This window comes from Doryrhamphus excisus, chromosome 5, assembly GCF_030265055.1.
Source record: "Doryrhamphus excisus isolate RoL2022-K1 chromosome 5, RoL_Dexc_1.0, whole genome shotgun sequence".
Taxonomy (NCBI): Eukaryota; Metazoa; Chordata; class Actinopteri; order Syngnathiformes; family Syngnathidae; genus Doryrhamphus; species Doryrhamphus excisus.
Genome location: NC_080470.1, coordinates 24504487 through 24730679, shown reverse-complemented (window position 1 = coordinate 24730679; position 226193 = coordinate 24504487). Strand labels below are relative to the sequence as shown.

General features: G+C 44.6%; 35 protein-coding genes across 63 annotated transcripts; 14 read left to right on the top strand and 21 right to left on the bottom strand.

The window, feature by feature from the left end:
* Window positions 1–3033: 3033 nt before the first annotated feature.
* LOC131129058 (glutamine synthetase-like) lies at window positions 3034–4890 on the bottom strand. Its single transcript, XM_058072173.1, has 6 exons — window positions 4597–4890; window positions 4196–4357; window positions 3984–4130; window positions 3785–3912; window positions 3523–3722; window positions 3034–3454 (listed from the first exon to the last, which is right to left on the bottom strand). The coding sequence occupies exons 1-6, from the start codon at window positions 4760–4762 to the stop codon at window positions 3136–3138; spliced, it is 1122 nt and encodes a 373-aa protein (XP_057928156.1). The 5' UTR covers window positions 4763–4890; the 3' UTR covers window positions 3034–3135.
* Window positions 4891–17932: 13042 nt separating this feature from the next.
* Window positions 17933–30274, top strand: LOC131129684 (pre-B-cell leukemia transcription factor 1-like). 2 transcript variants are annotated; one of them, XM_058073454.1, is made up of 9 exons: window positions 17933–18239; window positions 18675–18748; window positions 25295–25542; window positions 25789–25979; window positions 26583–26718; window positions 27019–27067; window positions 27880–27992; window positions 28114–28203; window positions 29663–30274. In XM_058073454.1, exons 1-9 carry the CDS (start codon window positions 18097–18099, stop codon window positions 29753–29755), a joined length of 1137 nt encoding a protein of 378 aa, XP_057929437.1. In that variant the 5' UTR covers window positions 17933–18096; the 3' UTR covers window positions 29756–30274. The 2 variants fall into 2 exon arrangements, with proteins under 2 accessions (XP_057929437.1, XP_057929436.1); XM_058073453.1 differs by having other exon boundaries at window positions 17934–18239; window positions 27019–27181.
* Window positions 29235–34090, bottom strand: med8 (mediator complex subunit 8). Of its 2 annotated transcripts, none has more exons than XM_058073457.1 (7): window positions 33843–34090; window positions 32636–32751; window positions 32404–32548; window positions 32185–32325; window positions 32028–32115; window positions 31700–31933; window positions 29235–31609 (listed from the first exon to the last, which is right to left on the bottom strand). In XM_058073457.1, the coding sequence occupies exons 1-7, from the start codon at window positions 33846–33848 to the stop codon at window positions 31539–31541; spliced, it is 801 nt and encodes a 266-aa protein (XP_057929440.1). In that variant the 5' UTR covers window positions 33849–34090; the 3' UTR covers window positions 29235–31538. The 2 variants fall into 2 exon arrangements, with proteins under 2 accessions (XP_057929440.1, XP_057929438.1); XM_058073455.1 differs by having other exon boundaries at window positions 29242–31609; window positions 31691–31933; window positions 33843–34089.
* A 934-nt stretch (window positions 34091–35024) lies between these two features.
* Window positions 35025–39406, bottom strand: aldh9a1a.1 (aldehyde dehydrogenase 9 family, member A1a, tandem duplicate 1). The gene is made up of 11 exons (XM_058073452.1): window positions 39096–39406; window positions 38737–38882; window positions 37330–37459; window positions 36865–36999; window positions 36594–36790; window positions 36339–36479; window positions 36085–36273; window positions 35933–36020; window positions 35586–35727; window positions 35397–35509; window positions 35025–35260 (listed from the first exon to the last, which is right to left on the bottom strand). Exons 2-11 carry the CDS (start codon window positions 38863–38865, stop codon window positions 35166–35168), a joined length of 1359 nt encoding a protein of 452 aa, XP_057929435.1. The 5' UTR covers window positions 38866–38882; window positions 39096–39406; the 3' UTR covers window positions 35025–35165.
* A 472-nt stretch (window positions 39407–39878) lies between these two features.
* On the bottom strand, window positions 39879–41503 carry tmco1 (transmembrane and coiled-coil domains 1). Its single transcript, XM_058073458.1, has 7 exons — window positions 41293–41503; window positions 40847–40924; window positions 40712–40771; window positions 40589–40635; window positions 40441–40508; window positions 40208–40352; window positions 39879–40138 (listed from the first exon to the last, which is right to left on the bottom strand). Exons 1-7 carry the CDS (start codon window positions 41360–41362, stop codon window positions 40040–40042), a joined length of 567 nt encoding a protein of 188 aa, XP_057929441.1. The 5' UTR covers window positions 41363–41503; the 3' UTR covers window positions 39879–40039.
* Window positions 41504–41769: 266 nt separating this feature from the next.
* Window positions 41770–48302, bottom strand: LOC131129541 (protein SSUH2 homolog). 4 transcript variants are annotated; one of them, XM_058073211.1, is made up of 13 exons: window positions 48145–48302; window positions 48024–48053; window positions 47849–47913; window positions 47248–47351; window positions 46115–46194; window positions 45887–46013; window positions 45756–45816; window positions 44372–44493; window positions 44211–44290; window positions 44025–44117; window positions 43837–43942; window positions 43223–43330; window positions 41770–43096 (listed from the first exon to the last, which is right to left on the bottom strand). In XM_058073211.1, the coding sequence occupies exons 1-13, from the start codon at window positions 48159–48161 to the stop codon at window positions 42956–42958; spliced, it is 1134 nt and encodes a 377-aa protein (XP_057929194.1). In that variant the 5' UTR covers window positions 48162–48302; the 3' UTR covers window positions 41770–42955. The 4 variants fall into 4 exon arrangements, with proteins under 4 accessions (XP_057929194.1, XP_057929195.1, XP_057929192.1 ...); XM_058073212.1 differs by having other exon boundaries at window positions 41771–43096; window positions 46115–46187; window positions 47247–47351; XM_058073209.1 differs by having other exon boundaries at window positions 41772–43096; window positions 45887–46022.
* A 640-nt stretch (window positions 48303–48942) lies between these two features.
* aatf (apoptosis antagonizing transcription factor) lies at window positions 48943–51358 on the bottom strand. Its single transcript, XM_058073208.1, has one exon. The coding sequence runs from the start codon at window positions 51294–51296 to the stop codon at window positions 49734–49736; it is 1563 nt and encodes a 520-aa protein (XP_057929191.1). The 5' UTR covers window positions 51297–51358; the 3' UTR covers window positions 48943–49733.
* A 147-nt stretch (window positions 51359–51505) lies between these two features.
* On the top strand, window positions 51506–52968 carry magoh (mago homolog, exon junction complex subunit). Its single transcript, XM_058073213.1, has 5 exons — window positions 51506–51756; window positions 52096–52154; window positions 52348–52458; window positions 52607–52689; window positions 52767–52968. The coding sequence occupies exons 1-5, from the start codon at window positions 51666–51668 to the stop codon at window positions 52864–52866; spliced, it is 444 nt and encodes a 147-aa protein (XP_057929196.1). The 5' UTR covers window positions 51506–51665; the 3' UTR covers window positions 52867–52968.
* Window positions 52969–53056: 88 nt separating this feature from the next.
* cpt2 (carnitine palmitoyltransferase 2) lies at window positions 53057–56232 on the bottom strand. The gene is made up of 5 exons (XM_058073207.1): window positions 55702–56232; window positions 55463–55543; window positions 55279–55385; window positions 53818–55119; window positions 53057–53689 (listed from the first exon to the last, which is right to left on the bottom strand). The coding sequence occupies exons 1-5, from the start codon at window positions 55884–55886 to the stop codon at window positions 53361–53363; spliced, it is 2004 nt and encodes a 667-aa protein (XP_057929190.1). The 5' UTR covers window positions 55887–56232; the 3' UTR covers window positions 53057–53360.
* Window positions 56233–56855: 623 nt separating this feature from the next.
* scp2b (sterol carrier protein 2b) lies at window positions 56856–60969 on the top strand. 2 transcript variants are annotated; one of them, XM_058073216.1, is made up of 5 exons: window positions 56856–57019; window positions 57585–57675; window positions 57745–57874; window positions 57958–58037; window positions 60100–60969. In XM_058073216.1, the coding sequence occupies exons 1-5, from the start codon at window positions 56997–56999 to the stop codon at window positions 60193–60195; spliced, it is 420 nt and encodes a 139-aa protein (XP_057929199.1). In that variant the 5' UTR covers window positions 56856–56996; the 3' UTR covers window positions 60196–60969. The 2 variants fall into 2 exon arrangements, with proteins under 2 accessions (XP_057929199.1, XP_057929198.1); XM_058073215.1 differs by lacking the exon at window positions 56856–57019 and adding an exon at window positions 57124–57290.
* A 2559-nt stretch (window positions 60970–63528) lies between these two features.
* On the top strand, window positions 63529–68569 carry podn (podocan). The gene is made up of 11 exons (XM_058072945.1): window positions 63529–64558; window positions 65600–65875; window positions 65953–66046; window positions 66113–66177; window positions 66260–66369; window positions 66427–66583; window positions 66664–66779; window positions 66853–67066; window positions 67134–67577; window positions 67742–67890; window positions 67981–68569. Exons 1-11 carry the CDS (start codon window positions 64550–64552, stop codon window positions 68138–68140), a joined length of 1794 nt encoding a protein of 597 aa, XP_057928928.1. The 5' UTR covers window positions 63529–64549; the 3' UTR covers window positions 68141–68569.
* Window positions 64439–80644, bottom strand: slc1a7b (solute carrier family 1 member 7b). Of its 2 annotated transcripts, none has more exons than XM_058072948.1 (11): window positions 80333–80644; window positions 73497–73576; window positions 73171–73386; window positions 73046–73090; window positions 72634–72950; window positions 72337–72436; window positions 71983–72216; window positions 71725–71919; window positions 70057–70191; window positions 69888–69987; window positions 64439–69638 (listed from the first exon to the last, which is right to left on the bottom strand). In XM_058072948.1, exons 1-11 carry the CDS (start codon window positions 80471–80473, stop codon window positions 69378–69380), a joined length of 1824 nt encoding a protein of 607 aa, XP_057928931.1. In that variant the 5' UTR covers window positions 80474–80644; the 3' UTR covers window positions 64439–69377. The 2 variants fall into 2 exon arrangements, with proteins under 2 accessions (XP_057928931.1, XP_057928930.1); XM_058072947.1 differs by having other exon boundaries at window positions 72634–72865; window positions 73048–73090.
* A 2031-nt stretch (window positions 80645–82675) lies between these two features.
* Window positions 82676–86414, top strand: c5h19orf44 (chromosome 5 C19orf44 homolog). The gene is made up of 10 exons (XM_058072946.1): window positions 82676–83194; window positions 83273–83401; window positions 83467–83573; window positions 83636–84029; window positions 84123–84372; window positions 84443–84525; window positions 84605–85001; window positions 85084–85152; window positions 85214–85380; window positions 85474–86414. The coding sequence occupies exons 1-10, from the start codon at window positions 83069–83071 to the stop codon at window positions 85501–85503; spliced, it is 1752 nt and encodes a 583-aa protein (XP_057928929.1). The 5' UTR covers window positions 82676–83068; the 3' UTR covers window positions 85504–86414.
* akr1a1b (aldo-keto reductase family 1, member A1b (aldehyde reductase)) lies at window positions 85471–91636 on the bottom strand. Of its 2 annotated transcripts, none has more exons than XM_058072949.1 (9): window positions 91596–91636; window positions 90371–90466; window positions 88747–88866; window positions 88508–88659; window positions 88159–88354; window positions 87339–87538; window positions 86853–86925; window positions 86691–86777; window positions 85471–85986 (listed from the first exon to the last, which is right to left on the bottom strand). In XM_058072949.1, exons 2-9 carry the CDS (start codon window positions 90449–90451, stop codon window positions 85921–85923), a joined length of 975 nt encoding a protein of 324 aa, XP_057928932.1. In that variant the 5' UTR covers window positions 90452–90466; window positions 91596–91636; the 3' UTR covers window positions 85471–85920. The 2 variants fall into 2 exon arrangements, with proteins under 2 accessions (XP_057928932.1, XP_057928933.1); XM_058072950.1 differs by having other exon boundaries at window positions 85474–85986; window positions 91549–91603.
* A 1464-nt stretch (window positions 91637–93100) lies between these two features.
* slc5a9 (solute carrier family 5 member 9) lies at window positions 93101–99441 on the bottom strand. Of its 2 annotated transcripts, none has more exons than XM_058073754.1 (14): window positions 99246–99441; window positions 97898–98010; window positions 97751–97822; window positions 97532–97636; window positions 97306–97470; window positions 97109–97214; window positions 95870–95950; window positions 95589–95794; window positions 95381–95516; window positions 94736–94843; window positions 94508–94658; window positions 94206–94374; window positions 93848–94063; window positions 93101–93759 (listed from the first exon to the last, which is right to left on the bottom strand). In XM_058073754.1, the coding sequence occupies exons 1-14, from the start codon at window positions 99346–99348 to the stop codon at window positions 93475–93477; spliced, it is 2016 nt and encodes a 671-aa protein (XP_057929737.1). In that variant the 5' UTR covers window positions 99349–99441; the 3' UTR covers window positions 93101–93474. The 2 variants fall into 2 exon arrangements, with proteins under 2 accessions (XP_057929737.1, XP_057929738.1); XM_058073755.1 differs by having other exon boundaries at window positions 93536–93751.
* Window positions 99442–99475: 34 nt separating this feature from the next.
* ndufa11 (NADH:ubiquinone oxidoreductase subunit A11) lies at window positions 99476–102910 on the bottom strand. The gene is made up of 4 exons (XM_058073756.1): window positions 102748–102910; window positions 102195–102287; window positions 99788–99910; window positions 99476–99656 (listed from the first exon to the last, which is right to left on the bottom strand). The coding sequence occupies exons 1-4, from the start codon at window positions 102824–102826 to the stop codon at window positions 99544–99546; spliced, it is 408 nt and encodes a 135-aa protein (XP_057929739.1). The 5' UTR covers window positions 102827–102910; the 3' UTR covers window positions 99476–99543.
* A 158-nt stretch (window positions 102911–103068) lies between these two features.
* mrpl55 (mitochondrial ribosomal protein L55) lies at window positions 103069–104468 on the bottom strand. Its single transcript, XM_058073693.1, has 3 exons — window positions 104344–104468; window positions 103994–104171; window positions 103069–103452 (listed from the first exon to the last, which is right to left on the bottom strand). The coding sequence occupies exons 1-3, from the start codon at window positions 104376–104378 to the stop codon at window positions 103303–103305; spliced, it is 363 nt and encodes a 120-aa protein (XP_057929676.1). The 5' UTR covers window positions 104379–104468; the 3' UTR covers window positions 103069–103302.
* Window positions 104469–104665: 197 nt separating this feature from the next.
* On the top strand, window positions 104666–107234 carry ctns (cystinosin, lysosomal cystine transporter). Of its 2 annotated transcripts, none has more exons than XM_058073690.1 (11): window positions 104666–104741; window positions 104984–105063; window positions 105158–105236; window positions 105444–105534; window positions 105614–105717; window positions 105788–105925; window positions 105992–106091; window positions 106160–106279; window positions 106540–106710; window positions 106782–106899; window positions 106969–107234. In XM_058073690.1, exons 2-11 carry the CDS (start codon window positions 104997–104999, stop codon window positions 106986–106988), a joined length of 1008 nt encoding a protein of 335 aa, XP_057929673.1. In that variant the 5' UTR covers window positions 104666–104741; window positions 104984–104996; the 3' UTR covers window positions 106989–107234. The 2 variants fall into 2 exon arrangements, with proteins under 2 accessions (XP_057929673.1, XP_057929672.1); XM_058073689.1 differs by having other exon boundaries at window positions 106964–107234.
* A 113-nt stretch (window positions 107235–107347) lies between these two features.
* Window positions 107348–119381, bottom strand: trappc8 (trafficking protein particle complex subunit 8). 2 transcript variants are annotated; one of them, XM_058073687.1, is made up of 30 exons: window positions 119059–119381; window positions 117932–118141; window positions 117505–117588; window positions 116635–116724; window positions 116305–116479; window positions 115413–115566; window positions 115242–115332; window positions 114905–115158; window positions 114619–114734; window positions 114380–114530; window positions 114120–114220; window positions 113850–113955; window positions 113649–113780; window positions 113355–113579; window positions 113036–113141; window positions 112755–112949; window positions 112517–112674; window positions 112365–112439; window positions 112182–112281; window positions 111952–112109; window positions 111439–111878; window positions 111212–111362; window positions 111044–111140; window positions 109587–109655; window positions 109415–109473; window positions 109124–109330; window positions 108944–109045; window positions 108700–108839; window positions 108529–108618; window positions 107348–108195 (listed from the first exon to the last, which is right to left on the bottom strand). In XM_058073687.1, the coding sequence occupies exons 1-30, from the start codon at window positions 119213–119215 to the stop codon at window positions 107952–107954; spliced, it is 4437 nt and encodes a 1478-aa protein (XP_057929670.1). In that variant the 5' UTR covers window positions 119216–119381; the 3' UTR covers window positions 107348–107951. The 2 variants fall into 2 exon arrangements, with proteins under 2 accessions (XP_057929670.1, XP_057929671.1); XM_058073688.1 differs by lacking the exon at window positions 117505–117588.
* A 230-nt stretch (window positions 119382–119611) lies between these two features.
* On the bottom strand, window positions 119612–121239 carry commd2 (COMM domain containing 2). Its single transcript, XM_058073692.1, has 6 exons — window positions 121071–121239; window positions 120811–120888; window positions 120563–120645; window positions 120399–120473; window positions 120212–120310; window positions 119612–120145 (listed from the first exon to the last, which is right to left on the bottom strand). The coding sequence occupies exons 1-6, from the start codon at window positions 121135–121137 to the stop codon at window positions 119936–119938; spliced, it is 612 nt and encodes a 203-aa protein (XP_057929675.1). The 5' UTR covers window positions 121138–121239; the 3' UTR covers window positions 119612–119935.
* Window positions 121240–121904: 665 nt separating this feature from the next.
* Window positions 121905–133768, bottom strand: lmnb2 (lamin B2). Of its 2 annotated transcripts, XM_058073371.1 has the most exons (14): window positions 133620–133768; window positions 129870–129998; window positions 126713–126849; window positions 126473–126629; window positions 126014–126139; window positions 125766–125864; window positions 125520–125591; window positions 125333–125458; window positions 125024–125244; window positions 123975–124212; window positions 123791–123898; window positions 123507–123626; window positions 123356–123433; window positions 121905–123199 (listed from the first exon to the last, which is right to left on the bottom strand). In XM_058073371.1, exons 1-14 carry the CDS (start codon window positions 133656–133658, stop codon window positions 123164–123166), a joined length of 1686 nt encoding a protein of 561 aa, XP_057929354.1. In that variant the 5' UTR covers window positions 133659–133768; the 3' UTR covers window positions 121905–123163. The 2 variants fall into 2 exon arrangements, with proteins under 2 accessions (XP_057929354.1, XP_057929353.1); XM_058073370.1 differs by lacking the exon at window positions 133620–133768 and having other exon boundaries at window positions 129870–130296.
* On the top strand, window positions 130710–132748 carry rpl36 (ribosomal protein L36). Its single transcript, XM_058073374.1, has 4 exons — window positions 130710–130783; window positions 131245–131339; window positions 132148–132282; window positions 132628–132748. Exons 2-4 carry the CDS (start codon window positions 131247–131249, stop codon window positions 132715–132717), a joined length of 318 nt encoding a protein of 105 aa, XP_057929357.1. The 5' UTR covers window positions 130710–130783; window positions 131245–131246; the 3' UTR covers window positions 132718–132748.
* Window positions 133187–141806, top strand: pde6d (phosphodiesterase 6D, cGMP-specific, rod, delta). Of its 2 annotated transcripts, none has more exons than XM_058073373.1 (5): window positions 133187–133492; window positions 138361–138449; window positions 138545–138670; window positions 139975–140080; window positions 140542–140929. In XM_058073373.1, the coding sequence occupies exons 1-5, from the start codon at window positions 133443–133445 to the stop codon at window positions 140618–140620; spliced, it is 450 nt and encodes a 149-aa protein (XP_057929356.1). In that variant the 5' UTR covers window positions 133187–133442; the 3' UTR covers window positions 140621–140929. The 2 variants fall into 2 exon arrangements, with proteins under 2 accessions (XP_057929356.1, XP_057929355.1); XM_058073372.1 differs by lacking the exon at window positions 140542–140929 and adding an exon at window positions 140936–141806 and having other exon boundaries at window positions 133196–133492.
* Window positions 141807–143046: 1240 nt separating this feature from the next.
* Window positions 143047–146556, top strand: LOC131129188 (prohibitin-2-like). Its single transcript, XM_058072431.1, has 10 exons — window positions 143047–143135; window positions 143809–143941; window positions 144014–144098; window positions 144174–144253; window positions 144337–144521; window positions 144586–144715; window positions 145134–145237; window positions 145317–145394; window positions 145473–145552; window positions 146262–146556. Exons 1-10 carry the CDS (start codon window positions 143115–143117, stop codon window positions 146284–146286), a joined length of 921 nt encoding a protein of 306 aa, XP_057928414.1. The 5' UTR covers window positions 143047–143114; the 3' UTR covers window positions 146287–146556.
* Window positions 146557–149301: 2745 nt separating this feature from the next.
* Window positions 149302–153585, top strand: LOC131129191 (prothymosin alpha-A-like). 2 transcript variants are annotated; one of them, XM_058072438.1, is made up of 5 exons: window positions 149302–149471; window positions 151414–151479; window positions 151561–151633; window positions 152553–152641; window positions 153075–153585. In XM_058072438.1, the coding sequence occupies exons 1-5, from the start codon at window positions 149427–149429 to the stop codon at window positions 153111–153113; spliced, it is 312 nt and encodes a 103-aa protein (XP_057928421.1). In that variant the 5' UTR covers window positions 149302–149426; the 3' UTR covers window positions 153114–153585. The 2 variants fall into 2 exon arrangements, with proteins under 2 accessions (XP_057928421.1, XP_057928422.1); XM_058072439.1 differs by having other exon boundaries at window positions 149337–149471; window positions 151417–151479.
* A 370-nt stretch (window positions 153586–153955) lies between these two features.
* Window positions 153956–164963, bottom strand: lrrc40 (leucine rich repeat containing 40). Of its 3 annotated transcripts, none has more exons than XM_058072425.1 (16): window positions 162081–164963; window positions 161459–161655; window positions 159813–159994; window positions 159672–159745; window positions 159468–159597; window positions 159248–159371; window positions 159028–159167; window positions 158668–158840; window positions 158473–158563; window positions 156857–156902; window positions 156539–156641; window positions 156363–156470; window positions 156178–156282; window positions 156011–156088; window positions 155759–155944; window positions 153956–154143 (listed from the first exon to the last, which is right to left on the bottom strand). In XM_058072425.1, exons 2-16 carry the CDS (start codon window positions 161601–161603, stop codon window positions 154038–154040), a joined length of 1791 nt encoding a protein of 596 aa, XP_057928408.1. In that variant the 5' UTR covers window positions 161604–161655; window positions 162081–164963; the 3' UTR covers window positions 153956–154037. The 3 variants fall into 3 exon arrangements, with proteins under 3 accessions (XP_057928408.1, XP_057928407.1, XP_057928406.1); XM_058072424.1 differs by lacking the exon at window positions 162081–164963 and adding an exon at window positions 161784–161946; XM_058072423.1 differs by lacking the exon at window positions 162081–164963 and having other exon boundaries at window positions 161459–161728.
* smim24 (small integral membrane protein 24) lies at window positions 161755–163904 on the top strand. Of its 5 annotated transcripts, none has more exons than XM_058072432.1 (4): window positions 161755–161896; window positions 162881–163008; window positions 163153–163282; window positions 163392–163901. In XM_058072432.1, the coding sequence occupies exons 1-4, from the start codon at window positions 161889–161891 to the stop codon at window positions 163480–163482; spliced, it is 357 nt and encodes a 118-aa protein (XP_057928415.1). In that variant the 5' UTR covers window positions 161755–161888; the 3' UTR covers window positions 163483–163901. The 5 variants fall into 5 exon arrangements, with proteins under 5 accessions (XP_057928415.1, XP_057928417.1, XP_057928416.1 ...); XM_058072434.1 differs by having other exon boundaries at window positions 161755–161900; window positions 163392–163900; XM_058072433.1 differs by having other exon boundaries at window positions 161769–161896; window positions 162884–163008; window positions 163392–163903.
* A 3631-nt stretch (window positions 164964–168594) lies between the features above and the next one.
* On the top strand, window positions 168595–183037 carry nfic (nuclear factor I/C). 3 transcript variants are annotated; one of them, XM_058072428.1, is made up of 14 exons: window positions 168661–168793; window positions 170925–171034; window positions 171859–172029; window positions 175352–175528; window positions 175599–175782; window positions 175891–175965; window positions 176035–176109; window positions 176265–176397; window positions 176519–176640; window positions 176727–176840; window positions 176920–177074; window positions 177167–177332; window positions 177977–178065; window positions 179172–183037. In XM_058072428.1, the coding sequence occupies exons 2-14, from the start codon at window positions 171005–171007 to the stop codon at window positions 179190–179192; spliced, it is 1512 nt and encodes a 503-aa protein (XP_057928411.1). In that variant the 5' UTR covers window positions 168661–168793; window positions 170925–171004; the 3' UTR covers window positions 179193–183037. The 3 variants fall into 3 exon arrangements, with proteins under 3 accessions (XP_057928412.1, XP_057928409.1, XP_057928411.1); XM_058072426.1 differs by lacking the exon at window positions 170925–171034 and having other exon boundaries at window positions 168596–168793; XM_058072429.1 differs by lacking the exons at window positions 170925–171034; window positions 175352–175528 and having other exon boundaries at window positions 168595–168793.
* A 1559-nt stretch (window positions 183038–184596) lies between these two features.
* On the bottom strand, window positions 184597–187389 carry LOC131129187 (alpha-2-HS-glycoprotein-like). The gene is made up of 7 exons (XM_058072430.1): window positions 187140–187389; window positions 186681–186791; window positions 185684–185768; window positions 185296–185465; window positions 185093–185209; window positions 184945–185022; window positions 184597–184864 (listed from the first exon to the last, which is right to left on the bottom strand). Exons 1-7 carry the CDS (start codon window positions 187335–187337, stop codon window positions 184688–184690), a joined length of 936 nt encoding a protein of 311 aa, XP_057928413.1. The 5' UTR covers window positions 187338–187389; the 3' UTR covers window positions 184597–184687.
* A 546-nt stretch (window positions 187390–187935) lies between these two features.
* Window positions 187936–195623, top strand: LOC131129622 (spindle assembly abnormal protein 6 homolog). 3 transcript variants are annotated; one of them, XM_058073354.1, is made up of 17 exons: window positions 187990–188074; window positions 189269–189329; window positions 189840–189941; window positions 190522–190601; window positions 190688–190792; window positions 190908–191076; window positions 191180–191257; window positions 191410–191529; window positions 191609–191734; window positions 192069–192263; window positions 192329–192418; window positions 194458–194637; window positions 194710–194791; window positions 195014–195114; window positions 195186–195265; window positions 195347–195438; window positions 195519–195623. In XM_058073354.1, the coding sequence occupies exons 3-17, from the start codon at window positions 189903–189905 to the stop codon at window positions 195572–195574; spliced, it is 1593 nt and encodes a 530-aa protein (XP_057929337.1). In that variant the 5' UTR covers window positions 187990–188074; window positions 189269–189329; window positions 189840–189902; the 3' UTR covers window positions 195575–195623. The 3 variants fall into 3 exon arrangements, with proteins under 3 accessions (XP_057929336.1, XP_057929335.1, XP_057929337.1); XM_058073353.1 differs by lacking the exon at window positions 189840–189941 and having other exon boundaries at window positions 187936–188074; window positions 195350–195438; XM_058073352.1 differs by lacking the exon at window positions 189840–189941 and having other exon boundaries at window positions 187936–188074.
* Window positions 195624–196871: 1248 nt separating this feature from the next.
* On the bottom strand, window positions 196872–203160 carry LOC131130078 (leucine-rich repeat-containing protein 24-like). Its single transcript, XM_058074202.1, has 8 exons — window positions 202765–203160; window positions 199802–199980; window positions 199558–199644; window positions 199295–199486; window positions 199052–199220; window positions 198682–198944; window positions 198011–198571; window positions 196872–197911 (listed from the first exon to the last, which is right to left on the bottom strand). The coding sequence occupies exons 1-8, from the start codon at window positions 202847–202849 to the stop codon at window positions 197513–197515; spliced, it is 1935 nt and encodes a 644-aa protein (XP_057930185.1). The 5' UTR covers window positions 202850–203160; the 3' UTR covers window positions 196872–197512.
* Window positions 203161–203535: 375 nt separating this feature from the next.
* lonp1 (lon peptidase 1, mitochondrial) lies at window positions 203536–209689 on the bottom strand. Its single transcript, XM_058073887.1, has 21 exons — window positions 209120–209689; window positions 208744–208832; window positions 208546–208665; window positions 208309–208474; window positions 208133–208246; window positions 208009–208070; window positions 207788–207917; window positions 207471–207554; window positions 207326–207394; window positions 207090–207241; window positions 206832–206970; window positions 206577–206755; window positions 206422–206509; window positions 206174–206296; window positions 205983–206099; window positions 205743–205883; window positions 205168–205333; window positions 205009–205095; window positions 204668–204795; window positions 204408–204572; window positions 203536–204326 (listed from the first exon to the last, which is right to left on the bottom strand). Exons 1-21 carry the CDS (start codon window positions 209630–209632, stop codon window positions 204171–204173), a joined length of 2988 nt encoding a protein of 995 aa, XP_057929870.1. The 5' UTR covers window positions 209633–209689; the 3' UTR covers window positions 203536–204170.
* Window positions 209690–209951: 262 nt separating this feature from the next.
* rsph4a (radial spoke head component 4A) lies at window positions 209952–213300 on the bottom strand. Its single transcript, XM_058073888.1, has 7 exons — window positions 213069–213300; window positions 211723–211945; window positions 211356–211637; window positions 210775–211224; window positions 210567–210705; window positions 210368–210485; window positions 209952–210298 (listed from the first exon to the last, which is right to left on the bottom strand). The coding sequence occupies exons 1-7, from the start codon at window positions 213155–213157 to the stop codon at window positions 210064–210066; spliced, it is 1536 nt and encodes a 511-aa protein (XP_057929871.1). The 5' UTR covers window positions 213158–213300; the 3' UTR covers window positions 209952–210063.
* A 272-nt stretch (window positions 213301–213572) lies between these two features.
* On the bottom strand, window positions 213573–216477 carry dohh (deoxyhypusine hydroxylase/monooxygenase). 2 transcript variants are annotated; one of them, XM_058074036.1, is made up of 6 exons: window positions 216356–216462; window positions 215960–216066; window positions 215591–215758; window positions 215358–215434; window positions 214997–215252; window positions 213573–214443 (listed from the first exon to the last, which is right to left on the bottom strand). In XM_058074036.1, the coding sequence occupies exons 2-6, from the start codon at window positions 216063–216065 to the stop codon at window positions 214133–214135; spliced, it is 918 nt and encodes a 305-aa protein (XP_057930019.1). In that variant the 5' UTR covers window position 216066; window positions 216356–216462; the 3' UTR covers window positions 213573–214132. The 2 variants fall into 2 exon arrangements, with proteins under 2 accessions (XP_057930019.1, XP_057930018.1); XM_058074035.1 differs by having other exon boundaries at window positions 213576–214443; window positions 215960–216069; window positions 216356–216477.
* Window positions 216478–216617: 140 nt separating this feature from the next.
* Window positions 216618–224215, top strand: cherp (calcium homeostasis endoplasmic reticulum protein). 4 transcript variants are annotated; one of them, XM_058074031.1, is made up of 20 exons: window positions 216618–216863; window positions 217998–218171; window positions 218748–218786; window positions 219747–219922; window positions 220032–220169; window positions 220244–220395; window positions 220496–220607; window positions 220804–220893; window positions 220968–221148; window positions 221354–221514; window positions 221643–221897; window positions 221981–222176; window positions 222247–222488; window positions 222599–222732; window positions 222811–222897; window positions 222969–223121; window positions 223203–223310; window positions 223383–223477; window positions 223551–223736; window positions 223830–224215. In XM_058074031.1, exons 1-20 carry the CDS (start codon window positions 216839–216841, stop codon window positions 223865–223867), a joined length of 2742 nt encoding a protein of 913 aa, XP_057930014.1. In that variant the 5' UTR covers window positions 216618–216838; the 3' UTR covers window positions 223868–224215. The 4 variants fall into 4 exon arrangements, with proteins under 4 accessions (XP_057930014.1, XP_057930015.1, XP_057930016.1 ...); XM_058074032.1 differs by having other exon boundaries at window positions 221357–221514; window positions 223830–224214; XM_058074033.1 differs by lacking the exon at window positions 218748–218786 and having other exon boundaries at window positions 216620–216863; window positions 223830–224214.
* Window positions 224216–226193: the final 1978 nt, after the last annotated feature.

The following is a 226193-nucleotide window of genomic DNA, read 5'->3' as shown; positions in this document are numbered from 1 at the left end:
TGTGATTCTGCTACTATAAGACCAATTTGAGGCCTTTGGACATTTTACCAATCTTTTTCAACAGAGGTGAATGCAAAAGCCATTAATAAGGTATTCAATAAATGTTAATTATGGCCACAGGAAAAAAACAATTCTCCAGTCTCGATAGAGCCTGGAGAAAGTTTGAGATTCTAATGAGTGCTGATGTACGTGTTTGTGCCACAAAGTCGCCAGAGCATGATGTTAGTGTAAGTGGTACGCTTTGGTACGGCTGGTGTGGGTGTGCTTGTGACTGTGCAGGTTGTACATCATCTTGAAGGACCAGTGACATACTGAGGACACTTGAAGGGATCCTCTGCCCCTTCTACTGCTCCTCTTTCATGGCCACCAAAAGTAGAGGGATCATGTGGATGTGGTTGCCGCACTTTGGCTACGGTCAGCAATTTTTATTTATTTATTTATGGCTAAAACAAGCTGACATTAATTATGCAAATATTGTGTCGTGGTCTGTGTGTTATGGGTTAGGGCTCGTTAAAGAAAATAGAACAGCACTGACATTCTGTGTTCTGGCTGCAGCACAGCAGGGAATCAAACTTTAAAAGACTTAATAACTTTAACGTGACACACACATGGATAAGTGGATTTAACCTGTGTGTGTGTGTGTGTGTGTGTGTGGAGACTCATAAGGACTTTGTGTGCTGTGCTTTTCATTGAAGATGAATGACTGAGTTGCATGCTTTTACCTTTTATGTCTCACAATATGTTCCACTATCTGTCCACCTTAGTGGTGGAACCAGACATTTTTCAATTGGGTAGCCAAGGTGAGACAATTACTCACATAGGGGTGGCAATAAGTTGAGAACTGAAATGTCTAGATGGCCTTTGTAGCTGCGACGCTGATCCCACTGTACAATATGTACGTCTCCGTATATGTTCCAGGGTATCAGCTGGGGCTTAATAAAAACTTTAAACAAATCTTAGATAAGGTCGTTCAAATCGAATTATTTGAATGTAAGACCTTAAAATGTCTAAAAAAAGATTTTAGAATCTCATAAGGTGTTTTAATTAAAATTTCAAAACAAATATATAAACTTCAGTCTTGCTTTTAAGTGTTTGAGGACTACACAACAGAACTCCTTTCATGGAGCACAACCACAAATGACACATTAACCCAGTTTTTTTCCTCATACAGTGGTAAGGGTTGATGTGTGTGTTTTGTTCTTGGATGTTCTCTCACACTAAATGTTCCCAGTTGAGAACAACAAATGGAATGTGGCAGAGTTCTCTTCCACAACTGGAATTTTTTCACTGTTTATCGTTTACTCGTGTGTGTGTGTGTGTGTGTGTGTGTGTGTGTGTTGTGTCTGTTGTGAAGGACACAATGGAATTTCTTATGAAAAGGGGAATCCGTCTATGTTTACGTTCATTCATCATACACTCTCTCACACACACACACACACACACACACACAAAGGCACCATGGAAAAATGTGAAGTAATGTTACAAGCCTTCAAAGCAATATTCTGTTAATAGATAATAATAATAATAATAATGAAACAAGTGTTGGCATGTTTGTGCCAGCAGGACCCAAGAGGGTATGAGGGTGTACGTCCCCGCTCACATGACCTCTGATGTCCACTCCATTGTGTGTGTGATGAGGTCAAAGTGGACAAGCTCACTGTTGATTTGAATCGCTTCCTGATTGGATCAAGGCGTCATATCATCTAACACAATCATCGACGATGTGTGCTCATGTGACGTCACTCAATAATCACCACAACCATGCTGGTCAATATTTATCTAAATTGACTTGTCACCATTTCACACTGAAAACATGTCAGCATGTTTCCGTGTAATCAGCGCAGACACTGCTAGTGTCCTCTGGTTCTTGGAGACTCGGTACAAATCTCTTCTTAGACAAGGAGTATAGGACGTCAACAGGTGCCTGTTTCGGACTCGTCACGTGTGACGGCATGTAGGTCGTCTTACTGTACAGGCCACTCAGGAATGTGGTATACATGCTGTATGATGACACTGATAGAGCATGCAGCAATCAAGTAGCATGATGCTACCATGCTGACCCAGTGACCCCCCCCCCTTTTTTTTTTTTAAATATTTGCCCCGCCCTCTACACATGTTATACTGATACAGCTGATACACTGATACTGCTGATACATCATACAACTCTAAGCTAACTATAAAATAGACTAATGAGACGCAGAAGCTGGTCATGTTGTATAGTAATTAAGCGCTAAAAGTGTTAAGTTCAAGTAGTCAACTTGACCGAGTACGTGTGGTCATGGTAACGTTAATCTGCGGCTGTGCCAACATACTGCCGTTCACATAAAAAGGCATACATGGTCATGGTCAGGTCATCTGAGCTGCGTCACACTCCTAATCAGTCACTCAGCCACGTGCGCGCACAGACCATCCTTGTTCTTGCGTTGCGACTAAAATATCATGCAACGCACTCCAACACGGCGCTTGTTAGAGGAACATTTGACTCTCCCCAAGTGGACTCATAGTGGGCTAGCAGAACCAGGACCTCATCCAAGTGTTTGATCTACGGGTGGGGGGTACATACGCATCAAGTCAACAAACATTTGTGCATTGTGCTCTACAGTGTTTTAGCTTTTAGCCATGTTTTAGTATTGGTTCATATCCGTGCAGGGTAAGCCACATTAACATGATGGTACCTTAGACATGTTTGAAGTCGTTTTTGTTTATGCTAGTCAAACTGTATGATGATTAATTGACTGTTGATTAACGGTTCCTCGGCTTTGTCCTCTCTATTGTTTATCCTTGAAATGATTGAACTATTAGCAACTAAATGGTTTTCACCCACAGAGAATGTGTCCCCATTGGGGTCGAAGGTCAGCGGGATGCTGCAGGATGTGGTCGTGTGACCAGGGTCTGTGTGCTTTCACGGCTGCTCGTTTAGAACGTAAACTACAGCACAGAAAAACATTCCACCGTGTCTCATAGTTCACACCATCAAGTGCATCACTTTTTACTTTTATATTCGGTTATGTGACATAAATGCAGTAGACGTCCTATAAATTCAACTTTAATAAAGAACAGACAACTACAAATGAAAAAAGGACAGGAAGTGAGAAGGTAGAAAAGTGTCAAAAGGACATGTGATCACATGGCACATCATTGGCTGTAGTCAACAGGCTCCTCCCCCTCCTCCTTTAGCAAACACGTGCGCACCAGTGCCTCTGTCACAATGTAAGGGTCACAGTTGGCGGAAGGGCGGCGGTCCTCAAAGTAGCCCTTCTTCTCTTGGCCAACAGTGCGTGGGATGCGGATGCTAGCGCCCCGGTTCGCTACTCCCGCCGAGAATTCTCCAATGTTAGAGGTCTCGTGATGGCCTGTAAGGCGTCGGGCGTTGTCCAGCCCGCCTTTGGGGTCATACGCACGGATGTGATAGTGATGTCGCTTGGCTAGCCGCTCAATGGCCTCCTCGATGACTCTGCATAAACACAAAAATGATGTCACTCTCAACACGCTAAGCCATGGCAGCCATCAGTGCTCTCTCACTTGAGCCCGCCATCGTGGCGCATTTCCTTGGTGCTGAAGTTGGTGTGGCAGCCAGCACCGTTCCAGTTGCCTGAGATGGGTTTGGGGTCGAAGGACACAACCACGCCGAAGTCCTCGCAGACTCTGTGCAGGATGAAGCGAGCCACCCAAAGATGGTCACCCATGTGGATGCCCTGGCACGGCCCCACCTGGAACTCCCACTGAAGCACAACACAAGAGTCAGCAGCCTTGTCGAACACTCTGACCCATTGTTGCTTGTTACCTGGGCGGGCATGACTTCTGCATTAGTGCCGCATATCTGGACCCCCGCGTAGAGACATGCTCGATAGTGAGCCTCCACGATGTCTCGTCCGTACGCCTTGTCAGCACCCACGCCGCAGTAGTACGGACCTGAGGGGGCGAAGTCACTTCACATCAGGTCCTAATGATGTTGAGCAGCACTGTGGGTGGAGCCAACTCACCTTGTGGGCCTGGAAAGCCGTTACAGGGCCATCCAAACGGGTGTCCGTCTGTGCCCAGCAGTGTATACTCCTGCTCCATTCCGAACCACGGCTGTTCGTTCTCCACTTTGCTCATGATGTGCTTGCAGCTCTTCCGCAGGTTTGTCTCTGAAGTGCACATAGAAGCTCAGTGGCAGCCCCATTACCAAACACGGCCAGTGGGAGGAACATACCTGCTGGCTGGCGGTTGTACTTGAGCACCTCACAGAGGACCAGCTTGTTGGGGTCCTTTCTGAAGGGGTCTCTGAACATGGCGGCCGGGACTAGAAACATGTCACTGTTGGAGCCCTCAGACTGGTACGTGCTGGATCCGTCAAAGTTCCACTCAGGAAGATCTGGCACACAAACATCACCTCAGCTGTCTTGCACCCTAATTAACTTTATTTTTAAACATGAGACATATTTAATAACTATTTACAAACTTTCAGACATTTCCTATGCCCGTAACACTGCTTGCACTAGACAAGGCAGGCAACCGCTGGCAACCAGGGGGCCAGCAATTGCCCCACGTGAAATTTTGCCTAAGCCCCCAAGACTAGAATCGCTTCTGCTTTTTTTTCCCCCCAGGTCTTACCTTGGATGGTCTTGGGTTCAGAGTCCAGAGTTCTGGTCTTGCAGCGGAGACCCTCTCCGGAGCCATCAATCCAGATGTACATGGCCTGTACCTTGTCTCCTTGAGGGAGGTCCAGATACTGCCGTTTGACGACCTTGTTCAACTTGGAACTGGCTGAGGTGGACATAGTCACAACTTACAATCTGGAAGACAAGAAAGGCAGGCACACGCGCAGGTGAGTCGTGCACGAGCGTGATACAAGCACGTAGTGACGTCAGGTATAGAAGTAAAGCGCTTTAGCGGCCCTATACTGTCAATAATTCCTGCCTCTACCGCGCGTCTTTTATAAGTCCGAAGCGCGTGCTCGCCGCGTCTGATTGGCCACTCGTGACCGCGCTCCTCGTGACGTAGGGATGGGTTAACGAACACATGAATGAAATTAACTTTACTGTTGTGGTCACGTGAGAAAGGGAATGAGAAACTGATGTTAAAACTTACGTTTGATTACTGGGTAAACAAACACTGTGCCACCTAGCGACACAGACTCTCAGGACACTTTGTTCCCAAAACAGTACCCAACTTCCTTGAACAACAAAAAGAAAATCATAAATAACAAGTGATATCATTACAACAGTTTCACTCTGGTGTTGCTTTATTCTGTGTCAAATAATCTGTTTGTTAACAAACTAGTTGACAAGTCAAGGTGGTCAGTCCAGTGCTTATTCGATATGTTAATAGATAATAATATTATTCTGTGGAAATCTTGGCACTATTGATTGTAGCCTGTCTTGTTTTTTTTAATGTTTATACGTGTTCAAGTCAAGGTTCACACACATACACAAAATTTGTACAGATTACAAGAGGTAATAATTCAAAATACTGACGTCGCTGTCAAAACAAAGTGATATGGCGCCACCTTGTGGAATTTCCACAATATATATCCACATCAGACACATGTCAAATAAGGTTATCATCAATATTTCAGAATAATTCAAAGTCATATTTGTGGGACATCTAAATTCATTACACCCAGTGGTTATTTCCAAGTTCAAATTATTTATTGGTACTTCTGGCTTCTTAAAACGTAATAAATATAAAAATGAGCCAGTTATTTCAACATCTCTTTGAAAGGAACAGCTCACCAAGATCCGGCTCTCCTCATAGACCCATAAATCCCATCTCTATGCCAGATGTATGTAACATAACATAAACATGTAACATTAATATAGACGGGACACATTATAAACATGTCAATAATAATAAATCAAAATATACTTTTCGATATATAAAAATCTAAAATATAACCTGTACATACATAAAAATGGAAATTAGGGTTATGCTGGAGCCTATCCCAGCTGAGATTGGGGGAGGGGCGGGGTACACCCTGGACTGGTCACCAACCAATCACAGGGCACATATAGACAAACAACCATTCACACTCACATTCATACCTATGGACAATTTGGAGTCGCTAATGGCTCGTCCAATAAAGGCTCGTTCAAATAACATAACATGCATGTTTTTGTTATGTGGGAGAAAACCGGACTACCAGGAGAAAAATGTTGCTTCAAAGTCATGATATATGAATATTGTGTCTAATGGGTGCATATTTGCAACAACCGCCTAATGATGATCGTGATCATTCATTTGTCGTCTCACCCATTAAGCTGCCAGAATGTTCCACAGCACGAGCTGCTAATGCTACTAATTTGCCAGCGTCATTATGGTAATCATTGATTAATGATTGATTGACTTGAATAGCTAAGGTGCAGCGTCGAGACAACGTGCGACACGCGGTGACGTCACACACACGCCTGACTATGGACCAATGAGTGTTAGAAGGCACGAGGTCTGTGTCGTATGCTGACGTCACATCGTACTTTAGTGCAAACATTTAAAGCGGAACCAAAACCCCAAGATTAGACTTTTGTAACAGCTTGGAACGTCATTTGAGTAACTTTAAACTGTGAACGTTCTGATGAGGAGAGCCTTTCGTAAAAATAAAATGACAAAATTATTTTTACACTGCAAATTAAACGTCACTGCATCCTGTGCCCACAAGATGGCGCCATCACTCTAGTCATGTAACTGTTTATAGCAGACGTTCATTCATTGGTTTTCTACCGCTTATCCTCACGAGGGTCACGGAGGTGCTGGAGCCTATCCCTTCAAGAGGCGGGGTACACCCTGGACTGGTCGCCAGCCAATCACAGGGCACATATAGACAAACAACCATTCACACTCACATTCATACCTATGGACAATTTGGAGTCTCCAATTAACCTAGCATGTTTTTGGAATGTGGGAGGAAACTGGAGTACCCGGAGAAAACCCACGCATGCACGGGGAGAACATACAGAGATGGCCAAGGGTGGAATTGAACTCTGGTCTCCTAGCTGTGAGGCCGCCGTGCAGCCTTTGTAACAGACGTAATGTTTAAAAATACATAAACATATTTACAGTATAATTTATGAAATATACATAAAAATGATCTTCTTAAATATAAACGCTGTTTATTTACTTTAATATAATTAACTTAAATGTGGTGCGGTCTCAATGTTTCCACTTCAGTACTAATTTGTGCCCGTAAGATTCAATGAAGCAAATGCCTCAGCAGTCGACATCGTGGCTTAATTGTTTGTCCGTACAGTATGTGTCCTGCGATTGACTGGCAACCGGTCCAGGGTGTACCCCGCCTCTTTCCCGAAGTCAGCTGGGATAGGCTCCAGCATACCTCCGCGACCGTTGTGAGAAGATGGATGAACGGATGTTGTTTCATGATTGTAAAGCTATTGCTGACAACATAGTGATGCAAGTGCTGGCAAACATGCTCCTTTGGGGTGTTGCAATTCAAATGAGAGCAGAATAAACAGGTAAATCGTGCCATCTTCATGGTAAGTGCGCACAGAGAGTACTGTCATGGATTTGGGACATTGTTACATTGCCTGAATTTGCTGAACTAAATCAACAGTGGTGTACTAACTGAAGTATTCCATTTGAGACACAGTAGCAATGGGCCTCTTGGGGACAAAAATGTCATCGTTGTCCTTTAACCCTCAGCGCTAAGGAACGCCTCTCCTTGAAAACAATTAACTTTTTGCACTAATTGGACTTTGAGCACATTTAATTGAACAGCAAAACATTTTCAGTTCATTTGCGTCGACCTCGTTAGCAGAGCGCCTAGCTAGCTTGTCAATTAGCAGATTAATGGAAGAACTTTTGAAAAGTGGAACAGGCCAGCTGAGAGCGCCTATAGACGCTTATCGTCAAAGCCCGCTTGCATGTGCGGCGCACGATTTGACTTCACGTGGGAGATGAGCTGGCACAGGTCAGCCGTCAGGAGAAGAATGTTGTTCATGGAGCTACTTCCTCTCAGCCCTATTTCACTCCATTGTATTCCTTTGACTAAAAAGTGGACGTGGACATACAGCCAAAGTAGTAATTATCTATGGGTCAGTTTATGTCTAAGTCTTGCGTTGTTGTTAACTTCATCATTATGTTACACACCATCAAAACATCCACAGAGACTTCTGTTTCAGTGCAAAAACACAACCTGGATTCTCCTGGATTTACTGTTATTTTTTTACATCGTTAGCCACAGGAAGAAAAAATTTCACATGTAAAAGCGTCAATCAAAAGTTTCACGCGAGCACTGATAAATACTGTAAATAACCATCCTACATATGTTTTATTCCAATCTTATATTGGAATGCTTCCATTTTAATGGCTTGAGTTTTTGTCCACTCACGATGGTTTAAGGATAACTTTTAATGCACAAAATAATAACCAAACGTAGATATTTGTCTATATGATTTGTCTATATTGTCTATATGATGCACACAACTTCATGCCCTGTCTCCTTTCTGCTCTGTTCTTGCGCCATGAGGTGTTCAGGTACACTTTTAATTCTGAGTGTTCAGCCCTGATTGTTTTTCATCAAAACTCATGTACCCTGGCATACCCCTGGGGGGTACGCATACCCCACTTTGGGAACCTAGGCCCTACAGCAAGACACACTCAGCCACTCTTCACCACTGCCCCCTGTAGCCCAATCCCTGAATCACAGCTCAGCCACGGGCCAATAAAAAAACAAACTGTGGGCCACAAATGGCCCACCGATGACACTTTGGACACCCTGCTGTAGGGGAACATGGGAGCTAACGTTAACTGGTGCAGGCTGCTATCACTGCAGTGTGTAAATATGTAGTTGTACAATCTACAGTCTACCTAACTGTGTGTGTGTGTGTGTGTGTGTGTGTGTGTGACCCAGATGTGTGTTAGCATGCTAGATGATGCAGTAATTAGTCCTCCCTCTTGGTTGGGTGAACACAAAGAAAAGGCTGATTAGACCCTATATGCGATTATGTTGAGGTAATTGAATTTATAATAGAACATTTACAATCATCTTTTTCAATTAAAGCTCTTTAATTGAAACTAGATCTTCCTTCACTGGATGTCGGTTAATTAACACACATATGTAGGACAGACAGTTCATTGTCATTCAGTAATATTCGTATATTTCCATCCAGTTTCCGCTTGTCCTCAGTAGGGTAGCGGGGGTATGCTGGAGTCTAATCCCAGCTGACTTTGGGCGAGAGGCAGGGCACACCCTATAGTGGTATATTTGTATATTTCTTTGACAAAGTCAAATATTGATGGAAATAATCAGACTGATGCTTCAAAATAATTAACACTATAGCAATGAAAACAACTTTGGCTGCTTCTTCCACTGGCTGAAACTCTTGGAACCTCACCACACTGGTCTGTGTGGTCCAGTCTGGTGGACTCCATGGGTCTGACCCCACGTGTGATAAACTGATAAACTATAGCCTCTCCATTTTTTGTTCACATGCACGGTGCCCTTGTGTTGTCTTTACGAATAACTACGGTTAAACACTACACACACCCACACAAAGATAACTTTGGAAATGCAATGGAAGTGACTGCCCTTGTGTAGTCCCGTCCGCCATCTGTCACACTGCTGTCCCGCTGATCACACACACACACACACACACACACACACATATATAGTGAATACTCGAAGGTCACAGGCTTGTGACACCTACTTGTGTCACCTTTGCAAGGAGGCATATAGAGGCTTTTGCGTCCTTGGCTGTTGCCATGGCGTTGGATGCTGTGCACATTGTTGGCATAGTATGTAGCTGTTCATGTCCACACAGACCAGCTCGAAGAGAGCTTATGTGCTAATGTAAGGTTCAGCCGGCTCGAACCCGGGTCTGCATGATGACAGTCCAGAGCACTACCCGTCAAGGCACTTGACCAGTGCGACTCTTAAGGTGCCAGGGAGTGAAATTTACCAATGTACAGTTTGTACTGATTTTTTGTGTGTCCTTCTTAGGGTGGAGTCATCAACACTGACCTTAACTGAGTCAAGTCAGGCCTGCAGTTCTTTGGATGTTGTCGTGGGGTCTTTTGTGACCCCTTTTGGGTGAGGGTAATTTTGGTTGGCCGGCCACTCCTCAGAAGTTTCACCACTGTTCCATGTTGTCCACGGTGGTTGGATGGAGCCCCAAATGTTTAGAAATGGCTTTATAACCTTCCCAACACTGATAGATCTAAATGAATCTGTTATGTTAAATCACTTTTTCACACCACTGTACATCTAGTATATAGGCGCACCACCTGGCATCTCTTACAGCAGTGATTGCGTTCAGGGGGGCCAGGCGACTGAGGGCATCATCTGCCTCCCTTAAGTAAAAAGCCCTTGATGTAAGAGTATGAGCATGGCTGATGTTATGTTGCTAAGCTAACATTGCAGTAGTCACACTGGAAGGTTTCTCACGTGGTCAAAGTCAGGTGATGTTAGTATTAAGCTAATGTTTGCTGACTGATGAGCAGGTCGAATGACTCAGAACCCGGGCCAAACCGGGCCATGTCGCCACGTTCGCCACTATTGGTGCGACTGTGTCACAAGGGATCCTGGGAATGATGACTTGAGGTCCCGCCATCACTTTGCGCTCATCTTCTGTAATTGCTCCTCTCGTTGTTTCCCTCTTTTTCTTGTCCGTCTTGACGCCTCCTAATGGGCCTCCTCCTGGCATCCTTGCCTGCGCCATTACTGGTGCCCACTTTCATCTCATCTGCTGAGATCACTGTTGTGACCTCGTCCCCTAAATCATACTCCTGTGTAATTGTCCTTACTTAGCCAAATGACTCTGGACACCCATCAACCTCACACACCGGTTGTCACATGACTAAACACTCTTTCTGTGTGTGTGTGTGTGTGTGTGTGTGTGTGCGTGTGTGTTCCAAAAGCCATTCAGGTCCAATTTGCTGATGTCATCAATGGTGGTCCTCCAGTCTCAGTGTTTTCCTTGACAAATAGATTTCATCATAAACACATTATAATGGTACTATCTTGTGTTTACACACCTCATGCACACGAGAGAATAAGAAGATGTAGTCAAATGAAACAACTGTATTACTCCTCTCTTAATACATACAATTATTACATACACAAGTGTATACAACTGAGACAATGACATTATTATGCCACCATTCGCCAACCCATCACCGCCACAAATAGAGTCTGTGGGGAACACTGAATTCTTGGTCGCCGTAGCAACAAACAACACGCAGCTCGGTTTGTAGTTACATTTGTCAAGAAGAAGAAAAAGAAAAGTTTTTTTTTTTTTCATGCCTCATATCATCATTTCATCATTTCTTCTCATGTCCACACTCGGTACGTCTCGTCTCTAATTGGACTGTCAGCACTTCTTCTGATGCAATGAAAGCTGTCATATTTCGCCAACACGTTGTTTCCTGGTTGTTATTGTTAGCACTTTTTTAAAACTCAGTAGCACTCCTTGTTAACACTGTTATGTTTTGTTGTTTTGTTTTGTTTCCAGGCTGAAAGCAAGTGGTCTGTGATGTAATGAACAACATGGCGTCAAGTTGCGGCACAGTGACATCGCAGGAGGTCACTTGAGGTCAGAGATTTGTTTGGTTTCTGTTGCATGATGACTGTATGGTTGGGTTGCTGTCAATATGGTGGTAGATTTTTATTTGAAGCCTAATGAGACAAAACGTCAACATGAAGCATCTTCAGCTTCCTGTTGTTGTTTTTGAGGAACTTGCCTGCGGGTGTATTGGAGCGCGTTCACGTCGCCTCCTCAAAGGACGTCTTAGTCTTTGCATGTTAATCTTTACTTTCTCAGCGATTGACTGGAAAGTTCCCAGTTCCTCTGTGTCGCCCCCGAGGCCCCATGTTACAGCACTGTACCATCCACCCCCTCCTTTTCTCTTTCAGCCCATCAGCTGTCAATTAACAACAATGACAACACTCCATGCCAGCAAGTCTGGTGCTGTGTGTCAAATAGAATACATCTGTCAGGATACTTCAATGAGTTTACATGTAGTACATGGCTGTTCGAACATCGCTTTTCATCAATTATTAATTCATTCATTAACAAATGCTGGCTGTTTCATGGTTGACTATGGCTTATTAGTCATTGAAAGACAAGTTATATGTTGAGTTCTGGCCACTGGGCGTCAGTAATCTTACTTTATTGAGACATGACATGGCACATCTGACCTGATATACTGATATACTGTAGTAAAAAGAATTTTTTGAAGTTTTTGACTTCATACTTTGTCTCTTCCGCACTTTGAAACCCGTTCTTAAGTTTTGAATAAATAAATTGGAGGCTAACGAGTTGGCTTGCTAGCATGTTATGATTAAAACTGTGTTCCTGCAGTGATCCAGTAGGCTGTGCATTACAGTTGAGTAGTGCTTTGTAAACAAAGAATAAAGGTCACTGTAGGGGTGTTATTTTATGTTGACAGGGCTCTAACAATGGTAAAAATTAGAGATGCTCCGATCAGGGTTTTTTGCTGCTGATTCCGATTGATCTGATTCCATTAATGAGAAGTGCCATTTGCTAGGGTTGCCTTTAAGCAATTTAAGAACCCTGGACAATGGGCAATGTTCATTACACAAAAACACAAAAATAGTGTTTGGAGGACAAGATGTACAGTATAAGGATACCAAGAGGCACATAGTTAGTGCATACTCCTTCCCCGTGGGAGATCTGCTTTGAAAGACATTTATCAGCATATGCCGATCATGTGTTTTTTACGGAAATCATCCGATACCAAACAGTGGCTGATCTATCGGAGCATCTCTAGTAAAAAACTTTATTTCACAAGTCATAAATATGATTTAACTACAAAAATGTTAAATCTTTTAATATTGAAACCTACTCCGAGGAAATTTGTCAATGTCGAGTCTGGAACCAATTAACCCTGATAAACAACAAACTTACTGGAAAGGACGATTGCAATATTTACCTGCTTGTTCTTCTCTGGTTTTTAATGGTGAATTCAAATGGTGAATGGAGGTACATTATTGCTAACCTTTGTATCGCCCCATAAATATATACATTTATATATACATTTTATAAATGAACACAACAAATACTAGCAAAAAGATGTCAACTATTGAGGGCGGCAACACGCACTCACCACTTTGATGGTTCCGAGTGCAACACGCAGGTATTGACAGTGTGCTACATTCAAGCCGGAAGTTGCACTTGAGTGTGCAGCGATGAACCCCATCTTGGTTAGGCTGTGGAAGGGGGGGGACTATTGAGTGTGTACAGAGTGTACTTATTGAAGTGTACTGACAGTACACTTTTATTATTAGTATTCCAGTTAAGACACAGTCTGAAATTTTTCTTGCTTGTTATCCTAAACGGACCAACCAGGTGTTCATGCAAACCAGTTTTTATGTTTCATCTCTGCTACATGTCAGGAGTGACACGGGGGGTGCAGGAAAAGGTGGGGCGACGGGCGTTGTAGTAGCATACTTTCATTTGCATTGAAGAGAAACACACACACGTACAAACAATGCGCAGTAATCCAGGTGGATTTGGGACAAGCTGTTAGCACTTGGCAGCCCACCCCCACCCACCCCTCAGCTGAGCAGTGCTGTCACAATGAAGGATGAAGTATTTGATTCCCAAGTATTAATTGGAAAAGGAAGCCTGCCGCTCGCTGTCAGTCTGTCAGCACTCGGACGTGTTGCTGACAGCGCTGAGAGACGAGGGATGGCCCGGGAATTCTGTCAGCGGCATGAAACGCTACACGACAAGGAACATCCTCTTTAGTCATGCAAATTGCAACAGAACATTCAAGCAACTTGGCTCCAGAGTCCTGAGTGGTTCTCTCTTTATTCTTATTCTTCTTGGGGGGACTTAAAAGGGTGTGTATTGGTGATAAGAACTTGACACATCCTGCAATCTATCCTACATGTTACTCTGGAGGGGGGGACAAAGAAAAAATGAGATTATCCAACATCAATAATTGTTCTTTCCTCATTTGAGAAATATGCCCTGTCTGTAAAGGTGAGCCTGGACTCCCCTGTGTCCTCCATCTTGCCATCACCACACAAAACCACTAATCATTAATTGACCAGTTTTCTGATCAGTTTTACAATCAATTCATGCACTTCCATACTCATACTTTGTGTGCTTTCACGTTGGAAGATGTGAGGTCAGAGGTGTGGTTGCAATTCACCATGAAAACAGAGAGACGGAGAAGTAGTAGAAGTAGTAGCGGGTAAATATTGTGATCGTGTTTTGATCGATGTTTCTGGTACAGCACTACACTGTCAAAATTCACATGCTCGGGAACAAAGTACACCGTGTACTTTTTGAAGTGCAGTCCTCCCTCGTTTTAACTGGGTCCAGACCCGACTGCGTTAAATGAAGTTCTGTGATCAAAGATTCAATGTTAATAATGGAATATTTTTGTAGTTAGAGCATAGAAAACATGTGTATTGCTTTCTGTGAGCTCTGTAGGCACGGAGTAACACTTTTACACTCCTATTATTCATTGTTTACAAGACTCGAGACGGCTGCCTAAAAGGCGGCTAACCAGTTAGCCTCATATTTATTTCCTCTAAACTTAAGAAGCCAAAAGCTTACCACTTCCACACGGAAATTGAGAACTTTTTTCATGTCAGACATTACATGGTTGATTTCATGACTTTGTGCATTGTTAAGGTGATATAATGTGATATAAGGTAATGTCTCACGGTGTCATTACTGCTGTCTAGTGACCAGAATACTACATATCACTTGTATTTCAATACATTTTGACTAATAATAGACCATAGTCTACCACAAAACAACAATCATTTATTAATTTCAGTATACATTGTGTTCTTGTTGAAGTATACTGAGAGAAGAATTACATTTGAGACAGCACGAATGCTCTTGTTTGGTCCACCTGGACCCAACAACAATGCTGCTTGTCAGTGACCAAGCAGAGGGCGCCACCTGCTGGTGTGGAGGGTCATGACCCGCTAAATGTCAACCTTCTATTTGGTGTAGAGTGCATGTTCCCTAGCGCCCTCTGCAGGCTGCCAGGTTGCATGCCAGTCTCAGAAGTGATGGCTGCTTCCCTCGTGGTCGCCATGGTGACAGCGCCGTTTGTAAAAGAAGCTGTCAGCTTTCTTTTTCCCCCCCTACAGTACACTCGCCCCCCCTGACTCTCCATCAAACACCTTCATAATTTTAAAAGGCTTTTTTATGTTGTTGTTTTTGCTTTCATATACTAGATGGAGCCATGATTTAATATTTTAATGCATGTTAATGCGTCCTTTAACCTCCTGCCACCAATCAGCCGTGTGTAAGAGGTTAACCTTGAAGCAGTGCCAGCAGCACAACAACAACAACATCTCCATCTAATGGATTGGTGCCTCCCGTCCCATTTATTGGAGAGCCATTAAAACAAACCTTTCTACATTTTACCGCTCAGGGTCAGCGCCACAAAGCGTTGAGTCAGCATGGTTCACATTCAGCATTACTCGTTTATCTTCAACCTCGATTACGGCTGCTGCTGCTCCTTCTTCTGATTGTTTAGCACATGCTAACCGACAAGAAAACACTAACAGACAAGACGCTAACATATGCCAACAGGGACAAGGAGATACTAACAGGCGCTAATCGAGACAAGAATACACTAAGAGAGGCAAGAAGACACTTAACAAATGCAACAGACACTAACAGAGACAAGAAGACGTACAGACGCAAACAAAAGAAGACACATCTATACAAGACATATGCTAACGAAGACAAGAAGATACTAACAGAGACAGTAAGATGCTAACAGATGCAACAGAGACATAACCCGAGGTAGGTAACAGACAAGAAGACGCTAATAGAGACAAGATGACACTACCAGATGAACAAAGAAGAAGATGCTAACATGCGCTAACAGGTGGAGAAAAAGATACAGGCACTTATACAGAAACAAGCACATGCTAACAGACAGGAAGGCCATTATAAAGGTAGCGTCAGAATGACCTTCTTTGACATGACCTCTCATGTGGAAGAACTTCCATCAAGCAAGACTCAGCAATGAAACTTAATGAAAAAGTAAACGTGTTAGATTGTTTCATCTTTAACTCATTTGCTAAAAAAAAGCATGCCAAAGATTTATTTATACGCCTTGTACGTTTTTTTTTTTTGCAAGAGAAGCACAATACACAATACAAGAGAACACGTTTGATGCAGTTTTAAGACGAAAAAAACAACCACAAGGTGGCTTATAACAACTCGGCATGCATCGCTCCTATTGAAGTACAGGCTGCTCAGCAAGCAGGAAGTAAAAAGACATCTGGTGGTGTTGCACGAAGGAGGTTACGCATTGAAGGGAAGTTTAATGCATGCGGACACGTGCACACAAACGTATGCACACACACACAATTTTGTTCATTTTCTTCTGCTTATCCTCACGAGGGTCGCGGGGGTGCTGGAGCCTATCCCAGCTGTCTTTAGGCGGGGTACACCCTGGACTGGTGGCCAGCCAATCACAGGGCACATATAGACAAACAACCATTCACACTCACATTCATACCTATGGACAATTTGGAGTCGCCAATTAACCTAGCATGTTTTTGGAATGTGGGAGGAAACCGGAGTACCCGGAGAAAACCCACGCATGCACGGGGAGAACATGCAAACTCCACACAGAGATGGGGGAGGGTGGGATTGAACTCTGGTCTCCTAGCTGTGAGGTCTGCGCGCTAACCACTCGACTGCCGTGCAGCCCCCCTTTTTTTTGTCGAGAACTGATATTTTGCTGAAACTTACCTATGTTCTACTGCATTATTTTCTGATTAAAGATGAGAGTCTAATCTTTCTTTTGTTATATACAATGCCTATATAGCCCAAGAAGACAATATTCTGTCAAAATAATCATAATCAAAATCAAAATCAAAATCATAATCAAAATCAAAATGAGGCTTCGAAAGGGCCGACTTTTGAAAAATGGCTGGGATTCATTCATTCATTCATTTTCTACCGCTTTTCCTCACGAGGGTCGCGGGGGGTGCTGGAGCCTATCCCAGCTGTCTTCGGGCGTAAGGCGGGGTACACCCTAGACTGGTCGCCAGCCAATCACAGAGCACATATAGACAAACAACCATTCACACTCACATTCATACCTATGGACAATTTGGAGTCGCCAATTAACCTAGCATGTTTTTGGAATGTGGGAGGAAACCGGAGTACCCGGAGAAAACCCACGCATGCACGGGGAGAACATGCAAACTCCACGCAGAGATGCCCGAGGGTGGGATTGAACCCTGGTCTCCTAGCTGTGAGGTCTGCGCGCTAACCCCTAGACCACCGTGCCGCCCACCCTGAATGAGTTAAACATGAAAATTTGGACCACTGCCAAGGACAAATGATCCACAAGATAACCATGGCATGTTCCACTCCAGTCCTATAGTTGGCAGCAATGCACATTATAAATAGCAATCGCCACAGTGGGTCACTGCCCCACTTGGATTAACCTTTTGACCCCTTCATGAGGCAGCACCATGATCTCACGGAGTACAAACATCGCATGTTACTGAGGCAACGAGTAGCATCTGATGTCACATGGGACTGGTCCATGTATAAGCTTTATCAGCATGTTTTTATAGATGTCAGTCAATAAGGTACAAATATTCTCCAATTTAGGAGCTGCCGCCTGGGGAGACAACTCTACCTCAGCAACTCAGTTGTCCCAATTGATATATGCTAATAATCCTTCATGTGGACAATATTGTTTAAAAAACAAATGAAGTCAACTTTTTTAAAGCACTGTAGAAGCCACTAGCAACATGGATGCCATGGCACAGTGACTATTATGGGGTATTTTCTCCATCATTAATGACGTGTTATGGTTGGGTTTTTTGTGCATCCACAGTGGTTGTTGGTTGGGGGGGCTGACGTGTGACGTCACCCCTCCTCCGGCCTCCAGGTGGGGCCACACGCGCTCACATTCCAGCTCGTGTGGGGTGGGCGGAGCCTGGCTGTGCTCGTGACAAAAAGCCCCAGAATGGAGCGCGGGAAATAAAGGGTCTTTTTTTTCTCCACGCGCACTAATTAGTGAAGTGGCGGGAGAAGCTCACCCTCACAGGAAGCACCTCCCGACGACGCGTGCGCCATCATTCACGCACCACAGGGGATCTTGCCCTGCCTGGGTGTGCGTGCGTGTGTGTTTGTGATGGACGAGCAGCAGCGGCTCATGCACGCTCACGCGCGGGTCGGCATGGACGGAAGCGAGCGAAGAGACACTGGAGACATTGGAGACATTTTACAACAAATTATGACCATCACTGACCAAAGTCTGGACGAAGCTCAGGCTAGGTGACTGCTTTCATTTTATTGTAATTGTATAATCATAATAACAATAATTATGTGCATGATATATAATTTAATCAGTGCGTTGTTAAAGTTGATTGTCAAAAAGTGGAGAAAACACAAATAATAGTTACTGTATTTTTTGAGTACTTCTGGCACTGCTTACTAAAAATTAATTGTAATTAGAATTCACTTTATCATTTCTATTTTACAGTCAATAATGCTGCTCAATTGTAAAAATAATATTTATGTTGCTCTAATAAATTAAATCATGTTTAATCTTAATATGATCACAAAGAGGTGTACTTCTTCACACACACACTTTAATTTTGTGCCTTGAAAATGAAACCAATGTTAAGATGATTTTTGGAACATTTTTTTTCTTTCAACTTGGTTACGATGATGTTACATATGGAATCTGTTTGCTTGTGTGTGTTGCAGGAAACACGCTCTGAGCTGTGACCGCATGAAGCCAGCGCTCTTCAGTGTTCTGTGTGAGATCAAAGAGAAAACAGGTACCCCCCCAAAACCCACCTATCTGCACAAACACACCCTTATGTCCTGGTGGAGTATGAGAAGTGTCAGCCATGGTTTTATGATGATGATGATGATGATGTTGAGTTTTTGAGAAGTTACCAGCTCTGCACACTCACACTACACTTGACTTGATGGTGAGCACAGGCATTGTTTATGTTGTGGTGTGACCTGCTGCTCTCATGCTTTCTTTTGGGGGGTGTGGGGTGTGGAAGGCCCTCTTGTTTATGTGTGTGTTGGAGTTCGTCCAAAGTTCAAGTAACTCGCTAACTTGATGTCTGCCCGCTAATGTGATCACAGTGTCTTTGTTTGTTTGTGTTTTGTGTGATTTCGTCTCAAGCGGGCATCACACACGCTTCCTGTCATGTGACCTGCTGGCATGTATATTTATACATATTCATCCGAGTTTGACATCTTGTCGTCTCAGCAGCTGTGTTCACTCACATGCAGACGCACACACTCGTGTGAACTTTTAACCTACCATGGTCGGCAGTGAATGACAAAAGTGCAGGAAGGAACGTTCCGACGTGTTCTTTCAAAGCAGGAAGTTGTTTGTAGTCAGCAACAATGTCCTTGGTAGTTTGTGACGTGACCTTTGGTAGCACACAAAAAAACATGAATAGTTGTTAACGTTAGTTATTATTATTAATGTGTTTTCATTTAGAGTGTGTCCCTCAACCTTGACTTTCAGGGGTTTCCTTGGAGTGGCTCAAAAAACCCAGAAATGTCCCTAAAGTAGAAATAAAATATTCCAAAAAGGGTATCCACTGTCTGGAACCGATGTCCATTTTTGTAAACTTCCCTTGCCATCCTACCCAAAATGTTCTCAGCTGGACTTAGATCAGGGGAACACGCAGGATCGTCCAAAAGAGCAAGGTTATTCCTTCAGAAGAAGTCTTTTTACCAGGCGGGGGTTATGAAGTGCAGTGTTGTCCTGTTGAAAAAGCCGGTCAATACCACACAGATCAGTCATGAGGGATTATCCCTGCAACGTCTCTAGATAGCCACCTGCCGTTTGACGCTCCTGGACAAGCTGAAGCTCCACCGACTCAGGCGCCGTGCCAATTTTGGGTCTACCACTTGACTTTTTTGTTCCATATAACCCTTAGGATCTTTGAGGAAATCAAAAATCTTTGATTTTTTTGTTGTGGTAATGGTTTCATTTTATTTGAACACAGCATCATTCAATTCATGGAATCACGCGACCCTTGTGAGGATAAGCGGTAGAAAATGAATGAATGAATGTTGTCCAAAAGGAGTAGGAAGAAGCAAAGCTTACTATTGCAATACATTTATTACATTTACTCACTTCCTGTATTCCAGATGTGATTTTTTGAACACATGAAGAAGTGTAAGGCACTTTAAGGTTTTGGATTTTTAAGTGCTCAGGTGTAGGGGTAAATGGCTTCAGGTCAAGTGTCTGAAAGGCTTTGGTTACAAAAGATCTACGTGACGGTTCTGGAAGTAGTCTCGGGTCAGCGTTGCGTTGCCGTCCTTTAGGCCGATTGCATAAGTAAACTATCTACATTGTAAATCTCTGTATGTCAAACAAAAGCGCTGCTCACTTCATGTTTATTTTTATTGCCTCTCCACCTTCTGGCAGCCATGTTTGTGTAGTGTAATGTTTCACGTGGAGGGGTTTGCCATGTTGTTTTTAGGGGGTTGCAAATGTAGCCAAGCACCCCCTTCATGCCGACCCTTGACCTCGCCAACACGTGTGATGTATATACCAGAGGGGTCGGAGGTCAACGGGATCAAGTAGGTGACCTTGGTGACAGCCCATAATATACAGTCTGCTTGCTGAAACGCTAACGATCAAGAGATTTGTCAGGAGCTTTGGTTGCTATGACAACATGACACACACACACACACACAGTTAAAGCAAAACAAGACAAATTCAACATTTAGTCCACTTTGACCCCCCCAGGCACTCAGGAATCCCCCGGCACACCAAGCGGGGAGTCGCCGTCACAGAGCCACCCCACCCGTCGTACAACCCCCACTCCTCACTTACATTTTGCTACGCTTTCACCTCTCATTCACCCCCCCCCCCCCCCCCCCCCGCACACACACACATCAGAGCACATTAAAGTCATAAAAGATTTTCTCCTCTCATTTGCATCTGATATTTAACACCACTACACTGCTACAGCGCGCATCATGTCTGCTTCGTGGCTAATGGAAAACTGTATGTAACGTTAGCTTAGCAGCTAGTGACATATAGTGTATATAAGAGAAACATAGCTACACTTCCAAGACCCCCCTTAAAACAATGAACCTACCCATAAAAAGCCCAAAACATGCCCATTGTTGACACTTTAAACCAGCCATCACCAAATGGCGGCCCTTGGTAGGGATACAGATCCAGTAATGGGCCTTTACAGACCTGTGACCAATTCAAGTGAATAATATTATAATAATTACATATAACCATGCTCACAGACCGATTTTAGCGGCAGGTTGCAGGGATAGTTAAACAGTATTGTTAGAAAACATCATATAGGTGGCATTATAGCACAGACTGTAAACAGACGTGCTGGAATGAACAGGAATATTACTCACTATGCTGAATTTGGATTACTTTAGGGAATGTTGGGTGTTTGTGTGTCATGGCCAAGATGGCTGACATTAAAGCAGTCGGGAGGCGGGGCTTGACAGCGGCATTTTAATTGCACTTGTGTGATGTTGTTCTCGGGTCTACGAGTGTCCGCTGGGCCGTTCCAGAAGGTTCCAGAGGGCGTCAGAGCTGACAGCGTTCATGTTTTTTTCATCTCGTGTCCCATCCCAATCCTCACATGTCGTTAGCAGCGCCCGGCAGGATCCTTCAGCAGCGGCCTAATGAACTCCTCCGTGGCGCGGCGCTCTCACCTCATTATCCGCCTCAAGGTGTCACATTAAAACACCCCCTCAACCCCTCCCCCTTCTGACTTCCTGCTTGTTAATGAGCAGCTGACCGTGCTATTTTAACCTCTGCCTGCTCGATGGCGTCCATGTTTCATTTTAAACACACCGTGACGCTAATGGAGCTTATTTACTTTTCATTTAGTTGTCATGGCAACATAGCATGACATCACTTCCCAGTAGGCCGACGCATGTAGATGTTATGTAGATGATAGCGAGACGCTTTGATTTTATAGTGACATGGGAACATCATGGTTGCGTCATGATGATGTTTGGGAACTATGAGCTATGATGGTGTGATGGCGGCATGGTGATGTCGCAATGGTGAAATGATGGTGGTGCAGTACAAAGATGTCGGGTTGGCGGCAGGAGGATGTCATGACGCTATCAAGATGATGTTGAGACGGCGGCCTGATGTTAGGAAGATGTCATGATGGTGGCATGATAATAAGTGATAAGAGGTCATGACAATGTTGTGATGGCGGCATTATGATGTCAGGAAGATGTGATAGTGGCGTCATGATGATGTCATGGTACCACATAATGATGTCAAGAAGATGCGATAGTGGCACAATGATGTCATGTTGGCGTCATGATGTCAGGAAGCTGTCGTGATGGGCAAATCTGATGGCAGCATGATGTCATGACGGAGTCGTGATGGCGCCATGATGACGTCATACCACCTCAAATCGTCATTCATCAGATGAATGATTCTAAATAATTATAAATAATAGTTAAACGAGGTGCCACCCGCCCACGGGGGGGTGGCCTCCATCCACATGGTATGGTATAGCATACTAGCGACAGTGTGACAAGTGTGACTGCAGCATGCATTTCCTGTTTCTTCACACGGTGACTTTCATTGTGAAATACACTTTTATGTTTCCACTATTCGTCAGGAAGGGCATCCGGAAGTTAAAGGGCTCAAGCCAAAAATCAGTATGCAGATCAAAAAGATCCGCTGTGGCGACTCTGGAATCAGGAAAAAGACGAACGAAACAAACCAACTTCCTGTTTATATTCCCTTTATTAGCCTGCCGCCAGCACGGCGGTCTAGTGGTTAGCGGGACACCAGGGTTCAATTCCACCCTCGGCCATCTCTGTGTGGAGTTTGCATGTTCTCCCCGTGCATGTGTGGGTTTTCTCCGGGTACTCCGGTTTCCTCCCACATTCCAAAAACATGCTAGGTTAATTGGCCACTCCAAATTGTCCATAGGTATGAATGTGAGTGTGAATGGTTGTTTGTCTATATGTGCCCTGTGATTGGCGGGCGACCAGTCCAGGGTGTACCCCGCCTTACGCCCGAAGACAGCTGGGATAGGCTCCAGCACCCCCGCGACCCTCGTGAGGAAAAGCTGTAGAAAATGAATGAATGAATGAATGAGCCTGCCGCCATACTTGCCTTTTCATTTCATGTACTTCAAAGCCTTTTGATGCTGTTTAATGTGTTGATGACCACTCTTCCTGCGGCTCTCTCCTGTCACACGAGCCACAGGAAGTTGCCGTCACCGGGTATCGGTATTGTAAAAATAAAGGTAAAAGTTCTTTATAAGCTTTGCCTGGTCTGAGGTTCTACTCTCACTGGACAGTCTGCTCGTCTGAGGACACTTTGTCATCTATACAAGCATGGTATCTACGCTTGGTGGCCAATGTCTGATCGTGGAACAGACGATGAACTTATTTGTTGTTGTCTTGAATATGTCTTCCTTTGAGAGGCGGGGGCGTCTTTGTGACCCACATTTACATCTACTCTCTGACCTCAATAGGTCCACCTAATGATGGGGACGGTTATTATTGTCCCGGGGGTGTTTTTGTCTGCCCCAGTGCCATGCCCCATCCTTTGGACCCCCACTGGGCCACTAGGTCATGTGTTGGCCATCCGCTACGGAGTGCATACTTTAAAGTGCAAGAGTGTGTATATGTGTGTTACAAACAGTATGATGCAGTAGAGTTATTACATTAATATTAATTGGTATTGATCTTGTTAGATGCTGTATGTGTGTGACGTTTAATAGTCAGTGTCGGTCGTTAAAGTAGGTAATTAACATTACTATTAATTAATGTGGAGTGTGGAACAAGGGAGGGGGCTCTAACTACACAATTGTTACGAGTGTGCTGCTTCAGACTTCATTAATTATGCTAATGAACAATTAATTACTGCCATTAATGACTCAATCACCGTGACTTGAAGTGTGTCACATGCTAAAGCTAACGGCTAACACGTTTGCGAGCACCTACTTGGCATCTAATGTGACTGCTGCAATGTCATCATTGCTTTGCCGTGATAGGCTGTGATATATGTAGTCTGTCTTTCATGACATTGTAGCTAGCTAGCGACTTAGCTTAGCACACTGTGTCTGCTTGGAGGTGGTTTCATGGACGCTCACTGACAAGACAAGCACATCCTGTGGACATCAAGATGGGACCCACTGTGGGGGTGGGGCTCAAGTGAGGGTGTGGGCGTGGCCCCATGCTTGGCCTGCTTTGAAAGACGTCTTCAATCAGCTCGGCCCATCAAGGACAATTCTAATGACAAGGCCCTACCGCTCGCGCTCTCCCCCAGGCCCGGGGCCACACGCTGGTCCACCAGGGGGCCGCTTGTGTGTGTGTGTGTGTGTGTGTGTGGGTCGAGTCGGGGGAACTAGCTGTCTTCCACCAGGAAATGGTCCAGACACACGAAGTGCACAGAATTTTGTAACTGTGGACTTGTCAAAGTGACACCAGCACCAACTTTGGATCTACATATAGAGACGGGAACACATAACCCCAGTCCTGGTCTCATTACGCCGGCTGTCTGTTACTTACAGGATCCAGTTCAATCCAGTTCTTGTTTTCATTTTTAAATCACTGAATGGTCTGGCTCACAGTTGCTCTTAACCGCTCCAAGATCTAATCTTAAATGTCAGTACTTTAGGGCCTTTTGTGTCGCTGGTCTGAGACTTTGGAATAGCCCCTGAACATTAGATCTGCACCAACGTCGGAGCTTTTTCAATCTTTATTGACATCTTATGTTTATGGACTGGCCTTTGTTAACCAGGTTAACCTGGCCATTGTTTTCACTCTTATATTAGTGTCATTATTTGTGTATTGTTTTTAATGGTACTTTTTATTATCAAGTAGGTTTTGCGTTGTATTGGCTGCTGTAAAGCCAATCACAGGGCACATATAGACAAACAACCATTCACACTCACATTCATACCTATGGACAATTTGGAGTGGCTAATTAACCTAGCATGTTTTTGGAATGTGGGAGGAAACCGGAGTACCCGGAGAAAACCCACGCATGCACGGGAGAACATGCAAACGCCACACAGAGATGGCGAAGCGAAGAGTCGAACCCAGGTCTTGATAAACTGATAATATATATATTAATTTATCTGTACTGCACAGACTAAAGTCAAAACTGAAAGCAGCGTATAAGTGTACGTATATTTAGGTTTGCATTGAAAGTGACTATTTGCCCCACCATTAGCAAGATTGTCCGTTAGCTCTCCATTAGCCGCTACTGACGTGAACATAGCTTGTTTCATCATCTTCCATCTGCGAGTCGGTGAGGGGGCGGGACTCTAGGTACAGCAGGACTCATTGTCATCCCACTGACCTTTGACCTCTTCCGACGCCGGCAGTGCTGAGTATCCGTGGTGCTCAAGAGGAAGACCCCCCCGACGCTCAGATCATGAGGCTGGACAACATGCTGCTGGCGGAGGGCGTGTCCGGGCCAGAAAAGGGCGGGGCCTCGGTGGCGGCGGCAGCTGCGGCGGTGGCAGCGGGGGGTGGAGTCGGTGCGGACAACTCTGCGGAACACTCAGACTACCGAGCCAAGCTGACTCAGATTCGACAGATCTACCACACAGAACTGGAAAAGTACGAACAGGTCAGCTGACGACTAACTGTATGTTTTTTTTTTTAAGGTCAAAGTTGAATGATGTTGATGCTGTCAATGTGACGGCGGCGACCTTCCCGGACCGCTTGTGCATGTCGAATTTTCTAATATGTTTATCCTTTTGGCAATGCAACATTACACTCTATGCAGGATTATTATGCAACTTCTTACCTCCAAGTTGACTACTAGACGGTTCTGTGATCATGCCCCATCATGTCCATGTGTGTTTGTGTCCAGGCGTGCAGCGAGTTCACGACACACGTGATGAACCTCCTAAGGGAGCAGTCGCGCACGAGGCCCATCTCAGCCAAGGAAATCGAGCGCATGGTGACCATCATCCATCGCAAGTTCAGTTCCATCCAGATGCAGCTCAAGCAGAGCACGTGCGAGGCTGTCATGATCCTGCGCTCGCGCTTCCTGGACGCCAGGTGTGTGTGTGTGTGTGTGTGTGTGTGTGTGATGCTGCACTCCACCAATCACTATTGTACTATTGCACTATTGTACATATATTATCTGTTGATTCATTGATCATACTGTTTATAATTTATATAATCTGCAATAACCATATTCTACTCTAGTCACTTCACTGCAATACTGTACATATTACTGCTATTATATATTGTCATATCCATACTGTTTATAATCTGTATAATCTACAATAGCCATATTATAGTCATTTCCATACCCTAGTCACTCCATTGCAATACTGTATATATTACTGTTATTATATATTGTCATACCCACACTGTTTATAATCTGTATAATCTACAATAGCCATATTATAGTCATTTATATCCCTGTACATATCCTCACTGTATTATAGTCATAGCCTGTATAGTTTTATTTACATAGATCTGTCCATACTAATGTACTTATAAAAATTGCACTTCTGGTTGGATGCTAACTGCATTTTGTTGCCCTGTACAAGTGACATGAGCAATAACAATAAAGTTGAATCTAATCTAATGTAGCTTCTTTACTCAAAGGTAAAGCACTTTGTGCTGGAGTTAGACCTTTTTCTTGTTTTTCAGACGTAAACGACGAAACTTCAACAAGCAGGCCACGGAGATCCTCAATGAGTACTTCTACTCGCACCTCAGTAATCCTTATCCCAGCGAGGAGGCCAAAGAGGAGCTGGCCAAAAAGTGCGCCATCACCATTGCACAGGTACGCTCTTTTGTGGGACTGCTGGGGAATCACAAGACATAATTGTTTGCTCCATTGTTAAAGAAATGCAGTAACCACAAGAGGGAGCACTCCACTTTGCCTCCTAAACGGGCTGCAGTTGGCATCGAAACAGGAAGTCAAAGTCATCATTGACACAAGTGTTTCCCGCTAAATTGTCATTTAATGTTTAGCATGAGCTCTAATAGGTACTAGCTTGCATTATCACCATGGTGATGATCACCCAGGAATATCCTGACCAATAAGATGTGTGATTATGTTTTTTATGGTTTGTCTGCTCAGGTTTCCAACTGGTTTGGCAACAAAAGAATCCGATACAAGAAGAACATTGGTAAGTTCCAGGAAGAAGCCAACATGTACGCTGCCAGAACCGCCGTCAATGCGGCTAACGCGTCGTCGTCGTCACACGGAAGCCGAGCAAATTCCCCCGCCACTCCAAACTCAGGTGAGACAGGAAGTCTCTGGTCCTGGTTCTGGTCCACTTTGATAATCGAAGTTTGGCTTTGATCCACTTGTGACTCCAAGCGGAACCAAAGCTTCTGGTCGCGGTACGACACCAACAACATAGCGACGCCGCGGCCTCAGCCCCTCCCTCTGCATTAATATTCATGACCGCTCCTGCGCTGAGAAGGCAATAAGGGGCTGTGACGTAAAAACTCATAAATGTTGCGTTTCATTGCCATTTCACTGAGTTACAGATGTCGCTGAAAAATAAACTGTAGTCTTTTATCTTTTACAGCAATATTATTATCGTGATTTCATAGCTGTAAAATTCAGAAAAAGACTTTCACTTCTCAAAGCTCATTGTTCCACTCTGAAGAGGATTTATTTGAGCTTTCTTCTAGAAGACATCGATTACATCATAGTAAAATAATACTTTTCTCTTGCCCTCACTTCTAAACAAACACCAACAACCCGCTGCTGCAGTTGTTCACCGGCGATAACATTTGCTAACAGCAAAATCTTTGCTTTGATCTAACCTCCTTCCTTCACGGCATTAATAACGTTTTAAAGATGCCAGTTAACATAACATAAGCCCGTAATTGCGAACGCGGCGCTCCTTGCTAGCGTGTGCATGTCGCTTGCTCAGGCTGCTGCTACGCTAACCCACCTGGTGATTGGACCGCTGGTGTCTCCTCGCAGGTTCCGCCGCATCTTTTAACATGTCCAATTCGGCCGACCTGTTCATGGGCATCCAGTCTCTCAATGGTGACTCATACCAGGGGGCTCAGCTGGGCGCCAACGTGCAGTCGCAGGTACAACAAATGCTAACCTCTCATTTAACATAGAAAAAACTTTTTTTTTAATAAAAAAATGTTTTCAAGGGTATGTGAATGATGAGGTCATTGTAGTTGTTGACCGGTGTGTCGCCCCCAGGTGGACGGTCTGCGACATGTCATCAACCAGACGGGCGTCTACAGTGAAGGCCTGTCAGCCAATCACATGTACAGTCCTCAAGGCCTCAATGTAAGCAGTCTTCTTTGCTCTCATGTAGGAGGAAGAAAAGGGTCACGTTAGCCTTCAAAGGTTGTTGTGTTGTTTTGGGGGGGGGTGCTTGTGGCAGCCAGGGTCACCGTGAGTGACGAGCAGGTGATGACTTCCTGTGATCTCGCCCATGTTGGCGTTTCCCGCCAGCACATAGAGAGGAAAATGGAGGCCATAAGGGGGGGGGGGGGGGTTGTTAGTGGGGATGGGGGCGTCTGCTGGCTGGCGGCGGGTAGCGGGAGGAAATCCACAGCGACAAGGCGTGTCGGGGAAAGGAAAATCGATACGACAGACACAAGGAGAGCTCCGTGGCGACTGGGACAGCATTCCAAGTGCATCGCTCACGTCACCTTCCAGCCTGCTAATGGTGCTGACAGCCAGCGTGCATGCACGTGCACCACATCCTCTGCTGTCTGAGCCTAGAGTGTAGACAGTGAAACCTGGTTCAACTGCATCACTTCCAAAAAGCAATGAGAAGTAAATAGAAATGACTAATGAAATGCATAAATGAACATTTAACATCATTTTTACCTTTATTGAAGACTCTTGTCGCCGCATGCAAGAGGAATCCCACTCCATAACGGTTCTTCCATTGTTTATGATCTATGTATTTGCATATTTACCACTTTGCAGCTTTCTTGAGTTGCTCTCTTTTTGTTGATGCTGACTTATTCCTGCATGTCATGGTGGGCTCGGCCATGCGTATACCATTTATGTATTTTACGAGTTATATCTCTTAATTCAATAGTGTTTCTCACCTTTTTTTAATCATAGTGCTGGCTTTTCCTCCATGGCGGGTCATTTGGTAGTCATACTCTGTGATAAAAAAGCACAGAGTCGCCAACGAGTGGGATGCTTTATTTGGGCGCCACAAGATGATATGTGGGCAAACAGGCTAGTTTGTTACGTGCAATGTTCTTAAACCAAGACAGTGTATGAAAACTGGGAATTTTGTTTAAAATTGTCGTGTGTGTATGAAAAGTACAAAACGGTTTCACTGTAAAATAATTCATATTTAATGAGGACATATCTCTTATGATAGCAGCTTGCAACTAATTACATTTAAAGCAAGTTTGAGTACATCAGTTTGGACTGTTTTGAGTGCTGAGTACTGACAGTGCACTGCATTTTGTGGTACTTGTCAGTGTGAACACACTTACTGTATCCACTCAATAGACTTCAGAAATATGGAAGTGTATGATTTGAAAAACAGCACCAAAGAAGCTGCCTAATAATTAGTAATAATTAGTGCACACCTTGTTATATGGTGTTGAATGCCTTGAATGCCACACCCTCATGACACAAATCAGCACACATGCTTTTCATCCAATAAGCATGCAATTCATACATCTTAAAAGCCATCATATGAAGTACCTATGCAGTTGGCTCATGATGATGGACACGGTTCAAACTTTTATCCAATCATGTTTTCTTCTTTTAGACCAATGGCGGCTGGCAGGACGCGGCCACACCATCCTCAGTGACCTCGCCGACAGAAGGACCGGGAAGTGTCCACTCAGACACGTCCAACTGATATCTGATGGGACTATTTTGGTATTTTGTACTCTTTCTCTTCTGGCGTGAGGACGTTTCCATAGCAACTCTGCTCCAAAAGAACATTATTTGATTGGCTTAAATGATTGACACATTTTATTTTCCACTTTCTGTCCTGTCCTTGGAACTTCCTGTCATAGCTCACTGTTGACATTACATGTCGGGAATGTTGGTCACATGCATGTAAACAAGCTATTTTGGATTACATTACGACATCTCTGAGATGTAGCTTTTTTCATCACAATGTGACAAGTCTTGCCATTGCCAGGAGATCTTTACGTGGGCGGGGTCCCTATGACCATCATCTTCTGCCTCAAGAGGAGCTCAAAAAGACAACAATCCCAATAAAGACTTTTTTACTCATGTAAACACGTGTGGAATTATGAACACTGAATTGGTGAATGTTTGTCCAAGATGGAATGTTGGATTTGTTACTTGTTGCATGTATTTTCATTGCTGCACTTTTTGGCAGCATATAGAAAACGTGTTTTTTTTTCATATCATGACTAGAGAAAAAAATATTGCATTTGTGTGCACTTTGTTAAACTGGCATTAAGATTTTTTAAAGCAGGAAATGGCTTTACGGCCTGACGTGATGACGTTTTTTTCTCGTCTGCAACATTCTCACAGTTAATTTAGTAGTTTATTGTTAAAGTGTACCATCGAAGTAAACACGACATTTACGTTGGCCCGCTACTTCTTATGATGTTAGCTTAGCTCTTAGCACGGCTGCCTTGCTGCCCTCTCACTGCCTCAGTGTGCAGTTGTTAGCCGTCCAGCTTCTTCAATCGATGGTAATGGTACTTGTAAAAATGTACTTTGCCGCAATGGATGTGGTTTCGAGGAGTGGATCCGAAACTGATGATGTAAAACACTAAAGCGAAGGCTGTGCGGAGCAGCCTGGTAATGCTAAAAGGGAACACAGACTGACGTAGAAGTCTAGCATTTGGTCATTCATTCATTTTATTATGTGAATGGTTTATAGTATGTTATGTTATATTTGAAGATGCTACTAATAGTGTAGGATCACTGACGTCGGTCAATTGTCAATTAGTAAATTATGACGCAAACGTATATGTTTAAAGGGGGCGTGGTCATCCACTGTATTTTTTTCTGCTGGCAGTTTGTTGACAAGTGTCAAGTTTGACAAGATGTCCTCCGCCCACGATAAGTGAATCATTCCAAAGTTTGCCATGCTGGTTTGTGTAAGATATATTTTCGTGTAGGAGTGTTTTTTGTCGCCTGAAGCGACTTCAAGGTTGTTAGCACTTTGGAATAGAGGAACACTTATCTCTGCGGAACATGAGACTTTTTGACGTGATGGTGATGCTGATGTCACTCTGCATCAACTTTTCCTGCCTACTCAAAGACACGCACACACACACGCTGTCGTTTATAGCGCACATTCAGCCAAAATATTCTAAACACCTACGGCCAAATTAGCTATGACCAAATGAGGCACATCCTTAATATTAGGTACAGGCCCAAAACATTAGGTATGTGTGGCCAAATTATTAGCTTTAGGTAAATCTGCAGACAAATGATCAGGCACACCTAAAATATTAAGTACACGTTATAGTTGTAATGCTCCCGAAGTTAAAATGTATACAATAGATGCTAAATGTTAGCGTTGATTAAAAAAAAAATGCTTTAATGGGAAGTCATGTTGACATGCTGCCATCTAGTGGATCACATGTGCAAGTGACAAGTGGCTGTTGGTGGTTGCCCAGGGAGACGATGTGAATTGACATGTGGGCAGAGACTCATCTGCTGTAGGGGTGCATGGAGGCTGAGGCCGACTTGATGTTGGTCTTGATGCTGCCTGGCATCTTTCCTGACATCCGCAATGACACAAACACCATCAGCAAAATAGGGAGTGAGAGCAGACAGGAAGTGAGAGCAGCACGGTCACTACCTGGCTGACCTTGCTGCTGCGGGGGCACAGGTCCCCCCAGTCCACCCTGCTGGCCCGCCCCACCACCACCGATTGTGACCTGCTGTAAGGTGGGCCCCCCACTCATCATGGGACCTTGACCTGGATGTCCCGGCGCCACGGGCCCGGGTGGCCGACATCTGGAGAGGCCCTTTCCAAAGGCGACAGCTCCGACCAGCTCATTAGTGTCAGCTGGGCTGAAGGAGGCTTTGTTTTGTCTCATGGCTGAAAATGATGAATAAATGTGGTTATGTCATGAACATCTTTCCATGAAACGGTCATTGCACGATTCATGAAGTATCCCATTCAAGTCACCTACCTGTGCTTTCTGCATCTCTGTCGTCACGAGGGTTGCTCAGTTTCTCCAGCAAATTGGAACACAACTTATTCAGAGCCTGGATTTGTTTCTGAAAGGACAAAATTCCACTTTAGTCCGTCTGTCTCCAAGCAATGAGCCAACCGGAACTCCGGATCACCTGCGCTGCTTCTGGGCCAATGCGAGCCGCCTCCACACTCAGCTGCTTCTCTTGCTCCTCCACCTCGGGGTCGGGTTTGGTGCGAAGGTAGTCTGGAACAATCTCGTGGCTAAAGACGGGGACGCGCTGCTCAGTTAATTTCTGAAGGACCACAAACAACAAAAAATGATGGTGGGAAACAGGCAGAACCCGTGGCACCATCCCGCCAAAGATGCTCACTGCTAAATCGTCATCACGGTCCTGAGACAGCAGCAGTGGGATGATGACTTGGTTGCGAAACGACGGCGTCTTCTCGCTCTTGAGAAGTTTATTGATGGTGTTCAGCTGCCCTGAGAGGAGAGCAAAGTTGTCCAGAACTGACGGCCTGACAGACAAAAACAACCCAAAGTGAGGAATTGGATGACAAAAGAGCTCAACATGTTGAAGCTTCCTGACGTCAAGGTGTCCTTACCATGTCAGTCGCTCGTACTCCAGCTTGAGGATGAACGAGTGAAGCGCATTTTTCACATGTGCCACTTGCGTGATGAGTGACTCCAACGAAGCTTCCAGTTGTTTCTCTTCCCGCTGCTGCAGGACGATAATTCAAGACATGACAAAGACTGTCTCAGTTGGAACTCTGACACACATAATTAGCATTTTCAGGGTGTTCAAACTGAGTAGAGTACAGCAAATTATATGCAAGTAATTGGATGTTGCTTTGTGTGCACCAACGAACCCTATCGCCATCTTGTCTGTGTAGCGGAAAGGGAGGGAGTAACTTGAGTGATTTCAATTCACAAGTAAAAAGGACAGAAGAAGAGGAAGCACGTAAATATTGCCATCGTAATTTTTTGTAAGTCTGCGATGACAGTAATCAATTTGGGACAGCTCTACATTGGCAGAATGCACACCCTCAGGAAGTCAGTACGCAGTGTACATAGTGTACACACTGAAGTGTACATAGTGTACACACTGAAGTGTACATAGTGTACACACTGAAGTGTACATAGTGTACACACTGAAGTGTACATAGTGTACACACTGAAGTGTACATAGTGTACACACTGAAGTGTACAGACGCAAATATTTCATTTGAGACACAGCCTCGCTGTCACCGAGGAAGAAATAAATGGAGGACTACTTGCATAATAGTGGCTGCACACCAGAAGATGCAATATGCCCCCCAGTGGCCGTTAAAAGTATAGTAATAATACATGATAATGATCATCTATCTATCTATCGCTCAATCAATCAACCAATCACAATTTAGCTCGTGTCATGACATCTTTGCTGCTTTACTACTTTCAATCCATTCGATCATCTTGGGGAAAAGCTTTAGTATTTGGGAACATTTGGACTGATTATGATAAAATGAAATGATCTCGCCCCGCGTCATACACTGACTGAAGCTAAATTCTTCCGAGACAAGCAGATATTATACCGCGTTTAACCCTCCTCCATTTGACAATCACAATGTAAACAAACACACATTTTCTTGATGCAGTAGCACAGAAGCTAATGCTAACGTCTGCAAATAGTTTTAACTGCCGTTTACTGCTAAGCACAAAGTAAATAAAGTAAGCACAATAAACACAATAAAGTCTAACTAAAATCTCCTGAAACGCTAAGGTCTGTCGCTTAAAAGTCAACACTGTTGGTTTATTTCAGCACGAACTTACCTGCATGTTGAAACAACAAGCTAACGTGACAAACAAAAGCAATGGTTGATGGAAACACTTCCGGTTCACTTCCTGTTTCAAAACAAGACACTTCAGGGGTCTACGGCGAAAGTGGCTCCACAAAAGCCGAGCTTTGTGCTCAAGATGCAACTCGACAAAGCAGTCGACCCCTGCAAAACATCTGCAGTCAGACCCGCGACTAACTTTGTCAAGTCCGGTTCTCGGCTTTGTGGTGAGTGAGCGTTCGGATAGAGGGGACGTTTGACGTCATATTATTCTACTTCCGCTGAAATGTGTAGCATCCCGGTCGGTATATTTTACCAAAAATATTATGGAGCGTTATAAAGGAAGTCCAAAAAGATTATTACTGCTAAAAGCAACACAGTCGCCCGCTGGCATGCCAGCATGCAGCGTGTAAATGCGCAAGATAACAATACTGATTATTATAAGAAATATACCATATTATTCTTTCTATCAACGCTCATCTTTGACATATTAACACAGTTTAAAAATAAATCCGCTGGAGCAACAACTTTCGGTTTATGGTGTTATCATAGCTTCATGACATAGCTCGTTGTTACCACTAGATGGCAATGTTTTGCATGTGACGTAGTTTCGTGAGTTTTTTCCCTTTTTAGAATAAAACAAGTGTTTCAATGCGGTTGAGTCTTTATTTGTCCAGCAAATATTGTAATAAGGCTGAGTATTTATAAATGGATAATATCATCAGGGTCTTTTTAGTATTAATTTTTTCTCCACGTCTCGTTGGGAATGTCGTAGGTTCTAAATAAATGGTGACACCATCTCAGAATGAGGTACATAGTGGGGTAGTGCATTTCAAGCTAAAGGCCTGGTCCCGACCAGGCTATGAGCTTAGCCCAGTGCTTCTCAAACAGGGTGGGAGGCAGGTAACTGTCAGGGGGACGCGAGAGGCTTTCATGTCAATGCAGACCTACCAACGTGTACAAATTTAGAGTACTCAACATGGACTTTGACTCTTGAATACACTTGTATGCAGGTCATTTTGTTGTATTTTCCTGGTTTTGGTTTCAAGTTCAGTCTGTACAGTAAAGAAAATGAAGAAATATCTATTTCACTAGTATTTCAAATCAGGGGATCAGATCAGCAGATCAACACCTTAATGATGTTGTCAGTGTACAAAAAGCACTCTACAGTCAGAAAAAAAGACAAGAAAGGTTGTTTATTCCATTTTCTCTGAGCCAGATAGTTCTTGTTTTTCATCGTAAAAGAGGATGACACAAAATCATTTTTTCTGAAAAAGGCGTGTATGGCGCTGATGTTTGTTCAAATAACAAAAGCCCCTCAGAAAAGGCTCTCAACGTCGCCCATTTCCACCACTACCGTCTTCAACTGAGAGTAGTACTCAATGGTCACCTGGCCATTCTCTCGGCCAAAACCTGGAAGAGCACAGAGAGGTCATCAGGATGGAGTTGGTGGAAATAAATAATAATACTCCGATGGGTTAAATTGCAAAGTTCGCTGCCACTGCTTTCGCAATCATATTGAGATCTTATTTTGAAAGGTTTTGCACACCTGACATCTTGTACCCTCCAAAGGGCACCTCCACCGGGCTGATGTTGTAGTTGTTGATGTAGCACGTTCCTGCCTCCAGCTTCTCGGCCACTCTGTGAGCTCGTGAGATGTCTCTGAAGGATAAACGACAGAAGTGAACTGCTGCCACCTTTTGGATGTCAGTCAACTTGTCTTTATTGTTGTGCTCACCTCGTGAAGACGCCAGAGGCCAGTCCAAAGGTGGTGTTGTTGGCTCGCTCCAGAACTTCGTCCTCAGTGTCGAAAGGCAGGACAGACATGACAGGTCCAAAGATCTCCTCCTTCACGCAGGTCATTTCGTCCCTGCAGTCATCTGAGGTAGCATGAAGACCAAACAAGAAAGAAGTGAAGACGAGCCATTAAAGAAGGCGACACGTGATTTGGCTCAGAAGCTTACTGGGCTGATCATTAATGATGCAAGTAAAAAAGACAATAAGCTCTTAGGAGGAGTCGTTTGTTCAGAGGGTGGCTGAACCTGACTTGAAAGTCCAAAAAAAATGTGTCCAATGTGTACTCACCGAGTACACAGGGCGACATGAAATAGCCTCCCTTTAGTTTGGGGTCACTGGGAACAAACATCTCTCCACCACAAAGCACTTTTGCGCCCTGAAAAGACAATAATTCTATCTTAGCATTAACATTAGCATAGCCACCACAACTAACAACTCACCTCCTTCTTTGCCTGACTGACAAAACCCAGAACCTTCTCTAGGTGGGGCTTGCTGATCAGCGCTCCCATGCGTGTTCCATCCAGCAGAGGGTCACCGACCGCGATGGCCTTGGTCCTCTTGACCACCTTCTCCAGGAACTGGGGCATGATGTCTCTCTGAACAAACACTCTGGTCCCGTTGCAGCAGACCTGTGTGAGGAGACAAGCTTGGCGAGGAACTCAGGGGCACAGCTGGGAATAAGAGAGACGTTCACCTCTCCCTGTGTGAGGAAGTTGGCCATGAGTGCTCCCTTCACAGCATTCTCCAGCTCGCAGTCTTTGAAGATGATGAGCGGGGACTTCCCGCCCAGCTCCAGCGTCACCTGCTTCACGCTCTTCGCTGACATTTCCATCACCTGCAAACGCACATCTCCACCATCAGCGCTGTGGTTCTGCTTGTTAGTGATCTCATGGAGGACAGCTTTTTCAGCAAAATGTGCTTTTGATGACCCCTCCCAGGAAGTGCTTACCTTCTTTCCGGTGGGCACGCTGCCTGTAAAGGAGACCTTGGCGACCGTCGGGTGGTGGCACAGCAAGGTGCCGGTCTCGGCGCCACCTTGTACTACACAGAAGAGTCCGTCAGGAACGCCGGCCTCCTTGTAGATCTCGGCTAGTACGACGGCAGTGATGGGGGTCATGGGCGAGGGTTTGAACACCATGGCGTTGCCTGATAGCACCAAGGTCACGGGGCACTGAGAAGGTTGTCGCCGCAGTGGGAAAATGTGTTGTTAACAAACTCACCGCATGCCAGTGCAGGAGCCGACTTCCAGACTGCAATCTGAAAGGGATAGTTCCAGGCACCGATGCCCACGCACACACCCAGAGGTTCCCTTCTGGTGTATGCAAACGCTCCGCCGGGAAGCTGGATGTGCTGGCCTGCTGGGACACACCACTTATTTATGCTGTCAGGGAGCTGATGGTGGTGCTGATTAGCATTTAGAGAAGGGGTGCGTGTCCAAATGTTTTCTACCCAGCAGTTATCTTCCCTTACTGTTCCCCAAAATGAACCAAACTGTGCCTACAACTATGGCATGCCCCCCCCCCCCACACCTAAAACCAATCCAATAAGAAGTTATCTTTCAAGAAATAAAAACAGCCTGCCCCCTTATATCATCTATGATCTATTTAACAACCATGAGTAATGTTGATGACGTGTTCTATGTGTCATAAGCTGTAAGGTTGCCTTCAAATAAGTGCGACAGCGACCTGCCAACGTTCCCGCCAAGCCTGCAAAATACTCGATGCACTGCCAGGAGACGTCGATGTCCACCAGAGCTTCAGTGATTGACTTCCCATTGTTGATCACCTCCAACTTTGCGATCTTTTCCCGACGCTCCTGAACAGAACATTGACAAAGATGTCTTACACAGCAGGTGACCTCTCACCTGTGGTCAAAGTGTATCACTAGACTCTTTTACTACAGGTGGTGTAGCCTAATCTAGTTTTTAAATACTTGTCTTTGAAGTAGGGTAGATGAGTATCAGGTCAAGCTGTGACCTGTGCCAGTTAAAAGATGGTCAGGGCACAGTATTCGGTGTTGTGTTTCTTCTTCCTATCTTTGAGGTCATTGGGGGAGAACCAAAAGGCCAGGAAGGTCTTAGGTATTTACGGTTATTTACCCAGGAGGCAATGAGGATATTGGGGTGAAGGAGGAAGCATCTGGTCCGGGAACGGGATCCTGGTCCATCCCCCACACATACCCCAACTCCACCCCATCTAAGGAGATCTACAAAAAGCCCTGGGATGCAAGAATCGGGGCTGACTTTCCTTCTTATCGTCGGGAGGCTGCAGGCGGACATTGGAAGAGAAACTCAGCCCAGGATCCTGTGTTTTTGTGATTTTACAATACATGATGTTAACTTTTACTAGTGTGTGAGTTTTATTCCTTCTCATAAGTGGAGATTAACAAATACACTTGGGGAGATGAAATTTACTTAAACAAGTGGTCTTGAAGGCCTCAATTAGGTTGCGGAGAATTTCTTCTCCAACAGTGGACATATGAATCCATCCATTTTCTATGCCGTCTATCCTCACGGGGTATGCTGGAGGCTATACCAGCTAACTTCGGGCAAGAGGCGGGGTACACCCTGGACTGGTCGTCAGCCAATCACAGGGAAGATCTAGACAAACATTCATACATATCATGGCCAATTTAGAGTCACCAATTAACCTAACATGCATGTTTTTGGAATGTGGGAAAAAACGGAGTTCCCAGAGAATACCCAGACACGCACGGGGAGAACATGCAAACTCCACAGAAAGATGCCGGGTGGAGATTTGAACCCAGGTCTTCCCGATCTCTCATCTTACATCAGTTCACTGTTTCTATTTACTTTATGGAATTCTTGGCTAGCCTGAAGGGTACGTTCATTGGACAATGGGGAGATGAACATAGAGGCCACTGGCCAATCAGAAGGCTCTAATCATCTGGACTAAGCATGGACAGTGTTGCAATGGGCTATGAGCTACAGCTACACCACCATTTTTCTCACGAACTATACGTACTTCTAAATGTGCTATTGACATGAAAATGGGACGGAGTGTGTGAAAAGGAGTTCATGATGTGGTTGTTAATAAATAACATGTTTTACTGCTCGCTAGCCTACGTCTCACTCTGATAATGCGAGCAGCTTCCAGCATGATGCGCATTCTCTCCATGCCGGCCAGCTTGCTCCACTGCAGGTAGGCAGCCTGGGCGCTTCTCATGGCCTCATCAACTTCCTCCTTGCCACATTGGGTCATGTGACACAGCACGCGGCCTGCGCACACAGAATGTAATCAAAGCGTTCGTTTGTTGTTTCAACGGAGAGGAGTAGGACGAGTTACGCAACATGTCCACATGATCCTCCCTGCCCCGGTTGAGTATGACCACCGATACGCAAATACCCCCGTTGAGTATGACCACGACATGCAGACATTTGACGCCATGCCACCACTGTTATGACGTCACAACAGGTCACAGATTAACCTACCAGTGGCGGAAAGTGTCGGAAAGTGCTCCTTGCTTGGCTGCCACACGTTTTCCACCCCAGAAATTGAGTGGGTCGTTGAGGACCACGGTGCCTGTGGAAGCGGCGGGCATAGAATCGAGTACGGACTGGGCCATGTTCTGGGCTAGAAGTCAGTGACGATACAAGAGAAAAGTATCCGCTAGCTGGCCGAGGGAGGGGTTAGCGTAGTCTTTATACAGTAAAAGCTTAGCTGACACGCCCCTTTTACCAAACAAAGCCACGCCCCTGCTGCAATCCAGTAGTCTTTGCTGGGAACGCAACACAATGATGTACCTTGTATTTTAGAAAAGCGCCTCATTCCAGTTTATACTGCAGTGTACTTTCACAACGTAATATGACGTAATTATTATTATAGTCCATCCATCCATCCATCTTCCTCCGCTCATCCGGGTCGCGGGGGCAGCAGTTTTAGAAGGGAAGCCCAGACTTCCCGGTCCCCGGCCACCTCCTCCAGCTCCACCGGGAGGACACCAAGGCGTTCCCAGGCCAGCTGTGAGACATAGTCCCTCCAGCGTGTCCTAGGTCTGCCCCGGGGCCTTTTCCCGGCTGGGCATGCCCGGAACACCTCCCCAGGGAGGCGTCCGGGAGGCATCCGGACTAGATGCCCGAGCCACCTCAACTGACTCCTCTCGATGTGAAGGAGAAGCGGCTCTACTCTGAGCCCCTCCCGGATGGCTGAGCTCCTCACCCTATCTCTTATTATTATAGTCTATTATGATAAACTGATAAAAATGATAAAACTAATTAAAATGCCTCAATAAAACTTTATTTCTATGTAAGAAATGACACAGTGTCATTCACATTAATACTGGATAATGGATCAGATGGTTTGTGTGTCAATTAATGGTTAAAATAGGAAAAAAAATCCAATTGTTGTAGTGCAATGAAGTCACTCCTGAAGATGATTAGGAAAACTTGGCTGCCTGGGGAGGAGGTCCCAAGAAGCCGCCCGCCTGTTTGGTCGCAGCTCTGGAGGGGGCAAGGCCCAACATCTTCTGGATGTTCTGCACAGCAGATTCACTCAGTCATTCAACGCAGTAAGAAACAAAGTTACTGTACATATGATCAGATACCTGTCTGATGGACATTGTGCAGAGGATGTAAAGAAAGATAAAAGAGCAGTCAGTGTAATCCTCTCCCAACAGGTTGCGATGCGAGAGTCCCTGAATGTAAGACAGCGGAACAAAAGGCAACTTGGCCACCACTCTGCCATCAAAACTGTAAAACAAAAAGTGGTGAGGTCGACAACATAAATAAAATGTCATATGGCACATTCAATACACAGTCTAAGCTGCTGTGTGCTTACATGGAGTTGAACATGCCCATCAAAGCTGTGAAGCAGAAGCCGATGGCAAACATGGACTTCATTCGCACCTGGAAATAAACAATGTGTTTATTTTTCCTACGACATTCAATCAATGACCTGATCAACTACTCAATCAATAGTTTCCCACCATGGACAAATCTCTGTTGTTGTTCTTCAGCTTCTCTTCTTGTCTCTCTGAAAAACATCAACATGTAATCATTTTATTTTGGCTGCATGTGATAATCATTGATGTGTTTGAAAACAATCTTACCTATCTTCTTTTTTTGTTGGCGTCCTGCAGATTCTGTAATGGTTTCCTTTTTCTTCTCCACTACAGTAAAGATACATTACTAATAGAGGTGAACCAACACCATAAATATTAATACGTGCATCTTATGAATCGTACACTTCTTGCTTTGTTTTTCCACTTCAGCCTTTAGTCTCTTGTACTTCTCAGTGCGGTACACCAGCACCCAGGTGATTCCTGGACCATAGGAGAAAACGGCTTACACAAAATACCGAGCTACGTTTTTGACTGAATAATTCATCCCTGAAACTACTATTGTGTCTTTAGGAGAAGATGCCCAAGACCTGTATGTCTTTGGACATTTATTACACAGGAAATACTCTTTTCCACAGCGTCAGCCAAAAAGGGATTAGCTGATATTTTAGCAGGCTCGCCCGCTTGGTACTGACACAAATAAAATTATTTCACGTCCAACGATGATTACCTACACATACAAACGTCAGTGAATGTTTTACAGCATTCCACGAAATCCTTAAATCGTTAAAGTGCCGTATTTTGGCAGAGTTTGAGTACAACTAGCGTCCGGTTAGCAGGACAAACCATACCTTCGGCTAGCAGGGCGGTACAAACGGAGATGAAAACGATTAGGATTGTGTCTGCAAACATGGTACTCATCTTTCTTACTCCTCCCTTGGCTATAGTTATTAATACAAAGTGTTGTTTTTATAAGCTCAGAAGCTATCTAATGGCGTCACATTGAGGGGAAAGGCAGCGATGAAGGGGTCAGTGAAGTACTTCCGGTGTTATGTCGTTTAACGGCGGATGTAAAACTTGCACTACTAGTGCAATACTGCCCCCCGCCGGATGTGAATGAAATAGCTTACGGGCTATGTCATCAATAAGAGAGATAAATAATACTATACTTCTAGGTTCAGTGGCATTTAAAACTAATACTTTCTCATGTTTTAATTATTTACTTGATGTATTTTATGATGAGTGCCTCTCATGTCTGCAATTTTCCTTTGCATTATAGCATTTATTTCTTGATCATACCCATAGTGCAGTTTGTAAGAACAAAAACATTACATCTGTCACATTTCCAGTCTCATATTTACCTATTAAAACACCCAGGCGTACTGAACCAACGTGATGGTTGTTAAGTAACAGTTCCCCTTAGGTTTTATTTCTTTTACTTCTCTTGCCAATTGAAGCCAGGCATTGCCATTTTCACATTTCTGTAACACTCAAAAAGTTCAAACTTTCACTTGAATTTTAACTTATGTCGGTGAAAAACTGCTTTAATGATTTATTGAGTACTAGATTTTAGAGCAACTGTTCTTACTGATTCAAGTGCCTTAGCAGAAGTACAATATATAAATGCCTTCATACCTTCTTGTAACTGGCGATTAACAAACATGTATGGGGAGGTGAAATTGTCAGAATTTACTTAAGTGGCCCTTTTGGACTTATTATGGTGAGAAATTTCATCATGGACACAAGAAATGATTAAGTGACTTGTGTATTTCACTCCTCTGATCAAGCCTCTCTGCCGTCCTGGCGCAGTGTCACTGTTCTGTAGTGTTTTTGTATCATTGTTAACCCATATTGCTCCTGTTGCTGTTGTATTTTCCCATATATGTCTATGTATTTTCCACCTCCTTCCTCCTTCCATAATGGCGCTCTACAGCTGCAACCTTTGTCCTGCATTTGACAGTGTATAACATTTAGATGACATTGTGGGTGCTGTCGGGGATAAAACTTGCAAACATACAGCACTTCAGTGTCACACAACTAGCAATCAAACACTGATGTAAATTTGGCAAGCCAAACATATTCTGTACTGCACAGGAAGGCACTTTGTGTCCAATCATGACACAAAACACAACACTTGGGTTCTCCTTTAGCCAATCAGGATGTGTAACACGATACAAGTGGCTGTAAAACAAAAGGCATTACAAAAATGGTGACACATGAGGTAGCGAGGGAACACTAAATAATAAACATTTGATATGACATGTTTACCATACAAATTAATTTTAGCCGTAATTTGGCAATACATTGAAGCAACAAAAATCCAGTGGAGTCCCGAAAGCACCATCTCTTTATTGAGCTGAGCCAAAAGATCTGTCTCCCTTAAAATAGCTGAAATTCACATCGATCATGGCTTTCCACAAGACTCATAAACTGACATATATTATTAACTACATAAAAAAACAAATGAAATGATTTCACAGCTGTAACACTCAGACAGGATGATGGCTTCTGCAGTTACATCAGGGTACAGCAGCTACCAGGGGGGTGGTTGTCTGCACAGACCTCCAGTTCAGTTCCAGAAACAAAGAGAATGTTTTTTTTCTCTTCCCATGAGTAGGTAACCTTGGTGACAGGGATCAGCTCAATAACTTGACGCTGGAGACAGAGAAGCAGCATAGGTGTGTTACCAAAAATACCATCAGACATTTCTTCCATTACCAACGATAAAAAGATGGTTTACCACATTAACTAAAGCTATAAATGCAGAGGGTGCACAATTACCTGTTGCAGAATGCGAGTCATCAGGGAGAAGTTGTACTGATGTTCACTGACTAAACGCTGAGAAGCATTTACCACGGCAGGGACTGGGAACCCCAATACTGGGTACACCTGGACAAAGCCATACAATATATTGGGGTTTGGGCTTTTTAACACAACCTTTAAATATTGGATTGGAATTACCATAGTTAACAGAAAAACACACTTGAAATCTACATACATTTTTCAAGTTTCTCCTAATGTAGCATGTGAAAGAAAAATAAGCACTGTAGAATGCAATATTGAACAGAATATTTTTAATTGGCTGGCGACTTGTTGAGACAGCTGGGATAGGCTCCAGCATACCCGCGACCCTAGAGGATAAGCGGTATAAAATGTAAATGAATGAATGAACGTTTCTCCTATTATTAGAGCTCTGTCGACATGAAGTAACACCCCTATAGTCAACTTTACACTCCTATTGTTCTTTGTTTAAACCATATTGCTAATGTGCAGGCTACAGGATCACTGCAGGGACAGAGAAGAGAGCCGCAAAGTTTCTCTTCCAAGTTTGGCCATTTTGTGCACAATGTGTAAATGAAATCATGCACCCATTGTGATAAAAAAAAACATCTTACCAAGCACCGAGAGTCTCTAAAAAGCTCCATACCAGACACTTGGTGGAGGTTATGCACCTTAAGGCCACCGGGCTGTTCCACCACACAGTCATCACGGTTGTTTGTCCTGAAATAATATAGCTTGTTTCAATAATTGTTAAAATTTTAGTCAAGAGATCATGTTCTCGTGACAATAAATCAAATAGCACCATTTTACAGTCAGGTTGATGTAGACCAAAAGCTGCTGTCTTCCTTTGCATGTGGGACATTCCATGAATCCTTGCCCCTGACAATGGCGGCAGCTGTGAAAATCACATAGCAAAGTGACTTACTCGGCCGGGAGTAGCATATGTTTAAACATTATTGCGAAATCTCAAAAATTAAATAAATCTTACTTTTTCATCCTCATGCAATCTCGAGTCCTGTCACAGTCGTTGCAAGGTTTTTGCCCCATTCCTTCACAAACATGGCAGCTCTGTTCATTAAAAGCTCTCCATTAGGAGAAGACACATTCTTGTCTCAACGTGTTTGGAATTGACAAGCGATCATTATAAACCTTCAAAAATGAAGTGTAGGGAAGTCTGATGATCTGCTGGCCATCCACAAAATAAACGGGGGGTTCTGCAGCAATATCCCAGGGCCCCGGAGGTGGTTGAGCATATGCATCCACTGGTTGGCCTGTTGAAAACAACATAACATGCCTGCTAACTTATTTTGTGACAAGAAGTTGGATGACGGCTGCATGGTGGGCGAGTGGTTAGCGCACAGGCCACACAAATTGATACGATGGCAGAGAAAACGCAGAGTGATTTTTGAGATCTGATTTTTTCTTGTAGTTTTTCTCATTTTGTTTTGAGAAGCCAAACTCTTTACTTAACTACCCTCAGCAACAAGCTGGAACTACTTTCCTCAGCACCGAAACTGCAGCAACGCCTCCGTCCCTCCCAAAGGTTCAAGTGGCAAAGATGGAGGAAAGAAGGCATGATAAGAGGTTAACACAGCCGCGTGTAATCTTAATCAATAAACACCTCTCATTGCCTTTAAATACGCAGGGCCCACTGGACTGCACATCAGAGGCCACGATGCGCGTCACCATGTCAGTCACTCTTTCAGGAACACTATGTACTGCTAACTGACATTTAACACAATTCTTATATTGTAGCTAGCACGCCTGTTTTATGATGACTTCATGGAATAAGACAAAAACACATTTCAAGGGAACAAAGCGGTCATGCTAATTTGAGTTGTTGAGTGTCTGCACAGCGTTGTGCATCGTGCATGTTACGGAACGAGTTTACCAAGTAACAAATCAAAAGAATGGCGAGCTGAAGAAAATCAAACCCCCCCCCCCAGCCTGAGTGCACCCACCTAGTGCCCAGCACCCCAACAGTCCCTGCAGACCCCGCTGCCCTCCAATATGGCCGGACCCACGTGTATGTGTGATCCTTGGGCGGGGCTACAGATGTGATGGGACAATTCATACAATAATGTACATGCTGTGTCAGACGGTTACATGAAATAGTGGTTGCTGTGATTGCTTATTGTATTGAAATGTGCCTGACTCTGAAAAACCTGCCTATGAGGTTTTGGTGATGTGCCTGCACTTCACCACTGCGCAAGGTGCACTTCACCTGCACCGCTAACAGACCAGGTCAGAGCTGGCCATCATTCAGCGCACCTTTGGTGTGCTTGTTTTGTCACAAAATGTTCACCGCGCCAAGCTAAAGATGTGGACACTTTCCCCAGGTCCTCAACTAAGCCCATCTTGGCGTATCCCTGTCTACCAAATTGTCTGCGCACAGTGGTGCGCAGGATGTAATTAACACAGTGTGGGGTGCGCTCTGCAAGCCTGTGCCAACTTGCGCTGCGCAACAAAATTAGAGCCCAAAGTGAGTAACACAATCTGACAGTGGCAAGGTAACACACTAACAGTGACATACCGTTGTATGGCTCGTGACTCCATTCCGTAGATCGCGACTCAGTGAAGGTTTCCAGGCGGTACTGGAAAAAAAAAGCATCAACTGCATTCTTAATTTTTGTTTGTCTTGTACTGTCACATACATGCACATACCCTATAGGTATTAAAAGCCTCCATGCTGACGATCACACCATCCTTTGGTACAAAATCGTAAGAACAGTTGCTAGAGGCCCACAGAGCAATGGCTTCCCGTGCCGTAGTCTCATTTATGAATGGAATCCTGCAAAAGCTGCAAATGAATGAGATCTGATGTGTGCATTGTCGCAGCTGCAAGAGCACTGGGTTTACAATCATAGAGTATAGAAATGGTTTGAGCCTTACTTCCACTGCTGTTGGTAAGCTTCAGACTGGGGCTGAGGGGTGGGGTGCATGGGCAGCGAATTAGGCACAAATCCTCCAACAGCAGAAGTAAAAAGTTAAATGTAATTATTTCAAATTTCATGCATGGCTGTATGGTACAACAAGTACTGTAATTATAAATAACAGAAGTTGATGATCCATTTAATGAGATCCTATGGTCTTGAAACGATGGTTAAGATCTTTGGTTAAGAGTAACAATGACACGCACTTATGCAGCCACAGACCATGACACTACCACCACCATTCTTGACTGTAGGACACTATTATCTGGATACGCACAGCTATTTAGACAATAATGAGAGTTTTATCGTGGGGAATACATTTCAAAACAGCCCTTCTGTTTAGCATACATTAGCATACATGTTTTAAGGCTGTAAATCTCTTCACAATACACTTTTCTCAGACAGGTATAACATGTTCTCACATTTTAAACTCTCAACTTTCACATTTTGTTTGAATTTTAATGATCAATCTACTAGATTGGACACAATAAGATATTGGTAATAAGCTAGATTGGACACAATAAGTGACTCATATTCATCGCTCTGACCGTGCTTCTTCCTGGCACTGTTCGGCGCTAGCGTTTTTGTATCCTTGTTGAAGAATGCCCTTTGGCGGGGCATGAGAGAAAATAATTGACAACACTGCTCAATAAAAATATATGTAATGTTACACATATCGGTCTCCGTTGGTATCGGAATCGGAAATTGAGTTTGACAATATCATCGGCATAAAAGCTAATATGGAACATCCGTAATCATGATGTTGGCTAAATACCCATTCTGAACTAACCGGATTATGTTGTCAAGGTCAGAGTTGTTTAGATGTGATGCATTCCAAGATAACAGGTTAACTAGGTTTCTTCCTTCAGAAATGAGGGTGTTCACCCTCAATTATGTAATATTACACATTGTGATATTGTGTTTTTGTATATTATTGATGGTTTGTATAATCACATGATAGTGGTGGCATTAAGAGGTGGATTAAGTCGCTTAGATAGACTTAGATAGACTAAGTATGACATACACTTGCCAAAACCTCAAAGGCTGTGCTGATGCTTTCATTTACGGGCAGTTAAATCTCCATATTGTACCTCCTCCCCCAACCACGGTGTTTCCAAAGATGGGCATGTTGTCGAACATGTCGACTGGCGGAGCACTGGGGCCAGAAAACTCAGGCACGGGTGGAGGCATCGGTGCTGAAACAAACCAGATGAACCCCTTCAGTAAAATGAAATCTATATTCCAGTGTAAACATGTACAAAGTCTTCGGCACACAAAGGAGCAGCATGCAAAACGTTTAAATCTTGTTTGTATCCCTGACACTGCATTGGCCACCACCAGGGAGCTCTTCAAAGTGGTTAACCAATCCAAAAATAGATTAAAGGTTTGAGAAAGGTTAATCAGTGGTTCACCACAGCATAGGCCACCATCAGAGGCGTTTGGGACAATATGGACAATATCTGAGTAGCTCTGTAATGACCTTTTTGCGGTTGTGGTTGCCTTTGTGGTAAACCAATAGAAAAGTGGTCAAACATTTAGCCATGACAAGATGCCCTGAAGGTGGCCTATGTGTTGGAAAACCAGCCTATCCACTTTTGAAAATGCTTAACCGGTGGTAAACCAAAATTTGGTTGGGAAAGATGCAAGAGATTAGTTTATTTTCAAAAGAGTCCGCAAAAACTTTCACACATACCAGGAGAGCCCTCAGCTTCTGTTAGATACCCAGGATTGGTCACTCTGTATCTTGCTTTCTCCCGACTGGATGTAAAGGGAAACAAAGGTTAACACGAACATGAATAGACGACAATGCAGACAATACGCCATACGTCACAGTATTAAGTTCACTAACAAGTTTTTTAACGACTCACTTAATAAAAGTCCAATAGTCTTCCATCTTGCTGAGAAACCACACAACAAACACAAACTTGAGTGCACTTGCGCTTTATACTTCATGACACTTCATGATGTAAGTGAAAACAAAGCCATTACCCATTCGAGAACTCCATTATCAAACCTTACAGCAGCATGGGTGGAGGGGCCCAGCGCAATTTCTCTTCAATGTCAGATTTTCTCAAAGTGCAAAACATCAGCTTTTTGATGCGCAGGCTCTTTCATGTGCACATTTTTTCTCTTAAAGTTGCACATGATTGGTCAAAATGTGTGTTGCTGTGTATGTCAACACTGTGGACCAAACCATTTCATGTTGTGGGCGGGTGGTCAGCCAATGTGGTTATTTGACTGTTGACTAGCAAATACAGGGGATTGGTTCGATTGTGATCTGGCTGTATGTATGTACTATAGTACATGTTTAATCAGATAGCAAAACTATTACATTAAAGGTGCATTCATGTCAGACATGCTGGGCATCCACGCGGCGCCTTCATGTTCAGCTTCTGAGCTCTATAGCACCAGTGGTGCATCTGACAAAGCGTGTGCGACAATGAGTGCTCCTCCTCGGGCAGGTGAGGTTGCAGGAGCCTACTCTTTTGAGTTCATACATGGTAAGTCGGGGGTCGCTCATGACCTGCCCGTATCTCCTAAACACTTTTCAGTTATCCCTACAAAGACTTGATTCATTTATTATCAACTCCTATACCTACTATTTTAGAAAGTGGGAGGGAGAGAAGGAGACCAGATGAGGAGAGAGAGAGAGAGGTGATGGTGGAGGTGCAGCAATTGAAGGATTAATGTAAAGTTCTCGATTTTTTCTCAAAAATAGTTGACACAAACACAAAATCAGTCGAGTGGAAGCTTAGTTGTGCTCAAACAATAGGAATGAACTACTATGTCATTGTGGTATAAATAGTTAAGAAAACAGCTGCAACAATGGCAAGTATATCACAGTAAAAGTATCAGTGTAATTCTAATAAAATCACACCAATACACTGACTCCTTAAAAAAAAAGTAAACAATTAAATAAACACGCTCACAAAGGTGACACTATGTTTCTTATAGGAACAATGTATCCAGTTAAAGTTCGTCTGGGTCAAAGTCAGACATTCTATAACAAAATGACACTAACCAAGCTACTGCTGTATTTACGTACTTTTCCAAGTTTCTTCTTCTATTACCGACAGCATGTTTGTATTACTCCAATTACTGTCATAGGCATCTCCACTGATTGAGGCTGAGCCAGTGAGGTCGTACCACGTGTGTGTGCATGCGCAGTATGACGATGTCATGTTATGTTACAGGATTTTGCTGTGACAACAGTGACAATTCAGGAAGTACACAATCCCCACACGTATGTGTAATCAAAACATGTGTATTAAAATGTCTTATTTTTTTCAAGCAGTATACGTAGTGACACAGAAGCACCTGAGAGGAAACACAAAGTCAAACTGTCTTTGTTGATTGTTTTACATTGTTTGTGTCTCAATTAGTTTCCTGCTCAAAACAACAACTCGCACAGTACTGTAGTTTTCAATAATAACATTTATCCTCCAAAATACAACTTGATTCCTCATTGTGTACAACATGTCCAACAAGCATGTTTGTGATTGTGTGTTAAAGTTCACACACATGACAGGAGCAGACGTGTCCCGTGTACTCTGAAAGAGAGGGTGACCCCGTCTCCTTCACTGTCGGGCCAAGGCGTTGCCACCAAAGAGACCTCTGTAGAGTTCGCTGCGGGCCTCGTCGTTCATGGAGCTGTGGTCCATGGGTGCCATGAAGTTGAGCAGCTTGGCATGCACGTGGAAGCGCACCTTGCGACCTTTGCTGGCCTTGGTGTCCACCTTCTTCTTCATCTTACTGCGCAGCTTCTGGATCTGCAGCCACTGGCGGCCTGCTGCCACCTGGTTGTTGGGGTCAACGGTGCTGGTCTTGCGCTCGATGAGCTCTCGGAGCAGCTGATGGTAGAAGTCATCGTCATCAAAGATGTCCTCGTTCACATCCTTGAGATGAGGGTTCGCTTTCAGTGATGCTGCCTCCGCTCCCTGTGGAGTGACAGTGGCCGAGGAGTCTCTCTTGCCAAGAACATGGTACTCGGAGCGTCGTGTCTGAGTGCGCCGCACCAGTCGCTCGTTGTCCATAAGAACATGCTCCACTTGCGTGACAATGTTCCGCTCAAACGCCGCAAAGCTGCCGCTCTTGCCCGTGCTCAGTCTGGTTTTGTCGTGCCACTTCTGCAACGTGGCGTTGCGATACGGCTGGAAGGCGGCAAAACGTTTGGCTGCCAACTGTGGGTAATCAGCCATGTCCAGTTTGCGTTTGGCGGGTCTGCCTTTTTCATCACCAATATCATCATCATCATCATCACAGTCGTCCCCCAGCAGGCCAGTCCTGGTGTCAGAGTTCTGCTCGAGCAGCTTATCGTGAAGCTCTAGCAGAGACCTCTGAAGAGCCTTCAGGGCCTTGTGTGTGTTCTTCACTGCCCCCGCCAGCTCTGTCCCACCCCTTCTTTTGAATTCAGGGAACGTTTCAGGCTGCGGAAGCTGGTTAGCACTCACCAAAACCTTCTGGATCTTGATGCGGCCCTCCAGCAGCTGGTCCCAGAGAGCCAGCTGGTTCCTCACTGCCTTCCCTTTCTCCACCTCCTCGGACACCTTCTCTTTGGAGAAAGTGGCGATGGCCACCTCGTCTTCATTGTCAGCTTCCTCCTCCTCCTCATCATCATCATCATCTTCATCCTCATCCAACTCCTCCTCACTGTCATCCTCTTCGCTCACTCCCAGGTCTTCCATGCCCCCCGTCAGTTTGTGGAAGTCAACTTCTTGAGGAAATGTGACATCAGGACCATCACTTCGTTCCTCATTTTCTTTCTCCTCTTCATCATCTTCCTGCTCCTCCTCTTCGTCGTCTTCCTCCTCTAACTCTTCAATACTACTCTTATCATCTTCGTCAAAATCCTCCTCCTCCTCCTCTTCATTATCATCGTCGTCCTCTTCCTCCATGTCCATAAGCAGCTGTTTGCGGGAGACGGCCTTCCCCGAGTACCTGCCGTCAGTCTCGGCAAGCGTGATCGTGTTCCGTCTCCGCAAAGCGCTGAGGCCGACCGCCGCCTCGTCGAGGAGCTCGTCCTCGATGAAAGTGTCACTGACTTTGGCTTTAGTAGCCTCATCGCCATCGTCCTCTGGATCGGCGAACTTCGGAAGCGGGTTAAGGAGATGCTGGAGCTCCTCGGAGAAGTAATTCGCCATTGGGAAACAGTCAACGCGTGCGGCTTCTTGCGGCGCTCTGGTGATGACGTCCTTAGGATGCGACCCATAAAGTGTTAGGGAAAACAGATTTTGTATTTTTGTCTTAAGGAAAAGCTTTGTCTTTTAAGATGTATAGTTTTTATTGTATCTATAATGTATTATGCTGGTTTAAAATGTATCTATTTAATCAAGCGATATCTAGTTAAACGAGTTGAATGCTAAGTCACGTCTCAGAAGTACCTACCAGGCAAACATCAGGGCAACACAATTCCGGTCTTAGTGACTCGCAGACTCCGCCTCGTAGCAGTCGTTAGCTTGGTTGTGTCGGCGGGCTTTAGCGGAAAAGGGAACATTTTAAGAACTGAAAAGATGTCGAGTAGTGACTTCTATTTAAGATATTATGTTGGACACAAAGGAAAATTTGGACACGAGTTCCTGGAGTTTGAATTTAGACCTGATGGTAAGCCTCATGTTTGTTTTTGCGCCGTGAATGGAAGCTACTATCGCTAGCTGGCTTAGGCTATGTCTAGCCTAGGCTAGCTTAGGCCTCAGCCATTCGAACCATACTGCTAACTTTCAATTGTCTTTATTTTTATTGTTCGCATCTATTGAGGTTGTTTTTTAGTTAAAATGAACACAAATCTGAACTCTAACTAATGACAATGTGATATCGCTTAAGTTTCCAATGCAATATCAGTAGAGGCGCCATGTGGCTTACAGCGTCCGTAAGAGGGCGTTCTGCCATTCATTTATTCATTCATTCATTCCTCATAGTTGATACAGTGATTGCTTCTTACAGGTAAACTCAGGTATGCAAACAACAGCAACTACAAGAATGACGTCATGATCAGAAAGGAGGTAACTATGCATTATGATAACTAACACAGGTAGTCAACTAGTTCATTGTTTCAACTCGAGGTGGTTAAAGTTGAAAGTCCTAACACAATGTGAGTTCTTTGAGATTCTTATTAACCAGTGATTTCTGATGTATGATGTGAAAGCTGAGCCTGTGTTAAATGCAAGTTCATTGTTTTCCTGTTGACCATGGCAGGCATATGTGCACAAGAGTGTGATGGAGGAGCTGAAGAGAATCATCGACGACAGCGAGATCACAAAAGAAGACGACGCACTATGGCCGCCTCCAGACCGAGTGGGAAGACAGGTTTGTTTTTATTTCACCTTTGGCTTGATTGTGATGAACCAGTGACTGCTGCTTCCTTAGATAACATTATTAGTGTGCTCCTGCATGTCTACGCTGTGATGCCAACGTATAAAGCTTTTGTGTCTGAAAATTATGTTTGGCTTCTAAGGAATTGGAGATTGTCATCGGCGATGAGCACATCTCCTTCACAACTTCCAAAATTGGTTCTTTGATTGATGTCAACCAGTCCAAGTGAGTAGTTCGTCTTAAGCAGAACATGTAGAAATGTAGAAACTTGCCTTGAAACTACATGTACTCATTTTTTCCAGGGATCCTGAGGGGCTGCGTGTGTTTTATTACCTTGTGCAGGACCTCAAATGTCTCGTCTTCAGTCTCATCGGCCTACACTTCAAGATCAAGCCAATCTAATTTTTTTTAAGTGCTTTAACTGATCTTTTTGTTGTACCACCGCATTTGTACATTTGCTCTCTTTATTTTTTTTGCTTCCCTTTTAAATAAAGTTTGAGAATACAGCGTGTGTTATTGAAAAGGAAACCAAGTAATGCTTTTATACACTGGATATCTTTTGAAATCATTATCGCACATCCCACTCACATACTTAAGTCTATTGCGTTTAATCATTTATACAAACAGATGATATGTCCTATTGACACATTTAATGACATGATTCTGGAGAAGAAAAATGTTTCTGATAAGGCATTACATGCTATCAATCTCAGCCATGTGACCAAGATCTCATGCATGTAACATGGACCAGTGTGACTTTTGCATTTTTCACTCGCGCACACATGGTGAAACTCTTGGAGTTGATGTTCAGTTGTTGGCCTGACATATTTTAAGCTCAGAATTTGACTGCATTGTGACTGAATGTATCAGAAAAGGTTCTTCACGACAAGCAAACCTCAGCTGAGCGACTTTCCCTCCACAACGGAGAAAATGTCCTCCAGAGATTTGAGCACACACTCAAGAAAGTGGTGCACATCCCGAGCTGGGTAGCTGCTAACGTTGCAGCCTATCCAGTCGTCATGAACGCCGTAGCCCACACCAAACCCATCTGGTACCACTGGGGCAAAGCCTCCAATGCTGACGGCGGGACTGGTGAGGGTGCTGGTGGATAGGATGTTGTGGTTGATGGCAGCGTAGGCCGGGTCAGTGTACAGGCTATGCAGAGGCTGACCTTTGGACATAGCCAGGTAACGCAGGGCAAACAGATGGCGGTCAAAACCCTGACCTGGACACAGAAACAGGAAAGTTAGGATTCAGACCCTTGTTGTGACCTAAACATTGACCTGTGAGAGCTGATGCTTTCAAAGGTCAGTCAAAAGTACAGTCAAAATGGAGGAGGAAGGTAGCACACACCCATAGCGGCCTCCTTGGTGAGCTGCCCGTGATATTTTGAGCACTGGTCGAGCATGGCTTGCAGCTCCGCCACGCTGTGCTTCCCTGCCTCACGAACAAAGGCATGTGAACATCGTTTGGTAAAGGCAGTGGCAGGACGGATGGTCTCCGTGCGTCCGTGTTTGAAGGCGGCTGTGCTGCAGGACTCGTAGGTGGCGACCGTCTGGCCGTACTGCCTCAGGAAGCCCATTTGAAAGGCCAGCTGGGCGATGGCATCCGGACTCAGCTTGCTCTTCTTCAGCTGCTCCTTGCCGCCACTTTTGAACTGCATGGCGTCGATGGTGAGCTTGGACACGGCTGAGTCAAAGTTAGCTTTGGCCTTCTGGATGCCATCTTTCAGCTCGCTGTCCAGCTTGAAGTTCAGACGGCGCACAGCAGATGCAGAATCGGCGGCAGGGGCAGAGCCCGGGTGCACCAGTGGCTTCTTTGTGGTGTCTTTGAAGATTTCGTTCAGGAAGCGGAGCACTGCCACGCCATCCCCCCATGAGTGCTCAAAGTTGATGGCAGTTTGTCCGTCCTGAGCTATGATGATGCTGAAGGACTTGTCGTACCAGCGGTTGCAGCCGTCTCCATGCAGCATGTTATGTGACACATGCACAGGATCGCTGAGGCTTACGTCATCCAGGCACAGGCAGAAAATGGCGCTGTCGACAGTCCGCAAATCTTCTGCGTTCCCGGCAGCTATCAGCTTGTCTCGAAGGTGCGCCCACACATTCCTGTTCTCACTGGTCAGCACTCCGAGAGGGAAGGCCGGCGCTGGCGTCGTGTCAGACAAAATGTACTTCAAGTGGGATTGTATCTCAGTGGGTGCCACCAAATTGCCGTTGTGGTCCACAATGTCAAACACGTACATGTTGCCTTTCCTCATCACAAGCAGGTGTCGCCCTTTATTGTCGGTGAAAAGCTCGTCACGTCCTTGCTTGGGAATGCGGCTGGAGTTGAAGAGGCGGAAGTACTGAGACATGTCCAGTGGGTAGGCGTTGACCATGAAGGCGCCGTACCAGGACAGGGAGGAGGGCACCCAGCGAATTAGCTTTTTGAAGGCATCTGTGTCACTCTTTGCCGGGTTGAGGTGGAAAACTTCCGGCTCCAGCAGTCCAGCTCGGAGCGTTTTCATGAAACGCACAGCCGAGCACACAATGTTGCTTGCTCGCACTAGCTGGTTGTTGTACTCGCTTTTGGGGTCGGGATTGAATGACATGAAGGGATTAAAGTTTAGCACCACTGACTCACGTGCAGACAGGTACATGTCGAACCACGGACCTGCAGGAAGACACGACAATAAGCTTTGACTGGAAATCACATATGGAAATCACAAATGTAGCTTGGAAATACTTTAACTATACATTCACATAGGTTGAATAATAATATTAACTGCCATTAAAGCAGCAAATGTCATAATTTAGAAAATGATCAATTCACCGGAAATGTAGCTGGTATGATTATTGCTTTTGTCCTGAGCCACCAGATCCTCTTGCAAGCTTTTACCCTCTCCAGTCAAAAAGTCTTGAGCCAGTTTTTCTGTGGTTCTGGGGGACAAAAACATGTAAGAGATTTAAAAAAACACAAACAAAGTTATGGAAAGAGAGTTTTTTTAATTACTTACTGAAAGTGATCGTCGTCTAAAAGAGGCTTTTGAGCGGCTAAATACCTCCTGATGGTGTCCTCTAGCTTTGGGATACGCAACCTGGACAAATGAATATTAATAGTCTAATAGATTAGGTCGTATTGATGTAGTATAAAACAAATACCGCCCCTAGCGGTCATTTGGGTGGACATCACCTGCGCACTTTGACCTGCATTCATCTGAGATTGTATAGGTCACCTTGTTTAAACTTTTCTTACCTGGGTAAACTCTTCTGATAGTGCATGCTTGGCACAATGCTTTTTTGCAAGTATTCTGACGATGAAGACTCATTTTTGCTGCTGTAGTTTCGTTTCGTAAATCCCAATGAAGTCACTCTGGAATGAACAAACCCAGCAGGTTTCCTCAAAGACGCCAAACTTTGCATCGACAGTAGCTTAGCCATGACTGGTGAACAAAGTGAAGCTTTGATGAACAACCTCGCAGGACAAACAACGAGTTGGAAAAACAGCTGTCAGCTGCAGCTAACAAGCAGCTAGCTGACGTTAGGAACCGGTTGCTGCTTCCGTAGCCTACTTGCTAACAAACGGCTTGCTTTGTTCTCTTTTTATATTTTAACGAAAAGTCGACCCGCACAGAAAACCTTACCAGCGTTTAGCATTTAAAGTCATATAATTTTAAAAACATTCGAATAAAAATGAATTAAAGTCAGGAAGTAAAACGATCGGGTGTGTCATGTGACCTTTGTACACATACGTCATTTGTGGAAGACCGAGTCCAGTACGGTGAACCCCAATATGGGCGGGGTCAAAGTGTCCGCAAGACAACCTCAAAAGACATTATCATTATTCTCACTGTTACTTTTAACTGTTAACTTTTTATGGGATTGATATTCGCCAAAGAAAAATATCTATGATCGGTTACATGAAAAAAACGTGTCTGTTGTTTTTTTCAGTCATTATTTTATTTAATTTGCAATATACACGCCAATACAAGCCAAGTGATTAGCGCGCAGGCCACACAACTAGGAGACCCTTGTTCGATTCCACCCTCGGCCATCTCTGTGTTGAGTTTGCATGGTCTCCCCGTGCATTGGTGGGTTTTCTCCGGGGACAACGGCTTCCTCCCACAAAAAAATTAATAACGACTGACATTTTTTGAAGGACCCATAAAAACGTAACATTTTATCAGTATGACTTAAAATGCATATAATAAAGAAGTATTATGAGGCTACTGCAGTTTTGCCTTTCGGCAAGCAGAGTGTGATTGAGGTCCAATCATTCCAATATGGAGTAAATATAAAGCCTTTACTCCACCATAGGGCACATCATTTTATTATACTTTGGACAGCGTGGGTGTAGTGCAACAATGTACGAGTAGAACCTGACGTTTGAAGTTTGCGAGTTTTATGCGAAGAGATCACTCTGGCATCGATACATCGAGTCTGAAGTTCAGAAGGTCTTGTAGGGAGAAACCAATAGCAAAGTTCAGCGACACCTTGCAAGTCTTTAGAACCTTCACGAGCAATTTTCTGTGCCTTTAGCACGGCTATAACATGCCCGAAATATCCACACCAAGGTACGGACACGAATGTTCCTGAAAGTGGCGATAAACGGCTTTCATTAGGTAACGAGGTAAAGTTAACATTAGCTAATGTTAACAGTTGTCGCAGAGAGCACTCTGATGTTGACACATCGAGTCTGAAGTTCAGGAGGGGAGAACCGGAAGTGCGCTTAGCAAAAAAAAAAAAACAGCAAAGTTCAGCGACACCTTGCAGCTCTTTACAACCTACAGGAGCTTTTTTTGTTCCTTTAGCGCGCCATAAAATGCCTGAAATAAACCCACCAAGGTACGATCACGAATCTTGCTGGACGCGTCGATAAACGACACATATTAGTGAGGTCTCATTAAGATAGCATTAGCTAATGTTATCAGTTGTCACGGTCGTGCTGTTCAAATTGTGTTACATGCTTCCTCATCGCTTGTACGTTCAGTGATGGCATGTGAACATTTGTAAGAGTGTAAGCCTTCCACCATGTTGGCGATTAGTGACGATGAAAAATTCCCTTATTTCCACATGCTAATGTGATCAGGTATGGATGACAACTTGTCTCATTGATGCTACGCTTATTGTACTATGAAGGATTCAGGCCGTGTGGAGCAGCGCCAGTGATGGACTGGAAGGGTTCAAGGCTCACGCTGTGTTCCAGGAGATCAACAAGATGCTCCAGGAGGTGATGACATGACTTCTTGCTAATGCTAATGTTCTCATGTGTCTCTCAGTACCTGTGCTCTTTTATCAGGAAGGAGAAAAGTTTGTCAAGAAGATCGGGGGCGTGTTTGCCTTCAAAGTGAAGGACGGTCCAAATGGACAGGAGGCTACTTGGTTTGTGGACGTGAAGAACGGCAGCGGTTGTGTGCACAATGACACAGGTTAGGGCATTCGCTCCTTGGGTCAATCACAACCTTTTGACTTCATCAATCATTAACCCATCATCATGTTGTGTGCCTGTCAGCTAAGAAAGCCGATTGCACCATCTCCATGTCTGACTCTGACTTATTGGCCTTGTTGACGGGAAAGATGAACCCTCAGACGGTGAGCATTCATAGAGTCAACTTTCACAAACAGTGTAAGAAAGAAAACCAACACACATGCTAACTTCAGCAGCCTGTGGATCCAAACTCTATTCACTTGACACAGTTGCTGTACTTAAAACCTTTTTTTTTTTCTAAAACAACCACCCTCAATCATCAATGTTGCCCCTCATTTTTCAAGTATACAGAAAAACATAATTTGGACATCTGTGAGAGGCGTCAGACTTGCACACTGCAGCACCCGTCCGAAACCTTTAAACTTCTATTCATTTTGTATATATTATATTACCTAAGTTGACTATTTGTTTTAAAGCAACCTGTTGTGGCGCTAATTCATCCTGGAAATGTACTCTTTTTGTTGTATATGTTTAGTTTTGTCTATATAAAAATTCAAATTAGCTCAGAACTGACTTTTCGGCCCCTTCAACAACACAAACTCTGTAACACTCCCCATATCCGGTACATCCGGCCAGCACAAGTGTCACAATCTGCGCCCCTAGGAAGTAAGTTCATAGTGTACATAGTATACATACTGTATTTAAGCGAGAGTACAGAAGTGTGCAAATTGAAATGCACCCCCCTCAGGCTGGAATTACTGCGCCCTCTGCTGGTGGCTAAGAAGTGTGGAAAGCTCATTGCTTGAACTCATCGTGACTTAACATTGTTCATAGGAACGCTAGATGAATCAAATTCCACATGATTGACAGGATACTCAATTAAACATCACTCCATCCCAGTGTTTCACATACATTTGCTTATTTGTGGTGGACCACCACAAATATATTTGGTGTTACCTGGTCACCCTCGTTTATAAACACATAACTCATCTGGTCTGGTAGAGCAGCAGGGATCAGGGTTGACAACTGAGTAATCAGATCCCAGACCCCTAGTAATGAACTTTTGGCGACCGACATGAAAGCACATATTGCTCTAATAGCGCTCACAGGCGGTTCGACTTGTTTGAGACATTAAATAAAAATGACAAAGAAGCTACAGAAGAAAGTTTGTTGGTAAATGTAAACATTGGTTTTGCGTTTCTTGTTTTTGTACTCACTTTTTCCTAATCCCCTATGGGCTTTCCACAAGGTGGACTGAGTATTGAAAAACTGTCAAAGTAGCACTTAAAGGGATAGTTTGGATATTTTGCCATGAATTTGTATGACATCTCCATCAGAAGCGGTGACTTTCTCTCACTTTGTCCTGTGAACCAAGATTCTAGAAAGCGTTTCGCATCTCAAAACAATATGCGTTCAAAAGTGTAAAACATTTGCGTCACAAAACCACTGTCCACGAAAAAGCCAGACCTCACAATTAATCTGCATCTGTAAACACTTCGGCGAGGCCGATTTTGTTCTTATACACCCAAGACAGAGGAATAAACAGGTTTTGAAGAGTTCTGCTACCAGGTATGAACTAGCTCTGCTAGCTAATTAGATGCTACCTATATATTGCACTCGGAACAAGCTATCAAAAATCAGTTACTGTGCAGCAAATCATCAAATGTCATATTACTAGTAAAGCCACCACATAACGGAACATTATATTACATGACTGTTGTTATTGTCATCACTTGTTTCATAGTCAGACATGTTTACTTTCACTATCCCAGCAGTAAACACTGTCAAACACTGTCACTGTTGGTGTACTACACTGCTGATGAGGATGTCATACAACTTCATGTCCAAAAATCCTAACTATCCCTTTAAGGACAAGTTGCTTTATCTATTTAGGTCAGAAAATAGTCTGTGTCAAGATGAATATGCCCCCTGAAAAAACTCTGTAATCACTTAGTCATGCCTGCCCCTATTTTTTGACAAGTTATTTTTAGTACGAGCAGAACAAGTCGATGGTGACGCAGAGGAAGGAGAAATAAAAGTCTTAGTGTAAAATGTCGAAATGGTTTGATTGACAGGCGTCCAGCTCCAACACACTTCCCATAAGCTGTTGTCCCACTTTCCGACCCGAGTTAATCTCTCACGGTAACTCCGGGAGCCAGCCAGCAGCGTGTGCACGGCGGCCCGGTCCGGCCCAAACTGACATCTTCTCTCTCTCCTGACGGGCAGGCCTTCTTCCAGGGCAAGCTGAAGATCACAGGCAACATGGGCCTGGCCATGAAGCTCCAGAATCTTCAGCTGCAGCCCGCCAAGGCCAAGCTGTAAAGCAAAGCTGACCCTGGAAGGACTCAAAGGTGAACTCTGTGGAGAAGTAGAAACACATGTTTTCTATTAGCCTCTTATACTAAGTTCAGTCTAATTTCGACATTTCATTGACATGCCTTGTAAGAGGACACGTCAGCTGTTCATTAAACTTTAGTGACTTTTAACAATCACTGATGATGATAACAATAATGATGTAAAGGTTGTGCTCGTAGTGTGTTGGCCGTGTTAGCGCTCCGACGGAAGCTTTCAGACTGCCACGCTGTACTTGTGCTTGTGGCGTCCAGCAGCAAATGTGTTTACTGGCGCTGACCCACTTTCTACTGCAGCTTTCAGTCAGCTCCACCTTTTCTGTGCTCACTCTGGGATTACTGTTATTGTAGCCTGCAGGGATACTTTGGATTTATGTCATCTCCCACACAGATCTGTGTGTGTTGAACACAGGCCACAGTTGAATTTGGAGCATGTTGACATTTGCTGTGTTTATAACACCACTGGGACCACAATGCTATCACTTTCTTCAATGTATGACTTTGAAAGTGTCATTTCCAGGTTCTCCACTAGGCAGCGCCACCACATTCTACTGTAGCCACAGTGATGCCACACTGATGCCTCTGGTACACTGTGGTGGTCTCTAATGTGGTTTTGATTATTGTAGGAAGATATCCTAACGACTAATTTACCAGCTGATCATCCCTCTCATCATTATCTGTTGATATGTGCCTCTAGTTACCGTGACGACCAGCTGCAGATTTCAATAAATGTTTTTAAGATTGACTTTGGACTTTTTTTTTTAAGATAAATGGAAATTTCAACAGCAAAATAACACATTTCCACAAACATCACAACATGAGTGTGTAAATTTCACTACAAAATGTAAGAAGGTTTAAGAGTCACTGTGGACCAAAAAGGTGACTATCACAGATGGACCACTACCTTTTTATGCATGAAAAATGCAACCAATCCAATGTAGGTCCATGTAAATTGTGTGCCAAGAGCCAATTAAAAATGAGTGATGGGCTGAAAACATGCTAACCACGTAGCCACAGTATGGCCCAGGTTCATTTGCAGCTCTAAATTGTTCATAGGTATGAATGTGAGTGTGACTGATTTTTTGTTTATATGTCTCCTGTGATTGGCTGGCGACAAGTCCATGGTGCACTCCCGCTCACCCAAAGTCAGGTGGGATAGGCTCCAGCATACCCCGACAACCCTTGTCAGGACAAGCAGCATAGAAAATGGATGGATATTGCAATCTATTAATAATTGCTACTACGTTACGCCCTTCTGTACTATGCGGGTATGTGACCGGTCCTGTCTCCACCCACTGATACAAGTCGACCGTATGACTGACAAAAGGCCTCACTCTGTTCATGCCATTGTTCTATGACCTAAAGTGCAAAGGTGCTAAAACCAATGCACAGTGAAGTCTCTTCCTACATGCCCAGACGGCAGGAGCCAAGGAAAACATACCTGATTTGAAATGCTAGAAAAATTGCTAATATCTATTAATTTACCCGTACTGTAGAGACTGAACTTGAAGCTGAAACCAAGCTTCTCCCGCCCTCCTGACAGTTCCCTACGTCCCCCCCATGGGGGCCCGCCCCACTATTTAAAAGGCACTGGTGTAGGCTAACAATCAGTATATGTTATTGCGCTTGAATAACACAGAACAATGTTTATAATAAGAGCAAAACTAAATGGTTGCTGGCAAGCAAAGATGATAAATGGTCATGCCTTTGCAAGCCTCAAGTGCAGACAATGTTGTGTAACTTCCTGTGTTATGTAACGTACAAGTGATTGTTTGGAGGTCAGCATAGGAACAATAACAACAAGGAGCAGTTTCAATCAACCTGTCACAGTGATTACAAACAAGTTGGTAACGTTTACGTCACACATCATTTAACGTGTGCTCTGTGCATGGAACCCCCAAACAGAGAGCAGGCCCTCCAGCACCAAGTCGTGAGAAGCAACACTTGGTGCATTTGTGTCACGTTTAGAGTTAGACACCACAATTGCACGTGGCAAGTGTGACAGCCGCTAGCTTGCGCTTAGCTTAGCATTGCAACAAGATACTGTAAAAAGAAAGCAGATGTCCGTTATAGCAAGAACCGCGCAACAGCTGCTGTCCACATGTCCACTTATGACAAAAGTCAGGGAACAAGTGCTGACATGAAGGCAGACCTCCTCAAGGCCAAACCATCCTAATGTTTGTCTCGGCGAAAAAAAATGAAATATATTGCACTCCTGTCCTGTAGATGGCAGTAATCAATTTGGAGTCGCCAATTAACATAACATGCATATTTTTGGAATTCATTCATCCATTCATTTTCTACCGCTTATCCTCACGAGGGTCGCGGGGGTGCTGGAGCCTATCCCAGCTGTCTTCGGGCGAGAGGCGGGGTACACCCTGGACTGGTCGCCAGCCAATCACAGGGCACATATAGACAAGCAACCATTCACACTCACATTCATACCTATGGACAATTTGGAGTTGCCAATTAACCTAGCATGTTTTTGGAATGTGGGAGGAAACCGGAGTACCCGGAGAAAACCCACGCATGCACGGGGAGAACATACAAACTCCACACAGAGATGCCCAAACCGAGATTTGAAACCAGGTCTTCCCGATCTCCTGACTATGAGGCCAACATGCTAATAACTATTGTACCACCATTGAAGAAAAACAAACTAAAAAAAAAAGAAACTGCAGAAGTAGAGAAAAAATATAACAGAAAAACAAGACTATTAAAAAAATACTAGGAGAATAAAGTTATAATAGCCAGGAAAAAAGTGGTAATCTTCAAGAAAGAAAGTCAAATCTTTGCTTGGGCATCTCTGTGTTGAGTTTGCATGTTCTCCCCGTGCATGCGTGGGTTTTCTCCGGGTACTCCGGTTTCCTCCCACATTCCAAAAACATGCTAGGTTAATTGGCCACTCCAAATTGTCCATAGGTATGAATGTGAGTGTGAATGGTTGTTTGTCTATATGTGCCCTGTGATTGGCTGGCCACCAGTCCAGGGTGTACCCTGTCTCTCGCCCCGAAGACAGCTGGGATAGGCTCCAGCACCCCCGCAACCCTCGTGAGGATAAGCGGTAGAAAATGAATGAATGAATATAAAGAAGCATAAAATTGAAATATTAAAGCCAAAAGGATGAAGGGATAACAAAAAAGAAAACACTAAATAAAATCTAACTTTGGGAAAATTAGGTTGGAAAAAATGGTACTACATTTATATAGTACATTTAAAATAATATCCAGAAAACGCGGTAATCGTTCAAGAAAAATTATAATATTATGATGGTATTATATAATAATATTGTTGGAATTTTCCAACAATAATATTGTAATATCGAGGAGTTTAGAAGCATAAGGATGAAAGAAAAAATGTTTTTTGTAAAGTGAAAATAAAAAATGAACAAAAAGAATGAAGATGTATCTAGGAAAATTAGGTTGGAAAAATTACAAGAATTAAATCAAAATACATTAGGATAAAGTCATAATGTTATGACAACATAGATTCACATGAACATAAAACATTAAAAATAATTATCCATCAATATGTGGCCCGCACTGGAAAATGTTTAGGCACCCCTGAACTAACCCGCTAACCAAGTGACTCACTTACTAACTAACCAACAGAGTGACTAATGAACCAAATGACTGATTGGCCAAGCAACTAACTAACTAACCAACTGACTGACAGGCCAACCACATAATGAGCTAACAAACCTCTTACTAATCAACTGGCAAAATAAGTGATCAAGCGACCAACTGGGTAACTAACCGACTAACTAACCAACCCACTGCAACTAAGAACAAGCATCAACCATAAGGTAGACATTAAGGTTGGAAAGCGGTGCCGTTTGTAATGAAACAGATAAAGCTGACATTGAAAAGGAGAGACAAAAGGTCAAAGGCCAGGATGTCCTATACATGAAAATATGTCGACATTGATTTCCTCCAACTTTGATTTTCTACATTTCTACAGTCTGTTTCATGTATCACTGTTGTGCGCTAATACTTATGTGTGCTGTGTAATCCAATTCATCCCGTACTAGTCATAAAACAATATCTACCCCGTCCAACTCTATGATCGTGATGAGAGCTGGACCCTTGCTCACTCTTGATTGGGTCCAGAAGGAAAAGAGCTTTGAACAGCACCACCATGGCGGCAACACCAGAGAAAAGTTCTCTTTGGATTCCTGACAGCTTGTCTCCCCCCCCCTCTTCCTCCCTCCTCTTCATCCCTCCCTGTTGTCGCACATCTGGAGCGCGTCGAGCACACTTCTCGCCTGCTATGGACGGCGTGCATGTGGACTGAAGCTGAAGGCTGAAGTAGAAGAAGACTGCTGCATGCTTGTTGTGAGTCCTCTTGTTTTTTGTTGCATGTTGCTATGACAACACATGTCGTACAATTACATCTTAGTGGGTGTGATGGTGCATGTTGTATGTCAAGGAACTGATTGATGCCTTGTCTATAGAGGAAAAATGTTGTTTGTATTTGCGGTAGGAAGTCACAGCACCTCCTAAAGTCAAAGGTCAGATCATGTCACGGCATCACAAGAAGATCATAGCGCGTACTAGCTGCTATTTGCTATAATTCTATAACATGCTGTGCTTCCATTCCTGCCCTCCCGGAGTTGTCATTTTGAGTGCATAAGTGTGTTCACATTCATATGTATACTATGAAGACTGAGCATTTCTGTCTGACAGTGTAGTGCAGTCCCAAATCCAATACTCACCTTCACGCACACTTACCAGAAATGACAATAGCAATATTTATCCGTTACCTCTTCTTCTCTCCTTTTTAATTGTGAACTCCTCGATGTAGCAAGGACTGGCAATGACTGAGGATGGTTAGGAGCTGCACACTCACCACTTTTGAGTGCACACGTGGGTACCGACAGTGCACTGCATTTTACTGGAATGCAGTTATGCACTGACAATGATAAGTCTAAATGTGGAAATGAAGAAAAACAGTAAAGTCCAGTACATCGTAAATATTTTGGCTACGTAGCGGAACGGGGTTGGAGTAACTTAATGGTTGCAATTCACCATTAAATAAATATTGTGATTGTCATTCCAAGTAAGTGCACAACGATAGTAGTCATTTTGGGACCGCACTACACTGTCAAAATCCACACCCTCAGGTACTAAGTACACAGTCTACATAGTATGCATATTTAAGTGTACTGACAGAAGTGCGTGAATTGAAACACAGTCCTAGTGAAAGATCAGTTTGTTTGTCTGGGTGCATGCTGGGAATCCCCCAACAGTCTTGTCTGCGCAGCATAGCCAGGAGATGATTCACATCAGAACTTTATGGTTAAAAGTGTCTCGGACAAGGTTCTGTTTCCAGGAACGTTTGTTTTGATCCAAAGCATACATGTTGTTTTGCAACAGGAGCTCTCAGCATCGAGCATGGCCTTTCCCAAGCATTCCATCCCGCAGGCTCTCAGTGTACTGGTCCTGGCCGGGCTGTTGGTTCTGGGCCAGGTCCCAGTGGAACAAGAGGCAGAGGAGCCAGTGACGCAGCCTGATATCGCTGTGGCGAAATCGGATCCCAAATGCCCGGCGGATTGCAGCTGCACGGCCGAGGGGGCGGTGGACTGCGCCGGAGTGGACCTCACCGAGTTCCCTGGCGAGCTGCCGGACACGACCCACCAACTGGCACTACAGGTTTGACGCGTGAGAACACGTGGACATGTGGGCGGAGCCACTCGTCATAGCCTGTGGTCTGTGTTTTGTGTCCCCAGAACAACAAAATCGAGGAGATAAGAGTGGAGCACCTTTCCCACCTCCACCAGCTTGAGACGCTCAACCTGCAGAACAACTGGCTCACCACTGATGGTATTATGTTGTGTCATATTATGGGATGGCTGCAGTAGGAAGTACTTTGTCTGCTGGGATTTGCAGGCCTGGAAGATGAAGGCTTTGAGATGTTGGAAGAACTGGCTTACTTGTACCTGGCCAACAACAAGGTGGTCCCCAGTGATCCCTGTCTGATTTCTGACTTGATGCTAGATGTTTCCATTCATGTAAGACGTCTCCTTGCTCTTTCAGCTAACCTCAGCGCCAAAAGTCTTACCGCCTTCTTTGGTCAGCGCCGACTTCGCTGCCAATCAACTGACCAAGATCTTCCCATACACGTTTGGCTACAAACCAAAGCTGAGGTATGATGACAAATATTCCACAATGTCTTCTCCTGGAACATTAATGCATTTTTCCAGGTCTGTGTATCTCCACAACAACAAGCTAGCGGATGCCGGGCTTCCTGATCACATGTTCAATGGTTCTGACAATCTGGAAATCCTCACCATGTCCAGCAATTTCCTGCGGACCGTCCCCAAGAACCTGCCCCCCACCCTGTACCGTCTTCATTTGAAGGTGCTTCCTTCACAAGCAAGTTTGTGTGTTCACTGGAGGAGGAGACAGTGTGGCTTTCACATCTGTCCATGTTTTAACAGAGCAACAAGCTGGAGAAGATCCCCGCTGGAGCCTTCGACAGCATGCCGAACCTCCGCGAGCTATATCTTCAGAACAACCTCCTCAGCAACGACGGCATGGACAACGAGACCTTCAGGTGGAGAAACAAGGCAAGAACCTGCCGTGAAAGAAGAGCAGCAAGAAGTGGTCTAAGGATTTGTGTCTTTCAGCCTCTTGAACAGCCTGGAGTGTTTGGACTTGTCCAACAACAACCTAAGCGTGGTGCCCAAAGGTCTGCCTCGCAACCTGGTGCTGCTGCACCTGGAGAAGAACTCCATCCGCAGCATCCCTGCGGATGCTCTCATTTCTGTTCGGAATCTGGAGTATCTTCTTCTGCACAATAACAAACTGCGTTCACGTTTCATCCACCCGGCTGCCTTCCAGGTACCTTTCACCTCCTTTGTCCACCTGAGATGCTTGTCAATGACTGTTTCATTTGCATGCTACCAAGGGCCTAAAGAAGCTTCACACTCTTCACATGTACAACAACCTGCTGGAGCGGGTCCCCAGGGGCTTGCCCCGGCGGGCGAAGACCCTCATGCTGCTCCACAACTCCATAGCGGAAATCGGCCGCAACGACCTGGCGCTGCTTTACACGCTGACAGAACTCAACCTCAGCTACAACCAGCTGAGTAACAGCAAGCTCCACCGAGATGCCTTCAGGAAGCTGCGTCTGCTGGAGACCCTCGACCTGTCAGGGAACGCGCTCCACTCACTGCCGGCGGGCCTTCCTCGCAGCCTGAAGGTGCTGGAGGTCAAAAACAACCGTCTGAGCTCCATAGAGGACGGTGCTCTGACGGGAATGGACAAGCTGCAGAAGCTCATCCTAAGTGAGAACGAGCTGAGACTCAACTCCATCTACCAGGGGGCTTGGATGGAGCTGAGTGCGCTCACTGTGAGTGGCTGGGGGTTGGCATGATGGTCCAAGTCATTGTTAAGTGCATGAACTCGGTTTAGTTTACAACATCTCAACAGCAAGAACATGTCTTGTGAATGTTCCTTGGTTTGGTGTTGGACTTGACAGTTCCATGACTGAATAATGTTATATTATGATTGTAGACATTGGACCTGTCTGCTAACCAGCTATCACACATTCCCTCTGACTTGCCTGAGTCTCTGGAGTACCTCTACCTGCAGAAGAACCGTATCTCCAGCATCCCCGCCTCTGCCTTTGAAGGAACACCCAATATCAAAGGCATATTCCTGCGGTGAGACAACAATGTTTTGAGTTCTTCCACAGCAAACGCCTTAAAAGCAGGTCTCTGGGACTATCACCTGACCTTGTGGTTGTGTCCAAGGTTCAACCGGCTGTCGGTGGACGCCGTGGACGAGAGCTCCTTCGCTCATCTGTCCAACCTGCAGGTGCTCGACATCGGCGGGGGGACTGCCGACGTCCCATTCAGGAGAATGGATATGGACGGAGAGGAGGAGACAGAGGAAGAGGAGGAGACATCATAAAGGGAGGGACTTTGAGTTTGTGTTTAGAGTGGCAGCATACCTGAGGATGGTCCAGGACAGTTTTCTGGTGCAGGATACCAGATGAAGTTTGTGTCCTCGTCTGGGCTTTTGGGACTAGCTTGTCCTTCTAGCTGAGCTTCATGAGAATCAAACATGTGAGCAAAAGTTTGCTTTGCGTCCGTCTAACAGCATATAAATACATGACAACAACACAACAACTGTCACTTCTTTTGTCTGTCAGAGGCACAACAACACGTAGTGACACAACATTAACGTCTATAAAATATACAATAACATTTTTCATTGTAGTGCATCCACACTCATTCATTCATTTACAATGGTTATTACCTGACCTTAATTTCAATTCTATTTGAATAAACATCATGCATGACACATCATATGTTGTCATGACGTGCACTTTAATTGGTTATTGATTTTTAATGCAATAATAATGAACGCTAACATCAAACGTAGTTGAACTCTTTTACTTGAACAACCTCAGTGCAAAACTAAATTGTATGATGTCACAATCTATCATACCAAATATACAGTTAGTATGTATTCATATTAATTATATATAAAATTCCCTTACAAACTGGACGCTGAGCAATGATGTCATAAGACGGAAATGACGATGGATTTGATTACAGCATATCATATCATCAATTGTGAAATATACCCTCTAGTGGCCGCAAGCGGTATAGTCATGGCACCACGCAGCCAGCTGATGGAGGTGCCATGATCAATTGGTGGTGCCATGACACCATCGCTTTAATGGTCATGATCTGACCTGTGATCTTCTTTTTTAAAAATCCAACATATTTCAAATGATAATAATAATTATAATGTCTCAGAAGCCCTCTAATTCCCCTGGGGGGACACTGAGGTATTCCCAGGCCATGGATGTATAGATGGATTGATGAATGAAGAGATGAATGGATGGACTTTGTGCTGTCAGCGTCTCGCACCCCCCACTGTCTTAAGGCAGAATCCAACAAGTTACATTGGATCCACAAGCTGCATGCTAGCACCACCAGTCTGTTGCAGGTCCACCTGGAGAACATCAAATGTTCTTAAGGATCAGTCTCACTGTGATGCCTTCACAGCTCAGACAAAAGACAACAATGGAGGACGAGCTGGTGCGTGACGTCACTCATCCTGTGCACATTCGAGCGGCGTGGGCCCGAGCAGTGCTGTGAGCCCGTGGATAGACATAAAGTTCAAGTCCCGGTGGAGACTACACATTGGTCTCCAGGCCATTCATGTCAACAGAACAGTGGTCTTTGTTCTTCTTGAGGTGCCTCGGGGGCACACGGGGCTTCTTCCTGTCCGGCGGCGGCCGCACGCCCTCTTCTAGCTGCATGAGACGAGCCACCTCGGGGGGCACCAGGGCATGCTTGGCTCCCGAGGAAGGAAGCCGGTAGTTGCCATTGTTGTTGTGACAGTTCATGAGCAGAGCCGTGTTGGCGGCTGGCTTACTCTCACAGATGAGCGGCACCTGAATGCCACGCAAAAGGTGAGGATAGTGAACAAGGTGGTCGTGGAGGACAGATTCGTCAACACAGATTACAACATAGTAGCTATGCCATGCAACAACGACACAAAGTTACAATATTGTTAAATTACAATCTTTTTAACACATCCACAATATTAGTCAATGAATCATTTTGAAGTCAGGTGTGCCTAATCTAAGACTACCCATACATGTAGTGTATGTTGTTGCTAGGCAACGGTAGTTTCTACTCACTCCGTCTCCCTCCTTCATGAAGTCTTTCCTACATATGTGGGCCATGATTCCTGTGGCCAGAGCGTCACCCATGACGTTCACCATGGTGCGGAATCTGTCTCTGTAGAGCGGAAGGGAAAGGTGACACACTCTAAAAAAAGTTCCGGAAGATGGCCGTGAACAAACTTACAGCGCCCAGTCCACGGCAATGATCAGAGAGATGTCATCGGTTGGCAGGCCGACGGAGGTGAGCACAATCACCATGGTGACCAGTCCAGCTTGGGGGATTCCTGCAGCACCGATGCTGGCAGCTGTGGCTGTGATGCTGTGAAGGAGAGGGGTTGAACCTGTTCATTATTTACACTTATTAAGAGCACATACACGATTACATTAGCCAGTAAGCTACATGTTGTTGTATTCATTTCTAAATTCCTCTTTTAAGCCATTAGTGTGTTTTTGTATCGTTATATCACATGCTGCTGTCTGGCCCAGGATTTCCTGGGAACAAAGGGGGCCTTGAGGGTAAATAAAGACGGCATGAGTGGAAGTGGGGTCAGAGGTGACACGGTGGCATGATGGGAATATGGTCCTGTATGGAGGTCATGTGGGTGCTTTTCCGGGAGATAAGCGGATCATTTGCATTATGAAGACACACGTGTTGAAGCTTGATGAACAACATAAACAGGTCAAATGTGACGTGAGCGCATACACGCACACAATGAATGATAAGTCAAGGATGAATATTATGATGGAACCACTACAGTACTCTGTAAGTCCATTCAAAATGTTAATTAAGCTCCGGCTGAATATTTAAGAGAGCTTTTGTCTTTATGTCTTAATATGTGTGCTATATTATTAGACAAGTGTGCGCAATTATTATGTAACTACATAAAAAAACATAATTTTCCCATTTCACTTGTTTACCGGACCACCAAATTTAGGCAATTCGCTCCCTGTATGACTGGTGTCAGAGCTTGGTCTGCATTGCTTCCATTGCTTCCATTGAGGGTTGGACTATGCCAGGTCTGACCTTTTTCACCAAATGTGTTCATTACTTTCATGGACAGAATCTCTGGCTGCAGCCTGAACGTTGACTGGATCCTGTTTGGTGGCTGCAGGATCGGGTCTCTGCAGGATCGGGTCTCTGCTTTTTGCAGATGATGTGGTCCTGCTGGCATCATCAGGCCGTGATCTTCAACTCTCACTGGATCACTCACTGGATTTGCAGCCGAGTGTGAAGCGGCAGGAATGAGAATCATCATCGGCCTTGTTCACGAGTGAGGGAAGGATGGATCGAGAGATCGAGAGATCAACAGATCAACGGATTGTTGCGGCGTCTGCACTCTGCATCGGTCCCTTGTGGTGAAGACGAGCTGAGCTGAACGGTAAAGCTTACCGGTCAATCTACATTCCTACACTCCTTACATTCCTTACAAGACAAGATTGTGGGTACAAGTAGCTGATATTAGTTTTCTCCGTAAGGTGGCCGGGCTCTCCCTTAGAGATAAGGTGAGAAGCACTGTCATCCGGAAAAAACTGCTGCTTCTCCGCATTGAGAGGAGCCAGATTAAGTGGCTCTGACATCTGGTCAGGACGCGTGTTCAGGGCATGTCTAATTAGTAAGGGGCCTCAGGGAAGACCCAGGACATGCTGGAGAGACCATGTCTCTCAACTGGCCTGGGAACGCCTCGAGATCCGCTGGGAGGAGCTAGACAAAGTAACAGTCTATCAGGGCTTCCCTGCATAGGCTGCTGCCCCTTGTGACCAACCTCAGATAAGTGGAAGAAGATGTATTGATTGATGGATGATGAGAATGAATTGTCAGTAATGACTAAAATGTGGCAGCCACTCCACTGACCTGATGGTGATAATCTGGCCAAAGTCCAGTTCATAGTTGTTGACTTGAGCAATAAAGATGGCTGCAACGGCCTCGTAGAGTGCCGTCCCGTCCATGTTAATGGTGGCGCCCACTGGCAGCACAAAGCGGATGATGCGGCGGTCAATGTGGTTGTTCTCCAGGAGGCACTTGAAGGTGATAGGCAACGTGGCAGAGCTGCCGACACAAGAACCAAGCTGGTGATCACATCGCTAAGTCCTCCTTGCTGAGGTTTGTTACCTGGAGGAGGTTGCCAGGGCGATGAGCAGTGCCTGCAGGATGCCACGGATGTAAACGATGGGGCTCTTCTTGGTAATGAAGAAGTACATGGCAGGTAGGATGAACAGGCCATGGAGCACCAGGCCAAAGACCACCGTGACCGCATAGAAGCCCAACTTCTTCCCCATGGCTGACGGGTCACTCATTTCTAGGATCTTACCGGCCACCAGGAACACAATCCCGAACGGGAAGTACCTTGTGGGGCGGAAGGAAGTGGCAAATATGCACAGAAACACAAACATCATCAATATCACCGTTCCCTTGAGGAGAGCCAGTGGTGTAGTTTTCTCGTGTCCACTGAAGCGTTGGACTTACCAAATAACAATGGCAACTATTCGAAGCACCGCCTCGTTTAGGCTCTGACAGAAGTTGACCAAGGCACTCCCATTTGGACCCATTCTCCCCAACATGATACCTGCAAGAACATCCACATTACATTGATGAATACATCACAGCATATCACAGCAACCCTCAGATAGCATGTGCATAAGTGCACCCCTAGTGGCTGTGTGCAGTACAGTCTCACCTTTCATTTTCTTGAGGAAAAGTAAGAAATAATTCAGTGTGTAGTGCTGCTAAGTATGTTGAAAATACTAAGAATGCCAACAATACCCATGGTGGCAGAGAAGATGACGATTCCGAGGACATTCATCCCGTCGCTGGTTCCTTCCTTGGTGCTAATGAGCACATCAGGGGGAGGAGTCAGGTCAAGGGAGAAGTTCTGGATGTCGCTTCCATTGTCATCCTGGATGCCGTAGATGAGCGCTCGCCGTGTGGTGGATTCTGACTGTGCCTGACCCAACGTGGGCTTGGCCTGCACGGTGTACTGACTGCTGGTTCGATACTGACGCAAACAGAGTACGACAAACTTGCGTCGGCGTTCTGAATGTGGTGGCGGGCAAGGTGGCAAACACGATGGAGAGCGAGATGGAAAACATCACAATGGGTGAACATGATGGCAACCAAGATGGCCTACAAGGCGGATGATACGATTGCGGACAAGATGATCTTGTGTCAAAGTGTCACCTGTTGGAAGGTGGCCTGGACCAGATTGGCCGGGAACATGTTTCTGCAGGGATACAGTGTGATTAGGAGAAAAAAAAACCTTCATGACCAGAAACAAGCAGGACTTTAGTGGGACATCCTCACCGGATCAGGTCCAGCAGAGCATCAGCAGAACTCATGATGGGCTTCCCGCTGTCCTCAGAGTCCTCCTTCTGGGCGGCACCACCCGGGTGGATGATGGACACCATGATGATGCCCACAATGACGGCCACAAAGGTGGTCCACAGGTAATACGACACCGTGATGAGGCCCAGCCGACTGGAGCACTTGGCGTCCAGCGCCGCAAGGCCTGACATCAAACTGGAAGTGGAACATGACAGAACTCGAAAAGGTTCTGCCAAGCCATTGCAACCAAACATAAAACCAAACATCATGTTGGAATGCAGTCAAGTCTAGGTCAAGGTCAATACCTGGACACAACCAGAGGCAGAATCAACATCTTCAGCATCCTCATCAGCAGCTCACCAGGAAACTGAAAATATTTCACTTCCTGTTGGGAGAGCACACCGACCCTCCTGGTGACTTCAGAGTCAACATGTTACACGTGTGATCTTTACAACATTAGCTGTTAGCTTCAAAGAACATGAGCATCTACCTGCGTACGAATACCGTAGCGTTAGGCGTCAAACATCAATAGGAACTGGGACTAACAATCTGATTCTGTCGGAATTAAAAATTTCGATTGCTACTTTCGGTAATCGACCAGCGTGCCGACAGGAAAAAATGATCACATAACACCAATGAAAAAGAAGCAGCAGCAAGTGTTTGTGTTCATCCGTTTCAACCATGGACAGTGTGTGACTGCGCTCGAAACTTTGGCTGAAATTCTGCAAACAAATTAACAGTCGGCGCAGTGCATTTGCAACAATATCATATCATGCAGAGTAGGGTGCCCCACTAACATGATTAAAGACTTCAGATTGACAGTGTAGAGCAGGGGTGGGCAAACTACGGCCCGGGGGCCACATCCGGCCCGTCAAGTGTTTGAATACGGCCCGCCCAATCTTTCAAAAGTATTTAATTTAAACTCAATATACAACCTAGCATCATGGCCTGAGCCAACCTTTTGATGGTTGTATCAATTTCGTTGTTTGACATGGTCTGTTGTTTACAAAGTGCTCCTGAAAAAAGAGACACAAGCTCATAATAATAATAAAAATTAAAATAATTATTATATTATTATTATAACTATTATGATTATTATATTTATTATATTAATGCTAATTATTATATTAATTATATATAATATTGTTATATTTGCATATTTTACATAATAATATAATAATTATGATTTTAATTTTATTTTAATTATTATAATATTTTATTATTTTTAAAATATTTAAATATAAATATAAAATAATAAATAATAATAGCAGATTGCATGACAATTTTACAGATACAATAATACCAGGTGGACTGTTACGTGTAAAATATATAGTCTGCCCCCCCCCCCCGGAAATTTTGTTATATCAATGCGGCCCGCGAGTCAAAAAGTTTGCCCACCCCTGGTGTAGAGAATACATACACCATTTTCGATGCGCTATGCTGGACTTCTTCCAACCAGTTAGGTAAGTAAAACAACAAATACATTTCATCTGAGGCAACCACTGAAAAAGCAAACAAAAAAAGCAACAAATTCACATTATTGTTAAAGCAAACATAACCGGGGCAGGAAAGTCAGCCTCAAAGGCCCTTATCAATATACCACATATAAAAGATTTGCACTAAATTAATACAAGGTGAACAAAATGAGAGAATAGAGTGACCAATATAAAACGAGTGTATATGAAAATGACAGATATTTATTTTTGAACAAATTAACCTTCAAAATAATCATCACAACAGATGTGTTTCAGAGAGAAAGAGACTGTGTGTATGTACTATTTTGGGGGGAAGATGGACAAAAGCAATTAATAAACAATACACGCCAATAATCATAACAATACACAGTGTCAGGAGAAGCGCATGGGAATGGGGAGAAGTAAATAGTTTGCAAAGATGACTTGTGTGAAACAAAGAAAGAAACCAGATATTTTGTATTCAAAGAGCCGGCTGGAACTTGGCTCACAGTCTGCGGTAGTTAGTTGGCTCGTTTTACACATTTTTTTTTACCGTAAATAATCTTGAGACAATCGAGTAATGAGGCAATATATTTTGGGGGATTTAATGTTCTCTAACCCGCTCTAGTAAGTTTGCTTCATTTGAATTAGTTTCACACTAAGGTTTTTACAAACTCACAACTTCTTTGTCTTTGATGCTTAATGGCAGTTATATGTTCTCCCTGTGCATGCGTGGGGTTTCTTCCTCTCACATGCTAGGTTCATTGGCGACTCCAAATTGTTCATAGGTATGTTTGTGAGTGTGAATGGTTGTTTGTCTGTATGTGCCCTGTGATTGGCTGGCGACCAGTCCAGGACCCAAAGTCAGCTGGGATAAGCTTTAGCATACCCCCGCGACCCTAATGAAGATAAGCAGCATAGAAAATGTATGAATAGTTGGAGGTGCTGCTGGCTGCATTGGCCCTAGTCCGCGCTGGGTGGGGTGAGGGAAGCTGGTTGGGGGGCCTACCATTGCCTTAATGGTCAGTTCGCTCATTGATATTCTGCATGCTGGTTAATCGGAACTCAGTAACATGGTTAAGTTAGACTTTGTCCATTCTGCATCATAAGACACTCTCCAACACATAAACAACAGGATATGTAATTGTTTGTTAAAGAGGTTTTCAAAAATAAAAATCCTATGTAAAGAGTCTTTAAAACATTTATGTTCAAGTTGAGTGCAATAATATTTCTATACTGTTTGGGAAAAACCCTGTTTGAAATTCAAAGTAAAGTAATTGATAATAAGTTTATATACCTAATAAAAAAATTATCAGACATTTCATCGACAATTCTCAAATTCAAACGCTGCCCAACCCTAAAGTATCGTGCACGTGTAAGCTTAAGTGTGGCTCAAAAGTACCTTAAAAGTGGATGAACTTTAGTGACATCAAGTCAACACTGTGGTATCAAGTCAATACTTGACTAGCTTGACATCATCAAGCTAATGTGACTTCAACGATGTGACAATAAGTAAGCAGTGCCGGCGTTCCAATAACAAGAAGATTGGGACCAGCCAAACAGCATTCGAGCTGAGAGTAAAATTCCTGTGTGACGTCTGGTTGCACGAGAACAGATGCAACATGTTTCCGGGTTGGAGGGGTCTGGTGACAGTTTGGGCGGCAGTTTGCCGATCTGACGGGATTTTGCTGTGTTGTAGTGTGACACAGCAGCTGTTCCCCATCAGCTGTCATGTTCTGCAGCCAGAAGTGGCGGCGCCACTTGGTCCTAATCAATCTGGCACCGGGTCAAGAGTGGGGGGAAAAGCTGCTTTGCTTCCAGGTCCTAGCTGCGTGCTTGAACGAAGGAATATTCCTTTGCTAGGAACACTGAATGAAGATTGCGGATGACCTTCATCGTCCTTCAGATGCCCTTGTATGAACATTTGCTCTAACTTCCATTAAGATGGGGGAATAATAATAAATATTTTACATGTAATGACAGACGACATAAATGAACATATGACATTAATAATGACGTAAGCTATGAAGAGCTGCCCTGTGTGGCCAACAACAGGAAGCGGAGGTTGCATGAGTGGCGTTTGAAGAGGAACAGAGGACATCAGGTGACAAGCTGTGATGGAGGACAGTGGGAGATGGATGGGCCGCGTGGTGAGGGGGCGGGGCCTAATGGTGACTAAAGAGCTTTTCTGGCAGGCATTAAGCAGCCACAGCTTAGTTTGCTGTGTGAGAGCAGGATCAGTGTTCACAAACATTTGTCGGGTGCAGCTCACACTTTTAGCGCCACACGCGCTCTTTGTGGACAGATGCATGTCCGCTAACTACTTTTAATTCATTAGCAAGACCGCCTCTTCCTTGGCCATTGCAGCTAATCAGCAGACCGACACAACTATCACGTTGACAAAAAGGTCATCAGCTCACAAGAAGCCAACATTGTCCACGAAGCAGGAAGTAAAAAAAAAAAAGTAATAACGCGGTACTAAAGTGACTTTTAATTTACACTTTTGAGACATTTCACACACTACCAACAATGTTGTCAAAATGATCCTGTTCGCACCAACATGCAAAAAGAAGTGAAAATACTGTAATAGGCATGCCAGGCCACAAGTTTGCGATGTGTTGTTTGTGTTAGAAACAATACAGTATGGCGGAATGAAGCAGTCACACTCGAACTGCTATCTGTGAATACTGAACTTTTCTCAAATAATTTACAGAAACAAATGTGTATTACTATTACTATTACTAATGTATTACTTTCCAGATTTCAAGGCAATTGACACTTGCTTAGGGTTTACATATCACCTTCTACAATGTTTCCCTATACATATATTTCTTGTGACGGCCCGCCACTGATAAATTTGAGTCATCACAAATGGTTTTGGCTCTACCTGTCAGGTGCTTCACAAGTGTGCTATGAATTTCCACGCAGTGCGTGTTAAAAGTAAAAGACAGGAAATGTTTCTTGTGACATGTGTGTGGACTATCCGCACAAGCGATACAGGGCATCTACTCAAGCGTGTGCATTACCTCCACTGTGAAAGGCAAGGTGAGGAAGCACGGAGAACACCTCCACAAGCGTGACTAGCAATAGTTTCAAGAACACAGAGACTAGAGACATTCTTCCATTGTTAGTAGTCACATTTCTCCTGTCCAAAGTGTGGCCCAATTTTCCCAGTGCGTGCGTGAGTTTTCCAAAAATAGGTGGGAGGAAACCAGAGTACCCAGTTAGGTTAATAGGTGACTCCAAATTGTCCACAGGTATGAATGTGAGTGTGAATGGTTGTTTGTCTATATGTGTGATTGGCTGGCCACCAGTCCAGGGTGTACCCTGCCTCTGGCTTGAAGACAGCTGAATGAATGGTAGTTGTAACTTGTTGTAACTTTATTATTAGGATTTTCATCTTATTAAACCACAAATCCACAAACTCAGAAAATTAGAATACAGATCCAAAAAGTCAAATTGGAATCTGGCAAAAGGGTCCTCAGCCTTTCTAAAGTCGGTTTAAGGTTGATTGACATGGGGAAGACTGATCAGCAGAAAATGCTCATTGAGTCCCTCCACAAGGTGGGAAAAACACAGAAAGAGATAGCAAAAGAATCTGACAGCCCTTCAGTCCTTCTTCTCGGAAGGAAGAAGTGTGGAAGAAAACGGTGTACAAGCTGAAGAGATGACCGCAGACTGGAGAGGGTGGTCAGGAAAGGGCCATTCAAAAGTGTGGGGGAACTTCATAAGGAGTGGACTGATGGACATGGGCTTCAAATGTGCGGAATTCCTGTTGTCAAACCTCGCCTAAATAGTAAGCAGCGCCAGAGGCGTCTTTCCTGGGCAAGAGAAAAGGACTGGTCTGTTGCCCAGTGGTCAAAAGTTCTTTTTTCTGTTTTGAATCTGATTTGGCAACAAAGGTCCCAGAGTCTGGAGGAAGACTGGAGAAGAGCACTACTGAAGATGCATGAAGTCCAGTGTTAAATTTGCCCAATCTGGGATGACTTAGGGGATCCATGTTAGCTGTTGGTGTTGGTCCTCTGTGTTTCATTAACTCAAACATAACCGCAGCCGTATACAGGACGTTTTAGAGCACTTGCTTGCTTCAACGTCTTCACATCTTAATGGAGATGCAGACATCATCTTCCAGCAGGACTTTGCACCTTCTCACGCTGCTAAAAGAACAAAGTCCTGGTTCAATGACCATGGGATTACCATGCTTGATTGGCCTTCAAACTCACCTGACCCGAACCTCATAGAAAATCTGTGGAGCGTTGTCAAGAGAAAACTGCACATGAAGAGACCAAACAATAAAGAAGAGCTAAAGGTCGCAATTGAAGCATGCTGGTCTTCCATAACCCGAGATATGCCACAAACTGGTAGCATCCATGACACGCCGGAAAAAGGCAGTGGCAAATCGGCAAAAGGGGTCCGAAACAAGTACTTCCCCATGTCAACCAACCTTCAGTTGCGTTGTCATTGACTAATAATTAAACTGTTTGATGATCTGAAGTATTTAAATGTGACATACAAAATGGAACTCAGGAGGGGGGCAAACACTTTTTTACACCACTGTTTAATGATTTTTTCTATCCTTTTTTAAAAATTACATGCACTTGTATCACCGCCAATTATGCAAATTAGACCTCATTAGATCCCATATAAGAAGACGACATAGAAGTAGAAGTCTTGGACTGGAACATGGATGTAGATGTTCTTGCCATCCTTGAATGTACACTGATGTCATCTGTTTGACATTTTCATGTAAGTCTCCATCAAAGTCCTTTTCTTTTCAATTGTTAATCCACATACACACACACACACACACACACACACACTATTGGATGTACATTTGTGGAAAGCAATTATTAGAATGGACGATAATCCTCCATTGTGAAAGGTTATTTTTGGGACAGTGTAATGCGTGTGTTTTGTTTACGGATCCTCCATAAAGCTGCTTTTTCTTGACTTCTTTATCGTTAATTCAATGTGAGCTTGTGCCATACGTCTGTGCCGGGCTTCGTGCGCGTGGATTTGTGCGTAGCGTTTTCCAACCCGTCGATCAAAGTACAAAACAAGCCGGACAGCCATTTTTACTTGTTAGAGTTGGAAAAAATCATTGCTTTACAGCGAAAGCTAGCAACATTTTGACACCACATACATGCTACTTACTGTAAAACCAAGACACTTTAAAACATCCTTTTGGTTGGACTGAAATATTTCAATCACGTAAATGTATTACAATAAAATGTGCAGGACCACTAAATCTATCAACAATAGTTCACTGAATAAAATGTGGTCTTACATAGCAGCTTTAAAATACATGTAATAGTGGTATTATTATGTGTTGTCACTAATGAGTCTTCAAGATTTGCTTTTTCTACAACTTTTATCATCTCCTCGAAAAGCGCTAGCAAGATGGCCGCCGTGTGGATGACAACAAAATGTCCAAACATGGCCGTGGAGAACAGTGTCCCCATGAAGAAGATAGTTGTTGTCCACCAGTAAGTTAAAAGTCCAAATGGACCTGGATCGCGGTCAAGGTGCAAAGTGGGTGGAGCTTCCCGTTTAGCGTGAGCTAGCCAAATGTGTCAAAAAGCTGCTGGGATGAAGTTGTGTCAGGAAATACTTCTGCTGATTGTGACGTCACATTTAGCGGGGAGGGGGGTGTGAGGTGTGTGGGAGGATGTTGCTGTGGGACTGACCTGCTCCGTGAGGCGCCGCGTCCTCAGGAAGAACCCCAAGAGGCATCCGATGACCACTGCCAGCACCGACATGATGAGGAGGCCATTTTGTTTGCAAACGTTCTTCACCCTCAGCCACACAGCTTCCAACGCCACCGCCATGGTCACTCACCTGCCTGGCCTGCCCCCTCTCAGCAGGCCATAAAGCTCAGGTTGCGCTGCGAGGCCCCAAAAGAAGACAACAATCACAAAGAGGAACCGAAGAAGAAGAAGCAACTTCCCGACCAGATCTAGATTCTAGAGCGCTTCCCGCCTCAGCATCCCGCTTGTCCTCCTGGCTGCGCCACTCTGTACTAAGCTCCACACAGCCTCTCACTTTCCAGGCTTCACCCCCCTCCACCCACCGCCATCATCGGCCCCTCCCTCCCTGCTCCACCCATCAACAGCTGGTGGCCATGTCTGTGCGGGTTAACATGTCCAATCCTGTTACACGGCCGCTGTATTAAAGTGGTCTGAGGCTGGATTAACATCTCATGGACAACTTGACAAACGCTACCGGACCACCCTCTCGCCCCCCACCTCATGACGCTGCTCAGGTAGTAGCACACAGAACCACCCCCCGTCCCCGAACAGTCCTCCAACGCTGCATCCTCAAATATCACACATACAACAATATACATACCAATTGATTGGGAGGTTAGCCTTAAAGGACTTGTGGACCCGAGGACCACAGGTTGGAGACCTGGTTGGTCGCAATGGGCCAACCACTTGTTCAGGTGGTCTCCTTGCAATGGGGGTCTAAGGTTGTTGGTCCATTTGAAGTCATCTGTTACTCTGACATAGAAAGCAATGCGTAGCTCTAAGTATTTACTGTAGTACCTATTGTATTTACAGTAGTATTTACTGAGGGGTGGCGCTGGTGTGCGTGGCAGTGAGGTGGTGTGCATGAGGGCTTAGAGTTCACATGGATTTCATTCAGTAATGTATGGATAAATGCCTCATGAGAATAGCAGCGGATTAGCAGAAATCCATTTGAGCAGACTTGTGCTCATAGCAAGTCTGCAAATAGATGCACTTCACGGCAGTCATGTGACTTCTGTTGTTGTGTGTCTCAGACGTACCAGCATGCCTGAGACTTGTCGTTTTCTGTGTGTGTGTGTGTGAGACATCTGGTTGTTGTCATGCATGTAAAAAGCCACAATCATCCTTCATTCCCATTCCACATTTCTGCAGTGTGTTTGTACTATGCTGGGGCAACACGTCTGTGCCCCCTATCGGTGTACTACAACATGACAGGAAACACTTGACAGCGAGGAGCTAGTAGCTAACAGAGATAACAAATCGATAACAAATGCATTAATACGTAACTAGTAAATGCATGATATGATATACCAACTCTACAGTATTGTGCATTCAGAAGATGCATGAGGAAGTCAATGTTGGGCTTTCTTCAATGCAACACTCGCATGCGGACATCATTCATTCAGAGCCCTGATGGCAGACGTGCAGGCTCTTAAAGCATGAATGAGCATGTGGATTTGTTGCATATGTGTGACTAACGTGTGTGCTCGTGCAAGGATCACATGTTTAGTTACTAATCCCACCCCTTTTGCCAATATTTCCCCTGGCTGTGGTTTCATCAGGCCGGGATTACACTGGATTAGACGAGCTCCCAGAAGATGACATGCGTTCATTCATTAAAAGTCCAAATGTCGCTCTCACGCCTGATTGAGACCAAATGTACAAATTAGGCCCAAAAGGATGTACGTAATGGGATGTTTTTACGGCTTTGTTTAAATGCTTTTTGAAAAGGCTACTGTTGTTGCCATGAGCATTGTTATGTAACACACTGGAAATAATTCCAGCAGCAGTGTGTGCAAGTTGGACTTCAAGAGGAGGTAAACAAGAGGTAAACAATAAACTAGTATGTAAGAGTGAAATTAGGAATGAGAAGAACACAACGTTTTTGTGACGTGGCCGTGTAGAACGTGTGACCTGGTGGCCATCTATTAGCCACATTTCATTTTGGGGCCCTCAGCATATTGTAAAAATAAAATTCATTCAATGATGGTCTACGAATCATTAGATATTACTCTAATTCACTGTGTCAGCCATAATACAAAGCTAAGATGTTGTTTTGTTCAGATATCTTAGCATGGATTGGCCTCACTGGTTTGGTTTTAGCATCTTTAATGTATGAAAGCGCTGCCTAAAAGTTTTATGTATGCTGCCTTGCAGAAAAAGTCTGGACATCCCTTTTCCAAGTGATCAAAGGCACACAAAATAAAGTGATGGTGGATTTAGTTTTTGGAATTCCGTCAAATCAGCCTCAGTGTACATTATTTATTTTCAGATTACTGCAGCGTTATTTTAAGACAGATAATGTAGTGCCCCTCCTAAGCAAAAGATGGCGGTAAAGTGCCAATGGAAAAGACACTAAATTGTCTCACAACGAGAAAGAAAACTTCCTTGGAGACGAAGGACGCTTGAGTAGGACTCAAAGTGGTAACATTTGTACTTATTTGCCGTTTTAGCCTCACTAATTGAATACCAACGACTGAAAATTTTATGAGGGCCATCGAGAGAGTGAATGGCACGTGTAAGTGCTTGTTAGCTTGTTAGCTAGCGCCCATGCTAACCTGAGCAGGAAGATAATTTAAATTAAATGAATTTAAAAAAAAAACCGTCAAGTACAGTGTTGTGATGGCGTTACTAGTCCACTTTGTGTGAGGCTGAGGGGCAACCTGTGCCGTAAACATGTGGAGAAGAGGCGGCCGAAGCGACGCCCTGGACCGGGCTCAGGCGCTGTTGTCCTCCAAGAGAAGCAGCCGAGCAGCCGCCGAGTCCACACAAACATCCGCCACTAAAACCTCCACACATGCGGTCAGTCAGCACATAACATCTATAAACTAAGCTAAAGACTCACCTGTCCTTCCTCCTTCCCTCCTTCCTTTCTCACAGGACGTCAAAAGCCGCCATGCTCCAACAAATACAAATCTGGTGATGTCAGACACGAGTGACGTGTCCCAGGTGAGTTCCGAACCAGACGTCTGTGGAGCCACTCGGCCTGCAAAAAAACAGGAAGAAGAGGTAAACATCTAAAGATAATGTTTACAATGTGACATGACTGTCTGACCTTTTTTTACCACTTGCAGGCTCAACCCCAGAGCCCCTTTGGAGGAGGCAGCAGGTTCCTGAAGAAACCACCACCGCCTCCTCCCAGCAGCCAATCACCTGTGAGGCAGCAGTCACATGTTGACAGGTGAGTGTATGTGGGAGGAGTCTAATAAGATGTCAGTTAATCTGATCTTCTTCACGCTGTAGACTGCTGTCCTCCAACTCACAAACGGCCGCTCTGAAGAGGCTCGCTCAGATCGAGAGTCGAGTCCACATTCGTCAGCGAGCTCTGGAACCTCTGAACCAGATCCAAAGTCCACGCTCTGATGTGGATCTCTCCTCGCTCTCCCATGCCCCAGAGGGAGCTCCTGTGGCCCCCTCGTCACAGCCCAGCAGTCAGGGTGGGTCGCGGTTCCTCAAGAAAAACACAACTGGATCTCCAGAGGACCTGCATGAAGCTGTCGAGTCCATCCCTGCTGAAGCCTTGCTGCAGAAGGATGTGGAAAGTGGTGAAGAGGATGTGAGGAAGCTTGTGGAAGACGCTTTGGACCCACCAGACGAGAACTTGACTAGCACTTCATCCAGGAGCAGAGCGGGGACGGTACCATTTCCTTCTTCTTCTGTGTTTGCCATCAATGTGACCTCTATCCTTCACACGGTGACCAGCACAATTTCTTTCTTTATTTTTTTACAGAAGTTCAGCAGAAAAGTTCTGAGTTCTGCATCCCCTCCTCCTCTACCCTCTGGAGGTGGTCTCTCATCATCCTGCTCTCCTCCTCAGAGAAGAGCTTTGTCTGAGGCCCGCCTCCTCCTCTCCCCAAGTCTACAGCATTCTGACTCCTCCAGGTCGGCCCCGGAGGAGGTCCTCTCTCTGGAAGAACTCTTTCCTGTTGGATGCAATGCAGATGGCTCCGCCAGTGAGGCCAGCTCAGTCTCGTTCCAATGTGAGAGACACCCACGAGTGCACACACCCACACACACAAAGATGCTGATGTTGCGTTGTTGTTCTTACAGCTGACTTTGAGATAAATGTGATGACATTAGATGACCTTAATCCCGCCCCCTTGGCAGCCACTGAGGGGACAGCCGGGACACAGGTGATACTATAGAGAACACAACCACACCCTTTTGTTGTGAAACTTTATCATGTTGGTTCCGTTGCTGTGTGTCCTTCAGTCTCACCAGGCAGATGGTGAGCATGTGGTCTCACTTCCGGTTTTGCCAAGCGACCAGTGGGTGGAGCAGGTGGCAGACTATGAAAGTGACTTTGAGAGTGCCAGCAGAAGAGAGGTGGACAATGACATTATCAGCAGCCAGGTGTCAGAACACCTGGCGGGAGGTGAGGAGGACGATGATGTAGGGTCAGAGGTCAAGGACCATATAGACACGTCCTGGGTGAGGACAGAAGGAGACTACTCGAGCACTTATTCAGACTCGAAAAAATCCTGCACTCTGCGGACCTCAGGTCATAGTCAAAGATGTTCCAGCAGTGAGTCCAGGTCACCAGCGCCACCTAGTAACCATTTAAAAGATGTGGCGGCACAGACGGATGCAAATGCGCTCTGGTTCACAGGTTAGTCCTTTGAACAGGAAGTAGACCACTGTAGTGAACCGGAGTTTTCTTATATCTGACTCGGCCTCACAATCTCCTTCAGGTTCTGCAGTGGGCATGGATTACCCCACCTACTCCTTGGCTCCCCCCGCTAGAACGTCTGAATTGGAAGGTGAGAAGCAAAAGCACACAGCTCCTGCCAGGCGACCTCATGTTTCACAACCTTTCTATAGGCATTGCCACTTTCCAGCCAGACATGTTGACACTCAACGACATGTTGAGACAGCAGCTCGCCATGACACGACGCTTCATCGAAAGCAGCCGGCATCAGCATGCCAGCCTTCTGCAGAGCCTTGGGCCGCCCAGATACAGATACGCCACTTTGGAGGACACCATGCAGGTAACAGACACAGCCTGGAGGGAATTTAGTGTATTTTTCATTTATGGACCAAAATATGCTCACAAGGAATAACATTTCTTTTTTTTCTTCCAGTACATCCGTAAACACACACACACAAAGTGACAGTGGAAGTTCCTCAAGAGAAATTTGACTCGTTGTCTTGAATGTAAAATCATGTTAAGGAAAGACTCTGAACAGAAGGTAACATCCGACAGAGAGAACACGGCAAAGAGATGCTCCACCAAAATGGATTCATTGTCCCTCAAGAGGACCTCCAAGTGGGACATTGTGTGTGTTGCAGTCTGACATTGCATTCATTTTATACAGAACTTGTGAACGATTTGGTATTTAGTTTTTATATGTTCTTTATTACAAATTGTGATCTGCAGGAGAGTATTAAATCATTTATTTTTCACTGCCCGTTTAAAAAATAACATTCCTTACAACCAACCATGAGAGTATTGTTGGGCTGTGAATTGGGATTCTCTCACGAGCCATACAGATGTTTGAAGGCACAAATCCTGGTCCGGACATTAGTCCTCAGTAGGGGTCGTTAAAAGGATAGTGAGGATGCCCCGCATCCCGAGGAACTCTCTTCCCATCCACCTGCAATACATAGAGCTCATTTAAACCTCCATTCAATCGTTTGCCACACGGGGGCGTCCTCATTGCGTTATTTAATGTGCGTTTACTTCCTGGGTCACAGGGACAAACACAAAGACCAGGGATGCATGGATCCATATATTTCACTTCCTGATACGTGATTTTGGATAACTGAAGATACTGATACAATTCTGATACCAGCGCTTTGTTTGCTTAAATGTGGAACCAAACAAAGAATATCAGCTAAGACGCAGCTAGATAAATACCAGCAAATGTCGCGGTCTCCTAACATGCATACACACACACACACAGCCTGACGTGTTGATGACTTCACAGAATGTGAAAACGTCACACATACGGTACCGTCTAAATATCTCCATGATAATTGTTGCCAATTTTACATGAGGCTGTAATAAACTCCTACGATGTTGTAGCGGCCCATAAGTTTTAGTGTTGTGTGAGATGGCCATGAATGTGTGCGGCTTGAGTGAGGGGGGGGGGGGGGGCGGCTCCAGTAAATGTGTGGTGACAGCTGTGCCTGCTGACACTCTGGCCACTTTAGCTGACAACATTAAAGCACACAGGTGTATCATGACTCTGCAATCTCCACAGGTGGTATTTGCAAATTCCCAATACACAAATTATACTCATATTGGAACCTCATAGCAATACTGTATCGGATCATCCCAATGAAGCAGTCCACTTACCTGGATCATAGGAACGATGTAGCGCCAGTTTTTATTCAGAGCTGTGACACGACTCATCTCCTCTTCCTCCAGCGTGAAGTCAAACACCTGACAAGCCATCACCATGACATCATCAGCACCGCTTTTGCTACAGTGACATTAGCATTTCAGATTCATGCACACCTGAATATTCTCTCGGATTCGGGCCGCCGTCACACTCTTGGGGATGGTCACCACGCCGCGCTGTGTCTGCCACCTCACCACACAAAAATCACAATTAGTGGGTGGGCACTGTGAATTGACCACTGAAAACAACACTAATGATGTTACTCAAACTTTTTCACTAATGAAATGAAAATACATGAAAATGAACTTGTGTGAATGCAGAGAGTTCACTGATCAATACATCACAGCATATTATAGCACCCCCAGTTACTGTAGATATATGCCCCTTAGTGGCTGTGAGCATTATAGCAATGACATCTGTTGGTACATAGAATATAATAGGACTATAATCTTCCGCTGACATTGTTTCTGACTTTTGATTGTCAACCAAAATTATTGTATTCATTTCATTTTTTATGAATAAATAAAAAAAAATAGCATTCAGCATGCTCTGTCTGCATTAACACAGACTTCTAGATGGTTCTGTACCAGGCTGGTTGTCACCTGAGGATGATCTGAGCGGGTGACCTATTGTATTTTTTGGCCAGCGTGGCAATGACAGGCTCATCCAGCAGGATGGGTTCCTCCGGGTGTTTCCAGGCGCGGTCCGGGGAGCCGAGGGGGCTGTACGCTGTCATCACCAGGCCCCGGGCCCTGCAGTGGGCCTGCAGTTCTACCTGGGCCAGGTAGGGGTGGCTCTCGACCTGCTCAACCCAAACAAAAGGTCACAAGTTGAAGGTGACATGAGTAGGGATGCTCCGATTGATCGGCCACTGATTAATATTGGCCAATTTTTGTTTAAAAAATGTCTTTCAATGCCAATCATCTCTTGCTCATATTGCAGCCTGTAGCAAAAGTCTTCCGCCCACCTTCCTTCATACTGCGCAAGCATGCAAAACCCAAAACAATCATGCCACCAGTGAAGTGGCAGCCAATGTAGCCAACACTTGACGACACTCACCTGTATGTGCGTGACAGTCAGAAGTCTAAAGCAAATTACCCTGAAAAATTATTGAATTCTTCAGACGAGATGACCAGCCTTTGACCGGGTTTGCAGCCCCTCTGCATGATACCTGGAAGTCCTGCTAGAACGGCATTAACCTATGTACTCATCCAAACTTCCATCTTAAGGAAGGTGTCTCATCCTCTGAGACAAACTTCCTCTGATTTCAGCATCAGATGATTTCACTCATGGATGTTCGGTATTGGAATCAGCAGCATAAAAGCCTGATAGGAGCATCCCTACTCATAAGCGTATGACAGGGATGTGTCATCCCTGAGGGTGCTGCTAATGCTGCCTCAGCAAAGAAAAAATTTGGCATACCTGCAGGACAGCGGGCTTGATGCTGGCCACAGATATGATGTCATCCACCTGCCGGCTGTTAAAGTTGGAGAGGCCGATGGCTCGGACCAGACCTTTCCCCACCAGCTTCTCCATGGCGGCCCACGTCAGCTTATAGTCCACGTGGTCGTACAGCATCGAGCCGTCCTCCTTTTTAGGGAAATGTGTGTCTCCGCGTCTGGTGACGTGGCGGAAGTCATGTTGAAAAGAAGAGAACAAAGGCTAAAATAAGAACTCAAACAATTGGTTTTATGTGCTGACAGGACTGGCCTGCATTCCTCAGCAAAGCGATTATGTGGGACGATTGAGGCTACAGTCGAGTGGCGCTCACTGGAAAGCATTGGGCCAGTGGATCAGGTAGAGGTCCAAATATTCCAGTCGGAGGTCTTTGAGGGTTTGTAAAAGTGCCGGCTCCACATCCTCAGGGTGATGTTGTGTGTTCCACAGCTTGGATGTGACAAACACATCCTCTCGCCTCAGTGCCTGCATGTGACATCAGCATTTTAGCGCAACCTCCCCTAAATAAAGAGACCACATCTTTGGTCGGTTTAAACATTTCACGTCATTTACATTGTTGTGGTCCAGCGACTCCTGAAGGGCTTCTCCAATCTCCGCCTCGTTGCCGTAGACGGCAGCACAGTCAATGTGGCGATACCCGGCCTGCAGGGCCCACATGACGGCTTGTTTGACCTGCGACACAAAAAGATTACATTAAACACATCTGTACATCTTGACCTGTGACCTTTTTAATCACAGCAGGGAATGTAAAAACTTGAATGTGCAGAACATCAACAACAATGCAGTAGATCTCTTGTCAAAACATCTGCTAAAACAAGTTGAGTGAACTGACTTGTGTGACAATGCCCTCCGCTCAACTTTTTTAACCAGTAGATAACTTACTGTAAATAGAAAGTGGCTAACATGGGAAAAAAGCTATTATTTAAGTCAGAGAAAAAACATTTCAAAATAAATCTCCTGTACATCCCAAGGTGTTGATCCACCTCCAGCGTAACAGTACATGGACCAACACAGAACCGTTCAGTCCGCCTGCACGGAACAATACACTTTTGTGGGTGGCAGTTTTTTTAGTTTTGCAATTCATTTTTCACTATTTGTGTCAAGGCTGGCAAAAAGAGCTCCCGGTGACATAATGTCTCATTTCCCACAAAGTACATTATCACGTGACAGTCTGCCCAAAAGCAGATGAAAAGCAGGGGTCCAGATTGCGACTAAATGGTCCCATTTTGTGACTAAAATGAGACATTGTGAATGAATCTACACAGGCATGTGCGACCAGATAGAAGTACATATCCTTTATTTAGTTGGCGGGGGACATACCTTACTGCCATGAGAATGAAAAAAAGTTTGACTATTCTACCATCTTTGTTTACACAATTTGCCTGGCTCTACTCTCGCTCGCTCTCTCATCTCGACGATGACACATGGACTGACTTTTTTTAACCACAGTATCTTTAAAACAAACAAGCAATGTGGTTCGTTCAGAGGTTGTTTTTGTCCCACAGGGAAACTACGTTGGCTGTCGCGTTCAGAGGGCACATGCTAACTTACTTAGCATCACTTAATAATAATAATAATACATTTTATTTGTACAGTGCTTTTCAGGATACCCAAAGATGCTTAACAGTGGAAAAATAAAGTTGAATAAAAAAACTGAGTAGAAGACACATTCAAATACAACATTCATTCATTCAGAGCTAAAAACAAGGCTAAAAGCGGGGCATAGCAGTCAGGTATAAAAAGTTAGACATTAAAAAAAGGATTTAAACAGATTGGTTTTGAGTTACTTTTTGAAGGTGGGAAAGTCGGGGCAAGCACAGAGTGAATGGGGCAAAGAATTCCAGAGGGTGGGGGCAGCAATGGCTCTGTCTCCCCAGGTTCGGAGCTTAGTACTACAGGGAAATGTCAGGAGGTTGGAGTCTGGGGAGCGAAGGGGACGTGAGGAATTGTGTGGATGGAGCAGGTCTGTGAGGTATGGAGGGGAGCTTTGAAGGTAATACGTTGAAATGAATACGTTGGGGGACGGAAGCCAGTTTCCACAACCTCAGGTGCGTTACACATACGTACATCCTATAATATAGGATGGGTATAATACAGAATAACATGCTGTTATTCTAAATACCACTTTGGGAATACATAAAAAAAAGATATATCTTTTTATGTTTGTCTACTGTACCTTTCCAGGTTCACTCTTCCATGTCCCCAGGCCAATGAGGGGCATCTTGCGGCCCGTGTAGAGAACAGCAAAGTCGTTCATGTTTCTCTGAAGAACCTTGAACGAGAACACAAGTTATTATACATCTTATTTATGACTACCGGTAACCCTTGCTTATCCATCTATTTTCTATGCCGCTTATCCTCACTAGGGTCCCGGCTGACTTCAAGCGGCTGACTTAACCAGCCAATCACAGGGCACAATCTCACATTCATACCAATGGACAATTTAGAGTCGCCAACTAACCTAATATGCATGTTTTTGGAGAAAACACACGCAAGGGAAGAACATGCAAACTCCATACACAGACTGTGTGGCCTCCATGCCACCATGCAGCAACTCTTGCTTATCCATACATATATTAGAGAGCATCAATAATGAGACATTGAGTAAAGTGCTGACACTAAAACTAACCAACAAACAGTTTAGTCCACAACTACATTCCATCTGTAAGCAACAGGAAAAGGAAGTGATGCTGACTTGCATTTTCCTTGAAAAAAAAAAAAGTCAGCAGACTTGTATGTTTAAAGGTACGATTGATATGTCTTTCTTAAACACTAGCCATTCTAATGCTAACATTCCCTACGTAAGTATAATTTTGTTAAATCGTACGACAAAGACATGCAGAGAAATGTACTTTTTCCAATTCTGTGTCTTTAAAAACGTGCAGCCATCAGGTTTGGCTTGCAAACTAGGCATAAATTGACAGTATCAAACCGCCATAATTCACCTGTGAACATTCATTCATTCATTCATTCATTTTCTACCGCTTTTCCTCACGAGGGTCGCCAACAATAACATTTTCATATTTTGTGTTTACTTAAAACTGCCCATCCTATTTATAACCATATTAACATAATTCAGTCTGTCCAATCTCTGAATTTATAAAAGCTGTTAACGATACAGTATATATTAGAGTGGCCGTGCAACAAGGAGCAAAAACGACGCTGCGAACTCGCTAACGTTAGCTTAAAGTTTGTGGTCACGTCAGCAATTTAAAAGTTACAAGGAACTTTTGGTTCTGCCGTTATGCTATTTCTCTTGTTCATCTTCTCGCGAAACCGTTATGAAACACAATAAGTGCACACTTAATTAAGAGAAGACATTTGACGTTTTCCTCCCGTGGGACACCAACTTACTGTTTGGTTTGTTCTTTTCTGGTGTTTGTTGGAAAGCGCAGACCTACCACTCCTCTTGTTATTGCCAGGAGCGTCTACAAAGTGTCTGGAGCCTCAGGAGCCAAACAGCCGCAGACTAGCTTCTCTTGCAGATGTTCAAAATCATCTTCCGGATAAAGATACATCTACTTCCGCCTACGGCCGCCAAAATAAGAGTCTGGTATCTGCATATGGGCGATAGCTTCAAATGTACTATATTTGACTTTTCTTGCATCTTTGTTTACACGATTTGCATATAGCTGTCAGTCGCCTCAGTGCAAGTTTACGAGCTGGAGTTATCCGCTGAGCTTCTTGTCTTTGGACTCCAACCAATTACCAGACTTAGGAGACCAAGTTGGCTTCTGAAAAGCCGTCTTCTATCGGCATTACTATATGTTAGCATTAAGGGACATCTGTCCTTTTTATTTGCATGCTCCCGGATATGCTGATATACGGTTAAATGACATAATTGACATTGTGGTGAAATATTTTCACACTGCAAGTAGAAATATTATGCTGCTAAGGAATCAAATTTGTGCACTTAATTACCATATAAACTGTTATCAACCAGACTGGCGGCACTTCAGTGGTTGACAAACTTCTTGGTTGGCGGTTGGTCACCAGCTCCTACAACACTGGCGGCCATCTAGCCCCTCCCAAAACCAGTAAAAACATGTAAATGTGATTTGTCCCTGCTCATAGAGTCATTAGTACAGCAAATACTTGTTATGACTAGTTTCCAATTCATATTTTATTTTTATTTGGTCCAGACTTTTGGAAAATAATGAAAAGATTAGTAATGATAGCGTGAGTGATTATTCATTAATTAATTCATTTTCTACCACTTGTCCTCACGAGCCTATCCCAGCTGTCTTCCTTGGGGCGAAAGGCGGGGTACATCCTGGACTGGTCGCCAGCCAATCATACCACACCACACTCACATTGGACAATTTGGAGTTGTCAATTAACTTAGCATGCATGTTTTTGGAATGTGGCAGGAAACCGGAGTACCACGCACAGGGAGAGCATGCAAACTCCACAGAGAGATGCCCGAGGGTAGAATCGAACTTGGGTTAACCTGCGCGCTAACCACCCGTCCAATGTCCATGCAGTGAGTGACTACGTGAAGGAAAATGTGTGTTTACAGTGCATTGGCAGCAAGTACAGTCAAAACAAGACAGGACCTAAAATAGAACCTTGGGGCACCCCAAAACCCATAACCATACTTACCATCATGGCGGACTCTCTGTCAAGACGCACATATACTCAATGACTCTCTGTAAAGTCGTCAATAAAGTCTGAGTCAATGCCAGAGTCAGTAACATCTAAGTCCAATTCAAGTTGCAAGTCTTTGATGACATACAAGTTGAGTCTGAAGTCATCACAAATGTAACTCGGTCTGAGTCACATGACTCAAGTACACACCTCTGGTCTGGTAGAAACCAATGAAGTTCGATCTGATCAGTCATTTAGATGAGATTACGAACTTTATTCAATATAATTTAATCAGAATATCCAAAAGCCAATTCCGTTTTTTAATGTTTCAAATTAGCATGTTATTGAATAAAGACTACTTTGAACCACACCTTATGAAACTGTAGATAAATAACTTGAAATATACAGGTGCATGTCAGTCATTTAGAATGTATTTGAAAAGTTAATTTCTGTAGTAGTTTCAAGTATTTCAACGTGAGTCATGAAATGCACGCTAGCATGGTGTTCTAGAAAAAAAAAGGTAATAAATAGTCCAACTGAGCCCTGCTTCTACTTTGTCATTTGAAAACTTCAAATGTAGATTTCAAGCAATAGTAACATGGAAATATGAAGTCTTAAAACCCTGTTTTTGGCCAGTAGGTGGCCCTGTGATAAACTGACTTTTTAAAACACACCCAAGCCATCCGAGCCCATTTAGGCAAAGTATCCCCACAGGAAGACATTGACGGCAAGCAGCAACAAAGCATTCACGTTGCAGATGTTTCTCCACAGCGGCGCCTCCTTCAGGGAGTTCAGCTTGGGGCTCTCGGCAGCAGGAGAAACGGACCCGGCACCAGTCAGCCCGCAGAGCTGCATAACCGCCCTTCGCCAACAGGAGGTTGACGCAGATGGACGTGCATAGTCAGAGGTTATCAAGGTATCGGTCAGATCGATGCGAGCCTCCTTGCTGTGTCTGGACCACCAGGTCAACCTGTGCAGCTGGACCCCACCCCCAGCAGACACAAACCAAGGATGCAGTTTAAGAACAGCCAAATAAACCCGAGAAAGAACAAGAGGTACTGCTCACGTGCTGTGCAGGTATCGGGGGCGTGGCCAAGCTTACGGCAGCCACAATCAGGCAGGTGAGCACCATGAGGAGGATTGCAAAGTACAGGTAGTGGACCTCGGTCAGGATGGCGGGACGTTGGTCCGGTTCACCACAGGGTGGCACCTCATAGGAGAACTCCAGGATCATTCGAATCAGTCCCACCACCAGCCCCACCATAAGGCCCCAGAATGCGCCCTGACCCAGAATATGTTATGTTATATATATATATATATATAAATAATATAATTCTACCGACTGGCTGGCTACTTCATTAGGAACACAACACATTTTGCCTATGGCCATAAATAAACCAGAACGATTGACATATCAGACCTACTTGCTCGTTGGCACGTGACCAGAAGATGGCCAACAGGAATACACCAGTAATAGGCGGAGCCAAAAAGCTGACCACTGATTGGGCGTATTCAAACAGCTGCCCGCTGTTGGCCGATTGAATGACAGGAATCCACAAGATGCTAACACAAATGAGTACCAGGATGAACACTCTGCAAGTACACACAAAGACAAACACAACTAACATATGCATCCTGCATATTTACACTCTTTTCATCTTACTTTGATCGTCTACTCTGCACACACACACTGTCTATGTCTCCCTGTGGCAAGCCACACCCTCACCTGCCAACAATCATGAGCTCCATCTCGGAGGCCGTGGGCCGGGCTCGGTGGTACAGATCCAAGGTGAAGATGGTGGAGCTACTGTTGAATATTGACGTCAGGGAAGACAACAGACTAGCGAAAATCACGGCCAGCATCAGTCCACGGAGACCTGCAAGCACACACATACACAACTGTGTGTGTGTGTGCGTGTGCGTGTGCGTGCATGTGTGAGTGAGAACTACTCACCAACAGGCATGACCTCCACCACCAGTTTAGGGTAGGCGATGTTGGAGCAGCCAACTGAAGTGTCACAAACTCTCTGACACACTTGTGGATCCACACAGGCCACCTCGTCTACACACACACGCTATTAACTTATCTCAGAATATGCATATGTACATACTAATAAAACATCTAGAACAGGGGTGTCCATACCATATACTGAAAAAATAGAAGGGGAACACTTTCTTTAAACCAACCCATGTATACATATGTATATATATTTAGAGAACTATTTTTATATTTAGAGAAATATTTCATACATTTTTCACAAATATTTCTACTTTCTTATCATACTATTACGACTGTATTGTCATAATAGTTTGACTTTGTAATAGTAAACCTTTTCCTAGCCTAATTTTTCCAAGAATTGCAAATTTATTATTTTTTCCTAAATTTCAACTCTGACATTCTTCTTACTATTTTTTTTTTACAATCCTTACTTCTTTTTTTTTCTTTACTATTTTTATTAGATCGTTATTCTTGTAAAGTTACTGCAATTTTTTCCCACATTTTTTTTCTTGCTTGAATATGTATTTAGAATGTGCCATAAATTGCACTTTGGTCACCCCTTATCTAGAAGGTAGAACACACACACACACACACGCTGACCTGGGAACAGTGCTCGGCTGATCATGCCTGGCATGACGATGAAGAACATTGGTAGAAGTTTGAGGTAACCTCCTAAGACGCTACCTCCTTTGGCGTGAGACAATGACTTTGCTGACAGCGATCTTTGAACTATAACCTGAACACACACACACACACATTACCAATACAGAATACCCAAAGATTCTGGCCTAGAACAGAGCAGAGTTACCTGGTCAGTGCACCACACCCAGGTGGCGATCACAGTGAGACCAAAGATGAGGCCGGGCCACGGCAGGTCACCAGACAGCGGGTCTCGGAACAAGTGGAAGGCGTCGCCGCGAGGGAGGTGACAGGTGGTGTTGGCAACTGTCGCCATGGGAACGGCAGCCATGTAGCGCTCCACCAGACCCTCATACCAACCTACTTTGGAGAAGGCTGGAGGTATGACAACAATGCATGAACATACATATTTTGACTTCCTGTGTGGGCATGTGTGTGTGTTTGTCCTACCAATGAACATTAGTGTTAAGGCTCCTGCCACCATGATCACTGTCTGGATTGCATCAGTGTAGATGACTGCTGACAAACCTCCTACACAAAGTCAGCATTATAGAATACATGGAAGTAAAAATCAACTGAAAACATGACTAACTGAGTAAGTGGACTTTTACTGTGAAAGGTAAGCGCTGGGGTTGTGAGGTGGAAAAGTGTAAATACAATAAATGTGGTATTTAATGTGTGTATTTCAGTTTGAATGTACAGGCTGTCGGCTTGGCATTTCTGCCCGACACACCTATGACACCAATGGGCTAAATGGGTCATCAGCTGTGGACCCTCTAGTACAGGGGTGCTCATTAAGTCGATCGCGAGCTACCGGTCGATCGCGGAGGTGGTACTGGTCGATCGCTGGTTGTTCGCGGCGTGACATTAAAAAAATATCATCCCAGCATCAATGCCGTCACTTGATTGATATACAGGGCAGCCATTCAGATGACAACTGAATGTTGCCCTTCGGGCGACCAATCAAATCAAACAACGTCTCTAAGTGCAGCAGAACTTACGATGTCAGCCTATCATCCATCCCCGTTACTTGATTGACATACAGGACAACCAATCATATGACAACTGAATTTTGACCTTTAGGTCACCGCTCATGCGTAAACAACGATGCAAAGTGCTAAGCTAGCCGGCGAATTGCGAGATTTTAAGCCCTCGCTAAAGTTTATGGTCACTAAAACGAGTGAAGGAGCTGGACCAAGTAAAAAGGCAAAAACTGGACCAAGTAAAAAGGCAAAAAACATATCACTTCCATACGGATATGGAATATTATACGGATATTATGATACGGATATTATCCATGACTGATAAACATTTGGAAGTGTGCTTGAGGCTGGCTATCAGCAGCTACTGTCCGGACTATGCATCCCTGGCTGGTTCAATTCAGTGCAAGTCATCAAAGTAAACTCAGGTAATTACAAAAAATGTTAATAGTTAATTATGTGTGTTTTGCAATATTGGCTCATTTGGTTATGTAAGGTACATCAACATACATTGTACGTACAAATAATCCTCAATACATTTGAAAATAAATAGATGTTTTGCATTTTTGTAGTGGGTAGATCATTTTGACTCGGTCATTTTAAAAGTAGCTCGCATGCTGAAAAAGTGTGAGCACCCCTGCTCTAGTATGTAAAGCCTCTGGATTAGTAACATTGTCATTCTTATTCCGTCCACCATGTGTGCGTATACCTGCCACAGTGTACACTGCTGTGATCAACAACAGAACTCCTGTGGACCAGTAGAGATTCCAGCCTAAAGAAACTTTGATGAACAACACTCCTGAGAAGAGATCTGTCTGGGAGATGCACACATATGTACATACAATGACATACAATGTGTTCACATGTTGTAATGAATGTATGTATTTACGTATGTGTGATTCTTACAGATAGTTTAGTGAAGATGTAAAGCACCAGGGACAAGACAGACATGTATACCCGGATCCGGCGTCCTCCAAAGCGCTTGGCCAGATATTCCGGCATGGTCACCACCCCACTCGCAATATAGACTGGGATGAAGATCCATCCCAGAGCCACCAGAACCCAAGCTGCCTACACACATGCACACAGTTCAGATGGGTTGGAGAATAAGGAGGTCATCCTACTGTCTTACATTCAATTCAAAGCCAGCCACAGCAATGCCTCCTGCCGCTCCTGTTCCCGCCAGCCCGATAAATGCTCCGCTTCCAATGTTACTGGACATCAGAGAGGCTCCGATCTGATGAGTGTTGAACACTAATGTGTGATTGACGAAGTCCACTGGTCTCCTATGTGTGCTTTGGAATTATCGTGGACGTGATCCCAGTGCCAAGAGCATTGAACACATACTTACGGGCCACCAAGTCATGGAGCGCCCTGCCAGGAAGTAACCTCCCACCGTGCTGCCATTGGCCCTCGCTGACGCCTGAGGACAAGATGTAGGTTACCATCAGTTAGTGCCCTAAATGTTGAAAACATAACAGTGCGGGTGTGCGCTCACCCATATTGCGACCGCCATGACCACCAGCAGGTAGACCACCACCACAGCAATGTCAGCAGCCTCCAAGCCGATTGGACTCAGAGGTGATGCCGTGGAGGCTGCAGAGCTGCTGGCTGGAAGTAAACATGTCATTTGTGTGCATGTTCAAAGATATGTCTGTGTTGTGCTTTAGGACACACAGCTTGAGGAAATCTTCTCCAACCATGGCTTCCTGGCCCTTGTTAAGGACTAGCACCAATTGGAAAACCACCAGTAGCATAATTCTATTGAGTGGGCAGGAGATCCAAAAGAGGAGCCATTGGTGCATCAGACTACATTATGCTGCCAGTTGATTGGATCCTTTTTTGTAACAACGTAGAACTCAACTGGTTCTCAATTATGTTCTGGCATGCACTTTTTAGGGGACAGAAATGTTTTCACCTACTCTAACTTGAAATTGATAGTACTGCTAATATTTTTTATTCATCTGTACAAACCACTACACACAAACCAGCATTATCCAAGCCTGAATGCACTAACAGACCTGCCAACATTGAAGAAAATGTTCTGAGTACTTACACACAACAAAACATACACAAGAACAAAAGGCTGAAAGAAAGCATGAAAAATATTAGAGAAAAGAAGAACATACATTAATCTTGAACTTGTGGACGGTGGTTATCATCAAGGATACGTTATAAACATTTATCACAATGGAATTTGATCTGAAGATTGTTCAAAAGTTGCAAGTTTCTCAATCATGAGCGACCATTGTCTGAAAGTCATAAGTCATTAACTGCGCTTTTACGATTGCCTGCCAGACTATGAACACATAATGCTGGCAATCACAGAGACGCCAATGTTCGCAAAGAGGGACAATCAAACATCTAGATTTCTATCTTTACATTTCAAATGAAACCAATTCAATTTGAACAATAATGTTGCCCGGGGACTAAAGTTTTACGAAGGAAAACATTGCCACCTGAACTCAGGCCAACGCAACAAATGGCTGCCTGAGGACACATCCACCAGCAGATTGCCCCCCTGCAAAAGACATAAAGCATGCCTTAAAGATATCTAGGTGAAAACCCATTTTCCTCACCTGAGGACCACAGTATGGCAACTTTAAAGCCCAGTGAACTATTGAATTCTGCACGCATGAGTTGGCGTGTCTCAACTCAAAGACCGATGATCACCTTGTAGACTCATTTGACATGAGATGGCTTGACAATCATCGCCACTTAAGCCAAGAATGAGGCTTTTCCCTGCCGAGAACGCAACACAGTCCAGACCCAGGTAAAAGAGACATTCCTTCTTCATGGTCCTCAGCAGAACCCCCTCTCCCCCACCAAAGACAACTTCCACAAACCTTGGGACAGAGTAGTAGACATGTTGCTCCAATCAACCAGTTCATCCAGTCTGGGTGTAGGTGCTTTCAGCTGATACTGACTGCAGAATAAGAGATTAATCATTAATAATCACTTGCTGCTTCTTCCGGCGTATGATTGCAGCCGGCACCAATACCAGGATCTTCATACAGAGGTAGCAGATAGACAAGCATGTCAGGGTGTCTCAAATTTCACAACACGTCACAACATGTCAGAAGATGAAGAAGTTTATTAAACAGACTCTTTATTCACAACATCAAGTTATCCATGCACACATATTTATAGTTTGGGAGAAGTAAGTATTGTCCATCCTTCCTTTTTGGCCACTTTGGAAAAGTAGGCCAGCGCTCCAAGACCCAAACACGCTGATGTGCCTGTCATGGCATTGTGGGCTGCACACACAAACATACATAAACAGCCATTACACAGATGAAAAAAGGTAACTTAATGAGAAACATTGTAGGGATGTAGTCATGTCACTAGCTTACTAGACATGGAGGCAATGCCCCCTGCTGCTACTTACTTCTAGCACCCAGGAAGATTCCAGAAGCACAGCCCCCGATGAAGTAGTTTACCGGGTCGTCCGGAGACTCACGAGCCTGAGCGCTGAGACACGTCACCATGCCAAAGATGGCCCCCAGAGCAGCTGGTGCAACACAGGGAAACGTCAACAGTCGGCAAACATTATTAGTCATTACGTTTATATACACAAGATGATGACACTCAATTTTTTTTTTTGCCTGAATTGAGCATTTTCAAGAAGAAAATTGGCTGAATTGACTAAAATACATATACTGTATCAGTGTGGCAGGAATGGATTTGGTCAATGGCCGCTAGGTGGCACTCAATAAAGAGGAGCCGAGTTATCATCCCCAGTCTCTTGCTTGTTGCTGCTGAGCTACGCAACATTTCTGGTCGGCTTGTACAAGGCGGCTCCGCAGGAAATAAAGGACAGGTTCATATATGACAATTAATTATGACAATTAATTAGACAAGTTCCAGTTGTGTTTGCAAAACAAGTTGTTGGCTTGACGCCGTCTTGTTTTCCTGGCAATGCCGTTGACAGGTACACGCTCCGACTTGTTTGTGGCATTCTGTGTAATCCCTTCATTATGTCAACAGTTTTGCCACTGGTGCATGGTGCCTGATATGGCACCTTACAGACATGGAGTTGTGACAGTGTGCTATTCAGGCACATTGAGTAATATTATACTATATGCAGTAATTGCCCTAATATTATCAATATTTAAAAAAATATTGCTATTTCTTTTAAGCACAATATCACAAACAAGTATATTGTTCATATCAGCAGCTCCATATTTTCTGCAGCATTTTTAGTGTTTAATAGTGCTTTATTCGTTCATATCGCTAATGTGCCGTCCCGACCCCTTAAGCAGCTACAGATGTTCATCTTGTTACGTTTGTAGATTGCCTCTTGCTTGTTGGGGCTGATCCCTGCATAGCGGGAGTGAAGCGCCGACAGCCATGTTTACCGTCTGTCATCATGGAGAACACGAGTCACGCAACACATCGAGTTGACTTTAAATCAGGAGAATGAATAATAGTCTGTAAAATGTGCTATTCCGGTTTCTGGCATTTTTGTTTACATGCTTGGCTGGCGGCATCTGGCTAGCTCGTTTTATTTGTGCCATGGCCGAGCTATGAGCCCTGACCATGATCACAACTTACAATACTTATGGCTTGTTTTCCAAACACCAGTTGTGTGTCGAAGTTGTACAACAAAAACATGTAGTGTGTTCACACTAACACAGGGGTCAAAAGTGCAATTGTTGGCAATGCTCTCAGCAACTTTGCCATTAAATTTTGTCTCAGTTCATATTCTGCTTGTGGCTGAAAAAAGGTAAATAAGTTAATAAATAAGTCATAAAATACCAATATTGGCAGCAAATCTTCCCTCAAACTAATGTCAGGTCACATCTTGTGTAATGAATGAACACATTATGCTTCTGTTACTGTGTAAACACTGTAAACAAATAAACGCTGTTTGCACAAATACCGCAATATGCAATACAAGTTATATACAAAGTGCCATGTTCGTTTAACAGTTTGTCTCAACAATTTAAAAGTCATGACATCAGACTTCCCCACCGCAAAAGTAGTGCTTTCATTGGGAATTGAAGCTATTTTTCTAAGACCCTTAATTTTTTAGATGCCGTCGGACAAACACATGCTTTTATTTATTTTATTACTTATTTACCAATGTTGTACTTTATAACAGAGTAATGTTAACCTGAGTCAAGTTCCTAGTGTGGGGCTGCACGGCGGACGAGCGGTTAGCATGCAGGCCTCACAGCTAGGAGACTCGAGTTCAATTCCGCCCTCGGCCATCTCTGTGTGGAGTGTGCATGTTCTCCCCGTGCATGCGTGGGCTTTCTCTGGGTGTTCCGGCTTCCTCCCACATTCCAAAAACATGCTAGGTTAATTGGCGACTCCAAATTGTCCATAGGTATGAATGTGAGTGTGAATGGTTGTTTGTCTATATGTGCCCTTTGATTGGCTGGCGACCAGTCCAGAGGTACACCCTGGACTGGTGTACCCCGCCTCTCGCCCTAAGACAGCTAGGATAGGCTCCAGCACCCCCGCGACCCTCGTGAGGATAAGCGGTAGAAAATGAACGGCTAATAACAACTGCCTCCAAAGCTCAATGGCTTTTGTTTTTTGGCATTTGTTATGCTGAACTAGAAAAACATTAGCAGACATCTTATTCAGACACTCAGCTACACGTTGTATATACGGTCCTAATGCAAAATTTGAAATAATTAATCACCAGCAAGACGCTAACCGAGATAACAAGCTGGTTGCTGTGTCATCATCGCACCAATGTCATTATTGGCAGAAAAGCCAATTCCGATATGAAATTATATGCAACATAATATCAGCCAATATTATCGGACATTCCTATAACTTACCCATGGTGACAGTTGTGTTCCCGGCCCGCTGTAAACCTTCCATTGCAGTGTCAGGCTGGAAAGCCACCATGTGATAGGCTGTGCCTACCAGGCCTGAAGACACATAACACGAGATAAACACAACTGAGCCTGTAGGAGTGGAATTATTGACTCCTGTATATGTTCTTCATTTTCTTTACATCAGAATATATATTAACATATCTCATTAATAATGGATGAGTGGTGTTGTCAGAATATGCTGAGGGCCAATAAAAAACTACGTGTCAAAAATGGACCCCGTGCCCCACTTTGGACACCATTGCTACAAATGCTGTAGTACCGTTACAGTACGTGGCTCATGTTAATCACGCAAACTGTGGCACACATAGCGAAATGTCATCCAGATGAAGCAAATAAACACCTTGTTGGATATCATGAAGACTATGTGTTGACATTATGGTGCTAAGCTAACCAGCTAGCTAGCGCAGAGCGTTAGCTGCAAGCTCAGAACGTCATTGAGCGACGCTCAGCTTTTGAAGTATTTAGCATATTATTCACACTCGTTAATATTCACCCAAAGCCGTGGCCAACTTGGTTGTGATCCATGTTTTTTCCACACAGTCTGTCCCCTCCGGAACGTCCCAATAGCCCATGACTGACTTAACAAGGACAATCGCACTACAATTCTCGCGAGACCTGTAGAACAGTAGAAACTTAGTACTGTGTGGCTTACAGTGCAGTATTGCCACCTGCCGGATGGGAGTGTGGCGCGTAACTATTTTAAAGGGGAGTTTCATGCAGCTGGCTTTGTTTGCTGCTATCAATCTATCCAATAAAGAACATTAAAAACAGAACACGAATAACAATTAGAATATGGTGTTTAAAAATGATTTAATAAATAAAGCTTTAATACAGTCTTATTCAGATATTTATTTATATCCATTAAGATTTATTTATATCCATTAAGACATTCTCAAGGAGAAGTGATGATGAAATATGCAATGTTTTAAAATATTTTATTATTCTAACAAATCCAAAAAACACAAAGTAATATGGGACAATTGCCTTACAACCATAATCATGTGCCTCATACAAATATAGACACATAGAGTCTTAAAAAAACCCACAACTATTTCTTCTTCCAGAACTGACTGTACTTGTCAGCTTTGAAGTCATCCTCATAGTGGACCGTCGTCTCTTTAACCTCCTTCTTCACTTCTCGTTTTTTCTGTCGACTACGACGTTCCTCATCAGACAACGTGGACAGATCCACAGGCATCTTCCAAGAGGCAAATAGAAACAGATGAACACTATTGCAAAGACTAGTCTCTTCTAAATGGAAGTCAATAACGAGGGAATAAATTGAATATGAATGCTGAAAAGCAGACACTGAAGTAAAAGGCTACAGAATAGAATTTAAATGATTTGTAGCGGTTCAGAAATGTGGACGTACAAAGGGAATTTGTGTTTGAAAAATGTGGAATTTCAGAATTTTTGGGGTGTGGAAAAGTTTACAAATGTCAATGTAAGAATTTTGCATCGGGCATTTTGTTGTGGACTTAAGGAAGATGTGGGATTTCGGGGAAAATGTGTTGATGGTTTGAAGGAGGTGCATGTTTTGTGTTACAGAAAATGCGGGAAATTGGGAAAAGTAACTTTTGGGAATATGTAAAATGTATAGTCCAAGTGTCCTGAGGGGGCTGAATCTTTTCAATGTGACAAATGTGGGATCAGCAAGTCATTCATTAATTTTTCAATTTTGGAAAATAATACTTTTCAGCATTCACACCTTGATCATAAGTATAGTGGCAGTCAGTCACCATGAGAATACGTCTGGGGTCTTTGTATCTGATGTTGATGGTGGAGCCGTCTTTCCTCACCAGCATCACTGAGTACAAACGTTCATATTTGTGTCGGTTGCAGCGGACCACTGATGTCCTGTTGGAGTTGAGTCGGAGAGGGACAGTGTGCAGGGGTGTCATCTGTCTCAAGAAACACCTGCCCACACACGCACGACATATTTCACAATCACACAACCAACATGGTGTTTTCTACGTTAAGTCATGCAGCTTAAGTGACTTTGACGTGACCCACGATGACAATCAAATAAGACAAAATATTATGTAAATACAATCTTAAGGTAACGTTACTATTATCGTACAAGTCTTACCAAGAGAACAACTGCCGAGTCTTCATTAACGACATGTTCCCGATAAGCTAAACACGCTAATCAACATCTACGAATAGGAATGCAAGTCCAACTGCGAGACCGGAAATCGCCCACAGAAAAATGTCCGCCCTGAAACACAGCTCAGTATGAATGGTTCCGGTTGTATTTTCTTTTGTTTCATGTTTTGTATTTCATTGTTACTAGAGTAAAAGTAGAAATTATGTAATAGGATATATATTTTATATTTCAGTTAGTAGAGTAAAAGTTTAAAATATATGAGACATACGTTAAAAATGTTTCAAGTCCGGCCTATCGTCATGTCATGTGACCAGTTTGTCTACGAGGAAGCAGTCGACGCATCTTCTTTGCGGCGAGTTTGATGATCTTTCTCAGAGAAGGTCAGATTCTTCATTTTTTAAAAATCAGATAAATGTGTTGTTCATACAGAGGCCGTGTTTCATTGTGTATACGGACCGGATATTAGTCCGGGTTTTTATTAGCAGTTAACATATGCGTGATTTACTGTCGTTTTATTGGTCAGCTCTGCTATGATACACTTTACGTATGATAGCGTTATTATAAAATGAACGTTAGCAGATTGACCTGCGGCCAAGTTCATGTTTTTCATGGTCCCCTTCAGGTCACCTGCAGCAATGTTGACCCCAAGAGGTCATGTGCTTGCTCAGCTGCTGCTGCTATGGATATTGAGCAGCCTCTCAGGTGACCTCCTCACATTCCACACTATTCCAAAGTGCATGCTTGTAAAGCTGTGACATCTCATCTCTCCCTTTTGTGACATCTGTCCCCTTTGCAGAGTCACAAGTCTTCTTGAATGCGCCTGAGGAGATAATGGTGGAACAACTTTCTAGTGCCAATGTCACCATCACCTCAAGGTAATCACAATCGGATGGTTCACAAACACATGGAAATTATAAGATGCCCCTGGGCGAGGCACCGAACGACGTGGAGTACGTTAGTGCTTGTGTGTAGCACGATGAAATAGTGTAGCACGTTGTTCTTTTTTGATCCACCTTGAAGACTTTGTAGAATGTTATGTTTGCCACTTGGTGATGTTACAGCTATTTAGTTTTTTATTCCAGTGCGCCGCTCCAGCAGCTGGTGGTGATCAACGTCAGTGTGTCCTACAGCTCGAAGAGCAACTCCTCGCTGATCATCAGCCTGCCAGAGGAGGTCAGACCTCAACGTTAAAATCCATTTAACAGAAATGTTGTGCACTGTACGTGAAGTTGCCCTGACAACTGTCATGTAGGTGTTGATGCCACCTGAGACAACATCGGTGGTGTTCACAGCGACGGCCCACAGTGTGGGTCAGGTGACCGCGTATCTGCTGAGCAACAACACAGAGATCCAGAGGTGAGTGGCGATCCAAAAGTGATGTCTTCAGAAGTCCCGCCTCCTGACTTCTCATGTGGTGTCACTGCAGCTGGTCTTCTAGGCTGCGCTTCCTGGTGGTCCATAGCAATGTGTTGGCTGTCTTCAGTCAGGTGGTTGGTTGGATGTACTTCGTTTCCTGGTCCGTGTCCTTCTACCCGCAAGTGTGGGACAACTGGAGGCGTAAAAGGTGTGCTTTTGTTTTGTTTTTTTAATTTCACATGTCCACCATATGACCTTTGAACTATGTTTTCAGTGTGGTGGGCCTCAGCTTTGACTTCCTGGCGCTCAATGTGACCGGCTTCATTGCTTACACCGTCTTCAACGTCTGTCTTTTCTGGGTGGTTCCCATCAAGGTATCGGCAACAAGCGTCAATGAGATCATGTGATGTGTTGTGTAACAGTTTGAATTCTGGCTTCACAGGAGCAGTTTATCCAGAAGAATCCCAATGGACTTAACCCAGTGAAAGCCAACGATGTCTTTTTCAGCCTGCATGCCCTCCTGCTGTGTTTCATCTACATCTTCCAGGCCACCATCTATGAGGTTGGGGTGTCAGGAGTGTGAAACGTATGCCATGGAGGGAAGGTTTTCTTTCCAGCCAGTCACTAAAGCAGGGTTTTTTTTAATGACCTACACCTCCTTCTGTTTGTGGGAAGGAGCTCATCACTTAAACCACCTGCCGGAGAAACTGGTTGGATAGAAAACCAGCAGCGCTTCGGCCCTGTATGGACGCGTGATATACAATAATCACGAGGAACCTTAAGTGACGATTGCTGATTGACAGAAATCAAATTTTCTTCCAGACCGGGGGTCAGCGGGTGTCGTGTACGGCCCGCCTCCTGCTGCTGATTGGCTGGTTGTTCGCAGGCATCTGCTTGTTTGTGGCGGTGGCCGGATACCTCAGCTGGCTGGACTACCTCATCTACATCTCCTACATCAAGCTGGCCGTCACGTTGGTCAAATACATGCCACAAGTGAGCTTCCGCTGCTGTTGCGTGTTTTTGTTGTGCTTGGGTCACGTGACACTGCCATGTTGCGCCCTCAGGCCGTCATGAACTACCGCAGGAAGAGCACGGTGGGCTGGTGCATCGGCAATGTGCTCCTGGATTTAAGTGGCGGTGTGCTGAGCATCTTGCAGATGATCATCGACGCGTACAACAACGGTAACGCCTTATTGCAACCTTTGCCATCTCTCGCTCCTTCTCTGTGACGACTTTTTGTCCCCAGAACAGTGGGAGCTCATATTCGGTGACCCCACCAAGTTCGGTCTGGGCCTTTTTACAGTGGCCTTTGACCTCATCTTCATGATTCAGCACTACTGCCTGTACCGAAAAGACCCGCAGTACGAGGAGGTCCAGCCGGCACAACATCACTGACCACACATTAGTACTGGACTCGTGTATATGTAAAACTAAGCAACACGCACTTAAATGTTGATCACATGCCTGGAATGTGGTTGTCAATTCCAATTTTCAAATTAAAACATAAAAGCACAGCATTGACTGAATGGATTGCTGGATGTTTGTCATGTTCACCGATTATAAGTCATAGTTTCATTGTGATGCACAGGTAGGTATGAATGTTGAAAACAATCTGTCACTTTACAGAAAGAAGAATTAGTAACATGTTTATTTACTATTTACATGATATTTGTTATAAATATAGTACACCTTTTTTAACAGGAGGTGACAATCACGCAGGTTAGTTTTAAAATTGGAGTCAACATCTTGCTAATACAAGCACGCGTTCCCACAGGACGGTTCAGGGCTGGGTGGGGGAGGGCGTTTTGTTTGGGAGTGCTGTGTGGTAGTCTTTTGGTTTTGACAGTTCAGACATGCTACTAGCTTCAGAATGATTGAGTGGTCATGAACACTTCATCTTTGATGGAAGCTAGAAGCACAACCTGCAACTACCCTCCTAAAAAGTGGTGGGGCCAACCCCTGTGCCATACAGGAAATTATTCCTCAGTAGGAGGTCCTTGATTCTAAATGGTTCATCCCCAACCTTGTATAGGTCCCCCCCATGCACACACAGCATCCTGATCCACAAGTATGCTGACCTCCGGTGGCGCTCCTGAGCACTGCAGCCCATTGCAAATTGAAATCCCTTCGGTGTATTTTCCAAGTCACAGCTGTGACGACTTCTTCTGTGGCAACTTTCTCACAGACTGCTTTTAATTAAAATCTCTTGCGGTTCTTGGCATCGTCCCATACGCTCAGGCGTTGTTGTTGTTGTTGACGATGATGAGGGCAGGACCGGCGTTCTGCTGACTGGTCTCACACGCAGTGTCCTGTTCGGCGGGCTTGGCGAAGACCCGCGGTGTGTTGAGGTTGTAGACGCCAGGCTGGACAAAGCATGCTCGCAATGTGAGGCACATCACCTGGCGAGGCTTCAGCTGCACTTTGTAGCGGCTTTGACCCACCCATGTGAATGCGCTGTGGACTTCCCAGGCCTCAGAACTGTAAAAGTCACCATAAAAAACAACAACAAAAAATCACTTATTTGCATGGAGGAACGGAAGGCCACTGAGATATAACAATTGCAAATTCCACCCAAATAGCACAGTTAATAAAATATAATAAATTGAATTAACTGTCACATGCACTGCAGTGTTCATTTTGGTCATATCTTGCAATTTATGAGCAAAGGTTACACTCTGGTTATTGTTCCTGAGGGTTTTATGATGGCCACTGTTTCACCCAAGAACATATTTTTTTCTATTTCCATTATTAGCCATGCTAATTTTTTTCTCAACCAGACTGGTTTGTGTTCAACCTTAAGTCAACACACACCTGATGCTTTTATGCCTCAAGTCAACGACCACATCCACCTGAGTCCAGCAGCAGTTGGACAGAACCAAAGAAACTGGAACCACACAAATACTAGAGAAAGAAAACAACCATTACTACATTCATTAGTATTATTATGAACACTGTATATATGTGTGTGTGTGTGTGTGTCACCTGTTGTGTGTGAATGCGTGTGTGTATGTTTCAGGGTAGTGCATGTTGGTCTTCACCAGTCGGGACAGTTCTGCAGATTGCAGCACGGCTGGAGGTGGCAGATCCGACTTAAACTTGAACAGAACCATCTCTTGAGCTTCCTGCCATTGTGACAAAAACAAGGTGATTGTGGTCAGACCACCACCCCAACATTGCTATCAGAGTGTGTCCCCGCCAGGAGGACAAGTGAGGGGGTTTGCTGTACCTCTTTGGGTGTCAAAGAAGTGGCCTCCTTGCCGACAGCCTGCAACGCCACATGGAGCTGACCCTCCAGGATCAGCTGCTTGTTGTCCTCCACCACATACGCCTGTACACACACACACCCACACACACATTTTTTTCTTCACAGGTCAAACCAGAGTCATTGACTTGACTGTTAATTTACCTTCCAGATGACGATGATGCTGAGGTCCAGTTCGTTGCATTTCTTCACCATGTGGGCCACATCACACTTTTTGTCCTCAACGGCGACCAGACTCGAGTTCTTTGTATCGGACGACGTCCTGGCTGACGACGTATCAGCTTGCCGAGACTCAGAAGTCCAGCGGCATCGAAAGAAGAAGTCACCGCAGGGCGTGGCAGAACTAACGATCTGCAAGGAAAGAGACAAGACAATTCGAAGAACACGGACAATGTGACCAGTCAGTTGCGTGACATGACGACTGGCCCAGCATACCCGCTCGTTGCCCAGGTTTAGGTCTGCAAAGGTGAAGAGCTTGACGGCGTCTGAGGTAGCTGCAAACACACACACACACACACATACACACACATGGACACAGACAGACATGGTTATAAAGTGTCAGCCCACTGAATGCGGATGGGTGAGGTTTGAAGATGTGGCGACAAACCTTGTGGATGTTTGCATGGCGTGGCCCTGAAACACAGCTTGGCTCGTTCTCTGCTGCTGAGTTTGCAGTCTAGAGGACAAACAACAACATCATCAGCTGAGGTTAGGGCGTATACTGCTAAGTGAGTTTAGTGGGTGAGCGAGGTGTGTTGAGTGGCCTTGCCTGCTCAAGGAAGGTAGCTCTCTTTTCAAGCAATTATATCACCATGGTAACTTAGGCTAAACTCATAACCTGGGTTTTTCTCATTTCAGTTCAAAAGGTACCTATTAAGTACCTATTATGCCTATTTTTGTATTGAGTTGTGGACTCCCATAGAGCAGCTACGCACGATAACTCGCACTGAACGCTTTCTAGATCTTCCAGAATCGGCACCCATTTCCTTTGATTTCCAAAACAGTCTGTTTTTATTCCACCCACAGCCACTCCGCTGAGATTGGTCCCACTTGTACAGCTTGTACAGCTTTTACAGCTTGTACTTGGGCACGCTCATGTAAGGAAGTTCACTGCTCACTGTGACATCACAGGGAGTGTGTTAAAAAAAACCCTCTCTGAAACAGAGTGTTCAGAGCCATCAGCACGTCTTCCGGGGGGGGGACTTACAAATACGCAAACGTCATTATCTGAAACTTTGGCATCATTTTACACAAAAATACAACATTTATAGGTCAGAAAAGTGGAAATAGCATAATAGGTCCCATTTAATATCCGCCATGAAAGCGACCAAGTGGTCATCATGAGGTACACCCTGTCTTGCGCATACTGATGCAACTTATGGGTTGACCAGGTACTTATTTGCCATTATTTGATAATAAGTATAATTAATTATTTCACTTTGATATGGCCATGAATAGATCATCAACAGATTTGTGTTTTACGTATACGCCAATGTGAGTCACTAGCTGTCAAAAAAGGTCTTTATTGTCATTGTACAGAGACAGAAGATTTGAGTGTTCATCAGGAAAAAACAACAAAAAACAGAACATTTATAACCTGAGCATCCTCGCATACAAACACACACACACACACTCGTATCAACACCCGTAGGACAGACTGACAACTAACCAAAATTAACCATTTCTTGCAAAATAATACATTTATTAAACCAATGACAGCACTTCCTCCATTCGTGTGTATTTTAATGTGAGTCTTCTGTTTCTAGTGCATTAGTGCATTTTGTTAGTTTCTGTGGTAGAATGCTTTCATTTTGAAGCTTACTTTGCCCTGAACAGGAAGTTACTGTGTGCACATTAAATACTGTATAACCAGACAGCAGTTTGGTTGCTGTTGTCAGTCATGTCGCCATAACGTCCGGGACTCATTGAGTTGTTTGACATAGACAGGTTGTCAACATAACGGGTGAACTTAAGCTGGGTGCACCTGCAACTTTATCCAGTTTCTTTCCAAAATATGAGAAACTGCCCCCCCTCTGAAGTATAGAAACATCACAGCACACATACCTTTCTCCTTGGCCGGGTTGATGCACTTGTGCAGGCGCCAGCGTTGACTGCTACTTGACACCTGAATGATGTGGAACTCGCGGACGCCAGCTTCACTCTGAGAGGTAATGATGGCCGTCAGTGGACGAGCACTGTCATGGCATGCACAGATGTTGGCGGGACTCTCACCGTGTTAATATTCTCCACATCAATGAAAACTAGCGTCCCACCGTCCTCGTCCGGGCTGTGCTGAGGTGGTACGCTGCTGCAGCACGCCGATGCTTGCACGCTGAGAGAACGACTTGCGCAGATGAACACCGTGTGCCGCAGCACGCGGTGACTGCAAGAGGAATTACACGTTAGCCCACTTCCATCCTTTCAGATTCCTGCTAGTTTAACATCCAGTGAGGTTCTACCTGATCTTGGTCCCTTTCTCTGCGCTCTCATAGTAGAACAGGAAGTTGATCTCATGAACACCTTCCTGGTCTGGGCCTCGAAGCCAGAGAGGAAGCTGCGTGGACTCACCCGGGTGCAGTGTGCCGCCATTTATGGGGATGTCCACCACATTAGAGAGCAGACTGAAATCTTCTGCTGAGACCAGTGTCTCGGATGCCACAGCGCCCAGCGTGGATCCAGGGGGTGTGGCTAAGGTTTTGTAGGCTGAGCAGTTTTCAGCTGAGGTTGGACTGAGGGGCGTGAGGGGCGTCGTGGCCTGACTGCCGAAGGTGAAGAAATCGGGATGTGTGGATGCTACGCGCAAGCCGCAAAGGGACACGCTGCTGACGTTGCAGAACTCAACATATGCCTTTCTGATCTCGCCACACAGCAGAGCGGTGGGAAACTGCAGGAAGAAGACCTGACACACACACATGCATGTACACACGTCACTTCACAATAACAGACTGAATCGAAGAGGAGAGGACTGATACCTCCATCAGGGCCATGGGCGGGGTGATGATCGGATCCAGGCGACGGTCGGGTCCGTATCGTACAAACATCTTGTCCTCTTTTGTCTGATTTAGTCGAAGGCCTCGTATCTTCAGGTCTTGCCTTCCTCGAACAACCATGACATCAGACTTCTGCTGCCCTAAAAAGCGATGCCATGGTGAGTGTCAGGTAATTGATAGCGGATAAGCCTGTGACAAGGGTTCAATGTTACCGTCTGCAACTGTGTCTCCAGAGGACGCAGCAGCCAGGTCGTACACCACACCCACAATGTTCAGCTGGCCTGTTCTGTGCGGCAGCAGCCTTAGCCGAGCCTGAGGTGAAAGGTTACATTGACTGTTAAAGGTCACGTTCACAATGCTAACGCTGCTAGCATCACGTAGGAGTGACAACTCACCATTTTGGTTTCCTCTGGACCCAAATGAAAGTCTGGGATGGTCTCAGTGGTGACAAGGTCATCTCTGTGTGACGTCTGCATGGACAAACACAAGGAGTCAATCTTTTTCTTTGAATTAACATGCAAGGGGGAAACCTGTGCAGACATTGCACCTCCTGAGCCGACGTGTCTTCATTTGTGATCAACGCTCCTGAAGAATCTTGAGTTGTTTTCTCGCCATCGCAGGCGAACCTCCATATGAGTGAGAGGCAGGACAACGACAGGGGAACCTTGAGAGGGTTCCTGAACATCACCTCCACAATGATTGGCTCTGCAGCAAAACAGAGGAAATGTGCCTTTAATGCTACGAGCTTCCGCGTGGAATTGTGTCAGCGAGCCGAAGGCTTGCACCTTCCACCACAGCCAGCGGGTTGTGCAGGTTATCCGTCTGGCTGTTCAGGTAGCACTGGCTAGGCTGGAAGTTCACAGGAACCACCCCTCGGTTGGTGGCAGCCGCCAGTTGCTCCTCCAGCTTGTACCACATTGCTGCCAAGTCTGGGTCGTACTCCTGGTCCAGCGACACGTGAGTGGCGGCCTGCTTTTCACCTGCACACATCATGTGACTCAAATCTAAACCTGACCATCAGCATGTACGAGTCCCTCCAGCTGGAAGTGGTGCATGAGTGCATTACCTTCGGCGAGGCGGCGCTCATGACCAAAGTAGACCCTGGTGGCAGAGCTCTGGATGCAGGGCAGCGGCAGCTGAGGCAGAATGACTTCATTTCTGCTGATCACACTCTGAAAGACGACCAACCAACCTGAGTGCTTCATTTTGTGTTCCACGATAAAATTGTGGATCAAAATATAAAATTGCAAAAAAAAAAACATCCACCCAATCCAATACCGTGACTGGAAATGAGTCAAGCACTGATGATTTTAGTTACCACTCCACTGCACTTGGTACAGCACAGATGAATTATTTTGGTACCCAACTATGTTGTTTCAAGTCACCTTGTAAACGTAGAGGTACTCTCTGAGGAAGGCGCCCTGCTGTGTGGCCGTCTGCCTGCTGTCGTTAGTCAGGATCTGCTTGAAGGCGGCCACAGCCTTTTCAGGTTGGCCAAGAGTGAAGGACTGCCGGCCAATGGTGAAGTTGATGTGGTCCTCTGCCAGAGACCAGGACCTGCCCTTATAGACCTGCATGGCCTGACAGTAGCAGCGCAGCGCGTGCCTCTTCTAAATGCACAACAACAAAAAGGAAGTCAAACCCGCCTTCTCTTCTTCTCTGTTGGTGCAGAGTCTTACTTGGCCTGCTTTGCTGAAGCGGTGACCCGCCAGGATCATGTGGAAGGCAAACTTGCGCAGCATGCGAGTCCGCATGTTAATGAAGCAGTGGGCAGCCTGCTCCAACAGCAGTGCACTGCGCAGGTCTGAGTCCTGGGTGAAAAATATTCACAACCTGTTAGACACATTCTGATAGCGACAGAGTCGAACAGGTTTCCTCACCTCACTGGTCATTTTGATGAGGAGTGTTGCAGCTTCCGAGTATTTGCCTTGGCTCTTGAGTATCTCTGCACTGAGGAGAGCACAGCGCTCTGCCAGCACCATGTTCCTGTGAGGGCAAGAGGTCAATAGAAAATGGCAATCTCCAGAAGACTATAAATGGTGAAACAGGGTGCTCCTGCTTAATCGGGTTCCTGTGAGCTAGCAGAGGAAGCTTTAAATGTACAGTGCTTTCTAAAAAGGATCTGATTCATATTTTACAGCAAGTGATACCTGCATACGTCTCTGTAAGTCTGGATGGCCGTGTCCATGTAATGTGCAGGATATGGTCGGGGGGCTCCAACCTGAAGAAATGCAGACACTGCAGCCATTTCCTAAAGGGAAGGTAAAAAAGAGGAAAATAAAGTTTGTGATGACATGTGATGAACATTTTGTCTACTTGCGAGAAGCATAATATAACTAATATCGTTAAATATTCACAATATCTTTCATATGGCCATGAAACAAGCAGTCCTTTGCGCATGTGTACTCACCAGTGCCCCTGCGGCGTAAAGCATGGCCTGGTCAGACAGGAAGTCTTTCTTGGCTGTGTGGTAACAACTGTAGGCCAGCTCATAGTGCTGAACCAGGAAGCACAAGTCGGCCATCTTCCTGATCTGCAGTTCAGGGGCCTCTGGAGGATAGCTGACATCACAGAAGTCAAAGGTCTTTATAGAGACTTTGGACGGAACAAAAGCAGAATGTGATGAGTGCAAGGTTGCGGTGAGCTTACAGAAGGCCAGAAGTGCTCTTGGGCTCACTGATGCTCTTCTCCGGAGCTTTCCCACCTCCAAACCACTTTTTGGTGGCCGTGAACAGAGACCGGCTCAAACCTTTTCTGGAGACCAGCTGAGGATTGAGAAGATAACCTGTCTGAGTACTGTGAGGATGCTAGCGGAGGAGATACTGTGACAAGGGAGGATGCTGGGGAAAGGTACTGAGGAGAACGCTGGCAAGACCCGTATAAGACGAGGAGGATGTGGATTAGAAAACGTAACTGTGCTCGTAGTCTTTCGCACCTGATCATTGAGCTGCCTGATGTTCTTTTCTATGTGAGGCAGCAGGCCCCTGGAGGTGAACTCCTGGATAAACTGGCGAATGTGGTCGTGGTCATTCAAGGTCAGACAAGCCCCGTGTCCCACTGATGCACTCTCAGTCTCCCTCGCAGGTTTTTTGGCTTCCGTGTGGGTGGTGCTAAGGGCCTGGAGACTGCCTGAGCTGCTTGCAGAGTCCAACTGTAGAGGGTGGTCTTCCAGCCGGTTAGCTTCTCCACCTGAGAGAAGGAAGTCATAAGTCAAAAACATGGCTTCTTTATTTGAACCTTGACTCAATAATGATGGAGGTTCTAAAAGTTACCCGTTTCTGATGAATTATGATCCTCTGTTGCACTGATGTCATTTTCCTCTGTGGTAGAGCTCGCAGCTGGAAAAGCATCATCAAGCTGATCCTGCAGACAAAGTCAGAGTGAAAATAGACCGGAGGACATAAGCGGCGTTCACTCATATGCTTAAAGGACGACAGACCCACCTGCATCTGCAGGTCATTTTTGTGCAGGTATTGACTCCACGGGTCTGGAATCTGTTCGTTCTGTTCGGCGGGGAGTGTGCGAGAGTTAATTTTCAGCAGGTAGCAGCCCTGAGGTCCATACCTTTGCTTCATATCCTCATACACAGTGTCTGCCCTGCAGAGCATGTAGGAACACAAATGAATCCACTGAGGTGAGTTGGGATTCCTGAACACTCCTTCAGTTCCAGTTGGACATAGACATTCGTAGCGCTCCCTTGGAAGAATTAACTACATCAGGGGTGACCATAGTGCGGCCATTTTTTGGCCACGGCTGTTTTTTTAATTGGCCTGCAGCACATTCTAAAAATAGAAATTTACATGAAATCTAAAAAACAACAAATCAGCATTAATTTTACAAGAATAAAGTCAAAATATTAAGAATAACCGTAATATAGGAGGAAAAAGCATAATTAGGGTAGCATAATAGTTGAAGTATGAAAGAAAGGGTTTTTTTTAATACTATGATAAGCAAAACAACAAATAACACATTTTTGAAACATTTGGTTGCGGAAAAAGTTTTAATGTTAAAAGAGTAACATTATGTAATAATAATATTATATAATAATAATATGGGAAAAACTCAATTATGTAAAACAAATTCACAAGGAGAAAGTTGAAATAGTTGGAAGATTTTTAAAAGCAGCTGTAATTTTACAAGAACAAAGTCAAAATTTACAAAGTCTATTCTACCACAAAAAATACTTTTTAAATTTTAACAGCATAAGCTCGTATTATATGGAAAAGCAAAATAGAGTTGAAATATGAAATTAAAAGAAAGGATTTTTAAGTTGTAATAAAGCGTAATATTATGAGAAACTCAAAATGTTGTGGAAAATTAAAATCTCTCTCATACCTTTGCCCATCGCCCTCGCTGACATCGTGTAGGAGCACGTAGTATTTGAGCGTGTTGGGAATGAACCACTTTGGCTTGGTGTACTCCCCACTGTGCTGGATGCGGTGCTGCTCTTGGGACAGTTTGAGGAACTGCTCAACAGGGACGGCCTCACTTGATGACACAACCAGCAGGCCTGACAGGATGCGGTGGTCAAGGAAACCATGCTGAAGGAATGTGCCTGTTTATTGTTCTGATGAAAATGAAGATGGGTATGCACCTTGAGGAAACAAAAAAGTAAGCCAAGCACAGGCTAGGTTGCAGCGTGTGGCAGAGCCAGAACAAGGATACAGGCGAGGTAGTGATTGAGGAACTCGTGATCGGAGGCGGGCATCGACTGTAGGAAGTTCTCCCTGTAGGCCTCAAACCAGGGCGTGGTCGCTAGGCAGACAAAAACATCAAAAATCACTCAGTTGGCCTTAAATTCTGAGCAGGCCGACACTGGGAGTGAAATCAGCTCCTTGTTGCTGCATAGATAAAGCAGCAAGTCTGTCACCAAAAACCTCTTCAATGCCCCAGGTGGTGCACACCTGGTGTGACATGCTCGTGTGTGGATGTACTAAAGAAGAACAGGATCTGGGAGAACTTTGGAGAAGAAGGTGATCTGGAAAGAATTTAAACATGGAGAAAGGTATCTCGAAAGAGCTCAGAACAGGATCATAATAGTAGATGCAGGAAGTGGAAAATATTGGACAATCTTAACAAAATATGATCTTTGTAGAATAACATTTCACAGAATCCTGAGAAGACAATCTTGAAATCGGATCTTCAAACAGTGAGCTGTGGGAAAGGAAGGGAAAGCGGGGGAAAAACTATCTTGCCAAGACGACGATGTTGTTGGAGAGTGAGTAAGGTGGAAAGCGCGTGAATAGGAAAAGGTTTTCTTCATGGTGTCGCAAAATAACTGTGGACAACTGCTGCATTACGTGTTCATGAAAATTGTGCAGTTGGGAAAGATCTTCTACCTCACAATTCCAAGATGCAACAACCTGATGGACTTGTGAGAATCAGAATTCCACATGGGAACTAAAAGTGCACAAGGCTCTACAGTGAGGTGATGGGAGGAGAAAGGAAAGAGCGGGTTTACAAGGATCCACCACCCAGAGGAAGCTCGGGAGCAGGTCTACATCTAGCCACACATCTAGCAGACGACGGCGGTACCTGTGAAGTGCTTGGAGGTGCAGACCTCTTCTAGAGTGTCTCTCCAGGCACTGTACCAGGGGGCGCTAGCTTTAAGAGAGTGATCTGACAGGTGGAAGCAGAGAGCCAGCTGGTGTTAGCAACATCCCCTTTCCATGCATGACACCTCCGTCAAGCAGCATGTTCATGTTAGCACAACTCATGTCCATTCTTGCTTTCATTCATTCATTCATTCATTCATCACCATGAGTTGATCCAATGATATTTAGAGGTATCCTATGGTTAACAAACTACTTTGATGATATGTGAGTGCTAAGAGGGTCCTCAACTGCAGCTTTCCCTTCTCGCATGAACCTTTACAAGCTATGAAAGGCTGTATAGATGGAATACAAAACAACAAAGTAACACCAGTAACACAGCACATGTACAGGTATAGGTGTGTTCTTACCGTTGAAGCTGAGGTCATAGTCCCCCGCTGTGATGGTGGTGGACACAGTACCCTCCTGTGGATGGCAGGATAACACTACTTCATTGAGTCGGAGACGCTGGGCCGGGCTGAGGGTGGCGGACGCCGTGCTGGTGCTCGTCACGATGTTGTTGACACAAATGCGCAGGTTTTTGACCATCTGCAGCTGGTTGTTGGGATCCCGGATGTGACCTATACAGGAAGCAGCATGTTGAGAGTCGAACACTAAATGCTATATCCAAAACACGTTCATATACATTGCATTCATCTTGACTATATTGTTATGCCTGTACCAGAGTTTAACATGTGTATCTGTATCAGGGGTGTGGCAGTACATGTATTTGTAAACCAGATTTTTCAGTCCAGGGACATTCCGAATTCCGCTCACATATATCTGTCATGATAATATAATATGTAATATATATTGATTAACACTTCAGTATCAGCTGGTGATACTTTACTGCGTAAACGGTTGTACTCAAGTACTTCAAACTGTTTGTAGATAGCTCAGCTAAGTATTCTTGCACAATATCTACACACTCTTCCTGTACAACCAAGTGTGGCCATTTTTTACGTTATTTTCTTAATTGCTTAGCATATACTGAGCAATATTGGATTGGTTGTAGCTCTTTCCCTATATCAATTTCAAGAAACATCAAAGAATACCCAACAATTGCCAATTGTTCTGAGTGACTCTTGCTGTACGACAAAACAATAATCAGACGAATTTATGGTCATGACAAAATCAAAACAACGTCAAAAAAACAGTGCTTCTTCTGTTTTAAGTAAAACAACATGATCAGTACATAGCTACGTTAATATCGGGAGGTCAGAGGTTAAATATGTAACCTGAAAGAGAGAGAACATTACGAAGTATACTGGAGTAAATATTACAACTTCTTCAGGGGTGCTTCCAGTGCTAGCATGCTAACACCCAAACAGAAGGCAAAGTCTTCAGGTAGCAGACACCTGCTGTCAAAGTTAGCTGCTTAGTCAAGCTAGCCTGGCTGCTAGCACCAAGCTAACACCAATGTCACCCAGCCGGGGCTACAGGCACCTCGCAGCCGACCCGTCTGACTACGACAGCGCTGGTAAAGAGTCGCTCGTACCTTCGGAAGTCAGCCGGCAGAAAGGCCGAAGCAGTTCGGCAAAATTGAGGTTGTTCTTTCGAGTCATTCTCTCCGCCTCGTCGCTGCACAGGACGGCCACCATGGGAACGAACGAGTCCTGGACGAACTCCTGTACCGACTGGACACATTGGGCCATGTCGGTCCCGCGTCACGACAGCCAACACACCGAACAGATCCAACACAAGTGTTGCTTAACGGGCGCCTGTAGTCACATAGCTGGCAAGATCTGCTGCTCTGTGTGGTAGACGGCGGCCATGTTGCCTAGGCGGCTCACTTCCGGTTTTACCGTGTGGTCATGTGACGACCACACTCGCCCCTGTCAGCAACATGCCACAACACAAATAGAATAATATATAATTTTTCCTGATTAAACACAAACACTGCATGTAATAGCAATACTTCCAGCTGTGGTTGTATGATTTAATACAATCTACTTTTGAGTGTTACCAAGTAAATAAACAGAGCCTCTCAAATCGAAAATAACCCATTCTGGAATGGTGGTCAACCGCTGAACTGCTCAGATTTGTCAAGCTGTGGCCATCATAAAAGCTTTATTAACTGTACAGGGAATGAACTGATTCACATTTTAATGTTAAGTGCCATACAAGTGTAAAACAACTGTTAATCTATAAAATGTTAACTTTGTTAACAAGGATGGAGGATAGATACTGCAATGCTGGAGTCTTAATGCTTTGAATGAGTCCACTCTATCTCTCTTTGGTTCCACTGAGAAGAAGGATGGTCTCAGATGAAGGACTTTGTAATGTAGCCTACAGCATGACCTGCCCAAACAATGACAGTCCATCTTGGGCAAAGTCAATCAAGATGGCACTCCTTCAGCTTTTAAGTCCGGAGGTTATTTTATGTTCCGCAAGATGCGGCGAGCGTGGGTAGTCTTCAGGGCCCCGAGGGCGTCCTCCAGTATTGAGATCAGGTGCAGGAGGGTAGTGAGGTCCATCTGTAGAACCCTGCTGCTGTGTTCAATGCAAGATCCTCGTCTGTGCGTCAGGAGCAGCCTGGTGGTCAACAGGGGCACCACTTGCTGGCGGAGGGAGCGACTCGCCAACTGGGAGGAGAAGTATTACAATGTCCTGTATCAATGTTGCTGATTTGAGGTCATTTTTCTACACACCTGTACATCCAGCCTCCACTCCATGTTGTGGTAGGCGGGCAAGTTGGAGGGAACCAAACTTAATATGCTGCGGATCTCACTTTGATTCTGCTGGTACATCTGTGAAGGCAACATACATGGTCCGTCGAGGTTCAACACATTCTGATTATGTTAACAAAAGGGCATTTTGCAGAAGAAAAAAAAACACCTGCAGGAGGGTCTGGTTAAGGTCATCACCAAACTCTAAAGCCAACACAGAGTCCAAAAAATCCACCTCAGAGAGCTAAACACACACACACACACAAATACAAAGACGGTTCACTGAAGTGGTCCAGGCTGTGTTGAGTCTGGTGTAAAGGGCAGAGGTGTCACCATGTGTTTGGAGCTCTCGGTCATAAGGAACATGAGGCCCTCCACGCCATGCTGCACCATTTCCACTGGAACAGCCAGCTTCCCTGCAAGCAGTGGAGCATTGTGCTGAGGAACATGTATTACACCTCGGATCACTGGTTTGTGTACAACAGCAGGATCATATTCTCGCCATTCCCACACATACTGTACATTAGAACATCTGGATATCAGGAGCCACATCACCAATAGTCAGTTCATTTCATGCTTACTGGCAGCTCCCTCGTAGATTTTGGGGCTGGTTCCTCTCCTTAGGAACTCCAATGCGATGCGTCCAAACTCTCCAACCACTGGCAAGAAGAGAGGCCACACAAACAAGTTTCTTATTTCTTTAAAAAAAAAACCGAAAAGCCTAATTGACATCGCGACAAAAAACATTTCAAAAGAATGCTATAACTATGCTACATCAGTCAGCAAATCTCGTCGCAGCCGCAGAAGAACTGAATTCCTGCTACAAGAAAGAGGTACTGACCCGCTGCGTCCACTTTGTGCAGGAAGCCGAGATGCTCTTTATGTTCGTCAGACAAAATCAGCAGCATCTTAAATATCCGAGTCCTCTCCACCACTCCTGGCAACAAACCTTCAAGAGCCAAACCGGAAATAGTCCAATGCTTTTTCTTCGTCTTTCTGCTGCTTCAACAGCTGCCAGTCTGCTTTTTCGATTTCCTGCCATCTTCTGGTCATACTTAGAAATGCAGAGATCCACAAATGCGCAGTACTTGGAATGTTTTCCAGTCTAAATGATTAACTACTGTTTATTAAATCAGGCATTTAAGTGACATTGGATTGATTAGTATATTGCTATATTCGAATATTGCTGTTAACCAGTGTATGTATTGGACCGTGACCAGAATGATGTACTGTCATAGTGGTGTACTATATATTGTTAGCAAATCAAAGTAGTAAAGAGTAAAGTGAAGAAAACAAGTATCAATACTGCCCCTGTATTTTACATGGTATTGGATACCAACATTTGTAGTTGGTAAGGATTACCCAATTAATCAACAACTATTTTGGTTATCCTCACAAGGGTCGCAGGGGTGCCTATCCCAGCTGTCTTCGGGCGAGAGGCGGGTTACACCCTGGACTGGTCACCAGCCAATCACAGGGCACATATAGACAAACAACCATTCACACTCACATTCATTCATACCCATTTCTCACACTGCAAGTATCCTGTTGCAAGGCCTAATCCAGTCATGTCATTCCAGCAGTCCAGCTTGTGTATATGTAAAACATTTATTGTGGATACAAAAGTTCATATCAGTTAAGAATGACAACTGCTCCCTACCCCCTCCCCCCCTCTGCTCAAACCCCAACACAAACAGGTCTCTGAGGAAGTGACTAAGACTTGGGAGCTTATGTTCAATATTCCTCCTGGACCAGTCACATTCTAATGTCACCTTTCTGCTTTCTTTGGAGCATCTGCACTAGTAAAAAATAAGGATACCTGTGCATACTAATATGCATTCATTTTTGTTCCCATTGTCACTTTCTGTCAAAGTGTCTAGAAATGTACAAATATTGGCGCACACAATCAGGCTTCGAGAGGTCCAGGAGGAAATAAAATAGCATCCTATAAATGGTACATTTATGTCTCAATCGGAATTATCAGTAGTGACATGTTGCAGTTTGATTAGTCATGTCTGACTTTAGATGTTCAGATGTATATTTAACTACAGCGAGGCCATAAACACCCAAACTTAATCCCCCAGAGATCCTTAATACAAAATTCAGTAAAATCAAATGTAAACAAACTGATTACATTTTCAAAAACTAAAACAAAAAAAAGATATCTATAGTGTAAAGCATGACCACACATGAGAAAAACACCATGCCGCACAAGGTGTGTTGTTGGAAACACTTTCCTTTTCTCCTAAAAAATGGGGGGGGGTCAGTTAAATATTTTTAAGTAGTGTTTCTTCATCTCAGCAGCCAAAGTGAGATGAAAGCTGGTGACTGCTGATCCACCACAGTAACACAAAAAAAAAAAAAGGTCCTGGACGTGAGGACACGTGTCTTCAGCTTTAATTTTTGCAGCACATTTGCACTCCAATTAAGCCAAAGCGATGCAGTTGAATTTGTACTGTTCAATAAGTACTGTTCAATGTGTTAAATGTCTAAATGTGACGAAAAACAAGCAAGAAAGAAAGAAATCACATGTTCATGAGTTCTGTCGGCAGGTAATGTGACCAGTGGTATGGCAATGCATGGACTGCAGAGCTGAGGAACCACACTAAAATTAAGAGTACATATAAAAAACAGGTGAACAAAATGTTCTTTAAAAATGAACACTTAATGAGCTTTTTCTTTTTATCTTCAGGGAGCGCAGTGGAAGCCCTTTAACATGGAAAATGTCCTAAATTCTCTATACGGTCTATTTTGAGTCTAATGATGTATGGCTGTGGTAGTGGAATGTTGGTAGCCAACAAACCAAAGCTTGTCAAGGAAGATGAATGGTATGAAAGAAGTAGCCCAAGAAGTACTACTATTGAGGCTAACAATGTCATGGACTGGATCAGATTGGAGTGGCTTTTGCGGTCAAAAGAGGAGGCTGTAAAGGCTTCACATGATGGCGCACTCTCTGGACGACACTTTGCCCTGGAACGCAAAGAAGATCAACATTTCATTAAAAACACTCCTAGAAATGCATGGCTGTAAACAACCACAACGTACACCACCATGAATTGCTTCAAGTGGCTCCACAGTAAACACTATTAATGATGCCAATTCAAAGCCTCCATAAGATGTGCTCACCTTTTGTGCCACTTCCTCCTCTTCCTCGCCGTTCTCCATTTCCACTTGAGTCTTGCTGACACATCGTCTGGCCACTTCCTGCAGAAACGGAAGACGTGAGATGATCCAGGGTAACAACTGGTGTAATGACATCATTAGCGGACGCAATTACCTCGCCATCCGAGTTGACCAAGCTGGTGATGATGTCACTTCCGGTGCCCCAGGAAGCCTGGCTCTTCCACAGGAGGTCAGATGGCGGACTATGAGACACACCGGCATCTGCAGACCACACCTGCGCACAAAAACAACTGCCATCAGCCTTGCAGTGATGACATGACCTGCTATTGCTGGTGCTGCTGGAACTAGATTTGAAGATAGGAAAAGTTCCTGTTGCTGGTAACAATACAAAAAAGTGGAAAACTACATGTTGTAGTAACGAAAAGACAAAAGTCTTACAGTGACTGTCTGTCCAGCCTTGAGAACAAACTTTGGAGAGAATTTGTACACAATCTCCTCCCCATCATCCACTTGTCTCTTCAGCCTCCAGTTGCCCAAGGGCTGGTCCTGAAAGAGACAAAGGCTAGAAAGTTAACTCAAGCTTCCAAACGCTGGTTCTAAGCCAGCCGCTTCGAAAACATACTTCCTCCGTGTCATTGGCCAGGGTTACAGCATTCCCGTCCATGTCAGTGGGCGAGATAGTGATGGCGCCACTGGAAGTGGCCTCTTCAGACACCAGCAGCTGCTCCTCTCCACGACCCATCTCGGGGAGGTTGCCGGCCTCCAGCTCCACCCGCTTCCTCTTGGAGGTGCGCGAGGATGACGAGCCCGTCACCCTGGAAACGGTGACTCGCGAAGATGGGCTGGGAGACAGCTTGAGCCTGGAAGGAGCATCACAAGGTTTGATTGTGGTTCACCATAGCATGACGACACATTAAATACATTAAAACATTAAATGTAGGGTTGGGTGATATGGACCATAGAATATATCAATATTTGGCATGTATCACGATATGACGATGTAAAATTTAGCAGTCTTATATAAAAAGCTACAATCCTTAAACCATATAATGAAATGGTTTGAACACTGGTTTGAAATCGTAAAGCACATTTATGTATTGGTAACAAACTGTCTAACTTTTCTAATGGGATGTCAATTAGATGTGAAACATTGCATATGTAGATTTTTTATATGACACTCTTGTTTACATTGCTTTTATTTTGAAGGCCGGTAGTATGTGTGGTGAGAATGTATGATGAGTTGGATACAAGAATAAACATGCTTCCATAGTTAAGAGCGCAACCACACTAGCATACTAAACTAAGCAAACCCCGCAGGTTGAAACCGCATTTCAACCTGTCGTGTGGTAGGAGGCGGTTCGCAGAGTAAACACATCCCTACAGGAACACTGCTCCTTCTCCTCATGATGACAGCATCTCATTCATCTTATGCATCAAAGTCTGCCGCGGCGCGCAACTCTGCTTGTATACATTTATCACTTATACTGGCATAAGTCATTTTCTTATCATTGGAATACTTTATTCCGGGATACAAAAAATATTATCCAACCCTAATTAAAATGTTAATGAACTTGTTATATCCATTAAGTAATTATTTATATGGGGAGTTACTCTCAGTAACAATAGTGAACATTGCCATATAATGTTGTGGCCAGAGTGGGTGTGTCCTACCTGTGCTCCTCCCCCTCCAGCAGTTTCCTGTAGGCGTTGATCTCCATGTCCAGTGTGAGCTTCACATCCAGCAGCTCCTGGTACTCGCTCAATTGAGCATTCATTCGCTCCCGCATGTTATTCATCTCATGCTCCTTTGCCTCCATGATGCGGCGGTGCTTGTCTCGCTCGGACGACAGAATCTCTTCAAGTTCTCGGACACGTTCCTCGGTGGCAGCCGCCTACAAAGATGCAAGCACACACAAATATTGGTAAGCTAATGCTCAGTAAGGTCCAACATGCAAAAGACTGTATGTAGTAAAGTTCTACTTGTTTCTGCAGGTCGCTCAGCTGATATCCCAGTCTCTCGATTCTCATTCGGGACTCCTGTAGCTCTTCTCTAGCTGTGCACATGGCCTTGTCGTTCATCTCCGAAGACACCTTGGCATTGTCCAGCTACACACAGACAAGTATGAGTTGCAGAGTGGAAAGCTCCAAAGCAGAAAAGGAACCTCACCTTGGCCTGGAAGGTCTGCTCCAGTTCCTCCTTGTAGAGAGCAACCTGGTCATCGTGCTGTTTTCTCAGGTCCTAAATAAGGAGCACACACATGAGTGGAAGAAGAGGTACACCTTGTGACATACGTGTGCTTGCGCGACACATTACATGTGCAAAGGCAGCTCAAAGAAACTAACCTGGCAATTCATACAAACATTTGATTACAATTGCTATTTATTATGTACACACACAAAGTGGTGGTCATACCTGTAAAGCTTGTGCCAGTTTGAACTCATAGTCCTGTCGGACTCCTGAGTCCACCTCCACGATTCTCTGCTCTTGTCTGCGCCGAGACTCTCTGACCTCCTAAACACACATAAAAATGTTTTTTTATTTATTTACATGAGCAATGTTCTTTACATTATGTTGTGATCTGCCATTGTTCAACTAAATCAATTGGAGAGGAAGAGGCTCAATGATTAGAGATAAAAAACAAATTAAAATAAAAACATTACCTCTTCAAACATGTTTTTCCTAAACTCCAGCTCCTCATTCAGTGATTGACAACGATTTTCCAAGTCCACACGCATCAGCGTTTCTGCTTCCAGCTGTCGCTTGGCAACATCATGGCTGTCATTAGCCTGCAAAACATGTACAACAATGCATGCAAACAGTGAATGACACTAAAGTACATCATGTATTCAATTAAGCAGACTTGGGCGTTTGTGTAAACAACTACTATATTGTCAAATCCTCACAGAGCTGCAACAGTGAGCATAATATCCATGGCAGACTACTAGTTGGTGATGATACTTTGTAAAGAGACTACACAAATGCGTACAAGCCGATTGATTGTAGTATTATACTAGAACAAATCTTTGAAATAGCCCTTGTTGACAGTGATTCTCCAAGAAAAAAGCTGCCAATATGAAACAGATGTTTTCAGTAGAGAAAGCTATGATGTTAAAGTGCACCTTAGTCAGCAGGCTCCTGATGTCAGCCAGCTCAGAAGTGAGAGCAGCGTTCTGGCTCAAAGCTGTAGAGAGCGCAGCTTCACTCTGGTTGAGCTGACTTTCCAAGCCACTGGCCCTGGACATCGCTGCTGCAAGGTCTGAATCCTTTTTCTTGCCACTACAACGCAAAGGAAAGGATCGATTATCATTTGACAACTCATTGCAATAAGAAGCAGTCATTCTATTGTCTTGACACGTTACCTGCGAGTTGCTTCTTCCAGGTCAGCCTGAGCCTTGCCCAAGTCTATCTGCAGTCGGGCTCGCTCTCTTGCAGTTTCATCCAGAACACGGCGAGCGTCGGCCAACTCCGCCTCGTACAGAGCCTTCAGACCACTCACCTAATCATAGCAACACAAAGTGATGGGTTTGTCGATAACAGTACTGAAAAAATTGCAATCTCAATTCACACTGAACTGCACAATATAATTTTAAATGACATCAATTAAAAATGTACTTAGTTACATCACAATTTTACGTTGTTACTAATGATACATCGTACGTTATTTTATATTACAATAATTAGCTTTGTCACGAATAACATATGCTAAGACAAGCAAGACTATCGCGCACACACGCGCCTGGTGGGAAATAAGCCACACAGGATATAGTGGGGCGGTGGATACAATACTATCAAGCCACTCTTCATCCCACTGTCATACCCTCCATTGAAGTAGCAGAGTCTGAGACAAACACGGACAGTTCCATCACTATGACTGAGGTACCTGGGGTAATCAAAATATTTCCCAGTAGCAAAGCTCCAGGGGTGGACAAGTATCCTTAGGTTTTGGGGGGTATTTTTCAGAAGGGAGAATAGGTGGGTCCCATACATGCAGTACTAAGCTTTTTATATAGTTAGAACGCACAGCAGAGAGAAAGTCGTACGTCTTCATTTCTCGCATAAGGATTGTGGATGATGGGCAAAATTCCAAAAATGGCCGTTTTTAAGGCACAAAATGTATCAAAGTGGCCCCCTGCGTCCTTTAATTTTGCTGTATATGCCCCTTGATGGAAAAAAGTTCAGGCACCCTTGAAGTCTATATGATTAAATATGTAGCAATTTTAAGTAACCCCAGACTGTCTTTGGACTTGGTTACAGTGATGGTATGCACTCTAAAGAATGTGAGGAATTTGCTGATCCAATACTCAAGTGCTCACGTGCAACCAGAGTAGCAGCAACCACATATGTAGGAAATGTTTATGCCCGCTTTGTGTTCAAAAACCGAGTTTTGTTACCGAGCGTGGCTTTTATGCACCAGCTTACAAATACAATTAAATAAATAAAATATATAAAATAAATAATTAAATAAAATATATAATATATAAAGGTTCATTGGAATACGTTCTTCCTGCAAGGAAACTTAGTTCAGTGTGGAAACATTACATTGTTATTTCATCAATTTACTCCTCAAACAGCCTTCAGCAGATAACAGGAACCTGTCACACCCAGGACACAACCTGTTATAAACATTTCAGACTAACATGTTATTTCATGTGGACTAGCTGAGGACAATCAGTCAGGATTGGATGAGCAAGTACCCCCGACTAGCCTCGATGTAAGAAAGTGCAGCTGGGAAATTCTCTGCAACTTGCCTCAACAGTCACCTTGCACCGCTAAGATATAAATAACAAATGGGTCAGAAATGCTTATTTATATCTTCTAACCACTCACTGGTGGTTGTTTCATTTTATATGTGTGTGTGTGTGGGGGGGGTTAAACAGATACACTCAAATGTGTTACTTAAAAGTAAAAGTAAAACTAGTGCTACTACTGAGAGGTGATAAACTGAAACCAAAAGAAGTAGATGAATTTTAGTTGAAAACAGATGATAGTGCCAGCAGAGTAGAAAAAAGCGTCGCCAACCTGGCGATTTTGTCACTAGATCTGCCAACATTCTAACCACATTTGACAACATTTTCTCAAAAATGACTAGCGACAAATCTAGCTATTTTTTCTGGGGTTGTTTTTTGGTATTTGGGGACTAAAAAAAACTAAAAATCTTTTTTAAAAAATGTATTTTGTGTTCTCATTGAGCAACAGCTTACTCTTCACCAGAAAAACTCTCACAAACCACACCGTCATGTTAAAAGGAACCTCTTATGCAAATATTTCGTCTGAACTCCACTTTCTAATTTTGTCAAAGTTTTGTCAAAGTTGATAATAAATTAATAACACCCTTGGAGAGCTACTTGAAAAGTGGTTAGGAGCTACCGGTTGGAGCCCCCCGACTGAATGGTAGAATGGTAACGTAGGCCCGCGTTTACTGCATACAGACAATCCCGACATCTGTATAAATGATAAAACGGAAAGAAGCCAAGTGTGCCGCGGCTCATAAGATGGATGAAATGCTGTCATCATGAGAAGGAGGAACGTTAGTGCATGGAAGTACTTACTTAGTATTTACTTAATATTGCGATACATCCTATAAATATTGTGATATATGCTGAGGTCCATATCGCCCAACCATATCATTCTAACAGGATGAAATCAGAGCAATGAAAGACTGCTGCAGAGCGGGGGCAGGGGAAGCCTACAGCTCCTATCTGGGAACACCCATATAAAAAGTCAGTGAGTCAGTGTTAGAGAAGAACTCTCTGAAACAGAGTTCGTGGATCACTCCCAAACGGGCAAAACCTAATTACCCGAAACACGTTTAACACAAGAATACAACATTTAGAGGTCAGACAAGTGGAAAGAGTGTAATAGAACAGAATAAACGGCATACTCTGTTATTCACTGTTGAAGTGTGCTCATTTAATAATGTCTTCAACGATTAAATATTTGTTATTTTATTGTCATAAAATGATGGCCAATTTTAAATTAACAAACCAATAATGAATCATTTTAAATGAAAATTAAGGCGTTTTAAATCAACTTTTTGTCCCCCCATCGGGGTTTGTTTTTTTTCCTACAGCATTCATATGCAAATGATGTGCAAATTGGATGATCGCGTCATTTAGCGACTTCGAGGGCAGCCAATTGCTACTTTGATTACCGAAAAGTTTGCACGAGTGAGTGATGTAGTACATTTTTTAACAGGGGGCGTTTATATCAAATGGCGCGCACAATCAACCGCCCCTGTCGCGGTTTAAATTTTTGAACACACTCCTAGCATTGCGCCACTTTAAAATATAATACGAGTCCACAATTACGACATAAAATGTGTTTCTACATTTTTATACTCTTATATATATTGTGAATATCCATAGTATACAATCCGTGCATTTGACCGGTTGCGACCCACGTTTCATCTCAATGTAATCAATTTGAATTAGCTAACAAAGAATACAGAGCTACATGCGAGACTTTGGTGCGATGATCATGTGCAACCACTCTTTCCATTGTTATTGTTCGACTAACCTCTCTGGTCGTGACCTCCTCTTTTTCGGATACTTTGACCATAAGCCGATCATTCTCCAGCTCCAGGGACCGGACTCGCTCGATGTAGACGGCCAACCGGTCGTTCAAGTGCTGCAGGTCCTGCTTCTCCTGTAGGCGAGAGATGCGGGTGGGTGAGAGGGGCGTCGAGGCCGCCGGCCGGCCAGATTCACGGCTTGGGGTTGCGGTTGCCATAGCGGCTTTTTTGCGACCAATTCTTCGGTAGTTTCAGTTCTCGGTGGACAAAAAGAACCACAGGTGCCGTCGTCGACAAACAAAGTTGTTTAGCGAGTAAAACAACGAAGAGTGAAGAATCAATGGGTCACCAAGTCATGCGGCGTCGCGAGAGGTACCGAAAGGATTCCAAGATGGCCGCTACAGCTGCCTAGACCGCGCCAAAAGCAGAGGGCATTTCCTGTCGCGCAATGGATGATGGGGAAAAAGAGAAGCCATATGTTCACATGTGGCTTATGTCACAGTACAAAAACGCATATTGTTCTATTACTTACCAGGACAAAACGCTTGCTATACAGTTCATTTTAACGTTGGCGAACGATTGACATATAGAACAACATGTCAAATCTGTCACAATGGCATGGCATTTTTTTCATTCTTAGAGTAATACTGTATCCTCAGAGTGGGTCCCTGTTCTTGTCACTGCACCATGCGACTTTGATAATTTGTCAACTATATACTTCTGCTGCTAAAATGTCTATCACCAATACAGTAAATAATTAAAATAAAGGTACACTGCAAGAATTAAACAACGCATCCTCCTCCAGGCCGCTGGGGGCGCTGTCTCACTGACAGTCAAACGTATTCCTGGTGAAAGCCTTCAATTTTCCGCCTCGTGAGATCAGCAGTCCTTCCGGCTTCACCGCCATTACAGACAGCAGGTATGAAATTACTGTCAATAACGCCAACCCAAGTCCGCTTGTAATCTCAGCCATCCTATGAAATATACTTCACGGATTTAAACCAAAACAATCCACTGCCTTCATTTAACACATCTGTTGAATATTTTGCGAACGCCTTCACGAATACTAAAGATGTGTCCATATCGCCGGTGCTAACATTAGCGACTAAAGTAGCGTTTAGCGATGCCTTTAAATAAGCACGTCGCGTTTAAAATCGTGTAGCCCGGTAGTCATGTTGTGTTTTCTGTACAGTGAAGAATATTATAGTGTTGAACCCATTTAGCTATGTTTGGCTAACCGCTTTGCTTTGACATGAACTTGTATTGGTCTAATAATCTTCATTGGTAGACTGCAAGCCTCGACAAAAACGAACAAAACAGCCATGTCTTGATTCAAGCAATCTAGTTAGTCATGCTGATTGTATTTTGGTCCTTTTGCAGACATGGCTATTCGCTACCCCATGGCCGTTGGCCTTAGTAAAGGCCACCAAGTCACCAAAAATGTAACTGCTCCCAAACACAGCCGTCGACGTGGGGTAAGTTTCTGCTGATGACAAAACATAAGACTGTCGATCAATGCCACATGTATTTGTTCCACTTGCATGAAAGTAAACTACATTCACTGTGAATATATTTGGTGCTAATGCTCAGGAAGCAATGACAGTTAATCTGCATTCTATGCCAGTGCAACATAATAGATGCAACATAATAGATGATGCAGCCACACAGACCCTATTTGTAGATATTACAGATTTCAAACTGCATACAAGTGTGTGAACGTTGTTAAACCAGAGTTATGATCAATAACATTTACTGTCATTGTGCACACCTGCCAGCATGTACACAAATTTCGTAAACTTCACGCATTTTGACGATTGAATACACTTGTAGGCCAAGTAGCCCTCCAGGTACGTATTGTGTATTTCAGCCTGTGCTTAGCTGATAAAACTGATGTCATCTAAGAGTTGTTTGAAACAATTATACTGAAAAGTATGTGATATCAGAAATAGAGTTGTCTGCAAAATGGCAATATTGGACATCCCTATTCATTACACGTTAAATATTTTTATAGTAAAAATTGGGTGACTTTTTGGGGGGGGCAGGGGTGATTTTAAGCGTGTTCAAATGGGGGGGGGTACTGCAGTCATACATGAATTTGTACTGGATTGGGAATAGGATATCAACCAAGACAACATTTTTTTAAGGTCAGATAAAGGTAAACCCACTAAATCCTACCTCAGACTCCAAAGTGTTAAACTAAGTGTTTTAAACATGAATATTCTTGTTACCCTTGCTGCACTTCAGAGGAAGACTTGGTGATGATGTGCTCCATTCTGTTTGCAGCGTCTGACCAAGCACAGCAAGTTTGTTCGGGACATGATCCGCGAGGTGTGTGGCTTTGCTCCATACGAGAGGCGAGCCATGGAGCTGCTGAAAGTGTCCAAGGATAAGAGAGCTCTCAAGTTCATCAAGAAAAGGGTGAGTTTCTCGTATTTCAATTAGAAGAGGATAGAACATACTTGCATTGAAACAAATATTCCAGTTAATGAAAACAATCTTTAGCTATCATGAAACCTTCATACTGTAACACAGTGATGAAACTATTGAAATCTACCATTCCTATTGAAAAGTTATTCACTTACTAATAAGACCCAAGACGATTGATGCTGATAAGTTTACTGCAGGAGTTAGCCTTTACAAATAGAAAATGTGGGATTTTTTCGAAAGTGTCCGACCTAATGCATCCAAAATAACTGAATGAGAGGCTGCTTCTTGAGATGGCCAACGTATTTGCCTAACACGAGTCTATTGTTTCTTCCTCAGATTGGCACCCACATCCGAGCCAAGAGAAAGAGAGAGGAGCTGAGCAATGTCTTGGCTGCCATGAGAAAGGCTGCTGCAAAGAAGGATTGATTTGTCTTCTAATAAATGTTCCACCACATAACTGCCACTGTTATCTTTTTTTTGGGGGGGGTCCGGTAGACTTTGTTCCACTCAGTATGGCAATCCTTTTCACATATGATCAAGTCAGCTCAGAAAAGTTTAATTTTAAAATAATTTTATTTTAATTTAATTTAATTTTAATTTATTTTAATAGACAGGGAGCTCAGCTGTGAGCAATGTGTCTTAATTTACAACTGACCATTTGCAATGTTGTAAGTACACACACGATCAATTTAAATCAATGTTGAGTAAAAAAAGTGGTCGTTTTACATGTATTAATAGTGCGTGTGTGAGTGGCGTTGCCCCGGGTGACGCGTCTCTTATCCTATTCAGACACGCCCGCGTTTCTGCATACACCCTGTGATTGGCTGCAGAGAATTCCCCGTTGTCTCTGATTGGATGGGATAGCTGCCAGCCAGCTAGCTGCCTATATTTAGCTGATTGCATTATCGGATCAACGTTAGCTTGCAGCGCAGCACCATACTATTAAGGCTGCCTTCTTTTAGGCTGTTTCCGGAGGGCACCTGACAGTTAAATCAAACTTCTTGAGGCTGTTTTTAGGAGAACTGATCGTAGTTAAATAAACGTTTAGTCTGTTTTCAGTTGTGCAGCTAGCGGTTTATCAGCTAACTTTGGGAGCTAACGTAAACAGCACCACTGTGATTTGACTGCTCGGGAGGAGGACGACTGGAGACATGTCTTCAGACGAAGACAGGGCCAAGGAAATTTTGAAGGGCTTCAAACTGTATCCTTTTCCATGCATTTAAGGTGAATCTTCAACATTGTGTAATCTGTGTTAAACGGTAGATCTATGTAGCGCGCGCATTGCCATGTTTAGTGCGTGTTGATTTCAGTTAGCATATTTGGCTAACCTGGCTGCTTGTCCTCGTAGCTGAGCATGCTGGAGACATGGCTAATGTTTGTCCTTATTTCCCCTTGTACTTTGTCCAACGAGGCAGTGCGAAGGCTCGCATTTGATCGGCTAGCTACTACGTGCTTACTCGCCGAGCTAAGTGCAAGTGGTGATGATGATGATGATGATGGCGGGAAGGTTGATGTCGAGCAACACACGTATTGGGTCTGTCCTCTTTAGTTGACTTGTGTGTTGTCTGCGTGTGACAGAGAACCTGTCTGTCCCAGCTGTGTGGACATACGTGACGTCACCATAACGACCGCTACTTACCTGCCACTTTGTTGCACTTTGATCATCTTTGTTGTGTATTGACAATCTGGTACATAATATCTGCGACTTTGCACTCTTTAAAATCAACAAAGACGAAAAAAAAAGCAGGTTAATAGGGCATATTTAATATTGTAGTATTGATGCATGGCTGCTGACTCGTCATATGAACACAACAAGATGTGTTCCCTTTTGATTAACAGTGTCAGAGGTTTACTCATGTAAAAGTATGCACATCATTGTGACACTGCATCATACTGACAGTTGTGTGACAATGTTTTTGACTGCCTCGATGTTGGCATATTTTTTCTCCAATTTGTATATGCATACAATAAATTTAAAAAGATGGAGAAAAGAATAAGCATATACAGGATCTAATACCTGTTCATATGCAGAATGTTGTCAGCAGCTTCAGAACTCTGGACATCAGACATTGGTGACTGTGTGACCCACAATCATAATTGATGATTAATAATAAACATTGTCATAGTAATAATAATATATGGCTAATATATGATGATATGTATTTTTTTGTTGGTACACTGTTGTGTGAATGCCCTTTTTTTCTCATGTAGTTGTACTGAATAAAGAGTACTAACACCAAATGGCATTTTGGGGCTGCCGCCTGTGTGAAAGGATAGTTTGTCAAGCCCGTACAAGGGAGTGAAGTTTTAACAGCAGACAGTCTTCTGTCACCCAGTTGTATTTAAAGCCTCCCAACTGATGAGAAAGAGGCGTGTGTGTGTCTGTGTGAAGCTATACATTGGTCTCTTCAGTTGACTTTTGTCCAGTATGTATTTTTAGCACCTAGAACCACATTGCCACCTAGAGCACAGAACGATGTGTTGCTTTGTGTCTCTTCTTTTGGCATCCGGCCCTTTTAAGCTGATCTACTTGTGCTGAAGAGGAAAGGAGGAGGATGACACAGATGGTCAATCTGATCTTCCTGCAGGGTTAATTAATTAACCAGTTATTGTACACGAGTCAAATTTGCCTCCAGTCATTGCTGGAAGCTCACAGGCTGCTATTTCTGCTAGCTGGATGGAGAAAGCCACTTTTCCACCACAGTCCAGTCCAGTAGAAAGTTTAGAGGACTACATGTGTCTTAGGTGGGAGATGCTGCGTCGACTCTGTAAGAGGTGTGTCATCATCGCAGGGCGACACAGTCGCCAAGTGTCCCAAGTGGAAGCCTGCATCTTTCATAGGACCCAGCCTACTGCGTCTATGCCTCTGGTGGCAGCACCAGTCCTTCTCTTTATCTCAATCGGATCACTTCCCTCAGTACACTTCTGTAAGTATACTGTGTAGACTGTGTACGTAGTTCCAGGATGTGTACATTTAGAATGGGCTAACCCAAACGTACTGCCATTTTACCCATTTCTTCTTCTCTTCTTTTGTCATAGTGAGTTGCAACCACTTGAATTCCTCGGGATGGTACGTGTCCAGTACTGTATAAACCTAAGGGGTGTTTGGTGCCACATTCTTGGGATGTGGAAGGCTAGCCGCACAAAATGGCCAAAGGGGGGGAAATAAGCCTTCAAATCGGGAAAGCCTTGCTTCAAATGGACCATCTGAAAGCTGCAGAGCCTGTGATGAAAGCGTTACATCATCTGTTGCTCATGCAGTGCTGGTTAGCGTTTGCCTTGCACATGTATCAGCTAGTAGAAGGGTTTTTATTGTCAATTCAACCAAACTTGTGTGACAGTAGTTTGATTGTTTTGATACACTGGGGATGACCTCTTGATGTCTCCATGGTGCTGATTGGAACTTTTAGGTGTGACAAGCAGCCAAGGTGATTGTGGATCTGGTTAAGTGTTTGTGTGTGCGCGCACGCGCACTGGGGAGGTCAGGCTCTGGATATTGTGAGGTAACACTTAAATCCATGATTGAGTGGAACAGGATTTACTTCCTTCTATCCGTGCAGCCTCACTCTGGACTGGTGGGTTCATGTGACATGTTTGAGGAACGTCCTCTTGAACAAACCTGTTATGCTCTTTGTCTGTGATTTGACCTACCTCGTGTTTTGCATCTCGACTTCACACACCAACATGTCCACCTCCCCAGAGCATGTGTGTGTGTGTGAGAGCAGTGCGCTAATGAGCCCCCAGTGAAGTCATTGTTAAGCCTACATTAGTTTTTAAAGACTTCATCATGGTTGTAAGCACACAGCCTCTCAATCAAACATGAATGTGTGAAATCACCGTGCCTCACCTGGCTAAGTGGGTGTGGAGGCTTCTGGAAGGTGTGCACGATGACGAGTTTGATGCAGGAGATTGGATTTAGTCCGATTTGAGAGGATTAGGAGTTCCTTTCAAGTCAGCAGACATTAGCAGGAAAAGATGGGGGATGGGTCGTGGCGGCCTCTTTCACACAGCGGTGCCGAAATATTCATTCATTCGTCATTTATCCACCTTCACCTTTTATACTGAATCCAGAAACACAGCATTTTCCAATCAGATCGGTGTCTGGCATTACATGAATAAATTACACTGGAGCTCTGCACATTCACGATCGGGTATTCATGGTCCAACATATTCACGCAATTATTTAAAAAAAATTGTTTCAGAAAATAGCCCGCTCTGTCACAGAAAACAAATCTCATCCACTCGTAAATCAGTAAGAATTTTAAAATACGGGATAATAAAACATACAATTTCCAACATAATACATCATGACATGTCGTAAGTGTAGGATGGCCGTGCATGCTTTCGACAGCCAACATTGTTACAATCCGGCCTCTTGCAAGGTGAACATATGAATTAAAACAGACAAGAAGTATGGACACTGCATTAGCGGAACACCTGCATCATCTCGGTCTGCTAAGCTGGACAACCCAGAGGCCTGCGGATCTGCGTACCACCACGAACCACTTTAAAAGTCGATAGAGGCGGGGCCACAGGAGATGTAAGTCTGACAACCAGGCTAAAAGCGAGACTGTGGATCAGATTCCATCGGTTCTCCTTCAATATCACTCATTAGCGGTGAGTACTGATAAATGTTATAATTTAAAATGTTTAATTTGTGTGTGAGGCATATTAGAAAGCTTAGAGTGTCAAAAATATGTGTGTTTTTGGGTGTGGCCATTAGCCGCAGGGCATCTGGGAACATAACCCCGTGGATATTTACTGGATCGACTGTATTTTCAACATAACAGCTTGTCTTTCACATGGGTGGTGTCTTACACCTCTCACGCTATCTCCTCGGCTGACTTTGACTTTGTGTTGCTGCTGCTCAAAAAGCAACATGACAAAAGTAGACTTCAGGTCAGGATGAAAGGGGCTGGAAAGAGAAAACGTGACACATTTTTTCCAGTGACCTGACTGAAGGACACTGGAACTGTGCATCATAGAGTGTGTACGTTGCAATGACACGGCCACGTCAAACACAGCGGCCAATGGGATGCCTTTATGTGTCTGTCAAAGCCAGCGGGCCGAGCCTGATTGTTCCAGAATGGTTTGTCTTTGTGTGTATGTGTGTGCGTGTGTGTTTAGACAGCCAACAGAGGTGAGAGGGTCTGTGAAGGGCTTCGCAGATGGTGTGGAGTCGAGTGTGTGCGTGTGACACTAAGTGCTGTCTGAAGGTGACAGGATACCCAGTGGAGAATCTTCCAAAACAACAGAACTTCCTGGAGCCCATCAGCTTCCACCATGATCCCATTCAGGTCTGTGACCTGCTAGGTCGGCCTGCAGCATGCCGTGAGCGTTCCACTGTAGTGCTGTTTAAGGAAACTACCACACGGCAACATGGAGCTGTTATGGAAACAACATGGATCGATGAGTAGCTCCGACTGTGACACGACTAGTGAGGTATCTGATGTATCCATGAGCAAGTAACCTGCCCACGGACTTGACAGGAAAGCTAGCATCAGCAACACAAAGACACAACACAACTACACACTCGCAGCTTGAATATTGCTCCCCAACTATTTTTTTTCAAAAGAAGAATAAATGATCGCTGTTTCCTGGTCGACTCTTCTCCTCTCATTCTGTGTGGAAGTGGTAACTTGTAGACTTTTCAACTGAAAACGTTTGAAACATTTAAGTTTTATCAATCAATTATTAAGTTTACAGTAAGTAGATTGTAGTCGCTGACTAGCTAACTCTTTTGTCCCTGCAGTGACCCCATAGTCAGTGCAATGTGTTGTTAACTAATAATAATTGAGTGTAAAAGTGACTGTACGGTGTTGCATGTCTACAGGGCTCATAATTTAAAATTGTATTTAGAAAGTCATACACAAGGTGTGTGAGCTAACCAACAGTGATGAACATAATTTCTTTGATCGAAGGAAAACAAGCTGGACTGGAGTGAGTTAAGTTTAATATTGACAAGACATTCTGGATAATCGTATACTTTCTTACTGCAGTGTACATGAAGACAGGCTTGAAGGAATTCACTGTGGAACAAAGCATGCGTCCTTAACGTTTTCCTGACAGAAACTGGATGAACCTTCGAGATGCAGAGACGGGCAAAGTACTGTGGCAGGGGACTGAAGACCTCTCGGTTCCTGGCGTAGAACATGAAGGTGCGTTCACTGTCTCGACGTAGAACTCAACATCTGCACTTCAGACCATTGCTGGTCAATGGTCGCCATGGTTAAACTCCTCCCTGTGTCTCCAGCTCGTGTCCCAAAGAAGATCCTCAAGTGTAAAGCCGTTTCCAGAGAACTCAACTTTTCCTCCTCGGAGAAGCTGGAGAAGTTCCGTCTGGAGCAGAAGGTGTTCTTCAAAGGACAGTGTCTAGAAGGTGACCCTCAACCTCAATTATGCAACGTCTTTGTTACATGAGCCACTTTGACTATACAGTCATCCCATGCTACATCTCAGTTCAAACATAGTGACCACACTCTATCGCAGAACTAAAATACTAAATTCTAAGTATGAATATAGTGTTCTATATTGGCCACTAGGTCTAATTGTTTGGTGAGACAAGCATTGGACATGATCACTAAAACAGGCATTTATTGCAGGTTTAAGTAATCTCCCAACAGGTACAATAGTAGCATAATAGTCATAAAACTTCTTGCCCTCCTCATGTTTGTCCGGCCGCCACTAAGTCCCCGAGGGAACACATTTAACACAGTTTTTATTTACGTCTGCAATGGCTTATTTACTCTTTTGTCTACTATATATCCACCACAGGAAGTACACTGTCCAGAAAAAAATGAACAAGGAATAGCTAATGTGTGAGTCTGTTATCTTATTTATGGTTAATATGTCTTATTTTATCTGACTCTATTGGGTAAAATGAATGTAAAGGTGACTATATGGGTTTTAGTTCATGTCTAGATGGCTCCAATAATGTTAAATGTATTTAGAAGATCGTAAACATTTTTTTTATGCCAAAATATAAAATGTTTAAAGAAGGAATCCGGAGAGTCACTTATGGTGGTTGATTCTGGACGATAAACGAGGGATTGCTGGGCAGTCACTTACCGGAACCTACTGCAATATTTACCCGCTTCTTTTTTTTTTTTCTTCTGTCCATTTTAATGGTGAATTGCAACCACTTGCCAATATTTGGATCACCCCAAAAATATCTGCCGGCTTTTTTCCCCACTTCTTGGTTGAACAATATTTAAAAATGAATTAATGACTTTTTCTTGCTTGCGTGTACTTCCTGCGTTAAAAATGAGGCGGAGATTATGCTGCCTCCTTTTTGTTTGGATATCCCTCTCCTTCCGCTATGTAGCCAAGATAGCAATTATTGTGGTGGATGGTAAGTGTCCAACACTCTTCACTCAACATTTTGACTGCTTTGAGCGCAACATCTGGGTGCGACTTGAGATACAGCATAGATCTCTTCATATTTCAGTCATAATGACATGGTAGAGTACAGCCGTAATGAGTGGTTTAATTGTCAAGCATCAGCAGCTAAATGTTGCAATGAAGGAAGAAATGAGCGTCTTCCTGACGATGCTTGTAATTAACCCGCCTAGTACCGTCTGTTGGTGCTCCCGAGGGTACTCCTCTCCGGTGGAGACAGTCTCACAGATCAACACACCGTCCACAAAAAGACATGTTGATACCTGTGTGTTTGTGTGTGCGCAGAGTGGTTCTTTGAGTTTGGCTTTGTAATCCCAAACTCCACCAATACATGGCAGTCTCTGATAGAAGCAGCCCCCGAGTCCCAGATGATGCCTGCTAACGTCTTAACGTGAGTCACTGTGATATCAGCATCATCATTATCAAGCACTTCCTGCTCAAACTAACCCATGTACGTAAGCCAGGGGTGTCCAAACTTATTCCACCAAGGGCCACAGACAGATAAATGTACAAATTTCTGCCGGGGCCACATTGATATTCTTCACTTTCTGTTCATTAGACACACTAAAACCAATCCAAGGTACAGTGTTAAAAAGAATTGATTAGACCATCTGTCATAAAAACAAGAAAAGAAAAAACATCTGTAAAGTTATTTATTCTGCAAATAAATTCATATTTGCTACGGCCGTGATCAGCTTGCAAATACATTTTTCTGTTCAGGGATGCATCTTGGTAAATAAAAAATGTATGTGTTACTATTTTTTTTATACAGTAAAGTTAGAAAATTCATAGATACTGTATTAGCATTACCATGTCCATTTATTCATTTTTTGTACTGCTAATCCTTGCTAGGTTCACCGGCATGCTGGAGCCTATCCCAGCTGTCTTTGGGCGAGAGGCATGGTACAGGGCAATCACAGGACACATATAGGCAAACAACCATTCACATTCATACCTATGGACAATTTGGAGTCACCAATTAACCTTCATTCATGTTTTTGGAATGTGGGAGGAAAACCTGCGCACTAACCACTCTTCCACTCAGCAAAACACAAATTGCCTGCAAATGACCCCCGGCCTGCACCTTGGACATCCCTACGCTAAGAACTGTATTGTACTAATAAAGCTTGTCTTAATGCCTTATTGTTAATAAAGATAGTTGAGTGACCTATTAATTAGCGCCATGACCTAAGCATTGATCGATGTTGGACGCACTCATGGCGGTCGTGTTCTGTCTGTCGTTTAGCGGTAACGTGATTATTGAGACCAAGTTCTACGACGACGACCTCCACGTGAGCACATCGCGGGTACGTCTCTTCTACGTCTGATGTCTATCCACCGTCCCATTCCGCCGAGATCAAACAACGCCACTTTAGGTCCGGTCGTCTGTGGCTCACTGCGCACACAACGTGTGCTTCTTGTTTCCTGTTGACCCGACCAGCAAGAGGAGCGCGCACATCTCTTTGTGACTGTAAATACACGAGCACTGATCCCAAGTCAGCCACGCACTCCTTTTGTACAGTCAACTGTTTCCTCTTTCACTCCCAAGGTTGCATTTTCTCAGGAACCAAACGTCTCACTTGTAACCTTTTTATGCTCTCATTGCTTTGTGTGTCTCTCCTCTTCATCGATGTTCCATGTTAGAGATAGGTAGACATGTTGTTCCAAGGCAGAAGAAAGTTTATTGTTTCTCTCTTGTACACCTCCACGATGGAGGATGATGGTCTCTGTGAGGCCCAGTATGGAGGCATCAGTCTAAATCATCTAAAATAAATCACACATGAAGTCGTCTTCACATGGAAAAAAAAAAGTGGGAGCATATCCACGGCGAATCAAACGTCTCCTGACTGACCACCAACGGAGATGCTGCTTCCTGTTTGATGGCAACACATTGGTTTGCGGTACATTGGTCAGCAAGGTGAATCAATGATTGCATTCTTTTATGTGCTCCTACTTTCATCTTCCTCCATGCTCGGCTGCAGACTAGTCTGACATGGTCCATAGTGTTAACATGCTACTTTTTGGCTTCCATGTGTTTTTGTTTTCTTCGCTTTTTTTTTAGCTGCTAACTACACTGTAATATAGACCGGTGTTTTAATAAAACCATGTTGTTGTAATTCTTGTATTTGTTTTTGGTCGTTATTACTTAAGCCCTGAAAAGTCCCCTAACTGTTTAACATTGCTTTAGAGAATAACTTTCTTAACTACAATATTTAGGCTTTATCAGAAGATCCTGTGGGGAGCTGGTCTTCCGTACCCAAATATGGTTCTTGGGACATGTCACGTCACCTCTGATGGGGAAGGAATCTGAGAAAGAGGTTGAGATATTCTGACTCGACATAGCTGAACACCTCCACCCACAATTACTTACTCCTTGAGAAGGATTGGATCTGGATACTTGAGTTGCTTCAGGGGAGAGGCGGCAAGCTGGTGTGGGCTTATGAATTATTGCCTCAGTGTTGGAGTCACTTCTGGTGAAGAAGACGGTCACTTTCCTACACCTTTGGCTTTGGGAAAGGGTCCTGACTGTTTATGCGTATGTACCAAACGGCATTTCAGAGTACCCAACCTAGGGAGTCGGTTCATCAGAGGTGTGCTGGAGAGCATCCCAGCTGGTGATTTTATTGAGAAACTTCAATGCCCATGTGGGCAACATCAGTGTGACCTGAAAGGGCATGACCGGGAAGATTGGCCTCCCCAGTCTGAACCCGTGCAGTGTGATGTTCCTGGACTACTGTGCTGGCCGCAGTATGTCAATAACACACGTTTGAACTTAAGTGTGAGCTGCACCATGTGTGCAGCTCACACCAGGACACCGTAGGCCAGGGGTGTCAAACTCATGCCATGGAGGGCCGAGACACTACAGGTTTTCTTTCCAACCAGTTTCTCCAGCAGGTGATATAATTGACTGCTCCTTCAAACCAAAGGAGGGTTAATCATTAAAATCACTGGCTGAGTTTGACTGGCTGCCCTAGGCCCTAGGTTGCAGGTCTATGATTGACTTTGTAGTGGTATCGTCAGATGTTAGCCACAATTCATTCATTCATTTTCTACCGCTTTTTCCTCACGAGGGTCGTGGGGGTGCTGGAGCCTATCCCAGCTATCTTCAGGCGAGAGGCGAGGTACACCCTGGACTGGTCGCCAGCCAATCACAGGGCACCTATAGACAAACAACCGTTAGCCATAATGTCATACTACATTCATTCATTCATTTATTTATTTATTTATTTATTTATTTATTTATTTATTTATTTATTTATTTATTTATTCATTTATTTATGGCCTTTTTGCTGCTAATTTAAAAATACAGTTACAGTCAAGTAATATTGCATGAACGACTAATTGGACTACATGTCCCAACAGTCTTTGCGACCGTACCGGAAGTGGATGTTTAGCGGTGTCGACCTTGTCTGACGCGGAGCAGCATGGCGAGCAAGGAGCCAAATGTAAGCTTTTGAAACGCTTAAGGCTTAAAATTGACATTTTATGTTCTTGAGGGAGCTTTTAGTTATCGGAATTTGACATTCAACTCGTGTGAATCTTACAGACGCGCTCTAAAGTAAAGTTTCACTTCGGCGTCAGCTTTCGCTCGCTAGCTACCATGCGACTATGCTAACTATGCAATGCTAAACTTTTATCAGTCGTTATTATCAAGGTCATGGTTGTTTTTTATCACGTTAGAAGGTCATACGTCAACTATAGTGTATGCAGAGTAAATGTCAAGACAGAAGCTATTTAGTCGTTTCGTGACACGCAATGTGTTTCTAGGTGGTCTTAATGAAGTCTTTGGAAACGTACTTCTGGGTAATGGGTTGCATTTAAAATGTTAATTTGTCTGCAAGACACTTGGATCACAATGGTGCATAGTAACGTTTGTTAGACCATTAGTTAGAAGTATCTCATGCGAATTTGAAAGTCATTATTTTAGCACCCAATCAGAAAACGGGTGATGTAAGGTCACTAGCTGTAAATACTATAGAAAGACAGTATGTCACAGTGGTATGTTACCATGATATGCAACATTATATTACGTATTGCCAATGTATGTGTAGTATGAACATATTATGAATACAAGTATGATGAGGTGTAATGTTGAGTTAATTGATGTCACGTTGCAAGCGCTTGGTCCAGCACCTAAGAGACCTGGCAGGCCGCATGTCCTCATCTGGAGGCAGGGGCGCGGGGCTTGGACTCAAGCTGCTGCTGGGAGCCGGCGCTTTGGCTTATGGGATGAAGGAGGCCACATACACAGGTGACACAGGCGACACCAACAGCTGAGAGTTGGTTTTGACAATGTTGTTAACTAAATACATTGCATCTGCAGTGGAGGGTGGTCACAGAGCAGTCGTCTTCAACAGGATTGGCGGGATGCAGATGGACACAGTCCTGGCTGAGGGGCTTCATTTCAGGTGAGAACAGCTGATTGACAGAGGGATCTGTATGTTAATGGAGCGATGTCCACTCAGCTTGTACGTGTGCTTTAGGATCCCGTGGTTCCAGTACCCCATCATCTATGACATCAGAGCCAGACCCAGAAAGATATCCTCACTGACTGGCAGCAAAGGTAACCTACATGCACGCTTAAGGTCAGGCCCTGATTGAGGCTCTCCAGTGTCCATCTATGTGACGGCATTGTCTGCCACGTAGACCTACAGATGGTGAACATCGCCGTGAGAGTCCTGTCCCGCCCAATGGCGTCCAACCTGCCCATCATGTACCAAAGGTTGGGCAAGGACTATGACGAGAGAGTCCTGCCGTCCATCGTCAATGAGGTCCTCAAATCGGTGGTGGCCAAGTTCAACGCCTCTCAACTCATCACGCAAAGAGCGCAGGTAATGTGCCGTTGGGTGCCCACCACAGCGTCTACCACCCAGCTCACCTTGTGTGGTCCTCCAGGTGTCGCTGTTGGTGCGCAGGGAGCTTTTTGAGCGAGCCAAAGACTTTAACATCATCCTGGACGACGTGTCCATCACAGAGCTGAGCTTCAGCAGCCAGTACACGGCTGCCGTGGAGGCCAAGCAAGTGGGTAAGGCCATCGTCTCTACGCCCACAAAATGACCTGCCAAGGCGCCATCATCAGCTGACCTTCTAGCTCTGATGCGGACACTTGTCAATACAGTTCTATTATCAAGATGTCCCTAGAGTCTGTGCAAAAAACATATGGTATATACACTATTCAAAATTGTCAAATGTAATTCCTGACTAATTTAATTAAGATTAAATGGTTAATTAATTAAAAAATAAAGTTAAAAAAATGTGTATATAATGCACTAATTCACTTCTATATTAGATGATTTATAAGTTATATAGAATTTAAAACAATTATGTATTAAATAAAAAAAAAAATGTATAGACACATTTTTTTCCTGTGTCTAGACTTCCTATTCCTAAATCCTATGGAAGCAGAGTCTGTGCTCTAACCTTTGACCTGTCTTACTCTTCAGCTCAACAAGAGGCACAGAGGGCACAATTTTACGTGGAGAAGGCCAAACAAGACCAGAGGCAGAAGATCATCCAGGCTGAAGGAGAGGCTGAGGCTGCCAGGATGGTATCTGACTGACATTTCATTTGGCCAATCTGTTTCTCGATGTGGTCACGGTGTTTAACCACATGTCACTTTGTCTCAGCTGGGCCAGGCCGTCACAAAGAATCCAGGTTATCTGAAGCTGAGGCGGATCAGAGCCGCTCAGACCATCGCTAAGACGGTCAGTCGCTCACTTTATCTGCTCTTTAAGACATTTGATTCAAGCTGATGATGACTACGATATATTGCTGTTCACCAGGTCTCGACGTCTCAGAACAAAGTTTACCTAAACGCAGACAGTTTGGTCCTGAACCTGCAGAACCAGGCGTTGTTTGAAAAGTGAGTTTACTTGTTTATTTTACACTTGTATTCATGTCCCACTGAACAACTCGGTAATGTGTTTATGAACACTCACTGTTTATATGTAAGGTCCTATGAAATTTTTTTTTTTTCCTTTTTTTTTTTACATTTTGCGCCTACATTTACATTTGGGGCTTTTTGGGTTAGTAATATAAATGTCCATAAATGAAATACAAAAATCCTTACATTTATTGATGCAATGCATCAGTTGTTCCCAAACGTTTTACAGTTGCGTCAGACATTTGACCTGGGCCATTTTATCTTAATTGTGTGAATGTTGAAAGCACGAACGTTCCTCCTCCTGATGACATAGTTTCATTCACATTAGGTCAATTTCTATACAATTGTACACAATTTTTTTAAGTTTATGGATTTAAATAGTTGATCAGTTGGCAAGCCATCACAATTAGTGTTACTATCCGAAGTGTTGTAGAATATGTCAGGATGCACCATGACCACAAGATGTCATTTAAACACATTGAATCATTGCCCATCGCATGTAAGAGCCAGAGAGAGTCATGTTATCTGTTTGACCAGACAACTTCCATCCGTTTTTGGGGGGATGGGGTATGCTGGAGCCTATCCCAGCTGACTTCAGGCAAATGTCACAGTGAGAAAATTGTGTTGATAGAGCTTTTGGCCTCTGCTTGCTGTTTTTTGTATTGTTCAAGGCTGTGTTGTCTTTCAGCTTGTCTTTGGGCCTCAAGAAGTGATGGAAGAGGACTGTCGTCGCCCCTCGTCTTTGTCATGGCAGACCTACGCTGACTCGTAGAGACCACATTGATGACTCGGGGCGGGTGAATTAATTAGTTTTTTGTTTATGAGATGTGTGACGACTAAAACGGTGATCTCGTAGCACCAATCATTTGGCACCATTTGACACCTCCTGATGCGACTCACTGAATGGTGTTATTTGTCCACTTTGTCTAAAGCTGAAGGGCCAAGTTAATGTGTCAGTTAATAAACTTGAAACTGAAAGTCCACATTCACTTCATGCATCAGCGCTCTTTGCCGTGATCATGACGTCACAGATTCATTAAGTCGTTCCACTGAGCTGCGTTGTGCAACAACGCGGCATTTCCACATGCTGCCGCTTGAGGGAGACAAAGATGTGCTATTTAAATGTGCTGGCTGCCGTGTTTCCATGGCAACATAGACGAGGTTCAATGATGACGTCACAGGCTCACATACACCCATATACATTCTCTCGCTGAAGTAATCACATTTCCTTTCCCCTAAAAACAATACATGCTAACATGTTTACTAATGAGCTTATTGGCATACCATTAGGTGTTTGTAATTATACCATAAATAGGGTACACAATATAATTTCGGGAACAGCTAACTCCAGCCATGTACTGTGGCGCCCCTAGCAGGTCACATTTTGTAATTTCAGCTGCGGTTCATGTCCAAAAGTTGAACCCTTGTTTCCTTTCTCTTTTATGAACAAAGAATTTATATTTCAAAGAAACATCTGTTGACTTTTCTTTGTTTACTTTTTTGGTAACTGGCAACTTGCCACATGGATCCAGTTCTTCAGAAGTAACCAGAACATGATGAGCTTCACAGGCTGGCGCTCTGCAGACGAAGGCGCCTCCCCTAACTGTGGTGTGCAGGCTGCTGCAGGTCCCTGACGCGGCTTGCAGGAATTTGTTCAACTTGTCGGAACGCGCACGCTCGTCTGCGAGCACGCTGTAGAACCACGGAGGGTCACGTGTTTGATGTGCTCATTGACCTTGATTGCTGCCTGTGACCTTTGACTAGTCAATTTAATGAATTACATTCGTTTTTAAGAGTCATTCTTAAACCTTTCAACGTTTTTCTGTGAAATGAAGTTCATGGGACTGCTTTTGTCCTACGTGGTGGTGGTTCTGGCTTTTGAAAGTTAGGAGCAGACACAATGGCGTTACAGTCAACATCACAGTTGCATTGTAAAATATTTCCCAAATGTTCAACAACTTTGTACATTCTAACATTTTGCACTTGGACATATTTCCCCCCACAAAGTTAATCACAGCTGTTTTTTTTTTTTTAATTGATAGTAGGTGAAAGGTCCACATTGTTCTGTATGAATGAACACATGGCTCAGTCCGGGTCCACTTTGCACTGATAGTCCAGTCCGGGCTTTCTGTGTTCTAGCTCTGCAGTACTTTTGTTTCTCCTCCTCCTCCTCTTCTTTTTTTCCTCACTTTGCTCTAATTTTCCATTTTATCATTCTAACAGAGAAAAAAGCCACAATTTCCACACCCTGGCTTATTTAAATACATAAGCCCAACTGACCAGAGATGAACCTTAAGACCAACATGTGATGCAGTCACATCAATGACCTATATGAATTAATAATGGATGTCAAGATAGATGAAGCTTCCAGTGGGCACTTTGACGTCACTTGTCAATCATCACATGCAGTGGTTTTTTTTTTTTAATTTTACATGTGCTGCCCCCTACTGGAGCATTTGACAGGTACAGTCACGCCGACAGAATTTAGACGCCGAGGTCACTGGACGCGTAGCCGAAACAACAGCACGTCTCCATGACGATTCCGTAGCTTACGTAGAGACCGGGACTAATGTATTATATTGTAAATATACGCGGACTTAATGTAAGTCTTGTTCTTTAATTCCCAATGCTTTATTTTAACGCGTAAAATCAAGCAAAGTTTGAAAAGAGCACGAACGTCAGCGCTGCTTCCGGTCTTTACTTGCAACCGCGGGCTCTGCCCACTTTAATGTGACTTTTGTGGATGATTGACAGCTTCACTAGCCACTCACCGAGCGCAAAGCGTCAGCTTTACGTTCGCCTCAGTTGACCAGCCAATCAGAGAAGAGCTTGAAGCATCAAACGCCACACGGCCTCCTCGCGCCGCCATCTTGGTGAGGGACAAAGCGGCACCAGTCAGGTCTGTTGATGCAACTTGAAAACGCAAATGGTTGTTGTTGGTGCTTCATTGGCTCTTTTCGGTGACAAACACATCAGTCAGTCACATGATCGAGCTACTTTGACAGTTAAATGTCAACTCACCTTGTTCTCCATCGCCCCCCTCCTTCTGTCCTACTTTGCTCCCTCCCATAATCACCTCTTGTCACTCACTCTCTCTCTCTCTCTCTCTCTCTCTCTCTCTCTCTCTCTCTCACACACACACACACACACACACACACACACACACACACACACACTCACACAAACAATTTCCCTCCTTTTACCCAAACACGTTTGTAAATGAACATGACAAAGTATGAGGAATACACAAGTTGTGCTGCAGGTTACACCACTTGAGCTGTACCGAGCAGTACTCGGTGAAACTACTGCAGGGATGCGCTGTGATTTGTTGTCAGGTGGAACTTTGCACTCACTAGGGGGGGGGACCAACAAGTTGTGACAACACGCTATTCATTTACAAAGCAGCTACAGTTGAAACAAATGAGGGCATTTTGCATGAAGTATTCATGCAAACAAGGCAAACGTGCTCACTGAAGTCGTGAACAGTGTGTGCAATAAGAACATGACAGTGCGAACAAGTGGGATTAGTGCAAGTTGTGCAGATGAAGCGCGTGCATGTGTGTCACACATTAAAAGATTTAAATCGTGCGTGGGCATATTTGGCTTGATGTGCACAACAAGGGAGGCGCGTCCATTGTCTCCTTGCGGCCAATCACTGGCCGAGCAGTCTCAAAACCCTCTCGACCAATCATGGAGAGCCTTGAGACACCTAGCCCCTCCCACCTGGCTATAAAAGCTTGGCAGCGCGCAGGGAGTATTCACAGCTTCCTTCTAGCTGCCACATCCATAAGAAAGAAAGAAACTAGTCATCCTCTGGGACGCTCATCTGTGGAACAGCAGTAGAAGCAGTAACATGGCGGACAGCAAAGTGGAGTGCAGCGCGGAGCTGAGCGCCAAGGTGAGACGCACTTTCATGCCCTAGAAGAACAAACAGTAGCATTCCCGGAGCTGGAGGACACCGTCGTGCACACGCACGCATCAACGTGCAGCATCTTTTTCGGCACACATGCACGCGTGTTTTGGTTTGATGGATTTCTTGAAGGTTTTCACGTCCTGCTTGCAACGCGTGTGGGATTACCATTTATTCCCGGTAGTAATGACGACCATGATGAAGAGTGTGGTCATCGGGAGGAGGTCAGTGTCTTAACACGGTGCTCTTACGTGTGAATCGAGAGCGGATTTGGCGCTCAGAGCTACTTAAAGTGGGATCGAAGAAGGCTTTGTCTCTTCCCGCTTGTTGGCGGACAGACAAATGTCTCCTCCGATGTCTCATTTGTCCATTAAACATGATTTTGAATATTCGTCGGAGGGACGGTGGTGTTATGTCATGTAAAGGCCATCGTCGCGACCGGCTCTGCCCCCCGGCCGTCTGGCAGGAGCGTGGCCACCGGAACGAGGGCCCTGGGGGCGGGGGGGGACGTGTTGGCGCCACCACGGATCTCGACGAAGCGGGAGCAGAGCCGTCACCCGGGAGACGAGTGCCGTGTGCGGAGTGTGTATGTGTGTGTAAGATGCATCAGACAGGAAGCAGCATCCTGTCTGTTGGTGGTGGGGGAGTGGGGGTGGGTCGCAGGAGATTTGATTGGGGTCGCTAAATACATTGAATGAATTTCTGCCATCTCGCCACTGGGCCACACGGGGGCGCTCTGCGTGCTGCACTACAACGGAGGAGCAGCAGCAAGGACTTATTAAACACATTAATAACTGCAATATTCATACTAATGGTAAACCAAACTGTGTTTAACTGACTGCACCATAAGATTACGCCAAATTAAATAGGTTTGGTCATTATTCCTTTTAAATCATTCCTCAGTCTATGTCAAGTATGGTAAATTTCTGGTTTAGTTTGTGATTAGTAAACTATTTGTGTTCAAATACAGTAACTCCCTTCTCTACAACTGAAATTAGAAACGTACTGTTCCAACAACGCCACCCTGTGGACAAAAGGGTGTACTGCCGCTACTGTCAGAGAGCGAGACTAATGTCTGGTTAAAGAAATAATTAAACAATGTTTAAAAGCTAAATATTCCAGTTAAAAGTGATACTTTTCCATCTGAATACACTAAAGTAACATTTTCATGACTATCTTCTCGGGATGAGTACAGGTACAGCTGACAGGTACAAGTGGTGGTGAGGTACAGCATTAAAAATATGAATTACTTTTAAACGAGTGAATTCTAATTACATGTACATGAGGGTGGGTTTCTGGAAGGTGTAGTTTGGGTGTGTCTGTATTTTTTTCCCTCCCTCAGTCTGCTCTGACAACATGGTGTCAGCTTTCAGCAGCCAGGGCCCGGTGGGCGGGGCTTAGGATGATGTGGCCAATACCAGGCCTTGGTTTCCAAGCCCAACCTGTCCCCTAAAAAGGAAGCGCGCTCTCCTCCTAATCCAGGAAGCACTTTGATCAAAATTGGATGAGGAACTAACACCGCCCAAACGTTTACATTAGTCACTCTAGTATGGCGGCTCAGACCATGTAAAAGACAACACGCATTAATATTTTACACAGCATTAGTCAACATGTGCTCTGTTATTGAAATACATTACGCATGCACTTAACGACTACTGATGGTAGCTGATTGATGCTACATTTATTTAATTAAAAAATCATCAGTGGTCATTTGTGGGGGCTTGACGGACATCTAAGATTACTAAGCATACAGCAACACTTTAGCCGTAAACTTTAGCTTTACAGCATGTCTAGGCATGTCTAGCCAAGAGGTGTTTAGTGGACAACACAACCGTTTTTTAATTGGGAGCAAAGCATCTATTGGAGTGCATGTGAAGATGTTGGACATTGTCCCCATGCAAATGTCCTCAGTGTGTGTGTCCTCTTTAAGGAGCTGAAGGAGAAGAAACTGGAGGAGGAGAAGAACGGAGACGACACCACCGCCAACGGAAAGACTGTGAGAACACCTCGTCTTCCTTGTGCTCTTCGTGGACTCTCTCAGCATGTGCGTTAATGTGTGTTTGCGTTGCCCTGTTAGGACGAGGAGAATGGTGAGCAGGACAACGAGGAAGAGGATGAAGTGGGAGAGGAGGAAGACGACGATGGAGAAGGTAGGCGGCAAGACGAGGAAACATCCACAACAACTGTACAATCCAGACCCTGACGACTGCAGTCCAAAACGACTCATTTATGACATGATTTCAAATATTCTTAAGTTCACTCCCCAAGAAACATTCAGCTGTCTACATATCAGCTCCTTTTACACTTTAAATATTTACTTATTCTTAAGCAGCGACTCCCTCTTCAAAACAAGACCAATGGAAATAAAGCTGTCAAACTACGACCTCTGGCGGACAAGGGTGCGCACTGCTGCTATAAACCTTGCTGTCAGATGTATCAAACACTATCCTAGATTAGACGAACAAATTAAATATCTAAATTTCATGTGCCTGAGTAAAAAAAAAAATAGTCAACCTTAATGACGCAACAAAATTGAAGTCCAACTGAAGTACTTCATTTGGTACACAAGATACCGCCTGCTTTCCAGAGTTCACTGTAAAGCGAGAGGCGTTAATGTAAAAGTATGCTGCTTTTTTTTAAACATGTCCACCCTCACATAGCTAAAATATTAGCAACCTCGCAGCAAGTATAGTAACAAGTAGTTTTGTAAGTGACATTATCGCTGCTGGCAACATAAATCCAGATAAGGCATGACGGATAGATAAGTCTTTTATTGGATCACAATGAGATCTGTCTGCCTGCTGAGTGTTAGACAAACACACACATACACACACACACACACACACACACACACAAAACCATTATGTTGCAAGAGAATTAAAAGTTATTCCTAAAGACTTGCTGTTCTGATACTTTATATGGGTCACAGACGTGGATAGTACACCTAGCGGCCACAAGGGGGAGTTCGTGGTTTCTAGACTAATGCGACGTGCTGTCAAGAATGACTTAGTTAACCTTTTTTGTAATTAAATGATCAAAATAGAGTACCGGTTTCGTGTGTTTACCCAGGTGAGGAGGACGACGATGAAGACGATGACCTCGTTGCACCTACAGGGAAGAGGACAGCAGAGGATGACGATGACGACGACGATGACGAGGTAAGGTGGAGGAGAGATGCTAACAGGAGCATCTTTACTGTTAATAAGACAAAATGAACACATGATCACAAAGTCATGAAAATCCGAAGATGTGGAAGTGAACACAATGGACAAATCCACTTTAGGTGTCCTTTAGTGAAAGTCAATTGAGAACGATGGACAATGGCTAATTAACCAGCGAAAGATTAGCAAGCCAACAGTAGTAAATAATTAGGAGTGGCCAAACTTTCCATAAAGGGCAGCATAACAATTTAGTTATGTCATCTAACATTTTAGTTGCAAGCTAACCACCCAGATAAACAGTTTAACAGCTAACATTTTTTTATTTTACCGCTTTGATGACTTTGACAAACGACTGCAACTTGGCGTGCGTTAAAGGGGCGTGGCTTGTTGTATTCATGTACCCATCGGTGTGTTTTGTGTTCCCCCGCAGGATGAAGTGGAGACCAAGAAGCAGAAGACGGACAAGTAGACGTGACGACACTTTCTAGCAAACCTCAGTCCTCCCTTCCAAACGTCAAAAAAAAGAGAATTTGTTTGTATTTTTATTTACATTTTATATTTTTGTATATATTGTAAGGAGGTCGGCCATTCTGCAACAGTGATCCTTACGAGCATCAAGCGTTGCTCCGAGGACATTTTACACCCGGAATTGTCAGCGTCCACTTCCTGTGTAAAACATCTAGAAACACCTAAAAACATCTAGAAGCATCCGGCCGGTCCTTCCATTCGCGCGTGCGCGCACACACACATACGCCCATGCAGGGTGAACGGTGCGTTTAGGTACACTGGGGCGTTGCAGCACTTTGCTGCTTGTGTTTTCGTGCTAGTTTGTCGTAGATGAGCAGGATGTAGCGTTGTGTCCGTCATGGCCTAGTGGGAATGTTTTTATGTCTATGTTACGTTGTTGGAAAATAAAGTCATTGGATTTTGTCGCTCTGTAAGCCTGTTGAATTCTTCCATTAAGGATGAAGGTTCACCTGACATCCAAACTGAGCAGTGTCCCTTGTGGTTGAGGATGGTAATACACGTTCTGCTTGTCTAATTTGGATGAAATTCACACTTTAGAGCAGTTTTACACTCCTTATGGTGAGAAACATTAGAACCCTCTTAAAGAGACAAGGGACTGATTTAAGTCGCACAAGTCTCCTAGCAAGCGAGTCCTCCACTGTTCAAGTCTTGAATCATCTCTGCCCTAGATCAACTGATATTTTTGTAAATGGGCCAATTACAAAAAAAGGCCTGTTCACTCATTGTCTGCTTCTCACAGGAAGGGTGTGGCTACCAGGAAAAATAAGGCTGCCTCACCTGACAAAGAAAATAAAACCGTTGCACAAAGTATCTTTAATGACTTAAGCAACAATCTGGCATGCAAATCAAGGCTCAGGGCCAGGGATCATGTGGGAATGCGACTACGCAGGTACTCCAGGATGGCGTCAGTTCCTTTGGCCACAATGGCGGCTCGCGGTGTCCTGAAAGGATTTCCCTCCAGACTGAGAGACCTGGGAGACATGCACAGGCTTAGTTATCACTCGGGATCGACCGATATGGGTTTTTTTTTCCAGCCGATACCGATTTTTTTCCATCACCCTTAGCCGATGGCCGATTTTGCTTGGGCCGATTATAACAAATATTCCAGGTCTCAAGTTTAAACAAATATTTACTGAAATGTAAACACTGATCACAGTAGGATTCGGCGTTCTTAAACACACATTTAAACGGCATTATCAACTTTAAAAGGAGTAAATATTCAACCATGTGCAAAACAGTTCTGTCGTAGTTTAAGCTTTATCTTGCATCGATGTGATGACTGCTCCTCAACAGCTCCCTAATTCCAACGGTAGGCCCTTCTAAAGATGAAGCATTCAGCAGCATTCCTGGTTTTCAGACCCATAAACTATAAACTATATTGTAGGGTCGCTGGGAGCACTTCATGATTCCCAGCGTGCTTTGCGACACCGTCGATGTAAATAGTTTGTCAGTTTGTAGTTTGCATAGTTGTTCATTCTTGGCCTGCTCAACTAGTGACAGTGCTTTCATTCGTCTGTTGTGTTGGTATGTGATGTTTTGGGGATGTCTTGTTGTCACACCATGACTTAAACCAGGGGTGGGCAAACTTTTTGACTCGCGGGCCGCATTGATATGACAAAATTTACGGGGGGGGGGGGGGGGGGGGGGGGGGGCAGACTATATATTTTACATGTAACAGTAACCTGGTATTATTGTATCTGTAAAATTGTCATGCAATCTGCTATTATTATTTATTATTTTATATTTATATTTAAATATTTTAAAAATAATAAAATATTATAATAATTACAATAAAATTAAAATAATAATTATTATATTATTATTATGTAAAATATGCAAATATAACAATAATATTATATACAATATAATAATTAGCATTAATATAATAATTATAATCATAATAGTTCTAATAATTATAATAATCTAATAATCTAATAATAATAATAATAATTATTATTATTATTATTATTATTATTATTATTATTATTATGTGCTTGTGTCCCTTTTTTCAGGAGCACTTTGTAAACAACAGACCATGTCAAAAAACGAAATTGGCTCAGGCCATGATGCCAGGTTGTATGTTGAGTTTAAATGAAATACTTTGGAAAGATTGGGCGGGCCGTATTCAAACACTTGGCGGGCCGGATGTGGCCCCCGGGCCGTAGTTTGCCCACCCCTGACTTAAACTGTTATGCCTAGCGATCACCCAGTGAAATGTGAGGGACTATGTATGGTGTAAAAAGCAAGCTTATTCTTTGACTTGCCATTCATGTTACCTTTTACAAAGCAGGTGGCAATATTTCAACTAAGCCCAACTGTTAGAGGCTAATAAAAAGTTGAAAAGGTACGCTTGTTATGATGTGGAGGCGGGTGCCTCGACTGCGCGTGTTGTATGGTCCTCCGGCAACACATAGCTGCCCGGTGGATGCCTGTCTGTAAATCATGCGTCGGAAAAATATATCGGCGAACTCACGCGCATATCGGCCGATACCGATTCAAGTAAAGAACGCAAATATCAACCCGATATATCGGCCGGCCGATGTATCGGTCGATCCTCGATGGATGTGGTTGCATGTGCACGCCTACCTGAGGCTCGTGCAAAGGCCCAGCTCAGGCGGCACACTGAGCAGGTCGTTGTTGGACAAGTCCAGTGTTGAAAGGCAGACCAGCTGGACCAGGCGGGTGGGATCCACACCTCCCACCTGATTGTTGGACAGCAGGATAGTTTCCAGGGAAACCATGTTATACAGGACCTCCGGGAAGGACTTGAACCTGCGATCACAAATTGTTGAGTCTTCTTCCTTGAGAGATGAGAGACATGAGAAGGCGGCTGCCTACTTGTTGTAGCTGAGGATGATGGAGTGTAGCTTCGTCACATTCTTCAGCTCGGCTGGCAACTCACTCAGCTGGTTGTTCCTGGAAATCATTTGACATTAAATCCGTCACATATCCAGTTTGATCTGTGCTCAGTACCAAAGTGTGTGTGTGTGTGTGTGTGTTTGTGCCTGAGGTCGAGGTGCACAAGCTGCTGCAGCCTGCAGACATAATTGCAGCAGGTGAGTCGATTGAAAGATAGATTGAGCTCCGTCAATGTCTGCATCTCAGCCAGCCTGCACGCGCAAAACACACAGTCGCAGTCCATCAGAACTTTGGTCGAAGACACGGCAGACCCGCCCACTCGCTTGCCCACCTTGGCGGTACGGCGATCAGCTGGTTCTTGCTGAAGTTGACGGATGTGATGCCGTGACCCGCTGCGGCCTCAAAGAGCTCATCCGGAATGCTGTCGGCTTTCTTGTCACTGAGCATGAACACGGGAGCCTGTTTGGTTGTGTTGGTTTTCCCGGGATGCCAGCACGCCTCGCTCACCTGTACACCAGCGACTTGAGAGTTTTGATGTTGTGTATGTTGATGGTGGCCTCGCTGGGCAGCGTCATGGCAGTCGTCCTGTCAGCAGCACTATCAGGCTCCTCTAAAAGATACACACACACACTTAGCGGGCTAGCAGTAGCCAACATGAGTGCACACTAGTTCAGACTAGGGCTGTGTCTCAAGTTGCACTTTCTTATTATCTCCTTATTAAATATGAATTGCAATCATTCGAATTAGTCCCCCCCCCCCCAAGCAGGCTTGAAACGAGAAAAGTGTCCACTAGCGGCACTCCATCCATCAATAGCAAGAGCGTACCTTTAATTCTTCCTCTCAGAAATTTCAGAAGCTCATTGGTTCCTTTCTGTGGTGAAGACAGAGAAGGACACTTTAACAGGACAGCGTGGCTTTCATTCATTAGAAATTGATAACATCTGCTTCCACTTGTTATCAGGTTTCCACTCACTGGTCTGCCCATGTAAAAAAAAAGCATGCATTTCCATAACATGACTGTATCACAACCAAAACAAAACTGCTGCACCTGTGGCCATTGGTGTGAAAAAGTGTTAACATCATCCTGATTGTCATAAATAAATATTTCAGATTATCGAACAAATTTAAATATTAGTCAATGACAACACTGAAAACAAAATGATAGAATGAAAAAAATCCAAACCAACATCGCCTGTGTGAAAAAGTGATTGCCGCCTGAACTTAATAACTGGTTGTTTTTAGTGTATTTTGGATCATTGTCCTGCGGCAGAACACAAGTTGGTTGAGGTCACCAACAGATAGCCGGACATTCTCCTTCAGGATTTTTTGGTAGACAGCAGAATTCATGGCTCCATTTATCATAGCAAGTCTTCCATGTCCTGAAGCAGCAAAACAACCCCAAACCATCACACTACCACCACCATATTTTACTGTTGGTAAATGATGTTCTTTTTCTGAAATGCGGCATTACTTTTACACCAGATATAATGGGACACACACCTTCCAAAAAGTTCAACTTTTGTCTTGCCAGACCTCAGAGTATTTTCCCAAAGGTCTTGGGGATCATCAAGATGTTTTCTGGCAAAATTGTTTTTGTTCTGCAGTGGTTTCCGTCTTGTAACTCTGCCATGCAGGCAGTTTTTGCCCAGTGTCTTAATTATGGTGGAGTGATGGCCACCGACTGACCTTAACTGAGTTCTTTGGCTGTTGCTGTGAAGTTTTTTGTGACCTCTTGGATGAAGTCTCGGGGTTTCATGTTTTCGCCATTTGTGGATAATAGCTAAATGGCTCTCACTGTGGTTTGCTGGTGTCCTAAAGCTGTAGAAATTGTTTTGTAACCTTTTCCAGACTGATAGATCTCAATGTCAAGTTTTGTTTTTCACACAGGGCCATGTACTGTAGGTTTTCATCTTTTTTTCCTCCCTTAAAAATAAGTTTCATTTAAAATAGTTGTGTTGATTTGTGCTGTCAGTGACTAATACCTTAAATTAGTTTGATGATCTGAAACATTTAAGTGTGACAAACATGCAAAAAAAAAAGGAGGAGGGGAAACATTTTCACACCACTGTATGTGGAGTGTGGCATATGTTCCATGGCAGAGCCCATTTCACACCCACCCAAAGTATGACACATTTGGCTAGTGTGAGCACAATGATCCACATGTGGGCGCGGCATGCTTCCCGCACTCTGGCACCATTGGAAGAGGAGGGCAGGGCACGAGACAATTCCATGCATATGTGCGCAATACAGCCAAGTCATAAAATGACTATATTGCAATTTAATATAGGTTGTGGGTTATTAATGATAACATACACAATTCACAATAGAAATAACATACTACTAATAATAAGGAACCGTCAAAATAATCCAAAAGTCAAGGTCAAAGCACGCGTATATTCGCGTACGCAATAAAGACATGTCTCTACTCTAAGGTCACCTACTGTCAGCAGCTCCCTCCTGATCCCACGCAGAGGATTCCCTTCCAAAAGCAGAGTCTTCAAGTCAGGCAGCAGGCTGAGTGACGCTGGAAGGCTGACACGTCAAAAACATGGTTTCACGTCTTATGCATGGAACCAAACACTGATGAAAAAACAAAATAAAGACGGGAGTCGACAGAGTGGAGTTTGTGACCTTACATGCCGATGTCGTTGTTGGTGAGGTCAAGGCGTGTGAGCGTGCTCAATGTGGCCACCTGCTCAGGCAGCACCTTGATCTTGTTGTCTCGCAGCTCCAGCAGAGAGATGACGCGCAAGCTGGCCAGATGCTCTGCCTCCAGCCTCTCGATCTGGTTGTTGCCCACATACAGCTCCTGCACAGGCACGCTCTTAAACATACTATGCTTGTTTTTATTACGCCAATCTCCAATCTTTTAGCCCAAATGCAAACCAGACGGGTGAGAGCTAATGCTAAGCAAGTTAGATGATATGCCTAGGCTACAAATGGTACAGGTCGCACACTAAATATACATCGGAATCCCGCCCTGGCTTTGGTCTTACCTTGAGAGCAGGAGCGGGAAGCAGCGGGAGGAAGCGGAGCTTGTTGTGTCGGAGGTACAGCTGCTCCAGAGCGAGCATCTTGGATAGACCGGCGGGAATGTCGCTCAGCAGATTGTTGCTGCAGTCCAGAAGCTTCACATCTGTGCAATCAAATCAAGAGCAAAATAGAGTTCATCTGGGTCCCTAAACAACCTAATGAGGTGCCGTGGAGCGATCTTACTGGTGAGCTGTGCCAGGCTGTCGGGCAGACAAGTGAGCTTGTTGTGACACAGGTGGAGCTTCTGCAGACAGCTGAGGCGACCCAGGCTGGAGGGGAGCTCCATCAACTGGTTATTGGACACGTCCTGCGACCAATGACAATGTGAGTCACATCCATGTTTGGACAGGACCGCTTACATGTCCCACAATGTGAAGCTGTGCAGTAAACGTGGGCGCCCTACCAGATCAGTCAGCGCCTCCAGCTGTCCCAGCTCCTCTGGCAAGACATCTAGTTGGTTCTGCTGCAGCGTGAGGCTTCTGAGGTTCTTCAGAGAGAACACCTCCATTGGCAGCAACGTCAGCTGGTTGTGACTGCTCACACACCGTACACCAAGAACATGCTTGATCAGCACTGCATCCCAGAGGGACTTGATGTCCAACTGTACCTGAGCCGCAGCTGCTGCAGCTCCTGCAGCTCTCCCAAAGCGCTTGGTAACATCTGCAGCTGGTTGTCATGTAGCTGCGGGAGCAATGTTACACATTATAGTCTTATTTAACAAGACTTGGCTGAGTCTGGTTTCACGTACATCCAGAGTGGAAAGAGCGGGCAGCAGTCTGATGTCCTCAGACAAGGAGGTCAGCTGGTTGGACGACAGCAGCAGCTTGGTGAGATCCGTCTGCTCCCACCAGCGCTCCGAGGCTCCAAAGGAGAGGTTCTGTTTGGCTTCCTCCGGCGTGTCCAGGTTGAGACGAAACACATTCGCTGGCACTGACGGTGCAAATAACACAAACTTCAATTTAATAATAATACAGGTGATTATTTCTATTCCTTCTGTAGCCATAGGTTGTGTGTCAGGCCAAGTAGAAAATGTGAACGCTTGTAAGAAAAAAAAAAGTGATATGTACCAGTCAAGGGCGTCAGAGTGGGGGTAAAAGCTGGAATGGTCCCCGTGGCTTTTGTTAAGTTTTACATAAATGTTAAGATAATGTAAATATTTCTGTGAAAATAGAACAACAAGGTTGGTTTAATCAAATGTATGCTGCCTTGAGACGACCTACACTCACTTTGTAAGAATGCAAAATGTGTCATGAGTAACCTGTTGGAAGGAAACTATAATAGTTGGGGGTCATTAATAAGCCTGTCTTTTGAAAAAGAACAACACTATCACAAACCACAGCAACACAATTTTAGGATCGACGCCCTGGTGCCAGTATATGACTAAGGCAGGGGTGCTCATTAAGTCGATCGCGAGCTACCGGTCGATCGCGGGGGTGGTACTGGTCGATCGCTGGTCGATCGCGGCGTGACATTAAAAAAATATCATCCTAGCATCAATGCCGTCACTTGATTGATATACAGGGCAGCCATTCAGATGACAACTGAATGTTGCCCTTCGGGCGACCAATCAAATCAAACGACGTCTCTAAGTGCAGCAGAACTTACGATGTCAGCCTATCATCCATCCCCGTTACTTGATTGACATACAGGACAACCAGTCAGATGACAACTGAATTTTGACATTTAGGTCACCGCTCATGCGTAAACAACGATGCAAAGTGCTAAGCTAGTCGGCGAATTGCGAGATTTTAAAGCCCTCGCTAAAGTTTATGGTCACTAAAATGAGTGAAGGAGCTGGACCAAGTAAAAAGGCAAAAAACATATCACTTCCATACGGATATGGAATATTATACGGATATTGTGATACGGATATTATCCATGACTGATAAACATTTGGAAGTGTGCTTGAGGCTGGCTATCAGCAGCTACTGTCCGGACTATGCATCCCTGGCTGGTTCAATTCAGTGCAAGTCATCAAAGTAAACTCAGGTAATTACAAAAAATGTTCATAGTTAATTATGTGTGTTTTGCAATATTGGCTCATTTGGTTATGTAAGGTACATCAACATACACTGTACGTACAAATAATCCTCAATACATTTGAAAATAAATAGATGTTTTGCATTTTTGTAGTGGGTAGATCATTTTGACTCGGTCATTTTAAAAGTAGCTCGCATGCTGAAAAAGTGTGAGCACCCCTGGACTAAGGACAACTACTAGCACAGTTGCCCAGTGACGTAACTATAGCTTTGCTTTAAAGAAAAAGACCGAACGACACCCTGAGGAAAACAATTGGCCCCGTTTATTCCACTTCTGAACGCAACAATTGAGCCATTAGATTTATTTATGTCATATTACTGATCTTTTGGACGTCAGCGGTGTGAATGAAAGTACCTTCTGTCAGCCCTCGGCCTGACAGGTTGAGTTGTCCGCTCTTGCGGGCCGTTTTGAGGAGACCACAAGGGACCGCTGGTTCGCTTGTTGGCGCCCTGAAGCCCCGCAGAGAGTCCATTGGCTCCTTTCCTCTCAAACGAGACATTTTCTAGGAGTCTATCATCAAACAGTCCTCTTCCATGGGTTGTGTTTACCGACTGCACGCACACACAGAGAGAGAAAATTCACTTCCGCCCGCCACGAGCTGCAAAACGGATCACTTCCGCATTCTTTAACAATAAAAGCGCTTGACATGTGTATACGGCAATGCTGTATTGTAACCCACCTGTGTCAATGTCAGTTTCTCCTGCCGGCGATTTAATTGATGAGGGCCTTCTCTCAAACTGTCAAGATGGCCAGTGGGGTGGCCATCCCATAGCGCTGCCACTGCATGTTCACGCAGGTATTTTGTCACACATACAGTGTACATATGATGTCATATGATTAACAGTAGTTCAACTGTGGGAATGTGTCCACACTTTTTTTGACTAAACCTTATGTCATGTGAGAAGATCATTATTTTTCTGCTTCTGCAAGCACACCGGGTCCTGTGAAAATCTGACATTTCACCCCCAAAACTCACCAGTAGTAGTAATTTACAGAAAAAAACAGCTTCTGTCAGCAGGGGATGGCTCAAAATTTGGTGGAGATGTTTATCATGACAGGAAGAACAAAAAGGTCTCAGCAAAACATGTTTGAAAACAAACAGGAAACAGGAATTAGTCTGCCATTTTGTTTTTGACTGGCCATTTTCACCAAAAACAGGTGGCCGGTGATAAATGGCGAAGGATTCTAGGCTGTTGCTATCAGCAACCTGAAATCTGAATAATTCCACTAGGTGAGACTTCTATCTAATGATGTGAATGATGAAAATGCATGGCGAATGAGTGGTTATAGCGTGCAGGCTTCAGAGCTAGGAGACCGGGGTTTGATTCCACTCTCGGCCATCTCTGTGTGGAGTTTGCACGTTCTCTCCGACTTCCTCCCACATTCCAAAAACATGCATGTTGGGTTAATTGGCGGCTCCACATTGTGCATAGGTATGAATGTGAGTGTGAGGATCCAGCACCCTTGCGGCCCTCGTGAGGATAAGCGGTAGAAAATGAATGAATGAATGAATGATGAAAATGACTGTACAGCCATTGACTTGTATAAGCACTTATTTGCATGGGGATGCGCGGGTCCATTCGACACTGCTTGCAACTACTGTTTTTCCGTTCACCAACAACAGGTTTTCTCGTTTTATCTTTTGTCTTTAGTCTTTATCATGCTGACGTATAGCATTAATGACAGTGACAAGCTGTTCTTTGCTAATAAGTAACACAGCTGCAGATGATACACGCCCAGATTGGCTGCAATAACATATCTGAACTTTGACCACAGCAGAACGTTTCAGTCAGCTTGTGAGGATTCCGCTGTGGGAACAAGTCGGTGGGAGCCATTCAGGATGATCGTGGCTTTTCTTGTCTTGTGTGTACTGCACGGTGCAGCCAAGTGCTCAGCTCATAAAGGTAAATGCCTGCATGTTTTGACCGGATTAAGAAACAACAACCAAATAAAATGATGCATTGTGCAGTCAACACGGCTCACTTCATGGATGGCTGATGATGATGACTGTATGCCATGAGAGCACTCACGTCATGTTTGTGTGTCAGGTGCGCGTGCAGCCACGGGGTCTCAGTCAGTGACGCTGCAGCCTTGGTTGACGGGCCTGACAGCCGTGGTGGTCTTCCTCTTCATTGTCTTCATCCTTCTCATCATTAAACGACTGCTCAAGAAGAACAGGTCTCTCTCACACACACATGGTCACACTTGCTGACTAGATCAACATTTTCTTCACTCTATGCCTCCCAAAGGGAAGGACTAACCTGTATGTTGTTGGCTTGTGTCACAGGCCAGAGGAAAATGAGCAGGAGGACATGTTTGGATATGAGAACAAGGTTGTGGAGATGGACGACGATGATATGAAAGAAACCCACTTTTAGGACCTGTTGTTGTGACCTGACTGATATTACATCTCATCATTGCTGAGACTTTTATTGTGACGAGCTTTAATTTATAAACAATTCATGCTGATTAATATGTCACCCTCATGTCTGGCCTGTCTGTCATGAACTGCACTATACAGTACGTACATAGAGTGATCCTGGAAAGTATTGACAGCATTTTGTGGTGTGACAGCCTAATTCCAACATGGATTACATTTATTTCCTCAAAATTCAAAACCCTGTCATGACAACATTTCTGTGGTAGTTTTTGCCAGAACTTAGACATCACATGTTAATAAGTATTCCCAGCCTGTTTCTACTCAACATTCTTGAGATGTTTCTACAGCTTAATAGGAGTCCACCTGGAGTAAACTCAGTTGCCTGGACATGATTTGAAAAGGGACACATCTGTCAAAGGTGTATTGGAAGTCCTCGGTATACGTACATGTTGTGGTTATGACGCACAGTACGCAGTCACATAGCTACACCGAGGCAGGAAAACATTGCTTCTGTTCTTTTTCTTGTTAACTTTTTGCCCTTCCATTATGTCTTCCAAGTGTAAGGTAGACTCTTCTGATGGCCGTGCATCAAAAAAGTAAAATTGGACATGGTGAAATGTTCAGAAAGGGGATCCTTGGTCTGAGCCGTTTGACTGTCGTGACCATCACAGAGCATAAAGCTGCTGCTATGAAATAGACAGTGTAAGACTGCTGGTGCTTTGGCAGGAAAATCAGACTCCTGATAAGACTGTCTCGCCCTCCCGTACAGTGTGCAACACAAACAAGGAAGGACTGTTCTCTCTTTTGTTTCAATTAATTCTTGAATATAATCTTTGTATCTTTTATGTCCTTTGTGTATTCTCTGTACAGTATCAGCGATCAACTTACAACGTGCTGTACGAATGAAACTCATTCTTGCACCGAGGACCTTTTGTATTGAGCATTGAATACTTTGTAGCCTATACATTTCATTTCTTTTGACATTTTGAATCCATTTGTAAATATTTCCAAACTGTGTTATGTGTATAATTTTGAAAATTGAATCAATTTTGAAGTAAGGCAAGAGTATAACAAAAAATATCAAAAAGTGAAGTACTGTTAATACACTACACTACAGCCATGACCATAAATACTGACATCTCTGATGATTGTACGTACCACTTAAGGACGTGGAAGATAAATATACCTATAAATGGACGATTTAGGAAATTCCTAATATATAAGACATTTAGAATAGTGGGGGTGGGGGCAGAGGAGACGGGCGTGTTCAATATTTCTGGTTAATGCCCTGCAGTGGTTTGTGGCACACATTAACTGCCTCATGTGTCCTCTTATTGTGAAAATGGTTATGCAAAAACAAAAGGAATGGAGGGACGAGAAAAGAAATACAGTGATATAATAATGATTTCCTACTCCGTGTGGTCCAGCAGGACTCAACCTCAAGACGCACAATAAGACATACATATGTACCAAGTGTATGTATGTGACATATATGTATGTCTTATTGTCGCTGCCCCTGTATTGTTTAACATCATCTCTGTGATTGGCCGGTTGTTTAGACCTCTGGAGGTGGGATAATTAGCTGAGAATGGCGCTGATTGACTGGTCTGCTTCATTTAGCAACATGTTCTTTTTTTTGCGTTCAAAACAGGCCACACGCAGAAGGGATGAATGTGTGTGTTGATAGTTTTGCGTTTGATGATTTGGACTTTGTGAGGCCAGAGTATTAAATCCGTAAGTGTTCTCATGTGGGACAAGTATATTTTTAAGCCGGTCACAAATTGACCACAGGGCCACACTTTGGACACCACTAGTTACTCTGAAGGGTCAAAATAGAGGAATTACTGTGGCTCATTCATGTGTGTGTGTGTGTGTGTAAAGAGTGCTATAAGAAGCATTTGATGAAGACCCAAATCCTTCACTTCTCAGCGACTGCCCCCTTAGTGGAATCCAGAAAAGGGTTTTTCATGCACAGAAGACAGACCTGAGCTGTTCCTTGATGGACTCTGAGTGAGAGGAACCAGACTGGAACTCATTCAGGACTTGGGTATATGAAATAGTCCCACAGGTGACATTTCGACGAAGAAGTTTCATTGCACCCAGCGAAGTGGAGATTTCCTTTAGTTGGGACGGCAAGACGAATCAGAAGCAAAGGACACATGACAAAGAGGAAGAGAGGTGCTGCTGGGTCTTCATCCACAATGTCCCGCTAGAGAAGTGGAGGACATCCAGTGAAGTTCCGTGTTGCTTCACAATCACACAAACCTCAGCCATGCCAGCCTGACCGTTCGCTGTCATCGTCATGGCAACGCCATCCGAAGGCTGTGGCGAGGCGGACGGCTCCTCCTTGAGGTGGCAACTCTGTTATGATGTCACGGCCAAGACTTGGTGGATGGTGAGTTGGACCTTTTAAAAGCTGTGGCAAATGGCATGTTTAGGTTGGAGCTGGGAATGCGTGGTGGGCTGGGGGGGGGGGGGGGGGGGTAGGGGGGCGCTGGGGGCACACCGTAATGGTCTTCATAATTTCATAATGAGGGGAGGGGCAGCGAGTGCTGACCAACGGAGCAATGCCCAAATATGAACATGTTACCATCGAGCCAGGTGCCATGCAGGCGAAGAAGGCATGGCCATAACATGTTGGCCTCCTACTGGGAAACTTTCATGACGTTTCAACATGTTGTGAGTGTGGAATTTGCCTGCCACGGCTCAGCATGGTGGCTCACATCCAGCACATCGGATTTGGATTTAGCAGCACCGCTCACAACCGCCATGATGACAAACATGGTCGATTCATAGCGACTCTGACAAACCTGTAAGGCAGGGATGTCCAAAGGTTTCACAATGAGGGCTGCATTCTGATTTTTTTTGAAAAGGGAACATTTTTGTGCATTAACGATGCTCCAACCAATACAACGCAGGTCAATATATGCTAAGCTGGTTGAACAAAACATCAAATGTACGCTGTGTTCTTGGTGACAAGGCTAATTAGCATAATAGTGGTACCCGATGCCGAGAGGCAATAAAACATGAGCTGTGGGCCCTGCTCAGCTGTTGACGGCCATCTAATGTTTGTCTTCAACACAAAATAATTCTGATTATGATTTATATAAATCGTAAACCGGACCACCGTGTAGATGGATGGGGCAGGAAGCGGCTGAGCTCGGTAAGCCAAGTTGATCTGTCTTAAAACGGATAATTCCCACTTCAACATCTGCATTCGTCTCCACTTCATCACATCCACATCAGATGATGGACATGTTTGTCTGCTATCAGCAGAGGTATATTAATATGAATATATATGTATTATCTAATAATAAATTCCATTAATAAAGACGTCCAAACCCTGCTATTGGCTTACACTGGCCTACATGTTACCATGGTAACAGGCAGTAACAAAATTTGGACCATGCTGTGGGTCTGCCTTCACTCAGAATTCCTGGTCGCTATCTGTTGTAGCCCGGCCCCTTCGTCACACAACCTTCCTGTCTTTATGTCGACTTCAGCCTTGACCTTTCGAAGGCTGAGAGAGAAATGAAAAGTCCGCCTCCCGCCTCCCTTCTTTTACATCTTCACCACGAGGCCTCCGCAGATCCTTCGAGGAACCGAAGTGCTGACTCAGTAAACCAAAAAACATTTCCTTTCTGCTCGCTGTGGCCATTTTTCATCACGTTTTTCTTGCTCCATGCTTCTGGCAGGGTGCACGCCAAGCAACATGAGCACCAGCAGGAGGAGCCACAGTACCCACTTGGGGAGGCTGAGTCAGCAGCTGCCTCAAACACACACACACACACACACACACACACAATGCATGCTGATCATCAAGCCTGCTGGGACGCAAACTGACGACTAGAAAGTTAATAATTATAAACGTGACCATTAGAATTACACGAAAAGAAAGAACAGCGCTTCCTCCCTCATTCCTGAAATATACATGCTAGGAAAACAGCTGGGATAGGCTCCAACATACTAGTGAGGACAAGTGTAACAGAAAATGGATGGATGGGAAGTCAATGACTTCATGAAACACACTAAAATCAACCCAATTGTTCTTGTTTTAGGTAAATAAATTGCCTTTTGGGGGGGCTTTAAGGCATACCGAACACAACTCCCCCATCCACAGCAGTGACAACTAGGGAGTGTCAAATACCCTCCCCCACCTCGTACACATCATGACAGGATGCACAAAAATCACCAAAGTCGGCCATTTTGGTTTACAGGTGTTGTTTTTGTGGATATTTGGGCTGTTTTTTCTGTGTTTACCGTGTAATGTACAAATTCAGGCCATGTTGAATTTGATCTGTAGAATGTGGGCTTCAAAATGGCCCCCAGGCCGCCCTACCTCAGACAGGACTATTGAAGTGCTTCACTAATATGATTTAGGCGATGTCCACATGAACACAAATATTTTTTTAAATGCTAATTCTTCTGTGGTTTGGTCTCTCGTCAAGACAAAAATGCAGCTTTTTGTCTTCAAGAACGGGTAAAGCTTTTGAAATATGTGACACTGTCATGTATTTAAACCTTATTTGACCACAGAACACGACTAATGAAGTTATTTACTTACAGCTGCTGGTTTCATTAAAAAAACGTCCATTTTGTCCAGGTCAGTGTTGATTTTAGAAGATAATGTTCATTAATGTAATTGTGCAGCTAATATATCACTATAGAGCTGTTCTGGTTGCTTTTTTAAGCTTCTGATTGGTCAAAATTTTAGTGAATGAGCTCTCATGTGAAAAGGACTTGTTAAAAACTACACTGGTGTGCATGGAGATTTTTTTGGAGTGGGGTAAATGTGTGTTTTTGAAACTATTTCGGCATACATGGAAGCAGTGCGGGAATAGTGGTCTATGTGTGCCCCGTGATTGACTTGGAACCAGTCCAGGGTGGCCTCTCACACACAGTCAGCTGTGATGGGCTCCTGCTCACCCTTGACCCCTGAATAGGATAGCAGGAAAAATAAATAATGCTGAGCATTGGACTGCCATGCGTGTCAATATTTATATGTGATTGCTGTGTAGCTGTTTCAGTCAGGGTAGGAAAAGAAGAGAGACTTCCTTGCGGGAGGTAAATAAAAGGTGAACGTCCATTCTGCTCTGCCGCAGCCTGCCAGGAGGGGGAGGGGAAGGGGGTGCTGGACGGGGCTTGACGCGGGACGGTTCTGGTCGTGGAGCGCTGTGGATTGACTTACCCCCCACTGGCCCGGACACAATCACGCCAGTGATTATGGAATGAAACGAGAAGGCGGCTGGATATGGGCCGGCGTTGACAACCGCTTCAACTTCCTCGGCTGGCGGCTCAGTTCGGACATGGTAGGACAAAAAAGCTGTTTGAGTCCCGAAACGCCCCTTCCTGGTGACCAAAAAAGGCAAACAAGACGAGTTATGAGAAATATTAGCAAGAGCACTCGAGCAGAAGGCGATCACATCTGCTGTCGTTCCCCCTTCTTGCCTCAAATGTCCCATGTTTAGTTTTTAACTGCCTCGGTGTGACGTGTGACGTTTGCCACCCCCTCGCCAAACTTCATTGAAAATATAGCACATTAATGAACATCTGCACATCGGGGGGTCCACGCTTCTTTTAGAACATGGCCGGAAACATATTTGACACATTTTGGGTATAAACTACAATTCGGGTTAAAAACAGCAAGCGATACACATCTCTGAGCATTCTAAAACCTTCACTTTATGAGTGGAGTCGCCGGCGAACGGCTCCGGTCACACGGTCCTTGGAGGCGGAAGTCTGTGTTCGAAACGAATGTAAAACTTGTTATTTTCTTACTTTCAGTCATTTATTGTTTGTCATGTTGGCGCCGAATTTGGCGATTCATGACGTAAAGCGAGAACCTTTGGTGGTAAAAGCGAGACGCTGCACATTTCTTCCAGGAATACCGGTCAAGTCAGATGTGTTTGCTTTTCTAAGGGTGTTTGGAGTAAGGACGCGTCAGTGCGGAACTGGACCATTTGGTGATCCCGGGACGCGATCTCACTGTGGATCGGTGTGTACACAAGCGAGGCAATCGCCACAGAAGGCTTCATGTTGACTTTTGGAGCGTGTGCGGTCAAAGGGAGTCCAAGTTGAAGTTCATCCAGGCTCAAAGTGTCTGCTTGTTACTCAGCAGAAAATGGCCGCACTTGGACTGAGCGGGCCGAGGGAGAGTCTGTGGCCGACAGAGGGCCTCTTGTCCCGGCGCACAGCTGGACAAAGAGCCGCCATCATCATGTGCGCGGCTGCCGCATTAGTAAGAAGTAGCACACAAAGACTCAGATAACCTCTGGTCAGTGATGCCAGTTTAGCCGAAGAGCTGAATGAAGTAAGTGTTCATTTGAACCTCCACATGGGTACTTCAGTAGCAACACACTGGATAAATAGATAACACTATAAACACTACGCCTATCTACGTGGACAATGTGTTAATACAAGCTGCATTCAAGATCACAAAGTGTTTGCACATGTGCTAAATAGCTCCTGAAGGTCCACATTCAAAGAGTCCGGAGTGGTTCTATATTGCTCCTCCAGGTACTGCAGGCAGGTTCAATACAAAGACACACAAATATTTGAAGCATTCACCTGTCTCATACCTGCAACTATGTTCTAGAAAGACTTCTGGAGGCAAATCATTGCATGTTATTTTCATAGTGACAGGCATTTTGTCACAAAATGAATGTTCTGTTGATTTAGCACGCACTGCCGCCCTTTAGGTACCCTAAACATTTGGCATGGCACAGTTGTTTTGGTATCCTTCACAACTTGCACTAAACTGGAGCAGTTTAGTCATCCTAAAAGCATTATTAAGTTATTCTTTTTAAGTGTAAAAAGAAGTGTTAACAGCATAAACAGCACTTAACCAGCAACTGGGGACATGTATGGGGATGCAACTTCCTGTTTATAATCTTCTCTTAACACTCACTGATGCTTCATCATTTTGGAAGAAGTGTAATGAGACAATCGTTTTGTGCCAACAACGGTCTTGACGTCATGCATCCAGATGGTTCAAATTCTTGAACCAAGTATTTGTTTGTCTTTGAAGCCTTATTTTTGGAACAGCACTCTACCAGGAACATTCAAGTGCATGTAGAAGTTCCACTGTAAGGAAAATGTTACAAGTGGCTACTTTTTGAATGGCATTGCGGTGGTTGTTGAAAGCACAAGTTTTGACACAAAAAAATAAATGAAAGTGAAACTATTTCCTTCTCTTTGGACTCATTGAAAAGTAGACCCGTAGACGTTTAGTAATTCAGCACGTGAATCTGCAGCTTTAAGTGAGTTCTTTGGGATGGGCTCCATCCACGTCATCCCTCTTCTGTCTTTTTTTTTTGTATTCCTACTCGCCTCCTTCCTGCGTGGACGTGACTCGATCCTCCCCGCCATTCCTAACTTTTCCCTCACTCCTTTCCCGCCATTCCTGACCTTTCCCGGCGCGTCCCCAAATATGGTGTGGAGACGCGGAGTCATCCGAGGACTCGGGGCGGAAGTGTCCTCGGGCGAGGAGGTGATGACGCGCTAAAGCTGCTTCCTACAACATGATGATGTCTCCTCTTGCTTTGTGTCAGGTAAAAAAAGAAGCTTCGCTGTTCTTTGTTCGTTGCAACGCTTCAGGCTGGTGGTTTCTTTGGACACTCGGAAGTGACGTCAGAGTCCTAGTTCTGTGATTGACAGTGCAACTTGAGGAACCAAGTTGATATAATTGCGTTTACTTTGTTTATACCAATATGTACTTGTACTAAACAACTAAAGCTAAAGCTAAAACAACCACTGAAATGTTATGTGTGAAACTATGCACATAAGTTGTGTTGTTGGAGCGTACCCATTTTCCACACCACTAACCTGTGCCCGGAGGTCACGTGACGCGTTTTCAACTCCCACAGTTCAATTAGCTGGCCTGTCTGTTGCCTCTCACTTTATCCTAACGCGTCACCGCTGACCAAGGAGAGGCCTGTATCTCCAGAGTTCAGTGTCAAACATACAATGATGTATCTCCAAGGCGCTGTCGACCTTCAAAACACCATTTCCGAGATGAAGTATACATGGCAATAACTGTCATACAAGCCTAAAAAGCAGTTACCAAGCCTAATATTGAGCCATTAAAACAGTATGTTAACTTTAGTGGTGGACAAAACATGTCAACAACGACATAAAATGAATCAACCAGAGTACTGACACACTAAAGCTGTACTTGAACACTATATATTATAGTGTGACTGCTTAGTAAATGTAGCTTCTACTGTCAGAAAGGAAAAGTGAAAGGCGCATCCATGCATCATGAAGTTTGGGGCACATGATTAGATTTATATTTGAATGAAAATCAAACACCAAACTGAGTTTGAACCCTGACTTGGTGACGGATGCTGACCACGGGCATGTATGTGTCTCACAGGATGAGTTCCATCCGTTCATCGAGGCTCTGCTGCCACAGGTCCGCGCCTTCGCCTACACGTGGTTCAACCTCCAGGCCAGGAAGAGGAAGTACTTCAAGAAGCATGAGAAGCGGATGACCAAAGAAGAAGAAAGGGCAGTCAAAGAAGAACTCCTCGGGGAGAAGGCAGAGGTATGTGGAATTTAAAAAACAACTGGTCTCTTCATTAGGTACACTATATATGTATAGGAAAAATCCAATGTGATCTAATATGTGCATTCAGTATAGAGCTAAAATATGCAAAAGAAAGAAGGGGGCGTGAGACAAAAAAAAAAAAAAAAAGAATAATAATAAAGTGAAATGGGTTGCTTTGTGCCTGCACAGCGTGCTAACAAGTGGTTAGCTAGCAGGCCTCACAGGTAGGAGACCCGAGTTCAATTCCACCCTCGGCCATGTCTGTGTGGAGTTTGCATGTTCTCCCCGTGCATGCGTGGGTTTTCTGCGGGTACTCCTGTTTCCTCCAACATTCCAAAAATATGCTAGGTTAATTGGCCACTCCAAATGAATGTGAGTGTGCCCTGGGATTGGCTGGGTGTACCGGGCCTCTCATCCGAAGTCAGCTGCGATAGGCTCCAGCATACTCCACGAACTTTGTGAGGATAAGCGGTAGAAAATGAATGAATGAAGGTTGTTTTGCACCTGATCAAAAGTTTAAGACCACAGGCTATAAAAGCCAAAATCTGCTCAAAATTCTCATTTTCTGTCAGGCATTCATACGGTCATGCCCTCCTGATGCATGGCTAAAGCTAAGAAGCTTTCTCTTCTTGAACATGGTTGGATCGTCAAGCTGCATAAGCAAGGCCTCTCGCACCGTGCCATTGCTGCCGAGGTTGGACGCAGTAAGAAAGTCATTCTACATTTTTGAAAGATCCTGTGGTGGTCAAGTGGTAGACTAAAAAAAATGACACCCGCATTGAGCCGGAGCATCCGATTGGCTGTCCCTGAAGACACAGGGGGGTCCTCGACCCAAATGAGGGCCCTTACTGGTGCCGATGGCATCTATGGGAAAAGGGTTTCAAAAACAAAAAACAAACCTGGGGCATTGAAAGGTAGAAAACAAGTTTTATTCTCTGATGAGAAGAAATGTAACCTTGACGGTCCAGATGGCTTCCAACGTTGCTGGCATGACAAGGAGACCTGACATGTTTTCTACCCGTCACAGTGGAGGGGGGTCCATCATGATCCGGGGTGCTTTTTCATTTAGTGGGACACCGGACATTCAGGTGGCGCAGGGTCGCCAAACAGCGTCCAGTTACGTGCAGATGTTGCAGCAGGCATCCTTCATGACTGAGGGCCTCGTCTGTGTGGTAACAGCTTGGTTTTCCAAGAGGACAATGCTGCAGTTCACAATGCTCGCTGAAAACCAATAACTTCTTCAGGGAGAATAACATCACTCTTTTGGACCAACCCGCATCTTCCCCTCATTTAAATCGCATAGAGAACATTTGGAGATGGATGGCCATCAGTTCCAGACAGTGGATACCGTTCTTCCACCCATCTTCACCACTTGGAGCAATGTTCCCAATAGCCTCCTAGAAACGCTCACATCAAGCATGCCCAAACCAATTTTTGAAGTGTTTAACAAAAACTGCGGAGCTACTTATTACCGAGTCCTACTGAGAATTTTTTTTCTGGTTTGGAGAGTTTTTTTTTGTCATTTTTTGAGCGATGGTCTTAAACTTTTGATCAGCTGATAAAGAGCCTATTTCAGTTTCATTGTCTTCAATAGATAATTTTTTCAGTGTGCTTTTTGTCACACTCCCCCTTCTTGCTTTTGCATATTGTAGCCGCACTTAAAACCTCATTGAGATCCAAATGTGCACAAGGTAAATTCTAGCTATTTTTAATCTTGTTATTTTAAGATGTTGATCAGTATTAGTAAAGCTGGCGTTTATCATTAAGTAGTTTGCCCAGCAGAGGGCGCTCTGACCGCATTGTTCAGCTAAATAGCAGAAGGATCATGTTGAACATTGGTCATTTTGGCCAGGCACCTTATTAAAGCGACCAAAGTAAAACATATGTTTTAAATATGCCATTTAAATGAACTTTATGAATTGTACTCACTAAGTTTATATTGAGGAGCTTTTGTTTGGTAGGTAGCAGTAGTTTTGGCACAGAGTCAAGGCCGCAGCTTCCTCACGTAGCACAAGAGGTCCAAGTTGTTGCTTAAAACGGCATTTTATTTGTCACAATAAGCCTTGGTTGAAACAGAACATATAAAAATGCAATTCATAAATCATCGCAAAATACTCGTGTATGTACTTGCATGAATGCTAATAACAACACTTCAGCTTGAAGGCTAACCCTTGTAATGTTTATAGTACATTCACAATGTGACTCAAACATACCAAGCATACTACTTACACAGACCCCAGAGTTAAACATATTCTCGTTTTTATTTCTTGTCTACTTGCAATTAGCTGTTGGCTGTGTTTGAATTCGGGGTGTGCATCCTACTAGGCCAGTCGCCTACTTTTACTTTCACTTTTTTTTTTCCTTCTTTATTTCGAACATGAAAAAAACATCCAAAGCACAACAAGAGAATGGCATTACAAGTGAAATCAAGTACTACAGAACATATTGACATAGAAACAATCCTTTTACAGAGTGCTTTTTACCAGATTGGGTATATACATTGTGCATTTTTGGTCTTGATTACTTTCAAGGATTTGAATCATAATTTTAAAATAGTTTTGAAAAGCAGTTATATTTGGTATATATATATATATAATATCTAGATTTATGAATATATAATTTGGCTCCAGACGTTCAGAGGTCTCGCCTTCCTCAGACTTCCTGGTTGTGCCACATGGTCTCATGTTTACCCTGACGCCCTTACGGAATGACATCCGCCTTCGAGTTAAGCAGTAAAATAACTAAAGTGAAAGCGAACAAACAAAATGTACATTATAGAAGTTTTTTAATGTAGGTTTTACAGGAGAGAGAGTAATTGTTCTCTGTCTGCAGATGTATCCCCAGTTCAGAGCTAAACCTGATATATTAAACAGTAGTCATATCAATGACTCCTTTATTTAGTTATTAATTTTTGGTCACTTTGTTTGTTTGTACTACAATCTGATCAGCAACAACAGAAGTTTAAATATATGTATTATTTGATGACATATATCAGTGTCTTTCAACCTTTTTTGAGCCCCGGCACGTTTTTTTACATTGGAAAAATCACTATTGCCACTAACGATGCTGATTGATCCACCCAGCCTTAGGGATGGGTATTTTGACAATGAGTAGTAGCTGTATGTTAATATGTGACAGTTACTATATCAGCCATTTTGTTGACGACTTCAGACATTTTAAAGTTGAAAATGATCTGTAATACTGTTACTTGTTGTGAAGCCACATAAAGAACAGAAACTGTGGATGTTTGCTCTCAGATAGTTACAGTACATGTATTTGTGTGCGAGGTCAGTGCAGAGAAAACACCATGTTCTTCCAGGTGAAACAGAAATGGGCCAGTCGTCTCCTGGCCAAGCTGAGGAAGGACATCAGACCTGAATGCAGAGAAGATTTTGTCCTGTCCATCACCGGCAAGAAAGCTGCATGCTGCGTCCTCTCTAACCCGGACCAAAAAGGCAAAATGAGACGCATCGACTGCCTCAGACAAGCCGATAAGGTGTAAAATAGGTGGAACAGCAACCATAATGGTGTACCTCAGAGCTGACGTCTGTGTTGTCTTCTTGCAGGTGTGGAGGCTGGACTTGGTGATGGTGATCCTGTTTAAAGGAATCCCTTTGGAAAGCACAGACGGAGAGCGTCTGGTGAAGGGAGTCCAGTGCTCCAACCCGATCCTCTGTGTGCAGCCAAGACATATCTCGGTCTCCGTCAAGGAGCTGGACCTCTACTTGGCCTACTACGTGCATGACAGAGGTGAGTTCTGTATTTGAAAGAATAAGAACACCTGGACTACCATGCAAAAGTTCACCAATGGTGTTCATGAAATAACTTCAATAAATACATGATCTTTGCGTGGTGCAGACGTGGAGAAGAGCAGCAGTCCTGGTCCAACAGGAGTATCTTCTGATCAAGAGGACAGTCGCACTGCCACCATGGGTAATTTATTGTGAAACAGCCTCATTCTGTGACGGACTTCACCTGATGTTGTTCCTGATGCTGCTGCAGATGGTCCAGAGTTCCAGGACACTTTTGTGACCTCTGGAGTTTTCAGTGTCACAGAGCTGGTTCAGGTGTCCAGAAGTAAGTTGTTGACATCCTAGTGAATGTTGATCATCTGATCAGGAACACGTTAGAGTGGAACGAACGGCGTTAAGATAACATGGCAAATACATGTATGTTATGTGTGGAGGTCATCAGCTTGGACTTGTGTGTGTCCGTGTTTCCCACATGTGAAGCTCCTGTTGTCTCAGGAGTCGGGCCAAGTTTCTCCATGGGGGAGCTGCAAGGCCACTTGGCCTACGACCTCAACCAGTCTGTCCCCACACCTGTCAGCGTGCGCCGTACGCTGGCCAGCACCTCATCTAGCGGGTAAACGCACACACTCACACACACAAATTGCAAGTAAACAAATACATCAAACTAAATGGTATGAATGACATCGATTACAATTTTACCTCATTTGATCAATAAAGTTCCATTGTTTGTGCAGGAGTAAGCGCCATAAGTCTGGCTCCATGGAGGACGAGGTGGCCAGCCCAGGAGGCGAATATTACCATTCACCCTCATCTCCTGCCAGCAGCTCCAGAAACTGGACAGACGACATGGAAGGAGGTAACACATCAACACAATAACGATGTGTGTGTGTGTGTATTGCTGGCCTCCAATAGTGTGTGTGTGTGTGTGTGTCTCTGTGTCAGGTGTGTCTCCTCCGGTGAAGAAGGCAGAGCTGGACAGTCCTTCAGCACAGGAGGACTCTCCCAGACTGGGCTCCTTCACTCAGCACCATCGTCCCGTCATTGCCGTGCACAGTGGTCAGTACTTCACATTGTGCTGCCAATGTCACTAAGATGATGTCTTGTCATCAAAATCCTCGTCCTATCGGTGGTCCAGGTCTGTCACGTCCTCACCCATCACCATCACTCCATTTCCCGTCCTCCTCCTACTTTCCCCACGGAGCCATCAGATACCCTCCTCACCTTGGTCAGGATCCCCTCAAGGACCTGGTGTCACTGGCTTGCGACCCCGCCAATCAGAGTGCCGCCTCGGTGAGGGTCCAGGTCACACTTGTGGTTATTTCTTTACCGGAAACTCTTAAACTATTCTTTCTTTTTTGTTTTTGTTTTTTGGATCATTGCAGCTGAACGGCGGAAACCAAATGAAAGTGTCCAGCCATTACATATCTTCTCACATGTTGGCCCCATCCCTGGGCCCGGCCCCCTCACCTCTGCCCAGGACCCTGTCTGCAGACTCCAAGACCCCCAGCACCTCCTCCGAAGGCGGCCCAAACTCCCCCACGTCGCCCAGTAGGTGGTCCAGTCCACCATTTGATGCACATTGGGCTGTGCAAAATGTACACTACATGCATATCAGCTTAGCTTGTCGTCGGTACCACTATTTGGTCACATTTAGTTAGTACTCCAGACTAGTCAGTACAACACTTCTACAATGTAGTCAGCAAAACTTGCAGTTAGTCGTTAGTATCAAGTTAGTATAGAGCCAGCACAACATTTAATTAGTATCGGTCCCACAATAACAGTTAATACTTCATGTAGTCAGCACAGCATTTATGTAGTAGTTAGTATTACAACCTGGTCACTACAATGTTTAGTTAGTAGTCAGTATTACAATCTAGTCAGTACAACATTTACTTAAAGGGGACCTATCATGCTCCTTTTTGGCCCTTGTATTGACTTGTGGACTCCTATAGAGAAGCTATACACGATAACCCGCACAGAAAGCTTTCTAGATCTTCCAGAATCAGCGCCTATTCCAGCTGTATTTCAGTCAGTGCAAAAATTAGTACCACAATGTGGTCGGTATAACATTGAGTTAGTAGTTGTATCACCATCAAAATAGTCAGTACACCAGATTGATAGTACAGTAGTTAGTATTACAAATAATATGTCTAATATAATTGTGAACATGACGTCATTATGTCATCTCACAGCTTACTCTGCCCCCGGGACGCCGCCCACCAGTCGCCCCTCCTTTGTTGGAGTCACTCCTCGAGACCCTGGTGGACTCTACCAAGCCCAGGTTGGTGCCGCTCCGTTCTGGATACGACTAACGTACAGTGTGCACATAGACCTGAACAGTATAGAGCAGAGGTAGGGAACCTATGGCTTGGGAGCCAGGTAGGGCTCTTTTGATGACACTATCTGGCTCGCAAGCGTTTCTTACCACAATAAAAATGTATGTTTGCTAACATTTTAAAGTAAACATCACGGAAATCACTGTTAAAAATAATATTAAAAATCAAAACTTTCTTATGCATTTTAATTCGTCCATCTATTTTCTACTGCAATACGGCCAACCATATCCATCTTTCCTGATGATATTTTCCAGGTCAAACACCAAAACTCGATTATTACTGGGTAATGCGATAGTCTACCTCGGTCATTGAGATGTCAACATGTAAATATAAACTTTCCTCCTTTAGTCAAATAGTCACCTAGCTAAAGCTGCAGAAGCAAGCCTTCTGACGAAGATGGCCAAAAGAATGAAATATACTGAGTACGGTGCAAAATTATGCAGCAGCAGAAGTTGTATTAATGGCAACAAGTATTTGATTTATTATTAGACACTGCGCTGCTCACGAAAGTGTGCTGGCCACACCCCATTGGCGTGGGGTAGTGTGCCTGGTCTACGTAATTAGAGCCCATTATATCTAAAACTGTTGGTCTTACATAAAAATGCACACATTTTATTGCATTCAATGTTTAAAAAAATGTATATGGCTCTCACAGATACACATTTTAAAATATCTGGCCTTCATGGCTCTCTTAGCCAAAAAGGTTCCCGACCCCTGGTATAGCGTGTGCAGTATGGACCTGCCTATAGAGCTTTAGAGTGTAGATATATTGTATGCTGGTATCTGGTTGATGTAGGTCAGTGTGCGGTTTGCTGCATTGCAGTTAAAGCAATCTAGAAACTTCTCCGCTAAAAATGCTGAGCAGGCATACACACACACACACTGCCATGCTAATCACGGGTAGTTTAGGTTTGGGTTTGAATGTGTCCATCATGCTTTATTTGTACTTATTATCTAGCTTTTACCAACGTGAAGCACTTTGTGGCATAAGAATGTTAGAATGTCGGAAGCCATGTTTGTTGTTTAGTCATGTTGTGTGTCTTTGTTTCAGTCTTGGTATCTGGGCAACTGAATGAGTTGTGTTGTGTTAAACAATACACAACGAAGGACGCCTGCACAGTGACATACTACACAGTAGTGATTATATACGAGCATGGGCCGCACCAGCAGTGAGCCACATTGAATCTAAACGGCTCTCAACATGGATCCTGTGCTTGGCCGGCGTGAGAGGCGGACCTTCCCCAGGATGGACGTCCAACCTTAAACTCCACCCTCCTGCAGGTGCTGCTTATTATATATGCAAATAAGCCTTGCTTTTTTTTTTCCACCCCCAGTGACTCCTAATGAGAGAAAATCTTTTCATCAAATGTTTCTCTGCACTTTTTCTTTTGGAAGAAAGTGAGGAGCGGAAAATATTCTGCTTCCTCCTGAGAGGACGGGAAAGGTTGTTGGTTTGGACTGACAATCATCATCAGGCTGAAAGCATTAGGTTGCTCTTAAAGACTTTCATTTTTGTAACGCAAAGACAATATACACACAAACACACCAGTGCAGGCCACGCCCACTTCAACACCATGCATGAAAGTATTTAAAGCGACGGCCAAAGGAAAGTGAAGATGTCGAGGAGCTCTCTGGCATCTTGGATGTCTTGTTTGACACCTCTTCTTGGAGTCTGACCTGGAAGGTGGAGAAATGATTCAGAAAGAGGCTGAGCTAAGAAAAGCGGAATGCCTTTTTTAAAAATTCAGCAATGGTGGCTGTGTTGTTAAGACTTGTATTTTGCACGATACGTCCTAAACCACAGTATGTGCCTTGCCTTTAGTTCAACAAGAAGAGGAGTACATTGTGGAAAAGTAAAGAAGCTTTTCATGGTACTGCTTCAAGAAAAGAAAAAAAAAAGCGGCATGCGTGATTGCTTGATGCTAACTAGCCTAGCAGGTACTCATTTTTAAGTTGGCAGCATCTTAAGGCTCATTTATACTTAGGAAAATAGATGTGTCCATTTAAAACAATGTAAACATCACTGCTCTTGCAAAGGGCGCCCCCCCCATCCAAATTTGATGCAAATAGAGTAAATATATTGATGATCATCAGCATGAAGATCAACATCAGAAGAAGCATTGAACACCTCAAGGCATGTCCTTGGTTAGTTGTTTTCATTGCTATTACCAATTATAGAAAATGCACACAAACGCCACTTTTAGTAACTTCAACACCGCCCCCCATGGTTTCCACCAGTACTGCAATGTTTAGAGTATGCCTGTATGTTTCGAGAAAACTAACGGCGCTAAGTGAGTTAACACTATCATTGATACTTGATCAAATGTACACTCTAAGTTATAGCCACAATAACCTCGACCATCATGCAGATTGTCCTTGGAGACGAGTGATTGTAATGTACACTCCAAACAGCAGGGGGCACTGGCAAGCAAAGCAATAGTGATGGGAAGTCTTTATTATTTACATTGGACTTGAGTCATAAGCAAATTACAATTTGGATGACTTTGGACTCGACTTGACAATATCATCAAAGACTCAAATTGGACTTGACGTCATGACTTGGGACTTGAATCGGACTACAGTCCGATGACTTGAAAATAATTGATTTTCAATAATCTATTCAGGCCCTATTCAGCTAACATGGTCCTTATTATAACATCATTTCCTTTTCAAACTGCCTCATTGAATGCATCTATTTGTGTCCAGTCAGGTTTAAGAACAAACAACAAATGTGTGGATTACTTTTTTGTTCACTGATTCAAACCAGAATGCTATGTCAGCATTCTTTTTTGGTGACTAAGTCTCGTCACACTGGACCTATTTTATTTAAACTACAAAACAATTCAAAATGTATTTATCATATTGTCAAATTTACTTGTTACATGACCATGACTTGGGACTTGACTTGTCCTGACTTGAGTCTTGTCTTGAGATTAAAGACTTGAGACTTGCCAAACACTTGAGACTTACTCCCACCTCTGACTTTTACTGACTCGTGTCACTTAAAAGTCACTCGTCACAAAGTGCAGAAGCTCGCACATGTGCAACAAGTTGGGCAGTTCGGTGAGCGCCTAAGAGTCAGTGGAAATCCAGTTTTGTTGAGCAACTGACTCTTTCATGACTTCCACATCTCTAGCAAGCAAGCAAAGCATGCTGCTGCAAGTGCTGCTAGCGAATTCAGTTCACATTCAATGATGGCGTCAACCTCTGCTCTGATTGGCCATTGTCATCCAGCCTTATTTAGCCCAGATGATTGTTTGAAACATTGCATGTAGAATGAATGAAAGGTAAACACAAGTGTGTGTCTAAAAGGACAATATATTTAACGTTACGTTTGACTGGTGGCCAAGCCACAGAGCAGTTGGAATGATGATGATGATGGTGATGATGATGGTGGTGGCGGTGGGCTGTGGTACATCCACTTTAAATCATACTCCCGGCAGGAGGCTAAACTTGATGCTTTTTGCATATGCACTACAGAAAAAAGGGACAACTTTGATAAATTGGATGAAGACACGTCATAGACAGCACAATAAGAGACCAAAGTCACTTAGAATAATACTTCTAATAATACGCCAAATAAATATAACATAGCATAATATTGATTGTCCATTGAAAATGGTCATTGTTTCCCTCAAAGGGCTTTTTGTCCCCTAAACCAAAGTTGATTGTTCCCAGTGCTTTGAATATTTTTCTTTGTTTTTTCTTTTCTTGTTCCTATTGCTTTGAATGTTGTTGTTTTTCTTGTCGTGTGTATCCACTATGATGATAATGCAGCCTCTTTAGCTTCTCCTACTAAACCGAGACCGCTTCCTGCTTTGATCCTTTACTAAATATGTCTTTTAAAAGGCTGTTAAAAGTGTGCATTTGCTGGATGGAAGTGGACTGGTTCCAAAAAAGGAGTGCCAATGTGACGTAGATTGAATGAATAGCTTTACGAGAACTGTATCCTATTACCACATAAGTACTGTACTTTATTGGTACTTCTGTTATTACATCCATTACAATGTAAAGTAGCATTTTAACAAACTCACATTCGATTACGATGAAATTGGAACAATTTGAAAAATGAATGATCATGGATGCGTAGCTGATGTCATGTTGTCCTGCTTTTGGGCAGCTCAACAGCGCCTCTGCTGGCAGCAGTCAAGTAATGCCCTCCCAAGTATGTAATCAGTGCAACACATTCAGGCCACATGCAACACTTTCCTGGTATAAATCTGGCTCCATACAAAAACAGGAACCCCCCCCCTCCCAAAAATGAATTTTTAATGTATGGCTCTTGAGTTCAGCATTGTGAGATTTCCTCATAAAAATGACTTTTTAATGTGTGTTGCCCAAAAACATCTTTATGTTTCCTATTTTCATGTAGTAGTTTGTGTTTTTCCAGGCACACTCACCATCTGATGACAACTTTGCTTCTGCACAGCTTTAAAGACACTTTTCATACGTTCTGTTTGAAGGCTTATTTCTTTTCAGATGTCATAGTAAAGGACCGCCACGCTTGCTTCCTAATATGATCAAATCATGGTTTAATGCATGAAGCCACAGTCCTTTTCACACGCTCGGCCCTGCTAAAGCTGTGGAAAAGCAACAATGTGTGCATGCCAACACAAGACAAGGCTAGCAGAGCCACGTGTACAAATAAAAAGTGGTCGAAGGTGCTGAGGGTGAAAAGGGCTGCAGCTTAGCAGCTTTTTGAAAATGAGCAAACGTCAATAATCAACCTTTATTTGCATGATGTGTAAGAACAGGAATTGATGTCATGGCCTCACATGTCTTGGATTTCCTGTTGTCGTCTGATATGTCATTAAAACATATATACACATTCATTCAGTCATTGCTGACAAGTATGATTCCCTATGCAAAAATAAATAAACCATAACAAGCTATATCACAAGCTGTGTTCTTTGGTCTTTGTCCATCTGAGGGTCAAAGGACTCATTAGGGACGGGAAATGTTCATTCATTCATTTTCTACCGCTTATCCTCACGAGGGTCACGGGGGCTGCTGGAGCCTATCCCAGCTGTCTTCGGGGTACACCCTGGACTGGTCGCCAGCCAATCACAGGGCACATATAGACAAACAACCATTCACACTCACATTCATACCTATGGACAATTTGGACAATTAACCTAGCATGTTTTTGGAATGTGGGAGGAAACCGGAGTACCCGGAGAAAACCCACGCATGCACGGGGAGAACATGCAAACTCCACACAGAGATGCCCGAGGGTGGAATTGAACCCTGGTCTCCTAGCTGTGAGGTCTGTGCGCTAACCCCTAGACCACCGTGCCGCCCGGGAAATGTTCATTCATTCATTTTCTACCGCTTATCCTCACGAGGGTCACGGGGGCTGCTGGAGCCTATCCCAGCTGTCTTAGACTCGTTCATTCTTTTTTAGTGTGTCCCTATAATGGGGGGAATTCATATTTCATCCCGACTTGGTCGTCACTGATGCTGACCTGGAAATGTACCCACTTAAAAAAATATGACGTCCAGAATTTAGCTTGATACTGCATTGAGCAAATATGTACATCTACTGATGCCAGTGATATTCCTGGAATCATTTGGGTGTTTCAGGTTTTTCAGCATCATAACATTAGTTGTGTGGATCCTTTTAATGTTTACCTGTTGTCGTACTGTGGCTTCAGGAAAGATAGCAAACAGTGAGGGAGACAGTGGAGACAATCTGGCCAAGTTCCTCTTTACAGGGTGAATTCTGGAGAGATCTGATTATTCCTCCAAACAGAGACCTTCAGGGTGCTGTACATCCATCCATCCATCCATTTTCTAAACAACTTATCCTCATTATGGTGACGGAAGTATAGGGTGCTGTACAGTGTTTTGATAAAAAACATTGTTCTCTCTCTCATAGTGTTTTAAGAAATCTGGGTCTAATGATGTATATTATATCTTATAGCATATTATAGGTGTGCTTTTAGTTTGGTTCGTAAAAAAAATCACTAATGGTGATAGGATGTATGTAAATGTTTGTTATTTATGATACAATTGACCTACTTGTTAAAAAGTAGTCAATCTAAGTGAGAAATATGTATATTCCATGTGTTTTTGGGTGATAAGAACGCCAAGCATCACAGAGAACAAAATTATTCATGTAATTATTGCATTACTTATTTGAAAACCCTCCAAATATGTCAACAAATTGGGGTTTAGCTTTATGGTGGCATATGTGTTTCATGATATTGAGGCCGAGGGCTGAGCTTGTGACTTTCAATTCTATACCAAATGCTAGGGTGCTGAGCAATCACAACTCTTGACTGTGGTGCTTGGCGGAGGTTTTTCGCTCTCCAAGGGGTTGTCACGTTTTTAATGTCGTTAGTAACAGATTTTGACCGGCGACAGTACAACAAACGCCTGACCTCTGTGCTTGCCTACCAGGCAAGATGGGCTAGATATTCTGTAAAATCAATAGTGTTCTTGATCTGACAGAACATTTACACAGATGCCCCATGTATTCACAACTTTGTAGGAAGATTTATTTGTTTTTTTCTTTTGTTGACTCAACGCATGTGTAAGACAACACCAGCATGTCGGTGGCAGTATTCAGTGATGGACGTGCTCTTGGTGTGGCAGCTGTACGGCAAGAGGGAAGGGACAAATCTCATGGAGCGCCGGATCCCTGTTGGTCACCTGAGACATGCAGGCGGTTGCTTCATGAGTATGGTGGAAGGAAGCCGCACACACTGGTTCTTTCTCGCCAGGCCCGAGGGGGGCGGAATTCTATGGAGGAAACGGCAACGAGTTGAAGGGCTTTGTGCGGATATATTTAAAAAGAATCGTTTTTTTGAGTGTGGACTTACTTTGGCTGGGTATAATTCACACTCAGGTGATGTAGCCTCGTTCATGGTGGAATAAGATGTGCTGCACATGGCGTGTTGCTGGAAGATAGGTTCAGAGAACGAGAGTAATTCGTCATTACTAATAAACTTGGCATCTGCGAGCACTCACAGCTCTGTCAGGGCAGAGAGGCGTGCAGGCCTCCGGGGCGATCCTGGAGTTCTTAGGACAGTTTGTCTCAACCAAAACAAATTTGGGGTATTTCACCATGCCGAGGGATGGGATGTACTGCGATAGGAAGGAAGCACACATTATAAGGACAGCATCTCGCTGCAATAAGTGCACACAAACGGGGGGGAAAATAAGGTCATCACCGCGAGTAGTACACGTCCCACTTCCAGCAGGGCAAAGTAATGCTGGTTGTTGGACTCCTGGTTGTATTTCTGCACAGCCTTCGCGACTACATTCACCACTTCAGGGTCGCTAAGAGTCATCATCGAGGGACAGTCAGGACATGTCATGACCATCTCCGCGTTGGACATAGCTGCACACATGATTTTATTCATTATTTCTTTAAAGTACATACTAGTACATATCAATTCTGTAACATTTTTTGAAGTGGGGATGCTATACATATAGTGTACAAGTGGATACATTTGCACACTGTCAGAGACAGGCATGGACAAACAAAGCTCATCAAGCATCGAGGCTATATTTTGTACAACACACTATTGTGGAAAGAAAATAGGAAAAGTACATCACCTAGTTGAGTGGTGCACTGATGGCGGGTGACTGTGGCCACGCCACCCTGCACGCTCAACATGCTGGTGCAGGAGGCGGAGGCGCCCTGTAGCAAGACACAAATAGGTAAAAAAAAGGGTAAGAGTTTAAGAGGACGATATTTTAACATTAGTTTTAAGAGCTACAATTACAAAATATAGGACTGGACAAACACTGTTTCATTTAACTGTCTCACAAAACAGTTCCCATAGAACTTCTTAGAGTGCTGTACCAGATGTAGTGATTTTACGAGTAATACTAAAAGTCATATACAGCCATCTTGTTTTCATTCATTCATTTTCTACCGCTTTTCCTCACGAGGGTCGCGGGGGTGCTGGAGCCTATCCCAGCTGTCTTCGGGCGTAAGGCGGGGTACACCCTGGACTGGTCACCAGCCAATCACAGGGCACATATAGACAAACAACCATTCACACTCACATTCATACCTATGGACAATTTGGACAATTAACCTAGCATGTTTTTGGAATGTGGGAGGAAACCGGAGTACCCGGAGAAAACCCACGCATGCACGGGGAGAACATGCAAACTCCACACAGAGATGCCCAAGGGTGGGATTGAACCCTGGTCTCCTAGCTGTGAGGTCTGCGCGCTAACCCCTAGACCACCATGCCGCCGCCATCTTGTTTTGATCTGACAAATCTTAAGTAAGTTTGATGAAATGTAGAATCGTTGAACCTGCCGAGTGACGCTGGGAACACCTAAGCAGGTAGGACAGGTAGGAAGGTTTATCGTGTGCCTCTTGCACTGCCATTTCCAGATTACGTGCATTATCGTTCACAGTAGCGATGCCATAGTTCACTCCTGGATGACCTGTTCCTGAAATATATTGTCATGTTTTGATCTTGCAAGATGTTGTGACACCCTGACTGTCAACCTGCCAATCAAAATGATTAAGTATCTGTGTGATGACCTTCATTTGTATAAAGCGTTTTTAGAACAAACAAAGTTGAACATTTACCCGGTCACCCAGTTCCCACATCTCGCAGTCCTCAGCAGGTTTAGGGTTGGTGAAGTGACAACTGGTCTCGAAGAGCATCAGTTGCAAATCAATGTTGCACCCATCGCCCACCTGAACACAATGATAAAGTCAACATTCATTTGTTTGCTTTACCAATGGCTTTGCTTCAAAGTGTCAAAATCCTGTTGTCCAGACCTCCACCTAAGCAGGTTTGGTGACTGAACAAAACCATTAAGACCTCAGCCAAAATGTGATGGACAGGAGTAACATGTAGGCTTTAAAGCACCTGTGTAATGGCTGAGGGGACCTCTAGCTTCTTGCAACAACAAAGTTAAAACGACAGCGAGTATGACCCAGATCCAAAATTTGAAGGACACACAGATGAACCCCAGATGGGAAGCTGGGGTTGCAGCGAGTGAGATACAGGTGAGACTGTACCATTCTTTGTTGTTTCCAAACCTTTTCATATTTAGACCCTTGGGTCTCTCCAAGCTTGAACTTGTAGCCGTGATGGTGATGCTCATTGATGTGACGCACGGCGAGGTTCGCCGCCGCATCAACGTTGGCCTCCTCGCACGTGACCGCCTTCAAAAGTGGTGCAGCATGGCTGGGTATTAAAGCACATGCCAGCAGAGGCACGAGCAGGTGATGGCACATGATGAGTGGAGAGGAGAGGAGATGACCGGACCGAGTAGAACTTCACCGACCGGCCGCGGATCTTATAGGGACTTGAGTGACGAGGCGGGGCCTGGTGGCAAGAGACGAGATAAGGACAGACAAACAGAGACTTTAAACAGCTTGTTTGTCTTCATGCACAGGCACGCCCCTTTCCTACCTTTTCCTGTCAGCAATCACAGAAGAGGTCAAAGACCCTGGAAGCTGTCTGCAGTCAAGCATGATGGTGGGAGTGTCATGGAATGGGTCTGCATGAGTGCTGCCAGCTGTGGGGAGCACAGTTCATTAAGGAAAACATGAGTGCCAACATTTACTATGACATACTGAATCATAGTATGATGCCCTCCCTTGGTAAACTGGGCCACAGAGCAGTATTCCAACATGATAAGAACCCCACACATATCTCCAAGATGACCTCGGATATGTCATTGTTGGAGATGAAGTGCCCTTCGCCACCAAAGTTGTGTTTTTGGACGGGAATCGTTAATCAATATCATACTACACACACAGCACCGTAGCCAAGTTTCACTCACACTCCTTACCAGCAGGTGGCGGTATAGCGCAGTGAAAACATGTTTGCCACCGACACCGGAAGAAGAAGAAACCCTCGTAGACGAAGAAGAACAGTTTCGGCGGCGGTTTAAATGAAAGGTCGAAATGGAGAAGATGTTCAGTAAAGTTGTCCAAGTCAACGTCAGATGCAGAGATTGTCAGGAAAGGTAGGACTGCTGACATTAAACACTGTATTCGCCGTAATGTGACATGTTTATTAGCCGGGCAGAGACGAGAAAAGACGGGACTTTTGAGAACATTTGCCTGATCAATGAAATAGAATAGAAGCAATGATGGTTTTGTTTTTTTGTTTTTTATAGATAAATGTTTTTAAATGTATGCTGCTAAACCTAACTCCCTAATCTTTGAATTGACCGTCAAGGGCGAAAATCTAACAATTTGACCAAGAGTAGCAATCTCGAAACCTAGTCAACACAGCCATTACAACATTCATTCATTCATTCATTTCTACCGCTTTTCCTCACGAGGGTCGCGGGGTGTGCTGGAGCCTATCCCAGCTGTCTTCGAGCGTGAGGCGGGGTACACCCTGGACTGGTCGCCAGCCAATCACAAGGCACATATAGACAAACAACCATTCACACTCACATTCATACCTATGGACAATTTGGAGTCACCAATTAACCTAGCATGTTTTGGGAATGTGGGAGGAAAACCGGAGTACCCGGAGAAAACCCACGCATGCACGGGGAGAACATGCAAACGCCACACAGAATTGAACCCTGGTCTCCTAGCTGTGAGGTCTGCGTGCTAACCACTAGACCGCCGTGCCGCCCTCATTACAACATAATGAGGACAAATCGTGTCCAAAGTGTGATAATTTAGTGTGAGCATTGTTAACTAGCACTGCCTACGTGTTCTTGGGCAGGGAATTGGCCAGAGATGCGCTGTGCACAGGTTACTGGAATCCCTTTCCACATCACTGGTGGAGATGCTGGATGTTAGACACTATGCGGTCCTCCTCCTCCTCCTGTTGGAGGTGTGCTTGGAGTTGTTGTCATGTTGGAATACTCCCATGCAGGGGAATCACGCACTGCTTCAGGATGTTACAGTGCATGTTGGAATTGATGTCTCCCCTCAATGAACCACAGCTTCCTGGTGGTGACCGCACTCATGCGGCCCTAGACGATGACACTGCCACCACCATGCTTGACTGTAGGCAAGACATGATGATGGTTGTGTGTCTATACAAGCGCTACACTGATTACTCAAAAGGGTAATTTTGCTAGTATTGTCACCCGAGAAGTTATATTGTCATAAAATGGTTGCTGAAATATGTGGGTTGTACTCACATTTGTGAGGTACTGTATTCATCATCTCATTATTATTCTTCCGTTACACAGAAAAGCACATATTCGCATTGCTGTTGAGCTTCAATCAAGCAAAAGTGCAGTTCACAAACCAGTGAGTATGAAACTTGGTAGAAAAAAAAATTGTTATTATCAATCAGAATGTGCTCTATGGCATTGCTACTGTGAATGATAAGATACGTAATATAGCAATGACAGTGCGCAAGACAGGATTTGAGCTGCATATTAAGTGCTTTAGGCGCACTATACACCTTGCAATCCAACCTGCGTTTGGTGTTACCAACGTCACTCACTCACAGCGTGTATGCTTTTTTTTCCATCCGATTTCAACATCTGCTGTGGTGTTAATGTCCAAGCAGAAGTGCCACATACTTACAAAGGGTCCCTGACATGATTCATCAACTTAAATATGCTATATATTGTTTGCGATTATGTTCTGCATATGACATTTATAGTTCAGGACGCAGGCCATAACGAACTAGCTCTTTCATTCCTGAAAATGACGCCATCAGAGTACTATTGTTCAGGTAAACAAACATGGCGGTGTACAAGACCGAGCATGTTTACAGTGATTATAGCGAAGATTTGAGTGATGTGTCAATAGTTTTTGAGGAGGAAGAAGCATATGGAGATGAAATCAAGAACTTGCAGAACATGAACTTAAGACATGGGGATGAAGATATATTCACCTCCAAAACACAGAATGGTAAGTGTAAATGACTCTAGAGTTGTTGCTTCTGAACGACCGTAAAGGGTTTTTTCTAGGCTGTTTTATTGTATATGTGGCCGCATGTCTAGGATGAATATTCGCCACTGTTGCCGTCCCATGTATAATGATTTGTAGCCTTTTTGCCATCGTGGAATAGTGTTTAGAAGACGTTATGCCAACGTTGTGCCAACTTGGACGTAGTGGTCATTGCCTTGTTTTTTTTCCTGTGTCCCGTTAGAATAGCATCCTATATGGAATCAAATTATGGCACAGATTGAGTAAATATCTCAAACAATGCTCTAAAATGAGCCATTTCAAGAAGAATTCAATCCTTGAACCGCTGAACCATTGTGTACATCGGGTGTAAAATACCAAGTCTAACCACTCATGCACTTTACAGCAAGTGAGCAAACAAATGTATTAGCAATTCATGTGAAAGGACATTGTGAATTGTAATATGTGATGTACTTTGTATTCCAATGTAGCCTAACATGTAGCGTAACTTAAAATTAAGCCTGTATGAAATAAATGAAGCATACTATACCACACTTTGTCACTCACTCACTTTGTCCATCAGGATCTTCTGGTGAGATTAACCGATGATCTGGATCCGTCTTTTCTCTTCAACCTCACTATTTCAGAGGAGGATTATCAAAGGTTTGTGTCAGAAGGCCTGTAAAGGGTTTCTGCCATCCATGGACATAATTTTAAACTTTTTTTTTACCTTCCTTCCGTATGTGCAGTTTAAAAGTGCAGCAGGGCCTACTCATTGATTTTTCATCATTCCCCGAAAAGCTGATTGAGCTTCTTGGTCTGTGTCAGTCTGAGCAGCATTCCAACCATCCAAGGTAGCAATACGGAATGCTCTTTTTTTTCCTCATGTGAATTTTGGAGGTATCCTTCTCATAAAAATACACAGCACGTACATTGAACACCAGAAAATGTTATGTTTTGGGGTTGCAGGTTCCAGCTGCTCCTGTCATGTGACTCTCCCCTACTCGAAGGTCTCGCCCTCTTCAGTGTGGTGGAGACAAATTCCTTCAGAAACCTGAACCACCTATCTCTGAGGTTTACTCAGGGCTCTGACAAACACATCAAGGACTATCTGGCAGAGTGTCTGTCTTCTCTCAAGGTCGGTGCTTTCATTTCGCAAGTCACAGTTGGTGCAGTCGACGGCATACACTCTAACAATAAAGGCGCAGCTGATATCAAGGGTTGGCACAACTCTGTTTCAGGCGGAAAAACAAGCCGTGGAGGTGAAACTTCACAAAACTGAAGAGGATCTGTCCAGACAGCTGAATTATGCTCAGCAGGTGATTTTATGGCGTTCATTTTATTTAAATGCAGTAAAATTTGGTATAGTTAACAAACATTGATTAATCAAGATTAATGTATTTGAAAACTGATTATCATTTACTGTAAATATTTGACAGCCCTAGTATTTCATTGACATCTCGTCTGACAGACTTTGTCAGAGAAGACCAAAGAGTTGGACAAACTGCGATCGGAATGGACTCTTCAAACCGGCTCGTTGTCCAGCCGTCATTCAAACGAGCTGCAGGCCGAGAGGGAGAAGGTGTCGGAGGTAAGACTCCTTCCTCCTCGCAGAACACCTTGCAGTTGATTTGGAGGATGCGAGTGACGAGACAAGCCACCTCCCGCAGTTAGAGAGCCGACTGCAGCAGGAGACTCAGAAGCTTCGCCACGACCTGGAGAGCGCTCACCTGGAGAGTAGCCAGCACCTTCAGACCATCAGAGACCTCAAGGCCAAGCTGGCGGGGGCGGAGGAGGTATTTGAAGCATTGTTCACTTGTCGGACTAAAATATTCTTCTCTTCTTTGTGGTGGCTGGAACTTATTAACTATGCAGAACAGCACAGACCTCAGAGTATGCTGTCCTTTGTCCTTCAAAGTGATGTAGGAAAAGCTCGTGAAGCAAGCGTGCACTGAAATCTAAGCAGTACTGCAAGGCCTACAAAAAAAGAAGGAATTGCCCTGCAAGATTGCACATCAATATTGTGTGTTTTTTAGTGTTTTTATTGTTGTTATTGTTGTTGTCTATTTGTACGACATTTGACATTTGAGAAACCATTAGGTTACAAATGTTGACATGTGTTGTCGGCAGGAATGCCAGCGCTCTAAGCAGCAGGTCGGTTCACTGAGGAGGGAGAATAACTCTCTCGACACAGCCCTCCACGAGAAGGAGCGTCTGACCAACCAGCTCCAGATGAGGGTGGCTGTGCTGGAACAGGAAGTCAAGGACAAGGATCAGCTGATGAGCCGCACCAGGGAGGTGCTGGAGGCCACCCAGCAGCAGAAGGTGAGCGCTTGCACACAGCAGTATCAATAAATCACCAATAATAATAATTTCCTTTTCTGGTCCAGGAATCAGTGAAAGAAAAGGCAGAAACAAAAGAACATGAGGTCAGAAAACTTGAGGCGGAGGTCAAGTTTTTGTCTGGTGATGTGAAAAAGGTTTGTGATGACGTATTACTGTATTTTTTTAATACCGTGTACTGTATTGTACATACCCATGGGGACATACGTATTTTAATAACAAGTCAAATGTGATAAGAATCATGTAGGATAAGCAGTATAGAAAATGGATGGATAGTTTATGCATATTTGGCTATGTCTCAATTGGCGCACTTCTATGGCTTCTAGGCTTTACATTCAAATTGAGAAGTGTGGCAAAATGCAGTGCACTGTCAATACATGGATGTTGCACTCAATTCACCCCAAATAGTGAGTACACAGTGATGTTCCACCCTCAGTCATTGTCATCTTGGCTACATAGCAGAAGAGGAGGGAATTGAAAAGGAGAGCAGGAGAAAAATTGCCCTCTGAAACCGAGTACACGGTGTAGATCAGGGGTGCTCATTAAGTCGATCGCGATCTACTGGTCGATCGCTGGTCGATCGCGGCGTGACATTAAAAAAATATCATCCCAGCATCAATGCCGTCACTTGATTGATATACAGGGCAGCCATTCAGATGACAACTGAATGTTGCCCTTCGGGCGACCAATCAAATCAAACAACGTCTCTAAGTGCAGCAGAACTTACGATGTCAGCCTATCATCCATCCCCGTTACTTGATTGACATACAGGACAACCAGTCAGATGACAACTGAATTTTGACCTTTAGGTCACCGCTCATGCGTAAACAACGATGCAAAGTGCTAAGCTAGTCGGCGAATTGCGAGATTTTAAGCCCTCGCTAAAGTTTATGGTCACTAAAATGAGTGAAGGAGCTGGACCAAGTAAAAAGGCAAAAACTGGACCAAGTAAAAAGGCAAAAAACATATCACTTCCATACGGATATGGAATATTATACGGATATTGTGATACGGATATTATCCATGACTGATAAACATTTGGAAGTGTGCTTGAGGCTGGCTATCAGCAGCTACTGTCCGGACTATGCATCCCTGGCTGGTTCAATTCAGTGCAAGTCATCAAAGTAAACTCAGGTAATTACAAAAAATGTTAATAGTTAATTATGTGTGTTTTGCAATATTGGCTCATTTGGTTATGTAAGGTACATCAACATACATTGTACGTACAAATAATCCTCAATACATTTGAAAATAAATAGATGTTTTGCATTTTTGTAGTGGGTAGATCATTTTGACTCGGTCATTTTAAAAGTAGCTCGCATGCTGAAAAAGTGTGAGCACCCCTGATGTAGATAGTATATGTACGTATTGACATGTATTGACGTAAGTTTCCATTTGAGAGAGGTGCGCTGTCGGTACTTGTGTTTTGAACTCTTTTGGTGCTTTCCTGACTACACTTTGGGAACACAAGATCACTACAGATTGATGGCACCCACAACATGAACTCAAAACAGGCAGGAGGTACAGAATTACAAATGCAGCTTGTAGCAAGCCAAGCTAACTGGCTCACTGTTAGTCAATGCGGTTGCCTAGCAACATTGCTGAACAAAAAGCAAAATGATACTATTCCGGGTCCAAAATCAGAAACAGGGTCATTCTGGCTGATGGATGAGGTGGATTTGACATTTCAAGCACCTTAAAGAATCTGGGTTCAACATCACGTGTACTTCTAGATGACAAACAGAATTATTCTGTCAATCTTTGAGGGAGGATATGACAGTTAATGTAGCACAAATAAGGCAAGATCCAAGAGACCTGCAAGCACAGATTGGAAATCCATGATGAAGTCATAAACCTTAAGGAGGAAAATGGAGCCCTGTGCACGGATACCAAAGCACTATGAGATGATATCAAGGTACTACAAGATGAAAAAAATGTTTTAAGGACTCCTTTGTATGGAAGAATTAGTGCATGTTGAATGCAATTAGTGAACCAATGTATTAGCAATTGATGTGAGAGGGTAGGACTTCTTACTCCTTTTCGAACATGTGGAATTGTAACATGAAGCATTTCAATGTAAACCGTATCCACATTGGAAATAAATGAAAACCATAACCATACATGTCAGTGATGATGACTGCAGCATGCTGACATGGACTTGTGCTCCTATTCTCAGGCCGTTGAGATCATCAAGAAGTTTCAGGGTGAGTTGCGAGCTTGTTCCGACAAGAACAAAGCCCAGAACATGGCGCTGGCGGCCCAGGAGAAGGCCGTCCAGGAGACCTCAGCCAAACTTGAGCGTGCTCAGGAGGACATCCATAAGACTCAGGAACGGCTCTCCGACAAGGACCAGCAAGTGTGTGCTCGCATGTCTCTGCTTCCTGACACTGAAGGAAGTATTCCGTTTGAGACCTGTATTTGTTGGCAGGTGGAGAAGCTGACGCAGCAGCTGGAGGCCAGCCTGAAGAAGCTCAATGATACCAAAGACTTATTACAAACCAACGAGAACGGTGAGGACGTTTGTCCATCCAGTCCTTTTATTAGTCCCGTCCACAGCACTATGACCACTCACTTTACATTTAGCCTTACTTCTAAAGAAGGACTGTAAATGCTTCTTGTGACCTGCTTCACAGGTGCACCCACTGAAGTTGCGTTTGTTCTTCATCTGGTGTCATTCACATGCCCATATGTTTAGTAGTTGAATATGTTGTGTCCATGTGCTGTTTTGTCAGTCATCAATTGGCTGAACAAGCAGCTCAATGAGAAGGAGCTTTCTAAGAACCTTCCACAAGCTTTGGAGAGCACGTCTGCGTTGTCCTCCACAGGATTTCGGGTAAGAGCGCCGCCGTCTTTCTAACATGAGCTACACACACACGCTCCTAATTGGTCACCATTGTTTTCCAGACGCACTTTTATCCACAGGCTGCCAAAGCGACGGCGTCTCCTGTGGTGGCTCCTGACCTCACTCCAGTTCCCAAACACACGTGAGTTGTGGCGTTTTCCTGCTCCCGTTTCAAGTCTACAATGAATACAAATGAATACAGGTTGTGCTCTTTTGACACCAGCAGCGGATCTGCTGGTCTGGACCCCAAATACTTTGGGAAGCAAGACAGTATTCCTCTCTACGGCCTTCCCGCGAATCTCCTGCTTCCCAGAGGTGAGGTCACGTTCACATGAGTACTCCCAAATCTTCTTGATTTGGGCGTCGTTCCTGACAGGTGATTTCTTCCTTCTCAGAGATCCCACCTTCACAGAGCAAAGCGCCCGTGCCCTCAGCCTATTTTACTAATTAAACACATCTTACTCGCACAATTATTTATCATATTAAAAGTTGTAAATATATGTATATATGTTTTTATATTGGACACACGTCTGCACCGGGGTTAAAGCGTCTTTACATCTCATTGTTCATAGTGACAATAAAATGCATTCTATTGTATTCTACTTTGGATTGTGTTGATTTGCATGTTGCAGGACCACAGTGGCTTCTTGCTTGTTGGATTGAACTGCACTTTTTTTTTCGCAATTTTGTCAATCAGCCACTGAAAACCCATCTTTCTCTTTTCTGTGCGTTCTAAAAATATAAAAACAGGTAAAAACTGCAGACTGCTCTGAATGCATGTGATAAGATGCATCTATTCCACGTATTAAGCCTTCCGAAAAATACTCTAAAAAGCGGCAACAACGCTCCATTTACATGGGATGGGATCTGCACATAAACCACGCTACAGCAGCATTGTCATTATTATTAACATTGTTTTGCTCAAGAACTGCATTACTGGTGTACACCATACTACACAACTACTGTAGCTTCACATTTGCTCACAATACCTCAGGCCGCTATCTAGCACTACATATTGGAGCTTCTGCTGTGTTTTTATTTAAGTTTAGAAAAGTTATTGCTAGGTGTAGGCGTTCATTTCTACAGTATGTTGCGAAGCGCCCAGTAATGATGTTCCGGAAATGCTTAAAATGAACACAAGAAAAAGAAAATTCTGTAAATATTTCTTATTATCATGAATGTACTGGTTACCGTATACAAAAACTCGTTGGAAGGTTTTGGGGAAAAAAATACAGGACAAGCTTGCAACAGGTTCTACAAAATATCAGACCGATAAGACCGATCCAGCTAATGAGATAATAATTATACTATGATCCAGAATATGACAATAAACATGCAAATAACGCCACTATATATAGCCGAGACATTGTGGAATCTGGAGTGTCCCAACGGATTTGTTGTATCTTTAAAAGCTATGGAACTAAATAGAGTGTAATGTGTGTATTGTGTAATGTTTTGGAGCTGGAAGAGGAGGCAAAAGCGCTCGTTCGATGGTTAAGGTGAGAATAACAGTGACCACAGCCTAAATGACCTTTAACCCTGCTTTTTTTGGACATTCAACCCCTTTTGCTGCCTAATATTGACCGGTATGTTCATGGACCTTTTGAACTTGTGGAAGCAAACAGTGGTGGGCTGAGGAGACATTTTGTCAAGGTTTGGACTTGGACCACAAAGCTGGAAGATAAACAGTGACTCGTCATGATTAATGATACTCTAGCCCAGCATCTAATCTTCCACAAAATGGTAGCCTGTATATGTTAGGACTTGTGGTTTTGAGTGTGAAATGGAGTCAAAAAGCAAAGGGTCTTCTGTCGTTTGTTTATTGGTAACCTCACAAACAAACTTTCACTGCTGGCTCTTGTAGAATGCTCGTGTTTTAGAGTAAGAAATGTTGGCATCATTGAAGACAGACAAACCCCTTTAAAACCGCCCCCACCCCACTTAAGAATGACAAAAAAAAACCATCCAGGTATCAACAAGACGTGAAGCACATGAGGGCTGCTACATGCTAGCGACTTTAAAATGTCTCTTCTCTTCTGGCGGCATTGTTAGCTGTACTCTTTTGGTCAAGTAGTTGAACACGCACGTGCGTCATGGTCAGAGAGAGGCGTGTGACGTTGAATGCCACTATCTTTACATAGTCCTCTTCACTTTAAAAGTATAGTCAAGACACTGGAGGGACGTGCACTACAAAAAGGGAATCCACTCATGAAGAAAGCGAAAGGACGAGAGGCCAGAGAAACAATAACTTCTATACAAGAACATCATCGTGGTCAGGGGTTATGATAAACGTGGGCATCATTTTGGCATGTAAGGTCACAGTGTCAAGGGGTCAGATTTCGGCTAGTCAATTGCAGTTCTCATTGTGACCACCAGGTGTGCTATAACCTCAGCAGTGGATCTCGTAGGCGATCTGCGAGTCCACAAACAAGCCTGTGTGGTTCACAAACATCCCCTCTCCCTCCGAGGTCACCACTGGCTCCGCCTCCCCACCTTCCCCCGCCATTCTCCTCATGGTCCGAATGTCCCCGTCCACTTGCACTTGCTTATTGAGGGCGGGGCTCGCTGGTTGGCCCGCCCCCGAGGAGGCCGTGTGGCTGCTGGTGTCGGAGGGAGCGGGGCAGCCCAGGCTGGTGGTGGAGACGGCGGTGGGTGGGGCCGGTGGTAGCACAGGCTTGGCCCGATTCAGGACGTACATCTCGTGGCCTCGCTCGTCGCGGTATTCTTCAAGCTGGGCGAACGTGGTCGGGCCGTCTGAGTAGTCGTTGACGTACAGGATGCTCTCCTCCTACCGGACACATGTTGCATGGTTTGACAGCAGTTCTCTAAGCAGCCACCAGGAGGAAATGATATTGGATGTTTGTTATTAACTCACACAGGTACCCACCTGATCAGCCCCATCCGCGTCCTTGTCTCCTTGCTGATGACGGCTGTAGATCATGGCCACAAGCAGCAGAGCAGTCAGAGCCAGCAGCGAGATGCCCGCTGCGATGGCCGTCTGTGTGGCGGCGCCCAGAGCGCCAAAGGCCATGCTGCCCAGAGCGTAGAGTGGCTCTTGGCTCACATCAGAACCCGAAGCGGGGCCGGGGCTCCTCAGGCGGGGCCAGGCTGGCGAGTGGGGAGGGGTCACCTGCGACCAGGTGGCCCAGATGGAGGAAGACGAGGAGGAGTTGATGGCCAGTTGGAACGTGACCCGGGCCACACCCCCGGCATTCCATGCCTCGCACTCGTAGAAGCCGGCGTGCGCCACAGTGACGTTGCTGAGGAACAGCATACCGCTGCCCGTGTCGGGGTCAAAGTGCTCGCCATCATTTTTCTGCAGACTCACGCGAGCTGCCTCTGAAGGCTCCTCGACTCTTCCTCCACCTCTGGCTCCACCTCCCAGCTCCTGCACCAGTCCTCTGGGAGATGGCGCCACCTTGCCCTGTGAGGCCTTCCTCCATGTGACCTGCAGGTATTTGCCATGTTGGTTACTGTACATACAGTAGTGGGCGCACTAGCGCTACTTAATAGTAATAACTGACCCTGAAGTCTTCCTGTGGCAGGAAGTGAGATTACCTGAGGTCGTGGATAGCCGGAGGCATGACAAGACACCCGTAGGCTCTCACCCAGACGCACAGCCAGCCTCCTGGGCTCCAGCTGCACCAGCGGAGGGATGCAGACGAGGCTGTTCAGTGGAACTTCCACCAGGCTCAGGTGGGACAGACGAGGCGGTTCGGAGCACGCCATACGCCGCTCGGCCGAACTGAGCAACCGCTGGCCCTCTTCGTCAATCCAGCTCCTCAACCAGTGGAGGGCACAGTCGCAGCGCCATGGGTTGTCTGGAGAGCATACGTCCATTTTGGACGGCGAGCATGGAAAAAAGAGAAGCTTTGTGAGGGAATCCGAGTGGTGAACAAAGAAACTGTGCCAAGACCTGATGCGTCACCTGTGATCCGGAGCACCTGCAGACTAACCAGCGGTCGCAGTGTAGCCGGACCAATGGTGTGAAGATGGTTCCTGCTCAGGTCCAACAGAGCCAGCGAGGTCAGACCGACCAGCGCCTGGTCAGCCAGAACCTCAATGCTGTTGTGCTGCAAGTGGAGCTCCTGCAGGCGCTGCAGAAATACCACGGGACCTTCTATGTTGTTCTGAAGTCATAAAACTGAAACCAAATAAGGGTTGGTCTGACCTGCAAGCCACGGAAAGTGTAGTCTAGCAGCCGTGTGATGTCATTTCCTGCCAGGTAAAGAATGCGCAGGTGTTCCAGTCCCTGGAACATGTCAGCCGTTACCAAGTGGATTCTGTTTCCATTTAGGGCCAGCTCCAACAGCTTAGCCTGGTTCTGGAAAGAGCCGGGCTCCACAGCAGAGATGGTGTTGTTCTGGAAAGGACAGGTGTTAGCTTGTCAGAGATGTGCAACGACACAAAGTATGTGTGCGTGTGTGTGTTCACCTGCAGGTAGAGGTAGTGCAGGTGTCTGAGCAGAGCCAGGTCCTGACGGCGGATCTGACTGATCACATTATCCTGCAGGAAGACTGTCTACAAGGAGACAAACAGCAGCCACTTCATTAGGTCCATACTCTGACAGCTTGATCATTACATCATTAAATGTTGGTGCAGTTGGAAGATTTATTTTATTTAATAAAATTTAAGATTTAATTTATTGTCCAGCCCCTACAGGGTACACTGAACGCACCTGTGTGGGCGGGGGCACGTGTTTGGGGACGCTCTGCAGGCCCGTGGAGCCGCACTCCACCGTCAGGCTGTAGCAGCGGCAGCTCGCCGGGCAAGAGGCGTAGGCAGCGGCGGCCTGGGGGAGGAGCCAGAAGAGTAGCACGGGCAGGAGGGGCGGTGCCATGGCAACAGCAGATGAGGCTGAGAAGTAAGCAAACGTTTCGAAGAGTTTTGTCACACATGCTCATTGACTGTCAGACTTTAGAGGCTGCGTATGAGTACATCACATCTAAATACCATATGTATACATACGTACATATACTGTACATACAGGAAGTGGCAGCGTGTGTACGCCTGTCAATCACAGAACTGACGGTGGGATGTGACACACATTGTGGACTTCAAAGTACAACTGCTTCTCGATGGCTGACTTGGACTGATACAGAAATTAGCAAATTATATATTAGTATTTTGTGAACAAAATATCTCTATATTGCTGCCCATACATATACACAAATACACTTGATTATGATGATAATATCCCAGTATTAAAGCGATGACGTGAAATACAAAGTGAAAATTCATACCGCATCATTTCGTAAACAATGGATGGGCTGGAAGAGAAAGTGGATGCCTTAAAGAAGCAAAATGATGAAAGGGGTGGCATTACAAAGCAATTGATTTGCAGAATTGATTATTTTGTAAAGTCTCTGCCCATGCACAATATGATTGTGACTGGGTTCCCCATTACACACGGGTTAGCAGGTGGCCAAATTTCTACTCTCCAAGGGGATTTCAGCAACATCGATACATTCATTCCAATGCTTGGCAGAAATAACGACACCACAACTGACATCATCATACGTTTCACCAACAAACAAAAAAGGCAGAGAAGCGAAATTTCAAGCAAATTCGGTCCTCCAAATTCAAGGTACTTGGAGGACCGATTGCAAACCGACTCTACACCGACTTGACAGACCAGAGGTTAACCCAAAGAGGACAAATATTGAAGATACATTATCTCGGTGGTGCACTCTTTTTCCTGACTTCAGTGAAAAATACTGGCTAACGACATTCCTTCTCCATGCTTAAAGGGGCTCTATTATGCTCATTTTTCGGTATTGAGTTGTGGACTGGCGGCACGGTGGTCTGGTGGTTAGTGCGCAGACCTCACAGCTAGGAGACCAGGGTTCGGTCCCCGCCCTCGGCCATCTCTGTGTGGAGTTTGCACGTTCTCCCCGTGCATGCGTGGGTTTTCTCCGGGTACTCCGGTTTCCTCCCACATTCCAAAAACATGCTAGGTTAATTGGCCACTCCAAATTGTCCATAGGTATGAATGTGAGTGTGAATGGTTGTTTGTCTATATGTGCCCTGTGATTGGCTGGCGACCAGTCCAGGGTGTACCCCGCCTCTCGCCCGAAGACAGCTGGGATGGGCTCCAGCACCCCCCGCGACCCTCGTGAGGAAAAAGCGGTAGAAAATGAATGAATGAATGAGTTGTGGACTCCTATAGAGCAGCTACACATAATAACCAGCACAGAAGCTTTCTACTTCTTCCAATCTGCAACGATTCCAGCTGTATTTCTTCGGATTTCATGCTTCCTGCGAAAATGGTTTCTTTTAATATATTCCACCCACGGCCCGCCCACTCTGTTGTGGTCAGTCAAGCTTCTAAAGAAAAGAGGTTACTTCGAGATGGTAAGTAGCTTTAGCGTTTTAGCGTTTTTTTACAGCCTAGGTAACGTCTAATGTGGTCATTGCACGTTACCACTCAAGTAGAGCCACTAATTGTGGTGGGAAACGGCTATTAGCAACCCCGCTCCCTGTATGCACACTCTATAATGCTACCAAGACAAGCACTTTTGCTGCATGACTTACACAAAATAAACACAGTTAGGACATTGATAAACTGTTACTTACTGCTTGCTCTTCTGGCGTCGGAAAGTCGGCTAGTCCGGCTGCATACTGGCCCATGTTCACAAAACAGTCCAGTGTGAAATGCAGTTGACAGATTAAAATGTATTTATTTTGCTGGTCGGGAATCAGGAACTCCAACCACTTATGCCTGATGGTGGCGTCTTTAGGAATTGTAAACAAATGTAGCTGTGCCTTACGTCCATGACTGTAAGGAAGTCCAATCCTCTGTGACATCACAAAGGAACAGTTTTGCAACACTCTTTGAAACCGAGCGTTTTAAGCCATCTGAAACGTCTTCCAGGGCTCACTTCCAAATGTGCAAACCTCATTATCTGAAACTTTGGCATTGTTAAACACGGGAATACAACATGCTAACTACCTTTATAGGTCAGAAAAGAGGAGAAAGCATAATAGGTCCCCTTTAACATGTTAGCACATGCTTGTGTTGTGATCACGTGGGCTCTATCTGACTGCTGTTGGATGGACGTGCTGGGGTGGAGTCTCGTATCAGGGTGCCAGTATTGGAGGTTTTAGATACAGGTTGATATAATGTGTATATATGTACCTTTAAAAACACACAATTGCACAAAGACTTGATGCAGCTTGAAAACATCAACAAACCACTCTGCAATAATATTGTAGATATGCCAAATATGACAATATTTAACGATTACATAATTACCACATTACAAAATATTTTCTTAGTAAATAATTTAGTGCTTTATACCTGGAAATTACGTATGAATTGTGCAAATCAGATACAATTTTATTCATTTTTTTTGCGCAAATGCAACAACGTGATGTTTGTTAATGTAATCTGTTAAACCATACCGTATACGGTATGGTTTATGCTTTATGTTTGTTTATGCTATAGCACCTACCATTGACCATTATGACAATAAAAATCATGAAACATAATGTGTATAATGAAACAGTTGTTCTACCAGTCTTTACTCACTCTCTCTCACATACACACACACACACACACACACACACACACACACACTAAGCCTCCATCAGGTGAAACACACAGTGGATCCCATCATTGTTGTGTTGTTATTGTGTTACCTGATGATGATGATGATGGAGGACGCTGATGAGGGATGATGAGGCGCCGTCCTCCCATGCCGAGCCCGCTGGAACCTCTGCTCATTTTCAACAGCCGACGTTTATTGTGGATGCGGAGGATGAAGCATCGCTGGATGTTGCCCACGCTGCGCACAGCCCCGCGGGCCCGTGGCGTAGTCGGAGCGGAGGATGGATGATGTCGGAGGAAGATGGAGGAGGATGAAGAATGGATGGATGGAGCGTCAGATGGCGGCTGGCAGGAAAGGCTACTGTCCTCCTACGTTGATCTGACGCGCCTTGTTTAACCACTCAGTCTGAATCTATGTAGAACATGCAGGTGATTTTTCACGCCTTCTTCCCCCTCTGCTGTTCAGCGACAACTTCCTCACGCTGTTCACTTCCGCCTACATTGTTTCCACAATAAAAGCTCAAAGGCGACATCTCGAATTTAAGGAAATTAAAGTCTCCAAAGCCTTGCTAAACTTCGTTTTATGACTGCTTCAAGTCATCAACAATCAATATCACTTCGGCAATAACGCATTGTGCTAAATTCAGCCATATATCTAACTTATTATTGATTTATTTAATCTAATTGAGTTTCAGTCAAACTGTATACTCCTGTATTTATATACTTACCTATATTCTTTTAGCATTGACAATGCTTCATTTTCTTAATACAATTTTATTTTTTCTTAACACTGAACAGAACATAACTTTATAAATTAGTATTGGTTACAATTGTTTTCATAATTGCATACAATATTATTACCTGATTATTATTAGTTATTCTTTGTTTTCCCTGGACTTTACACAAGCTAAGTGAGGATTGACTTCCCATTAGATGGTGTATTTAATAGAGTGACCAGCGATGTTGCAGGTTGGTCCTGATGCTGGGTCACCACTGTGTGCTTCCATGGTAACATCCTCCATTCTATGAATGAGGTAAGATTGTAATTTGAAAGTCGGAACATACGGTATGCTTTATCAAAAATGTAGTCCCTGCAATTTTCCAGTGAGCTCCCACAAAGCATTGCAGTCATATTCAAAGGCAATCACTGTTCTGTGTAAACCTGCTCATAGAATAGATAGTGACATTTTCAGCATAAATCAATTTATTTTAACATATACTGTCAATAATATAAAAGAATATTAATCTATGAAAGAGTCTGTTCACAGCAGTGGACCATGGGAGCTGTGGCTGACCAAGATGTCTGGCAGCAAAGTGGCTGCCAGTGACATCACTTCCTGTTCTCGTGACAACTTTTTATTGACTGGTCCCAGGTCAGCGAGAGGGTGTCACCTCTGACCGCGATGTTCCTGTGGAAGTCTGCCAATGCAGTCAGAAGCTACGGCCTGGACTTTTCACTCTACAGCCCCAGGAGACGCCGTACGTCCTGCTGTGGGTATTAGGACTGACTGTGTGAGAAGACCACAGGGTAGATATGGCGGTAGTGGTCCACAAAGTGGACCTCCAGGCCCTCAGTGATGTAGTCCGGCAGGTCTGAGAAGTCCTTTCTATTCTCTGCGGGCAGGATGATACATGTCACTCCAGCACGACGGGCCTGGCAGGAACAGGGAAAGGACACTTAACGGACTTAATGCTTTTAATGAGAAACAAGCAAATATCTAATGGTGTCACTGACAGCGATGGTTTTCTCCTTGATTCCTCCCACAGGGAGGATTTTCCCAGTCAGCGACACCTCCCCGGTCATGGCTACATTTGGGCGCACGGGCTGGCCAGTTGCCAAGGACAACAGTGCTGTGACGATGGTGCAGCCAGCGCTCGGGCCATCCTTGGGGGTAGCGCCCTGAGAGGCAATGGGAAACGACAGACTTCCTGCCTAACTTTATTTTCCTTGGATGCAAGATAGAAGCATCGTTTTGTTTGTTTATTGTGTGTCACCTCAGGAACATGCAGGTGCAGATGAGAGTTGACCAGGAAGTCGTTGTCGGGATCTTGTTGCATTAGGAATGCTCTGGCGAAGGTGGATGCGATTTTGGCGCTTTCCTTCATGACATCACCTAACTGACCTGCAAGTGAGATGAGAGGGAGGGACAAATATTCATAAGACCACCATTTCCTCTTAATGGCAATGCTTTCTTCATTCTTCCATTTCCTTGATTGGTCATTCTGACTCCACTTTCTATTGTTTGCAATCATGAAAGTGTGTGAACTGTTACTGTGGAGGAGCACTGGAGCCGGTGTTTGGGTCTGCCCAGAGCTGATTGTTGTTCACAACTCACCCGTGACTTCCAGCGACCCCTCCCCTTTGGTATCCCCTTTTCCAGTAGGACGACGCAGTGAAGTCTCGATGAACAGTGTTGACCCTCCTGCACAGAGAAGACCTTTTAGTGTACGGCCGCGTGCGTGCGTGCGTGTGCGTCCATGTGCACGCGACTCACCCATGGCCGTCCACGCCAGGCCCATGACCACACCTGGCGGCGTGACGTCATACATCCTGTCCACGGTGAAGAGAGGTTTACCCACGTACTCCTGCAAGTTGTCGGGGGAAACGGTAACGGCATTCTGCTGTCCGCTCACAATGGAGAATGCCACCTTGCGGAAAACCTGATGGTAACAAATGGCGTGATGAACACCGGTTGCTGACAGAGAACAGTGCTTTTTCACTTCTGATCCTGGTACCTGAATTTGGATATCAGCCGATATCGATACAATTCCGACTACAGGAAACTATGATATTGTATGTTTTGTGTTTGTGTTGTGTTACGAGTTTGTGATGTCTGACTGTCAGTGCATGTGTGGCTACAGCTACGTTTGCTGACAGCATTAAAACATTGATGTGGGTCATGAATTGGCAATCTCCGATAATTAATGATGAATTATGCTATATCAGAACAAGATATCAATACTGCATCAGATCAGCCCGATTCTGAATTGTATCTTCAACTTCTGGACTTCAGAGCCCCCCCTGACAATACCCCACCAAAAATTATGTAAACGTAGAACATCTGCTGACCTTTTCCACTTGCTTCTGCAGGTTTCTGACTCCAGACTCTCTGCAATACTGTCTGATGAGCAGACTGAGTGCTTCGGATGAGATGGAAGCCTTCTCCTCGCTGAGGCCGCACAGCGAGCGCAGCTGAGGGACCAGGTAGCGCTGAAGCACACATTTGACATTTTCATCATGTGTGAATGACTCAGTCATGTCGAGGCAGCATGTGTCCATCTGTGAAGTTTGGTACTGTACTCGTGCTACCTGAGCGATGGCCAGTTTCTCCTGCGCCACGTATCCCGATACGTTAATCATCTCCATGCGGTCTCGGAGCGGCTCCGGTATGGTGTCGGTCACGTTGGCCGTGCAGATAAACAGAACCTTCATGGGTCAGAGCGGGTGTTAGTAAGGTGACAGCACAATAGAGATGCTTCAAGACATGTGCACACTCCTACCTTGGAAAGGTCTACAGGAACATCCAAGTAGTGGTCCAGGAAATTGGCATTCTGCTCCGGGTCTAGAAGTTCCAACAGAGCTGATGACGGATCTCCTTGATATCCTCGGCCTATCTTATCCACCTAGTAACAACGCAAATGTCACCTTGTCTCCATGGTAACAGCATCATCACACAATAACTTCGTTTGGACTTTAACCAAGTGATGTTGACATATGAGGAGATCGAATCAAGATTATGAGGGCTGACCTCATCTATCAGAACCAGAGGGTTCTCTGTCTTGGTTTTCTTGAGGCACTGGATAATTTTCCCGGGCATGGCACCAACATACGTTCTCCTAAACACACACACACACACGTTAGAGCAGACACGGCATGCAACATCATCCCAAACAAGAAGCCTACCTGTGTCCTTTAATCTCAGCCACATCCGTCATCCCACCCACACTGAATCTGAAGTACTCTCTATTGAGGGCTCGCGCGATGGAGCGAGCGATGGAGGTCTTGCCCACCCCGGGGGGACCGTAGAAGCACAAGATCTTGCCCTGGGTGGAGCCTCGCAGCTGACTGACAGCTATGAACTCCTGTACAAACAGCCTTTAGTGTGACTGACAGTACTTTTCTGACATTTGTATGTGTGTGTGAAGTTTGTGTGCTAACCAGTATGCGCTTCTTAACATCATCCATCCCATAATGATCTTCCTCTAGAACCTCCTTGGCTCTATCCAGTGCCAGGTTCTCCTCACTGTTGGTGCCCCAGGGCATGCTGGTCAGCCAGTCTAGGTAGTTGCGAGTGACGCTGAACCACACACACACACACACACACACACACACACACACACACACACACACAATGATGACACATATCCCCGAGGGTGAGTGCACATGCTGTCCAATGTCAAGATAAAGGAGACCAACTTGAACTCAGAGGAGTGGTTGTCCAGCAGGGACAGCTTGTTGAGTTCTTCATTAATGACGTCCATTATGTGCTGAGGGACCGTCCTGTCTTTGAGTCTCTCTCTGAACTTTTCCTCAATGGCCTCCTTGTCCTCCTTCTCCAGACCCAACTCCTGCACATGCACACACACACACACACCAATTAAATGAGGGTAGTCTTTCATGAGTCAATGTGTTCCATTGATTGACTTTCTCACCTTCTTGATGATCTTGAGTTGCTCTTGCAGCAGGTACTTCCTGTGTGTCTGCTTGATTTTCTCCTCCACCTGTGAGGGCCAACAAGGACATAAGTTCAAGAGGAGAAAATAGCAGAGGCAGCATCAAGCAAAGACGTGCGCTGACCTCCCGGCCCAGACGCTGCTGCAGCTTGCTGAGCTCAAACTCCTTCTTGAGCAGTGACAGAGCCTTGTAAAGACGTTTGGGGATCTGCAGAGACAATCGCTAGGTCACTAGACTTGAACCGGGACTTGATAACTTCTTAGATATAAACGAGTTGACAATATTCGAGGGACCAACTTAAGCAGGTTCCACTATACTTGTTGATTGAGCTCGTGTCTGTAGTTTAGAATAATAACCATGTCAAATGAAGTGTCCATCAAAAGTGAACATCATCGTCTTTGATACAGATCTTTCCACTTGATGATGGTAGTTGCACTCACACTGGTCTCCTCCAGGACGTCCTGCAGCTCATGTGACTCTGCCCCCGTCAGAGCAGCCCCCATGTCGCTCAGGTAGATGGGGTTGTCGACCACACGCTGGCCAGCTTGCATCATCTGAAGCACAGACTCCCTGGCGCACACACACACACACACACACACAGGTAAGTTCACATGCTTTCTAGTGGGTGGGGACAGGAGTCGAGAGGTGAGGAGGGACAGACCTGTAGAGTGGGTTGAGAGCAATGATGTCCCGGATGGTCTTGACGATCTCAGCTGTCAAGGCCTGCAAAGAAGCACATGATCAGCTCCCATACGGAGGAGCGCTTGTGCATCAGGTGAATCTACCTTGACTTCCTCTGTGACGGTGAAGTGCTCGTGCTGGACGTTGTCCACTTCCACCATCAGGATGTTGGAGGAGGGAAGAGGCTCAAGTTCTGGTACCAGGTCCGCTTCTGCAATCTGATCACAAGGCACAATCTAACTACCACAAAAATAAACAAAGGGTGATGATGGACACTTACTTTGTCCTCCATCTGTTCACCGAGCGTCCCCGCTTGGTCCCGTCGGCTACGTTTGGCTTTGCGTCTCACCATAGGTTTGGGTTGTGGCTCAGACGCGGACTCAGAGAGCGTGGAGGGCACGGCTGCTTCCTCAGGCTCCACCTCCAGGCGCCTCGTGATCCGGACCCTGATGGATGCAGACCAGGCAGGTTACGACAGGGTGCTCCGCTAGAAATGGCAAAGTTTTGCTGTCTTTACCTGCGGTGTCCCATGACGATCATCCTCAGCTTGTCTCCCAGGTCCTGCATCTCATGGATCTGAACAAAGGTCCCTGTGGCGTAAACGGCGTCCAGCGACTCCACCACATCTGACTCGTTTCTGCAACACACAGAAACATAAAAGGGTCAGCACCATCTATTCAGGAGGTAGGCGGGAGCGGCGAGGACCGTAACGTACGTGTCATCTTTCTTGAGGAAGACCCCGGCGTAGGGCTGCGCCAGGCGGACTTTCCTCCTCAGCAGCTCCACCAGCTCTTTGTTTTTTACCTTAACAGGAAGACATTTTTTTTAAATAAAAGGAAGCAACACTTGACACTTTTAACACGCAACTAGCACCTGTGTCCCAAGTGAATGTTAACCTGTATGTTCACACATGCATTTATTTTTTTCTTGTGCCAGGTAACAAAAGTGTTTATTTTATTTTAAACAGAGCTGACAGCTCTGAATTAACAATCCCTGCTAGCACTGACGGCCAGGCTAACAAACTAGCTAACAAACATTGCATCACGTCGCCTACTGTCCTTGAAACATTACATCATCCTCCTCATCCTCACCTCTATGATTTTGATGAAGCGAGGGAAGACCGGGTTTCTGCTCACGGCGATCAGCGGCACATTGGGGAACACCTCTGGCACCATCATCGGGGTCAGAGCCGTCATCTGCGGTCCAGCGTACGCTGCTCCGTCGTCACCGCCGGACTCCTCTCCACCAGAACCGCCGCTTTCCCCGCCATCCTCCCCGGAAAAGCCCGCACCGCTGGCCCTGTTCCCGAAAGCTCGGTCCTGGACGGTAAAGGCGTGGCAGGTCCATGTGAGGAGACCAGAATGATGACTGCTGACCCGCATCCAACGACGAGGCGCAGCTGTCCTCCAGCAGCCTGCTGCCATATTGGACGTTTGAGAGGTCCCGCTGCTGTTGTACAGCCGAACCGAGAGCCTTCCTTGCCCCGGTGTGTCGGTCAGCCTAAAGCCGAACCTGAACACCCCGGGCGGGTTAAGTTTGACAACGTGGGCTGAATGTTTATGGAGTAGTCCTGCAACTCCGATCATCTTCGTGTAAGCCGCCATGTTTATCTGGAGCTTTCCACCAGCGCGTGAGGAGCTTACTTCCGTCTCAGTTTGATGACGTTGGTGTTGACATATTGCGTCATATGAAGTGTCTCGCCGCATAATTATAGGTTTTGTTGTTATGAAGTAATGTAGTGTTTCAGCTAATCTACGTCTTTCAAATAACGTCATATTACTATGTGGTCATTATATTTGATGGTATTATATGTAACTGTTTATTAATATTATACTTTTATTAATATTATACTGGATGTAGATAGATAGATAGACTCCCTTTATTGTCATTGCACAAAAACACAGTAGTGAAATTGCCAACGAAGATTATTTTGGGGAAAAAAGTCATAGAGCCTGACATAACATATATTTGCATGTGTAAAATTGAGCACCACTTTCAGATCATATTTATCTTCAATTATTACATTTATTTGAATTTAATCATCGTCTTCATCCTGTTCCTCATCCGAGTCTCCTTCTTCTGCCTCCTCTGCGGCCTGTTTCTCGTCCAAAGCGTCTTGCAGCGCCTGCTCCTCCTCCACAGTGGGGTCCACATCCTCTGTGATCTCAGGCGCACTGGGGTACTCGTTCTGAGGTGGTGGGGGTAGAAGAGGGCTATAGCCATCCCCTGGATACTTCAGCCCCCAGCCGACATAAATGTTCTCAAACTTCCTGCATGAAGACACTTGTCAATGTTCTTGTATGACAACGTTTCAAGCCAGAAATAGAAAGTAATCATACTTTCCATGAGCATATGCACACGCTCCAGGCCAGCAGTTGGAGCGCATGACAGCTATGGCATGCTGGGCGGTGAGCGTGGAAGACAGGCTAGAGCTCCATGGAGGAGTGTCGAATATTTCTGAGGTGTGAAAATGGAAAACAAAACAAAAGTTGCATGGAGGTTTATTCAAAGCTAGATGAACTTCCCTTATGGACTGACCTGCATCCTGTGAGAGGGGTGTTAGCAGAGGGGGTCCGACCTCGGGCTCGGGCTCATCAGGGTCCTCTTCTATCTCCTCATCATCCTCATTTTCCTCATCTTCTGTTTTCACCGCCAGGTTCACCCAGGTGCAACGGCCCTGAATGAGCCAAGAAACAAATGTTCATCCAACCAAACATTTCAAAGTAAAGATTGCAAGATGACAGACCTGCTGCAGGATGTGTTGAGTGTGATGCACCCAAGAGGACAAAGACTCCACCAACTCGCTGACTGGAACGCCCTCAAATTCTGGATTCTCTTCAATTCCGTCCTCGGAAGCTCCTTCCTCCTCGACCCCTTCCTCCTCAATGGCCTGGTAGAAGCCTTGCGGGCTGATCTGAGTGCCGGCCGAGATGCGAGCGAGCTGCGCTCTCAGGTAGTTGGCTTCATTCCCAGGGAACGGCGGGTAGCTCACAATGGGATTGTCCAGCCTCCCAGTGAAGAATTTGCGAATTTGCCGAGCTATGGTGATCTGTGCGGGTGTGACCGAAGGCAGCTTGGACCAAGGCAGGCCGGGCTCGTTGCACACATAGTAGACAAACTTGTTAGCACCCGTTCCTTTGGGCTCCTTGGGTACCACGGGGGGTGGTTTGTAGGTAGACTGAGGAAGTGGATCCATCTGTGGAGGACATCATGTCAACAACACTGACAGAGCGCTAGATCAAGTATGAGCCTCACTTTCTGGGGCCGTGTTAGGGTACTAACCACAGTGGTAGGGTACCACAATTCAGACTGGTTTTGGTTCTTTACCTCGTTCTCTTTATCCTTGGGGTCGATCTCCCTGGACTCATCTTCAGCAGCTTCCTCCGCTTCCTCATCCTCTTCCTCTCCCTCAAACTCGGCCTCAGCGATGATATAGTTCTTCTCTGTGCCAAGAATCTTGCCCCACAGCCGGCAGCGCTGCATGGGATTGGACGCCACCAGCTGCTTGAGGGCCAGGAAGACCCTCTGCATCTCCTCCCGGCCCAAACCCACTCCAGCCTGCTCCAAGAAGTAAGCGATCTCACTCACATTAGGGAGAGAAGATTCCATCTGAGGGGGGAGAACAATAGCTCAAAAACGCATGTCTTATAGTATGGCGTTTAAAAGTGCGGGTAGTCCGACACCGTGACAATACCAGTTCGTATTCATGTTCGGCGTCCTCAGGTCGGACAAACAGAACTCGCTGCTGCTCGGCCAGTTCCTCTGCGGCAGTGGTCTGCTGGAGGTCTTGGAGGTTGCTCTGCGTATCCTCGTACATTCGCAGCTTGACGTCATGGCTCAGGTCTTCGATTACGTCCACCACATCATGTGGACGCTCTTCGATCACTCGCATCAGCAGCCGGGACAGGTGGTCGTATCTGTGTGTGTCCGGCCAAATTGTGGTCAACTTTCTTTCCAATATGGATGTGACACAGACAGACGGAACTCCAGTAATTGTCGGAGGGCCATTTTACATTTCTTTAGTGGTGTGATTCCCAACCACTGTGCCATGCCCAAGGTATATCATCAGGTGTGAAATATTTTAATTTCACTTAATTGGTTCAAAATTGGCTGCACGGCGGACGAGTGGTTAGCACGCAGGTCTCCACAGTTAGGAGACCCGAGTTCAATTCCACCCTCAGCCATCTCTGTGTGGACTCCTTGTGCATGCGTGAGTTTTCTCCGGGTACTCCGGTTTCCTCCCACATTCCAAAAACATGCTAGGTTAATTGGCAACTCCAAATTGTCCATAGGTATGAATGTGAGTGTGAATGGTTGTTTGTCTATATGTGCCCTGTGATTGGCTGGCGACCAGTCCAGGGTGTACCCCGCCTCTCGCCCAAAGACAGCTGGGATAGACTCCAGCACCCCCCGCGACCCTTGTGAGGATAAGCGGTAGAAAATGAATGAATGGTCCAAAAATGATATTCGTTACAAATAATGTGTTTTTATTAATTTATCTACCCTGCAATTGGCTGGCAACAGGTCCAGGGTGTACCCCGCCTGGTCAGCCAGCTGGGATAGAAAATGTGGCATAGAAAATGGATGGATGTTCATTTGTCTATGCCAGCGACAGGCATAGTGGCAGGCAGAACAAGTAAATACTCTGGCAGAAGGTACATAATTAACCTGTGCCCACCTGCTGCCATTCATACATGAGTAAGTGCTAGATGGTGTGTGTTTTTTCTAATGTAAAGGTTGGGAAACACTGCTTGAGTGGCTCAAACATCTGTTATGCTAATGTAATATTATTGACAGTGCTTCACTGCTTTTTACACTTGCATGACCATGTTGCTTATTGTTGATTCATAATGGCCACATCATAATCCAGGGTTGTCCACAGTGAGGCCCGCATTTTATTGGTTAGAATAAAATGAAGATATGGCCACAGATTATAGACTGCTGGAAATAAATGAATAAAATGTCATGTAATAAAATAGTTGATTGACAAATTATGAATCATTACCAGGTCAATTAAGGACATGACAAGCTATGACTCACAGGTTTAAGTTGCTTTTGCTGCTGCTCTTCATGAGGAAAGCTTTGAAGGAAGCAGCCGCCTGCTGGCTAACCTGCAGTGTTCCATCCATGCTTCCTCCACTTGAAGTTCCTTGAAGCGGACCTAATCAACTGGATGACTTAATAACTAAGGAACCAGATACGCTTTAGCCCACTTTGGTTCTTCGCGGAGTGGCACCGCTCGAGTTTAAGTGCTAACGGACAAACGTGACGTCAGCAGGTCCAGTGTTGACACGAGCCGCGGCGGTTGCCATGGGTACAGCGACAAAGCCATTCCCAGGAAGTGACACCAACTCGTGGAGGACCGTTTGTTTCTGCTTATCAGCTGGTCGTGTTCTTTTATCCAACAAGCAGCTGCAGGACCCGTTAGCAGTTTCGCTAACTCTACAGTATTTTAAGTAATATCAATGTACAACATACTAGTACATATATTCATCTTACGTTAATGTCAAAGTATAACAACCATACAAGTACACATTGATATGCAATAATCATTATTCTACAATGTCACACATATACTACTACACATACTATCAATGAATCTCAACACACCTTCACCAAACACTGTCACACATTTAATCGATGTACTACTGTATATATTTTAGTAATATACAGTCCTGGTGACATCACGGCATATCTTGACAAAAATAGAGAATGTATTTTTAAAGCTGTGATAACGTCAGCTGTGTTAAAGGGCTTTTTATTTCCCCTAATGGAGAGTGGAGCATACAACAATGAACTCTCACTGAAGAGTGGCTAGCATTGAGTTTTTGTAATTGGCATTAAAATGTACTATTTTTAAATGAGGTCCCTGGCTGCTTTGTGCTCTCCGAGGGTGGCTCGCTATCAGACACTTTGTTGTTTTGGGTACAACGCTATACATGAGCTGACGCTCCTTCCAGGATTCCTGGACGTCCTTAAAAGCACAAGCAGATTCTTACTTCAAGTAAAACAGCAGATGTGTGTCTTTGTACTTTAATTTAAACACACGTGTGCATCCTCTGTGACTGTATGACAACAACAAATACCCTTTCTTATGTGACCGTTTAACCTGGTAGGCGTGTCAGACCATCTGCATACTGGAACTGCTCGCTGTTTTCGTACTCTAGCATGTCCAAGGCCACCTCGCAGCTCTCCTTTACCACACGCTCGCCATCGCCACAGTAACGCTGTAGCAGGGCTAGGCACTCCTCCTTCCCGATGGAGCCCAGAGCCTCTGCAGCTTCGTGACGCACCATTGGGTTCTCCCCACCACACTCCAGGGCAGCGCAGAGTGCTGGGACGGCCGCCGGATGCTGCATCTGGCCCAGGACGTATCCAATCTCGTGCCGGAAGAGCGCGCTGGAACATTTCAGGCCTGGAAAGCAAATACGCTGCTTCATGATGCTGCTAATGTACACACCGACACCGACACAGTTTGAATATGAAAACCTCTTGCAGACTTTGAACAGGATTAAGTGTTCCTTGAAATGATTAATTGCTTAAATAGGTTATATATTGTTTGTAATTATGTTCTACATTGATGGATTTGTGAAAGCGAATAGTAAATTCACAAAAATGACATTTATAGTTCATGGCGCCAGACATGAGCTATCTCTCGCAGTTCAGCCTTCTCCCACAGTAAACATATTGCTGTCAAAAATGTTCATATAATATGTATAATGCTTTGCAGTCTTTTGCTCCAGTGAAATTGTGTATAGAAGACATGTATTAAACCTTCTTCTTTTAGAAAAGAAAAATTTACAGTATCACTCATCCAGCAGCAACACGTTTCGGCATGACTACAATTTTATATGTAACATATTTAAGAAAAGTAGATGAATCTATTTAAGCAAAGCAGATTGATCATGTCAGGCACCCCTTAAGGTCTTGACTTAGTTATGTGTCTTAAAAGGTTTAGATGATCTTACCATCTCCCAAAGCAAGCACTGCCTCCTCGCTGCCCAGATTGCGAAGTGCAAACATGGCACGGTAGCGTTCAAAGAGCGGCAGGCTCTCATCCAAAAGGGCGGTGCGCAGCTCCGGCACGCTCTTCCTGGGGGCGGGAGGAGCCGGGTCCACCGAGCAGTAGGGGTTCTGATCTGTGCTGCCGTCCTGCAACTGTTCCTCTCCTCCGCTTTGCAGCCACTCCATCCGACGCACAGCCAGCTGACACGTCTCTGCTACCTGCAGGAGGACATGAGGACACTTTGTCACTTTAAAAAAACACTACAGAAAATGTACGTCTTATTTTTGACATGCTGCAACCTTAACAGAAATGCACATTTATACCTCAATGACGGGGTCCTGGCTGTAGTCCTTCAGTATGTCCAGAACTGAAGGATCCCCGATGGCTCCCAGAGCTTCTCCTGCAGACATACACAATCCTCTTAGAGACACACAACACTGGTTGGTGCTTGCTGTACAAGTCCAAAATGTGTTGAACGTTAGTAAGACGTTACAACAGTTACATCCTGTAGTCATTCCATGCGACTGCATGCTTGGAATCAGAGACATGCGTTTACCCGCTTCATGTCGCACCATGGGCTCCTGCTGCGTGTCTTTGAGCACACCACACAGAGTGGGAATGGCTCGTCTATCCTGCATCTGGCCCAGACAGTAAGCCAACTCGTGCTTCAACAGAGCAGAGTCATCTGCAAAGGCTTTGCTGATCCACTTGATGGCTTCAGCACCTAATGCACAAATTAAACATGTCACATTGATGTGGCTATTGGCTTGCTATATGTTACTTATTTCTTATGTGCAGCACTGTTTTTAAAATGTGATTGTTGCTTAAGTGGTTTATAAATCAAGTTGGCATGGTTTGGTGGTCACAGTGCCAAGGAGAATACAGAAATTCTTCACAATGTATGTGTGTTCATCATAGACTTTACCTCCCAAGTTCTTCAGGGTGAACAAAGCCCTAAACCGTTGGGTCAGGTCCACACTTGGGTCCACCAGGACCTTGCCCACTGCTGTCACCTGCTCCACACTGGCCATTCTGCTTCAGGGGTGTGGGACAGACGGGCACGCTAGGTTAGCTTCTTGATGTTCACATTGCTTGCATATACTGTACATCACCTTTTTTTGCTGTAATTAACACAAAGGTACTTAAAGTCCATTACTGTCTGGCCAGACATACACATATGCCAAACAAGCCACGCTTCAAACAGGCTGTTACGTCACTAGCTTTGCAAACTGCTAACTTCATTAACGAGACGTATACTTCTAACTTCGGACTTTATAACTACAGCCACACAATGGTAAAGACGTATGGAAACAATGTTTACCCGGATGTGGACGAGTAGCTTGTTCACGAGTAATTACAGCTCATAGTGAAAACTCTGAAGAAACCACGTTACTGTTATCCACCCTCCCTACTTCCGTTTTACGACCTGGAAGGCAATACGCAACATCCGGAACAGTCTTTGATAATAAAAGCCTTCAGGCCTCATAGCCACCTGTAATGTGCTCTAAACGAACACCGCTACGTTAATTTATTTAAAGTAATGTATTTAGTTTATTTTAGATTTTGTTTATATAATATTAATTTGCATGAATAAACAATCGATTTCGATGATGGCCTCACCACTGGGGGCGCTGTAAGTAGAGTGGACTAGCTTCGTGGCGCTGCTCCAGCAGTGTGGTACTTCCGTTTTACACTAGCGTAGCAATGCGAGTGTTTTTGTCTAATTTACTTACTGTGGAGTGATTTTACAGACGTTGGGTAGTACAGTACAAGTTCCAAAGCTTTTCTGTAGCCAGAGTTGAAAATGGATGTACCCACGCCCCCCGAAGGTGAGGAATTAGGCTGCATTGTTATTTGGCTTCCATTGAGCATTGGTTAGCACGCATGCTAATTCGTACCACTGTGTTGCTGCACATCACAGTTTTAGCTACACCGTTGCCTTTAGCATATCTGCTAACACTCTCCAATCCTGTCACTAGCCTAAAATGTTGTACTGTGCTTAAATCTAACTCGAATATTAGGCAAGATATATATGTATATCCTCCTTTTGTAATTTTTTGATGAGAGGTAGAAGACATTTTACAACAAATTATACATTTACTTCCCAATGTTTTATTCTATTTTTTTTTACAATTCTATTAACATCGGACATAATAAAAACATCGAAAACCATCGCTTGAACTTCACAATTCTTTGCTTTGGAATTTTGTAAATTGTATGCCACACTTTGTATTCATTAATATTGTGAATAATTACAATAAACCACACATGTATGTCTGCATCAGCCATCTTCAGCATTTTATGTTAAAAAGTATAGTAGTATCTTATCATTTCCATCATAGAGGACACAGGAAAAATAGTTTTTTTAATCTTGAAAAATGTTGTATCTTTCCAAAATCATCTTAAAGTGCTTCATAGACACATGTCACATTTGTACCATTAAAAACACAATGACTGGATAAATGTACTTTCTTCTCTTGCACACATAAAACACCCTGGTTAGTATGGCAGCCATTTGGGGAAGACTGCTCTTCTATTTTATGGGGCAAACCCGACCAAATACATTTTCACCGCCACAAATAGATTTGATGATACCTGATCACCCTTGCTCATAAACACATTAAATTGTACCGTCTATGAATGTAACTTGTCCTGTTTTATGTCTATACAGTAGGTGGCATCGTAAAACTGCTCCTTAACTCACCTCATACCTGATCTGACAGGGAATCAGACGACACAGTAGTGACTTTATTGCTATATTTAACCAATATTCAGACACATCTATTATGCTGTTTTATAAATGTGAAAACATGTAGAGTTCTTCTCAACAAGCAAGCGGGTCCTTAAACTTATTTGTGATGCTTTTCAATTTTTGTCTCCTACAGCTCATACATGCACTTTTGTCATGGTCAGTTGTGCAAATTAGACAAAGTATCTCACCATAAATGTTCTTTTTGTTGCAGATCAAGAACTGCGGAATGTGATTGACAAGCTGGCTCAGTTTGTCGCTCGGAACGGACCAGAGTTTGAGAAGATGACAATGGACAAACAGAAGGACAACCCCAAGTTCTCCTTCCTCTTTGGAGGAGACTTCTTCGGCTACTACAAGTGCAAGCTGGCTTTGGCGCAGCAGCAGCGTATGTATTTCACCGCACTGCTTGTTCATCCTAACTAGAGCCCGACCGATATAGGATTTTTGGGGCCAATGATACTGATATTGGCCGATATATGACATGGGAGCATTGATATACACAGGACAGATACTGTATGTGAACGTAAATTCTTAATGTACCCAAAATACAATTCAACTCTAAGAAGCAGACGATTACTAAATTAAAATAAGCCGCTTTAATTAATAACGGTTAAAACAAATTGTAGTTTGTGTTTGCCATTCATGTCTTGCAGTGGAGTGAGTGAGGTAGACAGAGTGGCAGCTTGCTGCTCTGTATGTGTGTTACTAATCACCGATAGTGATTCATCGGTGATACGTCATACTCAACTGACCTAAAGTTCTGCCAATAAATCGGTCGGGCTCTAATCCTAACTCCACAACTTCATCAATGGATGCTGGAATGTTCGGTTCATCTTGTTGACGAGCTACCTTGCTGTCAGATTGTCCATGCAGCTACGTTTGTTGCTCCGCAGGCTCGCATGGATGTCTCTGAACGTGTAATACCACTGAAATGCATTAAAATGTGCTTCTCTCCACTTAGATCCCTCTACCCGCGATGGGGAGGAATATAAATCTGAAGGTATTTATTTGAAAGCAAACCTGCCAGATCAATTCAGAATTCCTGTTTTCCTTGCTGAACATTGCTGCATTTGTGCTTGGCAACTCCTTGGTTTGTTTTCAGTTGCTTTTTCATCATCTGGGTATTCTTTTTCTATTCTTTCTGGTACCATGCCTTCTGGTTTATTGTGAGCCTTAGAGTGGATACTTTGACGCGTGTCTCCTCCCTCTTGACCTGCGATTAGAACAAAACTATGTTGAAAAGTGCAGAAATTGTAGTCATCGTGGTCTTGTGATGCTGCATGACCTCAATGTTGACGACTAAAATTCACACCAGCTGCTGCATAATGTCACAGTCCAGCTTGGTCTGTGGCATGTTTCTTTGGCATGTGATCTGCTGGTTAGGAGGATGGTAGGGTGGTATTGCATTCCACCTTAATGCTGGCGACTCCTTCCATTTCATTAGGTACACAGTCTAATGGGGACCATACCAACATTTTGTCTTTTGATTGACACTCTCAGAGAGGCTGTGGTATGTAAATGATTGTGTTATTGTACAGTCAGTACTTTTTAAATTGAAGGTCTTGGTTGTTGTTAGGATGTTAGGATTACTAACATCTCACAGCTCACTACCTGCTTTGGAGAAAGAGTCAAGGAACATGTGCAAAGAAGCGTGAAACAAAGCTTCATTTCAAGGATTCTTGGAATTGGGACAGATTTCATGTGGCGTTATGACATCATGGGGACCTGTCCATTAGAACATGGCGACTATGTCCAACATCATTGAAAAAAGTGTAATTTCAGCAGGTTTTAGTGGTTGCATGTTCACAGAAATGTTCTCATCATCCTGCTGGAGCTTCCAGGGTCACTTTGGTTCAGTGACCACATGACACACGTCATGCTTCCTTTCACAAACGTGACAATTGTCACGTATTGTCGAGTCGTCCTGCATCATCAACACTCTTACTTCCTTTCTTTATAGAGCTCTACAACCCAGGCACATCAGACATGCTTGACATTCCTCCCCCACCTATGGCCATGATGCCTCCGCCTCCCATCCCTCCGTCCTCCGCCGCCGCGCCCGCCATCGATGACATCATCCAGCAGAGTCAGTGGAACTTGCAGCACCAGGAGCAGCACCTGCACACACTCAGACAGGTATACCAGCCACACTGATTCGACTCAGCAGCACGGGATACCAAGGGTACCAAAACAGTAGCATATGGGGTGCCATAATGCAAGGTGACCAAGCCATTACTTCATGCAGGAACAAGTTAGCGCAGCCATAGCTTCGGCCGCCGAACAGCAGATCCAAAAACTGGTAGTGGAAACTCAGCTGGACGTCACAGAGTTCGACAACCTGTTGCAGCCCATCATTGACACCTGCACCAAAGACGCCATTTCTGTATGTTACGGATACGTTATACGAGCCTACTGAGGCAAAGTAGCGGCTTAACTGAACTTAAATGTTTCCGTCAGGCTGGAAAGAACTGGATGTTCAACAATGCCAAGACTCCGCAGCACTGTGAGCTGATGACATCACACCTCCGCAACCGCATCACTGCAGAAGGAGCGCATTTTGAGCTCCGCCTGCATCTCATCTATTTAACCAATGACGTTCTCCATCACTGGTAGGTGCCCTCAACATCCAAAGAGGTCATCCTTTTGTATAAAATCTCGGGAATATGATGTGATGAGGCTCACTTGAGGCATATTGTGGTGTTTCTCCAGCCAGCGCAAACAGCAGAAGGATTTGTTGGCAGCTCTGCAGAAAGTTGTGGTTCCAATCTACTGCACCAGCTTCTTGGCTGTGGAGGAGGAGAAGCAGCAGAAGATCACCAGGGTAAAAAGCAAGAATATACTCTATATTTTAAATGCATTTATGCATTCCATTGACCTGAACATGATCAATATAGCTCACTACGAGTTGTCTTTGAATTAAAATAATAGATATAAAGCCTATTGCCTGTTCACGTGACAGTTTTTGGGTTGCCCCCCTCCCCATTGTCTTCATCGTTCCCATCCGTTCCCATCCTCAGTTGTTGCAGCTTTGGGAGAAGAATGGCTACTTCGATGAGGAAACCATTCAGCAACTCCAGAACCCAGCATTGGGTCTAGGCCAGTACCAGGTAATGGCTCACACTCCTTGCACACCTTGACCTTTGACTTTCCCACAATGCCAATGAGCGTGCATCTCTTTCAGGCCTCTCTGATAACGGAATATGCCAGCGTGGTGCAGCCCATCCAGCTGGCTTTCCAGCAGCAGATCCAAGTCCTGAAGAGCCAACATGAGGAGTTTGTGGCGACCCTGAAGCAGCAGCCCGCTCCCCAACTTGCCCCGCCTACTGAGCCTGAAAAGGCCCCACCTATGACTTCACAACCTGGTGAACCCTCCTCCTTTCATTGTTGTGACATCTTATGTGTCATGTATATTATGTTATGTGTATGGCATGTTTGTGGTGTGATGTGGTGATCTTACATGAAGTCAGGTTTTGTGCATGTCGTATTAATGTGTACGTTATAATGTGTGCGTCTAGTTGTGGGAGGACGTCATGTAATGTGTGTGGATGTCACATCTGTGCTCTGCTGCAGAGGTGAAGCCACCCATGTCAGGTCCTTCTCCGGGAGACTTTGACGACGCTCCAGCCGGACCTCAGGACCCCAGCAACTCCAGCGGACCTTCAGAGCTACCCCCCAAGCCCGCGTGGTACGACCCCCAGCACATGGGCCCTTGGAATCCTAACCAGCCGGTAAAAGGCGCCGTCTTGCTTGCTAGATCTCCATCAATCAACAGTCTGAAGCTGGAACCGATCAACCAGATCAGGTCAGCGGTGGTCCAGGTCCCCCTAACCTTGTTTGTCTTATTGTCCCTCGCCAGCCACCCTTTGACCCAAACCTGCCTCCCCCTCCGTGTCCGCCATGGAACAGCCATGAGGGAATGTGGAACGATCAGAGGGAGCCAGGAAACTGGAGCGGGGGTCCACCTCGAGAAGGGGGTCCCTGGAGCAGTCCCGGTGGGCCTGATCCAGGCCCCCCTTCTTGGAACTCATACGACCAGCAACCTCCGTGGGGGAACCAGCCTGAGCAGCCCCCCTGGGGCCAACGGGAGCCACCCTTTCCCCCCCGCATGCAGGTATGTGATGGAATGGGCCCCTTTCTGTCCCCAGGAGCATGTTTTATTTTCCACTCAATGTTCTTTTTGTTTTTTTTTTATAGAGGCCCCCTCACTTCAGGGGCTCCTTCCCCCCCCATCAGCAACCGCCTCCCTTTAACCAGCCACCGCCGCCGCCACATTCTTTTGGACGCTTTCCTTCGCGCTTTATGCAGGATGACTTTCCTCCCAGGCATCACTACGACCGGCCGCCGTACACGCCACATCGCTTCGATTACGCTCAAGGAGACTTCCCCAGAGGTTAGAGATTGACTTCATTGTCGTCGTCATCTTTATCATTATCTTAATTAGCTCCTTTGTTTCCTGCCAGACATGCCGGGTCCACCCCCGCCCCACCACACCAACCAGAGGCTCCCTCCCTCCGGCATGGGGGGTGATCACCCGCCCTGGGGCGGAGCCCAGCACCCAGACTTTGGGCCACCCCCACACGGGTTCAATGGCCATTCACCGCATGTACGCCACCGGCAGCCTCCGGCCCCGGACGACCCAAGCCTGGTGCCCAATGTTCCCTATTTCGACCTTCCTGCGGGTCTCATGGCGCCGCTGGTCAAAGTGAGTCAACTTTTTGTTTTAGAAGAAACGCCACAGGACCAGAACCGCACTGGACTAGAAACCTGAGTGGGAATGAATGGTTTGAAATGATGCACATCTTCTCTGTTCAGTTGGAGGACACAGAGTATAAAGCACTGGATCCTAAAGACATTCGCCTGCCGCCCCCAATGCCTCCCAGCGAACGCCTGCTCGCCGCCGTGGAAGCTTTCTACAGCCCCCCATCCCACGACCGGCCCCGCAACAGGTATGTGTGACTATAGTGTCGGGCATGGTGAAACACGTGTAATGTAAAGTGACAATTGTTATTATTGTGGTTCTCCAGTGAAGGTTGGGAGCAGAACGGCCTGTACGAGTTCTTCCGGGCCAAGATGAGAGCACGCAGGAAAAAAGGCCAAGAGAAGCGCAATAGGTGAGCTTGACTTCCTGTTTTGGGAGAAAATGTATGGCTTCACTGTGACATCACGCTGTCTCCCATCTCAGTGGGCGAGGCAACAGCCGCTCCAGGAGCCGCTCGGGCAGCCGTGGAAGGTCATCCTCCCACTCTAGCTCGCGCTCGTCCAAGTCCAGGTCCCGGTCACGATCCCGCAGTCGCTCGCGGTCCCGCAGTCGCTCACGCTCCTACTCACGTTCCAGGTCAGTGTGTGTGTGTGTGTGTGTGTGTGTGTGTGTGTGTGTGTGTTTGAGGGTGTGGCCTGACACCTGCCTCTCCTCCAGGTCCAGGAGTCGGTCCAGATCGTCAAGGAGTCGCTCACGCTCCAGGTCCCGTTCACGCTCACCCACCAGGAGGCGCCATGGCCATAAATCCCGCAGCTCTTCACCTCCGTGAGTCCCTGCCCCCTGGCTGATCGCCACTGTCCTAACCTAATTAGTAACCATAGGAACCACCTCTCTCAGCTCCACCTCAGCAGCGGGCAGTGCCCCCTCCAAAGTGCCGCCAGACTCCCGCCTGGGCGAGGAGAACAAAGGCCATCAACTGCTCATGAAGATGGGTAAGATGTGTGTACACGTGGGGGTGCACGTTCCAGACACCACGAAGTTGACATGTTCACGTGTTTGCTGCAGGTTGGAGCGGATCAGGAGGTCTTGGCGCCAAGGAACAGGGCATCCAGGATCCCATCAAAGGAGGCGACATCCGCGACAAGTGGGACCAGTACAAGGGAGTGGGTGTGTCCCTGGACGACCCCTACGAGAATTATCGCAGGAACAAGAGCTACAACTTTGTAGCCCGCATGAAGGCTCGGGAAGAAGGTACACACACACACACACACGCACACACACATGCATGCTGACTTTTGTGTTTGTGTGACACTAAAGTATAATTACCATCCTTTTGTGCTTCAGTGAACAGAGAACCTCAGGAGGCCCCACCCACTGAGTGATGTCATCAAAGATTGTTAAGTGATGGATGTTGCTGGTCCACATCATTCTCCGCACGGGCCTTTTACTTTTCACAACTTTTAAATCTGCAAACAACATCTCGTTAACGTTTGTCGTCTGCTGTGCGACAAAAATTAGGTTCATTGTGTATGGTTTTTTTTTTATGTTACTGGCATTTAGTGTTAGTATTGGAGTAAATTCCACATAAAATAAAATCGTGTTGTGGCAACAGAAGCAAAATAAACCAAACTCACATTTATAAACATGTATTTTCTCTTTAATAAGACTGTCACACTCTTTTGGTTTCTAATGTTTTGGTTTCATTATTTACTTGCATTTTGCTCAACAGTGTATTTTTGAATAAATATTCAATTGAGATTGACTCAAAAAGAAACTGCTGAGGGAAGTTAAAAAAGTGTCATTTCGCACATAAAAACCACAGAAAACCCCTTTAAGTGGATTTTGTGCAGAAGAAACATAAACCCTGACAGAATCAAAGGTGGCAAAATTGCATCTTAGTTTAATTTTATCTTCTGGCGCAGTATCTGCTGTGGCCGCCAGGTGGCACCGTAGTCAAAGGTAAACGTCACCTTAGACAACACTACTCTGCACAATGATGAAGAGTCACTATGGACCGCATATGATTTTGTAATGATTAGTTATATGTAAGCATATCAGTTGATGGGTATTACTAAGGGTGGCAATGTATGTTTTATTACTAGATAGCCTCTTTTCCTGACACTAAATGGGACGAAAAAAAAACTGACTCAGAGGTTTTTGAGGTAGCTGGGGGCGCGAGGGTCCAAAAATAGAACAGAGGATCAATGGCGGCGTCATCATAAGGACGCCACGGTTAACTTCTGCAAGGCCTGCTATTACCGCGAGCTCACATGTGGCCTGAGGCGAGACCCCCAAGGACCCTACACACACACACACACGTGCGGTGAGTGAGGGCAGTACGTCTACAGGTTGTTCTTATTACAGGGCGCGTGCATTGGGGGGGTTCGAAGCGTCTCTGCCTTCTATAAAATGAAACCACATTGTCGCACCCTTTAATGCGGCCAGCGATATCAATGTACCACACACAAGCACGCACGCGCAGGTCACATGTCCGTAGAATATACAGTACATGCATAATGACCATAGTAGAAGGATTATTATTGCTCAGTGTTGCCCTCTGGCGGTGTAGTTCCTGGGAAAAGATGATGCCATCACGTTTTTCATGACTAATGGTGTGAAGGAGGTCAGAGGCCGGCGCGTGACGCAGGTAGAGAAGCCCGATGGGAGCCTCGTGCGCCGCCTCGCTCTGCTCCTGGACCGCTTCCTTCGCTGGACGGCCAAGCTATGATTTAGGAATGCTGTCGCTCCAGAAGGGGAATTCTGGCTGGGGGACGAGTGAGAGCCAGAGCCCACATTTCCAAATAATTCACAACCATTGGGTCACACTGTGGCGTCCAGTGGTGGCAGCTGCGGAATCCTGACCGTGACTGACTGGTGACGAGGTGTGTGTGTGTGGTTCCATCTTTGATGGGTCAAAACGTTTTTGTGTGCAACACATTTTTTAGTATGTGTATCTTTGAACTGACACCAAATTGGAGGCACACAATTGTACACACACACACACACACAGTGTGAGGGGTGTGTTTAGTGTCCTAAATGAAAGACCTCCTGTGAGGTTTTCCAGTTGAAGGAGTCTCTTTAAACAGCAAGCTAGCAATTAGCTCAGCTGTCTTCCTCTTCCTCCTTTCATGCTACCTCTCTCCAAAGCTTTTGGTGGTCTCTCTATATGCCTGTGCGTGCGTGTGTGCGTGCGTGTGTGTGTGTGTTGGGGAGACAGGCGGAAGGGGATCGCTCGCCATTGTCTGTCGCAGTGACACTGAGTTGTGTCCTTCCTGATGTTGAACTTTGACCTGGTGATTCTTAGACTTGTGTCCTCTTGGATCATCCTCTCTCTCTCTCTCACACATGAAGGCCCAACACAAGTTTAATTCAGTTTGAACACGAGTTACATGAAAGAACATGCGTATGTTTATACTTGTGCAAATGTTTGAAATGCAACCGAATTGTGTTGTTTCAAATACGTTTCAAATACTTTGATGTGCACTAAAACGGTAGTGGTGGCTAACCTGTTGCTCTTGTTGCTGCCTCAGCTTGTTACATAATTAGCTTCAGGTTATTAATTGTCTTTTCAAACGCTGGCGTGTGAAGACGGGCCAAGACATGTCCTGTAGCTTGAACCCCACCCCCAATTGTTGCGACACTTTTATTTCTTCTTTTAAAGACAGGTTGACGTGTCCCACTTAGTCTTTTAAGTGACTTGGTGAGGCC

Excerpts from the sequence above, each read along its gene's own strand:
- slc1a7b (XM_058072948.1), bottom strand. The coding sequence starts at position 80,473 with ATGGCGGTGGCGTTGGAAGCTGTGTGGCTGAGGGTGAAGAACGTTTGC. Across the intron at positions 73,091-73,170 it reads GCTCTGCTGGACCTGATCCG|AAACATGTTCCCGGCCAATC; the intron begins GTGAGGATGTCC and ends GTATCCCTGCAG. Across the intron at positions 70,192-71,724 it reads GGCCAGATTATCACCATCAG|CATCACAGCCACAGCTGCCA; the intron begins GTCAGTGGAGTG and ends TCTCCTTCACAG.
- ndufa11 (XM_058073756.1), bottom strand. The coding sequence starts at position 102,826 with ATGGGCTATTGGGACGTTCCGGAGGGGACAGACTGTGTGGAAAAAACA. Across the intron at positions 102,288-102,747 it reads CAAGTTGGCCACGGCTTTGG|GCCTGGTAGGCACAGCCTAT; the intron begins GTGAATATTAAC and ends ATGTGTCTTCAG. Across the intron at positions 99,657-99,787 it reads AATCTTCCTGGGTGCTAGAA|CCCACAATGCCATGACAGGC; the intron begins GTAAGTAGCAGC and ends TTGTGTGTGCAG.
- podn (XM_058072945.1), top strand. Across the intron at positions 66,047-66,112 it reads CAACTGGCTCACCACTGATG|GCCTGGAAGATGAAGGCTTT; the intron begins GTATTATGTTGT and ends TGGGATTTGCAG. Across the intron at positions 66,584-66,663 it reads TGTACCGTCTTCATTTGAAG|AGCAACAAGCTGGAGAAGAT; the intron begins GTGCTTCCTTCA and ends ATGTTTTAACAG.
- med8 (XM_058073455.1), bottom strand. Across the intron at positions 32,326-32,403 it reads ACCGTGATGACGATTTAGCA|AAATTAACTGAGCAGCGCGT; the intron begins GTGAGCATCTTT and ends GTGGTCCTTCAG. Across the intron at positions 32,116-32,184 it reads TTGGCCCAGAAGCAGCGCAG|AAACAAATCCAGGCTCTGAA; the intron begins GTGATCCGGAGT and ends TTGTCCTTTCAG.
- lrrc40 (XM_058072425.1), bottom strand. The coding sequence starts at position 161,603 with ATGTCTCGTTTGAGAGGAAAGGAGCCAATGGACTCTCTGCGGGGCTTC. Across the intron at positions 156,903-158,472 it reads TCAGGAGGGAGCTGCTGACA|AAAGGAACCAATGAGCTTCT; the intron begins GTAGGTGACCTT and ends TCTTCACCACAG. Across the intron at positions 154,144-155,758 it reads GGCCTTTGCACGAGCCTCAG|GTCTCTCAGTCTGGAGGGAA; the intron begins GTAGGCGTGCAC and ends CATGTCTCCCAG.
- tmco1 (XM_058073458.1), bottom strand. The coding sequence starts at position 41,362 with ATGAGTACCATGTTTGCAGACACAATCCTAATCGTTTTCATCTCCGTT. Across the intron at positions 40,772-40,846 it reads GGAAAAACAAAGCAAGAAGT|TGGAGAAGAAAAAGGAAACC; the intron begins GTACGATTCATA and ends TCTTTACTGTAG. Across the intron at positions 40,139-40,207 it reads GCACAATGTCCATCAGACAG|AACATCCAGAAGATGTTGGG; the intron begins GTATCTGATCAT and ends TCTGCTGTGCAG.
- commd2 (XM_058073692.1), bottom strand. The coding sequence starts at position 121,137 with ATGCTGCTGATTTTGTCTGACGAACATAAAGAGCATCTCGGCTTCCTG. Across the intron at positions 120,646-120,810 it reads AATCTACGAGGGAGCTGCCA|GGAAGCTGGCTGTTCCAGTG; the intron begins GTAAGCATGAAA and ends CACTGCTTGCAG. Across the intron at positions 120,474-120,562 it reads CCGAGAGCTCCAAACACATG|CTCTCTGAGGTGGATTTTTT; the intron begins GTGACACCTCTG and ends GTGTGTGTTTAG.
- LOC131129541 (XM_058073209.1), bottom strand. Across the intron at positions 47,914-48,023 it reads GACTATTGGACTTTTATTAA|TCGGGAGAAAGCAAGATACA; the intron begins GTGAGTCGTTAA and ends CTTTACATCCAG. Across the intron at positions 46,195-47,247 it reads ACACCGTGGTTGGGGGAGGA|GTTGGAGGATTTGTGCCTAA; the intron begins GGTACAATATGG and ends TTTACTTCTGCT.
- magoh (XM_058073213.1), top strand. The coding sequence starts at position 51,666 with ATGTCGAGTAGTGACTTCTATTTAAGATATTATGTTGGACACAAAGGA. Across the intron at positions 51,757-52,095 it reads GTTTGAATTTAGACCTGATG|GTAAACTCAGGTATGCAAAC; the intron begins GTAAGCCTCATG and ends TGCTTCTTACAG. Across the intron at positions 52,690-52,766 it reads ATTGATGTCAACCAGTCCAA|GGATCCTGAGGGGCTGCGTG; the intron begins GTGAGTAGTTCG and ends CATTTTTTCCAG.
- akr1a1b (XM_058072949.1), bottom strand. The coding sequence starts at position 90,451 with ATGAACGACTTTGCTGTTCTCTACACGGGCCGCAAGATGCCCCTCATT. Across the intron at positions 88,867-90,370 it reads GGAAGAGTGAACCTGGAAAG|GTCAAACAAGCCGTCATGTG; the intron begins GTACAGTAGACA and ends TTTGTGTCGCAG. Across the intron at positions 86,926-87,338 it reads CCCGCTCAGATCATCCTCAG|GTGGCAGACACAGCGCGGCG; the intron begins GTGACAACCAGC and ends TTGTGTGGTGAG.
- trappc8 (XM_058073687.1), bottom strand. The coding sequence starts at position 119,215 with ATGGCCCAATGTGTCCAGTCGGTACAGGAGTTCGTCCAGGACTCGTTC. Across the intron at positions 112,440-112,516 it reads AAGACACGTCGGCTCAGGAG|ACGTCACACAGAGATGACCT; the intron begins GTGCAATGTCTG and ends TTGTCCATGCAG. Across the intron at positions 111,141-111,211 it reads ATGTGGAGAATATTAACACG|AGTGAAGCTGGCGTCCGCGA; the intron begins GTGAGAGTCCCG and ends ATTACCTCTCAG.
- smim24 (XM_058072432.1), top strand. Across the intron at positions 163,009-163,152 it reads CAAGTGCTCAGCTCATAAAG|GTGCGCGTGCAGCCACGGGG; the intron begins GTAAATGCCTGC and ends TTTGTGTGTCAG. Across the intron at positions 163,283-163,391 it reads CGACTGCTCAAGAAGAACAG|GCCAGAGGAAAATGAGCAGG; the intron begins GTCTCTCTCACA and ends CTTGTGTCACAG.
- cherp (XM_058074031.1), top strand. The coding sequence starts at position 216,839 with ATGGATGTACCCACGCCCCCCGAAG. Across the intron at positions 220,170-220,243 it reads GCACCAAAGACGCCATTTCT|GCTGGAAAGAACTGGATGTT; the intron begins GTATGTTACGGA and ends TGTTTCCGTCAG. Across the intron at positions 221,149-221,353 it reads ACCTATGACTTCACAACCTG|CAGAGGTGAAGCCACCCATG; the intron begins GTGAACCCTCCT and ends TGTGCTCTGCTG.
- LOC131129188 (XM_058072431.1), top strand. The coding sequence starts at position 143,115 with ATGGCGAGCAAGGAGCCAAAT. Across the intron at positions 144,716-145,133 it reads CGTGGAGGCCAAGCAAGTGG|CTCAACAAGAGGCACAGAGG; the intron begins GTAAGGCCATCG and ends CTTACTCTTCAG. Across the intron at positions 145,395-145,472 it reads CTCAGACCATCGCTAAGACG|GTCTCGACGTCTCAGAACAA; the intron begins GTCAGTCGCTCA and ends GCTGTTCACCAG.
- LOC131129187 (XM_058072430.1), bottom strand. The coding sequence starts at position 187,337 with ATGTGCCATCACCTGCTCGTGCCTCTGCTGGCATGTGCTTTAATACCC. Across the intron at positions 186,792-187,139 it reads AAGGGTCTAAATATGAAAAG|GTGGGCGATGGGTGCAACAT; the intron begins GTTTGGAAACAA and ends CATTGTGTTCAG. Across the intron at positions 185,769-186,680 it reads TGTGGGAACTGGGTGACCGG|GGCGCCTCCGCCTCCTGCAC; the intron begins GTAAATGTTCAA and ends GTCTTGCTACAG.
- nfic (XM_058072426.1), top strand. The coding sequence starts at position 168,713 with ATGAAACGAGAAGGCGGCTGGATATGGGCCGGCGTTGACAACCGCTTC. Across the intron at positions 175,783-175,890 it reads CTACTACGTGCATGACAGAG|ACGTGGAGAAGAGCAGCAGT; the intron begins GTGAGTTCTGTA and ends TGCGTGGTGCAG. Across the intron at positions 177,333-177,976 it reads AAACTCCCCCACGTCGCCCA|CTTACTCTGCCCCCGGGACG; the intron begins GTAGGTGGTCCA and ends GTCATCTCACAG.
- c5h19orf44 (XM_058072946.1), top strand. The coding sequence starts at position 83,069 with ATGTGGAGAAGAGGCGGCCGAAGCGACGCCCTGGACCGGGCTCAGGCG. Across the intron at positions 83,195-83,272 it reads CTAAAACCTCCACACATGCG|GACGTCAAAAGCCGCCATGC; the intron begins GTCAGTCAGCAC and ends CCTTTCTCACAG. Across the intron at positions 84,373-84,442 it reads CAGCTCAGTCTCGTTCCAAT|CTGACTTTGAGATAAATGTG; the intron begins GTGAGAGACACC and ends TTGTTCTTACAG.
- mrpl55 (XM_058073693.1), bottom strand. The coding sequence starts at position 104,378 with ATGTCGTTAATGAAGACTCGGCAGTTGTTCTCTTG. Across the intron at positions 104,172-104,343 it reads ACTCGGCAGTTGTTCTCTTG|GTGTTTCTTGAGACAGATGA; the intron begins GTAAGACTTGTA and ends GTGTGTGGGCAG. Across the intron at positions 103,453-103,993 it reads ACCCCAGACGTATTCTCATG|ATGCCTGTGGATCTGTCCAC; the intron begins GTGACTGACTGC and ends GCCTCTTGGAAG.
- LOC131129191 (XM_058072438.1), top strand. The coding sequence starts at position 149,427 with ATGGCGGACAGCAAAGTGGAGTGCAGCGCGGAGCTGAGCGCCAAG. Across the intron at positions 149,472-151,413 it reads GCGCGGAGCTGAGCGCCAAG|GAGCTGAAGGAGAAGAAACT; the intron begins GTGAGACGCACT and ends GTCCTCTTTAAG. Across the intron at positions 151,480-151,560 it reads CCACCGCCAACGGAAAGACT|GACGAGGAGAATGGTGAGCA; the intron begins GTGAGAACACCT and ends TTGCCCTGTTAG.
- rsph4a (XM_058073888.1), bottom strand. The coding sequence starts at position 213,157 with ATGGATGGAACACTGCAGGTTAGCCAGCAGGCGGCTGCTTCCTTCAAA. Across the intron at positions 211,225-211,355 it reads CCAAGGATAAAGAGAACGAG|ATGGATCCACTTCCTCAGTC; the intron begins GTAAAGAACCAA and ends TGTCCTCCACAG. Across the intron at positions 210,706-210,774 it reads CTCAACACATCCTGCAGCAG|GGCCGTTGCACCTGGGTGAA; the intron begins GTCTGTCATCTT and ends TGGCTCATTCAG.
- scp2b (XM_058073216.1), top strand. The coding sequence starts at position 56,997 with ATGCCCGAAATATCCACACCAAG. Across the intron at positions 57,676-57,744 it reads TCAACAAGATGCTCCAGGAG|GAAGGAGAAAAGTTTGTCAA; the intron begins GTGATGACATGA and ends CTCTTTTATCAG. Across the intron at positions 57,875-57,957 it reads TTGTGTGCACAATGACACAG|CTAAGAAAGCCGATTGCACC; the intron begins GTTAGGGCATTC and ends TGTGCCTGTCAG.
- rpl36 (XM_058073374.1), top strand. The coding sequence starts at position 131,247 with ATGGCTATTCGCTACCCCATGGCCGTTGGCCTTAGTAAAGGCCACCAA. Across the intron at positions 131,340-132,147 it reads AACACAGCCGTCGACGTGGG|CGTCTGACCAAGCACAGCAA; the intron begins GTAAGTTTCTGC and ends TTCTGTTTGCAG. Across the intron at positions 132,283-132,627 it reads TCAAGTTCATCAAGAAAAGG|ATTGGCACCCACATCCGAGC; the intron begins GTGAGTTTCTCG and ends TTTCTTCCTCAG.
- lonp1 (XM_058073887.1), bottom strand. The coding sequence starts at position 209,632 with ATGGCGGCTTACACGAAGATGATCGGAGTTGCAGGACTACTCCATAAA. Across the intron at positions 208,833-209,119 it reads GCTTCATCAAAATCATAGAG|GTAAAAAACAAAGAGCTGGT; the intron begins GTGAGGATGAGG and ends CTTCCTGTTAAG. Across the intron at positions 207,242-207,325 it reads AACTCAAGATCATCAAGAAG|GAGTTGGGTCTGGAGAAGGA; the intron begins GTGAGAAAGTCA and ends GTGCATGTGCAG.
- LOC131129622 (XM_058073352.1), top strand. The coding sequence starts at position 188,013 with ATGGAGAAGATGTTCAGTAAAGTTGTCCAAGTCAACGTCAGATGCAGA. Across the intron at positions 190,602-190,687 it reads TCAGAGGAGGATTATCAAAG|TTTAAAAGTGCAGCAGGGCC; the intron begins GTTTGTGTCAGA and ends CCGTATGTGCAG. Across the intron at positions 191,258-191,409 it reads AGCTGAATTATGCTCAGCAG|ACTTTGTCAGAGAAGACCAA; the intron begins GTGATTTTATGG and ends CTCGTCTGACAG.
- cpt2 (XM_058073207.1), bottom strand. The coding sequence starts at position 55,886 with ATGGCTAAGCTACTGTCGATGCAAAGTTTGGCGTCTTTGAGGAAACCT. Across the intron at positions 55,120-55,278 it reads TCATACCAGCTACATTTCCG|GTCCGTGGTTCGACATGTAC; the intron begins GTGAATTGATCA and ends GTCTTCCTGCAG. Across the intron at positions 53,690-53,817 it reads CACCAAGGAGGCCGCTATGG|GTCAGGGTTTTGACCGCCAT; the intron begins GTGTGTGCTACC and ends TTCTGTGTCCAG.
- LOC131129058 (XM_058072173.1), bottom strand. The coding sequence starts at position 4,762 with ATGTCCACCTCAGCCAGTTCCAAGTTGAACAAGGTCGTCAAACGGCAG. Across the intron at positions 4,131-4,195 it reads GTACAACCGCCAGCCAGCAG|AGACAAACCTGCGGAAGAGC; the intron begins GTATGTTCCTCC and ends TGTGCACTTCAG. Across the intron at positions 3,913-3,983 it reads CGGCTTTCCAGGCCCACAAG|GTCCGTACTACTGCGGCGTG; the intron begins GTGAGTTGGCTC and ends TCGCCCCCTCAG.
- aatf (XM_058073208.1), bottom strand. The coding sequence starts at position 51,296 with ATGGCGAATTACTTCTCCGAGGAGCTCCAGCATCTCCTTAACCCGCTT.
- ctns (XM_058073689.1), top strand. The coding sequence starts at position 104,997 with ATGTTGACCCCAAGAGGTCATGTGCTTGCTCAGCTGCTGCTGCTATGG. Across the intron at positions 105,926-105,991 it reads GACAACTGGAGGCGTAAAAG|TGTGGTGGGCCTCAGCTTTG; the intron begins GTGTGCTTTTGT and ends CTATGTTTTCAG. Across the intron at positions 106,280-106,539 it reads TCCAGGCCACCATCTATGAG|ACCGGGGGTCAGCGGGTGTC; the intron begins GTTGGGGTGTCA and ends ATTTTCTTCCAG.
- LOC131129684 (XM_058073453.1), top strand. The coding sequence starts at position 18,097 with ATGGACGAGCAGCAGCGGCTCATGCACGCTCACGCGCGGGTCGGCATG. Across the intron at positions 18,240-18,674 it reads CTGGACGAAGCTCAGGCTAG|GAAACACGCTCTGAGCTGTG; the intron begins GTGACTGCTTTC and ends TGTGTGTTGCAG. Across the intron at positions 25,543-25,788 it reads AACTGGAAAAGTACGAACAG|GCGTGCAGCGAGTTCACGAC; the intron begins GTCAGCTGACGA and ends GTTTGTGTCCAG.
- lmnb2 (XM_058073370.1), bottom strand. The coding sequence starts at position 130,082 with ATGGCAACCGCAACCCCAAGCCGTGAATCTGGCCGGCCGGCGGCCTCG. Across the intron at positions 123,899-123,974 it reads TGGCCAATGACACGGAGGAA|GACCAGCCCTTGGGCAACTG; the intron begins GTATGTTTTCGA and ends TGTCTCTTTCAG. Across the intron at positions 123,200-123,355 it reads AGGAGGAAGTGGCACAAAAG|GGCAAAGTGTCGTCCAGAGA; the intron begins GTGAGCACATCT and ends TTTGCGTTCCAG.
- pde6d (XM_058073372.1), top strand. The coding sequence starts at position 133,443 with ATGTCTTCAGACGAAGACAGGGCCAAGGAAATTTTGAAGGGCTTCAAA. Across the intron at positions 133,493-138,360 it reads ATTTTGAAGGGCTTCAAACT|AAACTGGATGAACCTTCGAG; the intron begins GTATCCTTTTCC and ends TTTTCCTGACAG. Across the intron at positions 138,450-138,544 it reads TCCTGGCGTAGAACATGAAG|CTCGTGTCCCAAAGAAGATC; the intron begins GTGCGTTCACTG and ends CTGTGTCTCCAG.
- slc5a9 (XM_058073754.1), bottom strand. The coding sequence starts at position 99,348 with ATGATTAATCTCTTATTCTGCAGTCAGTATCAGCTGAAAGCACCTACA. Across the intron at positions 97,215-97,305 it reads ACATCTTCACTAAACTATCT|ACAGATCTCTTCTCAGGAGT; the intron begins GTAAGAATCACA and ends TGCATCTCCCAG. Across the intron at positions 94,375-94,507 it reads GAGCTCATGATTGTTGGCAG|AGTGTTCATCCTGGTACTCA; the intron begins GTGAGGGTGTGG and ends GTGTACTTGCAG.
- LOC131130078 (XM_058074202.1), bottom strand. The coding sequence starts at position 202,849 with ATGAGCAGAGGTTCCAGCGGGCTCGGCATGGGAGGACGGCGCCTCATC. Across the intron at positions 199,981-202,764 it reads TCCATCATCATCATCATCAG|CCTCATCTGCTGTTGCCATG; the intron begins GTAACACAATAA and ends CTTACTTCTCAG. Across the intron at positions 199,221-199,294 it reads ACACTTTCCGTGGCTTGCAG|CGCCTGCAGGAGCTCCACTT; the intron begins GTCAGACCAACC and ends GTATTTCTGCAG.
- aldh9a1a.1 (XM_058073452.1), bottom strand. The coding sequence starts at position 38,865 with ATGACCCAATGTGGCAAGGAGGAAGTTGATGAGGCCATGAGAAGCGCC. Across the intron at positions 36,021-36,084 it reads TCAGTCAGGCAAAGAAGGAG|GGCGCAAAAGTGCTTTGTGG; the intron begins GTGAGTTGTTAG and ends TTGTCTTTTCAG. Across the intron at positions 35,728-35,932 it reads CATGTCGCCCTGTGTACTCG|ATGACTGCAGGGACGAAATG; the intron begins GTGAGTACACAT and ends ATGCTACCTCAG.
- dohh (XM_058074035.1), bottom strand. The coding sequence starts at position 216,065 with ATGGCCAGTGTGGAGCAGGTGACAGCAGTGGGCAAGGTCCTGGTGGAC. Across the intron at positions 215,435-215,590 it reads CATGGTGCGACATGAAGCGG|GAGAAGCTCTGGGAGCCATC; the intron begins GTAAACGCATGT and ends GTATGTCTGCAG. Across the intron at positions 215,253-215,357 it reads GCCAGGACCCCGTCATTGAG|GTAGCAGAGACGTGTCAGCT; the intron begins GTATAAATGTGC and ends GTCCTCCTGCAG.